The sequence below is a fragment of the Simochromis diagramma genome, unplaced genomic scaffold, assembly GCF_900408965.1.
Source record: "Simochromis diagramma unplaced genomic scaffold, fSimDia1.1 OVJJ01000466.1, whole genome shotgun sequence".
Lineage (NCBI taxonomy): Eukaryota > Metazoa > Chordata > Actinopteri > Cichliformes > Cichlidae > Simochromis > Simochromis diagramma.
Window position 1 is genome coordinate 2,096,966 of NW_024387287.1, and position 272,062 is coordinate 2,369,027.

The 272,062-nt window shown below is 41.4% G+C and overlaps 2 protein-coding genes and 1 long non-coding RNA gene across 7 annotated transcripts in view; 2 read left to right on the forward strand and 1 right to left on the reverse strand.

Moving 5' to 3' along the window:
* The window catches only part of mfn2 (mitofusin 2), a 25,739-nt gene extending 7,133 nt beyond the window's left edge, over positions 1–18,606 (forward strand). For both annotated transcript variants that reach the window (XM_040003727.1, XM_040003728.1), the window contains exons 7-18: positions 1–17; positions 571–724; positions 6,121–6,188; positions 7,575–7,696; positions 7,911–8,037; positions 8,110–8,214; positions 13,092–13,194; positions 13,670–13,893; positions 14,159–14,314; positions 14,810–15,006; positions 15,113–15,247; positions 16,686–18,606. The exon at positions 1–17 is cut by the window's left edge and continues 91 nt beyond it. In XM_040003727.1, the coding sequence (XP_039859661.1) occupies positions 1–17; positions 571–724; positions 6,121–6,188; positions 7,575–7,696; positions 7,911–8,037; positions 8,110–8,214; positions 13,092–13,194; positions 13,670–13,893; positions 14,159–14,314; positions 14,810–15,006; positions 15,113–15,247; positions 16,686–16,755 (1,478 nt within the window). In that variant the 3' untranslated portion in view covers positions 16,756–18,606. The remainder of the gene's footprint in view (positions 18–570; positions 725–6,120; positions 6,189–7,574; positions 7,697–7,910; positions 8,038–8,109; positions 8,215–13,091; positions 13,195–13,669; positions 13,894–14,158; positions 14,315–14,809; positions 15,007–15,112; positions 15,248–16,685) is intronic.
* Positions 18,607–57,216: 38,610 nt separating this feature from the next.
* Positions 57,217–199,785, forward strand: LOC120716237 (paired box protein Pax-7-like). Of its 4 annotated transcripts, none has more exons than XM_040003690.1 (9): positions 57,217–57,757; positions 58,571–58,806; positions 59,031–59,172; positions 59,520–59,648; positions 95,613–95,812; positions 104,058–104,217; positions 105,227–105,426; positions 129,299–129,566; positions 197,830–199,785. In XM_040003690.1, exons 1-9 carry the CDS (start codon positions 57,673–57,675, stop codon positions 197,943–197,945), a joined length of 1,536 nt encoding a protein of 511 aa, XP_039859624.1. In that variant the 5' UTR covers positions 57,217–57,672; the 3' UTR covers positions 197,946–199,785. The 4 variants fall into 4 exon arrangements, with proteins under 4 accessions (XP_039859624.1, XP_039859626.1, XP_039859623.1 ...); XM_040003692.1 differs by having other exon boundaries at positions 57,219–57,757; positions 59,031–59,157; XM_040003689.1 differs by having other exon boundaries at positions 57,220–57,757; positions 59,028–59,172.
* On the reverse strand, positions 91,441–106,845 carry LOC120716239. Its single transcript, XR_005691848.1, has 3 exons — positions 106,833–106,845; positions 103,019–103,025; positions 91,441–91,545 (listed from the first exon to the last, which is right to left on the reverse strand). It is a non-coding gene; the product is annotated as an uncharacterized LOC120716239 (long non-coding RNA).
* Positions 199,786–272,062: the final 72,277 nt, after the last annotated feature.

The following is a 272,062-nucleotide window of genomic DNA, read 5'->3' on the forward strand; positions in this document are numbered from 1 at the left end:
CTGAATATATGGAGGAGGTCAGTTATGGTGTATACACAAAGGACTTCTTTATGGCTGTTGTAACACTAGCAAGAGTGTCCACTTCAGTTTAGCATTTACCATTTGATGTCTCACATGGGACATTTTGGTCTCCTAACAGCTAAAGAGGTGTCCTTGTTGCTGTAGTGGGCAAATTTAAAGACACGATGATGACTTTGTTAAAGTTGTGTGTGCATGAATGCGTATTAGCTGTCAGGAGGTACTACAAACCTTAAGATGGTCCTTATTGTGGCTTGTTGGTTACACACTAAAGGGCACTGTTCCAGGAGAAATCACCTCAAAACTCTCAATACCTGTCTAAAGATTCATTTTTTTTTTAATAATGTGTTAGTCTGATGCTGCAGTGTGTCCTCTTTGCCTTGTATTAGAAGTTTCTAAGAGAGTTTATGAAACGTTTCTATTTAATTTTTCTTAATACCGTAAATGTATAAATCTCAATGTGGCATCACTTCCTCATCCAAAGAAAGCTTTGTTCTGGTAGGCTTTGCCTTTGTGATTCTTGCTAATTTAAGTGTGTTCTTGCTCAACCAGGTCCGTAGGCAGCATATGGACCGTTGCACTAATTTTCTGGTGGATGAATTGGGCGTAGTGGACCGAGCCCAGGCTGGTGACCGTATATTCTTCGTTTCTGCCAAGGAAGTACTTCAGGCTCGTGTGCAGAAGGCTCAAGGAATGCCTGAAGCAGGTGAGGGAACCAGTCTGTGCAATCAAAACTCTGGAAAGGTTTGAATTTTGAAATACGCAGCAAAAAAAGTTCCTTGACAAGCTCTGTATAATGATAAGATTGTACTAGATCGATCGGGGCCCAGGTTGTTGACTGCCTCTGGTGCTGTTGGCCAGTGGAAGGCTGGTAGGTACTGGGCTACTGTTGGCCGAAGATGAGACGGTGAGAGAGGAGAAAAGGCAGGATTGTGGAGAGTGGGTACTTTAAATGTAAGGACCATGACTGATGTGATGGACAGGATGAAGGTAGATGTTTTGTGCATGCAGGAGACAGAGTGGAAGGTAAGCAAGGCCAGAAAACACTTTCTGCTTTTCTTTACAGCCATGTGACAAGGTTATTAATCCCATCATGGTGCTACACAGCCATTTGTGAGTGTCTGTAGCTAAGGAGGTAGAGGAGGTCATTTATCTAATCAGAAAAGCTGTTCCCGTCTCCAGTCTGCATTTATTGGAGTGTTAATGTTAGAAAAAATGTACTTCGTGTAGAAAGAAAAGTCCTTGTGCAGTGGGGCAAAAAAGTATTTAGTCAACCACCGATTGTGCAAGTTCCCCCACCTAAAATGATGACAGAGGTCAGTAATTTGCACCAGAGGTACACTTCAACTGTGAGAGACAGAATGTGAAAAAAAAATCCATGAATCCACATGGTAGGATCTGTAAAGAATTTATTCGTAAATCAGGATGGAAAATAAGTATTTGGTCAATAACAAAAATACAACTCAATACTTTGTAACATAACCTTTGTTGGCAATAACAGAGGTCAAACGTTTACTATAGGTCTTTACCAGGTTTGCACACACAGTAGCTGGTATTTTGGCCCATTCCTCCATGCAGATCTTCTCGAGAGCAGTGATGTTTTGGGGCTGTCGCCGAGCAACACGGACTTTCAACTCCCGCCACAGATTTTCTATGGGGTTGAGGTCTGGAGACTGGCTAGGCCACTCCAGGACTTTCAAATGCTTCTTACTCACTCCTTTGTTGCCCGGGCGGTGTGTTTTGGATCATTGTCATGTTGGAAGACCCAGCCTCGTTTCATCTTCAAAGTTCTCACTGATGGAAGGAGGTTTTGGCTCAAAATCTCACGATACATGGCCCCATTCATTCTGTCCTTAACACGGATCAGTCGTCCTGTCCCCTTGGCAGAAAAACAGCCCCATAGCATGATGTTTCCACCCCCATGCTTCACAGTAGGTATGGTGTTCTTGGGATGCAACTCAGTATTCTTCTTCCTCCAAACACGACGAGTTGAGTTTATACCAAAAAGTTCTACTTTGGTTTCATCTGACCACATGACATTCTCCCAATCCTCTGCTGTATCATCCATGTGCTCTCTGGCAAACTTCAGACGGGCCTGGACATGCACTGGCTTCAGCAGCGGAACACGTCTGGCACTGCGGGATTTGATTCCCTGCCGTTGTAGTGTGTTACTGATGGTGACCTTTGTTACTTTGGTCCCAGCTCTCTGCAGGTCATTCACCAGGTCCCCCCGTGTGGTTCTGGGATCTTTGCTCACTGTTCTCATGATCATTTTGACCCCACGGGATGAGATCTTGCATGGAGCCCCAGATCGAGGGAGATTATCAGTGGTCTTGTATGTCTTCCATTTTCTGATGATTGCTCCCACAGTTGATTTTTTCACACCAAGCTGCTTGCCTATTGTAGATTCACTCTTCCCAGTCTGGTGCAGGTCTACAATACTTTTCCTGGTGTCCTCCGAAAGCTCTTTGGTCTTGGCCATGGCAGAGTTTGGAGTCTGACTGTTTGAGGCTGTGGACAGGTGTCTTTTATACAGATGATGAGTTCAAACAGGTGCCATTCATACAGGTAACGAGTGGGGGACAGAAAAGCTTCTTACAGAAGACGTTACAGGTCTGTGAGAGCCAGAGATTTTCCTTGTTTGAGGTGACCAAATACTTATTTTCCACCCTAATTTACGAATAAATTCTTTACAAATCCTACCATGTGAATTCATGGATTTTTTTTTTTTTTTCACATTCTGTCTCTCACAGTTGAAGTGTACCTCTGGTGCAAATTACTGACCTCTGTCATCATTTTAAGTGGGGGAACTTGCACAATCAGTGGCTGACTAAATACTTTTTTGCCCCACTGTATGAATGGCTGAATGAGGCGTGTTGTGTTAATTGCTTTGAGTGCTCGAATATAAAAGCGCTATATAACAACCAGTCTATAACATAGTAGGCTTGACCAGTAACAATGTAACGTTAACAAGTCTAGTCATAAATACGAAGTCTGTAATGTACATGCAATGTCCATTTAAAACTTCAACTTTACCTTTGACTTCCTTGTAGCATGCTATTAGTTTTGTCAGTGGAGGAAAAAAAGGTGGGATGGGGTCACATCCCTGTCTTAAACATGGTTTAGTATCCTCTAAATATTTTACTTTCATACGCCACTCTTTGGAAAACCTGTGTGTTGAATTGTGTGCTGTTTGTTTCTCCAATGGCTCTGTTTGTGTTTTTACCAGCTTCTTCCTTTATGCAGCCCTCAGCTCTGCTCACTCACTAAAACCTCAACAGCACCATCTGGTGGACTAAAAGTGCAATTGACTTTAGTATATAAATAAAATATCACACGCACAGCACCTCTGCATACATAGGTTTCTATGGCTATGTCCACACGTACACGGATATTTTTGAAAACGCAGATTCTTCTATGCGTATGGGCCTTTCGTCCACACGTAAACTGTGTTTTCAGTCACTGAAAACTTGATCATAAAATGCAGATTGTAACCATGATCATGACCAGTGATCAAAGACCATTATGGACCTGGCAGTCATAGTAGGGGTGGGTTTTGATAATCGATTTATCGATTAAAATAGATTCTGGCTTGGATAACGTGATATCGATTCATTAAAATCCTGGATCGATTTTTTTAATATAAATTAATTTTGCCCGAAATGCCAGAATCTCAGGTTAAACCTCACAAAATTTCGAAAACCACCAAACAGCTCAAACAGCTTTAAATGAGAGCAGGAACACGGATTCTGCACAAAGACTTAAACACAAAGCGCGGACCTGCGGATCAGAATCAGTGAGATGTCGCCTTTCTCACCCGATGGCACGGACACGGTCGGGGCTGAAAACCGACAGCTCACTGATTCTGATGTTTCGGCGGGTCCGCGCTTTGTGTTTACGCCCATTTTGCGCTGATTCTAAAGCTGTTAGTTTTATCTCTCTCCAAACAATATTGACCGAACCAGCTGCAAAAGAAGATCCAAACTACGCTTCACATAAACATCGTCATGAATTCACTCTGATTTTTGCTTCCACCACGATAAAATCACACTTCATGCACAAATTTAAACTTTATAAATTATGCAAAACGCTTAGCCTTGTCTCTAATAAAACCGCTGTAACTTCAGAGGTAATGTTCATATGTTGATTAATGGTTTTATTTTGTTTTTGATGTACTGCAGAATATTTTTATAAAATCCCAGGCCAGGAAAGTCGCCTTCATGTTTTTCTGTTTTATCTTCAGCTACTTTGACACAAAGGCATCTGCTGTGATGCTCACACCTTTGATAAAGTCTGGAAAGGGTCAGCTTCCTTTTTATAGATACAAAAATATGTAAATGTACCGATCTGAATTATAATATTTCTGACTGTCTGAGGCAAAATTTCCCAGATTCAAATTGAATTGAATTAAATCGAATCGATTCAGGACCTTGTGAATCGGAATACATACACGGGTATTTTTGAAAATTGAGATTTTTCATTTAAATGGAAATAACGTGGCGTCACGCTGTGATGCCACGTTGTTGTTTACATGAGAGAAATTTCTAGAATTAAAAAAATACTGTTGCTGTTAATCTTACTATCTGCAGTTTTTACACACTTGCTTATATACACACACACACACACACACACACACACACACACACACACACACACACACACACACACACACACACACACACAGTTACTGTCCCTCCATTTACAAAGACAGAGGCATCAGAGTGAACTTCGGACGTGGCTTCTACATTCAATACAGACGCTCTCACAACGCAAATTGGTTTTAAATAAATGTAATTTCTTTTAAATTAAATTTATGTATGTTGTATACATTTTTTTTCATTCTTAAGTTGTGAGTCTACACCAGCCAAAATACTCTTTAGTTATTAACATTTGAAATGATGAAGGCACTTGAAAAGTAATGCAAAATTAACTGCCTTTTCAGAAAAACACAAACTTTTCAGAAGTACTTGAGATTTTATGAACGTACAAAACCCGGTTTACTCTTTCCCTCCCAGACTTCTTGACTTCTGATTGGCCAACATTTCTACATGGTTAGGATGGCATGGATTGGCATGTTCTTCAGAGCGTTTAACTTTGTTTTTGGCGTTTACATGTGGATGGAGATTTTTTATTTTTATTTATTTTTTTTTTTGTTTAAACGAAAATGGAAAATCTGTTTTTGAAAATATTCGTGTATGTATGGACGTAGCCTATGACTGCCAGGTCCATAATGATCTTTGATCACTAATTGTTGATCAATGGTCATGATCATGGTTACAATCTGCTCTTTATGATCAAGAAATTGACCAAGTAAGACCCCAGGTGCAGGCTGTGTAGAGATGCTCATGAGACAATCCAGCGCATAACAGCAGGGTGCAAGATGCTAGCAGGCAGGACATACATAGAGCGCCATAACCAAGTGGCCGGCATAGTGTACAAGTCCCGAGGTCACCACCCGACGGCGTTGAAGAATGTCCGAGCTAAGATCGTGTTAGATTTCCAGATACAAATGGACAAATTGGTAATGGCTAACCAAGATAGCCAGATAGCTATACCGAATGAAAGCAACATCAGGAAGAAGGAACATGAGAAGCAGGAGAAGTACCAAGGGTTCAGAGAAGAGGTGGAGGGTGAGGGTAACAGTGGTCCCAGTGGTAATCGGAGCACTTGGTGCAATGACCTACAAGCTAGGCGAGTGGCTCCAGCAGATCTCAGGAACAACATCCAAGAACTCAGTCCAGAGGAACACTGTCCTAGATACTGTGTAGGACCTTCAAGCTCCCAGGCCTCTGGTAGAGGACCCAAGCTTGAAGGATAGACCGCCCGCAGGGGCGAGGGGGGAATTTATTTTTTAATATAAAAATAAATGGATATATTTATATTAATTAATTATTAGATTAGATTACTGATAAGTATTAGAAAATGTTTAATTTGGCTTATTCTTTGTGTTTAAATAGATTTAAAAAAACAGAATTCTTGTGCCACGTAAAAGTTGTATGTGATCTGTATAAGAGTTTTTTGAGTTTGAATAGACTTTAAAGTGAGGTGATAAAAAGTGTGAAACCCACTGTAGCGCACATTCTCACTCCTGTGCTGTTTCAGGTGGCGCTCTTGCCGAAGGATTTCAGGCCAGAATGTTTGAGTTCCAGAACTTTGAACGGCGTTTCGAGGTAAGATCCTCTAAACTAGAAATGAGATTTGATCTAATTTCTGTATGTTTGAATTGGTATGCTACATATGTGCACCAAATTTCATACATCTATGTGAAACACACAGTTGGAAATCCTAACATCCATCTGTACGTCAGTGGGAAAATATATTCAAAAAATGTCCACCTTATACTTTCCTACACTTAAATTTGGGCTTTGCTTTTGTTTTATTAATTTTAATATAAAGTAATCCAGTCAGTGAGGTGATGTGGGGGGGGGGAGGTTTCCACAAAGGGTGGTATCTCTTCCCCTGAGCCTCCGTTTTCTAGCTATTTTTCTTGCAGATATACTGATAGGGTTCCAGATTGTGTTATGTTTCTGGTGTGATGCACATGTATTAACCTGATCCCATCAGCTGCTTGCACGGCTTGGTAGTAAGATGGTGTAAAAATCAGAGTTTCTGACTCCAGCTTGTCGGTCTGGTGAACCACCTGTCACCCAACTTGAAACAGTCTCGTCCACAGTACTCATTCATAAAGTGTTTTACAAACCCGAACATTATGACCAACAGATGCATTTTACTTTCTCAGTGCAGCTAGCCAAACAACACAGAGTCAATTACTGGTAAAGGGGGAGACGGAGAAAGCAGATATTCTTGATTTGTTACCATAAAATCCATTGTTGTAGCCAGGGACAGCACAACAGTTATCCTCTTAAACTGTTTTTTAGTTTTACTGTTCTTATTGACCGCAACCAACCAACCAACAAACTCTGGGATGTCACATTTTGTACTGGAAAAAGATGGCGCTAAACATGTTATAAAAAGCACTTATTTCATAAATCCAGCTACATAGAGTTTTATCTATGCCAGTTTTTGAAAGCAGGGCTCCATGGTGTAAATTAGCTTTCACATAGAGCTTTCTGTGCCTGCACTCATCATGTCATTGTATTTTTATTTTTTTTTTCACTGTCCTGTCTGTGACTGTAGCAATCAGAATTATTGTCTGAAGGCCAATAAAAATGCCCAACAGATTTATTTTTCCAAGTGTACCATTACTGCTTTTGCTATACTGGTCCACTTGATGTCATACTTTAATAGATTTCAGGATTTTTATGTTTTTACTTCTGTTCTGTTATTACAATCAGAATAGACAGGACTGGGGTATGGGGTATTATACATGATTATATATCCCTATCTGTAAATAACGACTATCATGTTAATTAATGCGCATTGTCCTGTTGAAATAAAAAAATATTCTTATGCAGATTATGTAACTTAGTCTAACTACATTTGTGATTTAAAGCTGGAAATTTACCTTCAATTCCATCAGATCCAGGGTCATTCAGTTGCATTCTGTCATTTTTCTTGATTTGATATCTGAATTGCTGTCTGTCTGCTGTATTTAGGAGTGTATATCACAGTCTGCAGTGAAGACCAAATTTGAGCAGCATACAGTGAGGGCCAAGCAGATCTCTGAAGCCCTGCGTCACATTATGGATTCGGTATACATTGCTGCACAGGAGCAGAGGTGAGTCTGTGATTAAAAGCAGTATTTGTATATGCTGAGACTTTAAACCACAGACCCCCAAAAAGCATTGCCCTCCTCTTTTAGCCACAGAGTGCCTGGGGAAAGAATTCCCATAAATGGTTTTCATTGTGATTAAGACCCATGTGTGCAGCACATCTCCATCTTGAATAGACTTTCATTCTAAACTTAAAAAGCTGTGTGGGTTGGTGTGTAGAGTCTATTGTTTGGAGACCAAAGAGGACCGTCAGGACCGATTAGAGTTCATCGACAAGCAGTTGGATCTACTGACCATGGACTGTAAGTCCAAGATCAAGAAGATTACTGAGGAGGTGGAGAGACAGGTGAATCCCGGCACAGTGTGACTGTCCTGGTTTATGTGGATTCAGCTAAAAAGAGTGTGGTTGTTCTTTTAGGTTTCTAATGCCATGGCAGAGGAAATCAGGAAGCTCCATGTGCTGGTGGACGACTTCCATATGGACTTCCATCCATCACCAGTGGTGCTCAAGGTCTACAAAAATGTGAGTTTAACTTTAGCATATTCTTAGACTTTTACATTTACTCAGGGCCTTCTCGATATGACGTTCTTCTGCTTCCCTGGCCGCTGTGTCGGTGAGGATGCTATTCGTTCTGTGTGGTAACATCCTGAGGGCACCCAGTTTGTGCTCCAGTGGATGATGAGAGTCAAACCCTAAATACTGATCCGTATGCTTTGGTCTCGAGTACACGTCAACTTTTAAATGTACTCCATTACTGATGGAAATCTCACAGTCTAACAAGGCTAACCTATCATTTTTTTCATATCCTCCCTGGTCAATCATTAAGGAACTGACCTCACAGCCCATTGTTCACCACTGGTGCTAGTTCCAGTCATTATGCAAACTTGAATGAGTGATGAAATATTTCTCCCACTGAAAATGCTACGTCCAGATGAACAGAATCAACTTTTTAGGTGTAGTGAAAGTACATCAAGGTATGTTAATTACACAATATTGTCCATGAATTCTACTCTCTGCCAGAAAATCCTGAAAGAGAATGTTTGACCATCAGTTCATGCTCTGAAGCTCAAGCCACCTGGGTTATGCAGCACAACAGTGATCTGAAAAACAGAAGTCCACCTCTGAATTTCCCAGAAAAACAAAATGAAGGTTTTGGAGTGGTGTAGTCAAACTCTGGTCTTAAATCTGATTGTGATGCTTTGGCATGACGTTAAACAGCCCATTCATGCTTAAAACGCCTCCATTATAACTGTATTAAAATAATTCTGCAAAGAAGAGTCGGCCAAAATTTCTCTTCAGTGATGTGGAAAACTGATTGCCAGTTATCACAGATACTTGATTGCAATTCTTGCTGACAAAGAGTGGTATAACCAGTGATGATTTAGAGGGCAGTCACTTTTTCACACAGGAAACATCTATGTCAGAGAGTAGACACAGAACCATATAGACCAGGGGTCTCAAACTCAGAGGAGCTGTGGGCTGCTGCTGCTGCCACTGTCATCTCATTGGAGGGCCACAGTGATCAAGTAGAACAAAAAGAAAAACCAAGAAAATATCCACAAATATTTCCAAAAATGTAGTGCTTTTCTTTATTTTAAATATTCTATGATAAGAAAAATCTGCAAAAGTAAGCACAATTGTTTTCCCCCCTCACTCTTAGCTAACTGAAGCCTTTCATTGAACTACCAAATACAGTGGGGCAAAAAAGTATTTAGTCAGCCACTGATTGTGCAAGTTCCCCCACTTAAAATGATGACAGAGGTCAGTAATTTGCACCAGAGGTACACTTCAACTGTGAGAGACAGAATGTGAAAAAAAAATCCATGAATTCACATGGTAGGATTTGTAAAGAATTTATTCGTAAATTAGGGTGGAAAATAAGTATTTGGTCACCTCAAACAAGGAAAATCTCTGGCTCTCACAGACCTGTAACGTCTTCTGTAAGAAGCTTTTCTGTCCCCCACTCGTTACCTGTTTGAACTCATCATCTGTATAAAAGACACCTGTCCACAGCCTCAAACAGTCAGACTCCAAACTCTGCCATGGCCAAGACCAAAGAGCTTTCGGAGGACACCAGGAAAAGTATTGTAGACCTGCACCAGACTGGGAAGAGTGAATCTACAATAGGCAAGCAGCTTGGTGTGAAAAAAATCAACTGTGGGAGCAATCATCAGAAAATGGAAGACATACAAGACCACTGATAATCTCCCTCGATCTGGGGCTCCACGCAAGATCTCATCCCGTGGGGTCAAAATGATCATGAGAACGGTGAGCAAAGATCCCAGAACCACACGGGGGGACCTGGTGAATGACCTGCAGAGAGCTGGGACCAAAGTAACAAAGGTCACCATCAGTAACACACTACAACGGCAGGGAATCAAATCCCGCAGTGCCAGACGTGTTCCGCTGCTGAAGCCAGTGCATGTCCAGGCCCGTCTGAAGTTTGCCAGAGAGCACATGGATGATACAGCAGAGGATTGGGAGAATGTCATGTGGTCAGATGAAACCAAAGTAGAACTTTTTGGTATAAACTCAACTCGTCGTGTTTGGAGGAAGAAGAATACTGAGTTGCATCCCAAGAACACCATACCTACTGTGAAGCATGGGGGTGGAAACATCATGCTATGGGGCTGTTTTTCTGCCAAGGGGACAGGACGACTGATCCGTGTTAAGGACAGAATGAATGGGGCCATGTATCGTGAGATTTTGAGCCAAAACCTCCTTCCATCAGTGAGAACTTTGAAGATGAAACGAGGCTGGGTCTTCCAACATGACAATGATCCAAAACACACCGCCCGGGCAACAAAGGAGTGGCTCCGTAAGAAGCATTTGAAAGTCCTGGAGTGGCCTAGCCAGTCTCCAGACCTCAACCCCATAGAAAATCTGTGGCGGGAGTTGAAAGTCCGTGTTGCTCGGCGACAGCCCCAAAACATCACTGCTCTCGAGAAGATCTGCATGGAGGAATGGGCCAAAATACCAGCTACTGTGTGTGCAAACCTGGTAAAGACCTATAGTAAACGTTTGACCTCTGTTATTGCCAACAAAGGTTATGTTACAAAGTATTGAGTTGTATTTTTGTTATTGACCAAATACTTATTTTCCATCCTGATTTACGAATAAATTCTTTACAAATCCTACCATGTGGATTCATGGATTTCTTTTTCACATTATGTCTCTCACAGTTGAAGTGTACCTCTGGTGCAAATTACTGACCTCTGTCATCATTTTAGGTGGGGGAACTTGCACGATCGGTGGCTGACTAAATACTTTTTTGCCCCACTGTAAACAAATTTGTACTCTCTTTCTGGCCAGACACGTGGCAGCACTTCTGCTATCATTTTGTTCATATTTAACAAAATGAAAATGCAGACATGAGTGTACACATTAGTGTTTGACTCTCTTACTGAACTAACACAGTTTGTACTCTGTTTTTACCTCGGCCAGGTCCACGACTCTGAACCATGGTAAAGAGACCTCTGGTTAATACGTCGGGTTCCGTGTCGGGCTGGTAGCCGGTAGTTAGCTTTACTGTCTGGGTCAACTTTGCTAGCGAGAGACAGAGAGAGGCGTTAAAAGGCTGCTCCAACAGAACTCTATTGTTTCGGAGGCGGCGAACACAGTGTACAGTTGACTCTTAACAGCTTACTTACAGCTGGGCTCGTCAGGCACTCTGCAATGACTGTAGTGGTTATTATATTTACGTGCTTCATCTTCAGTTTCTCATCGGTCGCGACTTGTTTTCAACTCTCCTTTCTCTCTCTCACTCACACACACACACACACACACACGAGTGGGGCAGTCCCACTCATTTTCCCTGCTGCACGGACCACACTGTTCGTGATGTTTATAGACCCTTCACTACATGAACTATGACGCGCTGGGCAACTCTTCAACCCCTTTTTCAGCATTTTGGCCAATTCTCTCTAAACATTTGGCCTTTTATGTTTAGTCAGGTCAGTTGTGGCCCCCAAAAGCCCTTCTCCAAAAGATGGAAATCTACTCACTGACATTGACACTTGCCCCATCCCACCATCCACAGAAAGTCACAATCTGGGTCTCACTTTGGACTCCACAGTTTCATCCCAGGGTCATATAAGGGATGATATCAGGACCGTGGACAGCTCCTTGGGGCATTTGAAGTAGCAGAATGTTTCAACATCGCTTGAAAAAAACTGCCAGCTTTTGAACCAAAGCCTCCCACTTGTCGCGTATATCTGAAACATTTTGTCCTGATTCCTGCAGTTTGAGATTATGCTCGTTGAGATGTCCAGTTCTATCAGCAAGATACTTTCTACAGATAAGCCATCTAACAGCACAGTGGAGCGGGATGTCTTTGTATGAGCTTTCCATCTCCTCGAGCAGAGACTGGAATTGGCACTAAGTTAACGTTCCTGGGCCTGAAGCTGATTTTCACATACCAACCTCCCCAGTGTGTGCAGCTTTGCTCTAAGGTCCAAGACGTATTAAATCTGGCTTTTAGCTGGGCTTGGACCTTCCTTCCAGCTTCCCTTAACCAGGTCCAACACCCCCGTGACCTGGAGTACCTCAGCAAACAACTGAGGGTCTAATCAGCGATCCAATTGCATAAATCCTCGTGAATGAACTTTCAAATCATGGACTTTAAAGTCTTTTTCAGCCTCTCCACCAGCCTGTCAGTCTGAGGGTGGTAGACACTAGTCCAAACAGATTTAATGCCAAATAATTCATACAGCTCTTTAAGTGTACCTCAGAAGGGGTGTAGCGTCAGGAGGTAGAGCAGGTCATCTACTGACTGGAAGGTTGGTGGTTTGAACTCTGGCTCCCCCAGACTGCATGCCAAATATCTTTGATATTAAGATATAAATATCAAGATTTTAACCCCAAGTTGCTCTCTCATGCATCCACCTTTTAATGTTAGAATCTTAAAAGCACAGAAGAAGTGCTTGTGTGAATGGGTGAATGTGGCATGTTGTATAAAGCCCTGAGTCCTGAGTGCGGGAGAGTAGAAAAGCGCTACATAAGAATCATAAGAGTTCAGTTACCATTTAAGTGTGCAGTCAAATAAGACCTGATAATGGGTGCAAAGAGGCTTTTGGAATGGTCGGCTGGTTAACCATCTGACACTTCAGGCAGGATGCACACCATCAGCGCACATTCTTTTGGATGCCCGGCCAATAAAATATACCTTTTTCCATATCATCATTTAGTTTAGATGTTTGTTAGCGGCCCTGAACCTACACAGTAGAAAAAAGGTTGTCAATTTCCCCTTGTGGGACTAATAAAGGTATATCAATAATCAAAGGTGTCAGTGAAAGAGACATGCAGATTGTGGTCTGTAATGACATCTTATATAAGGGATTGTCGTTAAACCTTTCAAAAAAACTAATGCTTTAACTTTTCTTTGTCATTGTTTGTTGTAGGAACTCCATCGGCACATAGAGGAGGGCCTGGGCAAGAACATGTCAGAGAGGTGCTCCACCTCCATCAGCAGTGCACTGCAGACCACACAGAATGACATGATTGGTAATATGTCCACCTTTCTACTTCAACAGGCTCTGGTTTACGTTAAGCCACTATGAGGTTTTCAGCTATGATTGCCAAACACATGTGTATTTGTGGCATGCAACTAGTTACACTATATGGCAGGGGTGGGCAATTCCAGGCCTCGAGGGCCGGTGTCCTGCAGGTTTTAAATCTCACCTTGGGTCAACACACCTGAATCAAATGATTTGTTCGTTACCAGGCCTCTGAAGAACTTCAGGACATGTTGAGGAGCTAATTTAGCCATTTAAATCAGCTGTGTTGGATCAAGAACACATCTAAAACCTGCAGGGACACCGGCCCTCGAGGCCTGGAGTTGCCCACCCCTGCTATATGGAATAGTTATTGTTTGAAAATTGTGTTGTTGTCGTTATTGCTGTTGTTGTAATTCAAAGCCAAGCAGAAAATAATTCTTTATTTTCACAATGACGCTGCTGTTTTCTGTTCATGTGTGCAGAGGGTCTGAAGCCTTTGCTGCCCAGTGCCGTGAGAGAGCAGGTTGACAAGCTGGTGCCTCGAAGTCAGTGCTTCAGCCTCAGTTATGACCTCGCCTGTGACAAGCTTTGCAGTGACTTTCAAGAAGATATCAGCTTCCACTTCTCTCTGGGCTGGACCATGCTGGTCAACCGCTTCCTCGGACCCAAGAATACCCGACGCGTTCTCATGGGCTACAATGACCAGGTAACATTGCCAGAAGCATAAACTTCCTCAAAGTGTCTACATAAGCAACATTGTATACAATTAAAAAGCATATTTGATGCATAGAATCCTGAAACAAAAAGCATAATCACATACCTAAATTGATATAGAAGGCTTCCTTTTCACCTTCAGCTGTGTCCTACTGTTGGACATGACCAGAATAAAACCAGGACAAACAGACCAGAGCTGGATTGATCTGTACAGGGCCGTGTGCTTTGTGAGGTTATTCGCTGTGTTGTTCATACAGGTTCCTCGCCCAATGGCCTTGACACCGGTCAGCACCAGCATGCCTCCATTTCCACAAAGCGCCATGACCCAGGAGGAGCTGATGGTCTCTATGGTGACCGGTCTTGCTTCCCTCACCTCCCGTACTTCCATGGGTGTTCTTGTCGTTGGTGGAGTGGTGAGGATCTACAAACACACCGCACACAATTAGAATTGAATGAAATATTAAGGAAACAGATCTGTTTTGATGTTCCAGAATCAAAGAGGTAGTGATGGGCAACAAATGTATTATAATGCTCTACAGAGTGAATTGCAAAGCTCTGAAAATGGGACAGTACTTGCTTTTCCTGTTGTGGGATGGGAGTTGAAATGATCTGAACTGTGATGTTTTTGATTACGTGCTGGCAAAAAGCACAATAAAACCACAGCAACAGTGTTTACTCACCACCTGTAACACTTGCCAGAAAGGCTTTCTCATTAAGTTCATCATTTTATCATAGTTTTTATTAAAGAGTTATTCAGATTTTTGCACTATGAAGATTCCAAACTAACTTTTTGAATGCTGATTTTATTTCCTCATGCCTTTTTGTTATTTCATAATAGCCAACCATTAAACGTAGACTTAGTGCTCAGCCTATGTTTCAGACTGACCTTGGTCTTTCATTCTGTGTAGATCTGGAAAGCAGTGGGCTGGCGTCTCATCGCTTTGTCACTGGGCCTTTATGGGCTCCTCTACATCTATGAGCGGCTCACCTGGACCACCAAGGCCAAAGAAAGAGCCTTTAAGAGGCAGTTTGTGGATTACGCCAGTGAGAAGCTACAGCTCATTGTCAGTTACACTGGATCCAACTGCAGCCACCAAGTCCAGCAGTGAGCACACATAATTAGACTAATGTTACAGGAGAGAATGCCAAGTATATTTGTGATCCAGTACTGAATATTGTCGAGCCTTTCTAACGCTGTGTGTGGTTGACAGGGAATTGGCTGGGGTGTTTGCTCAGCTCTGCCAGCAGGTAGACATCACCCGTCAAAATCTTGAAGATGACATCACTGACATGAACAGCAAGATCGAGCTGCTGGACAGCCTCCAGAGCAAGGCTAAGCTGCTACGGTAAAAATGCTAACCTCAACTGTGGCTCTTTGCTCATGCATGCTGTGTGTCTCTCTTTACAATGTAGAGTCTTGGGCGGAGTGATGAGCAAAGTCCTGACTATCAACATATTTCCAGTTAAAATGAAATTGCAGTGGTGGAAAGAGCGAGTTAACTGTCAAACTTGTAAAACACTAGGCATTATTAAACATTTTGTTCACAGGTTACAGGTGACAAGCTATTTCGAAGAGTTCTAGGTTCCAACCTGCTGACAAGCTGGGGTCTTTCTATGTGGTGTTCGCATGTCCTCCCTGTGCCTAAATGGGTTCTCTTCAGTATCTGGGCTTGCTACCATAGTTCAAAGACAGGCACATTAGACTAATTTATGATTTGGAATTGGCCATAGGTGTGAATATGAACAGTTGTTTGCATTAGCCCCATGAAACTGGTGATGCATGCTTCAACATTTCCTGGGTCCACCCCACAGTCTCCTTCCAGTAGGAAGTGCCCGGAACCACTTTTCCTAGGATCCATCTTAATCAGATTCCTGAACCATCTCCACTGGCTCCATTTGATGTGGAGGAATAGCGACTGTATTTCTGTATGTAGTCTGTGTTTTTATACTTTGGTCACTGCTCACCACTTGGGGTGAGTTCAGGAACCAGGCTCCAATGGGGTGGGGGTTGGGGATGAAATGATCGAGTGTCTCTGCAAACAAACAAAAGTCTGGCCCTGAACCTGTGTGCACGCAGCAACACATGTTCTTATATGTGGAGGTGCAACATGAACTTATAGTAAGGCAAATCCAATTTATCATGAACAACATTGTGCTGTCTCTTACTTGTCCACGTGTTCTGTTCAAGTGTGGATGCAAAGAGTTCCCTTGAAGCTGTATCAACCAGCTGTACTTGAAGAAGAGTGACTTCACACTAAATAAATTTGTAGGGCTGGTGTGATTCATCAAGTAATTCATTTACAAATGGACACATTCTATGCTTTTATATGATGATGTAAACATGACAGTTTTGCCCACATGTGTGACTAAAAAGAGACCTGCAACAGAAATGTAATTAACAGCAGCATGTGAATAAAACGCCTGACAACATTAAACCCAGACAGCCCCGAGTTTTTAGCAAAAACATTGATAACACAACTGCAGAGAGTGAAAGAAAACATGTTTCTGGTCCAAAAAGAAAAAGCAGCACATAAACTGGAACCTCGAAGTCCACCAACTACACCAGGCTGTGCCAGGTTCCAAACTGAGTTGTGCAGCCATTCACAGCAGGGCCAGAGTGTTTTTTGCACTGTGCCATGTTAAAGCATGATCTCAGGGTGACTATATTTCTGATCAACACATGCTGTTTGCAGGTGTCTCTTTTAAACATGCAACTTGTTGCATAATTGTCTATTTTTTTATTTTTATTTTTTTAAACGTGTGTTTGCATTTGTGCCTTTTCAGGAATAAAGCGGGCTGGCTGGACAGTGAGCTCAACATGTTCACCCAGCAGTATCTTCATCACAGCAAGTAAAACCAGGTGGAACATCCTCAGAGGGAAAGAGTGGCACCGGAGCAACGTTTTGTACATCTGTTAATGGTTCCTCACAGGTGTATTTGAAGTCACTGAGAGAAATACTAACATTACTTTTAACAGAAGGCGTGGTTTGGATATCTGACATAAGTTGAAGGAGCTGCTAATTAATTGTCATGTAGTTGTGTAGACGTGATGTCAGGATCAGTCTGTTGAGTTTGTCCGTGTTCAGTTGTGGTAATGTGCAAATGAACATGAACTGGCCATCTGTTGATGGCTCATCAGCACTGATAGGTCACACCCACCACCTTCTGTCAAAAACTCTGTCACGCTGTCCTTTAATGGAATTCTGCTTAACCTGGCACTTTCCGCCTGTATAGATGTGATTTTGTGTATACATGTGAACACTGGACAAATACAGAAGTAAGACACTCCACCAGTGAATGGGAAAATGTGTGTGTAGTCATGGTAGTCCATGATATTCCATTGCGTCATGATGACACACACAGACATTTGATGTTCATTTCCTTTATTATTGCTACTGATAAGACACCACACATCCGAATGACTAAAAACATCAGAAATTGCTTTGCAGTTAAATAATAGATTTTATATAACCTTTTATTCTTTTTCTTGTGACGTTGTCAGATTAAGCCACTCTTGCTGTTGCAGATGTAAGGCTTTACTTTGATATGTCCCACCTGCTTACACATTGTTACAGATAAACCACACACACACTCGAGTGAGACAGCATTTCCACCATAACAACGAACGTCTGAGGAAAGACAAAAGGATGTTGACCCAGCCTCCAGAGTCTAATCGGAGCAAGCTCAGTCTTACCTTAAAGGATCTGGGGCCAGACATTAGTGGACACTGCCCCCCAGAAGTCTGGTCCATGTCTTGATATGTCAAAACACTTTGATTGTTATTATTTATTTATTTATTTTTAGTCTCTTTAAAACAGCTGGTCATTGTTGCTCCGACTTGTAAAGTGACAGAGGACAGCTGCACAGTTGGGCCTTTGTTAAGCAGTAGCAGTGAATAATAAGATACAGCAGGTTTTGGATACTCACAGAGTACTTGTTAAGAGCAAACATTCACTGTTTGTTTGCTTTCTGATGCTCTCTGATTAGAAGAACATTTAGAAACTTTTAGAAATGGTTTGCTTCACCTGCACCATTTAGCAGAATTGCAGAAAAAAAAGACTAGAGCCACACAGTTGAGCTTAGACTAGCTAAAGTAAAGAACATGCAACTTTATTAGATTTTTATTTATTAGATTTTTTTTGAGCTGATTTCTAGTCCCAGCTTCTCACGGACATCACAACATCTTTGTGTTTGGTGTTTGGCTCTTCCTTTAAGAAAGCCAATTTGAAAGTTTAGCACTGTGCAGTATGTGTGGAGTAACATTTTTCACTTCCACTAAATGTTGTGCTTTCAGAAGTGTGAGCAGAATGAAATTATTTTGAACTAGAAGCCGTGACAAAGAAGAAACATCACAGTAGATGTGATTTAATTGTCCACGGTTGTATACTGTTTGTGTTGCCAAATGATGCTGCTGTAATAACCCTGTTTTGTTTGGGTTTTTTTTTTTTTTTTTTTTTTTTGGGTGGGGGGGGGGGTTGTTTGTTTTTTTTTTAGGGCAAATATATGCTTTTCATCCATTTGCTCTGTTTCTTTTGTTTTGCCCTAAAGCAAGTGTACACCAACTGAACAGTTTTCTGCCTTTGGGACATTGACAGTACCTGCATGCAGCCTTTACATGCAACTAGTGTAATTTCTTGCCCTATTAAAATGTGTATGTATGTATGTGTAAAAGTAAATAAAGAGAAATTATCAACTATAAAGCTAATACCAAATTTTATTTGTGTGTGCGTGTGTGTGTACGCGTGTGTGTGTATGACCAATGACGTCTTCAAGGACCAGACATCAGGCATCGATCTATTTAAGAGATTACAAAAACCTTTGTTGTTATACTTCATATTATTAACAGGAACATATTACTGTATTTTCATCCACACACTGTTGAGGGGAGAGAAAAATAAATACATTTGTCATCATCATACAGAGCTTTCCTTTTCAACTTTTGTCAATCAATCAAAGCTTTATTCGCCACATGCAGGTTGCCCTGCAGTGAAATGGGACCCCCCCCCCCCCCCCCCCGACCTTACACACACAACACAGACATTACATGGGGATACAGGTCGGAGATCGGTAGCGTTACAGAAAAACACTGAAATATACACTACAGTGGGAAAGTACAAGAGGAAAAAAAGAGACCTCTACTCATGCTGTGCTTCCATGGTAAGACAGCATGAGAACAGGAAACAAAAAAAGCACAACTTTGTGAAAGACATGACAAGCCACAGGATTGGGTGGGGGGTGAGGAGTAATACGAAGCGAACACAGCAGCCGCCCTGCACAGCGCTACCATTCCAGCGCAGCACACAGACCCGCCGTGTTCCCCCGCAGGAAACAAGCATCGAAGGCGTTTGGAAAGGGAGGGGGATGAGTGTGTGCTTATCAGTGTAAGTGTATGTGTGTGCATGTCCATAGTTCAGCTGAGACAGTGTCCTTCGCCCTGCCAGGCTAAGTAAACAGTCTACGAGCCAACCCAGGTGGCATGGAATGGGAAGGAACAGACTAAACACAGTCGTTATCAGGGAGTTGTTTTTCGGCTCCAGCCTCGAGACCGCCGCTGGCGCCAAAGGGGTATCCGCATGAAGTGATGGTGCTTTTTACTTTAGTGCGAACAGCTCATATGAATTTCAAAGCAGTTCTACAGTCCAACATTGGTCTCTCAATCTCCTGTTGGAGAGCCGCGAGCTTCGCCATACTTGCATTCTGTGATGTTGTCATCTCTTGTGCTCAAGGAGCCGATTTCTGAGAACTCACGGCAGTGTGCCTCCCCGAGATGTCATTCAATTTGCGCCCAGAGATCTTATTCCGAGCTAGCCCTTCCAAGATGTATCCAGTCTGCAGTCAGAGATCTTATTCTGAGTATTCACAGCAGCCGTAGCCTCTCCAAGATCTTATCCGTGCTGACTCAATGAGCCCATTTTGAGAAACTCACGCCTCTCCCATCATTCCAATCCCAACAGGCAGCTTTGTGGGGGTTTGAACAGCCGGTTCCGCTTTCTTAATTCTTCGATAAGTCAGGGCCAAGCCAGCTCCGATCCGCCAGAACCCTGTTATCATGGTTCCGAATAGGTAGATATCTTCAGCACTCAGGCTCACCCAAGCCCAGACTTCTCGTTGAGAAAAGGGTGTCAATTGCATTTAGGGACCAGTTGATCCGATCCATAATTCCTCTTTTAGGTTTTAGAGAACAGACTGTGAGAGAATGTTCCAGGGAAAAGTAATAAAAAACACGAGACAAGACAAGGACATGAGGAGCTAAGCAGGGAAGATAAGGGAGAGGAGAGGAGAAAAAGTGCGACCGCCTTCGCTGAGAGCCAAACTACATAATAGTTTTTAAACTGGGTTGACAGACCAAGTAAAACCAGTGCTATGATAAATATTTTGTACCATGCTTTTTCCAAATACTGTTGTCACATTTAGTGCAAAAAGAAAGAGTAAAAGCTGGACTTTCACAAGCTGAAAATGCTTGCAAACCGAAAAGAACAAAAAACATCGTACCCCCTCTCCTATTGGTGGAAAAATGCACCACATCAGTCAATCCAAAAATATGGCAACACACGCATTTGGTTGCTTAGGAAGAGGGGAAAGTTGTGGCAGTGACAGCTGGGAGAGAGAGCAAGAGTATAGTAAGTGCGTAAGCTAGTTGTATTTTTTGCTTTATGTGTTAAACTCTGAGCTGAGTACTGAATGTCCACGGACCCTGTGCACGAGAAAATGCTAACTTCCTCGTTTGAGACCGGATGTAGGGTTGTACATTTCCGGTAGCTTTACTTTGCGGTCAATCGCTACTGCCAAGATATACTCCAAAATCATGTCCAAAACTCGAAAACGGAAAGATCGCGTTAAGTTACAAAGAGAAGAAGGTGGGAACACTCACCACTGTTTGTCATAAAAAATCTAATGATCAATTTTGACGTTTAAAGAGTTTAGATCGATCAGTTGTTTACATCACTCAATACAAGCAGAACTGCATTACTGCATGCAGATACACATCGTCCACATTCAGAAGCACATCTCTGTATAGTGACTGGTCTTATGATTTAAACAGGCAAATGTTCAGCATTCAAACTACAGATGAAGAATAGTCAAACCAGATGTTTCCCCGTTATGTTGATATCAGCTAGTCAAGTACACACCTACACAGCATGTTAACAAACTGTGAAAAAAAGCCACACAAAAAATGAATGATTGCTGGTAAGGGTTTCTATACATTAGTATTTACGAAGGGTATGTTGTGACTTACCTTCAAAATTACAGTGGTCCCTCGCTATAACGTGGTTCACCTTTCACCTCACTGTTTTGCAGATTTTTAGTGCAAGTTTGCATGCTTTTTTTTTTTTACATCACATTGTGTCCTGCGTCCTGATCGCTGCAGACGATCTCCTCCGTGACGTCTCTCCTGTACAGTACAGAATCGCTGCATTGATCGCTAGCAGTGTGACTCTGGAGTGCAGTAGTGTATGTCGATGAAACGTTTTGCACCGTCAAAAAATAAAATTGGCTACTTGATTTCACCTATCACTGGTTATTTTTAGAACATAACACCCGCGACGAACGAGGGACCGCTGTTTACAGATACAGAGAAATATAACATTTGAATCCCTATTCTCTTTTGCTCTGAGGCGCGGGGGAAAAATATTGACAAGTCGATGAACATAATTTACAGATATATTGGGTAAATGCCCAAGACATCTATAGAAATGTAAATCGCCGCTTGATTCATTCATTTGCTTAACTTGTTTTGGACCGTAAACAAGGCGCGAATAGGACACCGGAAACAAAGCTCCCCACAGGAGTTTCCGCACCGGAAGTAGCATATGCTAACGTGCACATAGTCTATTGCCATGCCATGTCAGCCCTGTCCCTGTTTCCTGTGTATTTTTAGTTTGCTTACCTTTGCAATCTTTGTAATTTACTTAGAGGTTGGACTAAAGCTGTTTTGAGTTTTATTTGGAGCTTTTGGAGTCCAGGGTTTGAGTCCAACTCTGCCAGCCACACAGACAGTGTGACAGCTACAGTAAATACACTTCGAGTGTCACTGCAAAGGCCCTGTAGTACTCAGAGATGGGCGTTACTGTAATCCGATTACTTTTTTCAAGTAACGAGTAAAGTAAGGGATTACTATTGCAAAAACGGTAATTAGATTACCGTTACTTACCCGTAGGAACGCCGCGTTACTGCGTTACTAAAACCGTGATTTTTTTGCGAGAATGTCTCATGACAGTGACGTAAGCAAGTGCGACGTTCGTGAAAACAGCTGTGTACAGAGCAACAATGGATAATATATCGAGTGCAGGAGAGAGTATGAGCATGCAGCGTTTAAAGCGTGGAAGTACTGACCTTACTTTAAGTTTGAGTCCATAAAAAGTGACAAAAACATTAGTGTCCGTTGTGCGTGGGAAGAAAACTTCTTTTTACAGCGAAAAAACCCCTAAACTTCCAAGCAAACACAGAGTGCACTACGACATAATGGGAAATTCACAGAGAAACTCGCAGATTCTTCCACTGACCACTGCGGCACACCTGCACCAGGGTAAACCTCCGCCTACACCTACAGGTGAAAATAGAGCAAAAGGACCGCTGAGTCTTTGACTTTATTTATTTTCTGCTGTGTTTTACTTGCATCTATTTGAAAGAGTGAGTGTAAACACACAAAAAATGTGCTGGAATGTGCAGAAAATAGGTTTAAATATTAAACAAATTTCTTCCAGTCAGAGAATGTTGCATATAATTAAATTTTTGCTTGATGCATAAAGTTAAAAGATTAAAACTAATAAAACAAGTTTTAAAAAGGGACTTTTCCATTTGATTACATTTTGTATGATGGATTATGTAGAAAAAGTAGAATTGGGCTGAAAGATCTATCGCTTTATCACCTATTCAGGTTGTAAATCGTGTTTTTAAAAAGTAACTAAGTAACTAAGTAATTAATTACTTTTGAAAATAAGTAATCAGTAAAGTAACAGGATTACTTTTTGGGGGAAGTAATCAGTAATTAGTTACTGATTACTTTTTCAAGTAACTTGACCAACACTGGTAGTACTGGTGAGTATTCAGAGTGAAATGAACACCAGTATATAGTTTTTCATAGGAGGAATATCAGAGCTGTAAAATATCAAAATTATGAATTAGAGTTAAAACAATTTAATTTTCACCCAAGAGAAGAACTGCATTCAGCACATTCACATTCTTTCTTAACTCTGACTATAAACACACATGCAACTTGTGCATGAAAAAAGCGATTCTATATATGTTTGTGTGACAACTAATATACGCGTCAAAATATGGGAAAATATGAGTTTAAACATCAAATGTTTACATATAACTAACTACTTGTTTTTTTTAAAAAACAAGTAACTTTTTTCCCTTTGTATCTGTAATATCTAAAGCAGCTAATTAAAATGTCAACAAGTAAATTAAAAGGTGTTCAGTGAAAGAAATGATCTATTTTGAGTTATACTCACCAAATACTAAAATCAGAATTATAATACTTTATTAATCCCTAAGGAAATTATGTGGTTACAGTTGCTCTAAGACCATAAGAACAGTAACAGACAGAAATAAAATAAATAACACAATATTTTACAAAGTTTACAAAATATGTAGATCAGTCAAAGCAAACCAGTCTTTAGAAGGTCTGAGCAGAGAAATACAGACATACACATCAATGCAATTATGTTAATTATTTATTAGACTTTATAATCTTCGAGCAAATCTTCACCCTCCGCATGATCATTGAACAAACATTGGAATACCAAAGGAAGATTTCTATTAATTTCATTGACTTCGAGAAGGCTTTTGACAGCGTCCACCGACCGACTCTATGGGCTATCCTAAGCCACTATGGAGTCCCTCAGCAGTTTGTAGATGCCTTTCGTGGTCTCTACTCCAACTCCCGTTGCTGCGTCTGGATGGATGACGGCTGCACAGATTTCTTCAAGATCAACACTTGCGTCCGACAAGGATGCGTGCTATCCCCTTTCCTCTTCCTGTTGGTGACTGACTTCATCATGCGACGATCAGTTGACCAAGCTGGCATTGGTGTCCCCTGGCAAGAAGCGCGTAATCTCACTGACTTGGACTTTGTGTATGACATCGCCCTGCTCGTCTCGACTCAGGAAGACCTCCAAGAGTTGACCGCGGCCCTGCAGAGGGAGGTGACGAAAGTCAGATTAAGAATCAGCGCCAAGAAGACCAAGGTACTCCGAGTTGGCTATGCACGTGCCCGCGTTCCTGTAATGATCAACCAACAATGTGCTGAAGAGGTGGAGAATTTCACATATCTTGGCAGCATCATCTCGAATGACGGGATCTCTGACTGAGATGTCGACGTCAGAGTAGGGAAGGCTGTCTGTGTCCTGCGATGTCTCCAACCTATTTGGAACTCGACCTCCCTGAATGTTAGGGTCAAGATCAGACTATTGAACTCTATTGTCATTCCTACTGCACTATACGCTAGTGAAACCTGGTGCTCAACAAATGCAATTACTCGACACCTGAACGCGCGTCTCAGCCAATCCTGAGAATTTCCTACTGGGACCGAATTTCAGGGCCCTCAAAGCACTTTACAAAGATTTATCTTTCTAATGATTTTCTGTGTCAGTGAAACAAATAAATGAATTAATACTGACATCAGTATAGCACCTGTAGAACCCACTGTGGAGGAACTACTCATGGTAGGACCAACATCAGGTATATGCCACAAAATGAAATGTTCTTTGTATATTATAACAATAGTAAAACTGACTCTAAGTTTTCACTAGCAGGACTTTGATTGTAACAAACTCATTTTTGTTTTAAAAGTTATTGCTGGTTAACCACTTTCACTGTGTATAAAGGGTGGAATATGTAGGTCCAGGAAGAAGTGAGCAGCATTCTAAATGCTGTGTACGCTATTTACTGTCCCACAAAATGAAAGGCTAGGCAGGTCATTACTGTGCTGAATATAGAGCTTCGATTAGCTGGAAGCTCAAAGCTTTAATTTAATTTGATTAAATATATTTTCAATGCTTGCAAACATGATAGACACCATTGGGATTACTGCTACACTAATGCTTGGGTCTGTGTAGATTCCCCTGACTGTAGAAACTACATCATCCTGTCCACGATCCTATCCTTCGTAGTGGCTGAGGCTGTAATGTGCTGGTAATATTACTGATGACACACTTCCAACAGAGCAGCCACACTACTGGTAATAAAAACATCCCGTACATGCATTTTCATATAGAAGTGAAAACATCGTGATTGTATATAAAATATACATAGAAATATAAAATATGTTCTGCTTTTTGGCTCTTTGTACAGGACAACACCATTTCTGAAAGTAGGCAAAATGAGTGGGTATATGAAGTGAGGACACCAACTGTAACAGACAGAGTTTCCCCTATGGAGGAGGTTTAAGATGGTCACCAGGCTGCTAACCTTTCTATGGACATTTTTAAAACACTTTCATAAACACTTCACTAGAATACTGACAACTGGTAATAGTAAAAAAAAACAACAAAAAACCTAAACTACAGGAAGGCATGTTTTTGACCCTTTACTTATATAAAAGGACACAAGCATTAACAATAATGTTTCTGGGATATTAGAAAGTATAATATAGTATATTATATAAGCACAATACAGTACACAGGTGAGAAAATACATGTTGTCATGTCCAAAAAGTGTAATGTAGTGTAAACTGTGTGTTTACTCTCATCCAGTAAACTAAATTTTAGATCACTTTGATTTATATGGCACCAAATCACAACTGTTTTGAGAGTCTCAAAAGTAAACACATCATTTTGGGTACAAGGGCTGTTTTAAATTCTGAGGTGAAAATAGTTTCAGTCAATTACTATCTGAAGTCTAGAACCCACTTTCCTCCCTTGAGGTGCTCTTCCAGTCCTTTATAGCAGCTGCTGCTTATTTGTGAGTCTCTCTGCATTTCGTTTTGTGTATAGTATTTGAAAACTGTTCTGTTGGGTGTGACCATGGAAGAATATCCCAATCTTGGGTTGCTTGTGCAGTATGCTTTGGGCCACTGCCCATTTGCACTGTCAATAGTTATAAATGTTATATATAAGCACATTTTGTAATTCTACAGAAATATGTTAGCTACTGTTGTCACATTAACACCCCCCCACCACCACCACCAACAAAATTTTGTTGTGACTTCAGTTACTCTACAAACTGAATATCAATTTTCAACTGTAATATCAATTTTCGTCTACTTCATGCTCTCCCCCTTTTTAAAGACATGGATAGATGCTTTGGGTCATGACTTTCCCCCCCCTGTGTGTGTAACACAAAAAGTACAGTATGAATGCCTGTGTTGGATTAATTGTAGCTTGTAGTTAAAATGTGTGCTTGTACTGATATAGCAACTTGCTACTGAGTTGCGCTCTTAAAGTGCTTTCTAGTACCACTAAGTCTCATTCACCCAATAACTGTAGCTCTTTCTAACATTTGCACACACACTGACAGAAATGCATGGACCCAACTCAGGGTCCCTGACTCCTCTGGTCCATGTGCTGATCAGTAGACAACCCAGTCTACCACCTGGACCACTGCTACCCACTTCTAAATAAATGTCAGTTTTGCTTATTTTAAAACGCACACAAAAATAACTAGGGTTAGGCAATTTTCAACTATGAGAATGCATTTTTGCAATCAATATATTTTAGATGTACCGATTTGCCACTATAGGCCTGCTTAGTCATGCACAGATATCTTTTTAGCATTTGTGGAATTTTAATTTTCAAATCAAAATAAGCTTTAGCAATTTTCTGTAATTTCTATATTTGCATTTGAAATAAACTTTAAGTAATGTCGTACTCACTAATAGTGAGTAAACAGGACTTTGTGCTCTGGTGCATTTTAAGTTGCTGTGAAGAACTGATAAACCAGGGCAACATCCAGATCACACCGCATTCACAGAACGCAGACTCCCAGCCCCATTACCACAGGCTCGAGATAAATGATCAAAACGTGCCAGTGGATAAAACTGGATTCATTCATTTTTCTTCCTTTTCATTTCTCTTCAGTGTCTGGTTCCTTGTTTTTAAAGTTAAAACAAAATGCTAAATTGAGGCTAAATTCAACTATTTTCAATAAATTGCTCCAACAGTCTGATACAAAGCCTAGATAAACTTCAAGTTTCAAGTTTATCCTAGTTGTTACAATACAAACATTGTGCTAAATGTACCAAATAGATCTCATGCAGACTGGAGATGTTATTCAACCACTCATCGTTACACTGTCCACTTTTACTCCTGTGAAAAATTGCTCAATGAATGGGCACTACAGACAGCTATTTAGCCAACAAAATGCATCTTACATGGTAAATCTGTGTTGCTTGATCAACAAAATGGCAACATTGATCCCAGAGGTGGCTCTCAGCCTCATGAAGGTCTCATGCTCTGCTGGCCTGTGAGCTGGTCTTGTTCTCGCTGTAATCGCCTGTGAAAAAACAAGTTAGCAATGCTTTCAACAGAGAAAAACTATTCCAGCACCAGTAATAAATATCTGACCGTAGGAAATTAGCTATGTTTCCAGCTTTAACTTTTGGAAATCTTTTTACTCTTTCTGATTATGCTCTGTATGACGGATTTACATATTTCCTCTTATATACAATAACCTACAAAAGGAACAGTGAAACGAGATGTTTGAATTCTGTATAGACGGCTTAAATCTTTTTACTCTTCATCACCTCAGTGTTACTTCAAGTGCTACATCAGTGTTTGCCATCACTGTGGTCTGCGTAAGTTCATCCTGCTGGGGACCTTCCGGGCCCAGTGAGATGTTCTCTGTGGTTCCTTGTACAAGTTTGAACTAAGCTGTCAGCCACACATCTGGGTTTTTTTGGCACACTGCAGTGGAACGCTCAAACCCAATGCCTGTTACACACCATAACCCTGTATCAAATGTCCACATATAATCTTGATTACAGACGTTTGGTCAGTCGTCCCCCTCCCCACACAACTTGAAAATGGATATTGAAATTGTATGGAAATAATTTCCTTCAGCTGAAATTGGATTAGTGTTTGGGCTAACGTTTATGTTTCACTTGTTTAGTGAAACCTCCATGCTTTCAGACACAGAAGCAAAAAGACAGCAGCCAATTTAGTCGCATAATTCTGTCTGTTTATGGAACATCCTGTCAAACAGCTAAGATAAGAAAATAAGTTATGTGTATTTGTAACCATATTTGTGATGGAAAATGGACTTTTTACTTTGACACCCTGTCTCAAATCTAGTCAAATATACATTCTTTCAGTTTTGCTCTAAAATCTTCTTACAGTAGTGAATTCTGTGAAATGATCTGCTGATAGCTGGCCATGTCCCTGCAGCCTCCAAATAGGCCATGAAGGGGACGCTTGCTGCTGCACTGGACTTCAGGTATTTATGTCTCTTACATTATAAAGTAGTGAAAGAAAATGTTTGAAAACATGAACAGATGGGCAAAAACACTGGTATATTTTAAAACTATTTTCTGTTGTTGTTGACATATATTTAAGCCCATGTTGCTTAAAGGCTTGGGACTTTTGCTGTTTGGTGAACTGGGGCCTTGTGAGGCAGGCACATCATTTTTCATGGCTCAGTCATCAAGATCGATTAAGTGAAACCAATCGACACACTGCATGGTAAATGAGTGCTGCTACTTTCATGTGGCTCACACAGACTCTTTTCTTTTTGGTATTTGTGAAGGCGAGCCAGATCTAACTGATTATTTCAAAAATAAGCAACAAATCTATCACATGATGTAGAGGCTGGAAAACAGCGTATCAGCAGAGCACATGCTAGACAGTAGGAGCTCATCAGTAGCATTTCAGTTGTCATTCTACTCTGCTGCATTTCTGCTTGATTACCTGAGAGCATTTTATAGAAGATGTAAGTTTAACTTACCAAAAAATTATGTATTTTATTAAATGTTTGTAAACAAAATGATAGTTGGGTATTTTTAGTATAGACGCACTGATAGTAGTGCGTTCAACTTTTCATTCCATAAATTCGGACAATAAAGAAATTAAATACTTTTCCTCTCCTGTCTTTTTAAGCATGCCTTCCAACGTAAAATTAGTCTTTAGTCTTAAAGGTTGCTATCAATGCTTTTTGTTCCTGGTCATAAGCTCAGCACTCTAACAGCACATACTGAACAGATTCAGGTCCATTACAGTGCACATGTTGTCCAGTTGAGTGCTTGCCTATCCACTGCAGTGTCTTATTAAGACCTGTATATGATTGATTGCTATTTCTTCTTTTCAGATCCTGCCCACTCTCCCACAACTTATAAGCTTATAAGGCGCTTATAAGAGCTAGGGCCGAACTTTCTCGGGCCATCAGAGAGGCGAAGCGCGCATACGCCCAGAGAATCCACAACCACTTCAAGGACAGCGGCGACACACGGCGCATGTAGCAGGGCTTACAAGCCATCACTAACTACAGGACGACATCACCTGCCTGTGACAGTGACGGCTCCCTCCCAGATGCGCTGAACAACTTCTACGCTCGGTTCGACAGGCAGAATGACGTGGCGGCGAGGAAGACCACCCCTCCTCCGAACGACCAGGTCCTGTGTCTCACTACAGCTGAGGTGAGGAAAACTCTACGCAGAGTCAACCCACGTAAAGCTGCTGGACCAGACATCATCCCAGGCAGAGTGCTCAGAGAATGTGCTGATCAGCTGGCAGATGTTCTCACCGACATCTTCAACATCTCTCTGAGCAGTGCCGTTGTTCCCACGTGCTTCAAGGCCACCACCATCGTCCCCGTGCCCAAGAAGTCTTCTGTGTCCTGTCTCAACGACTACCATCCTGTTGCACTTACACCCCCATCATGAAGTGCTTCGAGCGGCTCGTCATGAGACACATCAAGACCCTGCTGCCCCCCTCACTGGACCCACTGCAATTTGCATACCGCCATAACCGCTCAACGGATGACGCCATCTCCACTGCACTACATCTTGCCCTGACACACTTGGACAAGAAGGACTCACACGTCTGAATGCTGTACATAGATTTCAGCTCAGCATTCAACACGATCATCCCCCAACAACTGATCGGAAAGCTGAGCCTGATGGGCCTGAACACCTCCCTCTGCAACTGGATCCTGGACTTTCTGACCGGAAGGCCTCAGTCAGTACGGATTGGGAACTGCACCTCCAGCACCACCACACTGAGCACTGGGGCCCCACAAGGCTGTGTGCTCAGTCCTCTGCTGTTCACACTGCTGACTCATGACTGTGTAGCAACACACAGTTCAAATCACATCATTAAGTTCGCTGATGACACGACCGTGGTGGGTCTCATTAGCAAGAATGACGAGTCAGCGTACAGAGAGGAAGTGCAGAGACTAACAGACTGGTGTAAAGACAACAACCTGTCTCTGAATGTTGACAAGACAAAAGAGATGGTTGTTGACTTTAGGAGGCGACGAGGCGACCACTCACCGCTGAGCATCAACGGCTCCTCTGTGGAGATCGTCGACAACACCAAATTCCTGGGCGTCCACCTGGAGAAGGACCTCGGCTGGTCCCTCAACACCAGCTCCCTGCACAAGAAAGCCCAACAGCATCTCTTCTTTCTGAGAAGACTGAGAAAGGCCCGGCTTCCACCACCGATCCTGACCACCTTCTATAGAGGAACTATCGAGAGCATCCTGAGCGGCTGCATCACTGTCTGGTTTGGGAACTGTGCCATATCGGACCGCAAGACCCTACAGCGGATAGTGGGAACAGCAGAGAAGATCATCGGGGTCTCTCTCCCCTCTATTGAGGACATCTACACCACACGCTGCATTCGCAAAGCCACCAGCATTGTGGCTGATCGGACACACCCCTCTCACACACTCTTCACACTCCTGCCATCTGGAAAAAGGTACCGAAGCATTCGGGCATACACATCCAGACTGTGCAACAGCTTTTTTCCACAAGCCATCCGTCTCCTCAGCAAAAAGGGACTGACTGATAAACACACACACACACACACACACACACACACACACACACACACACACACACACACACATTATCACTCAGCTTAACTCAACTACCTCAAAACATTGAGACTGGACTGACTAATCAACACAAGTGCAAACCCACTGACCTACGCCACCAAACCATCGTACACACCAACCTGTAAATGCTCTTTTGCACAATATTATTACTGGACTTTTTACACTAACTTCTGTACTTCCTAATTTTTGCTGCTACACTAAGGAATGTTTACTGTTCCTCCACTACCTCAACTCATCATCACAAAACCTTATTATTATGTTACGTTGTGTTTTTCTATCATTCTGTCACTTTGCTGCTCTTGTTTGCACATTTGCACGTGCACTTTGTTGTCTGCTGTCTGATAACAACAAAAAAAGTCTTCCTTAGATAGTTAGATAGTTTTTGTTTTTTTTTGTTAATTTATGTTGTAATTTATGTTAGGTCAGTCTGTCTTGTCTCTGCTAGCCAGCTAACTAGGCCTCTTAGTTAGCTAGTTTAGTGTTTTCTGTTAATTTATGTTGTAAATTTATGTTGCATGTAGCACCTTGGTTCCTGGAGGAACGTTGTTTCGCCTCACTGTGTACTGTTAAACTGTATATGGTTGAAGTGACAATAAAGCCGACTTGACTTGACTTGACTTGAACTTACATGGTTTTGAATGTTGTACAGGGTGGGCCATTTATATGGATACACTGTAATAAAATGGGAATGGTTGGTGATATTAAAGTCCTGTTTGTGGCACATTAGTATATGTGAGGGGGAAAACTCAAGATGGGTGGTGACCATGGTGGCCATTTAGAAGTCGGCCATCTTGGATACAACTTTTGTTTTTTCAATAGGAAGAGGGCCATGTGACACATCAAACTTATTGGTAATGTCACAAGAAAAACAATGGTGTGCTTGATTTCAACATAACTTTATTCTTTCATGACTTATTTACAAGTTTCTCTTTGTTCACAGCTGTTGACAAGATTATATGTGGGCATTTGAAAGCAGATTTCAATGCAAGACACCCTACATCTCCCATGCTACAGTTAGCAAACTGCTTGCTAAGTTTTGTGAAACTGGTTCAGTGTTGGATTTGCCAAAATGTGGACGCAAGAAAACTGTCACTAATGAAGAAACATCAGTGGCTGTCCTAGCTTCATTCAGCAAGAGCCCACAGCGTAGCACTCGCCGCATGTCACTGGAGAGTGGCATTAGTCGAACATCCCTTCGGTGGATATTAGCTACTCACAAATGGCACCCTTACAAACTCCAGCTACTGCAGCATCTCAACGAGGATGACCCAGATCGGCGCACAGAATTTGCAGAATGGGCAAAACAAAAATTGGAACAGGACCCTCAGTTTACGCAGGAGATTTTGTTCAGTGATGAGGCAAACTTTTATGTGAATGGTGAAGTTAACAAACAAAACCACTGCTATTGGTCTGACACTAACCCACACTGGATGGATCCCTCCAAGACTGTTGGACCAACAAAAGTGATGGTTTGGTGTAGTATATGGGGTACAACGATAGTGGGTCCATTCTTCATCAATGGAAACCTCAAGGCCACTGGATATTTGAAATTGCTACATGATGATGTGTTTCCCTCTTTATGCACTGAAGCTGGCACGTTCCCTGAGTTTTTCCAGCAAGATGGTGCCCCACCACACTATGGGTGCCAGGTCCGAGCATTCCTAGATGAACAGTTTCCTGGAAAGTGGATTAGTCTTCGTGGGCCAGTTGAATGGCCCCCAAGGTCTCCCAATCTGACCCCCTTAGACTTTTATCTTTGGGGTCATCTGAAGGCAATTGTCTATGGTGTGAAGATACGAGATGTGCAGCACCTGAAACTACGGATACTGGATGCCTGTGCTGGCATTTCTCCTGCGGTGTTGCTATCAGTGTGTGAAGAGTGGGAGAAGAGGGTTGCATTGACAATCCAACACAATGGGCAGGACATTGAACACATTTTATAAGTGGTCAGAAACTTGTAAATAACTCATGAAAGAATAAAGTTACGTTGAAATCAAGCACACCATTGTTTTTCTTGTGACATTACCAATAAGTTTGATGTGTCACATGGCCCTCTTCCTATTGAAAAAACAAAAGTTGTATCCAAGATGGCCGACTTCTAAATGGCCACCATGGTCACCACCCATCTTGAGGAGTTTGACCCCTCACATATACTAATGTGCCACAAACAGGACTTTAATATCACCAACCATTCCCATTTTATTACAATGTATCCATATAAATGGCCCACCCTGTATATATGCCTTCCTGTATTATTAATGCCCCAGTGCTCCTGCCACATTCCTTGAATTTGACCAGTAAAATGTTTTTAACTTCAGCATGGTATCTGTGAATCAAATGACTGTAATTTCAATGACTGTTTGGCCGGTATTTGAACATCCTCATTTCTAATTCAAATTCAAATTCAAATTTTTTTTTTTTGTCACACACACACAACCATACACAGTATGACATGGGGGTGAAATGCTTGTAGCTGTACAATGCTCGACCATTAAATGACAGAAAAAAAGTTTTACAATATTTACAATTTACAGGTTACCTCAAAATTTACAAATTAACTTAGGAATTTACAGTAAAGAATGTGCAAATAGCAGAAGAGATTGTAAAGATTATAAAGATTATAAATTATAGGAATTATAGGGTCATAGGAAATGTGTGGTGGTGCATGTGGTGATGTGATGTGTGGGAGAGTCCAGTCCTACACCTGGTTCAGGGCCCGAATAGCCTGGGGGAAGAAGCTCCTCCTCATTCTCTCTGTTTTGGCCTTAAGGGAGCGGAAGCGCTTCCCAGACCTCAACAGTGAGAATTGTTGGGATGGGAGAGGTCCATCATAATCTTCCTAGCTTTGGACTTGCACCGCTTGGTGTAGATGGACGGCAGGTCAGGGAGCTCTGATTGAATGATGCGTTCGGCTGAGCGCACCACTCTTTGCAGATCTCGCCTGTCCTGCTTGGTGCTGTTCCCAAACCAGGTGCAGATGTTTGCCGTCAGGACGCTCTCGATGGTGCAGGAGTAGAAGTTCTTGAGCACCTTCAGTGGCATTTCCTTCCACACCTACCAACATTTACAGCTCTAATGCACAATCTTTGCAAACTAATATATATTTCATGAATAGTATCTAACCTGCATTTATTTCCCAGTCTAATACTCATTAGTGCTGATAAACTGTCAGATGCAATAACTATATCTTCTTGATTATTTCCTTCTGCCCACTGCAAACACAGTTTTAAGGCCAGCAGCTCTACTGTGTGTATTGATGTATTTTGACCCATTTGTAAATATTAGGACTTTATCTTTATATAGTTTCTACGTCACTTTTTGATATATACTGAACTTTCCTGGACATTTCCTTTTATTACCTTTTATCAAGTCCACAGATGGCATAATAAACATCCAATACATGAAAAAGAGACTGTTGGACAGTACTTTGCATTATATAAGTACAGATGATAAGCCTTTATATTTTAAACTTACCGAAAGCTCATAAAGTTGCTTTTACTGTGTTTCCAGCACTCTTGCAAGATGGCCTTTGCAGTGTGAGCCTCACCATGCCTCTGTATATTACCCAGTATGTAACCATAAGCTTAACTCCTCTTATTGTCAAGGGCATTTCTCCCAGTTACACCTGCACAGTTGTAAATTCCCTTCAGGGACTGCCTTGCTGCCCCCAAAATCTAAGATTGTTGATCTTCTTGCATTTTGTTTTATTTTTTATAAGGTCTCCAAGAGAGCTTTTCGTCAAACAAAACACCTAGAAATTTGACTATATTAAATTGCTATAGTATCTAGCCATGCAACTTTAAAGACAGTAGTTTGTCATTTTGAAAAACCAATTACTGTCACATTTGCAACAAAAAGTTAACACTGAATCCTCACACATTTGATCATTGCACAAAACACTGAGTCGTCAACACAAAACACTGATTCGTCAAACTCAGGACAATGACAAAGACAGTCACACTCATAGATATGTTCTCTTAATCAACAGTTCTGCCTCTGAATTGTAATTTCAGACCTACCCCACTACAGTCAGGCAACATTAGATATTTAGGTATAGGTTTTTCCACCAGGTTCTCAGACTTGGTAGGATTTAACTATTTTCCTCTATTAAAAACAGTAAAAGATCATCTCACACGTTGGCAAACTTTAACTATATCACTCATGGGAAGAGTAAGCACAACTAAAATTAATGTTTTTTACGGAGATAGAACTCACTTTTGGCTTGTGGTTGTGGGTGGTGGCCCCAGGTTGGGTGGATATCTTCTTCTGTGTGGGTCCAAGTGCAGGGCCTGGGGTTCCGTTTCTCAGGACTGCTCATTTTCTGGTCTGTGCCCCTTTGGCTCCCCCACCATTTGGGGTGAGTTGGCTTACGTCGGGATCAATGTTCCCTCTAATTTTTCATGTGTCGAGCGAACAAACAAATTCCCTTGGACCACTGTGAGCAACAGCAGACGTGTGCACTGTGGTCACGCCAGCATCGAATCCATCCAAGTTACATGGTTTATTAAAATAATCAAATTACAGCATTTACATTTATGTTAGACTACTTTTAATAAACTGCTTTAGCCCACTTACAATGGAAATTAAAAAGAAAATCTTGTTCATGACCTGTGTAGTATGTTAACACTATTGGAAGTAAAAATAACTTGAACTCCAATTTTGAAAACACAACTTTTTTTTCCTTTCTTTCTCTGACTTGTATTATGAGTATGAGTCTGTGGTCTGGGAGAGAGTCCTGTAACTCTCTGTCTGCAAAATACAGTATATAATGACCAATGTTGGGCAATTAATTATATAGTTACTTCTTCGAAAAAGTAACTGAGTTTTGCAAACAACAAAGTTTTTTGCAGCTGTTTGCCTAAAAATGCAGCCAAGGCGGTTTTTTTTAAATAAACATTTCAAACTATTTACAGAACAATCAGCTGTTCTGCATCAAATTTGATGCCACACAAATTATTTGTGCCACTCCAAAAAATAATTTCTGTCCACTATGAGATAAAGGAGAACAACAGCCTGATACCTGCAGGCCTGACAACAGGAGATGTATCACTCCTGTAACACCTGTAACATTCAGTAGTCGCCTCATTGTTCTGACACACAACAAAACTATTGACTACATTACACACTAACTACACAAGATTTGCGCTAAACGTTCCAAATCTCTCACATCTCAAAACTCCTGAAACTTCCCCCCTTCCTAAACAACTAAATGCCATGTTGCCATATCATTTTTTGATTGGTTGACATGGTACATTTTTTGACCAATAGGAAAGGGTCGAAAAATGGTTTTGTTTTTGCTCACAGGCGGAGAGTGCTCTCCAGCGTTTTCCTTATAAAATGCCGTTTTTACCATTTCTTACTGCAGTAAATATAAACAACGATAGTATTCAGGAAGAAAACCAAACATTGCATATATTTTTATCATAACTATTGTTTTACGTGACCTATCAACACAATTTAAAAACTGGTATAGTTTTTAAATTGTGGTATAGTCCACACTTTTCCCGTCAATTGTTCCGTCTGTCCTGCTCACATCTCCAATGGTTGTACACGTTGTCATTAAAGTGGCTTCACTCCACATCAGCCATGCCGCTTTGCTAGCTAAAACACCAGTGTCGGCACATAAGGACGCTGTTATAGCCTGTCAACGACGTTGATTAGCTGCGTATATATGAATGTCAATCGCATTATTGGCTGGACTATGGGATAAGGTGGCATCATTCTAATCCCATATGGGAGCAGCCAGTCACCTACTGACTAACACTGCAAAACAGAATTGTTAAAGTATTAATTTTAATTTCAGTTTAGGTTAAAAAAAATTTTTTGTGCGCAACGCAGATTTTCTGTGCACAGAGACCGTGCCAGCAGTGCGCAATTGCGCACACGCGCAGCTTAGAGGGACTATTGTTTGGGATTTTAGGTCTGTACCTCTGTATATGTGCCTGTGTTGTTTATTTATGTACTAATTTGCAGCACTGAAGGCAGAGCAAACATAATGCTGAGTGCAGAAAGAGAAGGGAAAAATGTGAAAAGTGACAAGGGGAATACCTGCTGCTGCAGCTACAAAGTTTGAAATGACTTAAAATGAAAAGTGAAAAGTGAAAGGAGAAAATTAGAAAAAGGATTGATACAGATCATCTAACTCAGTACAGCCATGGCAAAGCTGCCCTTTGATGTTCAGCTTATCGAACACGATGACAGCTTGGGAGCCTCCTTGAATTAACTTTTCAGCAGTGTTTTCAGCAGCGAATGTTTCCACCTGGTGCTGGCTGAACTCCCCAGACTCCTGCAGCACCAGAAAATCTTTATGAAGTATTTCCAGCTGGGCCAGGCATGTGTCAAAGCTGAACAGGCTTTTGTCCATAGACTCCAAAATGTACACTTTGCTGCCAGTCTGTGAAGAGGCTGGCTCTTCTGGGTAACTTTTCATGATGGACAGAGCCAATTTGCCGCTGGAGGGAATCGGCACCTTGTTTGTTGGTCTCACCATAACATTGTGCTCAAGATTGTCGAATACTGTAAAATGTCTATATCTACTTCACGGTCTTCCAGAGTGCAGTCAATTGAAATATAGCTACAATTGTTATTTCTATTACCTTTAAAGCTTCAAGTAGTAAACTAGTGGAGAAAATTAGTGGCCGAAATTCTTTCAATCAGTTGCGCGCTAGAGGTGGGAATCACCATACATCCCATGATACGATATTATCACAATACTTAACGCACGATATGATATTATTGCAATTTTTTAAAATATTTTGCGATATTCAGATTCTGTACATAAAGGTAAACTTTATCAATATTCATTTTATCTAATGTCAAAGTCTCGCACTCAGTCTTTCTGTCATGATCCTGGGCCATGTTGGCCCAGCAGTCTTAGTATTCATGTCTTTTTGTATTTTGTTCCTTATTTGATTTCCCTTTGATTTGACTTTTATCCCCTGTGTGCCCCTCTATGTATCTGTGAGCCCTCGTCTCCCCTCGTGTTTCATTCCATGTTTCCCCAGCCCACTATGCCCGTGCTCTCTCTCCTCCTGTCTGCACCTCTGTGTACTTCCTGTTTTACTTTGACAGTCTCCTGCCAGTGTTGTTTACTCCTGCCATGTCTCGTTATGTTCATCTGTGTCAGCTGTGTTCCCCGTGTGCTTCCACTTCCCTCGTTAACCCTCTGTGTATTTATGTGCGTGCCTGCCGCCGCCGCCGTCGCCGTCTTCCACCCGGCCGGCCTCCGGACCCGCTCTGCTGCCACTGCCACTTTCCACGTGGCCGGCCCCCCGAACAGCCGAACTGTGAACATTTGTGCTGTCGCCCCTCCGGGTTGACCTTCTGACCTCTTTGGACATTTGCCTCCCTGTTTTGAACTGTTTTTGTGTATTTGTGGACTCAGTTTTGGTTCATGCTCCTCGTCTTTTGTTTGGTTTCGTTCCCTCCGTCCTGGTCCCCCGCCTCCCGCCCTGGGTGGGTTGTTTTCTGTTTGTCTGGTGTTTTGGTTCTCGGGTTTGGGCTGACGGGAGCCAGCCCTTGAGGGGGGGTTGATGTCATGATCCTGGGCCATGTTGGCCCAGCAGTCTTAGTATTCATGTCTTTTTGTATTTTGTTCCTTATTTGATTTCCCCTTGTTCCTCTCATTTCAGTCAGTTTTATTGTTGACAAACTGAACGGTTTGTATTACAGTCTAGTCCAACTTAACTGAATGCAACCATCTGGTACAATTATAGCTATTCTGAACTATGAAATTTATGAAAACTTTGTAGCCCCTTCAGCAACTGAAGAATTTGAAAGTAAATTAAAACAAAATATAATTTACATTAAATAAAAAAAGTTTTAAACTTAATTAAAATAAAACATGTCTTAAATTAAAATAAGTAAACTGTCATGTTTATTGCTGCCAAAAAAAAGTTAAACACATTTGGACAGTGAAGGAATGTCAGGATTCTTGCTCAGAAAAAGGATCAACATGCTCTGACGTCAGAGCACAAAAACCTTTTTTGTAACAAAATATCGATTTCTGCTGTCCCTGTATCGATACATTATTAGCAAACAAAATATCACGATACTACACAGAATCAATTTTTCCCCCCACCCCTATTGCGCGCCCTTATCAGTGCTGCTGAGATTCTTGTTGTCTCGCTTAGTTAGTTAGCTTAGTCTCCAATATATCGGCTTTGTAGACCTTATCACAAACAATCAGTTGTGCTCTTTTACAGTGGATTCAATTCAGTTCAATTCAGCTTTATTTATACAGTGCCAAATGACAACAACAGTTGCCTCAAGGCGCTTTATATTGTAAGGTAGACCCTACAATAATACATACAGAGAAAAAAACCCAACAATCATATGACCCCCTATGAGCAAGCACTTTGGCAACAGGTGGAAGGAAAAACTCCCTTTTAATAGGAAGAAACCTCCAGCTCAGGGGCCATCTGCTGCGATGGTTTGGGGTGAGAGAAGGAAGACAAGATAAAGACATGGTGTGGAAGAGAGACAGAGATTAATAACAAGCGTGACTCAATGCAGAGAGGTCTATTAACACATGTTGAGAGAGAAAGGTGACTGAAAAGGAAAAACTCAATGTATCATGGGAATCCCCCAGCAGGCTACACCTATTGCAGCATAACTAAGGGAGGATTCAGGGTCACCTGATCCAGCCCTAACTATATGCTTTAGTAAAAAGGAAAGTTTGAAGCCTAATCTTAAAAGTAGAGATAGCGTCCTTCTCCCAAATCCAATCTGGAAGCTGGTTCCACAGAAGAGGGGCCTGAAAACTGAAGGCTCTGCCTCCCATACTACTTTTAAATATTCTAGGAACAAGAAGTAAGCCTGCAGTGTGAGAGCAAAGTGCTCTAATAGGGTGATATGGTACTACAAGGTCATTAAGATAAGATGGGGCCTGATTATTCAAGACCTTGTATGTGAGGAGCAGGATTTTGAATTCAATTCTGGATTTAACAGGGAGCCAATGAAGGGAAGCCAATACAGGAGAAATATGCTCTCTCTTTCTAGTCCCTGTCAGTACTCTTGCTGCAGCATTTTGGATTAACTGAAGGCTTTTCAGGGAGTTTTCAGGACATCTTGACAATAATGAATTACAGTAGTCCAGCCTGGAAGTAATAAATGCATGAACTAGTTTTTCAGTGTCACTCTGAGACAAGATATTTCTAATTTTAGAGATGTTGCGCAAATGGAAGAAAGCAGTCCTACATATTTGTTTAATATGTGCCTTGAAGGACATATCCTAGTCAAAATTGACTCCAAGGTTGCTCACAGTGTTACTGGAGGCCAAAGTAATGCCATCCAGAGTAAGAATCTGGTTAGATACCATATTTCTAAGATTTTCAGGGCTGAGTACAATAACCTCAGTTTGACCTGAATTAAGAAGCAGAAAGTTAGTGGCCATCCAGGTCTTTATGTCTTTAAGACAGTGAATCAGTGCCTCTATCGAGTGGTGCTTTTTCAGCTGTCTAAATGCTCTGTTTCTGTTCGTTTGTGCTTTTCAAAACTGCTCCCAACAAACATAGATGTTTACATCAGTGCTCTAACAACTTCTACTGTTATAACTGCACATTACTTTTCTCAGCTTATATATACACTAACTTATTGGAAGTTACATGTCTACTTTTTAATGCACAGGTACAATACACAATCTGCAGTTTTCTAATTATTCTAAATATTCCTAACTATTTAAACATTTTTCAGTATCCTGCTCTGTTTGCACCCGATCTGTACTCAAATTTTAACAACTGTACTGTACTCTGCTTTGGTAACTATTGTCCATGATGTAAATATGTAAAAAAAAATTGTGTTTTCTGTTCTGTGTCCTGTTCTTTTTGTATATGTGTGTGTTTTTTGCTGCTAATACAACCAAATTTCCCCTTGTGGGACAATTAAAGGATTATTCTATTCTATTCTATTCTATTTACTCATTCCACCAAGGCACACTATTTTTTACCACTGCCCACTACAACCCTTTGAATGGTTTCTTCTGGAATCTGCATGTTTACTGTCACCAGCTTTTTGTTAAAAAGATTTGGCTACACTTATATTGTCCCAAAGAAATTCTTCACATTTCACTTACTTAACACTTTGTAACTAAACTTTTCCCAGTTTATTCTACCAAGGTCCAATCTCTGTGCTCTCTACTTTAATTATTGTTAAATTTTGCAAATAGCAATACTTCCAACTTCTGTATTTAGTAAACTATTATACCTAGTACCTTTCCTACTCCAGAAAATGGCCAAAAATCCTCTACATCTCCACAGTGTGCTATTTGCATTGACAACTCCACACCATATTATTTTCCATCAACAGCCTTCACTATATCAACAAGCAAGTATTTTACATGGACTGTAGTAGTTAATAATAGTTACCTCATTGTCTCTCATTCAAAACCCTAACTTTATCCCATTCTACACAAGGGTTAGGGCTAGACAAGGATGATTTTGTGTAAAAACTGCACAGCCCAAACTGACAAAACAAAACTGTAAAAAAAAATCAACATGATTGGGAAGGCTGCAGAAAAATACCTTGGAATTAATGAATTGGGATGGGAGACAGTTAAGGAAATGCTGAGTGGTACAAGTCCTAGTCATGGGATGGTTCTTTGTGGTATTAATCATTCTACAAGGGCTTTGTTATATGCACTGTAAAGAAAATTCTGTAAAACAACAGGAATATTCAGGCAGCTGGGTTGCCAGAGAAAACTGTAAAATAATGAAAATTTACTATCACATAAAAATACAGAAATATTCAGTAACTAAAATACAGAAAATATCAGTATAATAATGAATTAAATGCTCCCTCTTCACAACGACGGACCGGTGCAGTGTCCGCATCACTGCGTCCACAGCACCAATCCGTCTGTCAATCTCCGGCTCCCTTCTCCGATCACTCACGAACAAGACCCCGAGATACTTGAACTCCTCCACTTGGGGCAGGAACTCATCCCTGACCCGGAGTGGGCACTCCACCCTTTTCCGGCTGAGAACCATGGTCTCAGATTTGGAGGTGCTGATCCTCATTCCCGCTGCTTCACACTCGGCTGCGAACCGTTCCAGTGCAAGCTGGAGGCCCTCACCCGATGAAGCCAACAGAACCACATCATCCGCAAAAAGCAGAGATGAGATTCTGAGGCCACCTAAGTGAAAGCCCTCCCTGGTCTGCCAGTCCAGCGGTACTGCCCCTGATCTCCACGCAACATTGTAGAGGAGTGTCAACCAGGACAGCCCTACAACGTCCAGAGCCTTCAGGAACTCGGGGCGGACCTCATCCACACCAGGGGCTCTGCCACCAAGGAGTTGTTTAACTGCCTCAGTGACCTTGCCCCTGGAAATTGGCGGGTCATCCCCGTCATCCCCATCCCCCAGACTCTGCTTCCTCCTTGGAAGACGTGTCAGTGGGATTAAGGAGGTCCTCAAAGTATTCCTTCCACCGCCCGACAATTTTCTCAGTCGAAGTCAGCAGCGCTCCGCCAGCGCTATACACAGTGCAGGTAGAGCACCGCTTTCCCCTCCTGAGATGCCTGACGGTTTGCCAGAATCTCTTCGAGGCAGTCCAAAAGTCTTTTTCCATGGCCTCTCCAAACTCCTCCCACACCCGAGTTTTTGCTTCAGCCACTGCCCGAGCCGCATTCTGCTTAGCCTGTCGGTACCTGTCAACTGCCTCCGAAGTCCCACAGGCTAACCAAGTCTGATAGGACTCCTTCTTCAGCCTGGTGGCTCCCTTCACCTCTGGTATCCACCATTTGGTTCGGGGATTACCACCACGACAGGCACCAACCACCTTGCAGCCACAGCTCAATGCAGCAGCTTCGGCAATGGAAATGCTGAACATGGAGCATTCGGACTCAATGTCCCCAGTCTCCCTCGGAATGCTGTTGAAGCTCTGCCGGAGGTGTGCGTTGAAGATGAGAACGAAGATGGCGCCGTTGAGTTCGGCTGCCGTCCTGGCAGCTCCGCGACGACTGTGCTTTTATTTCGTTTTATTTATGTTTTTTATTGGTTTTTTTGCTCGTGTTGCACTAGGCCGGACTCAATATGACTTTGGCACACTTTTGGATATAGGACAACACTTTTCCGACTACAATTCGGACCTTTCCCAATCAAAAACCTTGGGTTGACTCTACTGTCAGGAGAGCTCTCAAAGCACGGACCACGGCCTACAATATGGGGCTCACATCGGGCGATATGACCAACTATAAAGCAGCTTCTTATGGTTTAAGGAAGACTGTGAAAGCGGCTAAAAGGCGTTACAAGGACAAGGTGGAGTCGCATTTCCAATATGACGACTCCCGACGTATATGGGACGGGCTACGAACAATCACAGATTATAAACCCAGCACTGTGAGATGTACGAAACCGGAATTAGCTGACGAACTCAATGCTTTTTTTGCGCGTTTTGAGGCGCCTCAGTTTCAATCTCAGAGCCCTGCACCCGCCCCCGCTGCTGAACCAGCACCACTGATACTCTCTGAGCATGACGTGAGGAGAGCTCTGAGGGCAACCAACTGCAGGAAGGCAGCGGGACCAGATGGCATACCGGGACGTGTGCTAAGAGTATGTGCAGATCAGCTAACTACAGTTTTCACTAACATCTTCAATGCCTCCCTGGCCCAGCAGGTAGTCCCCACCTGCTTTAAAACATCAGTGATTGTTCCGATCCCTAAGAACACCCGCCCAGCCAGCCTAAATGATTATCGCCCAGTGGCCCTAACATCTGTAGTGATGAAATGTTTTGAGAGGCTCATGAAACCCTTTATTAGTTCTTTCCTCCCTCCCGACTTGGACTCATTGCAGTTTGCATACCGGACAAATAGATCCACTGGAGATGCTGTAGCACAGGTCCTGCACACCACACTGAGCCATCTAGATGAGGGACGTGGGAACTATGTGAGAATGCTGTTTATAGACTACACCTCAGCGTTCAACACCATAGTGCCCCACATCCTTACGGATAAGCTCCGGGATCTGGGATTCAGCACATCCTTGTGCAGGTGGATTCACAGCTTTTTGACTGCGAGACCACAGTCGGTGAGAATAGGGGATGTGTACTCTCATACCCTTTCACTGAACATAGGGGCCCCCCAGGGATGTGTGCTTAGCCCTCTTCTTTATTCCCTCTACACCGCGGACTGCACGGCCAGATACCCCACTAACTCCATTGTGAAGTTCGCTGACGACACAGTGGTGGTAGGACTCATCTCCGGGAATGACGAGAGGGCCTACCGAAGCGAGGTGGACGGATTAGCAAAGTGGTGTGTGGCAAACCACCTCTCCATGAATATCAGCAAAACAAAGGAGATGGTGATTGATTTTAGGAGACAGAGAGGCGAGAAAACTCACACCCCAATTCAGATCAATGGAAACCCTGTGGAGAAAGTCTCTAATTTTAAATACCTCGGTGTTTATATCAACGAGGACCTTATTTGGAACACACATACGGACTTCCTCATCAGCAAAGGCAGACAGCGCCTCTATCATCTGAGGCGTTTAAAGAGGTTTAAGATCTCCAAGAACATCCAGAGGAGATTCTACACCGGGGTCATTGAGAGCATCCTGTGTAATAACATCACGGTGTGGTACGGGAACTGCACAGTACAGCAACAGAAAGCCCTGCAGAGGGTCGTGCGCACAGCTGAACGCACTATGGGAACATCTTTACCAACACTGCAGGACATCTACGCTGAAAGGTGCAGATCCCGGGCCATCAGGATCACTAACGACTCCAGCCATCCCGCTTATAAACTGTTCAGGCCACTGAGGTCAGGGAAACGCCTCTGTAGCCTGAAAACAAGAACTGAAAGGTTCAGGAGGAGTTTTTACCCACAAACAGTGAGACTCCTCAATCAAAACACAAATCGGACAACATGATGGACAATTCCATACACAGTATATAATTTTCCTTTGAGTTTTATCCTTATTTTTATTTGTATTTTATCATTTACATCTGTATTTATGTAAATACGTACACTATAGCTCTTAACTATTACAGCGTAATATTTTGCACGATATTATACATTTTTATACTTTTATATAGATATTTTTTTAGTAAGATGCACAGTCGGGGGGGGAGTACTTTTTAGCCGGAAAAAACATTTCACTGTGTGTTGTACTAGTTATAACTACATGTGACAAATAAATAAAGAATTGAATTGAAGATCTCGCGGACTGGGGCCTCTGCTAGGCGTTCCCAGCACACCCTCACTATGCATTTAGGTGCACCGTGTCTGTCTAGCGTCCTCCCCCACCACCTGATCCAACTCACCACCAGGTGGTGATAAGTTGACAGCTCAGCCCCTCTCTTTACCCGAGTGTCCAGGTCTGGTGATACGATTACAAAATCGATCATCGACCTACAGCCTAGAGCGTCCTGGTGCCATGTGCACTTATGGACACTCTCATGTTCAAACAAGGTGTTCGTTATGGCCAAACTGTGATTTGCACAGAAGTCCAATAACAAAACACCGCTCGGGTTCAGATCAGGGAGGCCGTTCCTCCCAATCACGCCCCTCCAGGTCTCGCTTTCATTACCCACGTGAGCGTTGAAGTCTCCCAGTAGGACAACAGAGTCTCCTGGTGGAGCACCTTCCAGCACCCCACCCAGGGACTCTAATAAGGCTGGGTACTCTGAACTGCCACTTGGCGCATAAGTGCGGATGACAGTCAGGACCCGTTCCCCGACCCTAAGGCGCAGGGAACAAACCCTCTCAAGGTTCAAGGTTCAAGGTTCTTTATTTGTCACATGCATAGTTATACAAGTATAACACACAGTGAAATGTAGCCTGACACGCTCCTTGACATGTGCAAAAATGGGGGGGGGGGGGGGGGTTAGAGGAAGAACATTATATATATATATAGTATATACATTGGGTGAATGTGCAGTAGTAGCAGCAAGCAGGTGAATTCTGTACATTAATAAGAATAGACATCTGACTATTTTACAGAATAGACAATATAAACATATTTAAAATTAAAGGAATTTGGAATGTCATCCACCGGGAAGAACCCCAACGCACCGGCAGCAAGCCGAGGGGATATTAGAATACCTACCCCAGCCTGCCACCTCTCACCAGGGGCAACTCCAGACTGAGACAGAGTCCAGCCCCTCTCCAGGAGACTGGTTCCAGAGCCCAAGCCATGCGTAGAGGTGAGCCCGACTATATCTAGCCGGTACCTCGCAACCTCATGCACTAACTCAGGCTCCTTCCCCACCAGAGAGGTAACATTCCATGTCCCAATTGCCAGTCTTGGTAGCTGGGGATCAGTCCGCCAGGGCCTCCGCTCCTGGCTGCTGCCCAGCACACAATGCACCCAACCCCTACGGCGCCTCCTGCAGGTGGTGGGCCTGCGGGAGGATGGGCCCATGTCCCCTTTTCGGGCTGTGCCCGGCCAGGCCCCATGGACTAAGGCCCGGCCACCAGACGCTCGCCCTCGGGCACCCTCCCCGGGCCTGGCTCCAGGGCGGGGCCCCGGTAACCCTATCCCGGGTAGGGTAAACTGTTCCCTCACTGTTTTTCTCATAAGGGTCTTCTGAATCGCTCTTTGTCTGGTCCCTCACCCAGGACCAATTTGCCATGGGAGACCCTACCAGCGGGCAAAAGCCCCCAGACAACCAGAGGTGGGTCGAGTATCCAAAAATTGTACTCAAGTAAGAGTAGCATTACTTTAAAATATTATTACTCAAGTAAAAGTGAAAAGTAGTCGTCAAAAAAGTTACTTAAGTAAGAGTAAAAAAGTACTTGGCGAAAAGACTACTCAAGTAGCAATATACTTTTCATGTTCGTGCAATATACCTTTCACGTTTGAACAATATAATACCACATTCGTACAATATAATATTTATATTGTACGAACGTGATAATTATGTATATTGTAATAACGTGATATTATATTGTTCAAACGTGAAAGGTATATTGTACTAACATGATAGTCTATTGTACAAACACGAAAAGTATATTGTTAGAACAATATACTTTTCATGTTATAACGTTATATGGCTCTATTTTTCTTTTGCCTGGGTGGCAGCTCTACACTTCCGTATCCGAGGCTTTTCAATGTGGCCTCACAAAATTATCACGACTACAACAACCACAAAAAGAGTTGGATGGACATTGCTACTCAATCACAGCTGCCTGGTCAATGTTTTTCATTAGTAATTTAGCAAAGTTGATGGTGTGTGTGTGTGTGTGTGTGTGTGTGTGCGTGTGTGTGTGTGTGTGTGTGTGTGTGTGTGAGTAAAAGACAGAGAGGGAGAGCGAGGGACAGATTTTGTATGATAAGCTTCATGTTCATATCCTGTACATAGCTTGTACTCACTACAGCCTGTACATACTTATAGTTATAGAATATTCACAACATACTTCATACCGTGTACATTATAACATTCCATAATAGACCCATTTCTGTATTATACTCACATATCTATATTATTGCTAATATATATTGTAATATATCTATATCACTAAAGCACTTCTGGATGGATGCAAACTGCATTTCGTTGCCCTGTACCTGTGCATGTGCAATGACAATAAAGTTGAATTCTATTCTATTCTATTCTATGTTATGGACGCACAGTTTGAGCACTCAGGTCGCATCAGAGCATCAGGCCGTATAGTGTGAGACCCTGCATTGTGACCTATGAACTTCTAACCCCTGCAATTTAATTGTACAGTTTGAGCAGGAGCTGAATAACGTGACTGAAAAAATTCGCACAGTGTTTGCCCAGCTTAATGCAGACTGTTTAAACTAAACAAGCTGCTGTTTCACATAATAAACCCTGTCACCTGCAGTATTGCCTTCTGTTTTAACAGTTAAAGCAGTAGAGACGAGCTGTTTGCATGTGCATGGAACTCTAGCGTCATTAACCAGGCTAGCTGTTAGCTTATAGCTCATGCTAGCTAACCAGCGAGCAGTTAAAAAGACAGCTGAAGCTCCACAAAACACCCACAAACTTATATCACTACAACGTAGTGCCAAAAATATGACTCGCAGCTCGAGCTCGACACAGCTGCTTTAACATAAGGCTGACATCCAGCTAACCACAGCTAAAAAGATATTTAGAGAAAACTTACTGTTTCCTCAGGTTACACGAGTTGAGTTGTTTCACGCTGAAAAGTTGGTTTGTTTTGGCTCTCACTGAAGACACCGACACTGCAGACATAGCTGTTCTTTTGTACTGCTTTTAAGCGAAACATTCTTTGTATGTGAGGAAAATGCTGTTCATCGTCTTCAGCTCTAGCATAGACTCTGCCATGTTTTCATGTTTCTTCTTTCCGTGTGTCCGCTACTTTGAAACGCTTGGGCCGCTCTGCCCGCCACAGTTTCAAACTGGTCATGTGACTGCATGGCCACATCTCATTGGTAAAAAAGTACCAGAAACTCCACTGGCGGCATGTTATCTAATGTGTTAAACTTTTTTTTTTTTAAGTAACTAGTCGAATTTTGCAAATGTAGCGGAGTAAAAGTACCGTTTCTTCTTCATAAATGTACTCAAGTAAAAGTAAAAAGTATCGTGCAAAAAAGGTACTTTAAAAGTACATTTTTTTCAAAAACTTACTCAAGTAAATGTAACGGAGTAAATGTAACTCATTACTACCCACCTCTGCAGACAACATAGCCCCTGGGATCCCTGGAACACACAAACCCCTCCACCACGATAAGGTAGCGATTCATGGAGAGGGTGATGCGGATGCTGCACCGGTCCGTTGTGGTGAAGAGGGAGCTGAGTGCAAAAGTGAAGCTCTCAATTTACCAGTCGATCTACGTCCCTACCCTCATCTATGGCCACGAGCTGTGGGTAGTGACCGAAAGAACGAGATCACAGATACAAGCGGCAGAAATGAGCTTCCTCCGAAGGGTGGCTAGCCTCTCCCTTAGAGATAGGGTGAGAAGTTCAGCCATCTGGGAGGGGCTCAGAGTAGAGCCGCTGCTCCTCCAGATCCAAAGGAGCCAGTTGAGGTGGTTCGGGCATCTGACAAGGATGCCTCCTGGGCGCCTCCAGGGTGAGGTGTTCCAGGCATGTCCCACCGGGAGGAGGCCCCAGGGCAGACCCAGGACACGCTGGAGAGATTATATCTCTTGGCTGGCCTGGGAACGCCTTGGTGTTCCCCCGGATAAGCTGGAGGAGGTGGCTGGGAAGAGAGAGGTCTGGGCTTCTCTGCTTAGGCTGCTGCCCGGCCCCGGATAAGGCGGAAGAAGATGGATGGATGGATAAATTCAATGTGTAAAAACAATTAAATAACCTAATAATATGGTCAAACACTACTAATAACTAATATCATTAATCAGGCCTAACGTTACAAAAAGTACTGTTATTAGTTATTAGGGTTTTTTAAAATGTAATTTTATGTAAAAAATTTTGTACTTTTATTCCATAATTAATGTAATAATACGTTCTACCACACTTTTAAACAAAAGTCAAATTACTTTTATTAAACTAGTAATTGGATTTACTAGCTCTATCACTCTTGTCTGCACTCTCCTGTCCATTCACAATCCAGTTGTTGCCATCTGCCCTGATTCAGTCCCTTATCCAAGGTGTAGGTTAACAATCTCTTGGATCATGGTAGTCTTAAGTACTTGAAAAAAAGGCAAGAGGATATCTTGGTTTTTTTTATAAATTTAAAAATGTTAAACAAGTCCAATCACCTTCTTTCTGAGCTGTTAAGACAACCAATACCACAATCAAATAGCCAAAACTATTTGAAAAGAATTTCGCTTTCCACACCTGCAACCTCTTAACCTCTATGACAAAGAACTCTGGGAAGACAAAGACTAATAATACAATAAGGTAATTAAGGAATTGGGAAACACCAGGGGACACAGAAAACAAGCCAAAGAAAGCATAATTAAATACAGCACAAACAACACCAGAGACTATGTAAATAAAAGTAAAAGTAATTAAACATAGGAACATCAAACATGGTGACAGACACAGAAAAGGGGAACATAAGGCCAGCATGATAAACTGAAAGAAAGAAAACAAAGTAGCCAGCTGAAATCATGAAGAGAGACTGGACTGCAAAAGTAATTGAATTCAAAATACAAGATTACTATAGTATCCAAAGTCAGCCTACCAAATAAACAAAACTAAAGCTCTGGAATAATACTCCTGTTCTCAGGGGAACACAGCCTGCAGCAAACACAGGGGTTTCCCCTGTGTGTAGATGCTGCACCTGCGAAAGGCCTCCAGCTGGGCCCTGAGATCCCCAGGGCAGCTGGAACCTCAGGAGCAGGTTCCAGTTGAGGCGTGGAACCCTTGGGCTCCCTAGAACTTGCAGTGCTCCTGCTCGGGCCGCTTGCCATCTCCTGGGCAATGTGGCGGCTGTCCCAAGCCTGTTACAGGAGTTGGGTTGCACCCTGCCAAACATGGCAGAGGGGTCAACTGGCAGCCTCAGCAGGCACTCCTGGTTGTCCAGCTGGAGCTGGGACTGGGACAGACAAAGGAGGTGGCCTGCCACCCAGAGCAAGGCCAGGGAGCTACCACCCATATGGAAAAGATGTATATAAATCTTATAAAGTTTGTAACTGTCTTGTGTGAAACTTGTATGAAAAGCATACAAGAGTGAAAACAGACATAAGATCCCTTGAAAAATTATATAAATGAAACTTGTATGTTTTGGATACTTACTAAAACAATATATGAAAGTAATGAGAAAGTGGCCACTTTCATATAGTGAATCATATAAGGCTTATATGATTCACTATATGAAGTAGGCCACATCTTATGCAAGTCTTTTATGAGTTTTTACTATTTCTTTTCCATATGGGCAGTAGCTACGACTTGCTCCTTCATCAGCGTAGCCTGGTGGGTGGAGGCGGCCAGCAGCTCCGCTGCGACGCTGAGGACTGCTATACGCTGGTATAACAAGGGGGCGGGGCCAACCGAACCCAGAAAAACACACTCAACCCTCCAGCCACCAGATAAGTCCCCCCCGCCTTTTTAGTTCTCATGTTGAACTCGGTGAAGTGCTTAGACAAGTGGGGGTAAAGCAGGAGTGAACTCACGAGCGAGACACTCGTGTACAGAAGGAAGCTTAGGTTACTGAGCTACCGAGTGGTAAATGGTAATGGTAAATGGACTGATTCTTATATAGTGCTTTTCTAATCTCCCGGAGTACTCAAAGTGCTCTATACAACCTGCCACATTCACCCAGTCACACCCATTCCACAAGCACTTTCTCTATACATAGTGCTTTCTAAGTACATTCACACTCCGATGGATGCATCAGAGAGCAACTTGGGGTAAGTATCTTGCCCAAGGATACTTGGCATGCAGACTGGAGGTGCCAGGGATCGAACCACCAACCATCCGATCAGTAGATGCCCTGCTTTACCTCCTGAGATACAGCCACCCCAGTGGGCCCCTGCTGGCCGCGTAAACTCACAACATGTGGGCAATATGCAGGAAGCCGACACTGCAGGCTGGAGAATTCTCACTTGCCAGCTGACATATCACACACAGCGAGGTTTGACTGGCACGTAAACTGGTGAACCCCAGGAAATATGCCAGGGGAACACAGCCTGCAGCAGCAACTCGTAGGCAGCAGCGAAATTGCAAGACCTCGGGAACAGAAAGACACCCACAATAGTTAAAGAACTCACTAGCCAGGCAAACCTCAGCAAGGACCCACTGGCCGCGTGAACCCGCAAGACCGTGAGCAATGTGCCAGGGGAACAGCTGGCTGCAAAACCCTAGGCGAACGCCAGGTGTGCAATCCGCAAGACCCGGCACCAGCAGCTAGAGCCACAGCAGCTTCCTATCTTTTTAAAAAAAGTAATTTATGTATCCTTTCTTCTGGATAACAACCTGCAGTTATTTGTTAACATTTTTTAACAAGTCTCAGACACGGCTCCTGAGCTATCCCAGCCGAATCTCAAACTCCAACCCACAGATTTTCAAAGGGATTCGAGGCTAGTCCAGGCCAGTTAATAATGTTCATGTTGGTTGTCTGGGGGTAGTTCTTCAAAATGCATGTTTAGGTTTCACTCTTATAGTCCACTGGAGCACAAATTGAGTGTCATCTTTATGCTACAATACACACCATCCTAGTCTGACCCTCAGGGCGGGGTTCCATTCCTCACCTGTCGTGGCCATCTGCAAGCCATCAAACAGCATTCATCCGTCTGCTACCCCACGGTGGTAACTTGGCTCTTGTACCTTGTGTCTCCTTGTGTTCTCCGCTAACCAATCTAGGATCGTTACTCACCTCACCTGCAGCTGCTTCCTGAATGCTGGATTTCCCTCTCTACTCACCTCAAAAGGCTTCGCTGGCTCTACTCACACACCTCCTCATTCCTGCCCTCCAGCCTGTCTCTCACATCTGGATGATGCAAATGGTTGGATTACCCTCCCTGCATGAAACACTCACACGGCTATTAGGGTATTAAAAAGTACAGGGTGGGCCATTTATATGGATACACCGTAATAAAATTGGAATGGTTGGTGATATTAAAGTTCCCCCTCACATATACTCATGTGCCACAAACAGGACTTTAATATCACCAACCATTCCCATTTTATTACGGTGTATCCATATAAATGGCCCACCCTGTAGAATGATTGGTAGAGCCTTCAGGCCCCCAGTTTGGATTCAGGAGACATTCATTCTTTCTAATGTTAAGATTAGGCTTAAAACTTCCCTTTTTTATAAAGCTGGGCTGGATCAGGTGACTGAGAATCCTCCCTTAATTACACTGCAACAGCTTGCTGGGGGATTCCCAGATTGCGTGTTTCTTCTTCTTCTTTTTTTTTTTTTTTTGCCTGTCCCGTTTGGCTCTTTTGCCATCAGAATTATTGTCTAAAGGCAAAGAAAGATGCCCAACGGATTTACTTTACCAAATTGACCATCCCAGCCTTGCCATAATGGTCCATTTGATTCACCTTTTATTGTTTATTTTATTTTCACTTGCTGAATACGGGATAGACTTGACTGGGGGAAAGAAGGGGAGAAAGAAAGAGGGAAAGAGAAACAGCTGAGAAGAGGGACGGGGGAGAAGGGCAAAAAACAAAAACCAACAGAATGGGCAGAAAAAAAAAGAAAAAGAAAATGCATATATCGATCACCTGGATCACCTGTTGAGAAAGAAAAAAAGAAAACAAGCAGAAGAGAACAAGAGTAATAGAATAAACAACATCACAATGATATATGGGAATATGACAGTAAATACTAAATATTAAACATTATTGTGCAGCACATAAGATCAACAGAACACAGTGTGCTTTGAGGTAGGAGCCAAAAAGGGTGTAGTTTGTGGGTGTGATCACCCGTGTGTACACCTGTGAGCATGGACGCGCTTGTTTTTTTAAAAGGTTCCTTCATGTAATGATCTGCTAGAGGGTGTGGGGGGGCCACAGCCCCGTCCTCCAGGGCATGAAGCAGGTATGGAGGAGATCAAAACTCCAGACATCCAGAGGCCCCCAGAACACAAGAGACCAAGGAAGACTAACAGAGGGGCAGCCGCGCCACTGTCCCAGAAAGAGCTGAGGAGAGTCCCAGATGAGGGCTCACTCAGCAGCCGCGGAGCAGAAGCCAGGGGGAGTTGCAGTGACGCGCCCGTGAGCTCCGCTGGCAGCCAGCCGTGCCTGAGTGACCGAGCCCCAGGCCGAGAGGCCGGGGGCACCCCACCTCCGAAGTGGCCCGAGCGAGCCCCAGGCTCCAGGCCCCGATAAGCGGCCGCCAAGGAGTGAGCCGGTGTGTACCTGGACGCCCATCCCCAGACACAAAGAACCACCAACGCACCGATGTCTGAGGGAGTCCGCCACTGGCAGGGGAAGTGGTGGTGGGGGGAGATAGGCCTCCAAACCTTGGAGGGCCTGAGATGTCCCCAGAGAGGTGGCGTCTGATACCCAACCTGACATATAGACACAGACATACAGGCACACACAGATACAAATATCCATTCCCACCCTCATGCTCTCATATGCACTTACTCCATCCTCAACCAACGTGGAGACAGACATAAAGAGACGCTGTACACACGATCACACTCCCCAAGCGTACTCTACGAACCGGGTCTAGGTACCCTTGCCCCTGGAGGGGGGAACAGCACCCAGACCCAGGTGGTGTTACCCTTTTCCCTGCGGTGGGGAGAGGCAGACCGCCCCGACTCCACAGCAGCAGGGAGGCCCCACACTCCAGACCGCAGTCGGACGGCCAACTCCTCCTAGCCCCCCCGCTCCAGCAGGCCGCAGAGAATGGGGGTGAGAGAAGACTCCAAACCTCCCTCCACCCGCTCATTGTAGTGTTGATGCATGTGTGTTCTAAGGTGCATTTAAAACCCAGGAGGGCATGGAGCTACCTGCCAGAGAGCAGCAGGTAAGCGCATAGTCCCTCCTGCTAGTTTGCGTGTTTCTTCTTAACTAGGGATGGGTACCGGTATCCGGTGCCATCATGGCACCAGTTCTGACATAAACGGTAGTAACCAGACCGAAAAGCAGCGAACATTTCGGTGCTTTATTTCGGTGCTTTTTTTTCCTGAGCTGTGATACACTTTAGATTCTAGCCAATCATTTTACGTTTCCGAGGATAGTAGGCGGGCCCAGGTACGTACGTTCTTTTAGAGCAGAGCTACAGATTAAAAATGCCCAAGGCGAAGCGGTCAAAAGTCTGGCTGTACTTCACAGCAAAATATGCAAACTCAGCAGCCTGCAACAAGTGTTTTAAGCTGATACTGTGATACTGTCAAAGGAGGTAACTCCTCAAATCCGATGAAACACCTGGCGACGCATAGCGTTTTTTTTAAAAGCCGAGAAATGTGCCGCATTTGATAGCTTGCTGCGAGACCTCACACCGTGCACATCTACTGCGGGTGTGGTGCCTGTTATCGAACCCGGAGTTAAAAACCCGAAGAGGAGAGTCCTGGCCCCTAGCCCTGCCAGTGTAGCAGAAATGATGACGGATGATGATGGCAGCAGCAGCCGTTCTTCTCTGTGTGAGTAGCTTAATGTTGTTCGTGTGTTGAGTAGGCTAACCACGTTATTACATTAATGCATGTAAGGTGAACTAGCAAACATCATCATAGTTACATGCTGCTGTCTTCTTGTTTGATGGCAGATACTCCCTTCACCCTGGCCAAAAAGGCTAAAATGACCAAAGAAAAAGTGGGAAACAGCTAAAAATCAGAGGTGTTTGGACCAAGTTTTTTCCATTGTTTAAGCACTGCTTCCAGCCAAGAGTGATACCATATATGCCCCATAGCTGCAGAAAAGGCTAACATTGTTATCTTTTTACAAAAAAACAGCTGAACATAAGAGGTTTTTGGACCAATTTTGTGTTCTTCATTCTTTAAGCACCGGTTTGAGCACCGTTTAAGCATCGGCACCGTTTCAAAAGTACCGATTTGGCACCGGTATCGGATAAAACCTAAACGATACCCATCCCTATTCTTAACTCACCTTTTTGTCCACTAACTATGTGTACACCATTCTGCATTTAACCACTCTGCATTTAATCTTTAGTTAGTATTAATCTCTTCTGATTGTAGAAGATGGCTTTTCCCTAGGGATTAATAAAATATTCTGATTCTGATTATTCTGATGGCTGCCCCTCTCTGAGTCTGGTTCTGCTGGAGGTTTCTTCTTGTTAAAAGTGAGTTTTTCCTTCCCACTGTCGCCAAGTGCTTGCTCAAAGGGGGTCATATGATTTTTGGGGTTTTCTACAATAACACAGTTTTTAGTGTATTTTTGTAGAGTCTTTACCTTACAGTGTAAAGCATCTTGAGGTGTCTTTTGTTATGATTTGGTGCTATATGAACTGAACCACTGAACTGAATTAAATTCAGCTGTGTCAGAAAACATCCTAAGGATGTACAGTTAAACCAGAATTCATAATGTTTCTTTAGTAAAGATCTGTATATACTGTGGAATGCTCCTTCCCCCACAAAAAAAGCTGTTGAACAGTTTCACTGATATCACAGGGTAGAATACTTTGAATCCACAGCAAATGTTTCACTTTTTGTTATAACACTTTGAAGCCTTCTCTTCTGCATTCAGGATGTTTTTAATGTTATGTAGCATTTTCAGGCTTTGCTTGGTATCATAACATCCACAAAGTGTGACAAATAAATTTGAAAAAAGACACACCTATTAATTTAAAATAAATAATTTTATACAAACACTATCTGTGGAATTCTCAGCTCTAGTTTGAATAACGGCTGCTGATTTGATGATTTCAAATATGTACTTGTATATAGTACATTCTTGCAGTACATCCCTACGAATGCAGCCCATGTAATGCAACAGTTCTACTTTACTCTAAATACCATTTATCTCTCAAAAGACAAGTTTTCTCTCAGGATTTGTCTCAGGAGATTCAGTAGAACACGATGTCTGCAAGAGACTTTCAGGGCTCTAAGAAACGATAGACTTTTCTGATTTGTCTGCTTGGTCAAACAATAAGAGCTGATCACCCGTAAAATTGTGCCTATTATTGTATCATATAGTTGATCAATTAGACAATTAATTCTATGTGTGAATGTATCTATGTATGGACTGAAACTTTAATTCTAAGTTTTTTTAAAATGTAGTTTTAATTATAAAGAACATATTAAAAACACAACCATATGTAGCCATTTATTCATCAGAATAAATAGGGGTAAATAAATAGAAAAGAATAGAATAGAATAGAGTGCCTTTATTGCCACTTTACAGCTGTACAGTGAGATACAGAGCATCTCCAACTCAGTGAATAATAATATATTATATAATAATATAATATAATATTGATTATCGTTATCTCCTCACATTCAGCACTGGGTGTATTGAATTTAACACATTTATAATTTTTTGATCTGAATTAAAATTGATTAATATAAATCCTGTTGAGCTTTTTGTGAATGCTTCACTTAGAATCTTACACAATTTTTTGTATTTCCTTTTTTAAAGCTTTTCAGGTTTTTTAAAAAAATAATTATTATCATCATTCAGAGGACAGACACTGCTTCACAATTTAATTTATTTTTTCAAACTTTTAGAAAGACGTGATCAGAAAATGAGACATGGAAAACACTTTCACCTTAAAGACTAAAAGTGTCAAACCTTGAGGACTAACTTGTGTTCCTGCTTTTGGCTCAAACTGCTTTAAGCTTCTTTTTTCCCAGCTGTAAATAAAAGGAAAGAGTGAGCACAGCACACGTCAATGCCTGCAGCTGTTCATTATAGAGTAGTTGCACTGGCTTGCAGTAGCCTGTATTTGACAGGTGCTGGTGTTTTGTGTCCATCCAGTGTGACGTACAGGCGGATGTGCGGGTGTGGAGGATGTGCTAAGTCTGTGTTAAGGCCTGCATTTTCAGTGTGAGTGTATCGTGGGTTTGGTATGTGTGTGTGTACGTTTGTGCGTTCTTCGTTTTCATTGGCTGCTGAAACTTGTTGGAGCCTTTTCCCCCTCAAATAAGAGAAAGCGCCAAGAACCTATTGGTTCTCGCGAAAAATCGTCCATTCTCCAGTCCGCCTGGTCCGGACTTCTCCGGGAGAAAATAAACTGATGTCAGACAGAACAACTGTATACTGCGAGCACATTAGCATTTTAAGGACTCCGCTCCACAGCAGTCCCGTGTGCCTGAATGCTGTGGGCTCACATTTTAACATCCAACCGCCGTTTTCGTTTGTTTGCTTGTTTGTTTGATTTTTGCTCCACGCTGGATCTGACTGCCACTTTTTATCCTCAGAACGCGTGTGACCAATAAATCGACTCTTGAATCGGACATCTAAACGTGTCCATCTTTTTTCTTTTATTTTCTTTTTTCTCTTGTCTTTTTTTCTTTTCTTTTCTGTTGCTTTCAATGCTACAATGTCGTCTTTGCCAGGAACGGTACCACGAATGATGCGCCCGGCTCCCGGACAGAACTATCCCCGCACTGGATTCCCTCTGGAAGGTAGGAGCTTGACAGTAGCCCTGAACAGCCTCTCAGACTCCGGTAGATTTTGTGCGGAGGCTGAAAAAAATGCGAGCCTAATTTGAAGATTATTCAAACAAATATTCTGCATTAAACATTAAAGGCACGTGAGAAGACCTTCAGCGTGCTTAACAGTTAAGGCCTCAACTCCAGGGTAAACTTTGTGTGCAAGGACTGGCACTGAACACAATTGCATGAAAAAAGGCAAGTGCCCCCCCCGCCCACAAAAAAACAAAAAACAAAAAAAACCCCCAAAAAGCCCACGTTGCATTATTCTTATGCTAATACAATTTCCGTTGTATTATTCTTATGCTAAATATTAAAGGCCCCGGTCACAAGCACACTTAATCATCCAGTGACCACTTTGTCAGCGAATTGAAAACGACTAGAAATTCCAGAGAAAACAGAGACAGTCTCTACAGCACTTGGATTGCTTCAAGTTCCGCGCGCCTGGAAATTGGCACCCACCGGCAGAAGCAGAGGATCAGTCCAATATTTGGACAGCGTGACGGCGAACAGTGAAGCGTGGCAGCAGGTGCTCTTCACCTCCTCTGCTTGGCATGTGGAACTGTGAAGTGTTAGCCCTTAATGGCGATCAAATGAGATTTGAAAACAATTGACACGTGGTACTGTCAGTGAATACTGGCAGGGAACAGCTGAAAGAACACCGGGCTCGCATTACGTGTGATTGATAAGAAAAATAGCCTGTCATCAAACTGGATTATTTAATAACAGACAACAGTCTGCGCTTAAAGCCGCTCTGTACCGAATCTGGCCTTGTGTCATCCACAGTATCTACTCCTCTGGGCCAGGGACGGGTCAACCAGCTAGGGGGGGTCTTCATTAACGGCCGACCGTTGCCCAACCATATCCGACACAAGATAGTCGAGATGGCCCACCACGGGATCCGGCCCTGCGTCATTTCGCGCCAACTTCGTGTCTCCCACGGCTGCGTGTCCAAGATCCTCTGCCGCTACCAAGAGACCGGGTCCATCCGACCCGGCGCCATAGGTGGCAGCAAACCCCGGGTGAGAGAAACGATCTAAAGGACAACACGGATAATTGTCTGTCAATACCACTAGGCTAAATAATAAGTTAGTAATCTGTAGATTATCTGTAGGCTTCCACAGCCTTGTTATAGTTTATATTTCCACCTGCTTTCTAAAAAGTCACTCGAAAGATTTCGGGGCCTGTAGCCTGTGGCTCAGCTCACTCTCCTTGTTTCTGTGTGGCTCACGGCGACCTGCAGCAGGTAGCCACGCCGGATGTAGAGAGAAGGATTGAAGAGTACAAGCGGGACAACCCTGGCATGTTCAGCTGGGAGATCCGGGATAAGCTACTGAAGGACGGGGTGTGTGACAGAAGCACAGTCCCTTCAGGTGAGGCCTCCTCTGGTAAGCGGCGTTTAATTCACAGTTTTACTCTCTGAATTTTGCCCTCCCCGAAGAATACATAAAAACAGACTTTCAAATCAAGGAAGTTATCATGAAAAATATATTATTATTATTATTATTATTATTATTATTATTATTATTATTATTGTTGTTGTTGTTGTTGTTGCTATCGTTGTAAATGGTAATATGGTAATAACAAAAATAATAACAGTACAATATAATAAAATAATAATGATATAATAATAGAATAACAGTGAATTTAATATAAAAACATTATTATTATTATTATTATTATTATTATTATTATTATTATTATGTTATTGCTAAAGATGCCTTTCTGCTCGCAGTGAGTTCGATCAGCCGTGTACTTCGCGCTCGTTTTGGGAAAAAGGAAGATGAGGATGAGTGCGATAAAAAGGAAGAGGACGGAGAAAAGAAAACGAAACACAGCATCGACGGCATCCTCGGGGACAAAGGTAGGCCCCGGGAGGACTAGCGGCTAACTGTCTGCTAATCAGGTCTAAACGGGCGTTTTGCCCCATGACTTCTCCCGCCTGGAGCCGCTTAAATATTCATGGTGAGCGGTGGCGCGGGCTCCCGTCACGCTAAACGGTGACAAATGTCCATACCGATCACAGGCGACAGGAGCCAGGCCGTCAGCTCCATGTGTGGATACCAAGTTCAAGCAGAATTTTCCTCTGAAATGACATTTAGCCTACAAACAAACAAACGCTAAATAAATACACGAACCTAGCCAAAAATGGCACAATTACATATATGCATGTATTCAATTCACAACTTTTAAAATGAAAAGGCATAGTAAATATATCGTTATAGTACGATTTTAATGGAAGGTGTTAAATATCCCCTCTTCATATTTCTTTCATATACACACGTATACATGGCGGTTGGAAGCTTTTGTTTAGTTCATTTTTATTAAAGTGACGTCGATGCAGCATGTTTGAATGTAGCGTGTGGACGGCCGTCTGTTCTTTAAACTTGAGGCCTGCAGCGGGCCCAGTGCTTTCTGACCACTGGTTTCACTGGTGATTTTTTTTTTCAAACAGCTATCAAGTCTCCCCCTTTCCACATTCTTCAAAAGATCAGCCCAGCTAGTGTCTCTGTGTCATCCGAGCTTGGCATTTCATAATTTGAAGACTTAGCCTATTACAGCTGGTAATGAAACCTGCCTCTGTTGAATAGGCGCCTGTGTTGGAGAGGGGTGTAATAGCTGGAAGGCATGGTAAAAAATATATTTATCCCCTATCAGCCCTCACTCTCACAGTCCCAGGCACACGCTGTTGAAGGGCCTTAAAGCAGATTAAATTGAGCCTTTTATTTCTTTTCACTTTCATCTCTCAGTGGCTCACTTCATGGTGTGAAGCCTGCAGCATAAATTCATGAGATTGTAAGCTTTCCGCTCCCCTCGTTTAGATAGTATTTTTTAAATATATATATAATTATTTTAATTTTAATTTTAATTTTAATGTTTACTTTTGGTGGTGTGCTGTACATATTTCAGCAGGAGTCAGAGGGAATTTTAGGTTGAATGGAAGAGGCAGTAGTGATTCAGACAAACTCATTGAAGGGTACTGTTTACCAGTTTTATTTGATCCATTATATGAGATGATTTTTTTATTTACATGATATGTGAGCACTGATTACAGCAAGGGACAAGCTAAAAACGACATAAAATGAGAAAGCCTAATTTGAAATAACCTTTAAAAGTAACACACACACACACACACACACACACACACACACACACACACACACATGTGATAGTCTGACATTTACATATAACTGATAAATGACAAACTTACTGTTAATCTTCAGTTAGGATCATTGTTTACGTTTGCTAAATGTACATATCAAAGCTTCAAAGTAATGGCCTTGGTTCTGTAAATTACTGTCACGTTGTAGAAAACACTGAAAATGCTTCTTGGAGGTGACTGGAATCCAGTTAAACAGCTGTCCAGGCTTTCTTTCTACAGTTTATAGCTATTTAGTGCGTATGCTGTGTCTTAAAGATATAAATAAGCATTATGTAGAAAAAAACCCTCTAGAGTCCAGCCTGGTTGAAAGAAAAAAGGTACACAGTGAGGATAGAGAAGCACTTCAAACAAATCCAGTGGAGGTGACGGGAAGCTTCTTTGCATAGAGCACGGTCTGTGGGAAGTTGCAGCTATTAATAACAATTTCCCCGGGCATTCACACTTACTCTACTCCACCTTCACTTTCCTCCAGCTATTTTACCTGGGTTGAAATTGAGGGAGACTTAAATGCTGTCTGCAGATAACACAATCATCACAGCCACGGTCCTGGGCTGTGCATCACTGTATTAAACTGGGATTAACCTCTCTTTTCTCCCCTGCTGTTGTGCACCAAAATTCACATTTTTAACAGCTGTGTTACAAAATGTAAAGGGGATTGGAAGTCAGTGGAAGTGTATCAGCAGTAATGAGTAGTGAGTCAAAATCATCATGACAGTGATGTGTCACAGTCATTCGTGGGGTAAAAATTCAAAAATGCTGCTGGCATTTGCGTCAGTATGAGGATCTGCTGCTTTTCTGTCTTTGACCTGCGGTAATAGTTGGCATGCTTAAATATAGAATTTTGAAGGCATCATCCCAGAGTGCACATGTAATTTATTTCATTTTAATTAAACAAAGAATTGTAAATATTACAATGAACATATAAAAAGTGTATTGAATTTTAAATAGAAAACTAAAGGTTTCCAAACATCAGAAATAAATCCCATCACACTGATTCCAAATCTTTGTGGAGATAATATTTGTTGTCTTACGTAATGATCTAGATTACATCAAAGCATTACCACCGATCAGATGTATAGTTTATAATGATGTACTGTAAATAAAATTTTGTAAGATCCTTGATGAAATTTTGTTCACGGCATATATAAAATGTATTTTAATATAGTATGTTACATTAACACTTTATTGTACTGATATAAGAAGTGATATAAAAATCCAATATAACCAAAAGTCTTAATTTTTTATAGCGAGTGATAAAATAAATTAATCACTAGTGAAAATGTAAAAATCAGTGATGTGAGACCATGATGTTATAAACATCATCACGTAGCCCTCGACTAAACATTCCTAGGATGCACTGATTTTATAGCAAATCATTCCTCTAAAGGACAAAAGAATGCACAGACTTAAAGCTTTGAAAAGAATCAACATATAGACATGCTAGTAGTCTGTGATTATGGATGCAGAGGTTGTTTTGCGTCATAACAGTGAAATTTTACTCCCTTACAAATGAGTTATAGGTATAAAAAAAGGCACATATGTTCACAGAAGCTGGTTCCACTGTAATGCTGACTGTTGAAGCTGTGGTGGTATGCTGGCCTGAGGGAGACCTGAGGGCACGCTTCCTCTGCTCTGTTTCAGACTTTAACAGCAGAGGAAAAAGTAGGTGAGGAAGGTATGAAGCTGCTGGTGCAAAGTGAGGAGCTTAGAGGCTTTGATCCTCTGTTGCTTTTCATTATTTGTAGCATTTGTAGTGACACTGCCACAATGAGGGTTCATCACATTAGCTGAAGCCAACACTGCCTTCAGGCTTGCCTGTATAATAATTAAAGCCCATTTTCTATATGAGAGAGGATCTGTCCAGCCCTCTGTTTAGAGGGACGGCCTCTCTTCCTGGGATGTCTGAGTGAAATCATTGTGGTTATTTGGAAACAAATGACATCAAGTTTTCACATCTTGAATTAATAGCTGCCTTCCTTAAAACTAGAGAGACATATTTAACATACATTTTAAAATTACAGTTGTCTATGTGAAGCGGTTTTTTCTAGGCTCTCCCTCTCTCTCACCATGTGAAATGAAGGGAATCATAGTTGGATAAGGTTGTGGAGGTGGGCAGGGACAGCATTAGATCCCTGTGGGGAAACTGGGTCACTGCAGACGCACAGAGGAACAGGATAAAGCACAGTAACACAAGACACACAGCAAATAGGAAAAATCAGAAAGCAACATGGGAATGTTTTATTCGAATAGCCTTACTGTGTGAAAATATCAAAACTGAAATATTTAAATCATATAAAAGACAGACATCAGAAAGTGAGTCAGTTAATGTAGAAATGTGTGACAGTAAGGTTTCAGATTAAAGCAGGTTCAGGGCTTGTTGTCAAGGATGAACAATGCTAAATATAAGTTGTTGCCCCAGGGAGAGCAGAGATTTCATTAGTGGCCGTTAGAGGTTTTTTAACAGTTGATAACAGAAGAAATAACTAAACAAGTTTGTATTTCCAGTCTTTGATAACATCTACTTTAAGCAAAATTTTCAGCAGTAAATCAGTAAAAGTTTCAGACTTCTCAGTTGTTTTAGTGATCATGTTTTCATTTACGTATGTGGAGGAATTTTCTGAGTTTTATTTTTCACATCCAACTTAAGGATTACATGTGAAAAGAAGACTGCAATTTGCAATAAAAAGTGAAGACTATTTGTGGAGTGATTCACTTGTGTTTTGGAGCATTGTATTGGTTGTTCAAATATGCCTTAAAAATAGGCACCGAGATATTTAACAAGAATATTTTCCACATAATTTGTTATGTTGCATATAATCAGTCTAATGCTCTGTATAACAGACGTTCAGATGTATCATGTGCCCAGAAATTAATTTTGTTTGTCGCAGCTTGCTTTGATGATGAATGATAATACTGAATTACTGCTGATGACAATGATAATGTGGATGAATCAAATTCAGTGACCAGCAGAAGGATCCACAGGTTCTACAGAACATCAGAGAAGAATACCTATTTTTACACCAGTTGATCTGCTAATATTTTCTTATTCCCATTTATGAGTATTGGTTCCATTTCTGTAGTCTCATCAAACAGAGACTGATTCCTTTCAGACATTTCAGTTACCACCAAGTTAGGTAGTTGATAAATTCATTTAATACTTTCAACATATGAAACATCTTAAAGGTTTACACCAAGAAAACATCACACTTGATTGTAATTGTTGGTACTTAGAGTGCAGCTAATTGTATGATTTCTTTTCCTTTTCAACAACTATAAGCATGTTTGCCGGCTTGACTTTCCTTTATTTCTGCAGAACTGGGGACTTCTCAATGTTGTCTTTGAGAAAACAAATATATATAAAGGGGAGCTGCTGAACTGGGAGAGGGCTTTGAATAGGAGAATAGCAGCCCACTTCTTAGCCGTGGAGTGTTTAGTAGCCATCCCTTAATCCTTCTTTCATTTGCCGACAAATGCCAAGGATCTTGTCTGGCAACCCAATAGGAAGCTGATCAGCCAACAAAAGAGGAATGGTCCACAAAGAGCAAGCAGGCAAAACTGGGATGAGGGCAGTCAGAAGCCTATGGCATCCCATTAACAACCCATTTGTAAAGGATATACACAGTGCAAATGCAAAGAGAGCAATATAATATTTGCACAAACAATATTATAACAAAATCATGCAATGTTAACACTTTGGTCAGTCTGAAACCTTAAAGAAATATTATACCTCGGCTGTATAGTTCTAGTTTAATTCTGAATTTGTATCGCTCGTGTCATTATTCTATGAATTATATTGATCAGCGTTTTACATGTATTTTTAAATGAGTGGAATACCTCATACCTGGAAAACACTAAATGCCAAGATACATTTTTGGAAACCTTAAAAAGCCTTTTTAGATTTGAAGATTTCACTCACCTTTTCAAGGTTTAAGAACTTCATTTGATATCATGTGCTTGATTGGTTTGTTAGCTGCCTGTGTCAGGGTGTAGAAGGGAAATATCTACTTTAATCCGGTTCATTTGGCTGCACGGGAAAACTTTCCGCTGTATGCTAACAGACCATTCAGAGAATGTTCTTTCTGCACCTTGCTTCTCTCACAGCTAGCTGTAGGATTAAACTCTGCTGTCTTTAAAGACACCGCTCCCTGCCAAAATCAGTCGGACCAGAAATACTCTGAAGCAGCTTTGTAATGCCTTTTAGGTTATTCTTCCATCTGCAGCACCACTGAATTTATTTTGAAATTAAAATAGCTTAAAAATTAAGCGTGGATAAGTTTTAATGTAGATTACATGTTGATTTGCAATATCACTTCCTTTATAATACAGCAACACCATATAGCTTGTGAGTCTTTAAAAACAAGATGCCCCTGAGATTTAGGGGGAATAATGTTCACAATTCAACAACAACAACAACAACAACAAAAAAAAACATATCAAAGCAGATATCTGGATTTAAAGAAATAACAAGGCCATAGTTCTCTTGCTTTATTGCAAAGTAAAAATTTGAACTATTATTTTTCAGTATAAAAATATAAACATGTAAACCAATCATCCTGTTGCTGTATTATTCATGGAATTCCATATTGTTAAGGTCCCAGGAAAACTAGGATAAAATTCCAAAAACCCAGACTCCTCAGATATTATCTTAAATGTGAGTGTTGGGGCCTGCGCCTAATTAATATGAATGAAATTAAGCATGAAAAGAAAAGATTTGCATTAAAGGAGGATCCAAAGAACAAGATCATAGTATAATACTGAAAAGAGGGTTTGAAATCTTTTAATGTCCCACTGCCTGTTTAATTTTTGTTTCAAATGTTAAATTTTATGACAAACATAAAACAAGCAAAAACGAGCAGAGAGTGTGTGAAAGTGATTATCTGTATTGGGTGATTAGGAAATCATCTAAGAATTATTTAGCAAGTTTAATTTCTCTGGGGGTGAGTGGCTTTTCTGTGGGTTTCTCCATAAGTTCATGAAGTAAATCTCATTTAGTAAACATCATCTATTCATAGTTATTGGCTAAAAAAACAACCTTAAATAAACAGAGATTACTTGGGTATAAAGGCCCAACAGTGTTTTTGGTTGGTGGGTGAGAAAATGTTCACTCTGTTTATAGGAATGAAAGTGGATTATCAGCCATTTCTCTATCACTGCAAGATCTTTAGCACAGTCTTTGGTCATGGTGGAAACAGCATTGTTCACACTGTGGCTTCATGAGGGACCACACTCTGACACGCTAGTAACCTTGGATTGGTGAATGGATCTGCTGCAGCTCTTTGCACAAAAATCTTTTTTCACTTTGTTCTGAGAAAAGTCTAAAGGTATCGATTAGCACAGCATGCGATTCTTAGTAAGTTTTACTACAACCTGACCCACGAGAACAGCCTCAGCAGTAGTAGTGATTTATTCTCTGATTGTGTTTAACTCTAATTACAGCACATCAAAAAAAAGTCATGCAAACCGGTCCAAAATTTTGCTGTAATTTCATATTTCAGCTGACACGCAATTACTGTGGATGGCATAACAAAATATTCACATTTACATCAAAACAGGAGTTTGATGAAAATGACATTTTAATATAATTAATCTTCCTTGTCTGTGTGCCTATATTTATGTCTTTTAATTTTAAAAAATATCTTGATTTGAAGAATTTGCTTTCGCCCAGACTGCGAAATGTTTTGTGTTTGCTGTGTGCAGGCATGAGCAAGTGTGTAGAAACAACTTTTATGTATGTTGTGGGCCGCTAACAGGATGAGAAGAAAAAAAAAATTAACCTGGGTTGAAATGGACAAGGAGGCCAGCCTGCTATTCTGTGCCTGCATTTGCCACTGAAGGAGTTGATGAACTCCTCCAAGTCTATTAAAGAAAGGAAACAATATGAACCGAAAGCTTGAGGCAAGCAGCCTGACAGTTTATAAAGTGGCTGCCATTGTAGCCTGAAGGCAGATGCATGAATACCTCTGAATAGACTCCGTCAAAGTGATACGATTGAGCTAGACAACAGCAAAATGCTGAAAGGCTTCTGCTCTGTGCTGGTGAGCTGATCGGCATTTCTAATGCTTCTGTTTTGAATGAATTTGCAACTGCAGTGGGAGGGATCGCTGTGGCCGACGCTCTACTCGCTATTATTAGCATTAGAAGAATTCTTACAGCAACTTCAAGCAGCAGGTATAGCAGAACTACTAGAGAAGCATTTTACCTGAATGTCCTTTTTGGACTGCCTGCAGCAAACATTACCTAATAATGACATGGTTTCAACTCAACTGCATGAAAATAGTTAATGATAAAACAATAATAGTGGTGCAACACGACTGAAGAAAGCTTTAGGTAACATGAAAGATATGGGCGCTCTGTTAATTTGGATGAATGGGCCCTTTAAATAACCCAGAGGGAGATATAGGACTGTGCATATGAAAGGAAAGCCAACTTCTCTGAAGCCTGAAGTCACACAACACAATAATGTAAATACCCTAGCTATTTATTCCATTAATTAATTATATCCGGGCCGTGCGATAATTTCCTATGTCAGTAATTAATGGCCCCTCAGTATGTGGATATGGAGCGCCAGGACTGCCATAATGAATTAATTAAATACACCATTAAATAATTAATTAAATGTGTCAATAATTAATTAAAATTGGAATAAATTAATTAAATAAATAGTTATGACACATGTAATTAATTAATTATTGACACATTTAATTAATTATTTATGTATTTCACATTTTAATTAATTATTGACACATTTAATTAATTAATTATTGACACATTTAATTAATTATTTATGTATTTCACATTTTAATTAATTATTGACACATTTAATTAATTATTTAATGATATATTTATTTATTTCATTTTGGCAGTCCTGGCGCCTGGCTCTCATCATGAAATAATTTTATCTGTCAGCCTCACCCATCAAACTCAGGGGGCGGGGTTAACGCTGCCCATGCAGCTTCTCTAACATTTGATTGGTTGCCGTGCAAAGTAAGTCAAAACAGGCCGATCCTAGATAATCGATTGCTTGTGTAGACTTGGCAACGTCCTTTCCTTTGGCAAAATGGGTCAAAAGAAGGACTTGACAGGCTCAGAAAAGTCTAAAATAGTGAGATATCTTGCAGAGGGATGCAGCAGTCTCAAAATTGCAAAGCTTCTGAAGCGTGATCATCGAACAATCAAGCGTTTCATTCAAAATAGTCAACAGGGTCACAAGAAGCGTGTGGAAAAACCAAGGCGCCAAATAACTGCCCATGAACTGAGAAAAGTCAAGCGTGCAGCTGCCAAGATGCCACTTGCCACCAGTTTGGCCATATTTCAGAGCTGCAACATCACTGGAGTGCCCAAAAGCACAAGGTGTGCAATACTCAGAGACATGGCCAAGGTAAGAAAGGCTGAAAGATGACCACCACTGAGCAAGACACACAAGCTGAAACGTCAAGACTGGGCCAAGAAATATCTCAAGACTGGTTTTTCTAAGGTTTTGTGGACTGATGAAATGAAAGTGAGTCTTGATGGGCCAGATGGATGGGCCCGTGGCTGGATTGGTAAAGGGCAGAGAGCTCCAGTCCGACTCAGACGCCAGCAAGGTGGAGGTGGAGTACTGGTTTGGGCTGGTATCATCAAAGATGTGCTTGTGGGGCCTTTTTGGGTTGTGGATGGAGTCAAGCTCAACTCCCAGTCCTACTGCCAGTTTCTGGAAGACACCTTCTTCAAGCAGTGGTACAGGAAGAAGTCTGCATCCTTCAAGAAAAACACGATTTTCATGCAGGACAATGCTCCATCACACGCGTCCAAGTACTCCACAGCGTGGCTGGCAAGAAAGGGTATAAAAGAAGAAAAACTAATGACATGGCCTCCTTGTTCACCTGATCTGAACCCCATTGAGAACCTGTGGTCCATCATCAAATGTGAGATTTACAAGGAGGGAAAACAGTACACCTCTCTGAACAGTGTCTGGGAGGCTGTGGTTGCTGCTGCACGCAATGTTAATGGTGAACAGATCGAAACACTGACAGAATCCATGGATGGCAGGCTTTTGAGTGTCCTTGCAAAGAAAGGTGGCTATATTGGTCGCTGATTTGTTTTTGTTTTGTTTTTGAATGTCAGAAATGTATATTTGTGAATGTGGAGATGTTATATTGGTTTCACTGGTAAAAACAAATAATTGAAATGGGTATATATTTGTTTTTTGTTAAGTTGCCTAATAATTATGCACAGTAATAGTCACCTGCACACACAGATATCCCCCTAAAATAGGTAAAACTAAAAACAAACTTAAACTACTTCCAAAAACATTCAGCTTTGATATTAATGAGTTTTTTGGGTTCATTGAGAACATGGTTGTTGTTCAATAATAAAATTATTCCTCAAAAATACAACTTGCCTAATAATTCTGCACTCCCTGTAGTTATTCAACTGTATTCTAAGCACCAGCTGTCTGTTAGAATGTGATTTTTTTTCTCTCTCTGTTGGCAGAGGTATAAAAATGCGCAGGAAAATCTGACGTGCATGGCAAACTTCACCGACGATATTTAAGGAGGAATAAACACACATCAAACATAAATGAACCATTTGCCTGTCTCCATAATTAAGAGCATTTTCTCTTCTTATGTCAACACTCTCTCTCTTTTTTTTTTTTTTTTTTTTGCTTTTTCGGTCATGTTATGTTTACCTGTCAAAGGCTTGTTACAAACTATGAAACACATCGTGCAGACTTCTGGATGTTAGAAGAAAACTAATACTGCTCATGAAGGAGACTAAAGGCAGGAAGGTGTCCTTTAGGACCTCCCTATTTATATCATAGTTTATGATATAGCACGTGTATTTCAGTAATAGCCTGCTGATTTCAGTGTAGTGGTGAACAGTCGCACAGCTCACGTAGGCGTTATCTGTGATACTCCTTAACTATAATTTATCCAAGTTAACTTCAGTTAACCATTCAGACAGTTCTTTTGCAATGAAAAACATAAACACCCATGCTGACGGTAGGTTTCCTCAGTGCCAGCTGTTAACATTATAGCTGCTTATGCAGTAACCATGGTAACCACGGACTCTGAGCGGCTGGATCGACGGAGGTCAGACAACAATTTTACATGTATGATCTTAAAACAGGACACAGCCACTATACGTGCTGGCCTCATATCAAATGTGAAGGCAGACTGAATCTATGTTTGACGTTTTTTATATCTAATCTTACTTTTCAAACATTTAAACAGCAGCGAGTCTGCAGCTGAGGGAATACAAACTCAAATTGTCGGAACAGGTTTGCTCGTTTCTTGGATTCATTTGGTGATTTATTAAATGTATAACTGTTATTCTAATCTGCTGCTGAGTCTCTTACACTTTTCTTTATGCTGTATATTTTCACGTCTCTGGAATAGCTGGAAGTTAGATAGTCAGCTGGGAAACTTTGTGTTAACTCATGGAGCTGAGGATATCGTGGATATTGTGGATATGCTGACCTCGCTGCGTGGTGTACAGAGCGAGGTCAGCATGATTAATATTCACAATAAAAATATTAGCCGAACATCATGAAGTCTGTATGTGTTTCATAGTGTCGAACAACCTTTGTACAGTTAAAGCCAGCAGTTACTACATGACAGAAACACCAACGTTATCTCTTTTATGCGTTTATACACAGGTCACGCTGATTACTGAACAAAAACCCAAAGATCAGATGTTAAACAGATTTATTTGCTCTCTCTCCTCCTTAAACATGTTTTTAATGTTAGTTATAATTCAGAATTGGCGAGTGAAACACGTAGGACACATAAGAACATCAGGAAATAAAACACCGATAAATATAACCTCAGTAAAAGAAGTCAGCGGGGGTTACTACAGTTGTGTACCGGGGCCTGCGCTTTGTCGGTGGGATTGCTTGCGAGGCGAGCGGGTCTATCCCACGCTTTGCCGTGAGACTGGGCAGACATCTCCAAAATCATCGAAGCACTTTTGCAAAGAGGCTGTATCTTGACAAACCGACCAGACACATGAAGATTAAACCACTACATTCTCGGCTAAAAAAATATTAAAACGGTATTTGGTGACACACAAACAGGGTTTTTCAAAGTTCAGTTCTGTTAGCTTCCACATGCCAGTTGTTGTGTGCTAGAAACAATGGCCACCAGGCCAAAGCAATGGTTTTGACTCGATCAGCGTTAACCCCGCCCCCTGAGTTTGATGGGTGAGGCTGACAGATAAAATTATTTCATGATGAGAGCCAGGCGCCAGGACTGCCAAAATGAAATAAATAAATATATCATTAAATAATTAATTAAATGTGTCAATAATTAATTAAATGTGTCAATAATTAATTAAAATGTGAAATACATAAATAATTAATTAAATGTGTCAATAATTAATTAATTAAATGTGTCAATAATTAATTAAAATGTGAAATACATAAATAATTAATTAAATGTGTCAATAATTAATTAATTACATGTGTCATAACTATTTATTTAATTAATTAAATCCAATTTTAATTAATTATTGCCACATTTAATTAATTATTTAATGGTGTATTTAATTAATTCATTATGGCAGTCCTGGCGCTCCATATATGGAAGCCAAATCTTCAGCCCTGCTGAGAATTCATGCAGACAGGGGCGGGACTCTATTTTGATTGGCACATCATGCGAGCAATCGCATGTACAGAAAGACTTGGATCATACCATTATGTAAAAGAAGGAAGGATGGCAGATGATCTGAAGACAAGTGTAGTAGTACAGGCCAGGTACACAGAGAGCCAAGTGCAAGCTTGTGGAGCAAAAACAAGCAAAAACATAAAATGAGCAGCATCTGGCTGCATTTCCATCATGTTGGAGAATTTATAAAATTAAGAGCTGGATAAAGGGATACCCACTTTTATTTTCAGACATTTTCCATTGTGCAAGACAAACAAAAATATAAAAAATTGTCTAGGCCTTAAACCTCATATGTGTTCTCCTTAGTAGTAACAAATGCATAAAAATAAGGCTTTCATATAACACTATAAACAAAGTGATTTTGAATGGGAGAAATGCAGAAATGTCTGCCTGTAGCAAAGAGTGTCTAAATGAGTCTCACAGGCCTGAATGTGCATGAGAAGCCATTTATAATTCTTGGTTGAGCTGCTGCTCACAACAAACAAGCAGAAATTTTGACTTTTAACTGTATTTTCACAAGTTTTCCTACTGATAAAAACCTCCCTTAAAGCCATCCATACTATACAAAGTAATAAAGCAATAAAAAAAAAAAACTGAGCTAAGTGTTGGGACTAATAAAGAAAATGTCTTCTGAAAAGGAACGGATAAAATGTCACATTTAGTCATGTGTTTAAACATATTTGATGACAGTTTTTTGTTGTGGTTGTTGATCAGCAAGGAAGGACATTCTCCCTTTGTCCATGATTTGAACTGCCGTGCTCATTAAGAGGGAATGAATGAATAAAAAAAGGCAAGTGTATTCAGTTGAAAGAAGAGATCCTGCCACCCTGATATCAGCAGATGTCACTGTTGAGGCATTTTAAGTTCAACAGCAGATTCGTTGCAAATTGAGAGAACATTTATTTTATAAATGAAAATGGATTGAGATTTTTTTTTCAGTTAGTTACTGTTTTTTGTCATATATATAAATATATATATATATATATATACACACACATACAGTGGGGCAAAAAAGTATTTAGTCAGCCACCGATTGTGCAAGTTCCCCCACTTAAAATGATGACAGAGGTCAGTAATTTGCACCAGAGGTACACTTCAACTGTGAGAGACAGAATGTGAAAAAAAAATCCATGAATTCACATGGTAGGATTTGTAAAGAATTTATTCGTAAATCAGGGTGGAAAATAAGTATTTGGTCACCTCAAACAAGGAAAATCTCTGGCTCTCACAGACCTGTAACGTCTTCTGTAAGAAGCTTTTCTGTCCCCCACTCGTTACCTGTATGAATGGCACCTGTTTGAACTCATCATCTGTATAAAAGACACCTGTCCACAGCCTCAAACAGTCAGACTCCAAACTCCGCCATGGCCAAGACCAAAGAGCTTTCGAAGGACACCAGGAAAAGTATTGTAGACCTGCACCAGACTGGGAAGAGTGAATCTACAATAGGCAAGCAGCTTGGTGTGAAAAAATCAACTGTGGGAGCAATCATCAGAAAATGGAAGACATACAAGACCACTGATAATCTCCCTCGATCTGGGGCTCCACGCAAGATCTCGTCCCGTGGGGTCAAAATGATCATGAGAACGGTGAGCAAAGATCCCAGAACCACACGGGGGGATCTGGTGAATGACCTGCAGAGAGCTGGGACCAAAGTAACAAAGGTCACCATCAGTAACACACTACAACGGCAAGGAATCAAATCCTGCAGTGCCAGACGTGTTCCGCTGCTGAAGCCAGTGCATGTCCAGGCCCGTCTGAAGTTCGCCAGAGAGCACATGGATGATACAGCAGAGGATTGGGAGAATGTCATGTGGTCAGATGAAACCAAAGTAGAACTTTTTGGTATAAACTCAACTCGTCGTGTTTGGAGGAAGAAGAATACTGAGTTGCATCCCAAGAACACCATACCTACTGTGAAGCATGGGGGTGGAAACATCATGCTATGGGGCTGTTTTTCTGCCAAGGGGACAGGACGACTGATCCGTGTTAAGAACAGAATGAATGGGGCCATGTATCGTGAGATTTTGAGCCAAAACCTCCTTCCATCAGTGAGAACTTTGAAGATGAAACGAGGCTGGGTCTTCCAACATGACAATGATCCAAAACACACCGCCCGGGCAACAAAGGAGTGGCTCCGTAAGAAGCATTTGAAAGTCCTGGAGTGGCCTAGCCAGTCTCCAGACCTCAACCCCATAGAAAATCTGTGGCGGGAGTTGAAAGTCCGTGTTGCTCGGCGACAGCCCCAAAACATCACTGCTCTCGAGAAGATCTGCATGGAGGAATGGGCCAAAATACCAGCTACTGTGTGTGCAAACCTGGTAAAGACCTATAGTAAACGTTTGACCTCTGTTATTGCCAACAAAGGTTATGTTACAAAGTATTGAGTTGTATTTTTGTTATTGACCAAATACTTATTTTCCACCCTGATTTACGAATAAATTCTTTACAAATCCTACCATGTGGATTCATGGATTTTTTTTTCACATTCTGTCTCTCACAGTTGAAGTGTACCTCTGGTGCAAATTACTGACCTCTGTCATCATTTTAGGTGGGGGAACTTGCACAATCGGTGGCTGACTAAATACTTTTTTGCCCCACTGTAGATAGGAATATTTACCGCATTTGTCAGAATTCAACATTTCTGTGAAATCCTGCCTGCTTGTATGGCTACTCAACAAAATGGCATAGTAAATATTAATATTATGTTTATGTATTATGTATTAAAACATAATACAAGTGACAATGTTTAAGGGAGTTTAAAATCCATCTTTGCCTTTCTCACTCTCATTTTCTGAACATTTGCCGAAATGCTCAGGATTACTTACTGATTCATTGTCCTCACATAAAATGACCTTGTCAGGTCTGACATAAATTGACTTCTGATGAAACAGTTTTTTCTTACATTCAAAGTCTGTTTGGAAGTGAGTTATGGCTCAACTAGTTTGGTGTGGCATGCCAGCAAAATCTGTAGCCTAGGGAAGAAGTAAACAGTGTATATTAAGGTTTTGTTAATGATAACAGACTACAATACAATACAGTACATTAAAATGTTTAATTTCTGTTAACTCTAAAAGATATCAATCATCTGATCAGTGCTCATAGATCCTTTTTGGAAATACCCAAAGTTGACCTTTAATAGTATAATAATCTAAGTAACAAAACAAATCTTTTTATGAAAAAAGATCTGAAGCTTACCTGCATCCTTCAACAACTGGCTGGAAGGCAGTCCTTATTGCCTGCATTATTTTGTCTGAGTCCCAGTCACAGCTAAACTCCAGTGCAGATTTTATATGTCCATTTTCAAAAAGCCAAGCTTTTTTGTTACGCCTTGGCACATGTGCAGTTAGATGGTCCTGCAAGAGAACCACATCTTTGGTGAATGACTGAGCCACAGAATGTGACCTGCTTAGCTGTGCTGGAAACCTAATAGAGGATAAAGGCAAAGTAAACATTTCTGCATGTAATATACTCACACTTCTCTGATCAATGAAGTACATTTTATTAAAAAAAATACACCATGCTGTACACATGTCCAATTTGCATTAATAAACACCCTCTAGCCCCATGGTAGCTAGGATAGGCTCTTGGAATCCTGAATTGGATAAGTGGAAGAGAATGGATGGATGAATGTATGGATAGATGATGGAAGATAGTGGGATGGGTGGGTGGAGAAACTTAACAATCACATAAAAAAATTCTTGAATTCACAAAGTACTTTTTGTTGCTTTAAAAAGCAACAAAAAATACTGCCAAAAACTATGTATTGTAAGTACTGAATTATGTGCTTTGCTTTTACACAATGTTTGCAGATTAAGCTTACGGGGCGTGAAATATTATAGAAATTGCATGTTTCCACAATTAAACAAATTAACTGTTGTGCACAATTTAGTCTCCACAGTCACACGCTGTGAGTCTATTGCACACTGTTTTTTACTGTGATATTTTTGTTTACTTAGCTTAGTCTAGCAATTGAAACCTGCCAATTACTAACCTTACACTAGTAATTTCAATGCATTTAGTTCCGTTCTTACCTCTTCTGCCTTGGGCCCTTTCGAGTGAAAGGTCTAAGATTGTAGATGGGACCCGTTGTGCGGGACTCCTGTAATGTGGAAGGCATGTTCTAGATAAGGTTAGCTGGATAACCAGGGGCTATCTAACCGGAGAGGTTCACTGCATTTGGTCTTCCACGATGAAACAGTGAATAAATTTCTTCATCAGTACTACGATCCAGTACACCGGTACTAATATTAGGTTGGCCAGAACATGCATTTACCAGGGTGTTTATTAGCTCCTCATTACTTAGAATTTGAGCCACAAGATTCCGTGCAGACTGGCTCATAGTGCCATTCCTCGCAGGTACAAACAAGGAAAACACTAGATGGTGCAAGTGCCTCCATGACGTCAAGTTTCATTCTATATATTCAAAAGATCATTCTATATATTCAAGTTTCATTTTATATATTCAGTTTCATTCAATATATTCAGAAGATCATTCTATATATATAACAATTTCCTAAACGGCATTCCATAATATGTATATATATATAAAAACACCCAGCACGCCCCTGCGGGCGGTTTATCCTTCAAGCTCGGGTCCTCTACCAGAGGCCTGGGAGCATGAGGGTCCTGCGCAGTATCTTAGCTGTTCCCAGGACTGCGCTCTTCTGGACAGAGATCTCCGATGTTATTCCCGGGATCTGCTGGAGCCACTCGCCTAGCTTGGGAGTCACCGCACCTAGTGCTCCGATTACCACTGGGGACCACCGTTACCTTCACCCTCCACATCCTCTCGAGCTCTTCTCTGAGCCCTTGGTATTTCTCCAGCTTCTCGTGTTCCTTCTTCCTGATATTGCTGTCATTCGGAACCGCTACATCGATCACTACGGCCGTCTTCTTCTGTTTGTCTACCACCACTATGTCTGGTTGGTTAGCCACCACCATTTTGTCCGTCTGTATCTGGAAGTCCCACAGGATCTTAGCTTGGTCATTCTCCACCACCCTTGGGGGCATCTCCCATTTTGACCTCGGGACTTCCAGGTTATACTCGGCACAGATGTTCCTGTACACTATGCCAGCCACTTGGTTATGGCGTTCCATGTATGCCTTGCCTGCTAGCATCTTGCACCCTGCTTTTATGTGCTGGATTGTCTCTGGAGCATCTTTACACAGCCTGCACCTGGGGTCTTGCCTGGTGTGATAGACCCCAGCCTCTATGGATCTTGTACTCAGAGCTTATTCTTGTGCTGCCATGATTAGTGCCTCTGTACTGTCTTTCAGTCCAGCTTTGTCCAGCCACTGGTAGGATTTCTGGATATCAGCCACCTCCTCTATCTGCCGGTGGTACATACCGTGCAGGGGCCTGTCCTTCCATGATGGTTCCTCGTCTCCCTCCTCTTTCTTGGGTTTCTGCTGCCTGAGGTATTCACTGAGCACTCGGTCAGTTGGGGCCATCTTCCCAATGTATTCTTGGATGTTCGTTGTCTCATCCTGGACTGTGGTGCTGACACTCACCAGTCCCCGGCCCCCTTCCTTCCGCTTAGCGTACAGCCTCAGGGTGCTGGACTTGGGGTGAAACCCTCCATGCATGGTAAGGAGCTTTCTTGTCTTTATGTCAGTGGCTTCTATCTCCTCCTTTGGCCAGCCTATTACCCCAGCAGGGTACCTGATCACGGGCAGGGCGTACGTGTTGATGGCCCGGATCTTGTTCTTACCATTCAGCTGACTCCTCAGGACTTGCCTGACCCTCTGCAGGTACTTGGTGGTTGCAGCCTTTCTAGCGGCCTCTTCATGGTTCCCATTTGCCTGCGGGATCCCCAGGTACTTGTAACTGTCCTCTATGTCTGCAATGTTGCCTTCTGGTAGTTCAACATATATATCTATATATATATATATATATATATATATATATATATATATATATATATATATATATATATATATACACCAAGGGCTCAGAGAAGAGCTCGAGAGGATGTGGAGGGTGAAGGTAACGGTGGTCCCCGTGGTAATCGGAGCACTAGGTGCGGTGACTCCCAAGCTAGGCGAGTGGCTCCAGCCACTCCAGCCGTTGCTACTTTTCGGAGGCTTCTGGACTGGCCGTGGTCTTTGCATGTTCTCCGGTGTGGGTTTGCTCTCAGTGCTCCTGCTTTCTCTCACAGTCTAAAATCTATATTGGCTGTGGATATGAGATAATTAAACTGCTTATAGTAGATGCAAATGTAATCTAATGATCTTTGAGTGCTCAGTATACAACTATAAAATGTGATATAACTGCAAGTTGTTTTTAGGGCATTAATTGCTACCTATTCAAAGCTTGTTATTCTCAGCTGATGTAAAGAATGTGTCATTTCATAAAAGCGTGGCTAATTGTGTTTTAACATTTGGTCCAGTCTAATGTGTTGGCCTCTTCATTATGATATAAAGGTCACAGGAACAATCTAGGACCTATCAAATGCCTGACTTCACATATTGATCACATAACTGTTGGTATAGCTTCACAACGTCACAGTAAATAATATGAGATGTCAACTCTGTAACACTATGTAACACTTTTTTCAATTGTGTCTGGAAGCAGACTTTGGCTAATTTACTACCTGCAGTATGATCTAGACTACAATGGGTCCATTACAAATATTTCAGTCCTAATGAATCAGAATTTTACATTTTCCTCAAAAAATGATGGTGACTGTAAAGTTAGGCTAAGTGTTTAAAGTTAGGCTGACAAGCTCTTAGAGTGGTTTGAGTACAGCTTTTTTTTTTGCATTCAATTTCATAAACTCTAATTGGAGCACTTATTGTCATGTGTGGCTGTGTGCAGGCAGGACGAAGGGTCCAAATGCAGGACTGGTACACAGAAACATAAACTTAAAGCGGCAGCTTTATTTGCTGGGAAAATTATCCATAAAACAAACTTGAGAAAAACAAGCCAAAACATGAACATGGAAATGAAGAACTAAACACTAGGAACGATGGAAACAGAAACATTAAGTTCAACTACCACAATTATGCAGACCATACTCAACTTTATATCTCAATGTCACCAGGTGATGTTGAACCTATCCAAACTCTTAATAAATGCATTGAGCAAATTAACAACTGGATGTCTCATAATTTCCTTCAACTGAACAATAACAAAACTGAAGTACTTATCTTTGGAGCCAAAAAAAATCAACTAAATATCAGTAATCAGCTTAAACTCCAACTAGAAACTACTGACCAGGCCAGAAATGTAGGTGTAATAATGGTCTCAGACCTGAACCTCCAGGGCAACATAAAAGTAATAACAAAGTCAGCCTTCTATCAGCTGATGAACATTTCTAGGATTAAAGGACTGATGACACAAGGAGACCTAGAAAAACTCATCCATACATTTATCTCTTTCCGCCTTGATTACTATAACAGTATCTTCACAGGTTTACCTAAAAAATCAATTAGACAACTGCAGCTGATCCAGAACGCTGCTGCTCGTGTTCTCACTAGAACCAAGAAAATAGAGCACATTACTCCAGTTCTAAAGTCATTACACTGGCTCCCTGTAGCTCAGAGAATATACTTTACAGTGCTCTTATTAGTTTATAAATCCTTGAATGGGTTAGCACCAGAGTACATTAGAGATCTGCTATCATGGTACAAACCATCCAGATCAGTCGGGTCCTCCAGCTCTAGTTTACTGACTGTCACTAGAACCAGAACTAAACATGGAGAAGCAGCTTTTAGTTTCTATGCTCCTCACATCTGGAACACACTATGCAAAGAATGCAAAGCTACAGAGACACTGAACTCTTTTAAGTCTAAAATTAAAACTTACTTATTTAGACTTATGAGTAACTGATCCTATTATGGCTCTCTACTTGTTTGTTTTTAATTTTTCATATAAATTATTGTCTTGATTATTGTTTTATCATAAATGCTTTCTTGTAAATGTTTTCTTGTATTTTTACCTTTAAAGTGATTTATGTTCTATTTTATGTGTTTTATTTTAATCATGTAAAGCAAACCTTGAATTGCCTTGTGCTGAAAGTGTGCTATACAAATAAAATTGCCTTGCCTTGCCTTGCCTAGTCATATATTTTGCAATGCTGAAAATCAGACATTTTCAGCACATTGGTCCACAATTCAATCGGACCACTCCTAACTAAAGGTCAAAATAGCGCCCATACAGTGCTCAATAAGCTTTAGTAAGATATTAAAGGGGCCCGGTAAATAAGATTGAGTCCTTGAATTGGTAGTATAGCATGTGTGTAAATGGTAAATGGAATATGTAGTGCTTTTTAGACACACGCACACTCTAATGAATGCAAGGACACTTTGTCTGGAGCAGTTGGGGATCAAATCACCAACGTTTCAATTAGTAGATGTATCACTCTAAATTCTGACGCTGTCCAGCCAGGTGTTGAGGTGAATCCCACTGTTGCATTTGTTCTTTTTTTCTTTTTTTTTAACCATAATACTCATGCTGTAGTTTGGTTTGACAAATTTCCCCCTGTTTGTAGATTTTTTTAAAGAAACTACAGTTTGATTGCTCTGTATCATAGGCCTTAACAGTAAGCTTAATGGTTAAATCCTTAGGGAAGCCTGACAGGTTTAGCCTTTGAGATGGGTGCATTTGCACCCATCTGGAGGTGAAGTTCAAATCATTATTTTGTTATTTTACTAAATTAAAGAAGCTTAGTATTATTGCTCTTCTGGATAAAAGAAAAACTGGAACAGTTTCTATTAGTAATCCAAGCAGTCCTGGTGTCAAACTATGAAGACCATTTTTTACTGTGAGCTATAAACATTTGACATCAAACTGATTTATGACTGTATAATTCAGAGTGCATTTGACATATGACCCACATTTGCAAAATGGTGGCACGAGCAAAGATGGTACAAAGGAAAACCTAACCTGTTCCTCCATCTCCTACAAGCGCATCAGAGCTTTTTAACCGAAATCTGTAAAGATGGTCAGCAAGCACAAATCACTTCATTTTCTTTGCACCACTCTGATTGTTAATCTACTTTCTTCCAAAATAAGATTATACTGTTACTCTTTAAAACTTTCTGCTTTCTTTAAGCCTGCAGCTGTCCAGAAGGCTTTACTGTGTCGAGAATATCTTAAGAGTTCCTCTTATTATTATATTTGCTCCCAGCTCTAATCTCTATCAGTATGTATATTGACAGTCTGCAATTTTTGTTTATGGCTATTTTTTTATCTACTAAATAAAGACATGCATGCCAGTGCCTGGGGAGGAAAGAAGATAAAGACTTTGCATTAATAGCAGTTTGCTAAGACATAATGCTCTGATAAAGCCAGCGTCTTTGTGTGGGCTGGATTGAGTTCAGTGCCAGTTCTGTGTAGCGTTTGTGCAAACCATGAGGCTTCTGTAACAGCTCCCATAGCTTTCGGGGAGACTATATTTTGTGGATGCAGTCAAATATTTTTCCATAGTTAAACGACAAAAGTTGGAATTTTTTTCATTCATTTTTCAAAGAAAGTGTGCAGAGTTTTTAAATCCTTTGGCAAATATTTTACTCACTGCTTTAACACGGCCTGTGCTGCACACACTCCACTCATGCTGCTTACTATACACTTTTGCTGCATTTGTTGTGACTAAATACTATTGTGAGGGAGCTGTATTGGAACAAAGGCAGGAACAATACTAAACTGTGTGAATGGGAGAGTCTGCAGAGGCGCAATAGCATCGCAGCGCTTCTCTGCTTCAGCTCGATTTTGCCCATTTGGGTTTGTATTTGAGGCCATTGTTGACAAAGCTGCTCCTGATGCCAACTGGCAGATTATATTGTACTTTCTGTTGTGTTCTTTGAATAATTTTTCAAACTTTGGCTTTGGCCTCAATTAGCTTAGTGTTTAAACCAGCAATTCAAGGACTTGTATTGTTGGTAAAGGTATACATAAATGAAAAGAGCCATCCCAGCAAAAATGAAATGAACTTCTAGCTGATTTTAGAGTAAACTTACACATTCAGGACGGAAGCAGCTAAGACTTCCTTGTCGGAATATTCTTAGTAGCGTTTGCAACATTTAATGAGGATTGTTCTTTAATTGCTGGTTTATTTTGGCTGGTAAACATTTATTTAACATGTATTTATGCTAATGACTGAGCATTGTCTAACCTTGCAAAATGAACTATGCTGAAACATTTAGATTCTTATATTTCAGTCTTTCACATAAACAATATTAGTTAAATATATGAACATGAATATTTTGTTCTGTCCCATAGCGCTGCACCATTTGACCTCCTTCATCCTTGATTATGCAGGCTGCACTTTGCTCACTGCACAGCTTTAGTAAATCATTTTGGAAGTGTTTACTGAAATCTTGCAGAGTGTGACAGGGTCTTTTATTGCCTTTATTTCCAATGTCCCCCCGATGAGGTGCTTCTTCTATACCTATCACCCTCAAAAGGCCTCGGGAGGCTCCAGGGCAACTGTTATTTAAGAGAAGTTTACTTTGTACTAAGACAGGATGGCTAACCACAGCCAGCACCTCTCCATTTCACTTTATTCCCATTTGTTCATACACCTCCTAAATCTGTTTAGCTGCATAGGATAAGAACAAGTCAGCAAGTAGAACTTTGTACCCTCTTCTTTTAATTAGTCCATTAGAGCTGGTATATGGAATAAATGGTAGAAACTATACAGACGAAGGAAATCCTTTCTATGCTAAGCTGCTACAGTATCCATTAGATCACATGACTAAAACTTAAAAGTGTGCCATTAAATTAAGATTTGCTAATGGTATAGTCTCACTGTGGTATTGACAGAGTTAGGTTTTCCTGCTTTAAAATATATCTTAGTAATATTATGGCAGACTCCATAATTATGTGGATCTATCTGTATTGTCGGTATTGTATTTTCTTTTGTGTGCGTGTGTGATTTACATATCAGAAGATCTGTCAAAGTGTCCTTCAGCAAGATACTAAACCCTAAGTTGCCCCCAATGTGAGAATCAGTGTGGCTGTGTCTTAGCAAAGTGCTGTATGGATCATGTCATTTTGGGGTGGCTGTAGCTCCCGAGGTAGAGCAGGCCATCTATTAATGGGAAGGTCCCTGGCTGTTGCAGTCTGCATGCCAAATATCCTTGGGCAAAATATCCTAGCAAGTTGCTCTCCAATGCCTGCAGTGGAGTATGCTCGATAGAGAACACTTAAGCATAGAAAAGGGCTTGTTTGAATGGATGAAATGGGAGAGTAGAAAAGCACTATATTATTATCAGTCCATTTACCATAATTACTCTGTGACTACGGTTTGTAAAGACATGCTAAGTGCTAGATGATTTCAGGCATTTCTTTCTTTGCAGATGATTGTTGTTCTCAGGTGTGCCCATAGCCTAAGCAGGCTGTAAATAAATTGAGACAGTGAACAAAAGAGAGATGCTAACAGACCATTTATTTCTCACACATGCAAACACAACAGCAGAGGACCAAACAGCAACATTAATTTTCCATTCTGAGAAAAAAACCCGTTGTTTTCAATAATAAAATTCATTAACTGTTGAGCCAACAGTCTGTTTAACTGGTCAGAGACTATTGAGCTGAACTGAAAGCAGATCCTGGGTGTAATTACACTGGAACTAATATGATTTTCACAATGACCCATAATTAGTTTCATGTAGCTCTCCAGAGCAGTTAGTCTTTGTCCCCATGTCTTGGTCAAAATGGGGAACAATATCATGACTATTGTCCATCAGACTGACTGTTTTCACACTGCATTCTTCCAGCAAATGTCTTGCATTATATCTGGCATATCAAAATATTAATGTCTTAGAAGGCCTTTTCTGTGAACCCCAAACAGCTGTTTATACCTCTGCAAACATATGACAGTTAGCTTTCACGTCTACATTTAGTAAGCCTAATGATTGGAATAGTTTGCTTCATATAGTTAAAGATTATTACAAATATATTCAATGATACAGTAAAGATAATACGCAAACATAAAATTTGTGATTTGTTTATAAAAAACATTTTATAAACATATGACAATTTTATGTTATGAAAATGTAAAATAATATATTTACCAAAATTTCTTTATTAAAAAAAGACAAGTTGTATATTTTAAAGGCTACTTTAAATTAGTCATAGGCAAAAAAATAAAACAAAATGACAAATCCTCTTCTTTTTTCTTTGTGTTTTTCTTTCCTTGTGTTAAACATACCCCTCAATAATAGGAAATAAAATTCTCAAGAAAGGACATACTGTAATAAAAAAAAATGTTCATGGGGTTATTGCATGGGCCTATTATTGTTAGAAGAAAATATACAAAATGTTTTCCCACCTAAAAGTATATTTAAATATGTACATTTTTCATAACGTATTATATAATGGATTTATCTTATTACGGGTATCCCATTAGGAAAATTGCATGAAGCTCTAGCAGACTTTTTTCATCATAACCTAACTGAAACATCTGGATCAAGGTGATTCAGTTTTAGAACGATCCTTTAAATATAGCTATATGGCCCCATTCACCCATTCTCACACACACACACACACACACACACACACACACACACACACACACACACACACACACACACACACACACACACATACATCCATACAGCACTTTCTTTGTGACTTTCCCAAGGGAGATGCACTGCATGTTGTTGTGTGCAATGAAAGATAAAACATAAAAGCTTGGATGTGTTTCAGTGCTGGTTGTATTCACTCTGTAACAAAAACGTGGCTCTTCTTGTGTTTGTTATAGCTGCACATGTGTAACCCTGTGTGTGAATGTGTGAGGGTGCATGTTTCTGGGGAGCTAAATCACACTCCCATTCTACAGATAAGTCATAGCATGCCAATCGGGAGATCTGGCGTGGACAAAGATGAAGTCCAGGTTTAGCCCCTCTATCGGCTCTAGGCGTCTGTCTCATTACCATAATCTCTGCTTTCCATTATCAGCTGAAAAGAGGAGCTGACCCTCCTGATCCACCGGCCTGTCAAACTTTAGTCTCATCCATGCTGGGGATTCTTATTGTGCTGCTTTCCAAAGCAAACATGGAGCTGCTGCTAGCATGTGATACCAAACCTCCAATGGTGTTCAAGATGCCATTTGCAACACTGCAGATCACACTGTGCTATGCAGTCTTTTTATTTACATGTCAAATTCAATGAAATTCTCAGTGAGTTACAGCCTTATATAAATTAATATAAAATAATTCTCATGTGCTGTATTTTATGTGCAATCTGTACTCTGGAGACAAATTCAAGTTGAATTATAGATACAGTTCCTCATCTTTTTGATTGTAATTTTCATGCAGTTTATGGAGCTTGTTTGTCACTAAAAGACTTTGTGTTACTGACTAAATTGCCTGTAGTGGTGGGAATGGTACATGAAAATAGACTGGCATTTATATAGCACAAAATTTTATAGACATGTATAATCAGAACTTACCTAATCGTTAGAGCAAAAAGGTGCCATATTCAGGAAGTTCCACTCCATCTACCAAATATGTACATGAAACACATTTATTTTAAAATACACAATTTAGCCACAAGTGGATAGAGACAAAGAGATTGTTTTGGTATACTTATAAATACTAATAAACATTTGCTAATTACCAAATTGTGGTACTATAAAAAGTACTTCTAAAAGTTTTAATTACATTTCCATATCTGGCACACTCTACATTATGTTCTTCTTCAGTGAAACGGCGTGATGTCAGAAATCAAAGCAACAGAATGCTCTCACAACCTGGACAGACACAAACAGTCTGCAAGTATTGCTACTATTGTGTGGTGCACTTTAAAAATACTACTCATCATCTTTGCTGTTACAAAAACCATCAGCCTTAAAGTAACTGCTTTGGTAGTAAGGTGAATAAAAAAAAAGTAGGTATACAAGAAAAAATGCAAGCTTCTAGCCAGTTTTCTCAGCGAGGATGCTTCTTTTCTTTCACATTCCTCCTTTGCTGCCAGCTCTGCCCTTCTCTTGCCCTAAATCCAGCAGCATGTGGAGGGAAAACAAATAGTCTATCCTGTCACAGCAGCACCCCGAGGACTCTGAGGTGCCTTTTGGAAAGTGATCCCAGTGGCCTCAAGTGTTGTCACGCTGAGTTAGTGCCAAATTGCCTACCCCACTCCTTCACAAACCTACCAGCTACAAATAAAACACATACGGTATATTGAGACTTACTTTAGAAATGTGGAGAAGTATAAATATAATTTTTTCATTATTATTTTTTACCTTGGTCTTCAGGAAAACAAACCTTAGAAGAGACTAAATGTTGAAAGAATTGATTTAATTAATGCAGCAGCATGTCCTGTGGCCACATGTAATCCATTGACAATTCTCTAGTGGGAGTGTTTGGCAGAGGGTTGGGGGGTGGGAGTTAGGGGGAATACAAAAACATATTCTCCCTGAGACTCTTCCAGTGGCCTGTACTGTGAACCTCACACTAATCCCATAATTCCTTGTTTAATTAAACTTCATAGTCGACCCTGTAGTTGTCCAAGTCAGTTTAACAGGCCTTTTCTTTTTTCTTTTACCACCAAGACCAACTTCTGAATGCGTTGAGCTAAGTTAGTTGAATTCAGTTCGTACAAAAAAAATCAATAACCAGGCGCCTTGAGGCGACTTTTGTTGTGATTTGGCGCTATATAAATAAAATTGAATTGAATTGAATTGAATTGAAATATCCACAGCCAGAGCTCACAGTCAGTGTTGAGTACTGAATTACAATAGAATATCTGATAAGTATTTAAGACTAAATCGTCAGTATTGTGACAGAACTCTTTGTCATCAGGATATTTTTGGTCTTTAAAGGCCTCGCACATTTTACTCTCATGGAACAGAGTGAGCCATCTACACAGGCTTCATTACTGCTTGTCCTTTGTGTTACTTCATGCTTGTGGATGTATCTTAGGTCCATCTTCTTGAGTCTTACTGCCCAACCACTCTGAACACTGACAGACTGAAAATCCTTGCACCCTAGTGCTAAGCACACTAACGTAGCTGTTATTCTGCTAATGTGCTGTTCATGCCTTAACTTCTGTGCAAACTCACTGTCACAGTCACAGATCGAGGGTCAACTGTTCTGACAATTCTCACACATTTCTATCGTTCATCATACATCACATCTGAATTTAGAATTTTATAGTATAAGGTTTAATCCACAAATCCAGCCAACTTTTCCACGTTTGTATAGTTTATCCTTATGACCAGATTGCACCATGTCTTCAACATCTTCTTACTTATCACCAGACTGTGTTTATGTTTTAAAGAGAAATAATTCCGTTGTTACTGAAACCAATTCTACACATGGCATTTTGTAGAGGGTGTAGCAGCTGTTGCACTTTATCTTGAAAGAACAACTGTAATGTATGTGAACAACTGTAATCTTGACATATTTTACTTTTTTCTCAATATTGACTTTATATTTAAAAGGAGCGATTTAAAAAAAAATGTGGCACTTGTACCTATGCACCCTTTTCATATAATGAAGAACCCACAGTCATCAATATTCATTAAACATCTATCTATCTATCTATCTATCTATCTATCTATCTATCTATCTATCTATTGTATAGTACTTTATTCTATTTTTTATAGAATTTTATTTTATTTTGTATAGTATTTTATTCTATTCAATTTTTTTTCTTAATTTTTGCTGCTCTTAAATTTGTACTGTCCACTTTCTGCTGTGGCCAAACAAATTTAGCACATGTGGGACTAATAAAGGTTTATCTTATCTTATCTTATCTTATCTCAGACTGAGTTTGGAAAATTTATTCCCTTTATGCTATGGAGGTCCACAGAGTTCCATGCTAGGACCAATTTCATTTACAGTTTTTCTCAGTTGCTTTGGTGCTTTTCTCAGATCAGAATGAAAATTCTCAAAACCATTAGTGTAACCTCCACAAAATTTAGTCATTTGTGCACATCATAGTAGTAATTTCTCCTTCCTCTGAACAAATTGTAAATGCTCTTGGACATGTATCAGTTGCTTTCATACAATTCTCTGCCGTTTTATAACACTATCATTTGCTTAAGTCATGTCAGTCAAAATGAACTCTACTTTTGGATGCTGAATAGTCGTTCCCAATAAAACTAATATTCTTCATTTCATTGCTTGAGTCATTACATACAACATTGTTGAATTAGTTATCAAATTCTGTCAAGCAAATTGTATACCTTTTGTTTCAATTTTTCCTAGAAATGTCTCCTAAATTGAACAATTTCTCTCAGGTGAATTTCAGCTTTCACTGACAAGGAGGTGTGTGAAGTATTAGTTGTAAGCAATGACAAGCCACTTGTTCACAGTCACTCATGGATCAATCTCATGAACCCTCAATTGGCAAGCATTTATGAACCGAGCAGGACATAGTGTGTACCATTTCTACAATTCTGTGACACAGAAATGGAAGGTCAGCATCATGGAATAGGGGTGAATAGGGCAGGGGGGACAAAACAGGGGAAGAGGGAGAAGACACCAAATACATAGGCAGATTCCGAATGAAATTAGGGCAACATGTTGACCATGTTGACAATCACGGCCTCACAATGGATGAGGCTGGTCGGAGGGTGTTGGAAGAACCACTGTGAATTCAATCATTCAAGCATTTCATAGGGAGAACAGGTATGTATAGTACTGGACAGTAATCCAACATCTCATAATATCTCATGTTTAGTATACATTACTGTAAATGGCTGTGCAAAAAGTGTATAGTGCTGTCTTCAGCATTTTCAGGTAGTGTCGCTGAGTTCTGACCTTTTTTTGCATTGGAAAACACTGAGAGAATACTGTACACTGTCATGATGAAAACATGACAAAGCCTCTTGACTATCTTGTTAATAAAGATGGTGTCACGACTTCTCATTTTGATGACACTGGCAGTTTCATTGACATAAGTACTTGCTTTTGAGGACTGGATTATCGATTTTGAGCAAGTGACCTGCTTTTACAGATTATCCACTAGGTTTTGCAGTTTGCACCAATTGTTATGAGAAATACACTAACTGCTGTGCAAAGATTGATAGTGATGTGAGAAAAACTGTAAATACTACATGCTTACAGTAAGCATGTAGTATAGCAAGGCATAACATACATTTTCATTGCTATGCAGATTATATCCTGCTCTATCTATCCATGAAGCCAGACGAATCATACATAACCATTTAGTTAAACTACTAGAATGTCTTAAAGACATAAAGACATGAAGATCACCAGTTTCTTGTTTCTAAATTCAGATAAAACTGAGGATGTGAATTTCCCAACTGTGGCACTAATAAAGGCTATCTTATCATTTTACATCAGATTGTATCGTATCTCGCCTTGTCTCATCTCATCTTGTCTTACGGTGTGTTCACACCGAACGCGATGGACGCGAACAAAAACACCCCAAACACCCCTAATTTGACGCGTGCACATTCGCGCCTCAACACGTGTCCAAGAAAAATCCATCGCACGTCAAAATCGTGAACCGGAAATGTGGGAGGAATATGGGAGGAAGTTGTGCCAGACGGTATCTTTGCAAGATGGCAGCTGTCGAGCTAGCGCTTGAAGAGAGAGTCTCCCTTCTCTATGTACTGTGGAGAGCAGAGCAGCGGCGTAAAAAAAGACGTCCTCGCCGTACCTGGGTCCATCAGGTCTTCCAGAGGCGTGAGCAGTTTGGTGAGTTTCACCATTTGCTCCAGGAGCTGCGCCTGGATGACGGCCGATTCCAGCGATATCACCGTCTTTCACTCGGCCAGTTTGAGGACCTGCTTTCCCGTGTCGGTCCCAGAATCGCCCGCCTAGACACTAATTACAGGCGCTCAATCCCACCTGCAGAGCGCCTGTCCATCTGCCTGAGGTTAGTAAAAGTATTTAATACGGTAGTCCTTTATTGATACCTGTGCTAATATATGCTAAACCATCCATTTATACACTGCTAACATGGATGTGCTATGCTAACAGTGAATGCTCTCGGTGTTTACTGATAGCAAACTGTGGTACGGAAACGACTGTTTATAATATTTCTAGTGATACTCAGGTCTCATCAAGTCCTGATTTAATTCGATTTATGCTGTTATCAGTGTTTGCAATGATAGCATAGCTGTGGTGTCATATCAATGTATGCGCTCGGTGTTTGCTGATATCAAACTGTAGCATTAGGACCACTGAGTTAACCTTTGTAGTGATACTCACTCCTTTTTATTTAGACCTGGTTTAATTCTGGGATAGTTGAATATTTGTATATAATCACCGCAGACTGTTTTAGATTATATCTAATATATATCATGTAATTATCCTTATAATTACAAAATGTTTTATGTAAGATTTATGTTTTGTAATTTGTAATTTTGGAATTTCAATAATGTATTTTGTAACTGCAGTACACATAATACTCATTTTAAACAATTTTGTCCAGGTTCCTTGCCACTGGGGACTCCTTCAGGACCATCGCGTTCAGTTTTCGAGTTGGTGTGTCCACGGTGAGCCAGATCATCCCCCAGGTAGCGACGGCCATCTGGGACTGTCTAGTGGACGATTTCATGGCTGTGCCTTCAACTGAAGACTGGCGGTCCATCACAGAGGGATTCCAGGAGCGCTGGAACTTCCCTCTGTGCTGTGGAGCTCTGGATGGGAAGCACGCCCAAAGGAACCCCATATATCATATAGGAGACACACACATTGATATACACTAAATATTTATTCCATTTCTTTTTTTGTGGTGCCCAAATTTATGCACCTGCTTGATTTTGTTTAAACAATTATTGCACACTTTCTGTAAATCCAGTGAACTTCTTTTCACTTCTCAAATATCACTGTGTGTGTCTCCTATATGATATATTTAACTGACGTTTTTTATTGTAACAACGATTTATACAGGAAAATGATGGCTATTAGCAATGTTGCCCAAACTTTTGCATCCCACTGTATTAGTATATTTTGTCATTAGTATAATATGAAATAAATTCTACATGTGTCAAGTTTTGTGCCAACCTTTGCTGTCTAGTAGAACTGAGACATTAGTCATTATAAAAATTTATTTGAAATAATATTAAAATTCTCACACAGAAAAACATTAAACATAAATATATAAAATATAAGTATTTACAGAGAGACAGGAATAAAAAGGACCCAGCTGCTCTCCAGAGCAGGAACAAGGCTGAGGAGGAAATGCTCCATTGGAGACTGGTGTGGCCTCTTCAGGGACTCCAGGATGGCCAGCTCCACCGCCGATGGACCGTCCTGGGACCCGTCCCTCATCTGCCTCAGAGCTGTCCTCCTCTGTGGGCCTGTAAAACAGCACAAAACACAAAGAAATGAGAAGACTGCTACTAGATTTTAATTTCAACATCAAAAAAAACCCAAACAGGATATATAAACAATAAAATATATTCCTAAATGACAACATGCATAAAAGGAGAACGGTACGTCAGTGGGAAAATAGCGGTGGCTTGCTAGCTTTTGTGCGGCTTCCCCGGGTCAGTGAAAACTTTCAAAAGAGAAATGAATGAACTTACCAGGTTGCCCGATCTCTTCACATATCTTCCTCCAAGCTCGGTCCTTTTTATTCCTGTCTCAGTACAGAAAGCAGCTGGTGTCGTACAGCTCCGGGTTGTTTGCTACGGCATAGATTAGCCTTCCCTCCATTGAAGTATGAAGGGCTGGATCTGCCCCTTTGACCTAGGTCACAGCCACGTCACCAGGCTCCTGATTGGTTGTCGCGGCGCGATTTGACGCTGGAGTTCAGATTTTTCCAACTCGAGCGGTAGACGCGAAACGCGCGTATGCACAAAATGCAACACAAAAACTCACGTGTGTGGTTTTATTCGCGAGTCAAACGCGCCAGACGTGCTACACTGACGCGCGCTTCATGTGTTTTCGCGTTTTCGCGACGAAATCTGCTTCCGAATTTTCGCGGGACCCGCAATCACGTGTCATTGCGCTTTTCCATTGACTTTACATGTAAACCTGACGCTCTATTCGCGTCCATCGCGTTCGGTGTGAACACACCGTTACTGTGCCCTAAATAAATATCTTAGAAATATGGTGTTCAACCAAATAATCTGGATAACATTACCTTGGTGTCCAGTAATACTGTGAGGAATCAATGATTTTTGACCAGGTATGCCCTTCAATGTGTATATTACACAGGTATGTAGAACTGCATTACATTTCTGCAACTTCTCAACACTTAGAAACATCCTGTCTCAGAGTGATGATGAAAAACTAGTTCATTCATTTATTACTTCTAGGGTGGACTACTGTCACTCATTATTATCAGGTTGCCCTAAAGACTTCCTGACTCCCAGTAGATGTCTTTGACTAGACTGCAGGCTTACTTGTGGTTCCTAGAATGTTTAAAAGTAGAATGGGAAGCAGAGCCTTCAGTTTTCAGGCCAATCTTCTGTGGAACTAGTTCCCAGTTTGGAGTCAGGAGACAGATACCCTCTCTACTTTCAAGATTAGGTTTAAAGCTTTCCTTTGATAAAGCATATGGTTATAGCTGGATCAGGTGACCCTGAATCCTCCCTTAGTTGTGCTGCAATTTTTATTAACTGTGTTTATATACCAATCTGCATTTAATCATTAGTTATTATAATTCTTGGACTCTCTTCCATACCGAGTCTTTTGTCACTATGGCTGGCCCTGCCTGAGTCTGGATCTGCTGGAGGTTCCTTTCTTCCAACCTTTAGTGGGTGGACCGAGGTGGACACAGTTTTTAATATCCTCAGGGAAGAGGTTGTCATAGAACGAGTCGTCGTCAAACACCACTTCATAGAACTTAGCCGTGGTTAGCACCACATTTGCTCTGGTAATAATGGCCATTCTTGTATTTACAGATCAGTTTCTGACCCACTGCCAGCTCCTGCATGGCAGCTTTGCTGCGCTGAGGTATGGCTGGTGCTCTGTGTCTGTGGCTAACAGGACTTTGTCTCTTTGCAAGCATCTGCACAGACAGCATGCTAACACAAAGCTAGCCAAGAACCCAGAATGATGTTAAAGCTGAGTGTATGCTGACTTCAGCCTAGCAGCCAGAGCCTGATCTTGAGCAGGTAACAAAGGCAGTGATAAGCAGTCAAGCCTTTTATCACCTTTTACCTATTCATGTTCCTAAAGCAGAATCACTGCAGTGATTGCTTTGAAGTCTCTTTGGGCTGTTTTTCCAACTTTGCTTTGATTTGTTAGTTTTATGTTCAAACATAAACAACAAAACAAAGACTGTATGTGTGTTCTCAATATGAGAGGAATTTGTGCTGTTGTGAATGGTAAATGGACTGATTCTTATATAGTGCTTTTCTAATCTCCTGGAGTACTCAAAGCGCTGTATACAACATGCCGAATTCACCCATACACACCCACTCACACAAGCACTCTATGCTTTGTCAGTACTTTCTAACTAATATACACTCATACGCATTCATACTCAGATGGATGCATTGGAGAGCAAGTGGGGGTTAGTATCTTGCCCATGGATATTTGGTATGCAGACTGGGGGAGCCAGGAATCGTTCGACCTGCTCTACCTCCTGAGCTACATTACCTACAGGGTGGGCCATTTATATGGATACACCGTAATAAAATGGGAATGGTTGGTGATATTAAAGTTCTGTTTGTGGCACATTAGTATATGTGAGGGGGCAAACTCCTCAAGATCGGTGGTGACCATGGTGGCCATTTAGAAGTCGGCCATCTTGGATAGAACTTTTGTTTTTTCAATAGGAAGAGGGCCATGTGACACATCAAACTTATTGGTAATGTCACAAGAAAAACAATGGTGTGCTTGGTTTCATCCATCCATTCATTCGCTTATCCTTTTTTTCAGGGTTGCGGGGGGCGCTGGAGCCTATCCCAGCTGTCATAGGGCGAGAGGCGGGGGTACACTCTGGACAGGTCGCCAGTCTGTCGCAGGGCCAACACACAGGGACAGACAACCATTCGCACTCACATTCACTCGCACATTCACACCTAGTGACAATTTGGATTATCCAATTAACCTATCCCCACAAGTTGCATGTCTTTGGACGGTGGGAGGAAGCCAGAGTACCCGGAGGGAACCCACGCAAACACGGGTAGAACATGCAAACTCCACACAGAAAGACCCCGGCCTGATGGTGGAATTGAACTCAGGACCTTCTTGCTGTGCGGCAACAGTGCTAACCACGGTACCACCGTGCTGCTTGGTTTCAACGTAACATTATTCTTTCATGACTTATTTACAAGTAACTTTGTTCACAGCCATTGACATGTTGAAGAGGTTAACACGGGAGGAGCGGATCGAAATTGTGTTGATATCTGGTAAACTGGTCATTGCAGCAAGACAATGCAATACACCCTATGAGACCACCCATCTCCCATGCTACAGTTAGTAAACTGCTTGCTAAGTTTCGTGAAACTGGTTCAGTGTCGGATTTGCCAAAATGTGGATGCAAGAAAACTGTCACTAATGAAGAAACATCAGTGGCTGTCCTAGTTTCATTCAGCAAGAGCCCACAGCGTAGCACTCGCTGCATGTCACTGGAGAGTGGCATTAGCCGAACATCCCTTTGGTGGATATTAGCTACTCACAAATGGCACCCTTACAAACTCCAGCTACTGCAGCATCTCAACGAGGATGACCCAGATCGGCGCACAGAATTTGCAGAATGGGCAAAACAAAAATTGGAACAGGACCCTCAGTTTACGCAGAAGATTTTGTTCAGTGATGAGGCAAACTTTTATGTGAATGGTGAAGTTAACAAACAAAACCACCGCTATTGGTCTGACACTAACCCACATTGGATGGATCCCTCCAAGACTGTTGGACCAACAAAAGTGATGGTTTGGTGTGGTATATGAGGTACAACGATAGTGGGTCCATTCTTCATCAATGAAAACCTCAAGGCCACTGGATATTTGAAATTGCTACATGATGATGTGTTTCCCTCTTTATGCACTGAAGCTGGCACGTTCCCTGATTTTTTCCAGCAAGATGGTGCACCACCACATTATGGGTGCCAGGGCCGAGCATTCCTAGATGAACAGTTTCCTGGAAAGTGGATTGGTCTTCGTGGGCCAGTTGAATGGCCCCCAAAGGTCTCCCAATCTGACCCCCTTAGACTTTTATCTTTGGGGTCATCTGAAGGCAATTGTCTATGGTGTGAAGATACGAGATGTGCAGCACCTGAAACTACGGATACTGGATGCCTGTGCTGGCATTTCTCCTGCGGTGTTGCTATCAGTGTGTGAAGAGTGGGAGAAGAGGGTTGCATTGACAATCCAACACAATGGGCAGGACATTGAACACATTTTATAAGTGGTCAGAAACTTGTAAATAACTCATGAAAGAATAAAGTTACGTTGAAATCAAGCACACCATTGTTTTTCTTGTGACATTACCAATAAGTTTGATGTGTCACATGGCCCTCTTCCTATTGAAAAAACAAAAGTTCTATCCAAGATGGCCGACTTCTAAATGGCCACCATGGTCACCACCCATCTTGAGGAGTTTGCCCCCTCACATATGTGCCACAAACAGGACTTTAATATCACCAACCATTCCCATTTTATTATGGTGTATCCATATAAATGGCCACCCTGTACATTACCATGAAATGGTAATTATGTTTCAGTGCATTTCAGGTCATTTTAGTGAATAATACCAAAGTAATAGTGTAAAGACTTATCTTGTTCTTCTTAATTAATAATGGTTTAATTTACCATCCTTGCATAGTGAGTTTCAGTTTCTTTCTTCTGGGCAAAGGTTTCTGATTCCAAAATGTAAAACAACAAGGTTTAACAAAAAGGAACAGATAAAGGAACCTGAAGCGGAACCTTTGTTTTGAGAGCAGACTTTATAAATTAACAGCATTTCAAATTAGTTAATCAAGAGAGGGTATCTTCATGGAAGTTCAAACTTTATGCTAATGACTTTTAAATATGAGGTTATGGTTAGCATCCCATTGCAACTATAAATTTTGGCAATTTGTTTGTAATTCTCAGTTGTCCTGTGAATATTCTGCATTAATACATGTTCACAAAAACATGATGACTAAAGTCTTCCTAAATGCTCTAAATACCTTTGTATTTACCTTGTGCTTATTCAGGCAGCCGGATGGATGAATCGTCAGACGTGGAATCAGAGCCTGACCTTCCACTGAAGAGGAAACAGCGTAGGAGTCGGACTACTTTCACAGCGGAGCAGCTGGAGGAGCTGGAGAAGGCTTTTGAAAGAACACATTATCCTGATATTTACACTAGAGAGGAGCTGGCCCAGAGAACAAAACTTACTGAGGCCAGGGTCCAGGTAATGCATTAGTATTCAACTATCCATTAATCCATAGATCTCTCCAGCCACGCGTTACACCCTTCATCTGTCTATTTTTCATTCCATCCTTGATCTCTTTTTTTTTTTTAAACATTAAACCCACACACAAAGACACACTTACTCATTTCAAATGTTGAAACTCACTACTTGAACTGAGGGACTGATAGAGAGCATCTCTATAAGAACATGAATAATGTTTTTTATTGAGAACCTGTGTGTCGTCGAACACAATGCTGCAACATTCTCAGTAGATTAATTAGTAAAATATTTGCTTTTTTAAAATCACACAGACTGGTTAGAACCTTTACTGCTGACTATGCAGCATTCTACTATATTCTACTAACTTGCTGTACTATTCAGAAGTCTTGAGCCATCACTTGTTTCTTTATATTTTGCTTTTAATGAGCAAGACTGTCCAGTCATTTTTAAAAATGAGCAAAGGTTTTTCAGGTTTCTGGAAACCTTCCAAAGTTTTTTTTTTTTTTTTTAATTCTCTTTAACTAATTTTTTCTATTCCATTGAACATATTCAGATGTGTTTTGCATGCTAACTCTGACCTATGTGTCATTCAAACATAAAAAGGCACCTAACTCAAAGGATGAACCAGTGTTGTGTCTGTCGGGTTTGCCAAATGGCACAGTAACAGAACCCAGTCACAAGACTTCCTGAACAGTTACAGTAAGGTTATTTACAGTGAAAAAACAAGGTGCAAAGCAGTTCCAACAAAATGTGATTTTCTCAGTGGTGGGGCAATTTCTCCCAAACACACTCTCCACAGTTCTTTCCGAAATATTTACGAAAACCTTGGTGCTCTCTCCAAAACTCTCCATGGCTTAGTTTCCTTCACTAAGAGAAACACAACAAGATCACTTCTTTGGATGAGCCAGGGTTCAACTAACTATTGTCACTCAATGATGCAGTGTTGATTGAAGCTCAACGGCTCTACTAAATAGTGCCCCTTGACGGGAACATCAGCGGCATATGTATGATTGCCAGCAAGTGTATGTGGCTCAAGAGTGGGAACTTCTTAAAGGTCCCAATGCTGCAAAAAGAAAAGAACACCACACACACACACAGAGGAGGGAGAGAAAGAGGGCTTGAGGTGGAGGGAACCCCACCCCCGAAATGGCAGGTCAGGCCAGCAAAGACAGAGGGACCTCATGGTCCCTCTGTCTTTGCTGGCCAGTGTCAATACATAACAGACAACTTAACAAAGACCGAATTTTAAAATGTTCTAAGGAACATGATGATGAAATAAAAACAATGAACAAACTAAGTAGCTTGTTACAAAAATACATTATTTTCTTTCACATCATTGTGTTAATGATTACACAGGTTGGCAGGCGTAAAATTGTATTTTTGCACCAAGAAGGTTATGATTAAAGATCGGTTTGCTCACCAGCTTGCTTTGGAGTGAATCCTTAAAAAATGAGGAAACTGGACAACTAGAGTACAAAAAATAGGACGTCTTAAAAGGAATCTAAAGTAGATGAAAGATATAAGAAATGTCCATAACAGGATAAAATGACCTGACACAGGACCTGAGAGACAGTTCTGGTCCTTCAGTTGATTCATCTATTGCTCAACAAAGGTGGTGGTCAAGAAGCCATTTATAAGGAAGGGAAAGTGGGAGAGAATGTTCTGGTATGCCACATTAAAGAAGAACTACTGGCTGCATTTCAATTATGAATGCAGAAAAGTACTGTCAGATTTTGACCCCGATGCAAAGTTTCTGATTGGCATGGCTGCCAAAAACAGTTCAAGCTGTGATGAACAATAAAGTTGGTCATAGAAATACTGACTTTTAATCTCATGAGAAGTGTACAAACTCTGGACTTTCAAGTATGTTTGTTGTACATCACTGTACATTTCCCATATTCTTAGCAAAATATAACGAAATGAGGTGTGAGACTTTTTCACAGTGTTTTATATATTTGTTCAGTGTGCAAGACTAACTCTCTCTAACTTCTGGAGACTCTGCCAGCTGTTCACATCTCCACTAAGGAAACTGGCTTTGGTCTCTGTTTGACAGCTTCACAGTGCCTCAGTTGTGTTTGGGAAAATATTGTAGAGTTCTAACAACAGCTGTAAGTTTTCAGCAGTAGGGTGGGTGCTGCATTCCTCTTGCATGTCTCACTCCCAGATTCTTGGCTGGAATTTGTTTTTCCCACCAGTTTAGAGTCTACCACTCATTGTAAAAATCAGAGCAGATCATGGAAGTCTTCGCTCTCAGGGGAACTTTAAGCCATAACTGCAAAGTGGCTCAATCAAGTCACAGAAAACTGAGACAATGAGAAACCAGCGTGGCATGGAAACTCCTCCATGCCTGCCACTTAGGTCATAAATGCCGACCTCAGAATTATCTGTATGCCTCGACTTGACAATGGTCATTTTACGTCCATCCTACTCACAGAATAAGTTACTGGAGTACAAATTTTAAAAAAAAAATCCAACTCAATGCCCACCTTCTAACTTGCTTTGAAGCTAACTATTTCTCATTCATGTTGACAAAATTTGTAACTTTGGATTATGGCACAGTTAAGTAGGCCTAGTTATAACTTTACACTACATTTGAATACTATTTCTGTGTCCTTAAGCTGAGGCCATGGAAGGTTTCAAAAAATATATTAATATTAAATACTGTATGGTAGAGATATAGTGATGGGAAACAGAGAACTGCAAAGACTGTAACTAAAAAATATTTGTGGTGTGTCAAATCAAATCATTGTTTCAGTACTACTTAATGTATAAACATGGAGAAACAAAAAATAAAACCAGTTATAGTCAGCTTGAATGATTGTCACTGAAATTACTGATTTTGCATGGCTGCAATTAGCAACCCATTTTGTTCTAGAAACATCTATTATAGTTGGTCAGAATCATTGGAAATGAACGGGGTTGTGCCTATGGAATCCATGACACACCTACGTTTCTAGTACTGGTCCTTTTATGTGGACTTTGTAAGAAATTACACAGTGATTCCACTTCAGAATAGGACCACCCTCATTACCGACCAATCGGGTGCCTGCTTCTTTAACTCTTTTCAGTGTACAAACTACCATGTAATCAGTAGCTGGAAGACAAGTAAAGACAGACATAATGTCGTAAGAGACACTTATTTCTTCTGCCCTCACAGCATCTTTCCCTTTCTCCACAAACTTCAAGCCAGGAACTTTGAGGTGTTGGAGGTAACTGATTGATCACACTGACAATGAACTTTAAAAATACCCCCTTATTTAGGTATCACTGGTACACCATACTGACTCGGTATAGTTTCCCTTGGGTATAATCTGTTGCATGAGATGTGATCAGAAGCATTGTCTGTTTTCAAGTGCATCAGACAGTCTGTGATACTGGAGGTTGGGGGCCTTGTGTTGCTAAGACAGGCTGACACTTTCCTCTGCAGTTGCTCTGTCTCTGCATCCACAGTGTTGTTCTTTTGGATTACTGAATCTGTGGCTGTAATTAGTTCCAAATGCGAGATTTTTTTGATTTGACATCAAAATTAAAATCGTTCAAAAGGATTGCTTTCTCTGCTTGAGTTAGTTATCTGTCAGATAATTTCTTCTTCCACTTGTCCACATCCTTGGAGGGAAGCATTCATCTCTTCACCAGCTGTTGAGGTCAATTCAATTTAACTATCCATCCTTCCATTTTCTTCCACTTATCTGGGGTTGGTTGAGAGGGCAACAGCCTAAGCAGAGAAGCCCAAACCTTCCTCTCCCCAGCCGCCTTCTCCTGGGAACACCAATGCATTCCAAGGCCAGCTGATAGATTTAGTCTGTCCAGCATGTCTTAGGTCTGCCCTAGGACTTCCTCTCGGGGGCACATGCACAGGAAACTGTTCCCAGAGGCATCCTCATCAGATGCCTGAACCACCTTAACTGGGTCCTTTTGATGTGGTAGAGTAGCAGCTCTACTCTGAGCCCCCCCTGGATCGCTAATCCCTTTACCCTATCGCTAAGGGAGAAGCCATCCAATCTAAGGAGGAAGCTCATTTCCCCAGCTTGTATCTGTGATCTCATTTTTTCAGTCACTCCAGAGTCTGCAGTGACGTTCTTGGTGGGTGGTTGGAGGGTACAGAGGTCAGCAAATACAGGAGTGGAACAGGGCGCCACTGTGGAGGAGTGGTCTGCCATAGCAGGAGGAAAGGAAGCCTAGGGAGTGTTTCTTCCAGAGGCCACAGCTAGAGCCCCGTCTTCACTCACTGGATTGAGTTTTGTGGAGACTTTCCTTGGATGATGGATTTTTATCTTGTTCCACAGCGATGTTGTGTGTTGACAATGTCACCGTCAACAAAAGGGTCAGGGTGTTTCCAAATCAAAAACCCTGGATGAATAGCGAAGTGCAATCCCTCCTAAAAAGCCGCAACACTGCCTTCAAGTCAGGGGACAGGGCTGCGTATAGGGCGGCCAGGGCAGACCTGAGTAGAGGCATCAGGAAAGCTAAGGCTGCCTATAGGAGGAGGATTGAAGATCACTTTGCTGACAACGACCCCAGAAAAATGTGGCAGGGGATCAATCACATTACCAACTACAGAAGCAATAACCAGGCAACATCTAGGACTGATGCCTCACTGGCTGAGGATCTAAACCGTTTCTTCGCCCGCTTTGAGACGACCAAGCCCTCAGCTGCCACACCACTTCCACCCGCCCCCAGCACTGGCACACTAACACTTAGGGAGCACCAAGTGAGGTGTGTTCTAAGGTCAGTGAATCCCAGGAAGGCGGCAGGTCCTGATGGAATACATGGAAAGGTTCTCAGAGCATGTGCTGACGAACTGACCGGAGTCTTCACTAAAATCTTCAACCTTTCCTTGTCATCAAACACCGTCCCGCCCTGCCTCAAAACCTCCACCATCATCCCCATCGCCAAGAAGACAGCTGTGGCCAGCCCAAATGACTACAGGCCTGTTGCACTTACGCCTGTAGTGATGAAGTGCTTTGAGAGACTGGTCTGTCAGCCCATCAGGGCCGGTCTGCCTCCCACTCTGGACCCCCACCAATTTGCCTACAGGACAAATCGTTCCACCGAGGACGCTATCACCATAGCGCTCCACACTGCGCTGAGTCACCTGGAGCACCGAGGAAGCTATGTGAGAATGCTCTTTCTGGACTTCAGCTCAGCATTCAATCATATCATCCCGGAGATCCTGGTCCAGAAACTGTCTCACCTGGGACTCTCCACCCCCATCTGCCTCTGGATCAAGGACTTCCTGACAAATAGACCACAGTCTGTCAGACTCGGCCCCCACCGGTCCAGCACCATCACACTCAGCACTGGGTCTCCACAAGGATGTGTTTTGAGTCCCCTCCTGTTTACGCTCTACACATCCGACTGCTCCCCTACCCATCTCTCAAACACCATCATAAAGTTCGCGGATGACACCACAGTGGTTGGACTCATCTCAAGGGGGGATGAGTCGGACTACAGAGATGAGGTCAACAGACTGACTGAGTGGTGTTCAGTTAACAACCTCCAACTGAACACCACGAAAACTAAAGAACTTATCTTGGACTTCAGGAAGGGCAGAGCAGACCCGGCCCCACTTTACATTCACGGGAGCTGTGTGGAGAGGGTACACTCCATGAGGTTTCTGGGCGTGCAGATATCTGATGACCTCTCCTGGACTGCAAATACTACAGCGGTGGTTAAAAAGGCCCAGCAGCGTCTCCACTTTCTGAGAGTGCTCAGGAGGAACAACCTGGAGGAGAGGCTGCTGGTGACATTTTACAGAGCCACCATAGAGAGCATCCTAACGTACGGCATAACAACATGGTATGCAGGGTGCTCAGCTGCAGACAGGAAAGTACTGCAGAGGGTCATCAACACAGCCCAGAAGATCACTGGCTGCTCTCTGCCCAGCCTGGAGGTCACTGCAAACTCTCGGTACCTCAGCAGAGCTGGCAATATCATCAAGGACCACTCTCACCCCAGCAACCAACTGTTTGAACTATTACCGTCAGGCCGACGGTACAGGTCACATAAAACCAGGACAAACAGATTCAGGGATAGCTTCTTTCCCAGAGCTATCACCGTAGTAAATAAGCACAAAAACAATTGAACCTATTCCATACCGTCACTGTCATTATATTATGCTGCTATTCATACTGTCATTATATTAATGCTGCTATCCTGTATATATTGTACATACTATTGTTTGAGTACTTACGATTGTTTTTTTTTTGTACTTTTTATATTTTACATTTATATTTATTATTGAAACTTGCACCAACGGAGTGGCACTCCAATTTCGTTGTACTCTGTACAATGACAATAAAGGCTATTCTATTCTATTCTATTCTATTCTATTCTATTCTATTCTGTTGGCGCAACTGATATGAAGTTCAGTTTTTGTTTTGAATTCCAAGGATAGCTTTGGTACATTATCCTTTAGGCTTGATTCACTAGCTGGGCCCACATCCTCATTTTAGGTTTGACAGCGTTTTAGTAGGTAAAGGCGAATGGTTGGACATGAATTGAGCTGCGGTTTAGGGAAGGCTTCGAAGGGGACTGGCGACGGCTCCCAGGCCTGGCAGATTCCCATGTACTAAATAGGAGTGAAGAAGTTAAAGAATTGAGAACAAAGAGGGAGGGAGGTTGGGGAATGAACGAGAATGAACAGTTTGCAGAACTGGGGAAAACCTATATAGATTACAACCGGAAGGAACATGTTTGGAGGTGTGGTCCCGCTCCTGAAAATAAACATTTTAATTATGGTGTGGAGCCTGACTATAGAGACACTTTCTTACTGAGGAAATCTTACAAACCAGAGGGCTCTATGGCAAGTTTTAAACTTAGTGTTTCTTGTCCCAGAGTAGATTTTCCAAATTGAGTCTTATATTTAAAGATTTATTCATTGACAATGTCAACTGAGGGATGTGATACAAAAGGACCTGACACGTAGATAGGCAATCAACCCCACCTTAACTGCTTGGACAAAATACCCCCTCAGACCCCTGTTCAAGGCATTGGTCTGCAGGATAAAAGGGAGAGAAAAGTTAGGAATGTGGAACATGGGTTCCACACACAGAGCCTTAAATATGTCTCTAAATGTGCCAGAAATATGTATCTATAAATGTACAAACATATACATTCCACATCTATGCATCCTTGCATTAGAAAGCAATCCAAAGATATCATGTTAAAATGATGATAGGTCATATTCTGTTTCCTTTCCGTCACGTCTCTTCTACAGAGGTAGTGAGACCGTATGATCTACTTCTGCGTTTTTTGCGCAAGTACCTCAAGGCAACAACGCCTGCTGTAATAATTTAAGTCTGCTCTGCAGATATAGAAGTCCAAATCAGCTTCTCTACATAAAAGTCACATTTTCGTTTGCACTAAATGAAAAAAGAAGATTCCTGGAAAAAGTGGGCAGGTAGAAAGCTGCAAGCAATGCAAAGATTTCTGCTGTGACCCTAGAGATGTGTAGGTGTTAAGTATGCCTGTGTTAAATCATGTGAGTGGTATAGTTTAATTGAAATGAAAACAAACATGCAGGACTAAATGTCAAGAAGAAACAGTGGATAATGAAAAAAAAAACTTATTTACTCACAGAAACACACACTACAAACATTAATTTGCTGAAGTTTTACCTTTGAAATGATGGCATGTCCCAATATATTAATGCTTAGAGTAAGTTATATGTCCTGAATCATTTCAGATATTTGGGACAATGAAATATAGGCTTTTGAATGTGGATCTTGCCCTCTGTGTGAAATTTCACAAAAGGACTATCTGTATGTACTTTGTGGTGAGAAAAGGTAAAATTCTCTTTCAGCGGAGAATCTGTGAGACCTAGAGCATGGCATCAGAATAGAATCAATGTAAATGTGCAAATTCTTGCTGATTTTAAATTCAGCTATTCAGCTGACTCAAGAGTTGGGAGTTCGCCTTGTAATCGGAAGGTTGTCGGTTCGAGCCCTGGCTTGGACAGTCTCGATCGTTGTGTCCTTGGGCAAGACACTTCACCCGTTGCCTACTGGTGGTAGTCAGAGGGCCCGGTGGCGCCAGTGTCCGGCAGCCTCGCCTCTGTCAGTGCGCCCCAGGGTGGCTGTGTTTACAATGTAGCTTGCCATCACCAGTGTGTGAATGGGTGTGTGACTGGATGTGTAAAGCGCTTTGGGGTCCTTAGGGACTAGTAAAGCGCTATACAAATACAGGCCATTTATCATTTTTGGTGTTTTCCTTCCAGCTTATTTATATATATTTCTCTTTCAAGGTGTGGTTTAGCAATCGAAGGGCCAGGTGGCGAAAACAAGCAGGAGCCAATCAACTTGCAGCATTCAATCACCTTCTGCCAGGTGGATTTCCTCCTGCAGGGATGCCAACACTTCCTACATATCAGCTGCCAGAATCCAACTACCCGACCAACACTCAAGGTAGAACAGATAATCCTTTAACTGACAGATTACAAATGTGACCTATAGGTTTTCCTAAGGAGTTCGTGGATACTATGCTATTTTGGCCATGTTCTTACCAACAAATAATGATTCATGATAGGCACTTTTACACCTATATTGCTGGGTCTTTTTTGTGTGTGTGTGTGTGTGTTTTTTGACTGGATGCATGGAACAATTTAATGATCAATTTAAGTTTTTCTCTGGAAGAGGTCCTGATATGCCAATAATGTCTTATCTCTAGCAGAAGAAACTGCAGTGTTGTCCTCTATCTAGTACATTAAAGCATATTGCCTCAGAATAAAAGTATTGTTTCAATTATAAGAATGACTTACTAGGTGGTTTCACAGAATAAAAAACTGATTGCAGAGAGTATGCCATTCCCAATTAATGTTAGCGTGTCATCAAAGCACTCACAGAATTAGTACTGTATTGAAAAGCATTAAGAAACTGTTATGGAAATTGTCTACCAACGTCAATGCATATTTTGCAGTTTTAACAAAACAAAATCTCCATGCCAGGTTGTTCCTTTGCCCGTCCTCTGCCACTGCTCCAAGGTTTATGAATTTTGGTTTGGTAGATTTTGGAAAAAGCTGAAAAATTCCCAGACAGAGAGAGAGGTGCGATACAACCTGCTGTTGGAAATATTTGTAATTGTAACTATCAAAATGTCAGTCAGGTTTAACCCAGTTTCCCCTGTTGTGTTTAGTTGTAAAGACATCCTAAAGTAGATACAGAAGCCTCCAATTAAGCCTATTTGGTATCACATCCACACTATGCAGGTCTCTGTTCAACATACTGTGGGGCATCATGGTGGTGTACTTAAGTTGTCAAACTTGCGTTGTTTATATGTTGGTGTTAAATATATATATGTTCGGGAATGTGTTTTTTCTCATCTGGTATACAAACTGGTAGAACAGGTAGCCTAGCCTAGCTAGTGTCTTATTTACATAAAGGAAGGAACCAATGTGTGAAGTGTTTTACTTTTCAGATGGTGGGGCTACTGTTCACCGTCCCCAACCCTTACCTCCTTCCACCATGCACCAGAGTGGTTTATCAAGTCCTGACGGCAGCACTGCCTATGGTCTGGCAACCAACCGGCACAGCTTCTCCAGCTACACTGATACCTTCATGAACTCTAGTACTCCTAGTAACCATGTCAACCCTGTCAGCAATGGGCTATCTCCACAGGCAAGTCCTGCTTTATTGCTTTATGCACGAGGATAAGCATTTACTCAGTCATGAATAAAAATATATAACATGAAAGGACTCTATTCAGTGTATATAATTTATTCTATTCATATTTGTTTGAAAATGCAAGAAAAGAAGGGGATAAGTAGTTGTTAATTCAATATAAATAGGAAATAAAAAAACAAGCCATAGACCAAAATGGATTTTGACATTTAATGCCTTTGATACTTTTAACCAGGAAATTAAAGTCTTTGTCTATCTTTTACTTGATCAACTTGGAGCAGTGATACTTCATACAGCACTGTCATGATTATGAGCTGGAAATAATGCATGTGGGTTTTCACCAACAGTGTTTTAGTCACAGTAGTCTTTTGTGTTATATATTTTTACAAGACATTCAAGTAAATTGTTGCTATGGCTAGAGTAAGTTAGGCAGCTTCCCGCAACATGACCATAGGTAAATATTAATTTCCATTGTGGAAAATAAACATTTTAATTATGGTGTGGAGCCTGATTGTAGTGACACTACAAACCAGATGGCTCTATGGTAAGTTTTAAGCTTAGCATTTCTTGTCATGATCCACAGTACAACAAGTTAGTGTAGATGTTCCAAATAAAATCTTATTTTTAAATATTTCTCATTGACAAAGTCAACTGAGTGATGTGATACAAAAGGACCTGATATGCAGGCAGGCAATCAACCCCAACTGCTTGGACAAAATACACCCCAGACCCCTGTTCAAGGCATCGGTCTGCAGGATGAAAGTGAGAGAAAAGTCAGGAATGTGGAATATGGGTTCCAAAAATAGACCCCTCCTTACCTGCACGAACACTGGATCTGGGGCACCCTTTCAGGTGAGGTCTGTCATGGGGCTGGTCATCCCTGCCAAGTTCTACATGAACTGACGGTAATACCAGCCAGTCCCAAGAAACTAGTCACCTTTTTTTTGTTCTTGGGGTCTGAGCAGGATGTGATCCCTGCTGCTTTGTCTGTTCTGGGGTGCACCTGCCCTCCTCCCAAAATGGTACCACAGATACTGTACCACCTTCCATCCAACTGCACACTTCTTGAGGCTGGCCGCGAGCTCCGTCTGCCTCAGAGAGTTCAGGACTACGGCCAAACAAATGATACATCGATTAAACTTGTCACTGTTGGACTGAAATGCATTAATGCACTTGGGACACCAGTCAATTACATTGAGACCAAAATGACTCTAAGACTACAATAGTGGCTGTGTCCCAATCCAGCGACCGTATGCTTCGGAGTACGCGCAGTTTGTGTACTAGGTACGGCGCGTACTAGAAAGTACGAGAAGTGCGGAAGTGAGAGGCTTGTGAAATGGGACGGTCTAGCCTGCTCAGGTTCCCTAGCAACCATGATACTAACCGCGAGAAACGTTTCATACAGCATTGTTTGACAGAAATGAAGGAGAAAAAAATGTTTTGTTGTTCATTCATTTTTATGACATCACTTTGATTAGTTGAGTATCTGAGGCTGAGACCACGGGACTGTAAAAACATAATTGTTGGGCTTCATTTCTGTACTGAACAGTCATTTCAAGATTAGCTAGTAAATAACAATTAGCTAATGTTGTTCATGAGACTAAAATCATCTCACTTTGGTAATGTAAATATAATATGGACAATATTATATTCATTCTCAGATTATTATGATATATTAGAGCAGTGAGCATGAACTCTGTGTCAAATACTGAGCTTCAGTAAAGATTCAAGTTGCATTTATTTAAATTTCCAATCACCTTGAATCTTCACTCAAAAACAAGTATCTTTGACAGTGTATATATAGATGTAATATATATAAGAGACAAATATTGTTCTTTTAATATGTTGGCATTACTAAATTTGGCTCAATGCTTACATATATGCGTAAAAAGAAAATGTACGAGCTGTGATAACTGTTGCTGATAGAATGAAGAGTAGACTCATATATTAAATATTCCTTTATTGGGTGAGAAAATCATACCATGTCATAACTGCTTTAATTCATACAGAATAGATATCAGAGCCTTAAACAGTATGACTTCTGCTAAATGGGTCAAACTGGGCAGAAAGTATACAAACACATAACATCCCTATAGAATATGATGTAACACTATAGATCAACTTACCTCAGAATATATAAAGCATCTATATATAAAGCAAAATTACAGCAATATGATACAACAAACACAGCAGTACTACTAATCCAAAATACTCAAAGCTTCATAGAACTGAAACAAACATTTATTTTTAGGTCCATTCTGCTGCTGATACATACTTTAGGTTTCTGAATATTAAACTTGTTTCTGCCTTTCATAGTGTTTAACTTGAAGGCCCTGAGTACTTTCTCCCACACTGAAAACACTGGAATGATAAAATTATTTGAACATTACCTAATAAGACTGATTCAGGACAGACAATTAGTTATTTTAAACTTTTCTAGCAGTCCTACACAAACAGGGAACAGTCTGTCTATTCTCTCCATCTGTCAGCTCCTGCTGGCTCTTCCTCCTCCTCTTCCTCATACACTGCTGAGTTTGTCCTGGTGGATCATCAGGGCACAGCACAAGAGAAGGAGGATTTAGTGTTTGTGTTATTACGAGTGCTAAACAAGAAGAGTTCCCAGATGGTACAGTGGACACATGTGTGACTCCTGTGATTAAAGCATCTTTCTTTCAGCTTAACGAGTGAACCGTCAGCTCGTTCAAACACACAGTCCGTTTGGCTTGACACCACCAAACAGAGGCAGCAATATAACATAGCTAACATTAACAGTGCAGTGAATCCTGCTTGTGCCGTGATATTCAGGACTGCAAACCGAGCAGCATCACTGACTTTCAGCTTGTTGTGTTTGTGGATATATGACTGACTTTAATTATGCATAAAAACATCACATCTCTGTAAGATTATGGTCAACTATTGAATGGCGTATATTTTTATACCCACCGCCGCGCTATGAATTGTGGAACATATGGGACCACGAAGTGTACACCGGACCACACTTCAAATTTGGGGAAATCGACGGCGCATTGGAGTACACATTTGGAGTACACTTCGGATTGGGACAGCTGTCGTCGTGTCACTGTGACGTAATAGGTCTCAAAATGCGTACTCCGACACAGCCAAAGACTCTTTTAGGAGGTCACAAAAGAACACTTAACAACATATAAAGAACTGCAGGCCTTATTTTGTCTCAGTTAAGATCACTGTTTGTGATTCAACAATAAGAAAGATACTAGGCAAAAATGATATCTATAGTATCCATGGGAGAATGGGCAAAAAAACCAGTGGCAGGTTTGTTTATTTATTTAAAATTTTTTCTGATCTAAATGGTCTAAATGGCTTGCAGAGTAGCACTGTGTGAGCCTGGGCTCACAAGTCCATATGATGATCTGTACAGTACACATCATAAGTAATTTTTATCCTTAGCATCCTGAGTCCCTTGAAGGTAGGAAGTCATTTTTTGCCATTTTTTATGGAACTTCTCTCCCCTTAATCTGAGCTGAAAAGTCATCTTTTCCAAAATATAAATACCATTTGATATCCCCGTTGAAGTCATCTAAATTTGGTGATTCAGCTTTGTAGCATCTTCTGCTTATTGACTTTTTACAAGCAATTAACAAAAGCCTTGCTAAAATGACAAAAAAGAAAGATCTTCGCAGTTAGGTATTTTATATCTAAGTAATTTATACAGTTAAATTTGAATTTTATCCAAAATGGCCTTTTTTTTTGTTGTTCAAAAGATATGGGTGTGATTGGCACACAGGTCCCCACACTGCCTCTACCACGGCTCCAATGATTCTGAGAATCTGCTCCTAATTTGTGGTGTGATGAAAAAACAAACTTCTAGCTAAATATTTGTAGTTTTTGGATCTTCAATTCTTCTTCCCCAGAGAATTTTTTTTTTCTTGTAGGCTTCAGCTAAAATGTTTTGTCTCCTAAGGGTAACACTGGCTTTATTTTTGTTAAATAGTAATCCCTTACATGTAGATATCTAAAGAAGTCTAGCTGATCTAGATTAAATTCCTCTTGTAGTCCTTTTAAATTGCCTTTTTTGCATTAATGTACATAGTGCTGTTATAGCCTTGTTTTCCATTGTTTAAAAACTCCTTCCCTAATTTTTGGATGAGGTTTACAATCAAATGCAGGCCAGTCAAGCAACCCAATATATTCTTCCAGACTGAACTAACTTACAAACTTACTCTGTATCCCCTAACGCAGATTGAATTGAAAATGACTCAGCTTTAGTTTCTATTATTTTCCATTTGATTTGTAATAAGGCCAACATGCACAGACTAAAAACCTCATCTGAGCAGCAAAAAAAATACTGCCTCAAACTCCTCAAATGGAGTGTTTTAATGCATTCTTAGTCTCTTGCCAGCCCAGATAAATCTAGATATACTTTTGTTCCAATGCCTAAATTGAGTGTCAGGGATAGTGGAAGGTATTGACTGGAATAGATTAATATACATAAATAGAAGAGTAATCTTGGGGAAAATATTCATTCTGATTATATCAAATTGGAATGTAAGTTGAATGCTGACTGCTGCCTGATACCAAGCTTAATGTGATCATTAATTTTGTAATAATTAAATTCCTTAAAAGATTTTGTTATTATCATGCCAAGATATGTAGTAGATTTAGTCTTCCATTTTAATCTGTGTTGTTTGCTGATTAATGAAGAGGGAGAGTAAATTATAGCCAGAGTTTGAGTTTTGTTTACATTAAGTTTGTAGCCAGAGTATTTAACAAATTCCTCTAGCAATTTCAATAGCCTCAGGAAGTTTCTGTCTGGCTCGCAAAGTGCCACTATGACATCGTCCACAAACAACGCCACCATTTATTCTTGTCCTCCTACTTCAATTTTTTTATGCCGTCATTTTGTCTTATCAGTTGTGCCAATGGCTCTATGAAGAGAGCAAACAGTGTTGGGCTGAGGCAGCATCCCTGGCAGGTTCTTCGTTGTAAAGCAAAACAGCTGGTTAAATGACCTTGTAATTTTATCTCTATAAAGACCTTTAATACACTGTGTATATTGAGGTTGAAATTCAAATTTTTCTAAGACTTTGTACAAGAACGTCCAACTAACACAATCAAATGCCTTTCTGTGTCCAGACTTACTGATAGCATTTCCAATTTTGTTTCATGAGCATGATTGATTAAGTGAAGGATATGCCTTATATTCTCTTAAGCCTGTCAACCTTGAATAAAACCAGACTGATCTTCATCTATCAACTCAGGTATGAGGTTTTCCATCTGTTTAAAGAGTATCGAGGTCATGGTTTCATTGAGAGATTTTAGGAGAATTGGAGACGTTCCTCCCTAAAGGTCTTATGCCATTTGCTTTGTCCATTTTCATTTTGCCTATTGCACTAAGTAGTTCCTTTGTTGTAATTTCTGAGAGCAGTTTTCTATTTTGTAACTCTTCTACAGCCGGTAAATCCAGAAGCTAGAGAAATTTGCTTATTTCCAATGCACATTTTGCTGGGGGTTGTGAATATATTTTTCGGCAGCAATCACAGAACACGTTTTGAATTTCCTCTGGATCAAACAACATTTGGTCTGTTAATGGATATCTATTTTTATGAACTGCACTAATAGTCTTTTAATATGCCTAGCTAGATATTTTGCCGCTTTAGATCCTGACCCATAATAGAGTTGTCTAGTAAATCTGAGTTTCCTTTCTAGCTCATTACTCAAAACTCCATCCAGCTGCTGTCGTGTTGTAATAACACAACAGCAATATAGTAACATGTAGTGCTGTTTCCTCACTGTTTTTTATGTTGAGATTCTAACTGTGTTAACTCATTGGTCAGCTTTTTGTATTTTCCTTCTCTTCTCCTTTTCAAAAAGCAGTTTTCGCAGTTCATTTTCTTCTCATTTATGTTTTTCCTGTGTTGCAAATTATAATGTCGTCCACTGGGCTATTTTTTTCTTCAATGCAGCATTTTATTTCTTCTTTCATTTCTTGATTATTTAAGATTCCCACATTTAATTTTCAGTGTGTGTTTTTGGTCCTTCTGACTAGATGAATATTGAGGAAGACAGTACATTGATCCAACAGATCCGTTCTTCCTATTTTGTTATCTTCCACTCTGTCTATCAGCATAATTCATGAAAAAAATCGGTCTTTGAACAGACCGATGTATGGCGAGAACTTAATCCTCTGGAAGGTGATTACACATTCTACTCTACTCCAGACTCAAACATCCCCAGCTCTGTTAATGAAATATTGACTAGCCTTGAGAGTTGGCTCTTACTCCTTTTGTTAGTTGTGTTAAGTTTGTGATTTAGGGTCATCTTAAAATCACCAGCACGAACTAGAATTTCTACATTTTCAATGGCTATAAGCTCAAACACCATTTTAAAAAGTGTCTCTTCCTTAGTAGTGGGTACATATACATTGATCAAAGTAAATGGTATGTAGACTTATTATATATTGCATATCTACTCGCTTGGAGCAACGGGGTTAATATCTTGCCCAAGGATATATAGCATGCAGGTTGGGGGAGCGAGGGATCGAACCTCCAACCTTCCGATCAGCAGATGACCTGTGCTACAGCCGGCCCCAAGTAACTTCTGTATTTTCCAGCTTCCCTTTTATGAGAAGATACCTATGTTCTTTGTCCTTTATTTCTTTTAGCTTGCCTCCACCAGTGTGTGAATGTGAGAGTGAATGAATAGTGGCATTGTAAAGCGCTTTGGGTGCCTTGAAAAGCGCTATATAAATCCAATCCATTATTATTATTATTATTATTATTATTATTTAGTTTTTCGAAGACTGATTCTGAGATCAATATTTCTACTCCCCTCTTAGCTTCTTCCTTGTAGCTTCCTTTTTTTAATGGGATTATTCATGCCATTAACATTTTGTAGTTATGATCGAAAGACTGCATGAACAAAATCAGAACAGGAACTAACCAAATCAACACATAAACAAGCTGAACTAAAATATTGCTTCAGATACAGTAGAAGACAATAATAACCTTTGCAATGATTCCACTGGGAGATCGTTAGTCTCCTTCTAAAGAAGGATTTGTTTGTTTCAGAACAAACAAACCTAAACTAGGAGTAGCTATCATTCTAAATCAGTCCAACGTAGTAAAGAACATAAAAAGGTCCCTTACGCTTAATCAGCTTTTCCATTATTCGAGTATACACACATTAACAGATGTTTAAACAAGTTTGAAACAGTCCTATCGGTGTGTTTGTTTTGTGCTGCGTGATTAATAAACATTGTACCAGAGCTTGCCAGAACTCCTGAAGTGGTTTTTTGGCTCAAGTCACTGCTGGTGCATTGCTCCTCCTTGAAGGCTCTGTCCCGAAGTCGCTGCAGGTGTCTGAAAGCAGGGTTGGCACCATAAGGCCCCATCTTCCCAGTTCTTCTCTCAACTCTTTTACATTATTGTACAGGGTGGGCCATTTATATAGATACACCGTAATAAAATGGGAATGGTTGGTGATATTAAAGTCCTGTTTGTGGCACATGAGTATATGTGAGGGGGCAAACTCCTCAAGATGGGTGGTGACCATGGTGGCCATTTAGAAGTCAGCCATCTTGGATACAACTTTTGTTTTTTCAATAGGAAGAGGGCCATGTGACACATCAAACTTATTGGTAATGTCACAAGAAAAACAATGGTGTGCTTGGTTTCAACGTAACTTTATTCTTTCATGAGTTATTTACAAGTAACTTTGTTCACAGCCATTGACATGTTGAAGAGGTTAACACATGAGGAGCGGATCGAAATTGTGTTGATATCTGGTAAACGCAGTAATCGGGTCATTGCAGCAGATTTCAATGCAAGACACCCTATGAGACCACCCATCTCTCATGCTGCAGTTAGTAAACTGCTTGCTAAGTTTCGTGAAACTGGTTCAGTGTCGGATTTGCCAAAATGTGGACACAAGAAAACTGTCACTAATGAAGAAACATCAGTGGCTGTCCTAGTTTCATTCAGCAAGAGCCCACAGCATAGCACTCACCGCATGTCACTGGAGAGTGGCATTAGTCGAACATCCCTTTGGTGGATATTAGCTACTCACAAATGGCACCCTTACAAACTCCAGCTGCTGCAGCATCTCAACGAGGATGACCCAGATCGGCGCACAGAATTTGCAGAATGGGCAAAACAAAAATTGGAACAGGACCCTCAGTTCACGCAGAAGATTTTGTTCAGTGATGAGGCAAACTTTTATGTGAATGGTGGAGTTAACAAACAAAACCACCGCTATTGGTCTGACACTAACCCACATTGGATGGATCCCTCCAAGACTGTTGGACCAACAAAAGTGATGGTTTGGTGTGGTATATGGGGTACAACGATAGTGGGTCCATTCGTCATTAATGAAAACCTCAAGGCCACTGGATATTCGAAATTGCTACATGATGATGTGTTTCCCTCTTTATGCACTGAAGCTGGCACGTTCCCTGAGTTTTTCCAGCAAGATGGTGCACCACCACATTATGGGTGCCAGGGCCGAGCATTCCTAGATGAACAGTTTCCTGGAAAGTGGATTGGTCTTCGTGGGCCAGTTGAATGGCCCCCAAAGGTCTCCCAATCTGACCCTCTTAGACTTTTATCTTTGGGGTCATCTGAAGGCAATTGTCTATGGTGTGAAGATATGAGATGTGCAGCACCTGAAACTACGGATACTGGATGCCTGTGCTGGCATTTCTCTTGCGGTGTTGCTATCAGTGTGTGAAGAGTGGGAGAAGAGGGTTGCATTGACAATCCAACACAATGGGCAGCACATTGAACACATTTTATAAGTGGTCAGAAACTTGTAAATAACTCATGAAAGAATAAAGTTACGTTGAAACCAAGCACACTATTGTTTTTCTTGTGACATTACCAATAAGTTTGATGTGTCACATGGCCCTCTTCCTATTGAAAAAACAAAAGTTGTATCCAGGATGGCCGACTTCTAAATGGCCACCATGGTCACCACCCATCTTGAGGAGTTTGCCCCCTCACATATTCTCATGTGCCACAAACAGGACTTTAATATAACCAACCATTCCCATTTTATTATGGTGTATCCATATAAATGGCCCACCCTGTAGATGTGGGTGCGGCTTACCCAAACAATCTTCATTTAGTGGAAAGGAGTATGGATTCATATGGCCTTTTCCTTCAGCACTTTGTTGGCCTCGTTGAATTCCTTTCTCCTGCAAACTACCTCCATTGTGTAGTTGTTGTCAAAAGAAAACTGTTCATTTTTAACGTGGATCTTTTTTTTTTCCATGCCTCCCTCAAAATTCTCTCTTTAGTGATGAATTAAAGGAAATTCACAATGATGGGTCTTGGTGGGGCTTTATCCACAGATGTCCCAGTTAATGAGTTGTGCGGTTCAACTCATCCAAAAGATCCACCTCACGCCTGAGTAATTCATGCACAAACTTGATAGCTGAGTCGCCTTCCTTTCCTCTGAACACTGAATATACAAATATTATTCATCCTCAATCTTGACTCTAGTTCTGGTAATTTTTCCTGCAGGCTTTCTTGTCCTTCCAAACTTTTAATGAGAGCTGTGTCGGCCTCTATTCCCCACTCCTCCCATTTCTCCAGTCGCATGTTTGGATTTCATTTTTGAAATGATCCAGGTCTTTCCTCCTGTCATTTCTCAGGTTCTCACCAAAAGACTGGAGGGTTTCTTGATGTCTTTTTTAAAGCTCTTTTAGTTCCTTACTTATATTTTCAATCGAGTGAGTCTCTAGCAGACTGCGGAGGTTCACTGACGACATCTTTTCCAGCCTCATGTCTTCACATGTCATGCATGTCTTCTTGTTCGTCTTGCATCTCACTCTTGGAATAACCTCTTTTGTTTCATCCCATATCAATCACCCTAAAGTTATATACCACTGGAACAATTTCTAGCACTATTCTTGTTAGATTTCAGGGGATTTTATTGCAGACTATCGAGAGCTGAGAAGTTTGGCTATCTATCCATCCATGACATCATCAGAAGTCCACTTCTCCTATTTTTATTGACAGGAGAAGGAACATTATGATTTGGTGACCAAAGGTTGTTGTGGAGAGATAGGGATAAGAAAGGAGACTAAAGGAAGTTTGTGCAGAGTGTGTACAGTGGTTCCTCACTATAACGCTTCACCTCGCTGTTTCGTGTTTTGTGTGCAATTTTCCATGTTTTTTTTTTAAATACAGCGCATTGTGTTCTGTGTTCTGATTGGCTGTAGAGGATTGTCAATCATCTCTTGCCGTGTCTCCTGTACAGTACAGAATGCGTTCAGCTTGTCAAATTTACATAAATCTTCGATCGCTAGCAGTGTGACTCTGAAGTGCTGTACTGTATGTTTGTAAGTTCAACAAACACAACAATGTTGACGAAACGTCAAAGGCTCCTGCGGTAGAACCCAAAAGGTAGAGTAAGATGCTAACCATCACACAAAAAGTTGGACTTCTGGACATGCTAAAGGAAGGTGGAAGTTACCATATTTTTCAGATTATAAGGTGCATTAAGCAAAACAAAACAATTAGATAAGTCAAACTTTATTCGACTCATTCTTCTTGCTTCCTCTACTTCCGTACCATTGATACATTAATGTTGAATTCTCTCGCAGCTGCTCTATTCCCATTTTCTGGACCTGAAAACAGGGTTTGATCTTTGATTTCTATAATACTGGACTTATTTTTCTACGAAGGTTTAAACTTTGAGATTGTTTGAACAAGAGAGAAACGTGTGAAAATGATCATGCCTGTCTGAGGAAAGTGTATAAAGTGTGTAGTGAGAGGTTTTACAGCCATAAAACATCTATAATAATTGTAAAAAATAAAGTCGGCTACTTCATGGATTTCACCTATCCCGGGTTATTTTTTGAACATAACTCCCGCGATAAACGAGGGACTACTGTACATAGATAAAAATCGGTATAAATACTGATGAGAAGTTGGCTACTGGAACAAAACCACAGACTTAACATTTTGAAACAGCTGTGTTTTTGGCATATTGTTCCTTTTTAGCCAGAAGTTAGATTAAATGGACAAGCGGGTAGAGTTATAAGTTATCAGGTTACTACTTTGCTTGATTAGTAAGCTACACTGATAAACTGTATAGGATACAATACACAGACACACATATCAACTGATTAATGCACTAATAAAACAATAAATATGGTAAAATGGTAAATGGCCTGTATTTGTATAGCGCTTTTCTAGTCCCTAAGGACCCCAAAGCGCTTTACACAACCAGTCATCCACCCATTCACACACACATTCACACACTGGTGATGGCAAGCTACATAAATATAAATATAATAAAGTAATGAACTAATAAAACAATAGAATTTTAGTCATCAAAACTGACGCCCAAAACTTCTTGTATGGTCTGTAACAAAGAGCAAGCAACAGTATTAGTAAGATAATTCCACCTGGGGATAGCCCATTCCTCTTCCAATATTTTTGAGCACCAGTGCACAAAGCAATGTCTGTAAAGACATGGTTGAGTGAGTTTGATGTCCAATAACTTGACTGGCCTACACAGACTCCTGACATCAACCTGACAGAAAAACAAGCCAGGCCTTCAGTGTCTGACCACACAAATGCACTTCTCAAAGAATGGTCAAAAATTCCCATGAACACACTTCTAAACCTTGTGCAAAGCCTTCTCAGAAGAGTTGAAGCTGATAGGCTGACATCATACTAAACCCTATGGATTAAGAATGGGATATCACTGAAGTTTAAATGTGTTTGAAGGCAGACAAGTGAATACTTTTGGCAATATAGTGAATTTGAGCAGCAGTGTTTTGAGATGAAAATGTGGAACTGCCCTGTTAAAGTAGAGAGTGACAATGATGAGAGTCCCCTTCCTCCTTATGGTAGAACCTTAGAAAGGATAAAAAGCATGCTCCTCCCTGTTTAACCAAAACCTGGCCAACAGTGAGGCAAGTCCAGGTGGGGGGAAAAGCATTGATACTTTGACTATTTGTCTGGATGGGGTGGACTCACAGTACTAATGGTTTGTAACTGACTCTTGAGATGAGCAATATGTAGTGTCACCGAGGTGAAAATAAGTTCTAGAGAGATTCTTTAATAACAAAGACTGATTAGCAGGTATGCCCCCATTACTGTTTGCAGTTTAAGAAATACTGGATAATCTTAAGCAGCCTGAAGATTTCATTAACAAAATTAAATCTTTAGTTTAAAATGATAAGTTTTAAATAAGTGTATCATCCTTTCAAGTATATTTATACTATTGCCTGTTTTATGGTAAAACAAAGCCATGACATATCAGTCCACTGTGGAGTACATCTTATCAAATTTTAAATTCAAATCCATTCTAGTAAATTCATTTGACTGAAACAGTATTCATTCCTGACATGAAATTTGCCTGCAGTAAAGGCTGCTGGATTCTGTTTATTGTCCTCTTGGTCTATTCTGAGTCCCGGCTGAAGGGTTTCCATTATGGCTTTACTGGCATTGACCCTTTCATCATGTTCCCAAGCATTTACATGAGATAACAATGCAGGGAGAATTTCTTAAGATCTCACTTCAAAATGGCAGGAAGACGATATGCTGTATGTCTGACAGCCAGTAATTCAATTTGAAACAGCTATATTGCATTTGCAATGTAATTCACACAAGCCATTTCTGCACCACCTCCTCTTAAATTGAATGGGAAAGAATTAGAGGTGGACTTTCATGTTGAGACTGAGTACATCCCAGTTCCAACAGTTACTGACAGACAGACAAAATGACAGTGTGAAATACTATCCCTGTGATGGCACTGCATGTAAATAGGGACAATTTCACAGCTTTACAAACAGAGCTGTTTCAAACCTCTCTGAAAAAGAAACCTTTTTTAAGCAGCACTCTGTTTTTTGGACAAATTAAATTTTGTTTTACAGCATTCTAAATGGTGAGGATTTTTTCTTCTTCTTTTCAGTCAGGCAGCCAGAAATGCTTCACGAATACCTTTTTATCAGGTCAGAAAATTCAGTGACATGGCTTGAAAGATGAAATGATTATTTTCCTATAGTGACCCCAACACCTCAGCACACCATGACAACACATTTCTCCTCTCACATTTTCTCTCCAATTTGTTGTGAGAGGAAGATTTAGCCTGCTTTGGAATGGTGAAGCTCTCTGGCTTGCCATTTGATGTCAGGGTGAAAGATAGAGAGAGAGAGAGAGAGAGAGAGAGAGAGAGAGAGAGATGGAGAGAGAGGGAGAGTGGGTGAGTAAGGATAGAATAGAGTGCGTTTCAGTGTTGGGGGATCAGAGCTTCTTTGGTTCTCCAGCTCTGTCTCTTTGATCCATATCCCCAGGCCTGCCTGCCGCACTAACTCAGGCCTCTGCTCGTGATTCCTGACAACTGTCGGCCTGAGATAAGGAGGTGGGATGGGGGGTGTGGGGGGGTGTGGGGGGGGCTTGCCTGCACACCATCCACCCCCAGCAATACTGTAATATATGCTTCTGCTTCCTCAATGAGGAAATGTGTTGAGTTTTATTCAAGAAATGGGAGCATTTGTAGCCCCCCCGCACACAGACACACACACGCACACACACACACACACACACACACACACACACACACACACACACACACACACACACACACACACACACACCAACCACCTCCATCCTCAATTAAATATTACTTACAAAAAAACGCCCCAGTTTACAGTGTGTAGACATGGAGACATAGTTCTATGCACCTGAATATCAATGACAGTTGTACCTAATACTAGGCTCAGCTGCTATTAAAATTTGCAGTACTAAGCCCTTTGACTGGGCATGCTGTCAACTGGCATGCTACCATGTCAACAAATCAAAAAGGATGAGCACATATATTTACATCATTCCCGTAATGAGAAATGGATACGAGATGGGGGTGTGGGGTGTTAATTGGAAATCCCCTGAAACACAGACGCTGCTTTAGTTTGGCAAGACGCAAACCAAGCAGCTTTATCAAGAAAATAAATAAATAAAATGCAAGACCTACTCAAGAAAGCTGCCAGAAAAGCTGAGGAATTTAAATCATACCCACTGATGTTTGTAGGATATATTTTTCTTTATTTGTCACTTAGAGTGTTACCCTCTCCTCCTCCCTCAGTAAAAACTAAACATATCCACTGAGTTCTGTCTGACTGACTGAGTGGGTAGAGAAGTGTTAAGCCTCTCTAGTTCTTGTGGTTTGGATAAAATGTGGGTGTTGATTGGCTACAGATAATATTAACTATAACCTGGAAATAACATCTGCTTTTCTGTTTAAATGCTTGTGTTTTTACAAGTTCTTGTATCATGACCAAAGAGTGCACTTGTCTCCAATGAGTCAGGGTAGTTGCAGTATTTTTCACAGCGGTTATTTGATATTGTGACTTACTCAAGGAGATTTACTGCTGAGTGTGTCTTTATTGTTGACATAACGGTAACAGAATAGTGGCACTTATCTGTCCCAAAATAAGATATTTGTCTGTCAGTTTAACTAGATTACATTGCATTTTTTTCTTAGAATTTGTCTTACAATAGACAAGCAAAGATTTCTTCCTGCACTGTTAGACTTTTCATCGCCACTTTACGGTAACATACTGGCGTCACTGTTGCCAGCATCATACCGTGACGCCGTGTTACGGTAGCTTACCGTTCTGCAGGATGATACCGTTTTTTGCTGGTGTGGTATAATACTCTTGGATAGATTATGGTAACGCACCGTAGCCTTTTTTACGGTATCTTACTGGCGACAGTGACGCCAATGAGATCCCGTTATGTCGTTATGTCGTAAATTACGTCAACAAAGTAACATCATACTGTGATTAAGAAATTGGTATACTACCGTTTATTCACGGTATGTCACTGTAAGCCCACTGCAAGGTAATAAACTGCAATATATTAACCAGTAACTTACCGTTATCACGCATCATCAGTACCAAAAATATTCATCTCTGCTAGAGGATACCGTGTCCCAACAGGCGGTCATTTACTGTTTAACAGGTCGTAATTTACCGTAATTTCAGTTAACAGTAACATACTGTAAGAGACTGGAGGGTTCCAAAAAAATTGGATGGATGGATGGATGGATGGATGGATGGATTGATTGATAGATAGACACACACACACAAAATATAATTCATGTGCTTTACACCACTTTATTTCAATTCTGATTCTTCCCTGCTGAAATACACATTTCCAAAATCAAAAACTGAAAAGAACTGAAAACATATTTTCATTGAGGAAGCACTTGTTTTTACTAAACCATGTAATACATTATTTTCTCAGATGGTTGTACAAACAATAATGATATTATGTCATATCCATATCATGGCAGACAACATATGCTCAAGTGTTGGGATTTCTTAGTTATATTTTGTAGGGTCTTAAACCTACAATGTGAAGTGGCTTGGCATTCATTTTGTTGGCACCATACAAATAAACTGAATTGTAATGAATATAATATCAAGCCCCACACTTCTGCCTTTATATACACTTTGTCCAAAATACTGGCTCACACCACCAAATCAATGCACAAAACAGGGTCCACAATGACATGGATGAGCATGTGTGGTGTGAAGGAACTTGACTGACCTGCACTGAACCCTGATCTTGCTTTGTGGACTGAGTTCATTGATTTGTAGGGTGAGCCAATACATGTGACAATTAAAGTGTAAGTAGCTGAAATAATTTTTAACAAACGGGTAAAAGAAGGAAAAAAAATCAAAACTGTTGCACTCAAAAAACCTATTGGACAGAGACAGCGTCTTGCAAGATGGCAAGAGAGCTTGTCTTCATTGTTGCTCGTCTTGTGTAAATGTCCAGAAAGCATGGCCCATGGATCATCTTTGGAGACACAGGTAACAACACATTGGTCACTTAAATTATACAAGAAATGCACTAAAAATGGCAAAAACAGTTACCTAATTTGAAGTTCTCCACTCAAATTCAGTAAGCCGCTGGAGGAAAGTTGTGACATGAGGGTTAATGTGAACAACCTTTTGCTTCACAGTGGTCCCAGTCCTTCTGCTTGTCCCAACCTTGGAGGTACATTTTGTTCCCTCTTCAGGGTTTATCCTTACAAAAAACCTTGCACACGCTGACTCCTGGTATTCCAGGTTCAATACCAAAGAAGACTGACATTGCATCAGCAAAGATGTTCTCTTTGTCCAGCTCAACAATTACACGCCCCTCTGCACTCACCATCCAGCAGGTGGCGGTCATTGAACTTTGTCCTTAAATATATAGGGGCAACATGTTGTCATTATGCAACATAAAATAATTTCAATACTTCACTTCTTCACACTGTCTAGATAGTCATAAAGCAAATAGCTATGTACAGTTATTTATTAATGGCCTTATGTACATAAGTCCATTTTAACATATTGTAATTGTACATAATTGGGAATTATTCTGCACATTAAACACACCTAACAAACAGTCAGCCCAATTAAATTACTGGAGATGAATCAACTGTATGGTTATTTTGGAGTTTATAGTTTGTGCTGCTGTTAAACTTTACAGTATTGACTTCAGTATTTCTGCTGTTGGTGTAGCTAGACTACTATGTTGATCAGTAATATGTAATGTGAAATTTGATATTGTTACTTTGCTGGATTCACTGAGACACATGTCCAACAACCTTGGTTTATAAAAGAAATTACAGAAATTTGAGCTAACAAAACAGAGACTGGATACCTGCGTCCACGAAAAGCTCCTGTGCCAAACAGAAATTTTAATATGGTCTAATCAGCTCTATTTCATAAATGACTTCTTACCAAGCATAATCAGCCTTGGGGTGCTTGGTAGGCTTTTAACATGCAAACTGAACAATATAAATTTGCGTGCACTGAAGCCACAAAATTTAGAAATACACATAGTTGCAAAAAGTTCAGTGACCAATTACCTTTCCTAAATGACATATACAATGCAAAAAATAAGAGTATTGTCAATAGGGACCAATTCCCAGTTTTTACATGATCAAAATTATTCACAAAAGGCTTCAATAAACAGAAAATGTGTGCCGACATGAGAACAGTGCACAAAAATGAAAAGATATTTGAGCTCGACGCTTTAATGGGTTTAACATGACTTAGTCAGCACTCCGCACCGTACAGGTAGAACAAGCACACCTGAAAACAGCTTTAAGCATTTGGGCGCAACCTTGGTAGTTCACCGATTCACCTGTTGCAAACGTCCAAGTTTCTATCAAGTCTCATAAATCCATCCGCAACTATTACCTAACTAGTCTTTTGAGTCTCCACATTCATAGATATTGACATTTTGTCTTAGCATTTGAATGAAAATATCCTGGTAGGGTAGCTTAAAAGTCAAAACAAACAGTAATAAGAACGCATTTCGGACTTCTCTCGAATAAGTGAAAAAAACACTTACCTTCAGACTGATTAGCTGGTTCCAATCCAACTTTAATGTGTCCCATGTCAGTCCGTTTTAGGGAAAAAGTGTTAAGTGGTTTCATTTAATTTTGAGATACTCCCGCATGGATGAGCAATTTGGAGTCTAGCAGAGTTATCACGAATAGCATATGATCTTCAGATATAATCCAATCAACCTTGCATTTAATCCGATTGAACATCCAGTTACCTCTGACCAGGGCTGGACTGGGACAAAAAATCGGCCCGGGCATTTTGACTAGAGACCGGCCCACCAGGATAAAGATTGAAAATGTGACGTCATTCAGGGTAAAACCGCAAAGGATTCTGGGAACTTGTGGCAAGAGGTACTAGCGCACGCAGGCTTTCAATTGAACTCAGTTACACAGCGATAAAAAGAAACCCAAAAAATGGCAAGAAGCTGTTGTATTATTAACTGCAATAGCCGGTCGCATGACAGCCACGGGAAGCCGACGGGTAAAGAGATCGTTTGTTTTTTTTATCGGATTACGTCGTTGAAGAGAAAATTTTTTAAGCCATGTTTCCGAAGTAAGAGCCGACGGATGGTCTGGATATACCAAATATAACGTCTCAGAACACTCCAGCTCACATGTTAGTCTGCTCCAAGCATTCCCACAAAGGTCAGAGTTTTGTAGTAGTTAATACGTCATTTTTCTTAACATAATTGGTGATATAGGTTACAAGCAAGTCTGGCGCTGAACAGAAATTGTCGCGCTATGCTCCTTTATTTATTGTGCATAAATAGTGAATTGTCCTGACACAATATTGCATTTCGCTTCTGTTATTACCATGGTACATTGACAAAAACATATACTTTTATTCACAGGATAAAACAGTTGTTTTGTATCACTAATTGTCCAGTACGATTACAGCATACAATATTATTGTCACTGCTAAACTATTCCTGGGCTTGTTGCAGTGACCTGAAGTTACTAAAAACTTCATGAGTGTATGCACTCACTCCAAGAACCGTATAATTATAAATCTGAGCGTGGTGAAAGTTGGGCAGCACGCTAACGTCTTTTGTCCACTCTGTGTGCTCGTAAGGGTCTGACCCTTTCACTCCTTTGATTTTTTCCTCGTATCTTTTCTTTGTCTTTTCGTCAAGTCTGTACGGACCGGCATTGTTCTACTTTTGTTTTGTACATTCCTTTTTTGTGCGGCAAAGAAAAAACAAGAAGGTATTGGAACCGGGGAAAGAACGTTTTGCGGTGCTGCAAATGCTTGCATTTGATGCGGTACTTGGATTGTTTTGCCACGAGTTCCCGGCATGCAATGCACGAAAATCACGTGATTGATAAACAAGGGGGAGGGTGCATCCGGCCTCCTCGGCTGTAATTGGTCCAGCCCAGAGTCGATCATGACCAATTGGCCAATCCGACACCTTTCATTATATATACCCTTCCTAAAAAAAAAAGAAAATCCATTGGCCCATAAAAACAAAAAATCGCCAGTGGCCCACAGGGCAAATGCCCGGTATGCCCGATGGCCAGTCCAGCTATGCCTCTGACTACTTCTAAGTTGCACATGTTAACGGTCTCATCATCACTCTGTGCTGCAGCGAACTGGATCTGTGGCACAGAATAGTTGATGGTCATGTTGTTCTCCTGCCTTGCAGCTTTGTTTGAGTCTGAATTGCGGCTTAAACGTGCAAAACTAAGAGAAGCAGATCAATATTTTCTTCTTGTTGTTATTTAATGGTGGTTGGCAACCAGCGAAAGGAGCATTAACCACCTCGAGCAATATTTTCTATCCCCATTGTTGTTTAGAAAGTGAATACCCGACGTGTGCGTCATACGTCACGTTGTACATCAGGTGAAGGTGTGGTGTCGGCTATCGCACCTGTCGCATTAAAAAGCTTTAAAAACGTAACAATCGCTTTAAAAACACAACCCAACGCGCTAAACTGTGATAATGTGTTACATTATCACGTATATCCAGGACATCTCTTCTGAACCAAGACGAAGTGGTGCTACAAAGGAATTATTTCTTTAGGAGAGTGCATTTAATAGCAGTCTGGCCTGCAACAAAATGCACCACTAAAAATACAGTTTCTGCTTGTCCCAGGATTTATTAATTTTGAGAGTGAAGTTGTAGGACTGATGCTGGTTAGTGGTGTAGGTTTCATGGATGTGACACCTTAACTTGTGTAAAATGACGACCAGAGCATATTATTAGGTTAGTTCACTGTAGTTAGGCAGAGGTGTCTTAAAAAGTACCACCTTATACAAAACAAATGAAGGTCCAGTATAAGAAAGAATAAGAAGAGAAAAAAGGAACACCCTGCTAAATGAAGTCATTTTTAAACATTACTCTAAATGTAGCCATTAGTTTTTGTTGCTGGGCATACAAAAAATAAGTATACTTCAATTATATTTCCCAAGTATACCTTAACTAGTACGTATACTAATAATGCTTCTTGGGACTATATTGGCCCCCGTTTTAGTACATAACAGTATTCTTGAAATTAACTTTTAGATGTACTTTTTTGTTCACCATAATTGTACTAGCATAATGTCATAATGTCTACAAAAGTATAATTAAAATATACTCGACTCTATCACAATACTAACCTTACAGTATTAATAATGTTTCACATTGTTTGAATAAACAAATACATTTATTAATATGTGAGGTTCCATTCAGCTCAAGGAATTAAATTTTAGTGTGGCTGCAACTTACTCCTTAAGTTAAAAAATTATGCTGTATATTGTAGTTTATATGTTATACTACTTTCACAGTGAATCACATTTTATAGTAATACACTCTGAATGAGGATTTAAGTAATTACTCTTAGATCTACAGTAGAAAACAACAGAAATCTCGATGGTGTAATAGTATAATCTCAGTAACATCACCAATTGTTACATTTGCTGTATTTTACAGCTGTTTCCATGAGTACGGTGAGTTACCGTAAAAATAATGTAATCTCATGGAGTTTTCCCACAATTACATGCAAATTACAGTACTAAACTGCTAACATCCTTTAGAGTTTTTTACTGTTGATTTTGCAGTACTAAGCTATGGAAATTACTGCAAAGGCTAACAGTGTGAAATTTAATTTGATTTGTTTTTTAACTGATGGGGGAGTTGGGATTTTGAAGATGCTTGGCCTAACAAAAAATATTGATTAGTAAAATGGCATAATTACCTCTGATTGCATCAGATATTTGAATGCATACTGATACTCTTGAAATGCTTTGCAAATACTTCCTGACTAAGATTCAAAGGAAGACTGTGTTAGATATTATCAACACAAGCAACACTAGCCTTAATCGCAATTGCTATATCTGCTCACAACAAACATTCAACCTGACAGTAAGTGGTGCGTTATAGTAAAGCATGAATGAGTGTACATGTAGCATAAAATAGTTGTTCTTTGGCTAGAACAATTACCATGACATAAAACTGGTGTGATGTTCACAAAGTCAAATTTCTCAGTGTTCTTCAGTGGAGAAACAATATAATAAATAATCTTATTCCAATATAGTATCTGTACCGACATTTCTTTTCTTTTCTTCTTTTTTGCCTGTCCCGTCCGGCAGTAGCAATCAGAATGATTGTCTAAAGCCCAATAAAAATCCCCAACAAATTTGATTTTCCCAAGTAGATCATTAAGGCTTTGCCATACTGGTCCACTTAATTGATCTTTATCATTAATTGACTGAATTATTGATTTATTTAAAAACATATTTTTTTCAAACTTTTAAGTTATTACAATTGGAACAGACAGGACCAGGGGGTAGGCAAGAAAAAGACATAGATGGAAGTTCAAGAAAAGGAGAGAGAAAGAAAAACAGAGGGGAAGAGAGACAGAGCGAAAAGACACTAAAAATCATAATCTGCTGGAAAAAAGAAAACAAGCAAAATAAGAAAACACAGTAGGGAAACCACAGCAACAACCTATAAATAACAGTGAATAATAAATATTGAATGCTGAGTGGCACACAAGACGGACAATGCTCGATATGCTTAGAGGCAGCAGCCAAGGAAAATAGTGTGTGTCTGTGAACACCCGTGCACACGGGTGAAGCACACATGGAGGAGATCCAGAAACCAGACATCTGGAGGCCCGAGAGCCCAAGGATGAAAACTGGAGGGGCAGCCGCACCACCACCCTAGAGAAGAGCTGAGGCGGGTCACCCAGCAGGTACGGTGCAGAAGCCACAGGGGGCTGCGGTGACAGACTCCACCGTGTTTCAGTGGAGCCTGAAACATGGTGGAGCCTGCAGAGCCCCCGGGGCCAGAGACCCAAGATCCGAGGGTCCCCCACCCCCAGAAGGGGCCCGACTGAGCCACGGGCACCAGGCACCGCCAAGAAGCCGCCGGGAGTGAGCCAGTACACACTCCACCACCCAGACCTGGACACCGAGAACCACTAACGCACCCGACAAGTGGGGACATCAGCCAGGTGGGGGGTGACACACCTGAGGGGGCCTGAGATGTTCCCAGAGAAGTGGAGTTTAAACAGATTCCACAAAAATATGTAAACACAAAGCACAGACCAGACGCATCAGAATCAGTGAGATGTTGGCTTTCTCACCTGATGGCACGTACATGGACACGCCATCGGGGCTGAAAGCAGACAGCTTGCAGATTCTGATGTGTCGGGTCCGTGATTTGTGTTTACATCTTTTTTTGCGCTAGATTCTGATGCTGCAGGTTTCATCACTCTCCAATCAAATTTGACCAGCACCAAAGAAGTCCAAACTACTCTTCACACTTCGCTTCACATTTCGCTTCACATAAACCTCGTCATGAATTCCCTCTTACTTTTGCTGTTTTGCTTCCACCACGATAAAATGACACTTCATGCACAGCTCTCTCTCTCTCTCTTGCTCTCTCTCAGTGTACTTCAAGAACAGTTTCCCCATCTAAAAATCTCTGTTTTCTGCATTATTCCTTGCTTATTACCCACCAGTCTACTGTTATGTACAGTGCTGTCAGCCACTGACTTCCGACAAGAAACTCTCTTTTCTACTGTTCAATACTGAAGAAATTTAAACTTTTTAAAATTATGCAAAATTGCAAAACACTTAGCTGTGTCTCTAATTAAACCACTGTAACTTGGGTCTGCTTCACTTCAGCAGCATCAGGTAATGTTTATATGATGATTCACGGTTTTCTTCAGTTTTTGTTCTACTGCAGAACGTTTTTGTTCTACTGCAATATTTTTAAGGTGGTTATCTGCCATAAAAAGCTAGGCCAGGAAAATCTCCCTCATGTTTTTCTGTGTTTTATGCTCAGTTACTTTGACACAAAGGCATCTGCTGTGATGCTTACACCTTTGATAAAGTCTCACAAGTGTCAGCTTTGTTTTTATTGATATAAAAATATGGATATGTACTGAAAAATGATCAGGATTATAATATTTATGACTGTTTGGGGCAAAATTTCCCCAATTCAAATTGTATCGAATCGAATCGTGGATCGAATCGAATTGTGGATCAAATTGAATCGAGTCAACCCTAGAAATCAGTGATGATACCCAGCCCTAAATCAGACTGCCCCCGGTCGGGCAGCAGCAGGGAAGCCCAGCATTCCAGACCCCGATCAGACCGCCAACTCCTCCTCCCGGCCCCCCACCCCAGATGGCGAACAGAGAACAGGAGTGTGAAAACCCCATATCTCACTCCGGCCGCTCGTATGTGGTGTTGCAGCTTTCTGTTCTAAAGTGCATTTAAAACATGGAAGGGGCATGATAATCTCTGCCAGAAAGCAGCTGGTATCAGCACAGCCCCTCCAGAGAACAATGTCTAAATGTATTTACTATGTATTAACTCAGGGCCTTCTTGTGGTGAGGTGACAGTGCTAACCACTGTATATCTGTGTAATCCTATTCAGATACTTTCTATCTATGCTCTGAAACATGTCTGCAACTTATGAGAAATATGGGAAGGTCAAACTGGATATGAGTGCTCCAGGGTCTTCCTCCCTGTGCAGATATTGAGAGAAACTATGATCATTTGCAAAAAGCAAAGATGTGATGCTTTTTAATATTGTTCACTACATCAGGGACAAGAATTTGCTTTTATTGTGGATGGACATCATGCTATGAAAATGGAAAAATGCCCTTGACCTTGAGGATATTTTGGATGTAGATCTATTATGTGATCATTGATTATAAGTTTAATTAAATTCTGACAAATGGTCTAAGAGGAATAGCTGTTCTTGTGAACTGTGGATGGATGAGATGAAAGAGGCCTCGCCATGGTGTGAGCTTACAGGTCCTTTGGCTGCATAAGCTAATAATAAAACCACACTGAACATGCAACTTTATAAACTGTATTTTGTGCCTTTTTCTGTGACCTGCAGAGAGAAAGAACTTTGACAAATCATGTGACAGCATATCTTGTGAGAACCAATGACCTTTTGGTGGTAACAAATTAAAGCTTAGGTATTCATCAGGATGATTAAGAATTATTCTTATGCATAAGCTAGTGGTCCTCAAGATATTTTGCTCTGTTGCCTGTGGTAAATTCTGATGCATCTTCTCTTTATTTGCAGGTTATGAGCATCCTGAGTAACTCCAGTGGTGTGTCCTCACAAACACAGCACGATTTCCCAATCTCACCTCTCCACAGCACTCTGGACTCTACTTCATCCAACAGTATTTCAGCCAGCTGCAGCCAGCGTTCAGCTGAGGCCTCCATTAAGACGGTGGACAGCCTTCCCTCTTCCCAGTCTTACTGTCCCCCCACATACAGCACCACCAGCTACAGCATGGACCCATCTGTGGCTGCTGCCGGCTATCAGTACAGTCAGTACGGCCAGAGTGAGTCCTTCTACTTCAGATTAACTAACAAGAATAACTTTTAAATACTTTTCCTGGGTAGAGTTCCTTATGCTTTTCCCTTTGAGCTTAGTGGTCCTATTTTCACAAATTATGCTGGCAAACTACAATTACTAGTTGTCCTTCACTGCCACTGTATGCCATGGAAAAACAAAATAACTTTTGAGCAAACATTTAATAAACTAATTCAGTCTGACATTCACTGAACAAAACCTTTACAAAGGGATCAGTATGCATGGAAAAGTTGTCATAACAGCATTAATGCAGAAAATAATAAGCAGCTCCTTTATACTTGTGTTGATAAAAGCTTACTTATTACTGAGTAATTTTCTCAGTCATATAGGTACCTGCCGATATTAATAATGCCGGAATACAGCTTGCTGGCACTTTTTAGACCCATTCTTTCTAATTTTCACACATGCTTCCTTTGTTCAAGAAAGTTCCTGTCACATACCAAGTATTTTTAATGGGTATCAATAAAACTCAATAACAGATATCTATAATAATAATAAAAACTTTCTAAAACATCAGTGCTTACAGATCTGGATTTTAAGTAAACACATCATGAATTTGAAAATGAAACAGCCTTAGCTGTTTTGTAGGCATTCTACAAGTTAAAAACTAAAAACATTTAAAATTATATATATCTTCACTTTATTCACTGTTTAAGGAATGTGTATTTATAAAATCATGATAGGGAGGTAACCAGTTAGGTATACGATTTATATCAGGATTGTTAATTCAGAGGCAGGCTGTTTTTCAGGTAAAGAAGCCACTTGATGAAAGACAAATTTATCAGTTGTTCTAACAAACAGGCCTCTAATACAGGGGATTACACAGCATCCACTCTACGTTAGGAGAACCAAAGCTAGAATGACTCTTGTGATCAGAGGGACCAACAAAGTGTTTTGTTTTCATTTGAAAAATTTTGTTAGTCAGCCACTCAGACAGAAGTCTCTGTGCCAACGTTCTCTTCAGGTTCATTAGCCAATGTTTCAAATTAGAGAGTTCTTCTGTAAATAACCCATCAGCTGCAGTAACCCCTAACCTGTTAGGAATAAATATGGAACACATAAGAACACATAAGAAGTTCTATTCTATTTTGTCATGACATAGGCCTAGGTGCATGTATTTGTTGTCCCTAGAGAGAGTTTTCAGTGAAAACTGTAGAAAATTTTGTAAATCATTAATGGCTGTAATAGATGCAACTGATCCACTTATTATTTGTGTTGGTTTTCTAGAGTGGGTCCTATGAATTAAAGTAATGATATGTCCTGTGTTAAGTCCTGTTGGAATTTACCTTTTATACTCCTCAGGGACTCCCCAAAGAACAACTGACATAACATTTATATATACATTAGAGCAGCGGTCCCCAACACCTGGGCTATGGACTGGTACCGGTACCATTTATTTACAAACAGCATTTGCTCCAGGGAGATACAACACAATCTGTTACATTTAGCTCTTAAGGAATAACACCAATTTTGGAGATTTCAAGGGTGGTGTAGGCCTTGTACAGTCATTTGATGGAATAAAATGATCACAAAACTCAGGAATTTTAGTCGACGTGCCAGAATTTGTATGTGTATTATCTTTGTCTTTATACCAAGCTTCTTATTAAATGCACGCACACACCGATTCCACTTTATTTTCTTTTTCCATTTTTCCCGGTGCTTCTTGCTCACTGGTAAAATACATACTCTGCAGCAACACAGTGCCATCTAGTGGCTGATGCAAACATAGGTCACATGTTACATCTCCCTTCTTTAAAAAAAAGAAGAAGAACAAAACAACAAAGCAACTCAGGCTTTTAAAATTTGTCAGGCAACTGAAATTACGAGAATAAACATCCTGAGCAACATCCATTAATAACATAGCATTCGGCTCAATACTGGCTACATCATTACCATAATAAACAGATGCATTTAGTGACATCATTGGAACAACAAACATGTGAACAGCTGTTTTTTTTTTTTTTTTTTAGGGCAGCAATCTGCCTGCACCCTTTACAATATTACAGGTCCAAGACCTGTCTTGGTTTAGTAACACGCCCATATTGAGTCATGTATCCGGGTGTTGTAATGTCTTTATCAGGGGGCTCCACAGGCGGGGGCTGAGAAACCACAGCGCTGTCATTGCTGTTGACTGTCGATTGAATGAACTCCTCACCTCCTACGCTGTTTCTGCCTTCGAGGAGGTGATAAACTTGTCCTGTATCTGTGGTTATGTTGTAACTTCTGGACGTGTCTGCACAACTCGTGACCACAGCTGGTTCCAGGAACCATCTTGTTGATGGAACCGGACCGGTGTGCCAGGATATAGTTGAGGCAGAGGTTGGGCTGCTCTGTTGAAATAAGTCTGCTGGCGCTGTTGGCAGACTTCTCTCCTCTCACGCACGGTTTGCTGGCAAACTACTTGTAGTTCCAACTGTTTTGGTGTTGCAGGGAGGATGGAGCGGAGTCTCTGGCTCATGAGTAGCCGTGCAGGCGACTTTAAGTTGTCCACGGGGGTGTTCTGGTATTCTAATAGGCTCAAGTAGGGATCCTTATGTTCAGCTTTGGCCTTGTCCAGTAGTTTTTTTGCTGTCTGGACAGTCTTTTCGGCTAGGCCGTTGCTCTGTGGGTAATGGGGGCTGGTAGTGGTGTGGGTGAAACTCCATGACTTTGCGAACTGTTGGAACTTACTTGAAGCATAGCACGGGCTGTTGTCACTAATCACTGACTCTGGAATACCATACCCTGGCCATGGCTGACTTTAGTTTGCGGATCACTGCTTCTGCAGTGCAGCTGTGCAGTCTTTCCAACTCGAAGAATCTACTATAGTAATCTACAATGATGATGTAGTCTTCCGAGTTCCAAGTAAACAGATCGGTTGCTATAACCTGCCACGGTCTTTCTGGTATTGCATGTGACAGCAGGGGTTCCTTGGGGTTAGCAGTTTGTCTCTCCTGGCATGTGCTGCAGGCTCCAACTGCTTCCTCAATCTGCTTTCCCATGCCTGGCCAAAACAGAAGGTCTCTAGCTCTGTTTTTACTCTTTTCTATGCCCATATGGCTGGAATGAATCCGATCTATCATGTCCTTTCTGAGCCTTTTTGGGATGATCATTTTCTCTCCTTTAAACATGATCCCATCTATCAGTGAGATCTCATCCCTGTGGTTCCAAAACTCCTGGATGTCAGGCGGACATTGAGACCTTTTATCCGGCCATCCACTCAATGTGGTCCTTCTCAGAGTGTTGAGCTGAGGGTCCTGGCCTGTTTCGTTTCTTATCTCTGAGAGTCTCTGATCACTGACAGGCATGTTGCTGTGGACTGTGTGGATCTGCTCATCCATTCCGTCACATAGTGATTTATCGTGGAACTATGGATTTCCGGGAGAGCGTGTCGGCTACCGGGATCTTTCCCTGGCTTGTGGATGATGCTGATGTTGTACTTTTGTAGCTGTAGTATCATCCTCTGTAGCCATGGTGGTGTTGATGCTAGTGTTTTTTTTGAGTATGGACTCTAGTGGCTTGTTGTCCGATTCAATGGACACATGTCGACCGTACATGTACTCGTGGAACCGCTTGCGGCCAAAGAGAACAGCATACAGCTCCTTTTCTATTTGGGCATTGTGAAATGCACTATACACAGGTACACACACACACAGGTCTTTATCACCAGGTTCCACATTTATTTACAATTTTCCCAGGTTATGACTGAACACAGTCTGACAGCTGTCGGTCCCAGCTGAGTTCCCTCTGTCTCCGCTCCTCTCCGTCTCACTATAAAAAGGGAAGGAAACCATTATCAGTCCAAATCGCCATCAGCTGTTCTCACCGGCATCTCCAGCACCGCCCCGTTGAGCCCACTGCACCACTCCTCCCCTGCAGCCGCGCCCGGGACCACACCTCCGCCACAGGCATAGTTCTGCTCGGTGCTGTTAAGTGACTTGGATGCGTAGGCGACTGGCTTGCCGTCCTACAAGCATCACAGCACCGAGGCTACTTTTGGATGCGTCGACCTGGAGTCATAGCGCTTTCTTGGGGTTGAAGAAGGAGAGAACTGGGCCTGGTTCTCTAGTGATCAGCTCCTTCATTTGTTGAAAGGATCTGTCATGGTTCTTGTCCCATACAAACTCACTGTCCTGCTTTAACAGCTGGCGGAGCGGTGCGTTTAACTCTGACAGGTGTGGGGCAAATCTTGCTAAATAATTAACCATCCCCAGCACTGTTTCCAGTTATGCCCTGTTCTGTGGGGGCGCCATGTCTTGGACTGCTTTTACTTTTTTTAGATCTGGTTTTAGTCCTTCATGTGGCAATGGGTGACCGAAATAACTGACCTCTTTGACGCAGATGATGCACTTGTCCGTGTTTCAGTTTTACACCACTCTCTCTCACGCGCTGCAGCATGGCCCTCAGGTTGTCGTCATGCTCCTGTTTGGTTCCTCCAAAGACCAACACGTCGTCCACTATGGCTGCCACGCCCCTCAGGCCCTGGTAGGTCTCATCCACGCATTGCTGGAACTCATCCTGGGCTGAGATTATGCCGAATGGCAGCCTGAGGAAAGAAGCCATCTATGTCCACTGTGAGCGACCATCTTTGAACAGAGGCGGGGGTTTACGACACCAACTCTCTGCCATCTATAATCCAGTTTTGAGATCCCTTCCCAGACGCCTTAACGCCCACTCACATCCTGGGCCATCTGACCTCAGGAATTCGCATGATAAGGTGGGGCCAGGTTTCACAATGAACACACCCGAAACTCTGGCTGATTGGGACCCACACCCAGTTTCACACCTTGGCTCAGGCGATTAGAGGATCATCAGGGGGTCCTTTTGTCCCTCTGTGGGGGGTTACTCCCACTAGGTTTATATCTGGGACTCTCCACCATTTGACCTTAGAACTGAAGAAGCTTCTCGGATGAGAGGTGAAACGTCTTCAAGCAACTTAAAGAAGTCCAGACGCTTTTCTTTGCAAGCTCCTTTGACCAGCCTGAGGAAGCGGTACCTGCCAAACACAGTATTAAATGTGATTAACAGAGATGATTCGTGGCTTAGCTTAATGGCCCAGTAGCCTGATCTGGCGTCCAAAACACTAAAATACTTGGCCCCAGCAAGTTTTGTGGTGACATACTCCAAGGTGGGTAGAGGATAATGGGGTCTTTGTATAGCCTTGTTGAGGGGTCTGGGGTCCAGACATACTCTGAGTCTGCCTGTCTTGGGTTTTTCCACGACAACAAGTGCATTCACCCAGTCCGTAGGACCTGTGACCTTGCATATTATTTGATTTATTTCCATGCTGTCGAGCTTGTCTTTGAGTCGGGCTCGCAGAGCGATGGGAATCCAACGAGGTGGGTTGACTGTGGGTGCGACGTCTGGGTTTACATGGAAACTGCATTCACCAGGAAATTCTCCTATCCCTTTAAATATGTCAGCATACTTGTCTAGTATTGCCTGCGAACTGTTAGTTGTCTTGTCTCTTTCCTCCGTCACTGCCATCACGATCCTGACCAGGTTTAGGTCACGGCAAGCTTTCATTGCTAATACAGGTGGGGCGCTTGTGTTAGCAACATGGAATTCGAACGTGCGGGTTTTGTCTTTGCATTTTAGCTGACATTTCCCTACCACGCTGAGTGTCCCCCGTAATCTGTGAGCTTGTGTGAGACAGGCTTCAGTGTCACATGTGGGAAGAGTCAGAGGTGTGGACTCGAGTCACATGACTTGGACTCAAGTCAGACTCGAGTCATTAATTTTATGACTTTAGACTTGACTTGAAAAAATGTTCTAAGACTTGTGACTTGACTTGGACTTTTACACCAATGACTTGGGACTTGAATTGGACTTGAACCGGTTTACTTGAAAAGACTTGATATTTTACCCCAAATATAAAATTTAACATGCATATTATATAGAGATTGAAAATGTGACGTCATTCACGGGTAGAACCGCAAAGGATTCTGGGAACTCGTGGCAAGCGGTACTAGCGCACGCAGGGTTTCAATTAAAATCAGTTATACAGCGATAAAAAGAAACACAAAAATGTCAAGAAGCTGTTGTATTATTAACTGCAATAGCCGGTCGCATGACAGCCACGGGAAGCCGACGGGTAAAGAGATCGGTTGTTATCGGATTACGTCGTTGAAGAGAAATTGTTCGAGCCATGTTTCCGAAGTAACAAAGAGGCGACTGGATTGCAGTCATTCAAAGACCAATTATAACGTCCCAGAACACTCCAGCTCACAGGTTAGTCTGCTCCAAGCATTTCCACACAGGTCAGTCTGCTGTTGTAGTTAATGCGTCATTTTTCTTAACATAATTGGTGATATAGGTTACAAGCAAGTCTGGCGCTGAACAGAAATTGTCGCGCTATGCTCCTTTGTTTATTGTGCATAAATAGTGAATTGTCCTGACACAATATTGCGTTTCGCTTCTGTTATTATGGTACATTGACAAAAACATATACTTTTATTCACAGGGTAAAACAGTTGTTTTGTATCACCAATTGCCCAGTGCGATTACAGCATACAATATTATTGTCACTGCTACATTTCTGTGATGCTACCAGAAATTATTTCCACTGCTAATTAATTACCATTGAGCTCAAAGGTTATATTAATAAACGGTTAACGAATGTGTATTTATGAAGACGATTTGTGAGACTGGTAAACTTATGATATGTACGATGGTCTTTACTTTCTACACGGTGCATTTCAAGGTCCTGTACCCATCCGTCGGTAAACTGTACCTGGGCTTGTTGCAGTGACCGGAAGTTACTAAACTTCATGAGTGTATGCACTCACAAGAACCGTATGATTATAAATATGCATATAAATATGCTACGATGAGATAGCTGACTTCATCTAACTAGCAAATGTTTTCCAGGCTACGTTGGTGATGCAGTTTTTTTTTAAATGATAAAATCATTTATTTATGTATGATATTTTTGTCATGCGCTTTTAAAGCCAGTCCTACAAGCGCATCCAAGAATAACATGCAGCTTATCTCAGAACTGTTGGTGAAAATTATTCTTGGAGCTAGGTTTAATTGAGCTGCATTTTAAAGAGGTGCAATTTCACAATTTGTGTATATTTTCTAAGTTCACTATTTTGTCATGTGTTGAGAAAAACACAGATTTAAAAATTACATGGTCTAATATTTACATTTAGCATATAACTGCAACATGCTTTTTTTCGTTTTTTTTTTAAAGACTCGAAAGGACTTGAAATTCAAAATTTCAGACTTGTGACTTTACTTGGACTTTTACACCAGTGACTTGAGACTCGACTCTGACTTGCCTGACATTACTTGAGACTTGACTTGAGACTTGAGGATAAAGACTTGAGACTTACTTGAGACTTGCAAAACAATGACTTGGTCCCACCTCTGGGAAGAGTGTCTGGAACATGTTGGCTGGAATTGTGTTCGCTTGTGCCCCAGTGTCAACTTTATTTTATTTTATTTTATTTTTTATTTATTTATTTTTATTTTATTTTATTTTTTTTTTTGTGTCCCGTTTGGATCTATAGCCATCAGAATTGTTGTCTTAAGGCCAAGAAAGATGCCAAGCGGATTTATTTTACCAAGTGGATCGTCATGGCCTTGCCATATTGGTCCATTTGATTGACCTTTATTATAATTATGAATTTATTTTATTTTGGCACTGTGTCAACTTTAAACCTCGCCGCCTGTGGGGGGAAACCAAGTTGCATGTCTGCATATGCTTGCTCATCATTTCTTCCTTCATTTTCTATGGTGATGCTATCAATGTAGAAACAGTCTTGCTCCTCATCTGTGTCCTCATTTGTCACTTATATGTTCGCTCTCACAGTGTGTACTGATTTGGGGTGGGTATTTGTCTGCAAAGGGAGTTTTGACCTGCATGTTCTTGTGAAATGGTTCATTTTCTTGCATTTTGCACATTGTTTTCCTTTTGCTGGGAAGATGTCTTTATTACTGTGTTGTCCGGCACAATAACTGCACGTTTTTAGTGTGTCATTAGCGTGTTCTTTTGATTTTCTTGTCTGTGCGGTTTCCTGCCAATGGCGTGCACAGTTTCCTGGCCCCTGGAGTGGCCCATAGATTTTAGCTGTTGCTTTGCTAGCTTGTGTGATAATGCTATATCTATAGCTTTCTCTAGCGTGAGCTCTGCGCCTTGGCTGAGTAGCTTTTCTCGGACGTGTGGCGAGTTAGTGGCAAATACGATGCAATCCCTGACCATTTCATCTGTATTTTGGTACCCACAGTCTTTAGCAAGCAGTTTCAGTTCTGTAATAAACTATTCAAATGCCTCATTTTCACCCTGCATCTTTTCATGGAACTTATATCTGGCGTAGATTAGGTTAGCTTTCGGTGTGATGTAATCACGGGCGACCGTGGCTCAGGGGGGTTGGGAAGCATATCTGTAACCAGAAGGTCGCCAATTTGATCCCCGGGCTCTCTGTCCTGGTCGTTGTGTCCTTGGGCAAGACACTTTACCCTACCACCTACTGGTGTTGGCCAGAGGGGCCGATGGCGCGATATATTATTATTATTATTATTAATCAGTGTACTTATCATAGTACGTTTGAAGCTTTTGGGAGTTGTCTGCGGTGAGGGTCCATGTGTTGTAGACATCCCCTTTCTCTTTTTTTTTTTTTTTTTTTGAGTTCTTCAGTCGTCAGAATGGTTGTCTGAAGACCAACAAGGATACCCAATGGATTTACTTTGCCAAATGGATCATCACGGCCTTCCCGTATTTGTCCATTTGATCAACCTTTGTTGTTATTATTTATTTTATTTTATTTTCAGTTGTTACAGACGGGACAGACATGACTGAGGGTATCACGGGTTACTTAGAGGATCCACTCGCAGGACTCCTGGGTAGCGTTCAAACAGAGATTGTTTATTACAGATCTTCACCAAGTGTATGTACAGACAGTGCGAGGTTAGTGCAATTTACAAGATGTGAGGGGCAGGGGTCCAGGGCTCCAGGGAAAACAGGGAAATCACACACGCGCTCAGAACAGCCTCTCTCTACTCCGCTAGCGACCTGTCACTCCTTCCACACTCCACACGGGGAAACACAGGGACGGGTCCGGGGAATCTAGGAACAAAGGAACACGTTAAGTCTCTGAGACAGAGGCACGGGAAACTTGAGCTAGGTGTGTACTGACAAGAGCCTTCACAACAATCCAGCGTTGAACAGCTGATCTCCTCCTTCTAATATACCAGCTGGTCTGATGAGGCCCAGGTGTGCACGATCTGGGAAGGCGTGGACCGAGGGCGTGAACCCGCCATGAGTTCCACCCCGGCAAAACAGGGGAGAGGGAGGAAAAAGAGAAGAGAAGGGGGGCTAGGAGTGGAGAGATGCTGATCAGCGCCTTGCCGATCCCGCAGGTCGTGACAGAGGGATAGGGAAGGGAGAAAGAAAGATGAAAGAAAAGAAAAACAGAAGGGAAGAGGGACAGTGAGAAAGGGCACTTAAAAAGAGAAAGAAGAGAAAAAAAATCTCCTGGATCACCTGTTGAGAGAAAAAGAAGAGAAAACAAGCACAAAAAAAAGAGAGCAACATACTAAACACAACACCATCACGTTAATCTAGCTAAGTTTGTTTGCACATTTGCACGTGCATTTTGTTGTCTGCTGTCTGATAACAAAAAAAAAGTCTTCCTTAGATAGTTAGAAAGTTTTTTCTTTGTTAATTTATGTTGTAATTTATGTTAGGTCAGTCTGTCTTGTCTCTGCTAGCCAGCTAACTAGGCCTCTTAGTTAGCTAGTTTAGTGTTTTCTGTTAATTTATGTTGTAAATTTATGTAGCACCTTGGTTCCTGGAGGAACGTTGTTTCGCCTCACTGTGTACTGTTAAACTGTATATGGTTGAAGTGACAATAAAGCCAACTTGACTTGACTTGACTTTACTAAGTGTAAACAGCAGTAAATACTAAATATTGAATGTTGTTGTGTAGCAAGCAGGACCGACAGCGCACAATGGGCTTGGAAATAGCAGCCACTAAAGGTGTAGTTTATGTCTATGAACAGTGAACACCCGTGTGCACACCTGTGTGGATCACTGCGCTTGTATTCAAAAGGTTTCCCCATATAATGGTCTGCTAGAGGATGTAGAGAGCCATAGCCCTGTCTCCCAGGGCATGAAGCAGGCATGGAGGAGATCCAGGCTGCAGACATCCAGAGGCCCCAGAGTGCGAGAACCCAAGGAGGACCACCGGAGGGGCATCAGTCAACTGTGCCAGAGTGAACCGAGCCGCAGGCCTAGAGGCCGGAGGCCCGAGGGCCCCCTTTGCCCTGGAGGAGGCCTGACCGGGCAACAGGCACCAGGCCCCGCCAAGTAGTCACCGGGAGTGAGCTGGTACATAGCTGAGCGCCCAGCCCCGGACACCAAGAACCACCAACGCACCGACCCCTGAGGGCATCAGTTACCGGCAGGGAGTGTGGTGAGGGGAGATAGGCCTTTGGAGGGCCTGGGAGTTCCCAGAGAGGTGGAGTGTAAGACCCGACCTGACATATAAACACAGACAAACAGGCACACACAGACACAAACATGCATTACCACCCTCATGCACACATATACAAATACTCAGCACTCACCCAACGTAGGAATACACATACATGGACACTGTACACACAATCACACTCCTCAAACAAACTCTATACCCCAGGTCCAGGTACCCTCGCCCCTGGAGGGGGAAACGGCACCTAGACCCAGGAGATGTTACCCTTTTCCCCGGGGTGGAGGCAAGCAGACCGCCCCAGGCTCCGCAGCAGCAGATCCCAATCGGACGGCCAACACCTCCTCCCTGCCCCCCTGCCCCGATGGCCACCAGAGAACAGGGGTGTGTGAAGACCCCAAACCTCCCTCCTCTCGCTCATGTGTAGTGTTGCTGCGTGTTGTTCTAAGGTGCATTTAAAACACGGGAGAGCATGGTGTTGCTGCCAGAGAGCAGCAGGTGTTAGCACGGCCCCTCCCGAGAACCCTCAATGTCTACATGGATTTAAAATTGAGAGGTGGGCACCAGTGCCCGAGGTGGGGTTGAATACACAGACCGTCCACTGGACGCCGTTAACGTGCCCACCCTCAAGGCCCTATATGTATGTGTTATGAGAGTGTGAGTAATGTGGATGTCTAAGTTGTGGAATAAAATTGAGGCACAGGTGGCCAGAAGGGGACAGAGGGAGGGATGCCTCCCCTGTTCCCTGGTGACACACCCGCACCCCAAGGCCCTACTTGTGTGGGTGTGTTGGAGCGGGAAGTGGGAGGCAGCCGGGGATGGGGAGGAAAAGAAGGGATGAGCAAGATGACCCTCCCTGGGGCCAGCTCCCCCGCTGACCCCCGTAGGAACCCCCGTCCTTCGGCACCCACCAAGGCAAGGGAGCCCAGGCCCATCCAGATCGAGGGCCTACGGCAGCAGGACCCCCCAGCCCCACAGGACCCGGGGCAGCCCACCCGACCCCACCGCAGAGGAAACTGTACCCACCCTAACATTCAATCATCTCCCAGACTGCACAAGACAGTAGACACCCAGGTTAAGTTTATTCTCCACCTCTCCTATGACTCTCCCCCACCTGCAGAGTGGACTCCTGCAAGGATGGAACAAACTCCCTGTCAGTTGAAGAGCCCCCTAGTTGGGCCGATGCGCCAGAGGCCCCCTGCACCAGGGCTGAGCCTCCGTGCACCCACCCGCCACAACCTCGGCGACACACCAACAAGGACCTAAGCCCCCAAGGCCCAGCCAGAGCCCTAGCACGGAGGCAAAGCACCCCCGAACCCCAAGCCCCCACGCATGGGCATCCACTCAGGGGCAGCCAGGCTACCAGGCCAGTAACCTACGTCCGCCAGCACAGACCCTCCCCCAGCCCTGCTGCACGCAGCCACAAGGAGAACACCCTCTAAGAGCAACCAGAGCCACTAACCAGGTTATGACCACAACCCCTGGGTTAAGCCCTCCAGGGATAACGTCCCTAGGGATTCTCCAGACGCCCTAAGCCTGTCCCTACCTCCACATCAACCACAATGGCGAAGGCGGGACCAAACCATGACCCCCCACCCCCGCTAGGTGATGGAGCCAATCAAAGGAGCCCAGAGGGATTGATCTAATGTGGTGGCAGAGGTTGTCTCAAGACTAATGTGATCTATTAGATGGTTTCTATATTGGCTAAAATTAAGATTATTTTTATTTTTCCAGGACCGTTTTCTTGGCTATGCATAGGGCAGTAAAAACCATGTGGACTGTATTTCATTTCTGTAGTGACATCATCCAATTTGCCCAACAATCACACTAAAGGGGAGGTTGGAATTTTACATTTCAGACACTTTGATAAGTCTTCACATATCCCGCACCAAAACTTCTGCACTGGTGGACAGAACCAAAGAGCGTGGATGTAATTGTCTGGTGTATTGCTTTGACAGTGTGAGCAGTTGTTGGAAGATGTAAAGCCCATCTGGAACATCCGATGACCTGTATAGTGCACTCTATGTAGTATTTTGTATTGTATTAATTACCACCCGTCGTTTCTCACCGACCCATAGAAGAAGGTAGCTGCATTTGTCTGCCTCCTCCTTCCCTGAAAGAGGACCAGTGAACATTAGCTCGGCGTGCTGCTTGAAGCGCCGCCATGCCTCGGGCAGGTTGCTAGAGTCCCAATCCATGCACGGTGTGGGAACGCCATAAGCCTCCATGTCTGCGCTGTCCGACAGTGAGGGATTGCTTAGAAAACCGCTACTCTGACACCATGTATTATCTTTGTCTTTATATCAAGCTTCTTATTAAATGCATGCACACACCAATCTCTGCTCCGATCCCACTTTATTTTCTTTTTCCATTTTTCCAGGTGCTTCTTGCTCGCCGGTAAAATACATACTCTGCAGTAACACAGTGCCATCTAGTGGCTGATGCAAACATAGGTCACATGTTACAGTATTGACAGTATCACAAAGCATCTTACAGCTGTAATCAGCATCAGGAAAATAAGGGTCTGATACAAAGGTTTCTTAGGTAATTTGTTTGGTTGTGAAATTGGTATGCCGTTCTCATACGTTATGTTTGACATAAGACTAGGTAAAGGTTTAAAACTTTACTGGAAGGAATGCCTTAATTATTAATGCCAGCTTTTCCTGTGTTTGTGATGTCGTGGGAATGTCTGTCGTGTAAAAAATTATGAGAAAAGTCACATCCAGTGCCACCAGAACTGAAAAACACGAGGCACATTTCAGGTCACATCTGACTTGTTGTTTAATCAGGTGCTGTCTGTGTTCCATTGATGAGCCCTTGTTAGAGGATTGTGTTTTTTCATCTCTCTCTCTCTTTGTTCCAACATAGGTTAAAGCGGTAGAGCATGTCTTGCTCAACATCAATGAAGTACTCTTTTTAACCACTTTGGGGTATGATTGGTGTTCTGAAATTCTCTTGCAATGACTAGCATGAAACCAAGTGACTTGATCTTTAACGTTAGCTGCTGTCTGGGATGTTAGTAGTAACTGAAATGGTCCCTTACACTGTCTTGATGCATGCTCAATCATCCAGGTAAGAAGATCCCCAAAAGTTGATTCTGATCATCTGGATGTAAGGTTTTCAGTGGAAGAAACATTTCGTCACTCATCCAAGTGACTTCTGCAGTCTCAGCTGACTGCAGGTTTCCCCAACCTTATAAATAGCACATTTGCATAATGACTGACACTAGCACCACTGACTAACAATGGGCCATCAGGTCAGTTTCATGGTCATTAATATGCATATTGTCATGACCATTAATCAGTGACCATTGATCAGTGACCACTGATCAGTGACCACTGATCAGTGACCACCAATCAATGGCCATGAGTACCATTCACAGAGAGTTGGGGAATGGCTGCAATCACACCGATGTTGGACTTTGTAGTTTGTTTAGCTGTATGTCCTCCTTAAATTGCTGGCTACCTGAGTGGTCTTCAAAAAATGATGTGGGCTTTATAGGTACTTGGAAAACTTCCTGGAGGAAACTGGTCTTGTTAGGAGAGACGGCATCCATCCCACTTTGGATGGAGCAGCTCTCATTTATAGAAATCTGGCCAAATTTATTAAACCAAAACATGAGTATCCAGAGTTGGGACCAGGAAGCAGAGTTGTAGTCTTACATGTCTCTCTGCAGCTTCTCTTCTCCTGTTATCCCACCAAAACCTCATCCCCTTAGAGACTGTGTCAGCTCCCAAACAGATAAAAATCAAATTCAAAACCAGCAAAAAATGACTTAAACATAAAAAAAAAATCATAAAAAAAGAACAATACAGTATCCACATCTGCACCAAAGAGTAAAACAGTGAAATGTGGATTATTAAACATTAGGTCTCTCTCTACCAAGTCTCTGTTGGTACATGACTTAATAATTGATCAATAAATCGATTTACTTTGCCTTATAGAAACCTGGTTACAGCAGGATGATTATATTAGCTTAAATGAATTAATACCCCCGAGGCATTCTAACTATCAGAATCCTCAAGGCACAGGCAGAGGGGTTGGCTTGGCAGCAATTTTTCACACCAACCTATTAATCAACCAAATACCCAGACAGACTTTTAATTCATTTGAAAGCCTGATGCTTAGCCTTGTCCACCCCAGCTGCAAAACTCAGAAACCAGTTATTTGTAATAATCTATCATCCACCTGGGCCTTACACAGAGTTTCTGTCAGATTTCTCAGACTTTTTATCTGATTTAGTGCTTAACAAAGATAAAATAATTATTGTGGGTGATTTTAACATCCATGACGATGCTAAAAATGACAGCCTCAACATGGCATTTAATCTGTTACTAGACTCAACTGGCTTCTGTCAAAATGTAAAAGAACCCACCCACCACTTTAATCACACTCTAGATCTTGTTTTAACATATGGCATAGAAACTGAACATTTAACAGTGTTTCCTAGAGTATTTAAAAGTAGAATGGGGGGCAGAGCCTTCAGTTTTCAGGCCCCTCCCCTGTGGAACCATCTTCCAGTTTGGATTCAGGAGACAGACATTATCTTTACTTTTAAGATTACACTTAAAATTTTCCTTTTTGCTCAAGCATATAGTTAGGGCTGGATCAGGTGACCCTGAATCCTCCCTTAGTTATGCTGCAATAGGTGTGCAATAGGCTGCTGGGGGATTCCCATGATGCATTCAGTAATTATTCTTTAGTCACCTTTCTCACTCACTTTGTGTTAATAGACCTCTCTGCATTGAATCTTTTTTGTTATTAATATATGGCTCACTTCCACAGCATTTCTTTTATCCTGTCTTACTTCTCTCACCCCAACCGGTCATAGCAGATGGCTGCCTCTCCCTGAGCCTGGTTCTGCTGGAGGTTTCTTCCTGTTAAAAGGGAGTTTTTCCTTCCCACTGTTGCCAAAGTGCTTGCTCATAGGGGATCATATTATTGTTGTTTTTTTCTCTGTATGTATTATTGTAGGGTCTGCCTTACAATATAAAGCACCCTGAGAAGACTGTTGTTGTGATTTGGTGCTATATAATTACAGTTGAATTGAACTGAATGTTTTGGGTCACTAGCATGCTGCAAGAACCCATCTTCAGTGTTCTCACTGAGGAAAGGTGCTCATCCAGGTGCTCATCAGGTTTACACCTTTGCCATAATTGTGATGCTGAGCTTACTACTACTACAATTATGGCATTGTGTCATGGTCCTGGGTCTATTACCCAGTTATTTTGAAGTTCAGTTTAAATAATTACTCATTGTACCTAGTTCTCAGTTGCTTTAGTTTAGTTCTTCCTTCAGTTCTCTTATCCCACAGACATGAATAATATGTAGTACTGGTTTCTTGCATTTGTACAATTTCTCTAAAATTGAAACATCCTTTTTCACAGAGATGCTGAAAAATTGGTTTACTTATGTTTTACATTTTTTAACTGAAAGATTTAAAATGGGTTTTTTTTGTCCTGGGTTTTTAGATGTTTCCCTTCAAATTTCTATCAGTTAAAAGAAGATTTTCTATGGTCATTGTCTAATATGACATTTAGGGTATGGACATGACCATCCACCCCATTCTTCCTTTTTACAGACAGATTTAATAGCTTGCTTCTGGCATTTACAGTTCTGTGAAAAAGTGTTTGCCCCCTTCCAGTTATGTTTTTTGTATGTTTGTCATGCTTAAATGTTTCAGATCATCAAACAAATTTAAAAGTTAGTCAAAGATAATACAAATGAAAATAAATGTAGGCTTTTATTATTAGGGGGAAAAAACATTATTGCCAATGCTTGGTTACAGTTTTTTTGCTGTAATAATTAACACCTTCATTTAAGAACTGCATTTTGTGTGTGTGTGTGTGTGTGTGTGTGTGTGTGCGCGCGCGCGCGGGGGTGGGGGGTGTGGAGGGGTGGGGTGAATCTATGCTAATATTTACAGTTTTTTAATGATTTGAAACATTAGATTGTGACAAACATGGAAAAATAAGGACTCAGGAGGGGGCATATACTTTTTAATACCACAACTTACTCTTCTGTTTCAGGAAGCTCCTGACAGATTAAAGTGCATAATGTCAAAAAAGCTGACATGACTGCCCGTGCGAATTTCTGTTTGTTCCTATGTGTTATCAGGCTTTATCTCAGAGGCAGAAAACTCTCAGTGTGACTGCTTAACAGGGATTTAAGGTATAAACCTACCTGACAGGAAAAAAACAGCTCCCTTTGCAGGGCCTTCTAAGCCCCTGTGAAACACACACACACAAATACACGTATTTGCTCCCCCGCATGCTGTCTAGGTGACTGGCATTTTGGCAGACAGACCTGCCCACCCAAAGGTGCTCTTCTTTCTCTCTCATTCATCATCACAGTAGTGACAGTTTCCTTTCTATGCCCACAAGCTACTTAACTGACATGCCTTACTTATCTTCTCCCCATAACTAAAACACACATATACAACCCACACACAACATGTCATAACATCTATCATAAAAGAGAAGCTATCACCAGCTGAACCAGGGAGGGGCAACATTTACCAGTCTGAGAGAAAATATGCTAAGCATTAATGTCAGCTTTCTAAAAACTACATTTATTCTAGTGACTGCTTGCCTCTCTGTGTTTGGGTATATAAACCAAATTGTTGACTTCTTTGTGTCTGTCTGTCAAATGTAGTGTCTTCTTATTAATCTGTATGATTGGATATATAATAATCTGTTCTGTGACAATAGATGTTAAAGAATTAGTGTGGTGACATTTTATATCCTGTTTTTCTGTCATAGTGACTGTGTCCTCATGACAAGTAATAAGGACACCATCTTATTTTGAGAGCTTCACTCAGAAACTATTAATAACTTCTCACATAACAACACTGTTGCACTGATGTTCTTTTATTACAATGAACATTAATTATTAACTTTCTAACTCACTGCTGGCACTCTTTTGGTGTTGTGTGTGTTGGTAGTGGTTGGTGGCCCACGATCGTGGTCTGCTGCTGCTAACTGATCATTTTGCTCAATAGATAATAGATAACTCTTTATTGTCATTGCACAGTCATACATAGTACAATAGTACAATGAAATTGGAAAACTGTCCTACGTCGGCACTACATGTAACACAACACAACACGATACGACACATCACAACGCAACACAAACAACACAACACAGTATAATAACTTAGTAATAAAAAATTAGAATAAGTGTATTTGTATTGCACACTGTTATTATTGCACATTAATTATTATTGCACCTTGTTATAGATATAAATATTATTATTATTACTGTTTTTACCTTTGTTAACCCCCCCAAAAAAGTCCAGGTAGGTAGCCAGTCAGATCAGCTATTTGCATTGATCAGGGCTATTGCCTGTTGTAAAAGCTGTCCTTGAGTCTATTTGTTCGGGACCTCAGCAGCCTGAACCTCCTGCCAGATGGCAGCAGCTTAAACACCCCGTGTCCTGGGTGTGTACCGTCCCGTAGGATGCTGCGTGAGACAGCGAGTGCTGTACAGGTCCTTCAGGGAGGGAAGAGGATGTCTAATGATTTTTTGGGCCATATTGATGACCCCTGGAGTGCCTTTCTCTGTGCTGTGGTGCAGCTGGAGAACCACACACCGATGTAATATGTCAGCACACTTTCAATGGAGCAGCGGTAGAAGACGGTCAGCAGCTCCTTCTTCAGGTCTGTTTTTCTGAGGATTCTCAGAAAGTGGAGAAGCTGTTGGGTCTTCTTTAAAACCGCATAGGTGTTACAGCTCCATTGGAGGTCTGTGTCTATGTGCACACCCAGAAACTTGAAACTGGAGACCCTTTCCACACACTCCCCGTTGATGCTGACAGGCTGCAGCTCAGACTTCCTCCTTCTGAAATCAACTACCAGTTCTTTTGCCTTGTTGGTATTGAGGTCCAGGTTGTTATCTACACACCAATCTGACAGCATCTGAACTTCAGCTCTGTACGCTGTCTCATCTCCCCCAGAGATGAGCCCCACCACGGTGGTGTCATCTGCAAACTTAATCAGAATCAGAATCAGAATCAGAAAGGGGTTTATTGCCAAATGTTGAGCAGGTTTACAACATTAGGAAATTGCTGCGGTGCTTCAGTGCAAACATGGTGTCATAAATAACACTTAAATAGACATGGAAAAAATAAAAGTAGGGATAAGAATTAAAAGTGCTACGTGGAAAGATATGTGCATGAGATATACATGAGATATATACATGAGAGTAAGAATTAAGAGTGCTACGTTGAAAGATATATACATGAGTGCAGGTGGTGATCAGTGCCAAACATGGAATGATACAGTGAACACAGCGTAGGGTCATGTGTTAGTGGTGGGGATAGTCATATGGTTATTGTTCATGTGTCCAACAGCAGAGGGGAAGAAACTGTTCTTATGGCGAGAGGTTCTGGTGCAAATGGACCGGAGCCTCCTGCCTGAGGGGAGCAGGTCAAACAGACTGTGACCAGGGTGAGAAGGGTCAGCTGAGATCCGAGCTGCACGCCGCAATGTCCTGGAGGTGTACAGGTCCTGCAAAGATGGGAGTCTGCAGCCAATCACCTTCTCAGCAGAGCGCACAACACGCTGCAGTCTCTGTTTGTCCCTGATAGTGGCTCCAGCGTACCACACGGTGATGGAGGAGGTGAGGATGGACTCGATGACTGCGGTGTAGAACTGCATCATCGTCCGTGTTGGCAGGTTGAATTTCTTCAGCTGCCTCAGGAAGTACATCCTCTGCTGGGCTTTCTTGATGACGGAGGTGATGGTGGGCTCCCACTTCAGGTCCTGGGTGATGGTGGTACCCAGGAAGCGGAATGATGACTGCGTTGTCTGGGTGGGAACTAACATAGTCATGTGTGTACAGAGTGTACATTATAATCTTCATAGAAACCTATTGCATATTACAAAATATACATGAAAGCATATATTAAAGCATACATTAAAGCATATATTCTCCTTAAATAGCTAAAAATTATAGGTATAGTGTTTTGTTTTTTTTAAATCAGGTTTGCTAGCTTAACTACTTGCAATATTAGTAAGGGCTTCCAGCTGTTTGACCAATACTCTCCTTCTCTGTTTGCCAAATATTTAGTTATCACATCACATCAGAATCTGTGAGCTGTTGTGCCATCAGAGCTGAAAACCAACAGCTCACAGATTCTGATCCTTCAGGTCCACGCTCTGTGTTTTTGTCTTTGTGCGGAATCTGTTTACCTGCTCTCATTTGCTTGTTTGTTGCTCATTTGCTCATTTGTTTTAGCTGTTTGGCGGTTGTTGAAATAGTTTTGTGATTCTGGTGTTTCTGGCAAAATGCATTTATATTTAGAAGCCAATAACCCCAGGTTTCTTTTCAGCACTCCAGCTAGAGCTCTGTTGAGCATTGTATTCCTCTAGCACCCATCAGAACTAACTTCATTAACTTAGTTCATGAAGTCAGTACACTTGTCCGGTAGTCGGATGGGACCAGTCCCTTCTGGGGCTTCTTGGGGACTGTCCAGCCTTTGGTTAGCCATTTCGTGGTGTCTCTCATTGATAAGCAGCTGGTTCATTTGTACTGCCAGATGCTCATGGAATGCAGTCAGCTTCTTCAGCAGTAGAAGTGAACAATGTCGGGGCCTGGTGCTGTCCAACTCGTCATACTGGAGACCCTTTCTTCTGCCACTGTGATGGTTACTGGAACCTGTTCAGGGAGGTCACTGTGGTCTGTTGCCACTGAACATTGCCGTTGTGGGTTATAGTTGGCAAACCTCCCTCCGTGCTGCCTTGACCTTAGCCTCTAGTTTCTTTCTCCATGGAGGGTACTGCTCCTTGTGGCTATTGAACTTGTAGCCAAGCACACTGATCATTGTTGCTTTGGTGTAGATCAGCTGATTAGTCACGGTAATGGTCATGGTAGATATCACCCGTAGTGCTGCATTCACATCATCTAGTAGATCTTCTGAGGGTACTTCACGTAGTCTTGGTAACTGGCTATGGAGGATCCAAGTTTCAAGCTTCGCCACAATCCTATCTTCCAGGTCAGTTGTTCTCGCACTTAGTGATCCTTCTTCCATCGCACTTAGGGCTTGGTACCCAATCTTGGGTGGATGTGATGATATACCCCCCCCCCCCCCCGTTCTCCAGCCGTGAGAACAGTTCCTTCTTCCGAATGTTAGAACACTGGACGAAGTGCTTGCTCATAGGCAGTGTTGGGAAGGTTACTTTTAAAATGTATTCCACTACAGATTACAGAATACATGCCCCAAAATGTATTTTGTAATGTATTCAGTTTATTCTGAATACTTTGGATTACTTAATATATTATCATCAGTGTTGGGACTAACGCGTTATTAAGTAACACGTTACAGTAACTACGTTATTATTGTGGTAACGAGCACGGTAACTAGTTATTATGCCAAAACCAGGAACGCGTTACTCGTTACTGGGATTTAGATAGGCTCGTTATTTGTTACTTCGTGTGGTGGCTATCGCGGAGTTTCCACAGATTCAATAACATTAGCAAGTGGTGGAGGCCAGCAGGTGGATGAGGGAAAGGGGAGGCAAGAGGAGAGACCTGAAGCGGCCGCCCGTCCAAGTGTCAGGTGAACTGAACTTCAGGTCAGAAGTTATGACCTGTAGTCTATCTGGGTCAGATACCAAGTTTAGGTGGAGTTTATTTTCGTTATGCTGACTTTTTCGTACCGCGTACTAGCTAGCATGACAGAGTTTCTATACAGCTGGGTGGGTGCTATGTTACTGATGTTGAACTTTATTTTGTTCATAAGTTTAATTATTAGAGTTGCCAACCATCCCCTAAAAAACGGAATTGTCTCATATTCAGAGAATATATTACTCGTTTTGTATTGAGGTGAAAAGAAACAGTTTGTCCCGTACTTCAGCTACAATGAAAAAGAGACAAAGCTGGAGTTATTCTGTGTCTTCGCTGCACAGCTGCCTCTTCTCCTCTCATTCTCTCCCCCTCCCTCTCCTGTTTCTACTTCAATCATTTAACTGATCAATGATCAGCTGATTGGCTTTTCTCTGTTGTTTGTTTATCACCCACTTTGCGCCAGAAAGAGGAAACCAGCGGAGGTCGCGCTAAACAACAGCAGCAAGTTTAAGCTTGATCAGCTGTTGTTAGAATTTATTTAATATTACTTTCTAGTATCAGCTGATGTTTGCTGGAGCCACAGCTGTGAAAGCTGCTCGTCATGATGTCGGTTTAAGATAAGAGATAAGATAAGAAAAAACTTTATTAATCCCTCGGGTGGGTTCCTCTGGGAAATTCGGTTTCCAAAAAGCACAGCACCGACAGAAGTTACAGAGTTACAGAATATTATATACACACACACACACACACACACACACATATATAAATACAGAGACAAATATAAATAAAATATACGAAGGGGATAAATAGAATAAATAGGGATAAAAATAAAAATACAAGTGAATTGCACATTTCAAGTATTGAGGTCTATTGCACCATTGACTATTAACAAAAGTATTGCACAAAAGGTATTGCACAGTGAAGTGAAGAGGCACTACAGCTTAGTTGTTCCCCCCTCCTTTGTCCACCTGTTTCCCCTCCCTCTCCCCTCCAGAGAGGAGTTAAACAGTTTGATGGCGTGTGGGACAAAGGAGTTTTTAAGTCTGTTAGTTCTTGTCTTGGGGAGAAGCAACCTGTCACTGAACAGACTCTTCTGGTTGTTAATGGCTGTGTGCAGAGGATGCCCAGCATTGTTCATAATGTCCAGCAGTTTTTTTTAGTGTCCTTTTCTCTGCCACTGTCACCAGAGTGTCCAGCTTCATGCCGACCACAGAGCTAGCCTTCCTGATCAGTTTCTCCAGCATGGATGAGTCCTTCTTTGCTGTGCTGCTCCCCCAGCACACCACAGCATAGAAAAGTACTCCAGCAACCACTGACTGGTAAAACATCCTCAGGAGCTTCCTGCAGATGTTAAAAGACCTCAGCCTCCTGAGGAAGTACAGTCGGCTTTGGGCTTTTTTATACAGGTGCTCTGTGTTGCATGACCAGTCCAGTTTATTGTCCACCCACAGCCCGAGGTACTTGTACTTGTTGACCACTTCCACCTCCTCCCCCTCTATCTGAACCGGCAGTGGACCTTCTCTGGACCTCCCGAAGTCCACAACCAGTTCCTTAGTCTTTGAGGTGTTGAGTTGAAGGTGGTTTGTGTGACTCCATGCGACAAAGTTCCTCACCAGACTTCTGTACTCCTCTTCCTGATCATCCCAGATACACCCCATGATGGCTGTGTCATCTGCAAACTTCTGAATGTGGCATAATTCAGAGTTGTAGCAGAAGTCAGAGGTGTACAGGGTGAAGAGAAGAGGGGACAGCACAGTTCCCTGTGGTGCTCCTGTGCTGCTGACCACAGTGTCAGACGTGATGTCCTTCAGCCTGACGTACTGTGGTCTGTCGGTGAGGTAGTCGGAGATCCAAGCCACCAGGCAGGGGTCCACCTCCATCCTGTTCAGTTTTTCCTGAAGCATACAGGGCCGGATGGTATTAAAGGCACTGGAACAGTCAAGAAAGAGAATCCTGACCGTGCCTTTTCCCCCATCCAGGTGTGAGTGGGCTCTATGCAGGAGGTACAGGATGGCATCCTCCACTCCGACATCCGCCTTGTATGCAAACTGTAGTGGGTCCTGGGCATGTTGTACCTGTGGTCGGAGGAGGTTGAGGAAGAGCCGCTCTAGAGTCTTCATAAGATGTGACGTCAGTGCCACCGGTCGGAAGTCATTCAGCTCATTGGGCCGGTTCCTTTTGGGGACCGGGACGATGCAGGATGTCTTCCATAGGGCAGGCACTCTCCCCAGTCGCAGACTGAGATTGAAGACTCGTTGTAGCGGCTCCCCAAGTTCAGCAGCACACGCCTTTAGCATCCTAGGACACACCTTGTCTGGGCCTGCTGCCTTTCTGGGGCGAAGCTTCCTCAGTTGTCTCCTGACCTGATCCACTGTGACACTGGGAGATGTTTGGGACGAGGGGGGGGAGATGTCTTGCTGCTGAGAGAGGGATTGGAGGAGGGGGGTGTCTCTGTAGAGGACTCTGTAGTAAAGGTGAGGGTGAGGGTGGGGGGGTTGTGGGCTGGTCAAACCTGTTGAAGAAGTTGTTGAGTTCGTTTGCCTTCTCCACAGTCCCCCCCACTGTGCTTTTCTTGGTGTTGTGGCCTGTGATGGTTTTCACACCATTCCAGACCTCCCTCATATTGGTCCTCTCCAACTTCTGCTCCACCTTCCTCCTGTAGGTGTCCTTTGCTTCCCTCAGGCAGCGTTTCACCTCCTGCGGTGCTGCTTTCATCTCCTCCTTCACTTTGCTCCTGAAAGCCTTCTTCTTCATGTTGAGGACAGCTTTGACTTCCTGTGTTACCCACGGTTTGTTATTAGGATAACACCGTACCGTCTTAGCAGGGGCGACCGTGTCCACACAAAAGTTGAGGTAGTCTGTAAGACAGTGTGTTGCCCCCTCTATGTCCTCACCATGTGGGCTCAGAAGCACATCCCAGTCTGTGGTGTCATAGCAGTCTCTCAGAGCATCCTCCTTTTCTGGGGTCCATCTCCGGATGGAGCGCGTTGTGACAGGCTGCCTTTGGACGAGGGGTGTGTATTGTGGCTGTAGGTAAACCAGGTTGTGGTCTGACTTCCCTAGTGGGGGGAGGGGGGTGACTCTGTATGCATCTCTCACATTGGCATACAGTAGGTCAATTGTCCTGTTGCTCCTTGTGGGACAATTCACAAACTGGTGAAAAGCAGCCAGAGTAGAATCCAGTGTGGCATGATTAAAGTCTCCAGATATAATAATGAAAGCCTCGGGGTTTTGTGTCTGAAGTCTTGCTGTGACTGTGTGTATTTTCTCACAGGCAGCTGCTGCGTCGGCCCTCGGAGGGATGTAAACACACACACAGATCACATGACTGAACTCCTGAGGTAGATAATATGGCCGCAAGCTAACAGCTAGCAGCTCCTGGTCCGGACGGCATACCGAAACTTTAACGGAGACGTGTCCAGGGTTACAGTATCAGTTGTTAACGTAGACAATGAGTCCCCCACCTCTGCTTTTTCCGCTGGCCTGCGTGTCCCTATCGGCTCTCACGGATGTGAAACCGCATAGGTCTACGTTAGCCTGCAGCGTTAGCTCGGTTAGCCACGTCTCCGTGAAGATAAACAAGCTGCACTCACGGTATAGTCTGTGGTTGTTCAGAGCACACAGATCGTCCATTGTATTCTGTAGCGAGTTCACGTTGCCCATGATCACTGTCGGGATTGATGGTTTGAATCGCCTCCGGTGATCCGCTCTCCTCGCTCCAGCTTTGCAGCCTCTGTAGCTCCTCTTTATCTCAGCCGGGATGTTGTGTCGCATGCCGGTCTGTCCCTTTGTTCTTAGTGCCAGCAGCTCCGCTCTCGAATAGATGAAGGAGCTGGTTCCAGAAGTTTTAAAAAGTGCATTATCCATCTTGTATCGCTATATCTAAGAGGTATAAGTAGAGTAACTAGAGGAAGGTGAAATAAAGTTTGAAAGCCTAGTCTAAAAAAAGTTAAAGTTAAGAAAAAGGTGCGGTGTTGCAGAGCTACTTGGAAAGGCTGCCGTCACTCCAGCGCCATCTTGAAACTTGGTTTGGTTATCTGGTGAGAGGGAAACATGAAGATGAAACCAGGAGATGTCCTTACTGAATCATCAGAGCTGAACAGGTGATGGAGAAACAGGTTTACCTTTTAGGTGACATGAATGAGTTGAAGGGAAGTTATGAACTGTTTCTGAGAGACAAATAACACCAGGATCCTTTTCTATGTAGCTGACAGCTGGTAACTGTGCAGGGGCGGGTCTAGCAAAGTGTTGCCAGGGGGCCAGGTGGGGCATTAACAGGGAGAGGGAGGCACAAAGAAATACCTTTCTTTCTTATTCTCATTTAAAATGTCTAGCTTTAAAAAAATAATTATCTGAATCTTATAACAAACAATTGATACATACCACCAAGACAGTGTACATCACTGTCACAACAGTGTTTGTTTTCATTTATAGGCTTTATGATTTTTCCTACAGGGAGTGCAGAATTATTAGGCAAATGAGTATTTTGTCCACATCATCCTCTTCATGCATGTTGTCTTACTCCAAGCTGTATAGGCTCGAAAGCCTACTACCAATTAAGCATATTAGGTGATGTGCATCTCTGTAATGAGAAGGGGTGTGGTCTAATGACATCAACACCCTATATCAGGTGTGCATAATTATTAGGCAACGTCCTTTCCTTTGGCAAAATGGGTCAAAAGAAGGACTTGACAGGCTCAGAAAAGTCTAAAATAGTGAGATATCTTGCAGAGGGATGCAGCAGTCTCAAAATTGCAAAGCTTCTGAAGCGTGATCATCGAACAATCAAGCGTTTCATTCAAAATAGTCAACAGGGTCGCAAGAAGCGTGTGGAAAAACCAAGGCGCAAAATAACTGCTCATGAACTGAGAAAAGTCAAGCGTGCAGCTGCCAAGATGCCATTTGCCACCAGTTTGGCCATATTTCAGAGCTGCAACATCACTGGAGTGCCCAAAAGCACAAGATGTGCAATACTCAGAGACATGGCCAAGGTAAGAAAGGCTGAAAGACGACCACCACTGAACAAGACACACAAGCTGAAACGTCAAGACTGGGCCAAGAAATATCTCAAGACTGATTTTTCTAAGGTTTTATGGACTGATGAAATGAGAGTGAGTCTTGATGGGCCAGATGGATGGATTGGTAAAGGGCAGAGAGCTCCAGTCCGACTCAGACGCCAGCAAGGTGGAGGTGGAGTACTGGTTTGGGCTGGTATCATCAAAGATGAGCTTGTGGGGCCTTTTCGGGTTGAGGATGGAGTCAAGCTCAACTCCCAGTCCTACTGCCAGTTTCTGGAAGACACCTTCTTCAAGCAGTGGTACAGGAAGAAGTCTGCATCCTTCAAGAAAAACATGATTTTCATGCAGGACAATGCTCCATCACACGCGTCCAAGTACTCCACAGCGTGGCTGGCAAGAAAGGGTATAAAAGAAGAAAAACTAATGACATGGCCTCCTTGTTCACCTGATCTGAACCCCATTGAGAACCTGTGGTCCATCATCAAATGTGAGATTTACAAGGAGGGAAAACAGTACACCTCTCTGAACAGTGTCTGGGAGGCTGTGGTTGCTGCTGCACGCAATGTTGATGGTGAACAGATCAAAACACTGACAGAATCCATGGATGGCAGGCTTTTGAGTGCCCTTGCAAAGAAAGGTGGCTATATTGGTCGCTGATTTGTTTTTCTTTTGTTTTTGAATGTCAGAAATGTATATTTGTGAATGTGGAGATGTTATATTGGTTTCACTGGTAAAAATAAATGATTGAAATGGGTATATATTTGTTTTTTGTTAAGTTGCCTAATAATTATGCACAGTAATAGTCACCTGCACACACAGATATCCCCCTAAAATAGCTAAAACTAAAAACAAACTAAAAACTACTTCCAAAAACATTCAGCTTTGATATTAATGAGTTTTTTGGGTTCATTGAGAACATGGTTGTTGTTCATTAATAAAATTATTCCCCAAAAATACAACTTGCCTAATAATTCTGCACTCCCTTTATACTGGCGGGCATTTCTCTAGTCAAAATGCCCGGGACGATTTTTTGTCCCAGTCCAGCCCTGTATGCAGCTCATCTGCAGTCTGGTGTTACCTACATCTTCCTATTCAGAAGGCAGAATTTCTGAGTTCTGAGTACAATCAAAACCACCAGGACTGCAGTTTTTGTGTTGGATGTAAAAAGCAGGCTAGAATCATGGCGGCGGTCAGCAACGGTCCAGGCGTGGGATTTCTCTCGTGGAAATATGCACATTATCTTTTCCTTTCTATTGGTAGGTAGCACAGTGCACTTGTGGCAAGTAAGCAAGCTTTTTTATTTTTTTATTTTTTTTGCCTGTCCCGTTTGGTTCTTTTGCCATCAGAATTATTGTCTAAAGGTGAAGAAAGATGCCCAACGGATTTACTTTACCAAATTGACCATGCCAGCCTTGCCGTAATGGTCTATTTGATTCACCTTTTATTGTTTATTTTATTTTATTTATTTATTTTTTTTCACTTGCTAGATACGGGACAGACTTAAATGAGGAAAAGAAAAGGGAGAAAGGAAGAGGGCGAAAAAACAGCGGAGAAGAGGGACGGGGATAAAGGGCAAAAAAAACCAAAAACCAACTAAATAAGCAGACAAAAAAAAAATACATATATCAATCACCTGGATCACCTGTTGAGAAAGAAAAAAGAAAACAAGCAGGAGAAAACGAGAGCAATACAATAAACAACATCACAATGATATATGGGAATATGACAGTAAATACTAAATATTAAACATTATTGTGCAGCACGTAAGATCGACAGCGCACAGTGTGCTTTGAGGTAGGAGCCAAAAATGGTGTAGTTTGTGTGTGTGAGCACCCGTGTGTACACCTGTGAGCATGAACGCGCTTGTTTTTAAAAGGTTCGTTCATGTAATGATCTGCTAGAGGGTGTGGGGAGCCACAGCCCCGTCCACCAGGGCATGAAGCAGGTATGGAGGAGATCAAAACTCCAGACATCCAGAGGCCCCCAGAACACAAGAGACCAAGGAAGACCAACAGAGGGGCAGCTGCGCCACCATCCCAGAAAGAGCTGAGGAGAGTCCCAGATGAGGGCTCACTCAGCAACCGCGGAGCAGAGGCCAGGGGGGTTTGCAGTGACGTGCCCGTGAGCTCCGCCGGCAGCCAGCTGCGCCAGAGTGACCGAGCCCCAGGCCGAGAGGCCGAGGGTACCCCACCCCCAAAGTGGCCCGAGCGAGCCCCAGGCTCCAGGTCCCGATAAGCAGCCACCAAGGAGTGAGCTGGTGTGTACCTGGGCGCCCACCCCCAGACACAAAGAACCACCAACGCACCGATGTCTGAGGGCGTCTGCCACTGGCAGGGGAAGTGGTGGGGGGAGATAGGCCTCCATACCTTAGAGGGCCTGAGATGTCCCCAGAGAGGTGGCGTCTGATACCCAACCTGACATATAGACACAGACATACAGGCACACACAGATACAAACATCCATTCCCACCCTCATGCTCTCATATGCAATTACTCAACACTCAACCAACATGGAGACAGACATAGAGAGGCACTGTACACACAATCACACTCCCCAAGCGTACTCTAAGAACCGGGTCTAGGTACCCTTGCCCCTGGAGGGGGAAACTGCACCCAGACCCAGGTGGTGTTACCCTTTTCCCTGCGGTGGGGAGAAGCAGACCGCCCTGACTCCGCAGCAGCAGGGAGGCCCCACACTCCAGACCCCAGTCGGACGGCCAACTCCTCCTCCTGGCCCCCCGCTCCAGCAGGTCGCAGATAACGGGGGTGTGAGAAGACTCCAAAACCTCCCTCCGCCCGCTCATATGTAGTGATGATGCATGTGTGTTCTAAGGTGCATTTAAAACCCAGGAGGGCGTGGAGCAGGTAAGCGCACAGCCCCTCCTGATAGCCCTCAGTGTCTACGTGTATTTAAAATTGAGAGGTGGGCAACGACGCCAGGGGTGAGGTGTACACCCTGATGGTCTTTTGTATTCCGTGTAGCGTGCCCACCCCCAAGATCCTATATGTATGTGTTATGAGAGTGTGAGTAATGTGAATGTCTAAGTTGTGAGATAAAATTGAGGCACAAGAAGCCAGAAGGGGACAGAGGGGGGGATGCCTCCCCTGCACCCTGGTGACACACCTTTACCCCAAGGCCCTGCATGTGTGGGTGGTTGTGGTGGAGCAGGAAAAGAGAGGCAGCTGGAGATGGGGAGGGAAGGAAGGGAGGGGCAAGTGACCTCTCCCTGGGGCCAGCTCCCCCGCTGACCCCAGTAGGCACCCCCATACTCCGCAACCCGCCAGGAAAAGGGGGCCCAGGCCCATCCGGACCGGGGCCCAGAACAGCAGCGCCGCCCGGCCCCACAGAGCCCGGGACAGCCCACCTGACCCCACCACAGAGAAAACTGCACCCACCCCGTCATCCACTCATCTTCCAGACTACACAAGACAATAGACGCCTAGGCTGAGATCTTCCTCCACCTCTCCTGTATCTTCCCCTCCTGCAGAGTGAGTTCCTGAAGAGAGGAGAGCTCCTGCAAGGTGTAACAACCCCCCCCCCAGTTGAAGAGCCCCCCAGGTGGCTCGATGCACTGGCGGCACCCGCCCACAACCCCAGCAACATACCAACCAGGACCCAAGCCCAGAGACGGAGCGCCCCCAGAACCTCACGCCTGTCCTGGACCCACCCAGGGGCAGACAGGCTACCAGGTCAGTAACCCACGTCTGTCAGCACAGACCCTTCCCTAGCCCTGCTGCACGCAGCCACGAGGAAACCGTCACCTAAGAGCCAACAGAGCCCCTAATAGGCCATGACCGCTACCCCGGGTTGAGCCCTCCAAGGAAGATGCTCCCGGGAACCCCCCGACGCCCTAAGCCTTTCCCTACCCCCACACCAATCACAACAGCGAAGGTGGGACTAAACTATGACCCCCCACCCCCACTAGGTGATGGAGCTAATCAAAGGAGCCCAGAGCAATTGATCTGATGTGGTGGCAGAGGCTGTATCGAGACTAATGTAATCTAATAGATAATTTCTATATTGGTTAGAATTAAGATTATTTTTATTTTTCCAGTTCATGAGGACTGTTTTCTTGGCTATGCATAGGGCAGTGAAAACCATATGGGCTATATTCTTATCTGTAGTGACATTATCTAAGCTGCCCAACAAACACACTAAAGGGGAAGTTGGAATGTTACATTTCAGACTCTTTGATAAGTCTTCACATATCTCGCGCCAAAACTTCTGAACTGGTGGACAGAACCAAAGAGCGTGGATATAATTGTCTGGTGTATTGGTTTGACAGTGTGAGCATTTGTTGGTAGACGTAAAGCCCATCTTGAACATCCAATGACCTGTATAGTGCACTCTATGTAGTATTTTGTATTGAATTAATTGAAGACTGGGATTTCTAATTAAATGAAAGGTTTTTAAGCAAATCTGAGACCAGAAATTTTGGTCTAAGTTAACTGATAAATCCGCTTCCCATTTTGCAATAGGAAGTGATATTGATTCATCTGTTTTAGAAAGCATTCTGTATATTTTGGATAGTAATTTGGGGGTTTTAAGAGTAAGAAATTGAACCACGCTTGGTGGTGTTTGTAGTTCAACTTGACCCGGTTTAAATTTCTTTTTTACTATGGATTTAATTTGTTGATATTCTAAAAATCTTTTCTTGTTGATCCCATATTGTGTAACTAGTCTGTCAAATGAAATAAATTCTGTTCCTTCTAGTATATGTTCTAAATATTTGATTCCTTTACCACTCCAATCTGAAAAGTTTATCATATTATTGTTTTGTAATATGTCAGGGTTGTTCCAGATAGGTGTACGTTTGCATGGGATTAATGAAGACTCCGTCAATTTTAGAAACTCCCACCATGCTGTCAGAGAAGAGCTTATGCTGATGCTTTTGAAGCATTCATGTCGTTGGATGTTTGAGCTGATAAATGGTAGATCTGAAATCTCTAGATTATTGCAAAGTGCTTGTTCTACATCTAGCCAATGTTCATCTAAGAGGGTATGTTTTAGCCATCCTGAGATAACCTGAAGCCTGTTGGCTAAGAAGTAGTGCTGAAAGTTAGGTAGTTCTAATCCTCCTTTATCCTTGGTCTTTTGTAGTGTTTTTAAGCTTTTACGTGGGGGTTTATTTTTCCAAAGGAATTTGGACATACATGAATCTAGAGATCTGAACCAATCTTGTGGCGGTTTAGTTGGGATCATTGAGAATAAATAATTTATTTTTGGTAAGACCATCATTTTTATAGCGGCAACCCTTCCCATGAGTGATATGGGTAGACATTTCCACCTAGCCAGATCGCCTTCTACCTTCTTTAAAAGTGGGATATGGTTTAATTTAGTTAGATCTGCAAGCTTGGGAGAAACATTAATACCTAAATATTTTATATTTCCCGATTGCAGTGGTGGAGAAGAGGAATTATAGAAGGAGCAATTAATCGGAAGGACTGTAGATTTTGACCAGTTAATTGAGTAATCTGATATTCTTGCAAAAGAGTTTATCAATTCAATCACCCCAGAGATATTGGTTTGTGAATTTTGGAGAAAGAGTAACACATCATCCGCATAAAGGCTGATTTTATGCTCCACGTTCTTGCATTTTATGCCCTTAATTACTGAATTCTGTCTAATTGCTGCTGCTAGTGGTTCAATAAAAATTGCAAACAGTGAAGGGGAGAGTGGGCATCCGTGCCTGGTGCCCCTCAGGAGACAGAAGCTGAAGGATGTCTGGTCATTTGTTCTGACACAAGCTGTTGGGGAATTATATAATATTTTTAACCAGTTAATGAAAGCGGATCCAAAACCAAATTTGTGTAAAGTTCCAATTAGAAATTTCCAGTTAACTCTGTCAAATGCTTTTTCTGCATCTAAAGAAAATACTGTAGTTTCAAGGTTTTTACTGTATGAGTAGTCTATCAAATTAAGTAATCTACGTGTATTTGTTGATGAGTGCCTACCTTTTATTAAACCAGTTTGGTCAGGATGAATTAAGAGGGGGGTTATTTTCTCCAGTCTCTTTGAGAGAGCTTTGCAGATTATTTTAAGGTCTACATTTATAAGGGATATTGGACGATAGCTTGAGGGATATACAGGGTCTTTGCCTGGTTTTAGCAGGAGATTAATGTTTGCAGAATTCATATTTGATGGAAGTCTGCCCTTTTCTTTGATTTCCAACAACGTTCTGTAGAAAACTGGTGCTAGAATCGTCCAGAATTCTTTGTAGAATTCTACAGGAAAGCCGTCTGGACCTGGAGCCTTATTATTGGGCATACTTATCAGGGCTTCCTGGAGTTCACCTGGTGTCAGTGGTGAATCCAGTGCCATTGCTTGAGTGTCTAACAATTTTGGAAGAGTTATGTTGTCCAAAAACTGATCAATTTCCTTTTTACATGGGTTTATTTGTGGTGAATACAACGTTTTATAGAAATCCCTGAAAATGTTGTTTATTTTATTATTTTTGTCTTTAAAAAAGTTATTGTTGAGCCAATATTAAAGAAATCCCAGCTGGATCCATCTCTTCCTAACAGTTATAGGCCAATATCCAAATTGCCTTTTATATCAAAAATTTTAGAAAAAGTAGTACTAGAACAACTTAACTATTTCCTGGATAAAAATGCTGTTATGGACACTTTCCAGTCTGGTTTTCGTAAATTGCATTCCACTGAAACGGCCTTACTTAGAGTATCTAGTGATATCTTGATGGCAGCAGACTCTGGAGAATACACAGTGCTGGTCCTGCTGGATCTCAGCTCTGCTTTTGACACTGTAGATCACAGTATCATGATAAACAGACTCGAGAACTTGTTTGGGATTACTGGTGTTGTTTTAAAATGGTTTATATCATATCTGTCTGAGAGATCTTTTACTGTTTGCATGAATCATGTCACATCAGAATCAACAGTTTTGCCGTGTGGGGTACCTCAGTCCCCTGGGTCCAATTCTCTTTTTACTTTATGTATTTCCCCTAGGCCTAATTTATTAAGCGCTATAAATATATCTCCTATCATCTCTATGCTGATGACATCCAACTATACTGTTCCTTCAAAATGTCTGAGTTTTATAAATTGTCTAATTTAAGTAATTGCCTGACAGAAATCAACAAATGGTTATATGACAATTTTCTCCAACTAAACTCTGATAAAACATAAACTCTAATTATTGCTCCAGACCACATGGTCCCAGAAATTAGACAGCATATCAGCTTCTTAGACCCTTATGTAAAATCAAGCCTTAGAAATCTCGGTGTCTTATTTGACAGCTCGATGTCGCTCGAGCAGCATTCTAAGCAGCTGGTCCGAAACTGTTTTTATCATTTACGGAATATTTCTAAACTCAGACTAATGGTATCAAAGCTTGAACTTGAGACGATTATTCATGCTTTTATTTCTTCTCGTTTAGACTATTGTAATGGCCTTTTTACTTATTTTAACAAATCAGCCTTAAATCGTCTTCAGACTGTGCAGAATGCTGCAGCACGTCTCTTAACAGGCACCAAGAGAAGATCGCATATCACTCCAGTCTTGGCCTCCCTTCACTGGTTGCCTGTAAATTTTAGGTTTCATTTTAAAATTTTAGTTCTAACCTTTAGGGCCCTGCATGGTCAGGCTTCTCAATATTTATCTGACCTGCTGAAACCACATACATCTTCTCGGGCTTTAAGGTCATTAGATCAGAGACTGCTGGTGGTACCGCGCACTCGTTTTAAAACTCGTGGTGATCGGGCCTTTCAGACTGTGGCACCACGGTTGTGGAATTCTCTCCCACTGTCTCTTCGCTGCACGGACTCCATTGATTCTTTTAAGAAACAGCTGAAGACATTTTTATTTAGAAAAGCATTTGATTAATTTCTTCTTATGCTGTTTTTATAGTTTTATTGTTTTACATTGTTTTATTTACTGTTATATTGTTTTTATATTCCCATTTTCTGTGTTGTAAAGCACTTTGTGATTTTTATCTGTGAAAAGCGCTATATAAATAAATTTTACTTACTTACTTACTTACTTATTTGTTTCTGTTCATATATTGTGTTCCCAGATTAATCTTGAACAGCACATATAGTTGTTTATTCCTTATTTATTTTTAGCTGGTTTGCTAGAAATTGACTGGATTTATTACCATGTTCATAATTTTGTAAGCGTAGTCTTTGTACTAAGAATTAAATCTCCAGTTTTTACTTGGCGTAGTATTATTCTTGTGCATTAGTGTTAAAGATACAGGAGCATGATCGCTGACAGCTATAGGGTGAATCTCAGTGTCTGAAATGTCGCTCAGCAGTGAGCTGCTGACCAAAAAATAATCCAGACGAGAGTAGGAGAGATGGACATGTGAGAAAAAAGTATATTCCTTACTGGTGGGGTGAAGGGAGCGCCATGCATTGCAAAGACCAAAGTCGCTCATATACTGTTTGATTATATTTGTGGATTGCCAATTACGCTGATTTCCTGCTGTATTGAGCCTATCCATTTCTTCATTTAGTCCAAGGTTGAGGTCGCCTCCAAGAACAAGTGTGCCATCTAAGTGTTCAGAGAGTGCACTGAAAAAAATGTGAAAGAATGAGGGATCATCAACATTGGGACCATATACACTTGCAATACATAGCTTTTTATCAAGTATAGATAGTTTAATGATTAAGAATCTGCCCTCTGGATCTATAACTGTATATAAAACAGAAAGAGTTTGACGCCGTGAGACAACAGCTTCGCTCCATGGGTATCCGGTACGGCATGATTCCTCCTGCGCGACTGATAGTGACACACAACGGACAGTCCCGCATCTTTAACCTGCCAGGTGAAGCGGAGAACTTTGTGAAGGCTCTGAGGTCAGAAAGTGGACCGGGGTGAGATGATGTAATCATGGTCATACTACAGTGTGTTGGCATGCAGGGATGATTACTGAGCTTTAAGTTTAAAAAGAAGGGAGAGGGAGAGAGAGAAAGGCAAGTTTGTTATATTTATTTGTTTATTGGTCCAGAGGCTCACAGCCACTATTAGTACCCTGATTTTCTTATCGCATTCAATAACGAGTTTTTTGTTTGCATAGCGGGGTGGGGTAAGGGGAAAGTGTTCAGGCACAGTCGGTTGATCCTCACTTTTGGGTGGAACAACCTTTAGCTGTTAGACAGGTGCCAATATGTATAGGGGGAGGGAAATGGGTGCCCAAGTTCAAGTTAAAGGGGCATATTCAGTATTCATTGTTATGGATGTAGTTTTTGACATTCAGGTATTATTTGTTTCTCTGTCCTTTAATATTTCAAATGTGTTGGGAAGCTCATTCAGTGTTATATGTTATGTCTGGTGGGGTAAGAATTAAAATTTCTTCTTGGAACTGCAGAGGGCTACAAAAACTGGAGAAGGTAAAACAAGTAATGTCTAGGCTGAACTCTATGCACTCTGATATCATGCTGCTGCAGGAAACGCACCTGTTGTCTAGTCAAGAGGCGAAGATTAGGAGGAGGTGGCAAGGCAGTATATATTCTGCGCCCTTCACTTCTCAGGCAAGAGGTGTTATGATCTTGATCCACAAATCTATACCATTTCAGGTGACAAGGGTTATTAAAGATAAGGCTGGGAGATATGTTATTTTACAGGGCACACTTATTACGGAAAAAATAATCCTGATAAATATCTATGCTCCAAACATTGACGACCCAAAGTTTTTTCAGAATCTTTTTCTTACAGTATCATGTCTGTCTGGTAGCCTTATTATAGCAGGGGATTTTAATTGTACGTTGAACCCAGAATTGGATAGGAGCTCAGGTATTGATCTCTCTCATCCTAAAAGTAGGCAAACTATTCAACATTTTATGAAAGAACTTGATCTGAGGGATATTTGGAGGGATATGAACCCTAAGGTCTTTAAATACTCCTGCTATTCACATACACATAAATCATACTCACGTATTGATTACTTTTTAGTTTCTGCCAATTTGAGTTATAAAATAAAGGACTGTCACTATGATAATATTTTAATATCTGACCATTCGCCAAACTCGTTAATATATGAAGATTTGAGACTGAAGAGAGATCCCCCTAGGTGGAGATTTAAACAAAAGTGGCTCCTAGACTCAGAATTTATACCTTTCATAGATAACCAAATAAACATTTTTTTTGATACTAATAGGGATGAAACATCACCCTGCTCAAGATGGGAAGCTTTTAAGGCCTACATAAGGGGTCAGATTATTAGCTTCACAAGTTATAGAGCAAAGCAAACTTATCAGAAAACAAAAAAGTTGGAGGCAGAGATTGAGATGCTTGAGGGAGAATATTTTCAAAGTTTTTGTCCAAGAGTCCATCAAAAGCTTCTGTTACTAAGAACACAGTATAATGAACTTTCTGCTTCTAAGGCAGCCTCACATCTTTTGCGTCTTAAACAGACATTCTATGATCAAGGGGAAAAGCCCGGGAAATTATTAGCCTGGCGCCTCCGTCAATTACAGAATGAGAAAAACATTGCCTCAGTTGAAAACAGTGATGGACAGGTTATTGTTGACCCTCTAGGAATTAATGAAACTTTTAAGGTTTTTTTTGAAAAATTATATAACTCAGACATAACACACATGGGACAAGAGCAAGATCTCTTCTTAGATACCCTTCAGTTGCCCAGCATTTCAGGACTAATGAGCGCAGATCTTGATACACCTATAACAAAGGAGGAGATATCTATAGCAATAGACCATTTGAAAACAGGTAAAGCCCCAGGCCCAGATGAGCTGCCGACAGAAATTTATAGGGAATTTAAAACTAAACTGCTGTCCCCTCTTTTTGACATGTTTTCGGATTCATTTGAAAAGGGAATCCTTCCGGTCTCATTAAGAGGAGCCCTGATAACTTTATTGCCCAAACCTGGTAAACCATGCAATAAATGTGGTAACCTAAGACCAATAAGTCTTCTTAATGTGGATCTAAAGATACTTTGCAAAATTTTGGCTCGAAGACTGGAGAGGTTTTTACCTGATCTAATTACCTGTGATCAGAATGGGTTTATTGCGGGTAGACAGGGATTTCATAATGTGAGAAGAGTGTTGGATATTCTTCATAGTCAGGAGGGAAAACCGGACACTGCTCTACTATCATTAGATGCCGAAAAGGCCTTTGATAGAGTTGAGTGGCCCTGTTTATTTGAAATATTAAAAAGATTTGGCTGTGGGGATAATTTCTGTCGGTGGATTAGACTTTTATATAATGAGCCATATGCTGAAATACTGACAAATGGAATTATATCTAAACCGTTTGAAATTAAACGGGGCTGTAGGCAAGGGTGCCCTCTGTCCCCTTTATTGTTTATTTTAGCAATCGAACCGTTTGCCATTGCGGTGCGGTCCCATAAGAGCATAACTGGTCTATCAGTAAACCAACAGGAATACAGAATTGCTTTATTTGCAGATGATGTTATTCTTTTCTTGGAAAAGCTGAAGGAGTCTATCCCAGCCTTGTTGGATCTACTACACATATTTGGACGGATATCAGGATATAAAGTGAACAAAGAAAAATCTTCATTAATGATACTTAACTCAGAAGAGAGAGAGGGTGCTGGAAATTCTTTCCAATTCAAAATGGTAGACTGTTTTACCTATCTGGGGATTAAGATAGTGCCATGTTTGAGAGACATTGTTGGAGCTAACTACACCCCTATGGTAGACTCAATCACCTCATCCCTAGATAGATGGAAGCCCTTGCCCTTGTCACTTATAGCGAGAATTAATGTTCTTAAATTAAACATAATGCCCAAACTTTTGTACCTGTTCCAGAACATCCCATTGTCACCCCCTGCTAACTTATTTTCACACCTGAAGACAATTTTTGTACGTTTTTTGTGGAATGATAGACGACCAAGGCTCCGTTTATCACTCTTGTACTTACCGTATGAAAGAGGAGGCCTCAAATGTCCCAATCCACTTTGGTACTATTGGGCAGCCCAATTGAGGACTATGATGTATTATTTTACAGATAAATCCCCCCCCCCCGCCTTGGACAAATATGGAAAACAGTTCAGTACCTCTTCCCCTTCCCCAGTACCTATACTCAGCAAAAGTCAAAATGTTGAAAAAAAAGACAAAAAATCCTATAGTCAGAAATATGATTATGATCTGGTATCAGGTTAAAAAATACCTGGGTGAACCCACCTCTTTCGCACGCTTTAGCCCAATATGGGGTAATCAATTTTTCCCTCCAGGCAGAGCAGACCCTGGTTTTAGGAAGTGGGCTGACAAAGGCTTAAAGACAATAGGGGATCTCGTGGGATCAGAGGGTGAGATTTTGATGTCATTTGAGGAGTTGATTTCCAAGTATGATATCCCATGCAAACATCGATTTAAATATCTACAAGTGAGAAACTTTATTAGATCATCTCAAAATCAGTGTTTGTCAATCCCTCCGTTTTCCACTTTGGAAACAGAAATGAAAAGAGATTGCTTTGGAAAGGGAATAATCTCCAAATTATATAATATGTTAGTAGAGGGTTCCCCTGAATCTTCTTTAGGAAAACTTAATGCCTGGAGGGAAGATTTACAGGAGAACTTATCCTCCGAAGACTGGGAGGAGGCATGTGCTGAAGCACAAACACAAACTACCAATACTCGTCTCAAAGTATTGCAATATAATTGGCTAATGAGGACGTATGTGACTCCAGAAAAGCTTAATAAGTATAATGGTGATATCCCAGACTTGTGTTTCAGGTGCGGAGAGGAGAAAGGGACGTTTTTCCACTATGTCTGAGAATGCAATAAAGTACAACGGTTTTGGAAAGAGATTAAACAAGCTCTGGATATTATATTGGGTACACAACTAGCTCTTGACCCTAAACTTTTTATTTTAGGGTTATATCCTGATGGACATCTTATGACTAGAAATGTAATTACCGCCCTGGACTTATGTCTACTGCTGGCAAAAAGAGTCATAGCACTCTCATGGAGGAAGACCAGTAAACCAAAATACATTAACTGGATTAAGGAATTGTCCACAACTTTACCTATGGAAAAAATTACTTACATTATCAAGGGGAAACTACCACTTTTTCAAAACATCTGGGGTCCCTTTATGCAATATATGGGAAATATGGATCTTGGCAGTATGGTGGATGGGGCAGATGGGGTGTAAATGTTGGTGGTCCTCTGCAGTTTCCTAAATTAATCTCTTTTATACTTGATCTTTAATGCTGTGTGAATTGTACATTTGAGTTTGTAACTTTGAACCATGCACAATAGTGTAACCGAGTTGATGTTGAGCAACCCTTGGAAATAGAGAAGCTTATTATTATTATGTATATATATATATATATATATATATATATATATATATATATATATATATATATATATCCATAGGTCCCTCATCCTATTCATGTAGCCCCTTCCGCCGGGGCACTGCCTGGATTGATTACAAGAAGGCCTATGACTCAATGCCCCACAGCTGGATACTGGAATGCCTAGAATTGTACAAGATCAATGGGACCCTAAGAGCCTTCATCAGGAACTCAATGGGGATGTGGCGTACAACACTAGAGGCCAACTCCAAGCCCATAGCACAAGTCACCATCAAGTGCGGGATCTACCAAGGAGATGCTCTGTCCCCACTGCTGTTCTGCATAGGCCTGAACCCCCTCAGTGAGATCATTAACAAGACTGGCTATGGATACCGACTACGGAACGGAGTAGTTGTCAGCCACCTCCTGTACATGGATGGCATCAAGCTGTATGCCAAGAGTGAACGAGACATCGATTCACTGATCCACACTACCAGGCTATACAGCAATGACATTGGAATGTCGTTCGGACTGGAGAAGTGTAGTCAGATGGTAACAAAGAGAGGGAAGGTAGTCAGAACTGAGGGGATTGAACTACCAGAAGGCAACATTGCAGACATAGAGGACAGTTACAAGTACCTGGGGATCCCGCAGGCAAATGGGAACCATGAAGAGGCTGCTAGAAAAGCTGCAACCACCAAGTACCTGCAGAGGGTCAGGCAAGTCCTGAGGAGTCAGCTGAATGGTAAGAACAAGATCCGGGCCATCAACACGTACGCCCTGCCCGTGATCAGGTACCCTGCTGGGGTAATAGGCTGGCCAAAGGAGGAGATAGAAGCCACTGACATAAAGACAAGAAAGCTCCTTACCGTGCATGGAGGGTTTCACCCCAAGTCCAGCACCCTGAGGCTGTACGCTAAGCGGAAGGAAGGGGGCCGGGGACTGGTGAGTGTCAGCACCACAGTCCAGGATGAGACAACGAACATCCAAGAATACATTGGGAAGATGGCCCCAACTGACCGAGTGCTCAGTGAATACCTCAGGCAGCAGAAACCCAAGAAAGAGGAGGGAGACGAGGAACCATCATGGAAGGACAGGCCCCTGCACGGTATGTACCACCGGCAGATAGAGGAGGTGGCTGATATCCAGAAATCCTACCAGTGGCTGGACAAAGCTGGACTGAAAGACAGCACAGAGGCACTAATCATGGCAGCACAAGAACAAGCTCTGAGCACAAGATCCATAGAGGCTGGGGTCTATCACACCAGGCAAGACCCCAGGTGTAGGCTGTGTAAAGATGCCCCAGAGACAATCCAGCACATAACAGCAGGGTGCAAGATGCTAGCAGGCAAGGCATACATGGAACGCCATAACCAAGTGGCCGGCATAGTGTACAGGAACATCTGTGCCGAGTATAACCAGGAAGTCCCGAGGTCAAAATGGGAGATGCCCCCAAGGGTGGTGGAGAATGACCAAGCTAAGATCCTGTGGGACTTCCAGATACAGACGGACAAAATGGTGGTGGCTAACCAACCGGACATAGTGGTGGTAGACAAAAAGAAGAAGACGGCCGTAGTGATCGATGTAGCGGTTCCGAATGACAGCAATATCAGGAAGAAGGAACACGAGAAGCTGGAGAAATACCAAGGGCTCAGAGAAGAGCTCGAGAGGATGTGGAGGGTGAAGGTAACGGTGGTCCCCAGTGGTAATCGGAGCACTAGGTGCGGTGACTCCCAAGCTAGGCGAGTGGCTCCAGCAGATCCCGGGAACAACGTCTGAGATCTCTGTCCAGAAGAGCGCAGTCCTGGGAACAGCTAAGATACTGCGCAGGACCCTCAAGCTCCCAGGCCTCTGGTAGAGGACCCGAGCTTGAAGGATAAACCGCCCGCAGGGGCGTGCTGGGTGTTTTTTTTTTTTTATATTTTTTTTTTTTTTTTTTTGGGGGGGGGCGGTTTGTGTTTTCCTTTTCCTTTGTTTGACTAAGTTATTATTTACAGGTCATATAGTTTGTACTTCCACTTAACTGTTGCTCTTTAACACCTTATAAGTGTCTGATTTGCAAGGGAGGGCGATTGACTGTTATACAATAATTTAGCTGCCCTGGATGTTTCCTTTGCTGTGGAAGTACTCCAATTTCTGTATGTAATTTTGAAACGCAATAAAGATATTGTTGGAAAAAAAAAATTGCTTTATTTTAGCATTATGCAATTCTGTTACTCCAACTTAATGCACTCAAGTTGGACCAACTTAATTACCGTATTTTCACGACCATAAGGCGCACTTAAAAGTCTTAGATTTTCTTCAAAAAGTGCGGCGCGCCCTATAGCGCGGTGCGCCCTATGTGTTGTAAGGAGGACGTAGTAGAGAACACCATGAGAACGTTAAAGGGTGAAGTGTGGGCGTTGATCGTATATACCGGGACAATCGCACATACCTGTATAAAAGAACAGGTATGTGCATTATGCAGGACATCGTTGTTTTAACAACCCTGAAAATGGCAAAGAGACACGCTTACGAAGCACAGTTTAAACTGAAGGCCATCAGCTACGCGGAGGAACATGGAAATCGAGCAGCGGCGAGAGAATTTAAGATTAACGAATCGATGGTTCGCAAATGGAGGAAGCTGGAAAACAACCTCCGGCAGGTCAAGAAAACGCAGCTGAGTTTCCGCGGACATAAGGCGAGGTGGCTCGAGTTGGAGGAAAGACTCGAGCGGTGGATCATCGAGCAAAGAGCGAGCGGGAGAAGCGTTTCGACGGTCACCATTCGGCTAAAAGCAGTTTCACTAGCTGAAGAGATGAACATTGAACATTTCCAAGGAGGTCCGTCTTGGTGCTTTCGTTTTATGAAACGGTGCCATTTTTCCATCCGGACCAGGACTACGGTAGCGCAGCAACTTCCAGCGGATTATAAGGAAAAGCTGGCCATCTTCCGCTCCTACTGCAGCAAACACATCGGCGACAAAAACATCCAGCCCAGCCACATCACAAACATGGACGAGGTCCCGCTCACTTTTGACATCCCGGTGAGTCACACTGTGGAGAAGAAGGGGACCAGCACGGTAGCGATACGCACAACGGGGTATGAAAAGTCTTCTTTTACTGTTGTGCTTGGCTGCCATGCTAATGGACAGAAACTGCCGCCTATGGTGATTTTTAAGCGAAAGACTTTGCCTAAAGAGAAGTTTCCAGCAGAAATCATCATTAAGGCAAATGAAAAGGGCTGGATGGATGAGGAAATGATGAAAGACTGGCTGAGGGAGGTGTATGTAAGGAGACCAGGTGGTTTTTTCCACGCATCACCATCGCTGTTGATCTGTGACTCTATGCGTGCCCATCTCACAGCCGATGTGAAAAAACTTGTGAAGCAAATGAACTGTGAGCTTGCTGTCATTCTGGGAGGCCTGACAAAGGAACTCCAACCGCTGGACATCGGTGTGAACCGCCCGTTCAAAGTAAGGCTGCGAGCGGCCTGGGAGCGATGGATGACCGGTGGAGACCACAGTTTCACTAAGAGTGGAAGGCAGCGCCGGGCGAGTTACGCCACAATTTGCCAATGGATTGTAGATGCTTGGGCTAACATGTCTGCTGGCACTGTTGTTCGAGCTTTCGCAAAAGCCGGCATCGTTTCCGAGGAGCCGCACGGCACGGAAAGTGACTCTGACGGTGAAGACAGTGAACCTGGCATGTTTGATGGAGATTTAGCGCAGCTGTTCAATTCAGACACAGAGGATGAGGACTTCAATGGGTTTGATTGATGATAAAAATGTGAGTACCAAACTTTGTTTTGCTCCTGCTTTATTTTTAAATACGCACACTTGTATGCTTGTGTGTTGTTGATGATGACGATTATTGGTAATAAAAATGTGAGTACCAAACTCAGTTTTGCTCCTGCTTTATTTTTAAATATGCACACTTGTATGCTTGTGTGTTGTTGATGATGACGATTACCGGCAATAGAAATGTGAGTAAGGTACCGAATTCAGGTTTGCTCCCGCTTTATTTTTAAATACGCATACGGTACTTGTATGCGCCCTATGGTCCAGTGCGCCTAATGTGTGTGTTAAATACAGTAAGGGCACACATAACTGAGACTGCGCCTTTTAGCACAGTGCGCCTTATGGTCGTGAAAATACGGTAAAGATTGATGAATCAACGTATTTACTGCATTTTGATCCAATATATTTTAATAGTGTTGATCCAACTTTAAGAGTTTTGTTCCAACTCAATTCAGTAGGTTTTCTCCAACTAATTTACTAAATTTGGTCCCAGCTTAAGTTAATTGAGTTGAACCAACTCATACAAATTAAGTTATTCCAACACAAGTCTTTAATGCTAATAGAAAGCAATTTAATCACGTGGAAATTCTTTCCATGATTATTTTAAGTTAATTTAAAGAGTAATTTTTTGGAGCATTTAACAAAGTCTAGAGTCTGGTTAACATACATTTCACTATTACATCTAAAAGGTAAATAAAAATTTGTCATACACATCTTTTTGTTTTCTCCAATTTATTGAATTTATAGTAAATTTCACATAATGTATAAAGAATACATGAAATGCAAGTACAAGTTACATAACAGAAAAAAAGTAGTGGACAAAGTGGAAAGTTAACTACTTTGAAGGTCAACAGATGCACTTTCAAAAAAGAAAATATCTGCAATTATTTTAGGTTCATGGTCCAGATACATGGTGTAGCTGTTGTAATGGAAACATTTCTCAACGAGAAAATTGTGTTTTGAGAACCTGTACTTTGTGTGCTGTTGGATAGTTCGTGTGCATCTAATTCCATAAGAATCTTCTGCAGGACCTCAAAGGTGTACCTGAGTTCCAGAGGGTAGCTCAGGTTCAGTGAATAGACCAGACCAAGCAACATTGTCACTGCAAAAACTACATTGCCCAACTCACCCATCACTTCCACCCCCTCTAGAACAATCACAACATCCTGAGGGTCATCGCCAGGCTCCGCACCCTCTGACCGAATGACACAGATTCCAAAGACTGTCTCTGCTATGGCAGTGGCAATGCTTGTTATCAACTTCCTGTGACAATAAAACAAACAAAAAAAGATAATGATTTCTCACTAATGTCCATTGCAAACAGTTTTAAAAGTAAATATCTGTTTTACATTAATGTAAAATACCTAAAAGCTTTATTCATTCAAGCCTTATAATAATGTAAATGTAATCAAAAATGACTGCCCGATATTTTTCCTGACTCAAGAGAAGTTCATTCAATACCTCAACAATGTCCTGTCTTTCAAAATCTTGAGTTGTGATAGGGGTGACTGTGGCACAGGAGGTAGAGCAAGTTGTCTACTGGTTTAATCCCTGGCTTCTCTAATCTGATACTAAAACTATCAATGGGTAACATACTGAACCCCAAGTTGCTCCTGATACATCCATTGAAGTGTAAATGTTACATAAAAATCTTGTATGAATGTGTGTATGAATGAGGTTATTATAATGATATTATAATAAGGTTAGTATAAAACACTCAAGAATGGTGTGTGTAGTATCCAGTGAGAAACTTAAAGCTCTTACTTTTCCTATTTTAAAAGGTATTTTTTACAGCCACCGGTAATTTATAGGAAAACCCCATCCCCTGAAACTTTTTGTATGTAGTTCAAGCTTATCTTTGATCATCTCCTTAGTTAAGGATACAGGCAAGTCAACATACCAGGTAATCCTTCACCAGCTTCTCAGGATCTTCATTCAGGTACACGCAAAGACCTTTGGCGATGTATTCTCTTCTGATTTCAACAGCATCAGTCTTTATACACAGAGGGGGAAAAAAACAAATATATACGGAAATCCATCTCAACGACCTAGCAGTGGGATTAAAGAACTTTTAGTTGAATTACCAGGAATTTGTGAGAAATACAGAGGCTATTGTTTTACAGTCTTAATCTTTTCAAATAGTATTTATGCATTTTAGACAAGTCTGTCATTTTAATATTGTTTTGTAATTTGTGTATTAATTTAATCATGCCATACCCCCAATTCAAGAAAGTTTAGATGATGTGTACATAAAATCAGAATGCAATGTTTTCTTGGTCTCAAAACTATATGTCACTTACAAATGAATATATTACATTTTTAACATGGGAATGTGATAATTTTTAAGAAAAATATTAGCTCACCATGAATTTGATGAACTGGCCTGCCAGCTCTCCAGACCTTTCACCACCTGATAAGATTAAACATTTATTATCTTTACAGGAGGGAACTGCAAGTCTCCAAGTTTATTAAGTAGAAAAATATTTAATTTCAAAAAAATTAAAAAACAGGAAAACATATCTGTTCATGTTTTGTCTTTCCTCTTCAGTGTACTAAAAACACATAAATTGTTAAATAAACCACTGTCCATCAGTTGCAACTTACAAACTTACAAATTTCAACAACCCACACGTAAAATGTAAATTTATCACAACAGTCTCTGTGGTAGAGCCAAACTAGCTTATGTGCAGAGGTTAAGTTATAAACAATATCTATATTTGGAGTAGCTAAGTCTTTCATATTAGGCTATCATGCTAGCATGACATTGTGCTATATTCTTGCACTAACGTGTTAGCTAGATAGAATGGCATAAACAAACAGATATTTTTTTTAAAAAAACAAAAAAACAAATGTGAATAAATAGAACTGAAAAGAATCGACAAACTAATGATACCTTTGTGCAAAAAGTATTTTCATCAAGATGGATGAAGATAGATTCACTCTTACCTTTCCAAGATGACCGCGAAGCAAACCATGTGCTTTCCTGCCTCTTGTTGTTTAGAATCTCACGTGATCTTGTGATATCGCGAGTCTTTAAGGCAGCTAACCACTCTTGTTAGATTTTATCATGTCATATCAACAAGAATAAATTTAAGAGGCGCTAAGTTGGTAAATTTCATGTAGATCTTATATGATTTTATTACGTTCACCTTAGAAACATAAACTCATTGTGTTCAAATTACATGTTAGAGTCTTGTAAATGCAATAACCACCAAGTTTCACTTTTTTGAGTGCAGCTCCATTTACATTTCATGTAATGAACCTTAGGGCACCCATAGATGTCTGTGTATAACTAGGGATGTACAGTGGGGCAAAAAAGTATTTAGTCAGCCACCGATTGTGCAAGTTCCCCCACTTAAAATGATGACAGAGGTCAGTAATTTGCACCAGAGGTACACTTCAACTGTGAGAGACAGAATGTGAAAAAAAAATCCATGAATCCACATGGTAGGATTTGTAAAGAATTTATTCGTAAATCAGGGTGGAAAATAAGTATTTGGTCAATAACAAAAATACAACTCAATACTTTGTAACATAACCTTTGTTGGCAATAACAGAGGCCAAACGTTTACTATAGGTCTTTACCAGGTTTGCACACACAGTAGCTGGTATTTTGGCCCATTCCTCCATGCAGATCTTCTCGAGAGCAGTGATGTTTTGGGGCTGTCGCCGAGCAACACGGACTTTCAACTCCCGCCACAGATTTTCTATGGGGTTGAGGTCTGGAGACTGGCTAGGCCACTCCAGGACTTTCAAATGCTTCTTACGGAGCCACTCCTTTGTTGCCCGGGCGGTGTGTTTTGGATCATTGTCATGTTGGAAGACCCAGCCTCGTTTCATCTTCAAAGTTCTCACTGATGGAAGGAGGTTTTGGCTCAAAATCTCACGATACATGGCCCCATTCATTCTGTCCTTAACACGGATCAGTCGTCCTGTCCCCTTGGCAGAAAAACAGCCCCATAGCATGATGTTTCCACCCCCATGCTTCACAGTAGGTATGGTGTTCTTGGGATGCAACTCAGTATTCTTCTTCCTCCAAACACGACGAGTTGAGTTTATACCAAAAAGTTCTACTTTGGTTTCATCTGACCACATGACATTCTCCCAATCCTCTGCTGTATCATCCATGTGCTCTCTGGCAAACTTCAGACGGGCCTGGACATGCACTGGCTTCAGCAGCGGAACACGTCTGGCACTGCGGGATTTGATTCCCTGCCGTTGTAGTGTGTTACTGATGGTGACCTTTGTTACTTTGGTCCCAGCTCTCTGCAGGTCATTCACCAGGTCCCCCTGTGTGGTTCTGGGATCTTTGCTCACCGTTCTCATGATTATTTTGACCCCACGGGATGAGATCTTGCGTGGAGCCCCAGATCGAGGAAGATTATCAGTGGTCTTGTATGTCTTCCATTTTCTGATGATTGCTCCCACAGTTGATTTTTTCACACCAAGCTGCTTGCCTATTGTAGATTCACTCTTCCCAGTCTGGTGCAGGTCTACAATACTTTTCCTGGTGTCCTTCGAAAGCTCTTTGGTCTTGGCCATGGCGGAGTTTGGAGTCTGACTGTTTGAGGCTGCGGACAGGTGTCTTTTATACAGATGATGAGTTCAAACAGGTGCCATTCATACAGGTAACGAGTGGGGGACAGAAAAGCGTCTTACAGAAGACGTTACAGGTCTGTGAGAACCAGAGATTTTCCTTGTTTGAGGTGACCAAATACTTATTTTCCACCCTGATTTACGAATAAATTCTTTACAAATCCTACCATGTGAATTCATGGATTTTTTTTTCACATTCTGTCTCTCACAGTTGAAGTGTACCTCTGGTGCAAATTACTGACCTCTGTCATCATTTTAAGTGGGGGAACTTGCACAATCGGTGGCTGACTAAATACTTTTTTGCCCCACTGTATGCTGTGTGCTTCGCTTAGACAGGTGGAGAGAATACATCACTTGTTCATAAATAAGGAGAAGGAGAGAGAAAAAAAATGTGTGGCGAGATGCTCCCTGAGTCTGACTATGTGTGTGCATATTTACTAATATGAGTAGGCTTGGCTTAAGTGTGTGTATCCTATATGACTGTGTGCGCTGTCTGACTGATGTAAATGTGCTGCCGTTGAGCGCATGACTGTGTGTGATCGTGCGGTGCGTATGTGTCAAAATAAAGGATGTTGTTTGTGGATGAGTGTGGAAGCAGGTGATCGAAGCAGTGAAAGAAATAAAGAAAGAAACCAAGGACAAGGGTGAGCAGCATAAAAACAAGAGGGGGAAAAAGAGAGAAAAAAAACAAGAAGGAAAAAAAACCCAAAAGAAGAAAAAAAAACCAAAAAAAAACCCCCGGAAACATTCCAATTAAATCACTGACAGAGAGTGACGGTGTTAATTCTGCTATGAAATCACACTTAAGATGCGATTTGATACCGGTAAGTTAAACAGATGTTAATGCAAGTTAGTGTGAGTGGATAGGGAAAGGGTGTAGCGGATTCTTATCTGGTGTGAAGTTAATACAGCCACGGAGTGATGTTGGGGTCGCGGTGGAGCTGCCCGTCCACGTACAGCCGGTCCACAGCGATGACAGCGCGGGAGCCCTTCTGGATGAAGCCGCGTCGGATTGGGAAGAGGACCCTGCGATCTCTTTGGGGAACTGGTCGTTCACGCTGAAGTCCGTTCCTTTTAATTCCCTGCTGCGGCTTTTCACATGTTCCTTTTTTTTTAAAAGTGGCCGAATTTGGCCACGATAGGACGTGGTCTCCGGGTCGCAGCCCGCATGGGGCCGAGGCGATGTACCCTATCGAAGACGATGTTCTTCACCGTGTCCTCCGGCAGCTTCAGGTGGGTTTTGATGAAGCTTTTCACCGTAGTCTCCGCGTCTTCTCCAGCGGCTTCCGGAATACCAGAAAATACCAGATTATCACGCATGCTACAGGCTTGTAGATCAATAACTGTTTCTTTTATTTTTTTATTTTCTCTATTGAGCTGAGTAACATTGTCTGTGAGACATTTCACCGACTCCCTTAGCGTGGCATTTTCAGCAGCGAGCGTTTCCACCTGCTGCTGGTTGAACTCCAGGGATTCTCGCAAGGATTTAAATTCCCGGTGAAGAATCTCCACCAAGGACAGCCTTGCATCGAAACTGGACAATCGTTTGTCGATTGACTCCAGTATGTCGACAATATCTTTGCCGGCTGGCGATGTTGTGCCGGGGGAATCTGCCGGGCGTTGTCTTTTCGACGACAGCGTCTCAGATTTGGCCGTGGAAGCTGCAGTGGTTTTCTAGTCCATAGGACCCCAAAGCGCTTTACACTACATTCAGTCATTCACACACAGGCCATAGCAAGCTACATTGTAGCCACAGCTGCCCTGGGGCGCACTGACAGAGGCGAGGCTGCCGGACACAGGCGCCACCGGGCCCTCTGACCACCACCAGTAGGCAAACATGGGGTTAGTATCTTGCCCAAGGATATTTGGCATGCAGCCAGGATGCAGCCTGGGATCGAACCACCGACCTTCTGATTAGTGGCTGACCTGCTCTGCCACCTGAGCTACAGCCACCCTGTAAAGGGACCTCTGGCTAATATGTCGGGTTCCGTGTCAGGCTCGTAGCCGAAAACTAGCTTTACTTTGTTGTCTGGGTCAACTTTGCTAGCGAGAGACAGAGAGAGAGACAGAGAAAGGCTGCTCCAACAGAACTTATTGTTTGAGAGGAAAACACGAACACTGTGTACAGTCGAGTCAATAGCTTACTTACAACTGGGCTCGTCAGGCACTCTTTTTGGCTGCAGTGGTTATTATTCTATTTACATGCTTCCATCTTCTGTTTCTGCTCGATGACAACTCGTACGTTTCGACTCTTTTTCTCCCTCCCTGGCACTCACAGACACATAAATAACAGGTATGGCAGTCCATTCTCCCTGCAGCACAGACTACACTGCCCATGGGCCGCGAGATTGAGACACAGACATTAGAGCCTCTTAATGCGTGTTTTGTTTGGGTTTCCACTGGCGTGGAATTACCAAAAATAGAGAGCATAGCCTTATGAAACAGGAAAATACCGCCGTTCAATCCATTAATTTCAACAAAGTAACTGTATTCTGAATACCACCTTTTTAAACGGTAACTGTAACTCATATTTTGTATTTTAAATACGTAACGTATCATGTATTCCGTTACTCCCCAACACTGCTCATAGGGGGGTCATACTAGTCGTTTCGCCATCACTCTGGATGCTGGGAATCAAAGATTCCATAGCTCAATTATCCTATTCATGTAACCTTTTTTGCTGGGGTTAGTTGGGTAGTAGCATGGATGATACAGCAGAGGATTGGGAGAATGTCATGTGGTCAGATGAAACCAAAGTAGAACATTTTGGTATAAACTCAACTCGTCGTGTTTGGAGGAAGAAGAATACTGAGTTGCATCCCAAGAACACCATACCTACTGTGAAGCATGGGGGTGGAAACATCATGCTATGGGGCTGTTTTTCTGCCAAGGGGACAGGACGACTGATCCGTGTTAAGGACAGAATGAATGGGGCCATGTATCGTGAGATTTTGAGCCAAAACATCCTTCCATCAGTGAGAACTTTGAAGATGAAACGAGGCTGGGTCTTCCAACATGACAATGATCCAAAACACACCGCCCGGGCAACAAAGGAGTGGCTCCGTAAGAAGCATTTGAAAGTCCTGGAGTGCCCTAGCCAGTCTCAAGACCTCAACCCCATAGAAAATCTGTGGCAGGAGTTGAAAGTCCGTGTTGCTCGGCGACAGCCCCAAAACATCACTGCTCTCGAGAAGATCTGCATGGAGGAATGGGCCAAAATACCAGCTACTGTGTGTGCAAACCTGGTAAAGACCTATAGTAAACATTTGACCTCTGTTATTGCCAACAAAGGTTATGTTACAAAGTATTGAGTTGTATTTTTGTTATTGACCAAATACTTATTTTCCACCCTGATTTACGAATAAATTCTTTACAAATCCTACCATGTGGATTCATGGATTTTTTTTTCACATTCTGTCTCTCACAGTTGAAGTGTACCTCTGGTGCAAATTACTGACCTCTGTCATCATTTTAAGTGGGGGAACTTGCACAATCGGTGGCTGACTAAATACTTTTTTGCCCCACTGTAAGTCCACGGAATGGTGAAATTCCAGTTTCTGTCAGTTTAAAAAGTATAACTATGCATTCAATCTATTAGATAGGGGCAATCGTGGCTCAAGAGTTGGGAGTTCGCCTTGTAATTGGAAGGTTGCCGGTTCGAGCCCTGGCTTGGACAGTCTCGGTCGTTGTGTCCTTGGGCAAGACACTTCACCCGTTGCCTACTGGTGGTGGTCAGAGGGCCCGGTGGCGCCAGTGTCCGGCTGCCTCGCCTCTGTCAGTGCGCCCCAGGGTGGCTGTGGCTACAATGTAGCTTGCCATCACCAGTGTGTGAATGTATGGGTGGATGACTGGATATGTAAAGCGCTTTGGGGTCCTTAGGGACTTTTTGTATTAATTCTTAGGGTTTGGTTTTGGTGTTCAGTGTTCTATTATTGGTAAAGCGCTATACAAATACAGACCATTTACCATATCTTAATATAAGATTAAAAAAACCCAGCAAATTCAACATTATGTCTCAGTTTTTCTACATGGTGAAGAAATGCTTCCATAATCAATGAAAGAAATCTGTCAGCATGACTCTTTGAGCTCAGATTGTAAGAAGTAATGTGTAAAGTCTGGGATTAATACAGTTTTTCTGATTGTCAGAAACTCAAACAAAACACACAATAGGAGGCTCTAATGTAAGCATCCTGTTAATGTTGGTGGCATCAGTTAGACAATGGTCCCAGAGCCAGCAGTGCACGGGCAGGTATGCATTTCTTACTTGGAAATTCCGGAGATAAATGGGATGGTCAAAACTTCAGTATCTATGATGCACTATTGCTGTGTGAATTTTATTACTATTTATGAAGGCTACTCGTCACCAGACTTCCTGAGAATGCTATAGTTGGAACTGCAGTGTACTTGATGACATCACAGCTCCAGAGTTTTTATTGCCATTCCCTCTTAATTTAACTGTTTTAACTAAAAAATTACACATGATGTAGTAGATTTCTTTAAGAAAAAAAAAAGATAATTCAAAAATTCGCTTTTACATATCATGTGTTTCATAATGTCTAATAAGCTTTGTACAGTTGAGCACAATCACTACATGACAGAAACACTTAAGTTTAAGTCTTAAAAGGTAAAGCCTAATCTCTCTTAATAAAAATATTATACATGTTTGCCTGAATAAAAACAGACAAGTGAGAAGTTAGAATGCTTTTATTTTCATTTTAGTAAACACTCAAAACTTACAATAGAGAGCTGGGGTTTGGAAGAGAGTTTAACAAATATTTAAAATATAATCCGATCCTTTTTGGAGTAGCCTTCAGGATCTCCATGTGTTAACATAGTGTTTTTAGATTTGATGGATAGCATTAACAACCTGCTAGCTGCAAATAATCATGTGCAGTTTCACATGATTGTTAACAGACAAAAAGAAAACATATTACTGATACAGAAATAGTTTTGTATACAAGCACCGCAAAAAGTGCAGCCTTACCTAATGTCCACATTACTGTTAGGCATTTTATATAAAGATTTAAATATCTAGTTGGTATTGGTATGGTTAGTAGCCTTCAGTAATAGTAATAAATCACATAATTCATGTCGTTGTAAAGAGCAAGACAATATATTAAGTAATCCAAAGTATTCAGAATACGTTACTCTCAAGGATTCAAGGATTCTTTAGTGTTATTCGCATCACATGTTTACATGAGGTGGAATGAAATTAGGTGCAAGAAACAATAAAAAGAAAACTGTCATGGTCCTGGGTCGGTGACCCAGCGTTTTGAGTTTATTGTTATTATTTTCTAGTTTCTTCTGATTTTGTATTAATTCTTAGGGTTTGGTTTTGGTGTTCAGTGTTCTATTATTCCTACCTGTGTTCTTCCCCCCTGTGCTCTGTTCATGTCCCTGAGTTTGTGTTTGTAAAACAGTTTGTGAGTTTCCTGTTCTATTTTGAAGGTCTGTGTCTCGTTGTGTCTCATTAGGTTCAGCTGTGTTCCCCTCTGGTGTATCATTCCCTCATTACCTTGTGTGTATTTATAGTGTGTGCCTGCCTGTGTTCCTTGTTGCTCCGTCTGTGTAATTTGGTATTCCCTGCGTCTCTCCGCTCTCCTTTCTTCGTGCTTTCCCTGCGTGTCTCCCCGTGTCCTTATGTTTTCAGGTTTGTTTATTAGATTTCCCAGTCTAGGTCTAGGTTTTAGTTGCTCCCTGTTCCTTATTTCTTGGTTTGTACGTTGCTTTCACTACAAATACATGCCTACTCGCACCTCAGCCAGTACCTGCATTTTGGATCCTTGTCTCACTACACCACACGACTGCTGCCCCAGCCGTGACATTACGGAGTGACCACAAACATGGATCCAGCGGACTTTCCTGGGGAGAGTGATCTGGCGCAAGTCCTACGCCTGGTGGAATGGATAACCCACACCTCAAATACAAGAGCGAAGATTGTGGGAATGAATGCGATTGAGGCAATCCTCGAGGGAAATCCCCATCTCCACCAGGCCAGAGGATTCACAGATCTAATTGCCGATCTACATAAAGCCCAGGCGGCAGTGCAAGCTCGGGAATTAGCAGACTTCGTCTGGCAGCAGCGGACAACGGCTGACATCTAAGCAGCTGGCTGTGGTGAGTCAAAGGGACATTTTTTCCACCACTTCTGTCTTTGGGACTGTTTTTTCGGGGGCTGTGTGTTTTGGGACAGGGGAGAATAATGACTCTGATTTCCCCTCTTCACCAGCTTAACTTCCGCTAAAACCATCATTACAGTCAGCCACTCAGGCTTCCATTCAGTCAGTAGCCCAGCCTACACCTTTACCCTTAGCCCGGTCACCTGTTTAGCCATTAGCCTCACCAGTAGCACAGTTATCTCTTCAGCTACCTGCCTCCTCATCTACTCATTCTTCTATTTTGTCACCTGTACAACCTTCGCTTTCACCTGCCTCTGTACAGGAAGCTATGGCAATACAACGCATTAAGGACTGTTTTTCTACCTCCCATACAGAGCAGAGAGACAAACATATTAACACTAAACTGGTTTCTCAAAAGCTGGCCTGTTCTGAGACTTTTACTCACTCCAGGCCTCAGCTGACTCTGGACCCCTGGAGGCTAAGGAGCCAGCTGAGGACTGTGCCCGGCTGTCGCTGCCTGAGCAGGGTCAGTGCTCTGCGCAGCTGCAGTCTGCCTCATGTTTGCTGGAGGCCCCCGTGCCTGCTGGTTTTGCTTTGTGTGTGCCAGAGGCCCCCGTGCTTGCTGGTTTTGCTTTGTGTGCCAGAGGCCCCCGTGCCTGCTGGTTTTGTTTCGTGTGTGCCAGAGGCTCACACTGGCTCACACTGGTTCTGTGACTGTTCTCGCTGGGGGGTCCAAGGAACCGCTCCAGCCTCCTGCTTTTGCTGGGGGTCCAAGGAACCGCTCCAGCCTCCTGCTTTTGCTGGGGGTCCAAGGAACCGCTTCAGCCTTCGGTCTTTCCTGGAGTGTCCGAAGAGCCGCTTTGGCCTTCGCTGGAGGGTCCGAGGGGCTGCTTCAGCCTTCATTCTTTGCTGGGGGGGCACGAAGATCTGCTCCCCCCTCCTAGTTTCGCTGGGGGGGTCCGAGGAGCCCGTCTGGCCATCACCGTCGCCTGCGGCTTCCGCTGGGGGGGGTCTGAGGAGCCCGTCCGACTATCACCATCGCCTGAACGGTGTTGACACCGCTGCCTTCCGCGCTGCCGGTCTCCGGATTTGTGTCGCCACCGCTGCCTTCCGCACGGCCGGCTTTTGGATTTGTGTTGCCTCCACAACCTTCTGTGGGGCAAATCTTCAACACCCCTGAACTGTTTCACTCTGCCATGGACTCAGCCATGGATCTGGAAGGCTGAGTCTTTTAGCCATGTTTCTGTGAGACAGAATTGAGTAACTTAACTCATTGAGTAACTTAATGGAATACATTACAAAATACATGTTGGGCCATGTATTCTGTAATCTGTAGTGTAATAATACATTTTGGAATACCTTCCCAACACTGGCTAGAACCCAGAATGATGTAAAGGTGAGTTTATGTTGACCCCAGCTCAGCAGCCAGAGCCTCTTCAACACACAATAAAGGCAGTGATGAGCAAGCGCATTTGTATGTGTTCATGTTTTTAAAAGTCACTGTGGCATTCTCTCCTAAGTCTCTTTCAATTTTTCTTGTGTTGTCAGTTTTCATGTTCATGCATAAAAACTAAAAGATCATATGTGTCCTCATTAGTATCGGGATTTGTGTTTATGTATGGAAATAGTAATTATGTGACCATGGTCATTTATGGCTGTTTCCCAACAGTTGATCAGGTGTTCCGTTGAAGATTATCTGGTTCCACCTGATTCGTACTCTAAGCCATCGGCGTGAGAAACGGGCAGAACAATTACATTCTTTTCCACTAGCACTAGTATAACTATCTGCTCTAATTAAATAGGTTGCCAACTGCAGGTAAAACAGAAGAAGAAATTGCATAATAGTCATGCTGTGAGATTTGAAAAAAGTAGTCAATCTGACCTGGGTCCTGGAAAAAATTCTGACCCAGATGAAGGCCCTAGCATGAGTAGTGGCCAGAAGAAAGCAAGAAAGGTATACTGGGGACAAACAGAGCCTGGTGCGAGGAAAAAATTTTGATTGGTGGTGTGCCATGTGATTTTTCTTTTGTGAAATATGTGCGATGGCTCCAAAAGGTTAGGAAACACTAATTTATGGAGTCACATGAAAGTAATGTACAGAGTAGTATATCATGAATCGCCTTGAGGCGACTTTTGTTGTGATTTGGTGCTATATGAATAAAATTGAATTGAATATCAAATTACTTGTGAGTAATTAAGTACTTTATTTTTTATACATTGTTAGGGAAAATGTTCTAAAACACTTCTTCAGTAAAGACTCAGAGAAGAGAAACACACAGAACTTCTTGCTAGCAAGGGCAGCCTCCAGACTGAGACTCGCGCTGAGCTTTGCCCTGGTCTTTATTTATACTTCAGTGGTGTGTGTGTGTGTGTGTGTGTGTGTGTGTGTGTGTGTGTGTGTCCTGCTGATCAAAGGGTCATATAACATGAAAGCACAAAAGGTACATCCTTGGTCATAAAGAGGGTAGTCTCCCCCACCCTAGATGGCACGGTGAGGAAGTCCAGCAGTTAAAGCACTTAGACTAAAACAGACATAGCTACGTTAAAACAATAAAACAAGGTACGACCTCTCCCATGCTCCCAGGATGTGGGGGTGAACCAAGCCTGCTAAAAATCACACATCCTGTCACTACCAAATAACTACAAACAGCATCCTACCATAAGCAAACTTATATCACTAAAAGATTATACTGACTACTAAATACAATTTTCCATTGACATTCCCTCCTGTTGTCAGAAAAAACTTTTAAAGTGAGATATCAGTTTGTAACATCTTGTCGTACATTTTCTGTCACATCGTCATTAATCACACAAAGTCTTCATGTTCCAACAGGCCAAAGTTATCATCATCATTTGTCACAGCTATTTATGCAGCAACAGTAGAAAATATTACGCGGTTAATCATGAGTTTTATACATGGCAATATACACGTTACAAAGACACAAAATAAAAGTAAAAATATCCCAACTCCGATGAGTAGTCTTTTTAGCACCTGTAACCAGGAGCCAGTGTAAAGCCAAGAAAACCAGTCACTTGTATCACTTACATAGTCCTGATTTTGGGCCTGCTGGATCTGTCTCAAAACATTCAGGGCGTCAGTCATATTTGATGAATGTGCGTCTTCTTTATGTAAATGCAGAATGTGTTGTTGAAGAGGACACAAAGTCCCCTTTCTCTGCTAGTATCATAGAGTAGTTCTTCCCTGGGAGTTATTCCAGGAACATATATAGTGTGGGGTGCTGGGTAGATGGGAACAGACATAATAGTCTGTATTTACCGATTCTGCTTTTGTTCTGTCATGGATATAACGGTACCAGGCATTATTCATCCACGGAGGGATGTGGTCTTGCGTCATATCCCTTAGGTGAGAGTTGTCGTGTGTCCATCTTCTCTGCCTTCCTCCTGGTTCAGCTGTTTCCGGCACCAGCTGGGGTCCTGTAAAAGTGAGCGTCGTAGTCAAGGTAACCAAGAGGGTCCACCTTCCCATGGTTGCACACAGGTCCGTCACGCCTCGCACTTGGTTGCCCTAGAGTTGATCAGAGGCTGGAGGTTGAAGTGCGAGCTTACCCTGCGGGGGCTCAATCAGCACTCCCCCCTCACCACTGAAACAACCAAGTGTGAGATTTCTCTATTGTGCTGTCTTGAGGGTGCCGGGGTTTCCTGGGACCTCGACCTTTTTGCAGTGGCTCTGATAAATCCAGGAGGGTCTCTCCGCTATTTTGCAGGCAGTTGAAATGGTCAGAAGCACTTGAATTGGCCTCTATCAACCCCCATCACCTCACTTCAGGCCTTCATCCTGCGGTAGGAATACTTATGACTCTTCTACTGTCCATCCTCTGCAGAAAAACCTCTTTATAGAAAGGGTGCTGGGTCCAGTTATCTTACTGGCGTTATGATCCCAGCAGTCTTCAATGTGCCAGCGTATGCACAGTATAGTGACACAGCATTAGGTGATGTTCATAGGAAACTGCTGTCATCACCACCATAGCTTCTGGTTCCTGTGCTTTCACAGAATCATGATGCCATCTTTAGATTCCTTCTGCGCTGTCGATGGAGCTTGGCACGCTCTCTCCATCCCTCAAGTTTTCATATTCCAACGCTGTGTGGGAAGTCTCCTCTTGATCTCCTGGAAGCTCAGTAGCACAGCTCTCTGTGTGATGTCCGCTGTGCTGAAGATGATCTCTGATCCTCCTGAAGCCTCTCTCCTGGCCTCAGCTCCCATCTTGTGGACGATCCTTTCAGCCACTCCTTCTCGTCATGGCACCTCACGACATCTACAAATTGAAAAAAACAAAAAAAACAAAACACTCCTCTCGCCACACGGCTTTCGCCATGTGTTAACTCCCCAATGAGACACGCACAAGAATGTTGCACAGTCTCAAAACATTAATCAGCAGTCACATGTTAAGCTTGTTTAACTCCCAGCTCCACCTGGAGCCTGTAAACAAATCTGTTAAATCAAACTTCACATTTTCAACGAACTATAGATCATGAGAGTGATAAAGTATTCAACATCACAGAGACAAGTATCATTGCAGTTTTATTCTAAACTCATTAAACTCCTATTTTTCCCCATAATTTATTCTAAATTATTTAACATCTCAACATCATTCCACATTGTAATCAGTGAACTTCACTTATAGGCCATCAAAGCCTCATCTGAACATGGATGCACCACTTGCATAGGTTTAATACCTGTAAATAAACGGTTAATCACACAAATCGCTGCAAAAATTATATAAAACAAAATTTAATGTTAATTCCAAAATTTAATGTTAATTCATTGTTTCATATTAATCCTGGATCCCTTCTCTTGACACATGGACACTCCCATGAGTCAACTCATCAAAATCAGATTCCTGTCTCAAAGAAAAAGATTAGCTAGATCATATCCCAGGTAACATCAGGGCATCTCCTCCTCTGGAGCAGCACCACCCTGGACCTATAATCCTGCAATAAAAATGTTAGTGTGTTTTGCATAACACCTGGCTCTGCCAGGAGCCTGCATACACACCATCATGGCCTGGAAAGCAAAATCTGGAAGTGAAATCAAACTTCACACCTATAAACAATTATATCATAAAAGTAATAAGCATTCAGCACTAGCAGGACAAGTGTCATGTGCAGGTTTTCTCAAATCAGTAAACTACAATTATTACCCCAATTTGCCCCAGACATGGATCATCCCATGTACTCTGTTAACAGTAATGTAATCAGTGACTTCTCGTAAGCAAAGTCACTCCACTCATATATTATTTATGGGCTCAAGAGTGGCCAGCAAATGAGCCCATATTAACTATTCCATAACACCGCATCTCTTATTTGTTTGTCTCATGTCACTTGTCCGCTTCTGCTGAATCTTGTACATGCAGTCTCAAAAAAACAAACATTAGCAACACACATTGATTATCCTGGTGGGCAGGCGTCGGCCATCCACATTCCAGAGGTGCCATAAAAACACCATAAAGTTAGCCAACCCTAGCTGTAGAAAGAATGTCAGTCACATATAAACCCAGAAATCCTGTAGTAAAAAAAATTAACTAATCCTCTTATAAATCACATGATCAAACACATGAAAAACTGCAATGCTGTAGAAGAGAAAATGCAAATGTTAGCGCTGCGCAGGCATATGCATACTTTGTCACCGTTACCTCTGTAAGCAACACAAGGCAGTGAATAACACCCCTGGTAGATGCACAGACACAGAAAATGGCATTTCAAAGGTTAAACCATCATGCAACCTCGAATGTTGCTATCATCTTTCTGCTCCTGTAACAGGAAACACATAAATTCATCCACCCTTTTGTCCTGTCTAGGTGGAGGTTAACCTTGAGTCGTGGTCAAGTCCTGTCAGCTTTTACCAGTCAGTCAGTTTGTTTTTTATTTCCATTCATTCATTCATTCATTCATTCTTTCTTTCTTTCTTTCTTTGCTGATAGTGGAACCTGTCGTCGCATTTAGTTTCCACTCTCAGCAAAATGACGTCATCTCAAAAAGAAAAAGAACTTTAGATGGGATTACATCGCTGTATCCTTTTTAGGCCGGGACTTTTATTTAATATTGTCCCAATAAGTAGCTTTCTCCTGAGCCCATTTTAATTTTGGAGAAGCTCACCTTTCAACAGTTTTCTCGACTACGAGTCGTATAGCGCTTTTAATTCCCGACGTGCAGATCTGCTTAAAGAAAAGAAATTGACAAACAAAATCAGTGCCTGTTCAAAAATGAAAAATGAAAAATAACAGAGATTATCAAACCAAACTCTCAGTGCACTGTGAAAGTATCAAAATAAAAAGGCCTTGTTAAGTCATGACACAAACTCCTCATCAACTTCACAACAGGAGAAGAATCATCAGCTAGATTCACTCCAAACCAACCATCAGCTGCACAACACACAACATAAGCCTAATGTCTTCTTTAACTTATGAGTTTAATCACCAGGTCTGTGCTCTTCACTCATTTAGGCCACAGATCTATTTTATTCAATTTTCCTTTTTCCCCTTCATCATAAAACATGTGACATGCTGTCATGCACTTCACAAAAGAAGTTTGTTCTGACGTATTCAGAGTTGTGTATCTAAATACAGGATTCACTCACACATCAAAACAGGAAACTCAGTGTTTTAGAGTCTCCACTCAACACACAACAACTCCAACACATCCCATTCACTCGTGCTAGAATTCAGTCACCTTTCATTAATCTAAAACTGATCAACTAATTTGCATATCAGCTATTAACCCACTAAGTTGACAGGACGACAGAAAAGCATATTCAAAATAGTATCACAAAAGACAATTTCCCTCATACAGTAAATTACTTGCTGCATCAATCAAGCAGGAAGCTTCTCCCAATTTACTATATTAACAACTAAATTTATTGTCTGATCACTGGTTGGTCAAACCAGGATCTTTTTTCCCACAAAAGTTTAAACTGTTGTCCTGCAACCTAGAGAGTCAATTTTTTGCATTGGATAAATTCAGTATTTAATAACAAGTGTCTGCTAAATTGACACTATTTTAACACTGATGAAAGATAACAAGCTAATTTTCATTACATGTGTTTGTGTTATTAGGCAGGTTTAATGCATGTCTGTGGAGCTGCATATCCAGCAGAGCATGTTCTTAAAACTGCCTTTCCTACACATTTCTCTACTATTATTTGATCATTTCTTAACTAATGTGCTATGAGTCCACTGGTCTTTGCATCACACGAGGTGACTTGGACAAGATGATAAACAGACTCACATGCTTAAAATGTTGTCTAATCTTCATAAGCTCTCTTGTGTTTGGAAGTGTTAGTAGGGTTAATGCATGTTCTTCTTGTGTGTGTGATTTTGTATATGATGTATATGTTTTTTATATTTGCATATATCCAGACTCCTTCTCAATTTTCCAACTTAAGCAGTCAGTTTTCTTTTCCCCAGGTTTGCTAAACCAAATTTTGATTTCCCACATTAAATAACAGCATTCCTCTGTGTTCTCACCACTCCTCTCTGTCGTCTGTTGTCCTCTCACTCTTTTGTCCTCTCCCACTTCAACAGTCCCGGCAGTTCTCCTTCAGCTTTGTCCTGTGTCCCACTGTCCCTTCTTGCCATTTTACTCCACAGGTGGCAAATGTCAAACTCCAACTGTTCAGTTCTCCTCAAACGTTTTCTTCACATGCACAGTGAAGTTTCAGCTTGTTGTAGACACAGTGCCATTCATCCGATCAGTCAGGATGATGGGTTTGCTCTTCTTCTCTGATGCTGTTTGTCCACACTGCTGCTGCTTGCTGGGACTCTTTGCTCAGGACTTGCTGCTGTCTCTTTATCATGTTATTGCTTTGGAGCTGCATTCCTTGTCTTCAGGGAGAGATTAGTTTCCTTGGAGCTTGCTTGTGAGGTTGAGAGACACACGGTGTTGTAAATAAGTCAGCCAGAAACTTGGCCTGCATGTTTCCAATGATATTAAACTATAACTTTCTTCCGACCGCTGCATGTGGAAAATTGATTCAGGTCTGCTTTTCACCTGAAAGTGACAAACTAAGACATGTTCATTATTATCATCACTGCTTAATCAACACACATCTCTCTCTCTCTCTCTCTCTGTTTTTGTGAACAGTCCTTTCTTAAAAGCAGAAAATGAAATTGTAGTTGTTTTTTGGCTGATCAACACAAAACCTTCTCCCTATGATTATTTTTCATCTACAATATAAATTCTCTCTCTTTTTCACTCTTTTTTTTTTTTTTTTTTTAAATAGCTGGTGACCTGCAGAATCACACGCTCTCACAATCAAAGGCAATTACTTTTACACAGCGCACACAAACACTGTGACGTCAGACACATTCACACTCACTTTGTCATCTGTGTAAATAAATCACATGGCTGATGATATGTGCCATGGTGATCCATAGGCATGATCACCAGTTTAACTATTTTTCAACCCAACAAAACAAATAAACAAAAACATGATGCTGATGCTATGAACACTCTACACACAAGTCAAGATGCAGGAAAACTGCTCATGGAAACGCTGCACACTCCAGTTATCACAGTTATCGTAGTTCTGTTTGTGTGAATTATCTGCTTTCATTATTAATACCAGTTTATAGGTTGTTATCCTTTTTATTATTAGTTTGAATGCGTTAAAATTAAGTTGTAATTTAGCTTTTTGTTTATTTTACTTTATTCCTCTTGCATTTATATCTATTCAGTCGGGTCTGTTTCCAACCCTTTTTTAAACTACTTCAAACTACTGTGATCTCTAATTTTCACTGGGTGAGGGATTATTATGTTCTTCGTAGTCTGAACTGCTCTCTTCACCTGAGCTGCTATCCTATTCTGAGTTACTGTCTTCTTTGTTTCTTACAGTCACGTACAAAATGTCCCTCTTTTCCACACCTCCAGCATGTAGTGTTAAAGCCACTGTTTGGTGTGTGTGTGTAGCCTCTACCTCTTGCTCTTCCACTATGCACTCCTCTCCCTCTCCTTTGACCTCTGAGAACTCTCCCGTAGCCCCCACTCCCACTAAAAGCCGTAAAGGCGGTGTCAGTGTCTAGGGCAAAGACTGAGGCCTTCTCTTTGTTTTTCACTACTGTTTGTGCATGATTAGCATATTGAAGCGCCTCATCTACTGTGCCTGTATCTTGTGTTACCCAGTATTTTTCTACGTGAGACCTAATGCTTGGCAGTAATATTACATTCTGCCTATCTTTATGTGTCCACGGGCGGTAAACAAGGATCGTGGGTCTGTCATCCCTGCCTCCTCCATGACTATCACCTAGGAGCGTGCCATATCTAGGGTTTGCCACTTCAACTAATGGGCACGCTAATGTAGATGATGGTGGTGGTGGGTCTGGGTGTGAACCATGACTGTTGCACCCTTCTTCAGAGCCATGATCAGATCTTCCTGGATGAAAATCTATTTCATGCTCAGCTAACAGCGTTTGTGCATCCCTGTATGCATTGTCAAATTTGATATTCCTCTGTCTTAACCACATGGGAGATCGTTTAAAATGAGGTTTTGATGTAATGCTGATTTTTTCTCCTGCAGCTGGTGCTGAAAGTTTAACGGAGGGGTCTAAAGGAGAGTTATGTGGGTCTATTAATGGAGGTCTTTGTTCGGTGCATGCTTGTTTTGTGGTTTCATCTTCAGGGGTTATTAAAGCTGCTGCTAGTTGTGTTTTTTCTTTTCCTCTTTTTTTATTTTATTTTCAGTTCTCCTTTCAGTTTCACTTTTCAATGCTTGGAAAAATCTATACTCTTCCTTGCATTTTAATTTCTTTTTTGGGTCTTTTGTTAGTGTAATCTCTTGCTTTAGGGCAGCTCCCAGCTGGGTAACAGCTGAGGGGCTGCATTTCCCTTCCCAGTTACAGCTTTTAGTTTTTCGTGGATTTCTCCACCTATTTACACTTATTTGTCCGGCGCCTGGACATGTTTTTTCCAGCCACTGCTCGTCAGCAGTGAGTTTAATGGGCTGATTCCCCATTTTCAAAAATTTTGCTGGGCCGTCGCTGGCACGCTTGACTTCAGAGTGGGTTACTGATACGGCCTTCGACTTCACCCTAACGGTGAAGCGGTATCAGTTTTATGAGATGAAACTCAACCGTTCTCCTGTCACCAGCACGTGATCCTCAGCAAAGAAAACAAAAATGGAAGTAGTTCAGCAGTGTATTGTGCTGTAAAATCAACTTACTTCCAGACACATACACACACGTAGACATTTGCGAACTAATTTGTCACGAGATAATTTCAGCTACCTCTAAAACTGGTCAAAACACGGTTCCTTTTGGCGAACTTAAACCTAATTTGTCACGAGATAATTTCGGCTACCTCTAAAACTGGTCAAAACACGGTTCCTTTTGGCGAACTTAAACCTAATTTGTCACGAGATAATTTCGGCTACCTCTAAAACTGGTCAAAACACGGTTCCTTTTGGCGAACTTAAACCTAATTTTTCTTTTTTTATCACATTTCTTTAAACTTTTGCGGCCGTCTTATATACCAAAATAGTGTTTCTCACCCCTGACGTCCCACTGGTGATTCAGATCATCGGACTGAATCCCACCGCCGTGGACCAGATTATAACACCGGCCCAGACCCGAATTTAACGTCCTGGGGCTCTCTCCTCATCCAAGAGGGCTGTGCACAGGCTTCGGTGCTGGCTCCCCACGGCGTCAGGAATCAGTGCTGGATCTTGGAACAGAGTCACAGATAACAATTCTGATATTTTCTGATCCGGCTACGAAGGACCAAATCAATGTTAGGGAAAATATTCTAAAACACTTCTTCAGTAAAGACTCAGAGAAGAGAAACACACAGAACTTCTTGCTAGCAAGGGCAGCCTCCAGACTGAGACTCGCGCTGAGCTTTGCCCTGGTCTTTATTTATACTTCAGTGGTGTGTGTGTGTGTGTGTGTGTGTGTGTGTGTGTGTGTGTGTGTGTCCTGCTGATCAAAGGGTCATATAACATGAAAGCACAAAAGGTACATCCTTGGTCATAAAGAGGGTAGTCTCCCCCACCCTAGATGGCACGGTGAGGAAGTCCAGCAGTTAAAGCACTTAGACTAAAACAGACATAGCTACGTTAAAACAATAAAACAAGGTACGACCTCTCCCATGCTCCCAGGATGTGGGGGTGAACCAAGCCTGCTAAAAATCACACATCCTGTCACTACCAAATAACTACAAACAGCATCCTACCATAAGCAAACTTATATCACTAAAAGATTATACTGACTACTAAATACAATTTTCCATTGACATACATCAATCAAATCAAAACAGTTACCTCATACATATACGCACTAGTACATCACAAGACCAAATTTCCTCTGCTGATCAAAAATTCTCATCATTGTTGAGAGATTTTTGAGTTTTGTGATTATGCTTAGTTGTAGCTTCATTTAAAGGAAGAAGAGCTGTTGAATTGAAACTACCACACAGGAAAAGGGAGTGAAAACAGATGTGCAGAGGAATGCTGTAACATACATACTACCTCCTTTGTTAACGGGCAGGCTAACGGTCTCTCTCTCCTTATATGGGAATGTCTGAATTTCTATACATACTACCTCCTTTGTCAACAGGCAAGCTAACGGTCTCTTTCTCCTTTTATGGAAATGTTTTTGCCACTCCTACTTCCTTGAAAGCTCGTTTTAAGTATAAATAAAGAAAGCTCTGAAAGCCCTGGGCGGTCTTTCCTCTGTCTCACATTTGTCCTGCACACGTCTGGTGCAGGATGGATTGGACGGTGAGGGACGATCGTCCATGTGTGCACATGTATAAGATATCTTGAGTCTGAGTTCCTTTGCCTTCTACAATTTCTCTTCACAATCATGGTGATTAAAAAAATGAAGAAATGATAGGGGACAAGATTGCCTTCTAATTTGTGCTTAAGAGTTTAACCAAGCAGTTTTGGTACCTACATATAAACAAACAGCAAAGTGGAAAAACAAAAGCTAAAATCAAAAATTATGTTCGTCCTACACTCCAGTTCTCTTTATACTGAAAGATAAATACTCTACAACATTAGAGAGACATATGATCAGATAATCCCAAGATAGACCAGAAAGAACACCCTTTTAACAGTTTTTCAGGCTTTCTCATCAAACAATACACTCACTTGAAGCGCAGCCCTGGACAATGAAAAATGACAAAGCAGTACCCTGTGCAGTGAAATGCCACTGTTGTTCTTAGTCATAACTAGAGATGGCACGATACCACTTTTTTATGTCCGATACCGATATCATAAATTTGGATATCTGCCGATACCGATATGAATCCGATATAGTGTTTTTTAATCAACAAAACTGTTTTTTTAAATATCTTGCTGCATTTTGTATAAGTTCATACTCAAGTTTAAAACAACAACTACACTAAAGCTATTCTGTTATACCTGTATGCAAAAAAAAATATTTCATAGTTCAGCAATACTGATCAATCTAATAAACTTAAACCTACACCATCCTCCCTATTCTGGTATTTTAAAGAGTACTTAGCATAAATATTAAGCAACCTAACTAATAGGGTTCCAACTCCCAGCAACAACAAAAATAAATAAATAAAAAATAGGGAACCACCCCTCACGCTCCACCTCATGATGCTTAATCGACGTAATCAACCTTAATTTGATGCAGTGTGAAAAAAATGCACAGAAATCAATTATTTTTCAAGAAATATTAAATCGATTCAACATCTTTCTTCAACAAAATTGCAGACTGCACAGATGGTACCTTCCCTAAGGAAAAAGTACTATAGCTTAGTAGTATATATATATTTATATATTTAGACTTAATAGTTACTATATACAGTAATGGACTTCTATTCATTTTGCATCAAATTAAAACTTTGGGTGTCAGATAATTATTTATTAAAAGCTAGACATTTTAAATGAGAATAAGAAAGAAAAGTATGTCTTTGTGCCCCCTTTTCCCTGTTAATGCCCTATCGGCCCCCCTGGCTAAACTTTGCTAGATCCGCCCCTGCACAATTACAGCCGTCAGCTGTAGAAAAAGATCCTGGTGTAGAAAGTAATATTAAATAAATTCTAACAACAGCTTATCAAGGTTAAACGTGCTGCTGTTGTTCAGCCGCTGGTTTCCTCTTTCTGGTGCAAAGTGGGCCAAAAGCAAACTAGAGACACAGACTCACGACAGAAAAGCCGATCAGCTGATCGTTAAGCAGTTTCATGATTGAAGTAGCAGCAAGAAGAGGCAGTCGCTTGTTAAGCTTAAGGCAGGAATGCTTTACAAACATTCAGAGATGGACTTACACACTTGCTTTACTTCTCTCGGGATAACTTTGTCGGAGATCAAATGCCGGGTTGCTAGCGAAGCTCCACATGCTATCCAGACCACCGACAGGTCCCGCATGCCACAGCCGCTCTATCACGTGATGCATACTGCTCCGACGTGCTAACGTTCTGAGGCGAGTTACGGCGTGTTGCAAGTTTTGTGAGGTGCTTTCGTGATATTTAATGGATCGGATTACATTTTTTATTTTTCTCCGATATCCGATCCAGTAATTTAGGTCAGTATCGGACCGATACCGATACGTAATATCGGATCGGTCCATCTCTAGTCATAACACATTGTCAGGAGGTGCTATCAAGAATGAGTACAAGGGGAAATGAACTGATCATTTAGGTTTGCAGGATAAATAGTAAACCATGAAATAACATGATTTACTCATAATGTAAAAGTAGTGTCATGGTTCTGGGTCATCCGACCCAGCATTTTGAGTTTCTTGGGTTCTGGTGATTGTTATATATTATGATGATGGTTTAAGGTTCATTAGTTAGTCTTTAGTTTATTCTGTGTTCCTGGGTGATTGACTATGTTTAGTTTCTTGTCTGTTAGGTTCCCCTTGTGTTTTGGTCTCTCGTGTCTGTCGTGTCATCTGTGTTTACTTGCCTTCCCCTGCATGTTTCCCAGGTCCCAGTAATGCCTTTGTGTTTTGTCTCCCTTTTCCCTTTACATTTTCCCTCCTTGTGTTTCATTCTGTCTCCCCTGTCTGTCATGTGCATTCATGTATGTTCTCCCCAGCCCGTCCTGTCTCTCTCCCCCCCTCAGTGTCTCATCTTTCTTAATTACTTCCATGTTTCTCTCATTGTGTCACCTCCCTTTTTCTCCTCAGTCTGCCTTGTTCTCCTGTGTGTTCCTTCCTCTTATCCCTGTATCATGCCATGTATTTTGGTCTGCATCTTAGTGTGTTTCCGATTTTATTTTGACAGTCTTTTGTCTTGTGTTCAGCGTGTTCAGTTTTGCTTCCCCTGTTGTTGTGTGTGTGTGTGTGTGTGTGTGTAGCGTGTCAGATTCCCTCTGTTCATTGTCAAGTTGTCTGGTTGGGTTGTCTCACATTGTAATCCTTTTGTAAACCGTTTTGTTCTTAGTCCTTTGTATTTGTATTAACTTTAGTTAATTAGTTTTTGCCTTAGTGGCTTTCAGTCCATTTACCATTTTATCAATTGCAAGCGGCGAGGATTCAAATCTTCATTAACTCTCCATCCTTTCTTCTATTCTCCACAGCTGCTGTGGATTACCTGGCTAAGAACGTCAATCTCTCCAATCAGCGCAGAATGAAGCTGGCTGACCACTCAGCTGTACTGGGACTGCTGCAAGTTGAGACAGGCCAAGCATACTAGTACTTTCCCAACATATTTAAACAGCAGTACACCGGGTCACCAGCACAACCCACACTGCCTGCTACAACTCGCATATTCCAGAGAGCATTTGTGAGTGTGTGCCACAAACTGAGTACAAATGTGACTGCTATTTAGGTTTTTTTTAAAAATTATTTTATATTGGTGGGTGAAAGACTGAATGATGCAGTTTTGCAAGCTTTAAGTATTCTTCATGGAAACAACCAAACTAACAATGAGGAAGTGTTAGGAACATACTTTTTGCACCAAATTTCAGGTGTGTCAAACTTTTTAGATAACTAGAAATTTGTTATAAGCAATTAAATGTGAATTAAAAGATAATCTGAGTGTAATCTTTGAAATAAAATAACTTTTGTATAACCAGAATCACAGTGAGGAAATAATATCCAGTTATTCTAATGTTACTTCTGGTTCTTTGCAAAATGTTCCAAGTGAAACAGAATCACTCTGCTCTTACTGCAGTAGTTCAACAAATAAAAAAAGGTTGAATTACAGTAAAAATGTGAATGCAGAGCACATTTTTAGGATGAATTTTAAAAATAAAATGAATTTATAGCAATGTTTCAATGAATTGTTAAAACATACTGATCTATTGCCTGTTTACATTTAGGAAAGAACCCTTTGAGTTACACACAACAGCTGAGTACCCTAAAAGTCCCTTGTAGTCTCTGTAAATCTTTGATTGATATGATTCTGGTTGTGTTGTCAGAAAACGTATAGACCATGAAAGCTACCTCGAGACTATGCATGCTGTATATCTGACCCAAACAGAATTTAAGCCACTGGATTCAGCAAATATGTTGATTTTTTCTCCTGTCTTAAAGAAAACACTCATCAAGAAAGATTGATCTTTGTTGACCCTTTTTATTTATTTTTAATTTCTTCCATGTGAAGCCTGGACGACTTCACCAATATTGGTGAAGTTGTCTGATGCCTACTCTAAGGAGTCCTTCTTGCTGAACAACAGAACATGGAAAAAAAAAAGATGAATAAGACAATAAAACAAAGTGTCATAATTTGTGCATGTGTTAAGTTTGTGAAGAAGAATAACATTTCTGTAGCAGATCTATATCAGATAATTCCTCACGGGATGACTTATTCTGAGCTCTGTTCATAGCTGAATTCCAAGGACACCAAGGTCAAAACTGAGAGTCTAACATGTACTCTGATTAACTGCCATCATTCACATCTGCATCAATCACTACAGTTTCTATATTTATTTCTCTTCATTGTGGTTCCTTTAGTATCTACTCTGTTTATATTTACCATATAAACAAAAAATGATCTTTGTAGAACCATATCTGCAACTATATTTCTACTAATTAACATCTTTTAACAAATGCTTGTCTTCAATACATTTTTTGTAAAGTAGAACAGTGGACTGTAAATGATATCAAACAGACTGCTGATTTTAAATACTACAAAATGTTGCTGATCCAAGCAATTTAGCACTCAGAATTTAAAATTTTGTATTATAACACTAAGGATTTTGCCAATAAATATATATTTCTGTAATGTCACCCACCCATTCCCATGCCTAAAAAAAGAAAAGAAAATGCTACATAACCCCAAGTAAGTTAGATCTGATAAACCTAAAGATCTAAGTAGTTTAAATATTTTGATTAAGATGGTGCATACTTTATTTATCACAAATTTGTAACTTCACGTACCTTTTAACAGTAGTTTCTAACTCATAACTTATTGTTAACTAAGTTCTTAAATGGGATTATACTAATACAGTGGGGCAAAAAAGTATTTAGTCAGCCACTGATTGTGCAAGTTCCCCCACCTAAAATGATGACAGAGGTCAGTAATTTGCACCAGAGGTACACTTCAACTGTGAGAGACAGAATGTGGAAAAAAATCCATGAATTCACATGGTAGGATTTGTAAAGAATTTATTCGTAAATTAGGGTGCAAAATAAGTATTTGGTCACCTCAAACAAGGAAAATCTCTGGTTCTCACAGACCTGTAACGTCTTCTGTAAGAAGCTTTTCTGTCCCCCACTCGTTACCTGTATGAATGGCACCTGTTTGAACTCATCATCTGTATAAAAGACACCTGTCCACAGCCTCAAACAGTCAGACTCCAAACTCTGCCATGGCCAAGACCAAAGAGCTTTCAAAGGACACCAGGAAAAGTATTGTAGACCTGCACCAGACTGGGAAGAGTGAATCTACAATAGGCAAGCAGCTTGGTGTGAAAAAATCAACTGTGGGAGCAATCATCAGAAAATGGAAGACATACAAGACCACTGATAATCTCCCTCGATCTGGGGCTCCACGCAAGATCTCATCCCGTGGGGTCAAAATGATCATGAGAACGGTGAGCAAAGATCCCAGAACCACACGGGGGGACCTGGTGAATGACCTGCAGAGAGCTGGGACCAAAGTAACAAAGGTCACCATCAGTAACACACTACAACGGCAAGGAATCAAATCCCGCAGTGCCAGACGTGTTCCGCTGCTGAAGCCAGTGCAAGTCCAGGCCCGTCTGAAGTTTGCCAGAGAGCACATGGATGATACAGCAGAGGATTGGGAGAATGTCATGTGGTCAGATGAAACCAAAGTAGAACTTTTTGGTATAAACTCAACTCGTCGTGTTTGGAGGAAGAAGAATACTGAGTTGCATCCCAAGAACACCATACCTACTGTGAAGCATGGGGGTGGAAACATCATGCTATGGGGCTGTTTTTCTGCCAAGGGGACAGGACGACTGATCCGTGTTAAGGACAGAATGAATGGGGCCATGTATCGTGAGATTTTGAGCCAAAACATCCTTCCATCAGTGAGAACTTTGAAGATGAAACGAGGCTGGGTCTTCCAACATGACAATGATCCAAAACACACCGCCCGGGCAACAAAGGAGTGGCTCCGTAAGAAGCATTTGAAAGTCCTGGAGTGGCCTAGCCAGTCTCCAGACCTCAACCCCATAGAAAATCTGTGGCAGGAGTTGAAAGTCCGTGTTGCTCGGCGACAGCCCCAAAACATCACTGCTCTCGAGAAGATCTGCATGGAGGAATGGGCCAAAATACCAGCTACTGTGTGTGCAAACCTGGTAAAGACCTATAGTAAACGTTTGACCTCTGTTATTGCCAACAAAGGTTATGTTACAAAGTATTGAGTTGTATTTTTGTTATTGACCAAATACTTATTTTCCACCCTGATTTACGAATAAATTCTTTACAAATCCTACCATGTGAATTCATGGATTTTTTCTTCACATTATGTCTCTCACAGTTGAAGTGTACCTCTGGTGCAAATTACTGACCTCTGTCATCATTTTAGGTGGGGGAACTTGCACAATCGGTGGCTGACTAAATACTTTTTTGCCCCACTGTATGACTTAAAAACAATAACTTTTTTGGTTACCTGAACTCAACACTCAACAGACACAGTTTAAAGTTTGCTTTCAAGGACAAAATTTTCCAGGAACAGATCCATGAAAATGAAAAACATCATCAAATTTAAATGGGACTGCACTGATCCTTAAGGTTAACTATTCTGAATTATTATCTGAATCTTTTCTGGGGTTTTTTGTTTGTTTGTTTGTTTGCTTTTTGTTGTTGTTGTTGTTTTGTTTTTGGTTTTTTGTGGTGCCGTTGATGCCATTCCAGAGAGGTTTGGGCTTTCTGAAAAGGAACTGAGAAGTTTAAGTTTGATGATTTCATTTACATTCCAAGTGATTTGTTATGTCTCTGTACTCTATAGACTCTACATACTTTTATAATATTATTAAGCTGCATTGCCACAACAACCGTGAAAACCCCTTTTGGGTGATAACCTTCTAACTTGTGTCTATATAATATATATATATATATATATATATATATATATATATATATTTTCATTTTGTTTGTTTCACTGAAAGGAAACAAAGGACAACATTAAGGATCAATTGTAAAGATTTTGTTCAGCCTCACCATTGCCAAAAAGCTTTTGGCCACTTTTCTACTTGTTTTATTTAGCTCTCAGTTTGGCATGTATGTCATCATGATATTATTTATTCCACATGTATGAAGTATTAGACTAGTGAGAAATTTGGCATTCACTGTCATTTACTCCTTTCAGCCTCTTGGTGTATGTAACAATGACGTAACTGTATGTTCATTAAAACACCTCAACCAAGACCACAGGGGTTGTGCTGACTGAAGTTGTTATTTGTTGGCAGTACAATTAAACAGAATTTAAAATCTGAACAGCATTTATTAATTTTCCTTGAATTTGTACCTTATTTGGAGTAAGCACATACATTATAATCAATATACACTAACACTAATAAGAAAACAAACCAGGCAAAACTGGCCAGTAACTGAAACTCAAAGACACTCTTTTGCACTGACTATTCAAAAGTATGGTCAGTGTTGGGAAGGTTACTTTTAAAATGTATTCCACTACAGATTACAGAATACATGCTCCAGAATATATTTTGTAACATATTCCGTTACATTACTCAATGAGAATAACGTTGTGCCGTTATGGGTGCATGTCTGATGCAGGGGCGTTAACACCTTTCTTATATCACAACTCTGAAGATCGATGAACGTTGTTAACAGGTTTACTGACATTCAAAAGGGTGAAACTAAAAACAAGACAAACAATACAGTCATGATATACATATGTGCAGCATAATATGCACTTATATACCACATTGCGACTACATAGCATATGTCATATGTCTTATTATATAAACTTGTACTATCGATGCTATCCCAGATGACCTCCAAAATCGCGGCTAACTAGCTTAACAAAGGGACTAGCTTTACAGCCAAATATTGCATTAGCGGGCAACATATTGCACAAAAGCAAAGTAAGAACTTATACTTTAAGTACATACACAGCAAATTCAAAAGTGTTAAATGTTTTGGTGTTAATAGTCTTCTGGCAAAAGTAGAGTTAATTTTACTCTAAGTAGAGTCACATTCTTTTAATGTAACTCTGAGGTGTAAAATGATAGTAGTTAAAATCGAGTGTTAAAAATGAGTGTTTCTCTGTCAAATCTGGAGGTGTTACAATGGAAACATTAACTCTTGACCTCTTAACTCTGAACTCCTACAGGGGCTATGACACCAATAGAGTAAATTCACAGACTCCGCTCCCAGCACAGCTCCAATCGAAGCTGAAGTGAAGCCGTTTCAGAACATTTTGCTCTACATATTTGAGTTGTTTGCCATGCTTGGTAAGTCATTTTTTCAAAGATTGTTTCAATTATTATTATGAGCTTTTACTTCTGTGGCTCTTTGGAGCTGAGACAAAGCTGTGTGAAAGGCATTAGCCATGTTGCTCGCTGATAGCATAATATTCTGTTTTAGCTAGCTGAAAGGTATTGTTTGCGGGCAAATACCACAGCCTTGAAAAAAAACTTGCATGTGAATTTTCAGTCAAACTTTTGGTCAAATACACCTAAAACAATGTCTAGAATGTGAAATGTTGGTATAATGGTGCTACTTGAAGCCTGAAAACGATCGCCCATAAAAACAAAAAACGAGCAAACAGCAGTAGATGACGTGCTGACTGGCTTCTACGTTAGCATAGATCCCTCCAGAGTTTTGTGCACACGGTTTAGGTAAAAATTAAAAAGGTTGAGGTTTTACAACCTTTTTAATTTACACCAGCTAAGGAGGATAAGAAAGACAAATGCAACAACATCCTCTATGTAGCTGGTGTATCGGAAAAACTCAGGAGAGTCTTCTCCAAGCACAACATCCCAGTTTACTTCAGACCCAGCAACACACTCAGACAAAAACTGGTTCATCCCAAAGACAAAACGCCTAAACACAAACTTAACAATGTAGTGTATGCTGTACAGTGTAGTGAGGAATGCCCAGACCTCTACATTGGAGAGACCAAACAGCCACTTCATAAACGTATGGCACAACATAGAAGAGCCACCTCCACGGGACAAGACTCAGCTGTTCATCTGCATCTAAAGGACAAAGGTCACTCTTTTGAGGATGCAAGTGTTCACATTTTGAACAGAGAAGACAGATGGTTCAAAAGAGGATTGAATGAAGCCATCTATGTCCACTGTGAACGGCCATCTTTGAACAGAGGTGGTGGTTTACGACACCAGCTGTCTGCCATCCGCAATCTAGTTTTGAAATCCCTTCTCAGGCGCCTTAACGCCCACTCGCATCCTGGGCCATCTAACCTCAGGAAATCACATGATAGGTTGGGGCTAGGTTACACAGTGAACTCACCTGAAACCTTGGCTGATTGTGACCTACACCCATTTTCACACTTTAGCTCGTGTGTTTAGGTAGAGGATCAATAGGGGGTCCTTTGTCCCTCTTGAAGGGACACTCCCATAGGGCTTAAATCTGGGACTCTCCACAATTTGACCCTAGAACTGAAACATCTTCAAACAACTTAAAGAAGTCCAGATGCTTTTCTTTCCAAGCTCCTCCCTAGAACTAAGACGAGGAATTTTGCTACTGCTGTGTCAAAAGTGAAAAGGGAGGTTGACCCTGCATTGAGGTGAGAACGAGGTTCAGGTGTAGCAAAAGTCTACTTGTTTTGTGGAGCTGGGCATATGCTAAATCTGTGTCCTTCATTTGAAGGAACATTGCACAGTGAAAGATTTTCCTTTTTGAAAGAGAATGGGGTGTATTTTCTAGCTGTATGAAGCAAGGACTGTAGGAAATGTGTCGTGTAATCAGAAACACCCATGTCCGCCCCAAGAAGGGAGAAAGTTTTTCAGTTCAAACTAAAGGAGAAGGAGAACCATCACATGAAGGGTCTCTGTATTCTGTTCAAAGCAGTGGTGTTACTGGGGTCAGTGAGCAAAACAGTGCTCTCTCCATAATCCCAGTGAGTGAAGTCCAAGAAAGGCCCCCAGTAACTGATAACATATACTTTTCTGGATCCTGGGAGTTCAGCATCATTTTGAAGGAAAACTGGCATTCTCTTATGTACAATGGGTCAATAGAAAATGGTCAGTAGCCATATCATCTCAGAATTGCAAGTAGTTGAATTGGATTTAGAGAACTACTATGAATTGTCAGATTTATTTACACAGAAAAGCATGCCTGTTCATCGATGCAACATTCCCCAACAGGAAAATGTCAACAGTTGACCACACTTACAACATATTAATGTCTTGGAGATCAATTTCGGGGTTGACCTACTGATTATGACCAATGTTGTTAGAAGTCAGGATGGAGGTCCCTATGCAGTATAAACTATGCTAGGGTTGAATGGCGAATTGCCCTCTTAAAGGAGATTGTAAGACTGAAATTGCTGAAGTTATGCTGCTAAATCTATGCAGACCAAGCTCCTGCAGCATTGTATAAGGATCAAATAGCCCATAGAAATAGGTAAGCGCCACCCACACGGACCTCTGAGGGACATGGTCGAATGTATTCTCCAAGTCCACAAAGCACATCTAGACTGGTTGGACAAACTCTCATGCAGCCTCAAGCAAGGATAAAGAGCTGGTCCAGTGTTCCATGACCAGGATGAAAAGCCCATTGTTCCTCCTGTATCTGAAGTTTGACTAACAGATGCAGTGGCGTGTCTAGAAAATTTTTGTTGGGGGGGGGCCAGGTAGGGGCACAGATTTGGAGAAGGGTGGCAGATGTAATTGGCAGATAATGTTTAAAAAAAATTCTACCAACCGTTAACCATAATTCAATAATCCTATAAACCTAATAACCGAATGCGCTTTTAACTCTTATTAGAATGAGATTTTAACCACTACGGTGCAAAGTTTTTAGATACTGTGTTGATAAAGTACAAGAGATACAATCAGTGCTTTGTCAGTGTTTACTCAGCATTCAAGGACAGCAATATTTGCATAGTATTTTTACTGACATATAGTGCACATATGTTTTGGGCAAAAACATTTTTGAATATTAAAATACGAACATTTGTAACAAACAATTGACAAATTAGCCAGTTCCAATGTAAAACTTTATCTGCCTGTTAAAAAAAAGAGGATAATCTTCTCACAAACTGGTGTTTGATTTTGAAACAGGAAAAAAGTGGGGAAACAACTGAAAAGAATAAATAATAAAACCTGAATGAATAAAACCTGAAAGCAAGTAAATACTTTCTATGCTGCCTTATGGTAAACTTTGGTAATATTGATAAAGAACAACCGGGACTGGCACATAAAATCGGGCATTTTGACTAGAGACCGGCCCACCAGGTATTAAAGCCATAAAGACTTTGAATGAAAACAAATGCTGTTGTGACAGTGCCCATATGGAAAAGAAATAGTAAAAACTTATATGACTTAACTCATGAAAGTGGCCACTTTCTCATTACTTTCATACATTGTTTTAGTAAGTATCCAAAACATACAAGTTTCATTATATAATTTTTCAAGGGATCTTATATCTGTTTTTACTCTTGTATGCTTTTCATACAAGTTTCACACAAGACAGATACAAACTTTATAATATTTATATATATCTTTTCCATATGTACACTGTCTTGTTGGTATATGTATGATTTCTATACATTTTACGTCAGATAAAAACTTTGGTTGTAAGATTTAGATAATTATTTAATAAAAGCTAGATATTTTAAATGAGAATAAGAAAGAAAAGTATTTCTTTGTGCCCCACCTTTCCCTGTTAATGCCCTACCTGCCCCCCTGGCAAAACTTTGCTAGACCCGCCCCTGCACAGTTACCAGCTGTCAGCTACTTAGAAAAGGATCCTGGTGTTATTTGTCTCTCAGAAACAGTTCATAACTTCCCTTCAACTCATTCATGTCACCTAAAAGGTAAACCTGTTTCTCCATCAACTGTTCAGCTCTGATGATTCAGTAAGGACATCTCCTAGTATCATCTTCATGTGTCCCTCTCACCACATATCCAAACCGACATCAAGACCAGCAGGTTTACAGCTGTGGCTCCAGCAAACATCAGCTGATACTAGGAAGTAATATTAAATAGATTCTAACAACAGCTGATCAAGCTTAAACGTGCTGCTGTTGTTTAGCGCGACATCTGCTGGTTTCCTCTTTCTGGCGCAAAGTGGGCAATAAATAAACAAGAGAGAAAAGCCAATCAGCTGATCATTGATCAGTTTCATGATTGAAGTAGCAACAGGAGAGGCAGGGGGAGAGAATGAGAGAAGAAGAGGCAGCTGTGCAGCGTAACAACAGAATAACTCCAGCTTTGTGTCTTTTTCATTATAGCGAAAGTCCGGGACAAACTGAGTCTCTTCTCAGCTCAATACGAAACGTGTAATATTTTCTCTGAATGAGGGACCATTCCATTTTTTAAGGAGCCGTTGGAAACTCTACTAACTAACCTTATGAATAAAATAAAGTTCACCATCAGTAACATCATAGCACCACCCAGCTGTATAAAAACTCCGTCAAGCTGGCTAGAACGCAGTACGAGTTATTGCAACTGAGGGTAAAAAGTCAGCACAACGAAAATAAACTCCAGCTAAACTTGGTTTATATCTGACCCAGATAGACTGCAGGTCATAACTTCTTACCTGAAGTTCAGTTCACCTGACACCCGGACTGGCGGCCGCCTCGGGTCTCTCCTCCTGCCTCCCCTTCCCTCATCCACCTGTTGGCCTCTGTGGAAGCTCTGCCATAGCCACCACCAAACAACTGAATTATTTTTACACATCAACCAGCATCTGGCCAATCCACCACCTCTCATTGTTCATGCCATTACAAAAAAAAATAAAAAATAAGTCACCGGGCATATGCCCGGTATGCCCGATGGCCAGTCCAGCTATGTTAACCTGCAACCAAATCTGCAGCTCCATACAGCAATGTTACGACTTAGATGATATCTTATAACTCATAACTCTTATGTTAGCTGCCCTCAGTAGCATACTGTCTGAAATATTCGACGGCTGCAATAATTCTTCAAGTGTTATTTTTTCCTTGGTATTCTAATTTCACCGAAGTTTACTAAACTCAACAAACTTAATATTACTTACCGGGACATTTATTCTGTCCTCATTTTCTTTCACCGAAAAATTGTTTCCTTCAGTGCCGTCTTTCGTGCTTGGCTCTCCTACCTTTGCTAACGTGATGCACATAGCGCAGAAGCCGATGCTGCATTCACATACACTCGGATATCTGAGCTTCACCGTGAAAACATAATCGGACATTTGATATTTGATTGAATTTTATTGTTTTGCCTTTGGGGTGGCACCTGGGGTGGCCAGTCTGGTTGGGGGGGTGGCCTGTGCCCCCCAAGGCCACCCCGCTGGACACGCCATTGAACAGATGGACTCTCCTTGCCAGCATAGACTTTCCCAGTGAGGCTGAGGAGTCTGATCCCACTATAGTTGGAACAAACCCTGTGGAAACCACCATCCCAGTCTGCCAATCCAGAGGTATCACCCCTAATCTCCATGCAACATTGTAGAGGTGTGTCAACCAAGACCGCCCTACAACATCCAGAGCCTTCAGGCTCCTGCCACCAACACCCAGAGCCTTCAGGCCCCTGCTACCAAGGAGTTGTCTAACTGCCTCAGTGACCTTGCCCCAGAAATAGACATCTCTGAACTCCTCCCACACCCAAGTTTTTGCTTCAGCCACTGTGTGAGTCATGGTGGCTTCCTTTACCTCTGGTGTCCATCATTTGGGGGGGGGGTGGGGGTTACCACTACGACAGGCACCAACAACGTTATGGCTAGGGATGGGAATCGAACACCGATCCTTGTTGAGAACCGGTTCCCACTGTTTCAATACCTTGGAATTGTTTGCCATTTTTGCAAACAATTCCCCTATCGATTCCAGTCGCCTCGAATGATGTCACCATGTTGTGTAGCGTGTTTTACCCAGTAGGAAACATGGTGCCTAAGCGGCACAAACGCTCAAACGCTCACTCTACAAATATGCAGAAGCATTTGCTCACAAAACACTAGATAACCTTAAATGAATGTTGTGTTTTTGATTCGCTCCGAACTAGTGAAGCTCAACCCAGCAGCAGCGGTAACGTTTGCATGTCTTCTCCCGTTAATAGGGCCGGTAACTAATCAACTAACATTGCATATTATGTTAGCGTGATTTGCCTTATTGCAAAACCTGCTATTACTGTGCATTGCATTTAGATGACCATGACGAGAGAGAGACAGACAGAGTCTGGCTGGCTCAGATGCTGGCAGTTCTCGCTGCAGTCTACCGGTAGCTTCTCCTTTCACAGAGGCAGGGAAAAGTAAAATGATGCAGGCCGGGATAAACAAATGTCACCGAGTAGTGACTAAGTTTGTGGTAAAAGGCACAGTAGATGCCCCCGAGTTTCGGTAAGTGAATGTGTTTAGTTGTAGGCTAAGTCAGGGAATGTCAAAGTTGCATGTTCTCCTCTTACCAGATGTTTCATCCGTTTCCATTTGTATATCTTTTAGAGAAATGATAAAGACTCTGACCCCTAAGTACAAAGCCCCAAACAGAGACAGTTTAACCAACCACTTGATCCCTGCTTGGTATGCAGTTGAAAAGGCAAATCTGATTTCTGACCTGAAACATGTGTTGAAGGTAGCCATCACTGCAGATGGATGGACAAGTTTTAGTCAAGATCATTACCTCACAGCTGCATTATGTCAGGAATGGCCAGGCTCAAGAAAAAGTCCTCAAAACCAAACCAGTGTACCAGGCACAGACAGGAGCAGCTGTAGCAGAGGAGATTGATGAGATCTTGGAGGAGTATGGTATCAAAGACAAGGTTGTGGCAGCCACTGTTGATAATTAGGGCTGGGTATCGTTTAGGTTTTGTCCGATACCGGTGCCAAACCGGTACTTTTGAAACGGTGGTGGTACTTAAACGGTGCTCGAATCTGTGCTTAAAGAATGTAACACACAAACTTTGTCCAAAAATGTCTTATGCTTATATTTTTAGCAGTCTCTTTTTTCTGCAAAATGATAACCAAGTTAGCCTTTTCTGTTGATATAACATAACTGCTTTGGTTGGAACTGGTGCTTAAACAATGGAAAACACAAACTTTGTCCTAAAACCTCTCATGTTTAGCTGTGTTCTTTTGTAAAACGATAACAATGTTAGCCTTTTCCCAAGCTAAGGGCATATATGGTATCACTCTTGGCTGGAAGCAGTGCTTAAACAATGGAAAAAACACAAACATTGTCCACAAACCTCTCATGTTTAGTTGTTTTCCATTTTTTCTTTGGTCATTTTAGCCTTTTTGGCCAGGGTGAAGGGAGTATCTGCTATCAAGAAGACAGCCACATGTAACTACGACAGTGTTTGCTAGTTCACCTTATGTGTATTAATTTAATAACGTGGTTAGCCTACTCACCGTAATTTACACACGAAGCTACTCACCCAGAGAAGAACGGCTGCTGCTGCCATCATCATCAGTCATCATTTCTGCTACACTGGCAGGGCTAGGGGCCAGGACTCTCCTCTTCGGGTTCTTGGGGGATGTTGCTAACTCCGAGTCCGATAACAGGCACCACACCCGCAGTAGATGTGCTCGGTGTGAGGTCTTGCAGCAAGTTATCAAATACGGTGCATTTCTCAGCTTTTAAAAAATCGGTATGCGTTGCCAGGTGTTTTATCAGATTCGAGGTGTTACCTCTTTTGCACAGTATTACCTTAAAACACTTGCTGCAGGCTGCTGAGTTTGCATATTTTGCTGTGAAGTATAGCCAGACTTTTGACCGCTTCGCCTTGGGCATTTTTAATCTGTAGCTCTGCTCTAAAAGAACGTACACCTGGGTCGACCTACTGTCCTTGGAAAGGTAAAATGATTGGCTAGAATCCAATGTGTATGACATGTCAGGACAAAAAAAACACTGAAATAAAGCACCGAAATGTGCGCTGCTTTTCGGTATGGTTACTACCATTTATGTCCGAACCAGTGCCTTAATGGCACCGGATATCAGTACCCATCCCTATTGATAATGCGGCCAACATGGATGTAGCTGTCAAAAAGCTACAAATTCTCAAGTTTCCATGCTTTGCACACACCCTGAACCTTTGAGCTCAGAAGCTCTACAACTGTCTTGCCATTTCCAACTGGGCGGCAAGAAGTCGCTCTGTGATTGTATGGATGAACAACATGGCAAAAGTGGTCCTGAAGGAGAAGCAAGAGTTGCTCAGTAAGCATAGTAAATAGTTTTTTCAGATTGTGTATATGTAAATCATTAGATCATGATCAAAGTAAATGTATAAACTAAGATAAGGAATATTACATTAGCATTTAAGTTGTGAATGCAATACTCCTCAGAGCTGCCCAAGCATATGCTGCTCCTAGATGTAAAGACCAGATGGACCTCTCTGTATTTGATGATGGAGAGATTCTAGCAGCAGTTTCCTGCCATCCAGGCTCCAGCCATCGATCCACAGATAAGAAAGTCAATGGAAAAGGAAAGGTGAGTAGTACTGAAAAATAATGGTTATATGGCTTAACTTGTACTCAGGTTCGGCAATGACGACTTAAGAAAAGTAGAGGAGTTTGTGGTACTCATGCAGAAGCACTACACCTCCACACTAGCAGTTTCCAGCGACAAAAGTCAGACCTGTGGTGAGATTTTGCCCATCCTGCAAAAGCTACAGCAACACTACACCGTACAAGAAGATGACTTTGCCTTCACAAGGAGCATAAAGGAGAACATTTGGAAAGATCTTTCCAAACGATACTAGGATTCATTTATCATAAATAAAATGACAGTTATAAATAGTTAAGGATAGTCATGATGTCACATTTTCCTCCCTTTTAAAAAATTTAAGGACACTGATATCCTGAGATTCCTGGAGGAGGCCACTTTCTTGGACCTCCGATTTAAATTCAAAGTGGATAAGGATGAAGTCTGGGACAGGAGATGAGGTATTTCAATATGACAGTTCATTTTTCATTGTAGCACATTTCCATTGCGAGAGTGATACCTTTCATCTATGGATCCGTGGTACTTTGATTTGTTTGTTTATTTGTCACTTTCCACTCAAGCACCTAGAGCAAGGAGTCACACAGGGAGAGTTGCTCGAAGATGAAGATGAGGATGAAGAAGACTATGTAAGTTTAGTTCATTGTGATAATCATTTAAATGTCATGGATTTTTCATTTTTTGCTTCATTTTTTATTCTGTCCATTTAATTTCAGGCGCTACCAGTAAAGCAAAACAAACAAACAAAAAAAAAAACGGCCTTGGAAGAACTCTTTGAAGAGGAGGACAACGAGCTGCAGTCATTCCAACAACGGCAGCCCGTTCTTTCCCTGGCCCAGAGAGTGGATCAGGAAATCCAGCAGTATAGAAGCCTAACCCCCATCCCCTGCAAGGATGACGCCACCCTATGGTGGTGGAGCAAGAGAGAGACTCTGCCCCTGCTGTCAGCACTGGCTGAAAGGTTTCTGTGTGTGCAGGCATCCTCCACCCCGTCTGAGAGGGTGTTCTCCACAGCTGGAGAGTCCAGAAAGATCACATAGCCTTCCTGACAAAGCAGATATGCTTATATTTCTGCAAAAGAATCTTTAATTCTCCATAGTTGATGAATTGCACAGTGCGCAGTTCCATTGGACTTGAGCTGATTGTATTTTTTGCTGGCTGGTATAGTTTTATTTTTGAGTGTTCAGCTCATATATACTTTTAAAAAGGAGAGTGTAAATGTTACTGGACATTCTTGTATAACAGCCACAGAATAATGTATGTTATACTTTGTTATTGCTACAGAAGAATAATTATTTTACTATTATTTTACATTTACAACTTTTTTTTCTGGGGACCTCGTGGCACCCCATCGAGGAGCCATAGGCTGTGGACCTCTTGAGATCTCACTGTTGGGTTTGTAAGGTCATGCTACTCATAAATTTCTATCTTGTTCAAAGATAAGATATAAAACAAAATTCCAAGCTAATCGACCTGTGTGTTCTCCTTTTTAAAAAAATAAGAATCGATAAAGAATCAAATTGTTAAACAGAATGGAAAATGGAATCGGAATCATGAAAATCTTATCAATTCCCATCCCTACTTGTGGCCATAGCTCAATGCAGCAGCTTCGGCAATGGAAGTGCTGAACATGGTCTATTTGGACTCAGTGTCCAAAGTCTCCCTCAGAATGCTGTTGAAGCTCTGCCGGAGGTGTGAGTTAAAGATCTTGTGGACCAGGGCCTCTGCCAGGTGTTCTTAGTGTATCCTTAATATAATTAATAACTTACCACCAGGTGGTGATCAGTTGGGGGCAAGGAATGCTGTTTGTATAGTCACTCATTAAGACCATGTTGAACACTAATTAAACGCTAACTGTTAATTCTCTCCTCCTTGTCAGCATTGTAGTTGTAAGAGCAGTACCAAAGCTTTGGTTTCCTTCTCCTGCAGTACAGTGTCATTTCACTGAGACCCAACATTTTAGGACATATTTCTTGCATATTTCATTATGGCAGAATGCACAAGCACATACATTGTTGTTGCTATCATGGTGCTTTCTGTCTGGTTTGCCCTTTTGTATAACTACTCAATTTGCATTTAAATTTAGATTTTTTTGAATAAAAAAAACAAAAAAACAAAAATATCATCGTGCCATGCTTTCACTTTCAGAAACATTATTCATCAATAACTATAGAATGCCAGCATCACTTTTTGTTTTATTGCTTTATCTTGCTTGTTCTCTCATGACCTGGGTGGCCAAGACAGGGAAGAGGACACAGGAAAGAGGATGCAGACACAACACTGAGCCTCGTAGGCACAGTGAACACAAGATTTTATTTTGGCATGCGAGGGTGACACACAGGGATTAATTGTAAAACACTAAACATGAACTAAAGGTGAGAGGAAAGAAACCTAACCTCTGGAGTTGGTCAAACTGAAATACTTGCGCAATACTACAAACCTAAGAAACTGAGAATTAACTCATTCTATGGCAGGCAAGAAACTCAGAGTTATTAGATACAACACTAGTGAATTACTATGGGACACTATGAACAAAAGCAGAAATATGAAGCACTAACTATACTAGAAGAATATCAGCAATTCACTAAACAGTCACAAAACATGAAACAAGAGTCACACTACAAGTGCGGTAACAGAGCCCACAGGAAAAAGTCTGTTTAGCTGGCTGGAGAGGCAGCCAGGGAACCCGACACTGGGTATTTTCCAGAACAGGCACCCTAAGTTGCAGGGCAGGTGGAGGATTACGGAGCTACGCTCACAAAGTCATTTTACAGGTGGAGGCGAGGCTTGGGGGAAGTAAGGTCTGTGTGATGCTAAACCAGTCCAGATTAGCTAACTGTGGAAAACTGGACAGGGAGGCAGACAGGTGAGTAAATGCCGAAAACAGCGAGCAGACCAGCAGCTGCGTGTAGGGAAGGTAAATGACAGCGGGATCCATCCGTGAGGCTGATATGAATAGAAAGACAAGATTAGCTCAAAAACTACTATGACGATAAGTATTTAACTGTGGCTTTCAGTAACAAGGGTTAGCTGACGTTCCGGCAAGGAATGTTTGTGAGTCTTAAAAGTCTGTCTGCTGATTACTCACAGGTGGAGCAAAGACAGGAGGTGTGGCAACTCTGCCCAGTGGTGGACTCACTGGCATGGTGGAAAACCCAGCACTCACCTGGACTAGGACATGTTTAATGTGTACAACCTCTGTTATATTTATAGAAACCCTAATCGTGCATGGATATATGTGTAAAAAGTGAATGAATTTCCATTAGCTGTTCATCACTGTGTTTGATGTGGAGTTCCGGGAAGAGAAGAACATGCTCCACTCTGAGCTTCTGCAAGGCGCCAAGAACTTTTTGAATTTTCTTCACCTCTGAAGACTAGTCAAGGGAGATGAGGACCCTGTTACCTTTGTAGGTGAGTTGCTGGGTTTTTGGCAGATGCAGTATTAATTCCCTATTTAGCGTGAACTAGTAAGGACCCAAGACGAGTGGTGAAGTTAATTTTATTATGTCTTTCACAAGTGTTATTGTTGATTTCCCCTGGTAGCTTTGCCAGATCCTACGCAGCACTCCTCGTGACCGGTGGACTTCCTTATTGCAACTGACTCTGGTTTTCTCATCATCCTCGTTCTTCTCAATCTGAATGTGACCTTTAATACAATTTCTCACTCTATCCTCTTTGTATCCTGTAGACTTGTATCCATTGGCATTAGTCATAACCAGTGTTAGGACTAACGCATTATTAAGTAACGCGTTACAGTAACTACGTTATTATTGTGGTAACGAGCATGGTAACTAGTTATTATGCCAAAACCAGGAATGCGTTACTCATTACTGGGATTTAAATAGGCTCGTTATTCGTTACTTCGTGTGGTGGCTATCGCGGAGTTTCCACAGATTCAATAACATTAGCAAGTGGTGGAGGCCAGCAGGTGGATGAAGGAAAAGGGAGGCAGGAGGAGCAGAGACCCGAAGCGGCCGCCAGTCCGAGTATCAGGTGAACTGAACTTCAGGTAAGAAGTTATGACCTGCAGTCTATCTGAGTCAGAAATAAACCAAGTTTAGGTGGAGTTTATTTTCGTTGTGCTGACTTTTTCGTACCGCGTACTAGCTAGCATGACAGAGTTTCTATACAGCTGGGTGGGTGCTATGTTACTGATGTTGAACTTTATTTTGTTCATATGGTTAATTATTAGATTTGCCAACTGTCCCGTAAAAAACAGAATCATCTTGTATTCAGAGAAAATATTACGCGTTTCGTATTGAGGTGAAAAGGAACATTTTGTCCCGGACTTCAGCTACAATGAAAAAGAGACAAAGCTGGAGTTATTCTGTGTTTATGCTGCACAGCTGCCTCTTCTTCTCTCATCCTCTCCCCTCCCTCTCCTGTTTCTACTTCAATCATGAAACTGATCAGTGATCAGCTGATTGGCTTTTCTCTCTTGTTTATTTATCGCCCACTTTGTGCCAGAAAGAGGAAACCAGCGGATGTCGCGCTAACGTTTAAGCTTGATCAGCTGATGTTAGAATTTATTTAATATTACTTTCTACTATCAGCTGATGTTTGTTGAACAGGTGATGGAGAAACAGGTTTACCTTTTAGGTGACATGAATGAGTTGAAGGGAAGTTATGAACTGTTTCTGAGAGACAAATAACACCAGGATCCTTTTCTAAGTAGCCAACAGCTGGTAACTGTGCAGGGGCGGGTCTAGCAAAGTTTTGTCAGGGTCCCAGGTGGGGCGTTAACAGGGAGAGGGGGGCACAAAGAAATACTTTTCTTTCTTATTCTCATTTAAAATGTCTAGCTTTTAAAAAAATAATTATCTCAGTCTTACAACAAACGATTGATTGATACATATATACCATCAGAACAGTGTACATCACTGTCACAACAGTGTTTGTTTTCATTCAAAGTCTGTATGATTTTTCCTATAATGGTGGGCCGGTCTCTAGTCAAATTCCCCGGGACGATTTTTTGTCCCAGTCCAGCCCTGTATGCAGTTCATCTGCAGTCTGGTGTTACCTACATCTTCCTATTCAGAAAGCAGAATTTCCGAGTTCTGAGTAGGGGAGACCGGGGATAGTTGTAACATTTTTGACATTTCTGTCTGTAAATTGGAGCTCGTTTAAGGTAGTGGATTCAAAATGTAATGCAAAGTATTTACATGTCTCTGCTATTAAATAGTGCAGCTATTTTCTCTGCAGCACAATTACCCATTGCATGGTATGGCCTCAAACACAAAGAGTGAAATGTTACAATTAACCCCATAGTCTGGGTTAGTTGTAACATATCCTGGGGTGAAATGTAACACAATGAAATAAGGGTATACTGACAAAATATTAACATGTAATCTTTGTTTATTCAACACATGAATGCACTTACATCCATTTATGTAGCTATGTGTGTGTGTGACAGAATGCAGAAATCTAGCTTTTGAACATATTCCAATCCCCCAAAAAAGACAAATTATGGAATTTTCTGCAACTGAATATTTCATTAATTTTGGTTGGTCTTCCTTGAGTTTGGCCTCATTGGCTCAGTGGGCATTATAACCTACAACTCTTGCACCAATTTTGAACATAACAATGAAGCTGAAAAAATGTAGTTGTGCACCAGCATCGCAATTCCATTACTTTTTATCATGGCTTACCTTGGTGTGGTTTGCAAAGTGCTTCAGAAAGATGAGGAAATCTGTTTCTTGCATCCATCCTGATTTATTTCCACTACCAGTACTTCCTACTGGTCCATCTCTGACACAGTGGTCTGCATAATGTATGTGTGGGAACACAAACAGTGGAGGAATTGTGTTGCCAATGGCATTAACCGCATATACAAATGCGACCAGTGAACCTCTCTCTGCTGATGTCGTTGCCCCAACTTGTTTAATATAAGTTAAAGTAATAGTGTGGTAAGTTGTAACATCTGCATTATTGTTACAACTGACCCAGACTCCTATAGCCATGAACTAGCTAACATTACAGCCAACGGCTAAAACATTAGCACTAAAGACCTACACAGAATATATCCCCATAGACATACAAATAACATAATTTAAGTTTGATGAGTTTAACTGCAAAGCAGATAATGCTATTAAACATTGAAATAAAGTAGAAAAACTTACTTTTTGGCATACAAATTACTTTTTTTCATGTTAAATTATCTGTGTTTGACAAAATGTGCTGATTTTTCACATGTGATAGCAGAACTGAGTTGGGCATGCACAGGATGAGTCACATCATTTGAAACTTAGCCCTGATTGGAGAAATTGGAAGTGTTACAACTGACCCGCGTTACAACTATCCCCGGTCTCCCCTACAATCGAAAGCACCACGACTGCAGTTTTTGTGTTGGATGTAAAAAGCAGTCTAGAATCATGTGGCGGTCAACGACGGTCCAGGCGTGGGATTTCTCTCGTGGAAATGTGCACATTATTTTTTTCCTTTCTATTGGTAGGTGGCACAGTGCACTTGTGGCAATAAGCAAGCTAGAAGACTGGCAAAGTTATGGAAGCAACACATTAACAAGAGAATTCTGAGTAAAACCAAAGTTACTTTCCCTAGTAACTAGTTACTCTGAAAGTAACGAGTAACTTGAAGTAACTGAGTTACTTTTGATAGAAGTAACTAGTAATGTAACTAAGTTACTAATTTAAAGTAACTTACCCAACACTGGTCATAACCCCCTTGCCTAGTTCACCTCATGTCTCTCAAATCACACTTAGTTTATTCAACTTAAATCTCACTCTTTAAATAATTTTTTTTTTCTGTGCTCCAGGGTTCAGTACTTTTATTCATTATTTGCATGCTTTCTCTCGCGCTCCCTTAGGTCTTCCCACACCACTCACTTTATTGTCCCCCCTGCCCATCTCACCACTATGGGGAACAGAGCTTTCAGCCACTCTGCTCCCCGACTCTGGAATTCACTTCCTCCTGATATTAGGAATACAGCATCTCTTCCCTTATTTAATTAATTATTATAGCCTTAAGATTTTCTTTAGTGAGACAGCACCCTCACCCTGAGAGCCACCCCACCCTTACATGCAAATGCAGTGCTTAAATATGATTAATTTTACACATTGATGTTGATGGTATAATCTATAGCTGTATTATTAGTGTTGTTGTTTATTTAAATTAGGCCAATTGGAGATCTGGCAGGCCAAGTAAGCATTCCTTTTAAGCCAGTTATACTTTCTGGTCTACAAGTCTGCTAGAGCCCACTCAGGTCCGAGTGACATAAATAGAATCCCCAGCTGGTGAGTGTGAGGGTCTGTGCAGACATGTGCCTGCCTGCCTTTCTTATTGTCGTCTGTGGATAATTCACATTAAAATGCACTAACTACACATGTGCCGCAGGCGGTGGTTTTTAAAGAAATATAACAGGAATGACTATTTTGCTGTTGGGTCTCAAGCTGTCCCTGTCCATGTCTGCAGCAGAGTGTAATCAATGCTTTATACTTCGTTGAAGTTCAGTTGAAGTCTTCTGCCCATGGCACATGTAGCTGGTGGAAGGTAATGTAAAGTCTCTGCAGAAAAGTCACATGGTCAAAAAACCATTGCGGATGTCCACAATGACCTGTACAGTCTGTGTTGATGAAATTTAGATGACTTTCATCGCAGACCCCGGTAGACTCATGAACTTGTGAACTAAATTTGAGGCTTTAGTGAATCGGCCCAAAACACAATAGTAGAGTATATATACTAAGATAAAAATGGGGAAAGGATACAGGAAAAACTTCCTCTCATGCTGTTCTATTTTACAAAAATGGAATCAATTTACTAAAATCATGTAATCATGAACTTATTAGACATTTAATCTCTAATAGAATAAATTTTTTGTAATTGCATGATAAAAGTCAAAACATACACAAATCCAATGTGTTTATGTGAAAAACAAATGTGTTATAGCAAGACAGAGAAATTCTCATCTTTGTCATAGAAAAAAAAAATGACTGTATAGCGGCTATGAAATTGAATATCTTATATTTAAATATTTAAGTGAGCAATGCATTTTCTAATGAGAAACACCATTATCCTAATGCTAGTCCACTAAGTAATTCTCCTATCAGCTGACATAACTGATAGTCACCTTTACATGTAGGTGACCATCAATGATAGTAAATTAAAGCATTTGTTTTCTACTAACTACCAAAAAAAAAGTAGCTATCGCTCTTCAGATGAAATTTGAAGACTACATGAATACTGCAATATGAATCACTAACATGGCTTTTGCAACTCAAGGACATGGCTGTAGAAGTTCAACCCCCCACCCAAGCCGGACCAAGTATATTGTGCACAAGGCATACCGCTGTGTCAAACACACAACACTGTCACAATGAAAGTCCTTACAAAGCGTAATACATCCTTAAATCGCATAATTATTCTAGGAAACATTATGTACCTGGGCTCCAGCTCTCTGATCATGACAGTAAGGGGATTTCTACAATCAGCTTACTGAAGACAGATCATTGTGATTGGCTAATAATATATACTTGTAAGTAGTGTGATTAAGCAGTGTGAAACCGAATGAATAATAAGTATGAAATAAATTGCAGGATTCCTCTCCCCCTCCTTTGCACCTGGTGTTTGTTGGCCACTATTGTTTCCTCTGTCCAGTGTTTCATTTAGCTCAAAGATTTCATTTTCACTAACAGCAAAAGAAAGTGACATAATATCTTATTGTAACCAGGTTTTCCACACTTGTGCTGCTATCACCTTCCTCATATTCCATTTAGTGTAATTTCATGTTTTCTCTTAAGTCTGGTGTCTTTTATATGTTATCTCAGGGGTCTCCTAAATATATGATTACAGTGCTTTATAGCATCTTCTGTTGTTTCAGGCCTTGCTCTTGTTCCCTACCCCTTCATTCACAACACCCATGCCTAATCTTTTCACTCTGGTAGCACTTTCAAATTAAGCTTGGAGGAAATCAGGTGTCTTAATAATCTTGCTGCTCTAGACCCTCAATCAGCTTCATTTTGGAAAAAGACTTTAACACAACTAAGTCAACATATCTCAGCTGACAGCTACTCTATAAACATAGGTTTTCAAATGTGACAGAACACATACTCCAACTTGCTGCATAAAGTAAAAAAAAAAGGTGCAGATAAATATAACATACTCCTTTATGTAATATATTAAATGCTGCTGCTACAACATAATTAGACAGCAGTGATCTCTTGTTAAGCATGCACTGGCATTTTTAATAACCCCATTTAGTCTTATGCATTCTTATTTTAAAACGTGGAATGTGTCACAGTCTGCGGGGGCAGACAGTTTGCAGTGTGTGTGGATGAGCCATGTGCAGACACAGGCGAAGAGAGAATTAATTCCAACAAAAGGCGAGCCTTTATTTTGGCTGATATACGTGGAACATAAATCAAAGCAAAAAACAAACTAGACTGTGAAACTATGACTTAACAAAGAAAACTAAGCATCAGCTAAGATGACCATGAACTGACTATGATTTCTATGACGAGGGGAAGTTACACAGACAACGTGACAAGGAATGAATGGAAACACACAGACTAAATACACAGTGGTGATGAGGGGAAGGGAAACAAATAGCTGATACAAATTAACATGATGACACCACAGGAGAAAGTGAAACTAAAATAATAAACACAGAACTTTACCTTGGTCTGCAAATGAGCTATTCAATTAAGGGCCTCTGCGCAACAAAAATCATCCAAAAGGTACAGAACCAGCTCCTCAATGAACAGGTGAGACAAACAAATTTTACCATTGATGTGCTAAAATCAACAGAGGAGTGATCAGAGACAGACAATGCTTCTAGATGAGAATACTCTTCAAAAGATGTTTTAATTAACTGAGAAGGCTCATCTAGCACAGACTGAAAAGTCTAAGGCCAGGCAAAAAAGAAATGACAAAGGAATCAGATATGACTTACTTGTTGTGCATCGGAAACCACAGTAAAATACGGAGACTGTCCTCAGCATCCAGAAAAGAGAAGGATGCCACACTATGCACAAGTGGGTGAAAAACCTGTCTGACAGACAACTCACACAAGCAGAGTAAAATATAATTGTAAAATGGTTGAACTTCTCTGTGACACCAAGACAAAACCCGCTAGTGGTAAAAACATTGAAACCACATCTCGTCTCTAGATGCAGAAAAAATATTTGATAGCGTTGATAGAGTAGCAACTTTACACAAATTTGATTTTGGAAACTTGTTCACAAGTTGGTTATTATATAATTATTATATAATTCCCCAACAGTCTCATAACAAATGACCAAACATGTTTCAGCGTCTCTCTCCAGAGGAGCACCAGGCAGGGATGCCCACTCTCCTCCTCACTGTATGCAGTTTTTATAAAACCACTAGCAACAGCAATTAGACAGGCTATGGTGAATAAGGCATAAAATGCAATAATGTAGATTATACAATCAGTCTTTATGCAAATGATGTGTTACTTTTTCTCCAACACGCACAAACCACTCTCTCTGAGGTAATTACATTAATAAACTTGTTCTCAAGAGTTTCAGATTATTCAATAAACTGGCTAAAATCTACAGTTCTTGGGATTAATTGCTACTTTCGTAATTCCTTTGATTGTTGCTGATTGTTTTTCTTCGATTGTCCAGATTGCCACTGCAATCTGGAAATATTAAATACAGTGGAACCTCAACTTACGAAATTAAATCGTTCCCAAGGGTCTTTCGTAAGTCGAACATTTTCGTAAGTCGAAACACCCACTGCGCGTTTTGAGTGAGGCAATGCTGATTTACTTGAAATGTAGTTTTTTTGTTTTTTTTTTACCTTCGGGGCCTTATAAGCCTATACTGATGGCATTACTGGTGGTAATGCCATCCAGAGTAAGAATCTAGTTAGATACCATATTTCTAAGATTTTCAGGGCCGAGTACAATAACCTCAGTTTGATCTGAATTAAGGAGCAGAAAGTTAGCGGCCATCCAGGTCTTTATGTCTTTAAGACATTCCTGTAGTTTTAACTATTTGGTGTGTATTATCTGGCTTCATAGAGCTGGGTGACATCAGCATAGCAGTGAAAATGTATACTATGTCTTCTGGTGATACTGCCTAAGGGAAGCATGTATAATGTAAACAGAATTGATCCTAGCACTGAACCCTGTGGAACTCCATAATTAACCTCAGTGTATAAAGAGGACTATCCATTTACATGAATAAATTGGATTGTATTAGATAGATATGATACAAACCGCTGCAGCGCACTACCTGTAATACCTACAGCATGTTCCAATCGCTGTCCGACACAGCATGTTAGTCCTGTTATGGATTCTCCCTCAGCTGATCATCAATACGGTCTGCAGCTAGGTGTAAATCCCTCTCCTACCACCTACTCAACTCAGCCTTGTCCACCTGCAACAGAGGTGGACAGCTCTAACATTCCTAGCAGATAATCACAGCCTCCTGAAAAGCTGAAGCCTCAGGGATCATCTCAGCCAGGACCATACACATCACCCAGTCAGTCTTTGCCACCTCCTAATATACATTTCCACCTGTGGGATAAAGTTGGACAAACTGGCTGTGGGCCCACGGAGCCACCTTTACAGTCAGGGATTCTACCTACTGACAGCGGATCCTTGCCAGGCAACAACTTGATGGAACTGCTAATTGCCAACTTGTACCAGCATTACCTTTCACAGGTGGTAAGGAAGTTGATTTTGCACTTCTTAAAATGGCTTTGGACTAGTGATGGTAAATTCAATTCTTCTTATTGAATCGAATTTTAATGAGTCACTCACCAAAGTGAGTCACTCACCAAAGTGAGTGACTCATTGAAACGGTTTTTTGAGTCATTTGAGTCACTGAGTCAGTTGACCAGAGAGTGCAAAAAATGTACATTTTCACTCAAACTTAATTTGTTTCTCTTTTCATGTATAACCTACTGCTAAGATGAGTGATTGTAAAAGAAAACAACTATTTTATAGCACAAAACAAAAATTTCTAAGGGGAACATTTATTTCATTTATATTTATTTTATTTTATTAGTATTCTCCTTAAATGTATCAAATATCTATTTTCTGTGAGCCAGGGGGCGCTAATGCGCCTTAACATTTGTTGCCAACCAAGAAGAAGAAGAAGCTGTGAGCCAGGAGGGAGGGGGTTAGTGAGTCCTGAGTGATTCGTTTGTGCTACGATTCAGCACAGGAAAGGAGGGAGTGAGTAGCTCAAATGTGCTGCTAGCATGTTAGCATGTTAGCAGAGCGATGCTACTGTGAACTGAGGAGCTGTTGTCTTGATGTGAGCTTTCTACTCAGTTTTTTTTCTTCCAGTTCAGAGTAGAAATTTTTCTGTTAAGATACTGGATGTTGTTTCTCCACAATTTTAATTATAAGCTAGATATATTTCTACTAATGAAATTAGTTTGCTAACAGCAACAGGGATGAGTCAGTGAGTCAGTCGGGCTTGTAAATCATGATTCACGAGTCAGTAAAGTGATTCTCGAGTACTGAACGATTCGTTCATGATTCGCACATCACTACTTTGGACCCCCTGCTTGGTAGTCATAATAATCTCATAGAGCAGTTCAAATATCAAATCCTTCTGGAGCAGTTAAAAATATGAAGTGCTTACGAAGTAGCTCAATCAATCAATCAATTAATCTCCTGCCATATACTGCAGCACTCCAGGCTCTCCAAGATAAATATAGTCAACCTCGCCAGCTCGTACAAAGTGAGCTAGGTTCTATTCTGAACTCTTTACAAATGTCCCCAAGTGGGGGACCCAGAAGTCTTTGACACTGTTGCTCTGTATGTGAAGGGTTTAGTAGGCATGCTTCACTGGAAGGTGAAAGTGGCTATGAACTGCAATATGTGGTTCTCATGTTGATAAGCTACTGAGCATGCTCCCAACAAGCTATAGAGATGGATTTATTGAGCCATGGGATACTGAGAACTGGAACTGACAAAGTGTATACCCCGCCAGATTTCTCTGCCTGGCTCCAAGTGATATCACAGGCCAAATGCACATCCAGTAGAGGAGCTGACATGTTTCAGGACCAGACCAAACAAGTTCATACAGTGGGGCAAAAAAGTATTTAGTCAGCCACCGATTGTGCAAGTTCCCCCACTTAAAATGATGACAGAGGTCAGTAATTTGCACCAGAGGTACACTTCAACTGTGAGAGACAGAATGAAAAAAATCCATGAATTCACATGGTAGGATTTGTAAAGAATTTATTCGTAAATTAGGGTGGAAAATAAGTATTTGGTCACCTCAAACAAGGAAAATCTCTGGAACTCACAGACCTGTAACGTCTTCTGTAAGAAGCTTTTCTGTCCCCCACTCGTTACCTGTATCAATGGCACCTGTTTGAACTCATCATCTGTATAAAAGACACCTGTCCACAGCCTCAAACAGTCAGACTCCAAACGCCGCCATGGCCAAGACCAAAGAGCTTTCGAAGGACACCAGGAAAAGTATTGTAGACCTGCACCAGACTGGAAAGAGTGAATCTACAATAGGCAAGCAGCTTGGTGTGAAAAAATCAACTGTGGGAGCAATCATCAGAAAATGGAAGACATACAAGACCACTGATAATCTCCCTCGATCTGGGGCTCCACGCAAGATCTCATCCCGTGGGGTCAAAATGATCATGAGAACGGTGAGCAAAGATCCCAGAACCACACGGGGGGAACTGGTGAATGACCTGCAGAGAGCTGGGACCAAAGTAACAAAGGTCACCATCAGTAACACACTACAACGGCAAGGAATCAAATCCCGCAGTGCCAGACGTGTTCCGCTGCTGAAGCCAGTGCATGTCCAGGCCCGTCTGAAGTTTGCCAGAGAGCACATGGATGATACAGCAGAGGATTGGGAGAATGTCATGTGGTCAGATGAAACCAAAGTAGAACTTTTTGGTATAAACTCAACTCGTCGTGTTTGGAGGAAGAAGAATACTGAGTTGCATCCCAAGAACACCATACCTACTGTGAAGCATGGGGATGGAAACATCATGCTATGGGGCTGTTTTTCTGCCAAGGGGACAGGACGACTGATCCGTGTTAAGGACAGAATGAATGGGGCCATGTATCGTGAGATTTTGAGCCAAAACCTCCTTCCATCAGTGAGAACTTTGAAGATGAAACAAGGCTGGGTCTTCCAACATGACAATGATCCAAAACACACCGCCCGGGCAACAAAGGAGTGGCTCCGTAAGAAGCATTTGAAAGTCCTGGAGTGGCCTAGCCAGTCTCCAGACCTCAACCCCATAGAAAATCTGTGGCAGGAGTTGAAAGTCCGTGTTGCTCGGCGACAGCCCCAAAACATCACTGCTCTCGAGAAGATCTGCATGGAGGAATGGGCCAAAATACCAGCTACTGTGTGTGCAAACCTGGTAAAGACCTATAGTAAACGTTTGACCTCTGTTATTGCCAACAAAGGTTATGTTACAAAGTATTGAGTTGTATTTTTGTTATTGACCAAATACTTATTTTCCACCCTGATTTACGAATAAATTCTTTACAAATCCTACCATGTGGATTCATGGATTTTTTTTTTTTTCACATTCTGTCTCTCACAGTTGAAGTGTACCTCTGGTGCAAATTACTGACCTCTGTCATCATTTTAAGTGGGGGAACTTGCACAATCGGTGGCTGACTAAATACTTTTTTGCCCCACTGTATAGGCAAGAAAAGCCAAAGACAACCTCCAACCTAGTGATATCACCCTATGGAGTGGCTCAACAACAGTTTTGACTTGGATCCAATCTGATTCATGCATCTACAAGGTCTTTGTTGGTACTCAAGTTGCCGTAATAGAAGATCATACTGAGGTGTCAAATTGGAGGCACCTTAGTCCATTGGTTTGGTTGACCCAGTTCAAAGAGGGTTTTGCCCCGCATCAGGGCAAAACCCTCTTTGAACTGGGTCAACCAAACCAATGGACTAAGGGCCCACCTTTCCTTTTAATGAACCCTGATACTTGGCCAACTCTCTATGAGAGTGAGGCCAAGAGAAAAATTAGGAGGTAAGTGGAAAAACACTTTATGGAACCACGAATACATGCAGTCCACATACAACAGTGCCAATTTCCAGTTTTGTCAAATGGTTGTTAAGGCTACCCATGAGATCCTTCATGGGACGGCCACTGATCACAACAACTATGCCATGACTACTGCTGATGCATTAGCTGCTGAACTGCATCACCTGAAACAGGCTCAAATTGATAGTTTCCCAGAGAAATTACAGGCCCTAGCTGCTTGTAAGGCAATTCATAAGCAGACTCTTGGGCTGATAAGAGCAGAAGGTCTGGACTTGGATGCTATGCACCCCATAGTTCTTGAGCCACAGCATCCGGTCACCAAACTGCTGATCAGAGAATATGACGATCGGCTCCTGCACCCTGGACTTAAATGAGTGTTTGGGGAGCGGCACCAGCACAGCTGTGGAGAGTGTCAGAGGTTCTAAATAAACAGATAAATAATAAACGAATGCTAATAAAAATCTAATAAACTATGATAATCAAGTGGACCAGTAAAATAAAAGGTCCACTGGGGAAAATCAATCTGGACCTCAGATAATAATTCTGATTGTTAAACAGCTGGACAGGACAGGTTAAAAGAAAAAAAAAAGACCCAAACAAAACAGTTTCACCCAGTTACATTAACATTGTACATAAACATTGTATCACACACATTAAAGTTTTAATGCCTGTGGTGCTCTTTGTTTGGTCTCCTGCGGAAATGAAGAGAACTAATTTTGAACTGCTTAGCAAATTATAAATTTGAGAAAATGTACTTTGACTTTACAGAGTCTCCTCTAAAAAAACAAACCAAAAAAAACCCAAAAACAAACAAACAAAAAAATCCTGACAAAATGGAGGAATAAACTGATTGGCTTCAAGAGAAGAAGGCAACTGGAAAACAGGGCCGGACTCGATGGCGGATTGAGCATCGACGGATCTTCTGTACCAACCAATTGATCACTTGCAAGAGAAAATGGGCCCAGACTAAAAATTAGGCACGATCTGCAGCTATGAAAATATAGTTCTACAATTTGGTTAAAAACTCTATCGTGAACAAAGGTTTGGTGGGTATCAGAAAATTCTTATAAGCTGATGTTTTATGAATTCTAAATCTTTTGACTGTAAAGGTTGAGTTTTTCTAGTTATAAAGAGAGAAATGAATAAATATATTGTGGCATGCAGAGGAATCTTTACAAAGAAGCTCACAGAGAGAGATGGAGCTTGTTATTCAACCCCAAGCTGGTAGGGGAAGCTCTTTATTAAAACACTTGCTTGTGCTACAATGTGCCTCAAGGTTCAACAACAGCACAACAGAAGTCACTCATGGTACAGCACTCTCTCTACAAAACAACAACTGTCAGTGACTCTGCACCACAGCGTAAACACAACATTCAAGATAACAGTTAAAAGTAACGTAACCATAAACAAAACAAGAACATCTAAACAGCAGCATATGTCCCAAGGCATGATGGGAGAGAACTAGCTGTTCCCCCAACACGCCAGAATATTTTATATTTTCATTAATTTCACCTCTGTATTTGTAAGAAAGTCCAATCTAAAGTGTTTTTGAGATATATGGGGGGGGGGGGGGGGGGGGGGGGGGTCTTTAGTTTTTTTTTATTTTCATCTCTGCTTTGGAATGTCCAAGCAACAATTTTTTAAGATATAGCGTTTTTAAAAAATGATTTGTGCCATGATTAAAGGCATAAAGTTGATTGTTGAGTATTTTAGGAAAAGTTTTTGGAAATTTAAGATTAAAGTATGTTTTTTTATTTGAGAAGCGTTTGCTTCTCCACAGCCCTTTGTTGTCTGTGTTTTAGTTTGAAAACGGTACGGACATCCGGTCTGTCTTTTGTTTTGTTTTTTTTTAAAAGGTGTACAGCCTCATGTGAAACCTGCAGTGAAGTGACAGAGCACTGAGGAAAAGTGAAGAAGAGGAAAGAGGAAGAAGGTCTGTTCAGCAGAGTGCGACAACATGTGTGCAAAAGAGGGTTTTACAGATAAAAAGTTTTAAAATGGTGAATGGCCTGTATTTATATAGCGCTTTACTAGTCCCTAAGGACCCCAAAGCGCTTTACATATCCAGTCATCCACCCATTCACACACTGGTGATGGCAAGCTACATTGTAGCCACAGCCACCCTGGGGTGCACTGACAGAGGCGAGGCTGCCGGACACTGGCACCACCGGGCCCTCTGACCACCAACAGGTGAAGTGTCTTGCCCAAGGACACAACGACCGAGACTGTCCAAGCCGGGGCTCGAACCGGCAACCTTCCGATTACAAGGCGAACTCCCAACTCTTGAGCCACGATCGCCCCACGATTGATTTTAAAGATAAAAAGAGCAAATTAGTGCCAACCTATATAGAATGCCAGGAGTGCCGTTGTAGAGAGCCGCGGCCCATTCCTGAGCCTGGCCAGACAAGAGAGAGGTTGTTAGGGAAAATATTCTAAAACACTTCTTCAGTAAAGACTCAGAGAAGAGAAACACACAGAGTTCTTGCTAGCAAGGGCAGTCTCAGAGACTCGCGCTGAGCTTTGCCCTGGTCTTTATTTATACTTCAGTGGTGTGTGTGTGTGTGTGTGTGTGTGTGTGTGTGTGTGTGTGTGTGTGTGTGTGTGTGTGTGTGTGTGTGTGTGGCCTGCTGATCAAAGGGTCATAAAAGCACAAAAGGTACATCCTTGGTCAGGAAAGGGTAGTCTCCCCCTCACCCTAAATAACATGGTGAGGAAGTCCAGCAGTTCATCTATATGTAAAGAAGCACTTAAACTAAAACAGACATAGCTACGTTAATCCTGCCGTAAAACAATAAGAGAAGGTATGACCTCTCTCGTGCTCCCAGGATGTGGGTGTGCATTCTAGTGTGGAATACACACCAAGCCTTTGCAGCCTGTTAGAGATCACACACAATTAATTATATGCCTCTAAGTATACATGGTTGAATATTTCCTAATACAAATAACTACATGGAGTATTCTACCATATGCAAACTTATATCACTAAAAGATTATACTGACTACTAAATACAATTTTCCATTAACAGAGGTTAACATTGCAACTTTTGCACGGGCGGTGGCGTATTTAGTGGGTTGATATTCAAACAGCATGTCTAAGGTGGCGAGCAACCCATCAGGCCGGCCATCTACTCCGTTCCACTTATCTGGTAGTCCGATCCGGGGCTCCGCGCTCACCGGTGCTGGCTGACGTTGCAGCAAGGTGACGGAAGAGGAAAGTTGGAGGACAGTTTCGGTGAGAGACTCCATCTTTGTGCTCATCCGATTTACCACACCGCGAAGATATAATACTTCGGCTTTCAGCCGTTCGAATTCCGCTGGGTCTATATGGGGCTCAGACATCCTGTCACGATCGGGTGGAAAAACACTCACAGTTGCTGAATCAGGCGGCAACTGACGTCGGCGAGGTTTCGGAGCTCCTGACATGAAGAGAACGATGTCTGAGCGGCGAACAGGTGGGTGACGTCTCTCTTTTAAACCCGGCCCCGTGATCAGCTGATCACCGGCTGACATGATAACATCACAGAAAAATTCCAGAAGATTTTTAATTCTGTTTTTAAATGGTCAACATTACAGTGTGCTTAAAGAGTAAAATAGCTGCTCGGACTCCAAAAGTCCAGAAGAATTGTTAAAGAAAATTAGAGAACAGGAGTCAACCAGACGGCTTAATTAAGGTAGTAATGCAATGGGTAATGGCTGAATGTAAACCAATCAAGCAAATTTGATTTGATAACTTTCCCTTAAGGTGCTTATTCGATTTAGATGGATTCTATTAAAAGTAAATCTGTAGAAGTTATAGTTGATGGCAGTGATTAGCAGGTGATGGACATCATTCCAGGCAAACGAGGACCACTACTGTTTCCCGCTCTCTGAGATCTTCATCTGCCATTCATCTTGCTGTTCCTTCTGCTCGTCTCACCACAATAGGGAAAAGAGCTTTCAGTCGCTCTGCTTCCTGTTTTGTGTGTGTGTGTGTGTGTTTGTGTGTTGTGTATACTAAGCTGCGACCTATCTGCTTATGCTTATGCGCCTATGTGTAATTTGATGATTGCAATGGGAATGGTCAAAAACAAGTATTGTTTATGGTACATAGGCGCAGGCGCTTTATTGATGACTCTGTCATTTTTAAGTTTTCTTCTCTTTTTAATTTTAAACCTTCTTCTGATGATGTTGACATCCTTATTAATTCTTTTAATGAACACTGTCTTGCCATTCTTAATCAGGTTGCTCCTTTCAAAACTAGTCATTGCGCTGTTAGTTCCTGCACACCATGGTTAAATAATCAAACCCGTGGTCTTCGACAGTGCAGAGCATCTCTGGAAGTCCAATGGGCTGGTTGTCCATCGGGAACACTTCAAAGAACTTCTTCACTTATATAATGAGTCAGTTAAAAAGGCCAGATCCTCTTACTTCAATAATCTCATAAATCGTCATAAAAATAACCCAAGAATTCTATTTGATACTATCAACAGTATTGTTTCTCCTTCAACTCAGCATGCTGTGTTACTTCCTGACGAAGATTGTAGCACTTTCCTCAATTACTTTGTAAATAAGGTGATGGACTTGAGATCCAAAATCTCCTCAAGTGCCTCCCCTTATGAAGATGCCCCTTGTTGTCCCAGGTCATTTACTTCTTTTCCTCCAATCACACTCAATGACTTAATTGCAGTAATAGGTAAAATGAAATCCTCATCATGCTCCTTAGATATATTACCTCCCTCTGTCCTGTCTGGGACTCTCACCAGCATTGGTCCCACACTACTATCCATCATCAACAATTCACTGAGGGAGGCAAGGCTGTGTTCCGTCCTATTTTAAACATGCTGAGGTAACCCCTCTGTTAAAAAAACAGAATCTCAATCCTACCTCCCCTAGTAGTTATTGTCCTATTTCATGATTGCCATTTATAAGTAAATTACTAGAAAAAAACTGTAGAAAATCAGTTCAGGTCCTTACTATGCCGATTGCAGATTTTCAGTCTGGCTTTCAAAAGCAGCACTCTACGGAGACCGCTCTCTTAAGGGTCTATAATGATCTACTAATGGCATCTGATGCAGGAAATTGTTCCGTGATCATTTTGCTAGATCTTAGCGCAGCCATCGATACCGTTGACCACAAAATCCTACTCAAGGTTCTGGCTGGTATATCTGAAGGTTCTGGCTGGTATATCTGGCACTGCCTTAGACTGGTTTTCTTCCTACTCATCAGACAGGACCTTTTCTGTTAGGACTGATAGGTTCTCCTCTAACACTGCTGCCCTAACCTGCGGGGTTCCACAGGGTTCAGTATTGGGTCCATTATTATTTTCTTTTTATATGCTTCCTTTAGCTGGCATTATTCAGTCTTTTAGTGACCTGTCTTATCATTTCTATGCCGATGACATTCAGCTTTATATGTCCTAAGCCTCATCAGCCGGATAGGCTGTCCACCCTACTCCAGGCTTTAACTCAAATCTCTGATTGGCTTTCTAACAATTACCTTGTTTTAAACATGAACAAGACAGAGACCATGATCATAGCTCCTCCTGATCTATATTCTAAAATCAGTCAGCCCCTTTCTGTTCTTCTGCTAAGCCAAATATTCGAAATCTTGGAGTAATATTTGACTCTTCTTTGGGCCTTGACTCACACGTAAAATCTCTGTCTCGTTCCTGTTTCTTTCATTTAAGGAATATTTCTAAACTGCGACATATGGTCTCCTCAGCTGAACTGGAAAAAATTGTCCATGCATTTGTGTCATCGCGTTTAGATTATTGTAATTCCCTATCTACCAGCTTGGATAAATCATCTCTTTCTCGCCTCCAAGCTATACAAAACGCAGCAGCCAGACTACTAACTCGCTCTAGCAAGCGAGCTCACATCACTCCTATTTTATGTTCTTTACATTGGCTCCCAATAGATTTTAGAATTCGTTTTAAAATTATTGTTTTAACATACAGAGCACTAAATGGCCAAGCCCCAGATTATTTATCCAAGCTTCTCACAAAATACACTACTGCTTGCCGTCTCCGTTCACAAACTCAGAGTTTGTTGGTTGCTCCCAGAACACGTCTGAAGATGAAAGGGGACAGAGCATTTCAGTCTGTGGCACCAAGTCTGTGGAACAGTCTACCTCTACAACTACGTTTGGTTGACTCTGTGGAATCCTTTAAAAAACAGTTAAAAACTTTACTGTTTAAACAAGCTTTCTGTTGACCAATGCTTTTTACATTTTTATATTTTTAATTTACATTTAAACTCTATATTGTGTATATCGTGCATTTTGCTATTTATCGTACTGTTTATTTTAATCTCTGTGTGCAGCGCTTTGTGACTACCTGTCTATGAAAAGCGCTTAATAAATAAACTTTACTTACTTACTTACTTACATGTACATCAAAGTCCTAGGCTTAACCCTAGGACCCTAAGACTCTTTCAATTTAGTCTCGTCTCCAAGTCGTGAATTTGAGTCCCTACTCAGCAACCACATAGCCCTTCCATGAAACCTTTTCAGGATGGTTTTCTTGTCATTATTTAGTGATTTTACAATCACTAAATAATGAGGCATGAGGCATGACTTGATAGTTGTTTGCATGCACAGATGATTGCTATGTTGTAAACTCTTTATCATTGTGTAGTGTTTGTCAGTGTCCTGGGTCTGAGCGACCCAGGGACCCTGAGCAGTTATGGACTAGTATGCTTTATTATATGTATTTTGGTATTGCTGTCCCTCGTTCTCCCTGCTTGTAGATATATGTGTGTATGTAGGGTGTGGGTGTGGCCCTGGCAGGCAATTGGCCACACCTGAAGACCGTGACACACCTGCAGCTGATCAGGCCTCGTCAGAGGAGCTACTTGAGAGTGTGGTGGAGCTCTCTCCGATGCTGGATCATTGCGTGGCTTCACATTAGTCTCTCAACCAGCTAGTTTAAGTCTGCTGCATTATAGTGTGTCTGATAGCTGCCTTTCTCTTATGTTCCCAGGAGTAGCAAGGAGACGAGAGGACAGCGAGCACGGGGTGCTCATCACGGAGAAGCGGAGACAGGAACACAAGCACTGGGAAGAGGACACGACACGGGAGTCATGGGGATTTACTGTTATTGTTCCACTCACTGTAAATAAACGCACTGCTTATACACAAAGTACTGCGCCTGGGTCCTCCTTCCCTACATCCCCACGGTTTGCCCTGCCAAACCGTGACAGTGTTTCTGTCTTATCATTAATTGGTTATTACTTTTAAACATATTTCAGGCTCTTAAGGTAGTATTTGCTTCACAAAATCTGGACATTTTTAGTACTAATATAATGTTTGTCCATTTTTTTTCAAACATCCCTCAGAGATTCGAGAGACCAATAAAATGTAACATGAGATGCAGTGACCTCCTTTACCAGCGCAGTGATGCACCAATCACATTTCTTCCATTTCAAATATGATACCATTACCTTAGCTTCAGGTTATCTGTAGATATGAGCACAGATCAAAAACCTGCCTTGATCTAATAAACTAGCCCAACAGAGTGGCAACCTTTCCAAGGTGTACCCTGCCTCTAACCCTATGGTACCTGGGATAGGCTCCAACCCCTCCACCTCACCGCCCTGATAAGGATAAAGTGCAGAGGGATGAATGGAAATTGATAAGCTGTGTTCATCAGAGATGGAGAATAAATATTTTATGAGTAAGGTAAATAAGTCTTGAACATTGCTGTCTTAACTTCTATTTAAATATGCTCTGCATTGTTCTCTTAACTGAAAATTCTCTTCCAGCATGTTTTCCTTCTAAAACTGTAACGTCGGACCCAAGAAACATAAGCTGGAGCGAATATTACGACAGCAGAACTTTTATTTAATATTGTGGTTTTGTACTGGGACACAGACACTCCCGCTCTCTCTCACTGCTGTCACGTCCGCTCTCCCCCTCCGACTGTCACTGCCAACATATAAAGAGAGACAATCACTGACAGATCCCCAGCACACCTGTTCACCCCGCCCCTGCTGTGATGAGCTATTACACTTTACTTGTATTGCTTAGGTCTGTGTAATGCACCATTACTTGAAATGAAACTTTGAATCTGTTGCTGTCTGTTAACCGTCTAGACAACTGCCAGTAAGTTGCAATGAAATGTGTTCGTGGTGCGCTTTTTATCAGTCAGCATGCATGACCAGTCCCGGACTGGTAATCGGAACACTGAGGTCATGTCCAAATTCATGGGCTGAATCCTCCTGAGGACCCGGCCTTCGCGGGCTATGTGGGCCGGGTCCTCAGAAGGTCGGGTAGGCCGGATGTAAACCTACGTTTAACCTGAGTAGTGAAAGACAGCGGTGATCTGAAAATGATGTGCCGGGAGTTGTGCCGTTCTCGGTGGCTCCAGTGACCCTCGAGCTCTCGGCTAGCTATCGAGCTGTTGGGTAACAGACGTCTCCGAAAACGTTGAAGCACTTTTGCAAATATGCGATATTTTGATAAACCGAGCAGATATTTGAAGTTTACACACCCACATTCTCGCATGAAAATATGTTAAAAGTTTATTATATGACCCAGAAAGAATAATAAGAGTAATTTCAAAACTTAGTAGCGGCCGCCATTGCCGGAAACGAGTTTGGCTGAGCCGCGCTATGAATTCTGGGATATGGTGGGCCACGAGGGACACACCCAACCCATCCTTCAAATTCGGGGAAAAGGAGGACGCATTGGTCAGCCTTCGGCACGTCGCTGTGACGTAATCAGTCTACAAATGCGTCCCCGGGAGGATGCAGCCCATGAATTTGGACACCCCCAATAATTACAATCATGGTCTTTGCAAACTACTTTCCTGCCTTGATGGAAAAGAAAATGGACATCAGACGATTTTTTATTTTTTATTTTTTTTGAGAAATGAGAGCGGCAATCCTTAAGTTGTGGTGGCTCTGCTTCTGGGTCAACACATAAAGCAGGTAAACAAACTTAAATCCGGTATGTCTTTGAGATTCTATGAACACTGGTAAATGGACTGATTCTTATGTAGCGCTTTTCTACTCTCCCGGAGTACTCAAAGCGCTCTGTACAACATGCCTCATTGCCATCAAACACGACTGTTGGGCAGATTATTCCCAACAGTCGTGTTTTAAAACTCTTAAAAAACAGCTGTTGCATCCGTCTGCGTCTCCCCATTAATCTTCACTGTAGCTCATCATCCTGGAGAGCTCACTGAAAGCTTTCTCCCAGCTGTAACTGGCGGCTTTGTTTTAGCAGCACCAGAACTTTCTGAAAAAGCTCTGAAGCATGTTTTCTTGTATTTAAAAATGTGCGCGGCAGTAGTCGCTTGTTCTGTCATGCAGATACAGCTTTGCTCCCGTATCTGCTTCATAATCCGCTCAGCTGTTCGCACTGCGGGGAAACACTGGGACAAAGCAGCATCACGAACTCCAGCTATAGGGAGATTTTTCAGCAGCAAAACAAATAAAGCCAACGCAAAACGATCAGTAAAAAACAAAGACTGCTCTGAGAGTTTGAATTATTAACTGTATTTATTGATGTGTGGTTAAAGAGTATCTTACTCATCAGTAAGTAGGGGCAGGTCCCGCCTTCCTCACCACTGATTGGATAGAAAGTGTCTCCTACTTACTGATGATTAAGATACTTGCTCACGAGGACAAGTATGTCTGAGAGAGGGAGGGCGTCTCATGAGACCATCAGTGCTGCCAATGGTCTCTGACAGAAAGTAGCTGAAGTTCCCCAGGGTGTCACACCAAAATAAAAGCAGGGGGGGTAAAGCTCTCAGCCTGAAATGTTGTCCCAGTCCAGGCCTGTGCATGACTGTCTGACTGCTTGTTTTAAGTTTAAAAATTAGTCAATGCTAGCTTTTTCTAAAATATTGAATCTGGTCCCGTCATTAAAGAAATAATTCTGAGCACTTTGAGAAAACATGGCTGTACATTGGAAGACTCAGTGATTTCAGAACTGGTCAAAGACCTTTGCCGGCTAAGCCCTGTCTGTGCTGCTTTAAGAGTGGAAGGGCCTTTAAGCAGTCAGTTCAGGAGAGAGCAATTTAGAAAGGAGCATCTCTCATTGACAGAACCTGTTGAGTACATACTTGATAGTACAGATAATAAAACATTTCAGTATATACCAATCCTCCCATTATTATCTCAACTTGTGGACAACAGAGACATTCAAAACACAATATTACAAAACAAAAGGCCATCTGATGTCTCTTTGGAATACAAATCATTTAATGATGGATCTTTACTAAGAGAAAACAGCTTTTTATGTGAAGACGAACTTAAACTCCCACTCATCCTTTATATAGATGACTTTGAGATATGCAACCCTCTGGGAACATCCCGCAAGAAGCATAAAGTCACAGCTGTGTATTGGGTGTTTTCAGACATACCTGCCACATTGAGATCTACACTGACTTCCATTTACTTAACCATTTTATGCAAGGCAAATGATGTCAACCAGTTTGGCTATGCAAAAGTTTTGGACCCACTGCTCAAAGATTTGAAGTCCTTTGAAGATAATGGTATTTTTGTTTCAAGTCTGGGCAAAGTGGTCAAGGGCACTGTACTTGCTGTAGTCGCTGACAATCTTGGCGCTCACTCAATAGGCAGGTTTGTTGAAAGCTTTTCAGCTTCACATTTCTGTCGCTTTTGCATTGGTGAAAGGTCACAAATCCAGGAGCATGAAGTAGGAGAAGGACTGTTTCCTCTACGGACTAAGTCCAACTATGCCATCCATGTCAAAGCAGCACTGTCTGATCCTGCAGAAGCTCACCACTGTGGAGTTAAAAGACAGTGTCCAATCTCAGACAGACTCAGTCACTTTCATGCTACATCAGGTTATCCCCCAGATGCTTTGCATGATTTGCTTGAAGGGATTGTACCTGTTGAAATTTCACTCTGTCTTGATGTGTTAATCAGGAAGAAATACATATCTCTTGAGCAGCTCAACCATTCCATCCGTTGCTTTCCTTACAAATGGAGTGACAAAACAAACTGTCCACAACCCATTGCCCCAAATTTCACAGCGCGAAAAAGTGTAGGAGGTAATGCACACGAAAACTGGTGTTTGTTGAGAATGATACCACTCGTGATTGGTGACAAAGTACCAGAAGATGAGCCTGCTTGGGAGGTTTTGATGACCCTGAAAGATGTTGTTGAGCTTGTCATGGCTCCTCTCCACACAGATCACACAATAGGATACATGCAAAGTAAGATCTCAGAACACCGTTACAGATATTTAGAAGTGAGCCCAGAGGAGAAACTGAGACCAAAACATCACTTTCTCGAGCACTATCCTTTGCTTACAACTGTTTACGGGCCACTTGTACATTTCTGGACTATGCGATTTGAAGCCAAACATCAATTCTTTAAAAGGATTGTGAGGCAGACTGGGTGTTTTAGAAACATCCTCATGACAATGGCAAGAAAACACCAATCGATGATTGCGTATCATACCCACGATTACAACCACCAAAGGCCAGCACTGTCAGTGTTCCAGAAGACTCAAGTGGCAGTCGATGTTCTAAAAGACAGCATTAAGGAGTCCTTTGCAAGGAAGTTCCCCAGGGAAGACTTTGTGAACATAACAAATAAAGCAACCATTTTAGGCACAGACTATAATATTGGCATGATGCTGCCGTTTGGCTCAACAGGAGGCCTACCTGACTTTGCAGAAATCCATCAAATAATCATTGTGCACGGAACTCCTGTCTTTGTTCTGAAGTTGCTTAGAGGCTGGTACTGTGAACACCTGAGGAGTTTCAAAGTAGAGCCCACAGGAGAGACAGAAATCCTTAAACATTCTGAACTGAAAGAAACATACCCCATGGCTGCATACAATACAGCAGATGGCCGTATGGTGTCCCTTAAACACTTCACTTGCACATCCGAGTAAGTGTAATGGGTTGATTATTTCTGTTATATCAAATGTTTGTGCACTTATTGAAATTATTGAAAAAATATATTATTTTACCAACAACTATATGGCTAGGCGTCCTGTCTTATTTGTTTATTGTAATGTTTATTTAACAGGAACAATACATATAACATTGAAAAAGAAAATGGAAACATGTGATGCATACTTAACCCTCTATTCCAGGGGTGTCAAACTCAAATACACAGTGGGCCAAAATTCAAATCTGGAACAAAGTCGCGGGCTAACATTAATATTTATTGAAAAAAAAAATCTTCCTCCAGATATGAGAATGAATCTTTTCTTATGGACTCGAACACGTTTTGCTGAAAAACTGAATATGGAACAAGCAAAGCTTAATACTAAACAATATATATATATTAGCTGTATAATACCAGTAGGCCAGCTCTAATAGTCATTTGGTATGGCTTCGCGGGCCAAATGTAATTAGGCTGCGGGCCAAATTTGACACCTATGCTCTATTCTATTGTCCTTATCTCCCTCTTCTCAAAATGACAATCAAAAATTATTTATTCAAAATTCTACTGAACTAAATCTCTGCTTTTATTTCTCTGGCAGAAGATGAAGAAAATATATGCATGTAAGCTTATCAACTATTAATAACCTGTCTCAATTTCTTTTCTTTCTCTGTCTCTACAGCTGAGGAAACACAAACCAAACAACAATGGCAGTCCAGTTAAGAGTCATTTTAGAAGAACACAGCATTCAAAAGTTGACACTTCCAACAGGAATTCCTAATACAGTGAAAGATCTTGTTTCCATAATTACTGAAACTTTCCAGTTGCATGGGGAATTTGGACTGCTATACCAAGACAAAGACTTTGACAATCAGTTTTTCAGTGTCATCTCAACTGCTGACTTGTATGACAAGGCCACTGTTAAAGTGATCCTTAAAGAGCCAGTAATCACCCTTGACTTACAACCAGTATGTGAATCAGGATTATCGTCTACATTGAACTCTTCGACTTCAGTGAGCACTCATCCTGCAAGTACTACTGAAATGGACATCTGCCCTGCCAATCATGATGCACCCTCACAGGTGTCCCACTGCGCATCATCAAGTTCCAGTGACACCATCATTTTCCTTGATTCATGTCACCCTACTGCATGGCCAGTGCCATTTCAAGTACCGGAGTTTTCCCGAGACATACAACTAATCCTCGCTGAGGCAAACAACTCATATCGCAATACTGGAAGACCTTTCATGGATGCCAGTGTTAAATCAGCAATAATGCAAAGATAATTGCAGAAAAAATGAATAAAATGTTCTCTAGCCAAAGAGTTGAAGTGGTCAGCCTCTGCCCCTCTGTGGGTGAGTTAAAGGAAAGGTGGCCAGCATTATTCACTGAGGCTCAGGTGAGTATGTGCGATAACTATTCCTATCCACCAAAAATCAAATGTCAAACAAATGTCAACAAATTGAAATGTCATTTTTTTTTGTCCCCTTACTTCTTAGCTCATCGAAGAGTTCAGACACATCACCACAGTTTCTTTGGTGGAGACATTCATGCTGAAACTTGATGAGTACACACCAGGTCTTTTGCAGCTTATGCGTGCCAAAGGAGGAGCCGCTGGTTCCAAGATGAGACCTCTGCTGGACACTTTGAATGACATATGTTATTTGACTTTTTTCACAAATATGTAATTATGGATGGAGTTTGCATGTTCTCCCTGTGCATGTGTGGGTTCCCCCCGGGTACTCCAGCTTCCTCCCACAGTCAGAAAGCATGGCTGTTAGGTTAATTGGTCTCTCCAAATTGTCCTTAGGTTTGCGTGTGTGCGTGCATGGTTGTTTATCCTATGTTTTCTTGTCATTGACTGTCCAGGGTGTACCCAGCCTCTCACCTGTTGAAAGCTGGAGATAGGCATCAGCCATGTTTTTGTTTTTAAGTAATTCAGTCTTAATGTAAGTAAATCACTCGACTTAGTCTTTTCACTAATGCTGCCTCATTAGCTACCTCGGGGAAAGACAAGATCTTTTTCATGACTGCCAGGTATGTCATATTCATAACAGTTTACTTATTAACTCAAGGGATCCCAGTGTTCTTCTCTCCTGTCCTCTCCTATCCCCTGTTCTCCCCTTCTCCATTCATCTTCTGTCCACTCCCCTCTTTAGATCAACTGAAATGTATTGAAAAAGCATCTTAAATAAAATAAAACGTGTGCATGGTTAACACGTAGGAATGTGAGGATTACACAGACAATATGATGAAGGTGATCGTGATCCACAACATCATGGCTGAGGAGGATCCATCAGATGTGTCCATTGTGATTGAGGGAAACCAAGTGATGGAGGGATGTGGAAGCCCAACAAAGGCATGTGTACTGCTGATGGGACTGATATATGCCCTCAACCTCGAATATCCGAAGGAGCTGAAGAACACATTTGACACTTTTCAAAAACTGTTTTTGGAACTTGACGGGGCCAAACTACTGAAAAAGGTCCACGGCCTCAAAAATAAGCTTATGCAATGCACACACATTTCCCCTCTTGTTCCCAGAGGACATAGCTTGATGGAGCTGTAATTTTTCTTCTGACAGCAAGCACAGAATCTATTGAATGTTGGTGTTAGTGTTCTGTTCTATCTATCCATATGTTTGATAACGTACATGCACAGAAACAACCTTGTAGAGTTTCTGTATGTGCTTTTGGCTTTTAAAATGGACTAAGTGGCCTTTGAAAGTGTTGTCTGCATTAGCCGTTGTGTAGCACTTTATTCTGTATTTTTATGGAATACTGGCGACCTGTCCAGGGTGTACCCTGCCTCTCGCCCTATGACAGCTGGGATAGGCTCCAGCGCCCCCCGCGACCCTGAAAAAGGATAAGCGGAAGTGAATGGATGGATGGATGGTTGGATGGATGGATTTTATGGAATAAAAACATTGAGATGAGGAACCATTTGAATATATTTTTTGGGGGGGTACATTTTACCTTATATGAATAGGTAATGTTTATCAACTGATAATAATTAAATTTTATTACTAATTATCAGGTATTACCAACTAGCAAACAAGAGATAATTTTACCTAATTTCAATGAGTAAGTAGCTGTTGAATGTATACATAAATATGGGGTAAATTTTACCCAATTTAATTAAGTATTTCATAGCTTTTTATTGAAGTTATTTTATACACAATATATTGAACTAAATCTACCCCAAAAAAGGTCAATGCAAATTGTTACCTCAGATTTATTGGGTAAATTCTATAGATGACTTCTTACAGTGTACCCAACCTGCCTTTAGGAAGGAAGGTAATTACACTGGGATTTAATGTACACCACAGTTTAGGATTACAAAAGCCTTGTATCAGAAATAGTGTGACCCCACCCCCCATTGTAGTTCCATCGTAGGTACCCGCCATGCTCAGTTGGGATGAGGATATTGCAGACTTGAAAAGTAAATGTAATTTTTAAATATCAAAAGACTTATGATAATTGCTTCCATTGAAGCAATGGACTGTGGGAGATTTCAAGAAACAGGATTACCAGGGTTTCACAACTTAATTTAGGGAAAGATTAATTTGGGGGTTATAGTGCATGTAGGAGACAGAGAAAACAATAACTATACTAAATTCTTCACAGCCATATCTATACTCATGGCCCTGTTGACACACTGCAAAACTATATATTTCTGTTGCCAATATAGTTCATTAAACTAATGTTTACTGATAATCTAGAAAGCTAAACAAATTCCAACATTGTGTGGGCTCACAATGTTGTGTTACGTTTTTAGTCTAGGCAAGTAATTAAACGCAACAAGAAGTTTGCCCATTCACACCCCACCCAAGCAAGAACACCAACAACGATACCTTTTAAAGTGCTAAGCAGCCATTTATTTACTTCGGCAGTGAGCAATGCCAAAAATAACAAACAAAACTCCCTAGTGGTCCCTATGCTTCCCTACACAAAAATGAAAAAAACCAAACAAAAGACAATTCACTTACCTAGCTTTCTATCGCTTCTGTCAGTCTGCCCCAGGGCAGCTGTGGCTACAACTGTAGCTGCCTCCACCAGTGTATGAATGTGAGAGTGAATGAATAGTGGTATTGTAAAGCGCTTTGGGTGCCTTGAAAAGCGCTATATAAATCCAATCCATTATTATTATTATTATAATGAAAACAGGAGAAAACTTATTCAACAAAAATGGCTTCTCACGCCTACTACGCTGCTGCAGTGAAGGATATATACAAAGTGAACAAAGCGTACGATCGCTACTTGACAAATCTATTTACAGCTATTTACAAAAATGGACATAATAACGCCAGACATACACACGAAAACTCTACACTGCAATAAATCAACACACAGGTTCTTGGTTAAGTGGTGGAGGTTTGGAGAGAGGGGCCAGGTGGCTGTCATCCGGTAGTTAAGTACTGGAGGTGATCCATCAATTATCCAATCCGAGGATAGGCAGAGATTCCACCCAGATACCTAGCAGCCACGCCCAGGTGTCCACCTCCTAGGAGAGAAAAGGGGAAAGATACCCACAGCCATCCTCTGGTGGGAGGAGTAACACAAAACAAACACATCACTGGATCATAACAGTTGTCTATGGCATCCTTTGACAATTATTGGGTCTTGATTGATGTCTATATTCTATTTGGCTCAAAATACAAATAACATGCACTTTTTTGGGTGATGGTGGTTGGGTTGGGCGGTCATATTATGTCTCTAATCTTTATGGTAGTTTCATGTCTATTAGACTAATAGACAATTCATTCATCAGTGTGTGAGCAAATGTACAAAGTCAATAGGGGATCAAATAATTATTTCCCCCACACAGAGGAAAATAAATTTAAAAATGTGTAGCTGTTTTAATATGTCCAAGATTCAAGAGCTTTATTGTCAATACAGTAGTATACACAGTGTAGCGAAATGCTGTTTCACCCTAAGCCCCCCATGTTGCATTTATAAATATATAAAGGATATATCTCCAAGAGATATAAAACTAGGAATTACAAATAAATAACATGCTAAGTTTCGGTAAAAATTAAGGGATAAAAAGGTACTAATTACTAACTATACAATTCTATACAATACTATAATGGTAACTATACAATTCTATGCAATACTATAATGGTAACTATACAATATTAACTGTACGATAAACAAAGACAGGACAGAGACAATACAAAGTGGAATGTGCAGTAGGTATTGAATACCAGTTTCAAGTTATAGTCAGGATATTATTGACGAGACATAACAAAGACATGTGCAAAATGTGCAAATATAATATAATTTAGGTGTGTGTTCAGAACTATGTGACGGAGTGTGCAAATAAGAATATTGCTCCAACGTCCAGTTTGTAGTGGATTTGTGGTAGTTTTTGTTGATTATTGTAAGGTGTTTGTAGAGGTGCAAATAGCCTGCAAATGGTCTGCATTTGTATAGCGCTTTACTTAGTCCCTAATGACAGTCAATCATTCACACACTGGTGATGGCAAGCTACATTGTAGCCACAACTGCCCTGGGGCGCACTGACAGAGGTGAGGCTGCCGGACACTGGCGCCACCGGGCCCTCTGACCACCACCAGTAGGCAAACATCGGGTTAGTAGTAAAACATAATGATATTATTTCAATGAAGTAAGTAATTTGCCTTAGTTAAAAGTAGGCAAAAGGTTGAAAATGAATAGGATGATAGGATGTGGCTGGACATTGGGTGATTATACTTAGAACAAGGACTGGATAGGATAGACAGAAGGAGAGGAAGGGGTAGGCAAAAGAGCATAAAAGAGGGTGCCTGAACATTTGAGGTTGCTTTTCCCTCTAGTTGTTGCGATGAGCAGAAGACATCATCTGAAGATTCTGTCCTGGGGGTCCACAATTAGAAAATGCAGCAAGTAATGCCAGAGGAACCACTACTACACGGCAAACACGGTGAACCGACAAAGTGGTTTTATGATTTTTTTTTTACTTGTGCAAGAGGATTTGTATTTGAAACATAGAGATGAGATATCACTGGCCAAGGCATGCCCATTTCTCTCTCTAATCTCTTCCCTTTCCAAAGATTAGAAAAAGAATCTGTGAAAATACCAAATGTACAGTGACAGGGTTAGACTGGCCATGAAGCAGCAACATTAGGGTGATCATATTTTGATTTCCAAAAAAGAGGACACTTGGCCCAGTCATGAAGAACTTTAATAATATAGTTTGCTTAATCATAATGTTTCAGGAGACTCTTTTAGACTTGAGTTCAGAATATTCTGAAGCTAGGTATGTAGAAGGATGCAGAGGTAACCATGAAGAAATCCTTGCTAATTCACTTTATTCTAAAGCAGTGAAGGAACCTTATGGGAGAATGGATGGTCAAAATAATAACAACCACTCAGGATTCTACACCCCATTTTCTAACTTCACCTGCTGTCTGCAGCTCACTATCTTCACCAGTACAGCAATTCTGCTCACCAGCTGATTCCCCTTCGCTTGAGGGTGGATTGCCCACCCACTCGCCAGCTCCATCACCAGCCTGTCACCCACCACTGCAGCCTGCTTCTCATGCAAACAAATTTGGTTCTCGGCAGCAGAATCAGGGTCAACAGCCAATAACCTTCTATCATCTTAAATGTTCCCGAACATTTAAGGTCCTTGGACTTGGCTTTGGGGCTCATAGACTGTCTGTTGCTCAGCCTTCCAGTTTCAGACCAACTCTAGGGTGACCAACTGTCCTCTTTTTTTGCACTTGATGACTTGTAAAAACCTGCATGACCTTCTTTTTTTCCAGCATTCATTAACCTCACAAGGAAGGCATCATCATGTTAAAGTTTTCTTTAACTCACAGTCAGAATACAATTATTGTACCTGACCATTTTCAGAAAATCTGTTTTTTTTCCTAAGCCTCTAAACACTGATCTATGAATCATTCAAGCATTATAAAATGACCTAATTCAAAGGATGAACCACTGCTGCTGTTAACAGACAACAGCAAAGTACCAGTTTTAAACTACATCTTTAGATATTAGCAACCTGTCACAAAAACACATAATTCTTTCACATTTCCTTAGTCCACAAAAACTGCCAGCGATGACATTGTTTGACACCTACAAAATGGTATTTTTGCACAGTGTATTGGAATCTGAGCATTTCATTCTTCTCTATTCCCTGTGGCACCATCTAGTGGTGAATGTGACCAGCAAAACTGGTGAAAAAGTGAGCTTGGGGTTTCATAAAACACTTTAAATGCATTGTTTATCTCTAATGGGTCTACTATGATATTTTCATTTGAAGTTTCAAGTTTTGTAATTGCCTTTTCAGATTCCCGCTGTTTTATACGCCAAGCCAGGAGTTTGCTGGGTTTTTCACCTTGGTCATAGAATTGTTGCTTTAATCTCAATAGATTTATAGCAGCTTTTTCGCTTGTCATTTCGTTATATTGCGTTCTCAATAATAATAATTCTTTTACATTGTTCTCATTATTTTGGCCTGATTGAAAGCTGATCTTTTATAACATTTTTATTTTTTCTTCCAGATATTTTATCTTTTGGTTTCTTTCTCTTGTTTTCTTACTAGAATAGCTTATGATTTGCCCTATTAAGTATGCCTTGAAGGCTTCCCATCTCACATTTGCCAAAGTTTGATTTGAATTGTGCTCAAAGTATTCATTAATTTGCTTAAAAACTCAAGAAACTGTTTGTCCTGCATCCACTTCAGTTGAAACCTCCATTCAATTCAAGTTTTGATTAGTTTTGGCTCTATGAAAGTCAAAGTAACGGCTGCATGGTCAGATATTATTATTTCCTTATACTGGCAATCTTTTATATAATGAGCCAGCTCAGTTGATACCAAAAAGTAATCTATTCTGGAATACACTTTGTGTGTACCTGACCAGCAAGAATATTGTAATTTGGTTGGATTTTGATCTCGCCATATATCAGTTATATTTAACTCCTTCATAAATTGTTTGATCACCTTATGTGTTCTATTATGAGTGTTATCCATGCCTGATGATTTATCCTTCTGTGAATTCAAAGCACAATTTAAGTCCCCAGCAATTATACATTTACCTTGTAAATCTGAAATTTTAAGAAATAAATTGCTATAAAAGTTTGGATTAATAATAATGGATTGCATTTACATAGCGCTTTTCAAGACCCTCAAAGCGCTTTACAATTCCACTATTCATTCACTCTCACATTCACACACTGGTGGAAGCAAGCTACAGTTGCAGCCACAGCTGCCCTGGGGCAGACTGACAGAAGCGAGGCTGCCATATTGCGCCATCGGCCCCTCTGGCCAACACCAGTAGGCAGTAGGTGAAGTGTCTTGCCCAAGGACACAACAACCGAGACCGTCCAAGCCGGGGCTCAAACCGGCAACCTTCCGATTACAAGGCAAACTGCTAACTCTTGAGCCACGATCGCCCCATAATGGTGTTTGGGCCATAAATATTAATTAAATTTAGTCTGGTAGATAGTAAGTTACCTTGTAGTATTAAAAAACGCCCATTAGAATCCTTAAGCACATGCTCAACATGAAAGGGTATAGATTTGTGAATCATTATCATAACGCCCCTGGAATTGGAGGAGTAAGGCGCTGAAAAGATTTGACCTGGCCATCTATGTTTCATTCTATTTGTCTCACTGCCTAGCATATGAGTTTCTTGTAGAAACACAATTTTGGCTTTTAATTTCTTAGTCCTACTAATGACTTGTTTTATTTTTGCTAACTTACGCAGACCTCTACAGTTCCAAGAAACAAAGTCAATCAAGACTTCTGCTATATATATTCACTTATGTTAAAGCTGTACTAGTAAATAAATACATATATTAAAAAAAAAACAAAAAAAAACAAAACAAAAAGCATTGTACCATGTTGAGAATTTACCGATTTGAGAGAACAACCCTTCCCACACCCCAGCCTGTGTAAGAACATACAGGCATCCCTTAACCCCAAAAATACTTCCGCCCTCTTCTTGGAACAGGTCCACCCTAAACCGAGGAACTATTCACCCGCGTTTCAGCAACAGTTGTTAGAGTAACTACAATTGAATAAAAGAATTGAATTAAAGAAAAGAATAATAATAACAATAATAATAATAATAATAATTAGAAAGCGAAAATTTCAGAAGAAATTTTAAGTGTGCCTATGCCGCTGCCAATGAGTGTAGTTTGCCATTTATACGGCTACAAAAAAAAAATCCAAATAAGGGTAGACAGGCCGTACTACTGCTGGCATACCACTAGAGTGAGCCAACACCACAAATTAAGTGAGTGAGCCAACACACCACAAATTAAGTTTCACTTTCGTTTCAAGTTAAGTTTCACTTTCCTTCCCATTCATTTCAATGGGCAAAAACTTGCATTAAAATATTCATATTTAAAAAACTATAGAAGTAATAAACACCAAAAGTCATAGCACACCATTCCTGATGCAGCCGCACAAAATGATATAACATATATGAAGCTTGTGTCAAAACTGTGGGATGAGTTACGCTCCAAAATTTCAGGCGGAAAAAGGAAAACAACTAGAAAAATTTGCATTTCCTGCGAAAATGCAGTGTGGATGCTTTAAAGCTGAAGCTGTATGCAAAAACTAGCTGAAAAAGCTGAAAAGTTGCAGAAATTGTAAAAACTTTGCATAAGCAAAGGAACGTTGCTAAAATGGAATAACTTAGCAGAACTGCAATATCTTAGAGTAAACATAATACTTGGCAGAAATACAATAGCATAGCAGAACTTAGCAGAAATATTGTAACTTACCAGAAACATGATAACTTCTCAAAAATACAAGAATTTAGGAGAAATAGTATAAGATAACAGAAAGGATATATTTAGCCAAAAATACTTAAGCATTACATAAACACTATGATTTAGAAAAATAGTACAACATAGCAGAAATACTGTGATTTACCAGAGACACTGTGATGAACTATGAATATTGTCATTTTAAATTAATACTATGTTTTAGCACAAATACTATCATTTGGCAGAAATACTATCATTTGGCAGAAATACTATGATACAGCACAAATACTCTGGTTTAGCACAAATATTATAACATAGCAGAAATACAATTATATAGCAGAAGTGCTGTATTTACAAAGAAAAATATAATATAGTAGAAATAGTATGATTTAGCAGAAATACTGTAATCAGCACATATACTGTAACATGACAGAAATTCCTCCACTTAGTAGTAATACTTTAACATAACACAAATGTTATGATTTGGCACAAAAATTATGATTTGTCAGAAATACTTTAGCAGAAATACTATGATTGAGCAGAAGTACTAAGATGTAGTAAAAGTACTTTGATTTAACAGAAATACAATTATGGAGGAGTAATACTTTAAAATGGGAGAAATATTGATACACACACACACATACACAGAGCCTAAAAGGAAGAGTATTTGTGCCATGGAGTGTTAACAAGAATGTGAGGTCCATATTAGAAAAGCTTGTAAAATCACAAAAGTTTGCAGAATTGTAATAAATAATGAATATGAATTACTGGTCTGTGATAGTATATTAATTTGTAGTGAAAAAAACATGTTGACCAAGGTGGAATCGAACCCACGACCTTTGGTTTGCAGACCCGTGTCATTACCAACTGCGCCACTGGGAAAGAGAGCGGGCACCTTGAAAAACAGGGTGATGAGCAGTCAGAATTAGATCGCGGTGAGAGGCGAAAAATGCCATTTTTTGGAGTTACAAAACGTTGTGTATAACTCAAAAACTAGGTGGACTAGAAGCATAATTCTTGTGAATCAGCGGACTTTGGTGTACTTTGACCGTATTTTCATTGCTCTTTGTACAACCGTCGCTGAGATATGACGAGAGAAGAAACGGCAGACCTCAGATATGATTGGCTGGCTGGGAAGCCGTGCAGGCCCTGATATGTGCATTTGAATGTCTGAGTCCTCACAGAGGATTGGCTGCCTGGCAGAAATATATAGAAATAGTATGATTAAGCATAAATACTACATTTAGCAGAAATACTATATTAAGCACAAATCCTATAAAAAGCAGAAATAGTATATTAAGCACAAATCCTATAAAAAGCAGAAATAGTATATTAAGCACAAATCCTATAAAAAAGCAGAAATACTGTACTATGATTTGGTAGAAAAACTATAATTAATCAGAAATACTATATTTAGCACAAATCTTATAAAATAGCAGAAATAGTATGATTTAGCACAATAGTAATAAGTTAAACAGAAAAATTGGAAAAGCAAAATGGACAAATGCTGAACATGCTGAGGGTCCCTCAAATATACTTGTTAAATGAAAAAAATCAGCAAAAAAATATATAACAGCCACACAATCACAAATATGTACACATAAGGAAACACACATGCACACACACACACACACACACACACAAGATCCAATTCAGTCAACCAGTCTAAATATATTGAATTTGAATCTTAGAATGAGATCATCCCATTAAAAGCCTCTCTCTCTCTCTCTCTCTCTGTCACACACACACACACACACACACACACACACACACACACACAGGGAGAGAGAAGTAAGTTTCTAGGTCAGCCTGGGAGCTGCTGAATTTGAATCCACCAATCAGAGAGCCTGTGCACTTTTCCCCACCAAAACAGGTGCACGCAGCACAGAGAGACACAGGTTTTTTTCAGTCTATTTCTCATAGTGACGACTCCCCTCAAACAAATGACCATAATTTCCTAACCGTAGGGGCTAGAAGGGTCATTCTTACACCGTTTTGTTCAGAAGAGATGGGGGAATCTTCAAGTGTTGACAATTTATCATTAAAATATGAATTTTTAGAGATATATGACATGGATGACTTGTTGACTTAGAAGCCACAAATTCCCCAATATGCAAATTTGAATGCCTCAGCCCACATATATGATTGGCTGGCTGGGAAGCCGTGCAGACCCTGATTTGTGGATTTGAATTCCTCAGCCCTCAGATATGATTGGCTGGCTTAGAAGTCATGAAGGCCCCAATATGCAAATTTGAATGCCTCAGCCCACATATATGATTGGCTGGGAAGCCGTGCAGGCCCTGATTTGAAAATCTGAATGTCTCAGTCCTCACAGAGGATTGGCTGCCTGGGGACCTGGCAGAAATATATAGAAATAGTATGATTAAGCATAAATACTACATTTAGTAGAAATACTATGTTTTAGCACAAATACTATAAAAAGAAGAAATACTATAATTTAGCAGAAATACTATATTAAGCACAAATCCTATAAAAAGCAGAAATACTATATTAAGCAATATAAATATCCTATAAAAATCCTATAAAAAGCAAAAATACTGATCTATGATTTGGTAGAAAAATTATAATTAATCAGAAATACTATATTTGGCACAAATCTTATAAAATACCAGAAATAGTATGATTTAGCACAATAGTAATAACTTAAACAGAAAAATTGGAAAAGCAAAATGGACAGCTGAAAAAATGCTGAACATGCTGAGGGTCCCTCAAATATACTTGTTAAATGAAAAAAAATCAGCAAAAAAATATATAACAGCCACACAATCACAAATATGTACACATAAGGAAAAACACATGCACAGAGAGACACACACACAAGATCCAATTCAGTCAACCAGTCTAAATATATTGAATTTGACTCTTATAATGAGATCATCCCATTAAAAGGTTCTCTTTCTCTCTCTCTCTCTCTCTCTCTCTCTCTGTCTCTCTCACACACACACACACACACACACACACACGGAGAGAGAAGTAAGTTTCTAGCTCAGTCAAGTAGCCTGAGAGCTGCTGAATTTGAATCCACCAATCAGAGAGGCTGTGTACTTTTTCCCGCCAAAACAGGTGCACGCAGCACAGAGAGACACAGGATTTTTGCAGTCTATTTCTCATAGTGAGGACTCCCCTCAAACAAATGACCATAATTTCCTAACCGTAGGGGCTAGGCCGGTCATTCTTACACCGTTTTGTTCAGAAGAGATGGGGGAATCTTAAAGTGTTAACAATTTATCATTAAAATATGAATTATTAAAGATATTTGACTTCTAATGCAACATAACTGAGTAGAGCGAAGCAAAAACTGCCTTGACTTGCCCTCAAACAACACTTTGTAACTCTAAATCTATTTGGAGTATCGATATCATTCTTTCACCGTAAGAGACAGCAGGCTTTGGTGAACAGTCATGGAAATTTTCAGGTCTCTGTGGAAATCCAACAAAAAGTTATGACGAGAGAAAAAAGTGGTTCATTTCCAGAGTTTGAAATCTGAAGAAATCTGAGCGAAGGACGAATTTCCTACCCTCAAACAAGTCCAACTCATTTCAGAACGGTAATAGGTGAGAAAGAAATTCTTGAATTGTGAGCGTCAGGAGTGTCTGAAGATATACCGGGACAAGCCTCATGTCTTAACTTTGCTTCGTTAAGGAGATATGACGATTCGAATATGCCTCTCATTACAGAAATCAAGCGGTGATTTTGAACAAACTCTCCATCGACTTTCTATGGAGAGTTTTGCGACTTTGTGTTGGTCTGAGGAGATTTGCCAAAATTCTATAAATTCCACAACAATGATAGTGACATTTCTTGAAAGCCAGCAAAAATACCTACGTTTTGATGTATAATTTGTGGAAGTTGAGTGAAAATTGAGCAAGTAGCAAACAGTTGTTCAGACATGAAGAGAAGGCTGCAAATCCTTCAGTGGCACACTGGAAGCCAAGAGCATAGCAACCATAACAACGCATGTATTTTGTGAAAAATCACAATTTTGCAACTCAAAACTTTAAGAGGCATAAAAGTAAAACGGTAAAAGATTTGAAAAAGCTGATTTATACCTGAATAGCCCAATAATTTGTGAACATTTTAAAGTTTGAATGGTTGTTCTAGGTGAAAATATGAGGAAGTAGTTAAGTTTCAAAAACAAGCAAATTTTAGCAGAATTGCAGAAGTTTCCCATTCATTTCAAATTAAACGAAAAAAGCTTAATATTTTAAAAAGTATAATAGTGAAAAATACCAAAAGACATAGCCGTCATTAGCAGAAATAGCAGAATAGTTTAAAATTTGAACGGTGAAAATAGCACAAAAATTGTGGAAGTAGATCCACAGCGAAAAGTGTACGGAAACATCAAGAAGGAACTCAATAGTGTGGATGCTTAAAGCATCCACACAATAACTAGAAAGCAAAAATTTCAGAAGAAATTTTAAGTGTGCCTATGCCGCCGCTAATCAAAACCTTTCACTGTTTTTACCGTTACTAAAATGAATAAATGAATCACCAGCCCATATAAATGAAAAATAAGTCCAGCAGCCAACCAAGAGTCATCACGAAAGACTAGGGGGTGAAACGAGAGCGTGAGCCGGCCTGGGTGTCAGCCAAGCCGCGCTAGCCAGCTAGCTAATATGGGACTTCTTGATAAAACGAGCAGATATTTGAAGTTTACACACCTACATTCTCGCCTGAAAATAGGGGAGCCTGTCAAAAAGTTCAACATCAGTAACTTAGCGCGCATAGCTGTATAGAAACTCCGTCGTGCTAGCTAGCACGCAGTACGAGTTATTGCAACTGTCAGCACAACGAAAATAAACTACACCTAAACTCGGTTTATATCTGACCCAAATAGAGTGCAGTTCATAACTTCTTACCTGAAATTCAGTTCACCTCACGCTCCGACCGGCAGCCGCCTGCTTCTCCTGCCTTCGGTTTCCCTTATCCACGATTGAGCTCCGCGTTAGCCACCACCGGTCGATCGGCGGCCGCCTCGCATGTTTCTTTCCCCGCATACGAGGGGGAAGAGACATACACCGGTGGCTAGCTGCCCTCTGTTGTAGCTCCGCGTCAGCCACCACCTCACGCTCCTGCCTTTGGTTTCCCTTATCCACGATTGAGCTCCGCGTTAGCCACCACCAAACAACTCAGCTATTTTTCCCACATCGACCAGCATCTGGACAACCACCTTTCACTATTTATACCGTTACTAAAATGAATAAATGAATTATCGGCCCATATAAACGAAAAATAAGTCCAGTGTGAAACAGTCGCTTGGCGAGCGATCGGGTGGTGAAGCGAGTGTCAGCCGCTTAACTTTAAGACAAGGCCGGCTGCTTTTGAGCGAAGTGGCGCTAGCCGCGCTAGCTAGCCGGCTAGCAGCAACATCGTGAGAAAACTGTTGCTAATATGGGATGTTTTGACAAAACGAGCAGATATTTGACGTTTACACACCTACATTCTCACCTGAAAATATCTTAAAAGTTTATTTTGTGACCTAGAAACACGAATAAGAGGAATATATTAAACGAAGTGGCAGCCGCCATTGTTTGACTCGGTAGAGGCGTGCTATGAATTGTGGGATATGGAGTTTTCCACCAAGCATACACCCTTGCGGTTACCATAACTATTCAATGGTTCGCGCAACCTTAAAAGTTCCAATGGCTCCTGAAAGCAGCGACGCTATGCGCGCCGTTGATATTGTCGTCATTACGGTAATCCAAATACGGGTAGACAGGCTGTACTACTCCCGACATACCACTAGAGAGAGCCAGCACACCACAAATGAAGTTTGAAATCTGTTTCTAGGGGGCCAAAAGTTGAATCTTTCTCATGGGCCTAGAAATGGGCCAAAATTTGCACTAAAATCTAAATATTTAAAAAACTATAAAAGTTATAAACACCAAAAGTCATAGCATACTAGTCCAGACCCAGCCGCACAAAATGATATAACATATGTAACCCTTGTGTCAAAACTGTGCGGCACATAAGCGCGGGAAAATTTTCACTAAAATATTAATATTTAAAAAACTATAAAAGTCATAAACACCATTCCAGATCCAGCCGCACAAAATGATATAACATATATGAACCTTGTCTCAAAACTGTGGGGCGAGTTACGCGGAGAAATTTCAGGCGGAAGATGGAGAATAATAATAATAAGAAGAAGAATAAATCCGAGAAACAGTAATAAGTGTGCCTTTTGGCATAGGCACACTTAACTAGAAAGCGAAAATTTCAGAAGAAATTTTAAGTGTGCCTATGCCGCCGCTAATCAGTGTAGTTTGCCATTCAAACAGCTACAGAGAGCAAAACTCAGCAGAGCAGCCATTCTCCACCATGAACTATGGTAAAACCAAACTCCGCTCGTGCCTCACAGATGACAGCTTACAGTTTTGTGTAAAGGTGAGGTGACTTCGTACAGCCCCGATTTGCAGACGCTATGCGCAGAGGTTCATAAGCAGACCCGACAATGTTTGCATTAACACGCTTTGAAGCATTACGTTATGGACCACTTTTCACACATAGTTGCTGTACCCACACAGCCGGCTGTAGCTTTTCATCTCACAGCCCGACACATACAAAAAAAAAAAAAAAAAGAAACAGCCGAGAGAGCACAGACTTTACGCCTGAGAGGCGTGATTGCAGATGCCGCTGAGGTGGGTCCACCTCCCCTGCAGCGGCACTGCAGACCACGCCCTGCCACACACATCAAACACGTAAAATAAATATTTATGCACTTTTGCATTCACTTTTTGTTTTTTGTTATTTTTACACAGTGTTCTGAATGATTAACAATGGTCTACAGCTAATCTTGTGTATTATTATACAAACTTTGGTTGTAAAATTCAGATAACTATTTAATAAAAGCTAAATATTTTTATATGAGAGTAAGAAAGAAAAGTATATCTTTGTGTCCCCCTCTCCCTGTCAATGCCCTACCTGGCCCCCTGGCAAAAGCTGTGCTAGATCCGCCCCTGCACAGTTACCAGCTGTCAGCTACACAAAAAAAGGAGCTTGGTGTTAGTTGTCTCTCAGAAACAGTTCATAACTTCCCTTCAAGTCATTCATGTCACCTAAAAGGTAAGCCTGTTTCTCCATCACCAGTTCAGCTCTGATGATTCAGTAAGGACATCTCCTGGTTTCGACCAGCCCTTTTTACAGCTGTGGCTCCAGCAAACATCAGCTGATACTAGAAATTAAAATCAAATGAATTCTAACAACAGCTGATCAAGCTTAAACTGCTGCTGTTGTTTAGCGCAATAAACAAACGAGAGAAAAGCCGATCATTGATGAGTTTCATGATTGAAGTTTCAACAGGCGAGAGAATGACAGGGGAGGCTGTCAAAGTTCAACATCAGTAACTTAGCGCACACAGCTGTATAGAAACTCCGTCGTGCTAGCTAGCACGCAGTACGAGTTATTGTAACTGTCAGCACAACGAAAATAAACTACACCTAAACTCGGTTTATATCTGACCCAAATAGAGTGCAGTTCATAACTTCTTACCTGAAATTTTAAGTGTGCCTATGCCGCTGCCAATGAGTGTAGTTTGCCATTCATATGGCTACAAAAAAAAAAAATCCAAATAAGGGTAGACAGGCCGTACTACTGCTGGCATACCACTAGAGTGAGCCAACACACCACTAATTAAGTGAGTGAGCCAACACACCACAAATTAAGTTTCACTTTCGTTTCAAGTTAAGTTTCAGTTTCCCTTCCCATTCATTTCAATGGGCAAAAACTAGCATTAAAATATTCATATTTAAAAAACTATAGAAGTAATAAACACCAAAAGTCATAGCACACAATTCCTGATCCAGCCGCACAAAATGATATAACATATATGAAGCTTGTGTCAAAACTGTGGGATGAGTTACGCTCCAAAATTTCAGGCGGAAAAAGGAAAATAATAATAAAAATAGTAATAAGTGTGCCTTTTGGCATAGGCACACTTAATAAGAATAATAAATCCGAGAAATAGTAATAAGTGTGCCTTTTGGCATAGGCACACTTAATAATAATAAGAATAATAAATCCGAGAAATAGTAATAAATGTGCCTTTTGGCATAGGCACACTTAATAATAAATCTGAGAAATAGTAATAAGTGTGCCTTTTGGCATAGGCACACTTAATAATAATAATAATAATAATAATAATAGAAATAAATCCACCTTGTCAAATACTTACTCTGACACATTTGACACAATAAGTGAAATTACTAGTGAATCTTATTAAGAGAACAAAACAAACAATGTCTAACCCAGCATTGTATAACAACCCTTTGGCAATAAAATAAATTGTTCTGTCCAGTATGGTTCATGAATACAGTGAGAACAGAATTAGTAATCTACCATCATATACCTTATCAAACATCTTGTACTTGTTTGAGGCTCTTAATGTAGGCGTCCACGTCCGCTGGTGTATCGAATACATGTGTACGTTCCTCGTTGGTCAAAAGCAGCCTCGCTGGATAGATGATCCGATGTTTCGACAGTCCGAACTCTCGCAGCTTCTTCCACACACCATCGTACTGACGCTGCTGTCTATACGCCTCTGCAGGCAGGTCCGGCAGGAAGCTTATCTTGTTGTCTTTGTACGTCAGTTCTTTTGTTGTCCTAGTGGCTTTCATGATGCGTTCACGGTCTCTGTAACTTAAGCACTTAATTCTAAAAGTTCTCGATCGGTTTGCAATAGAGCTTTGACTTGTGATTATCCGGTGCGCTCTCTCAAGGACAGGAGGGAGGGTTTTCAAAATGTCCGCTAAAAACTACTCCATGAAAGTACGTGCATCTGTATCTTATTCTTTTTCAGTTCAATTCAATTCAATTTTATTTATATAGCGCCAAATCACAACATAAGTCACCTCAAGGCGCTTCATAGATACAGAGAAAAAAACCCAACAATCATATGACCCCCTATGAGCAAGCACTTTGGCAACAGTGGGAAGGAAAAACTCCCTTTTAACAGGAAGAAACCTCCGGCAGAACCAGGCTCAGGGAGGGGCGGCCATCTGCTGCGACCGGTTGGGGTGAGAGAAGGAAGACAGGATAAAAGACATGCTGTGGAAGAGAGACAGAGGTTAATAACAGATATGATTCAATGCAGAGAGGTCTGTTAACACATAGTGAGTGCGAAAGGTGACTGGAAAGGAAAAACTCAATGCATCATGGGAATCCCCTGGCAGCCTATGTCTATTGCAGCATAACTAAGGGAGGATTCAGGGTCACCTGGTCCAGCCCTAACTATATGCTTTAGCAAAAAGGAAAGTTTTAAGCCTAATCTTAAAAGTAGAGATAGTGTCTGTCTCCCGAATCCAAACTGGAAGCTGGTTCCACAGAAGAGGGGCCTGAAAACTGAAGGCTCTGCCCCCCATTCTACTTTTAAATACTCTAGGAACAACAAGTAGGCCTGCAGAGCAAGAGCGAAGTGCTCTAATAGGGTGATATGGTACTACAAGGTCATTGAGATAAGATGGGGCCTGATTATTTAAGACCTTGTATGTGAGGAGCAGGATTTTGAATTCAATTCTGGATTTAACAGGAAGTCAATGAAGGGAAGCCAATACAGGAGAAATATGCTCTCTCTTTCTAGTCCCTGTCAGGACTCTTGCTGCAGCATTTTGGATTAGCTGAAGGCTTTTCAGTGAGTTTTTAGGACTTCCTGATAATAATGAATTACAGTAGTTCAGCCTGGAAGTAATAAATGCATGAACTAGTTTTTCAGCGTCACTCTGAGACAGGATATTTCTAATTTTAGAGATGTTGCGCAAATGGAAGAACGCAGTCTTACATATTTGTTTAATATGTGCATTGAAGGACATGTCCTGGTCAAAAATGACTCCAAGGTTTCTCACAGTGTTACTGGAGGCCAAGGTAATGCCATCCAAAGTAAGAATCTGGTTAGATACCATATTTCTAGGCTTTTCAGGGCCGAGTACAATAACCTCAGTTTTATCTGAATTAAGAAGCAGAAAGTTAGCGGCCATCCAGGTCTTTATGTCTTTAAGACATTCCTGCAGTTTAACTAATTGGTGTGTGTTATCTGGCTTCATGGACAGATAGAGCTGGGTGTCATCTGCATAGCAGTGAAAATGTATGCTATGTCTTCTAATGGTACTGCCTAAGGGAAGCATGTATAATGTAAACAGAATTGGTCCTAGCACTGAACCCTGTGGAACTCCATAATTAACCTCAGTGTGTGAAGAGGACTCTCCATTTACATGAACAAACTGGAGTCTATTAGATAGATATGATACAAACCACTGCCATATGGTAGGCATGTTTTTCAGGGATGCCGAGGATTCAGATGTTATTACGCCGACTTCTTCCTTCCAAGTCCTCCACCTTTTTAGTCAGAAGGACTGTCTTTCAAGGCATTCCAAATAATTTTTTAGTAAGGTGATTTCATCCTCCGCATTGGAGATTCTTTTTTCAGCCTCGCCCAAGGACACAACAACAGAGACTGTCCAAGCCGGGACTCGAACCGGCAACCTTCCGATTACAAGGCGAACTCCCAACTCTTAAGCCACAATAGCCCCGTCCTAGTACTGACACACCTCCCATTAATCACACAGCTGCTGGTGATGACCTCATAGGGCCGCTTCTAAACAAGTTAACATGACTTTCTACTCCCTCCTGAATATAAAATAAGCAGCAGTCAGTTCTTACTGGGTTGTTGTTAGAGAAACAGTTAGTTCAGCCTGTCTCCCAATCTTGTTGTTGTGTCTGCCTGTCTTTATGCCCAGATTTACTTGGGGATTTCACAACATGGGGTGGTGAGATGACTTTTGTGTTTATTTGAGAGATGATTGGATTCTGTTTGGATTTTGAGGAAGCCTTCAAGGAAATTGGATTGTTAATACTGTTAGATATGGTGGTCCTGACAGGCCAAACAGACTGCAACTTAAGAACACAACGGAAATAGGAAAAGCGACAATGGAAATAGGAAAAAGGAAAACAGAAATAGGAAGAACGAAAACAGAAATAGGAAAAAACACAAGGGAAGTGTTTCTGGGGAGAGAATAACCCGGCGGCCAGATGCAGGAACCCGAAATATGGTAGGCATGTTTTATCATGATTCATATAATACTGATGATGGATTTTTAGGCTAACAGTTAGGCTAACACACTTACCTCTCATCTTTTCTTTTGTCGAGCCCTGCGTCTCCTTTCAACAATAAAATCACATTTAAAAGAAAAATCGTCTCTGTTATTGAATCCAAGCACAACACATAAAAGTGCTCAGACATGCCATCACACATTCTGTTAACTTTGTCTAATATTAAAATTTGTTTTAACAAACAACTACAACTGAACAACTACACCGCACTGTTGTTCCTTATATTCTTACAGTGTCTTATTTCTTGGTCTTTATGTTATCCTTTATTGCCCCTCATTGGGGAAATTCAAATGTTCCAGCAGCAAAGTTCCAGGCAGATGGAGCATCTAGATTCACACTAAAGTAAAGAATATATTTCTATTCTATTCTATTCTATTCTATTCTATTCTCAGAAGTAGAAGTATAATTGTATTCCTAAATAGCAGCTAAATCTTTAGGTTTTTCAGTTTCTAATTTTAATACTTGTGTTACCCTTCTTTAAATATTCTCATTCGCATGCTTTTATAAATATAATATAATATGATCTGAGCTGACAGACAATTAAATTACAAAACCTATGCAACCAATTGTTTTTTAAAAACGTGCACAAAGGTGAATAGCAACCTGCACCTATTGTTAGTTTGAAAATAATAATAATAATAAAAAAAAAACAGACACATTACTGTAGAGACAAGCAAAATTTGAGGGCCTTAGTATGCTTTCCTGTTAGGCAATCACAAGCTTTTAGTGTAGATGCTTGTTTTAGTGCTATTAAATAATTTACTTGTGAGATTATTTTTTGCCCACTGCAGTGCAGACAGGCTTGGTTATAGGGCTCTGTGTGCCACGTGACCAAGTAGGAGGGAGTAGATAAGCCATATTAACTTGTTCAGTAACTACTTTTAAAGCAGTCCAGAAACTGCTAGCATTAGGCTGACTACAACATACTGCTATATCTGCTAATCACAATCTCTACCATGAGCAGCGTAGTCCAGAATCCCTATATCAGCCGAACACCAACATCTCGGGTAAGTATTGTTTTGGATACACTGATAATGAGAGGGAGAAAAAAAAACTTACGCTCCACAATGTTGCATTATGTAGCCTCTACAATAAAATACAATAGCCTCTACGTGTTCCATCATCATTACCATGAGGAGAGAGGCTTTTAAATTATTGAGTGACTGAGGATTTTCTGATGTAGGTCAGAGGTTTTTAAAAAATTGAGAGGGCAAAGATGATACTGTTTCTTTTATTTGTATGGTATGTATATTGTAAAGGTTGGATTGAGTTGTACTCAAGTATTGTACAGCTAAATTTTACTTTGTGTGGGTTCATGAAGTTAACAGTTGCAAGCTTGATACCCTCTCTTTGAGTAAAATTTGATTTCTAGAGCTTGGAAATATATCATGATAAAACACCCCTCATTTATGAGTTACATCTTTTTTGAATAGTGTCTTCTTTTGGCGTGGTCACTCTGGAGTCTCAGCAGCACAAGGAATATGCCGAACAGTTTGTTGTCAGCTTGTCTTTGTGTTTCTTGGTTTCACATTTACAAAACAACATGATTATCTTAGCTGCAATCCCAATTTGGGGAGTGGGGTGCTGTGTAAATATAAATAAAAATCTCAGAAACATAATTTTAATTAAAAAGGATAACTAGTTGAGGGGGGCAACTGGGAGCCCAGTGGTGGTTATGAAGTGCTGTGAGGGCCAGCAAGGAGGCCAGTCACAAAACCCTCCAGTGCTTTAGCTTGAAGTCAGCTTGAGTGGAGTGAAAGGATACCTGAAGAGACTTTGAAGAAGGAGTGAAACTGGACAGAAAATTGAAAGCAAGACGAATTAAAAGTAGAAACTGCACAGCAATATAAATGAAATATAATTGGGGAAAACTGTAGACAGCGTTTGTGATGGAACTAAAAGAAATGGGCTGAATGAAACAGGGTTTGGATACAGAAAAGCAAAAGTAAAAAGAGTGCTAACACCTAAATGGAAGAAAACAAGCTTACAGTAGGTTAAATTTTGTTCAGCGATGGATCACAAATGTCTATTTGTGCGGTGCCATTCCAGTGAAACCACAAATATATCTGCCTACAAAACATAGTAAATTTCCCCAGTCATTTATAATATGAGAATTTTTCTGGGAAAATGGCAGTTATTAGTGCCTTGAAACGCCTTTTGTTGTGATTTGGTGCTATATAAATAAAATAGAAATGTAAATTTATTGACCTCAACAGTTAATACACACATTCTGAACTCCATATTTCAACACTTGAAACACTGCATGAAACTGACTGAGAAAAACTGGCTGAAATAGGTTTTTCTTTCTTTCTTTTTTTCTTTTTTTTTCAAATCCAACACACAGCAGACCTTTATCCCCACTCACCCATGAATTATTCAGTTTTAGCACTTGAATATTGAAAGCAGCATAGATTGAGTAGATACCAAGAAAAAAAAGCTGTGATTGTATTACAAACTTATATGCATGTGGGTGTGCTACAGTTTACTAAATGTATGATGATGTACTTAATACAGGGTTTTTGGACTCTTGTTTAATTTTTAAAAAAGTTGTCCTCTTACTTCTAGATGCCCAAACCTGGGACCAGTGGAGGGGTGGCACCTGGAGGTCGAGACAGTAATGGAATTTATCGAAGCGGTAGCATCAGCAGTGGAACTGGAGTGTCTGGCAAGATACTTTCCCTGTCATCAATGAGTGAGAGTGTGCACAGTGGCCTAAGCTGTTTGTTGTCAGAGCAAGCAATGGAGCAGGAAGAAAAGCAACAGCGCAGTCGCCACGTAGCAGATTATCAGCACCTGAGAGAAGTTCGTGCAGCTGCTCAGCTCAAAAATCTTGAGGACTTCCTTAGGATGAACCACATTTCACTTAGGGACAGTGTGTCTTACACCACTGGCATGATTTACAGGTAAGATACACTTACAGATAATTTAGAAGAGATACTGTTAGTTTCTTATACTACCACTATAAAGGTAGACAATAAACTTATTATTGATCACCGGATTATTGTAAAGGTTGTTTAACATTATTCAATTATTGTAAACTGTTTTGGTGAGCAGGTATACTTTACATACAAGTACACATATGTTGCAATATTATTTGGCCTATTCTTGCTGTTGGTAAATTGATATACCTAATCAAGTTGAGAAAAATAAGAAAATAGGGACGCCAGATGTTATCTATATAAACAGAAGATAAATACCAATTCATTTCAATTCAGTTTTATTTATATAGTGCTAAATCACAACAACAGTTGCCTCAAGGCGCTTACATATGGAACTCCTTGTATGTTTATATAGCAACATGTATTCACATGTATGTATATTAAAGTTGTTAACCATCCATTGTCTAAAAAATAAGTGCACACTCAACACTCTTTGACCCGATGCTGTCCACTTCCCATTAGGGGATAAACCTTTTCTAATAAAAACTTTGTATACGAGAACATATAGTACCTGCATCATAATAGAGGATTTCACAAGTTCCTTTCTAATATCATTACTATATATTTTTCATTATATGTTCCAAAATTTTCACTCACTAAAGTGTGTTTTGTGTATATGTTTTATATGCCAAACAAAGACTCACAACTTGGCTAGCCGCTTGAATAGGTATACCTGAGAAAGAGAAGGCAGGAGAATAAACCAGCTGTTCTCCACAGAACCATCCAAGGTGTACTTGGATGGCTCTCTTCCACAGCATGTCTTTTATCCTGTCTTCCTTCTCTCACCCCAACCGGTCACGGCAGATGGCTGCCTCTCCCTGAGCCTGGTTCTGTCGGAGGTTTCTTCTTGTTAAAAGGGAGTTTTTCCTTCCCACTCTCGCCAATGTGCTTGCTGATAGGGGGTCATTTAATTGTTGTTTTTTTTCTCTGCATGCATTATTGTAGGGCCTACCTCACCATAAAAGCGCCTTGAGGCAACTGTTGTTATGATTTGGTGCTGTACAATTAAAATTGAATTGAAATGAATTAAATAAGCTGACAACATGAGAACAGCACCACCAAGGCTAGATACTGAGCAATACTGGAACAGCATATGGGAGAAGGACCCAATCCAACCCAATCGGCAAAATCATCACCATTGGGTACATTAGGTATGACAGTGACACTCTTGTTTCTATTGGTATACAATGTACTCACAATTCGAAGTTTTTAACTCCGGATCCGAGCTGGCCGAGTGAGATCTCGAGGGAGAACAAAGGGAAGCGGAGGCGGCCTAGAGGGAAGCGAGCCGGCGTCAGGAACAGGCTGAGAGCTCGTGCACACCGCACACCTCTGCCTAGCATCCTGCTCGCCAACGTCCAGTCACTGGAGAACAAGCTTGACGACCTCAGGGCCAGGATAAAGTTCCAGAGAGACATTCGGGACTGCAATCTCCTCTGCTTCACCGAGACATGGCTGAACCCAGCGGTGCCGGACCACGCCATCCAGCCGGCCGAGTTCTTCTCGGTTCACCGCATGGACAGGACACGGGACTCGGGGAAGTCAAGGGGAGGCGGCGTGTGTTTAATGGTGAACAACAACTGGTGCAACAGTGCGAACGTTGTTCCTCTCACACGCTCCTGCACACCAAATCTGGAACTACTGTCCATCATGTGTCGTCCTTTTTATCTACCTCGGGAATTTACATCGGTCATTGTAAGTGCCGTTTATATTCCACCACAAGCGGACACGGTCACCGCCTTATGCGAGCTGCATGAGGCACTCACACAGCACCAGACACAACACCGGGACGCTGCGCTTATTGTGACGGGGGACTTTAATAGCGCCAACCTCAAACGCGCAGCGCCGAACTTTTATCAACACATCACCTGCCCCACCAGAGGTGAAAGGACACTGGACCACTGCTACACTACGGTCAAGGACGGCTACAAGGCACAATCCCGCCCCCCGTTTGGCAAATCTGATCACGCCGCCATTTTCCTCATGCCAAAATACAAACAAAGGCTGAAACAGGAAGTTCCGGTTCAGAGGAAGGTCGCGCGCTGGACGGACCAATCGGTGGCCGCGTTACAGGACGCACTCGATGACGCAGACTGGGACATGTTCAGGAACAGCTCCGACGATGACGTCAACGTGTTTACGGAAGCGGTTGTGGGATTCATCGGGAAACTAGCGGATGATACCGTGGAGACAAAGACTATCACAACGTTTCCCAACCAGAAGCCGTGGGTGGATAAAACCATCCGCGACGCTCTGAGATCCCGCACCGCTGCCTACAACACGGGACTCATGACGGGGGACATGGACCCGTACAAAGCCGCGTCATATAACGTGCGGAGGGCGGTGAAAGAGGCGAAGCAGCGCTACGGGAGGAAACTAGAGTCACAACTCCAACAGAGTGACTCTAGGAGCCTGTGGCGGGGACTAAGGACAATAACGGACTATAAAGCACCAACAACCGGTATGACGAACGCGGCCGTGACTCTGGCAGACGAGCTGAACACTTTCTATGCTCGCTTCGAGGCTGCAGCTAAGGTCTCCAACAATGCTAGTGTTAGCGGCGCTAACGGCTGCAGACAGGAAGATGCTGCCAGCACCGGAAACGTGCTCGTCATCTCCGAGCATGAAGTAAGGAGAGCCTTCAAGAGAGTGAACACCAGGAAAGCAGCAGGACCAGACGGCATCCCAGGTCGTATCCTAAGAGACTGCGCATACCAGCTAGCTCCTGTGTTCACTGAGATATTCAACATCTCTTTATCTCAGTCGGTGATCCCCACATGCTTCAAAGAGTCCATCATTGTTCCTGTCCCGAAGAAACCCCACCCTGCTTCTCTCAATGACTATCGCCCTGTAGCCCTCACCTCAGTAGTGATGAAGTGCTTTGAACGCCTGGTCAGAGACTTCATCATTTCTTCACTACCAGACACACTGGACCCACTACAGTTCGCTTACCGTCCAAATCGTTCCACAGACGATGCCATCTCTCATCTCCTCCACACATCACTCACTCACTTGGACACTAGAAGGGGGAATTATGTTAAAATGCTCTTCATAGACTACAGCTCTGCATTTAACACCATAATTCCCTCCACACTCACCTCCAAGCTGGAGCATCTGGGACTCAGCTCATCTATGTGTCAGTGGATCTCCAACTTCCTAACTGGCAGACCACAGGCAGTAAGGATGGGCGGACATGTCTCAGCCTCCACCACTCTCAGCACTGGAGCACCCCAGGGGTGTGTTCTGAGCCCCCTGCTGTACTCTTTGTACACATATGACTGTGTGGCCACTACCAGCTCCACCACCATCATCAAGTTTGCTGACGACACCGTCGTGGTGGGCCTGATCTCTGATAACAACGAGACGGCCTACCTGAAGGAGATTAGGAATCTGGAGAACTGGTGCCAGAGGAACAACCTCCTTCTAAACGTCAGTAAGACAAAGGAGCTGATAGTGGACTTCAGCACTAAGCAGGAGAGGAACTACCAGACCCCCGTCATCAACGAGTGCCCAGTGGAGAGAGTGGACAGCTTCAAATACCTCGGAGTTCACATCACGCAGGACCTGTCATGGTCCTGTCACATCAACACCGTGGTGAAAAAGGCCCGACAGCGTCTCTACCACCTCAGACGCTTGAGAGACTTCCAACTGCCCTCCAAGGTGCTCAGGAACTTTTACTCGTGCACCATAGAGAGCATCCTGGCGGGAAACATCTTAACCTGGTTCGGGAATAGCACCATGCAGGACAGACGAGCTCTACAGAGGGTTGTGCGGTCAGCTGAGCGCACCATCCGTTCCGAGCTCCCTGACCTGCACTCAATCTACAGCAGGCGGTGCTGGACCAAGGCCAGGAAGATCGTGAAGGACCTCAGCCATCCCAACAACAGACTGTTCTCTCTGTTGAGGTCAGGAAAGCGATTCCGCTCCCTGAAGACCAACACAGAGAGACTGAGGAGGAGCTTCTTCCCGCAGGCGATACGGTCTCTCAATCACACCACCACACAGTACTGACCCACACATATGGTTCTTACACACACACTGGACTTTCTGGACTTTGTTTTTGCACAACACTGGTCACTATATTCTTCATTTCCGGTTAATACTTGTACAGCTGCTGTTATTGTGTATATATTTATTTATATTTAGATTTCTTCATACATTCTTATATAGTTCTATATTGTGTATTGTGTATTTTGTTGTACAGTTATTTTATTTTCAACTTTAATTTATATATTTTATCTTATTCTTCCCAGTTAAATCTACCCTTCATTCTAATTTGTGTTGTACAGTTATTTCATTTTTAACCTTAATTTATATTTTATTCCTTCCTAGTTAAATTTACCCTTTTTAATTTTTCTTTTAATTTTCATATTTATTTCCTATCTTATTCATAGCCTTTCCTTTTTTTGTTTTCTTTGGGTCACGAGCAGTTGTCCAAGCATTTCACTGCATATCGTACTGTGTATGACTGTGTACGTGACAAATAAAATTTGAATTTGAATTTGAATTTGAATCCATATTGGCAATGCTCAGTGGCTAGAGGACCTTGAGCAGACAACAGCAACCTCCCCGAACAGGGTCCAGTAACCATCACAGTGGCAGATATCCAAGAGAGGGTCTCATAGCATGAGTTGGTCAGCACCAGGCCCCAACATGATTCATGCCTACTGGCTGAAGAAGCTGACTGCAATCCATGAGCATCTGGCAGGACAAATGAACCCACTGTTAGTCAATGAGAGACAGCGAGAATGGCTAACTAAAGGCTGGACAGTCCTGATCCTCAAGGATCCCCAGAGAGACTAGTCCCATCTAACTACCGGCCAATAACCTGCCTCAGTACCACATGGAAGCTCCTGTCAGGCATCATAGCAGCTAAGATTAACAGGCACATGGCCAAATACATGAGCGGAGCACAGAAAGGAATTTGCAGGAATACCAGTGAAGCAAACACCAGCTACACCTGAGACTACAAGAAGCCCTATGACTTGATGCCCCACACCTGAATCCTGGAATGCCTCAATCTGTACAAGATCAATAGAACCTTAAGAGCCTTAATCAGGAACTCGATGGGGATGTGGTGTAGAACACTGGAGGCTAGGTTCAACCCAATATCACAAGATAGCATCAAGCGAGGGATCTACTAAGGAGATGCTCTGTTTCCACTGTTGTTCTACATAGGCCTGAACCCCCTCAGTGAGATCCTTTACAAAACAGGCTACAAATACCAACTACGGTATGGACCTAAGGAGCTTGGAAAGAAAAGCATCTGGACTTGTTTAAGTTGCTTGAAGACGTTTCACCTCTCATCCGGGAAGCTTCTTCAGTTCTAAGGTCAAATGGTGGAGAGTCCCAGATTTAAGCTCTGTGGGAGTAACCCACCAAGAGGGACAATGGACCCCCTAATGATCCTCTACCTAATCACATGAGCCAAGGTGTGAAAATGGGTGTAGGTCACAATCAGCCAAGGTTTCAGGTAAGCTCATTGTCAAACCTAGCCCCACCCTATCATGTGATTTCCTGAGGTCAGATGGCCCAGGATGTGAGTGGGCGTTAAGGCATCCTGGGCTAGGTTTCACAATGAGCTCACCTGGGACTCTCCACCATTTGACCCTAGAACTGAAGAAGCTTCCCAGATGAGAGGTGAAATGTCTTCAAGCAACTTAAAGAAGTCCAGACGCTTTTCTTTCCAAGCTCCTTAGACTACTATGACCTGGATGACTGAGAACCTTCACAGACATACGGAATGGACCAATTGTCAGCAAACTCCTGTACATGGATGACATCAAGCTGTATGCCAAGAGTAAATAAGACATTGATTCACTGATCCACACCACAAAGATCTACAGCAATGACATTGGAATGTCATTCGGACTGGAGAAGTGTAGTCAGATGGTAACGAGAGAGGGAAGGTAGTCAGAACTGAGGGGATCGAACTACTAGAAGCAACATTGCATACACTGAGGACAGTTACAAGTATCTGGGAATCACACAGGCAAACGGGAACCATTAAGAGGCCGCTAGGAAAGCTGCAGCCACCGAGTACCGGCACATAGTTAGACAAGTCCTGAGGAGTAAGCTGAATGAAACGAAAGAGATCCGGGCTATCAACACCTACGCCCTGCCTGTGACCAGGTACCCTGTTGGGATAATAAGCTGGTGAGGAGATGGAAGCCACTGACATCAAGACAAGGAAGCTCCTGACCATGCATGGAGGGTTTCACCCCAAGTCCACCACCCTGAGACTGTACGCTAAGTGGAAGAAAGGAGACCAGGACTAGTCAGTGTCAGTACCACAGTCCAGACTGAGACAACAAACATCCATGAATCCACTAGGAAGATGGCAGCTGACCTCAGCAGCACAGAGGCGCTAATCATGGCAACACAAGATCCATTGAGAATGGGGTCTACAGCACCAGACAAGAGCCCAAGTGCAGGCTGTGTAAAGATGCCTCTGAGACAATCCAGCACATAATAGCATTGTGCCAGATGCTAGCAAGTGTTACTGGCCCCACTATGGTGGGCGTCAGCCAGAATACAATCCTGTAAAACAAGACAGAAAGTGAACACAGGAGACATGCTGTCATTTGCCTGGTCAGTCTTGCCAGAATTTATTCATACAACACAAGCATGTGTTCTCCACTCTTTTTGTAACTCAATTTCACCAGAACTGCTCATTCCCTCAAATAGCTCGTTTTCCACCAGTGCGTTTCAATATTAAGCCACACTACTGGCATAAAACAACAAAAGCTTGAAATGAATGAAACAAATGACAAATGCACCTCTTTCCCCTTAAAACTGATAAATAAAATAATTCACATCATCATCGTAGTGTCTTATCATAGAAAGGAAACTTTACCTTCAACATTACTGCACTTCTTGTCCTTGCCAGCATTTTTGTTAGCCGTAGCTCTTTTGCTTCATATGTATTTTTCAGGCTAGTTAGATTCTAACATTGAAACAGCAAGTTTCCACATGACTTCAGGCTGGCTCGGAACACTTTACAGACACGTTATACAAAACATTTGTCATGGACACAAAACTACAAGTTTATCAGGAACTGTAAACCCAGCCGGATTGGTGCGTCTTATTATTATATGGAGACGAGCGCAGTTGCAACAGCTTGCTAGCATTACCCAGGCATACAGCTTAGCTATTACATTCCACAGAGCTAAAGTAGTTTGCATAGCGAAAGTGACATATATCACATATCACACAGCCGTCTTATGTCATGAAAGAATAAGTATCACAGTGTCCAGCTGTGTATTTCTTTATGGTTTTGACCACATTACTGACCTGTAAAACAGGAGAGAAAGTGAACACAGGAGACACGCTGCTGTTGGCCTGGTCAGTCTAGCCAGAATGATAAGCTTATGGCAGCTATGCACCCGACTCAGTTCCCAATAGTGGTGTGTGGATCGATATTGAAATATCGATTCTTCCGATACCAGTCATTTATGTTCTAGAATCGATTCTCATATTAAAATATATATATTTTAGTACTTTGGGGTAAATTTGTAGTTTATAATTAACAGGAGCCCAATGGAAAGAAACTATATCATTTGGATCGTCTAAATTGGAAGGAACTACTTCCTCTTACGCCTTTCATAGTCATACATATACAGCTGTATAAATGTGTTGCAGGCAGCCCCTGGTGTGCACACTCACAACAATGGCTCCACAAACAGTCAAAACGCAGTTTGCGATACATGTGGCAAGACAGTGAGGTGTTGTGGCAACACCACTAACCTTGTCAAACACCTCACAGTAAATCATATCACAGAATATGATGAGCGTATGTTGAGGCCAACTGAAGAGGAGGAGAGGGATAGGAGAGGGTGCTGCTAGGGCAAGACAGACGTCTCTCACGTCTGTCTCGCCCTAGCAGCACTAATTCTGCATTATTAAGCAATAAGAACAAGTAGTCTGATGTCCTGTAATCATTATGAAGCTATATTATTATTACAATTACATAATACAATTATATATGAAATACAATGAAACATTAAGTTTTTTGTACAAAGTATCTGTATCGGATCAGTATCGTCGATACCACCCTGAATTTTTCTTGGTATCGTATCGGAAAAGAAATCAGTGGTATCGCACATCACTAGTTCCCAAAGCACACTGCTGCCCCCTACTGTCCAAAGTGTTATACACTCTCCTGGCAACAGAGTACTTGCATGATATTGTGGACTTAAATTCCACCAATAAACCAGCAACATAAAACATGCATAATAATCTCCATATATCACACCACTTAACTCAAAATTGTGACCACATATTTGTGTGGATCACACAAGCAGGGCATACATTGAATGCCATGTATGGATTCCACGTATGACCACATCCTGGGAACATCTGTGCCGAGTATAGCCTGGAAGTCCCTAGATCAAAATGGGAGACACTGCCTAGGGTAGTCAAGAATGCATGAAATGGACAAACTGGTGATTGCTAACCAAACGGACATAGTAGTGGTGGACAAGCAGAGGAAAACATCCATAGTTAAAATAGAGTAGTGATACAGAATGACAGAAACTTCAGGAAGAAGGAACATGGGAAGCTGGAGAAGTACCAAGGACTCAGAAAAGAGCTTAAGAAGATGTGGGGGGTAAAGGAAACAGTTGTGCCAGTGGTAGTTATCGCACTCGTGCAGTGACCCCCAAGATAGACTAGTAACTCCAGTAGATCTCAAGGACAACATCTGAGATCTTTTTTCAAAAGTAGAACTGATCACGTCTAGTCCTCTCTCCATATTTACAATAATAATAGTCATCTTATTTCACGACAACCTTACTTTTATGTAACCTTAGCTTTTATAACTACTGTACGTATGATTAGTTAAGCTAATGTTAGGTACTCAACTGCTGTTAGCTATTCTAGCATTAGTGGTGTAAGTTGATAGTATGTGGCATAAGTTAATGACTACCAGAGAAACTGTCCTAAATATAACTTAAGGAATAAAAACGTTTTTTTCTTACCTTGCATTCATACAACAGTATGTAGAATGTGGGTTTGATTCCAAATTTAGAGTTATAATCGATTGGTTTATACAAGCAGATGGTGCCCCACTTCTTTTTTGTCTTTATCCAGGGATAAAATAGAAAGTCCAGACTCCCAGAAGGCAGCAGTCTGCCATCTAGGTCTGGCTATCATCGATTTTATTATGGTGGAAGCAAAACAACAAACGTAAGAGGGAATTAATGAGGATGTTTATCAAATGTGAAGCCCAGTTTTGATCTTCATTTGTTGCTGGTTCAGTGAATTTTGATTGGAGACTGACAAAATAGTGATGTGTCGGTCGCAAACAAAATGGCTCTTAGAGCCGGGTCTTTGACGTGAACGACGTGAGCCGGCTCCTTATCGTGAGCCGTGGGGTTTTTTTCTTATTCCTTCTCTCATCCTCTCTCGCACTTTCTTGTGTTTTGTGCTGGGAAGAGGGGGAGGGGCGGTAGTTACACTGGCAGTAGCACAGGAACAGAGCGGGAGGGAAAGAGAGAGAAAGAGAGCCAGGGACACCAACGTCGCATTAGAAAGGTATAGTAATCATCCACAACTATTTTCAGTTGCAGATGATAAAGGATTCAGAAAGTTTATTCATGCAGGCCCATATGACAGAGAATATGCATGTTCTTTTTGTTTTCATATTTTAATTTATATTTAATTGTGTTGTGGTTTGCAGCGTTTTGTGTTTTGTGTTTTGTGTTTCACTTCAAATTTGTTTAAAAGGAAAAAGCTGAAAATTTAAATAGTTAAAAGTTGAAATGTGAATAGTTGGTTTTTGTATTATATGATTTATTTATTACATTTTATGTGGAGTGAATAAATAAAAGTATATTTACGGTGGCCCCTAGAGACAAAGCACTTACAAACACGTACGCTTCGAAGCACGTACAAACTCAAAAACACGTAAAAACTCAGAAGCACATAAAAACTCAAAACACGTGCAAAACACAAAAGAAGTGCTCCAGGATGCTAGGCGCAGTGTTGAGCTTTTGTTACCTAGTGGCTACACAAGCCAGCAAGTACCAACGACCGGATTTGGTGTGTGGTAGTAACAGGTAAATGAACTTTTTTTTTTAAATTATTTGAATATATATGAGTGCTTGTGTATAAATACACAAACAATACACATATGCTTTCAATTGTGTAATTTAA

Coding starts and splice junctions, on each gene's coding strand:
- LOC120716237 (XM_040003689.1), top strand. CDS start 57,673: ATGTCGTCTTTGCCAGGAACGGTACCACGAATGATGCGCCCGGCTCCC. Junction 95,813..104,057: donor TTACTGAGGCCAGGGTCCAG/GTAATGCATTAG, acceptor TTCTCTTTCAAG/GTGTGGTTTAGCAATCGAAG. Junction 129,567..197,829: donor GTACAGTCAGTACGGCCAGA/GTGAGTCCTTCT, acceptor TATTCTCCACAG/CTGCTGTGGATTACCTGGCT.